At 41.2% G+C, this 288,358-nt stretch overlaps 4 protein-coding genes across 9 annotated transcripts; 2 read left to right on the top strand and 2 right to left on the bottom strand.

Moving 5' to 3' along the window:
* Nucleotides 1-2,599: 2,599 nt before the first annotated feature.
* Nucleotides 2,600-39,695, top strand: gucy1a2 (guanylate cyclase 1, soluble, alpha 2). Its single transcript, XM_020088186.2, has 9 exons — nucleotides 2,600-3,878; nucleotides 10,141-10,202; nucleotides 11,098-11,222; nucleotides 13,814-14,712; nucleotides 24,393-24,605; nucleotides 26,154-26,426; nucleotides 28,902-29,045; nucleotides 35,576-35,730; nucleotides 35,825-39,695. The coding sequence occupies exons 1-9, from the start codon at nucleotides 3,555-3,557 to the stop codon at nucleotides 36,042-36,044; spliced, it is 2,415 nt and encodes an 804-aa protein (XP_019943745.1). The 5' UTR covers nucleotides 2,600-3,554; the 3' UTR covers nucleotides 36,045-39,695.
* A 15,671-nt stretch (nucleotides 39,696-55,366) lies between these two features.
* Nucleotides 55,367-66,435, bottom strand: aasdhppt (aminoadipate-semialdehyde dehydrogenase-phosphopantetheinyl transferase). Its single transcript, XM_069534051.1, has 7 exons — nucleotides 66,043-66,435; nucleotides 64,707-64,820; nucleotides 63,690-63,810; nucleotides 61,604-61,725; nucleotides 60,580-60,741; nucleotides 56,727-56,795; nucleotides 55,367-56,197 (listed from the first exon to the last, which is right to left on the bottom strand). Exons 1-7 carry the CDS (start codon nucleotides 66,184-66,186, stop codon nucleotides 56,018-56,020), a joined length of 912 nt encoding a protein of 303 aa, XP_069390152.1. The 5' UTR covers nucleotides 66,187-66,435; the 3' UTR covers nucleotides 55,367-56,017.
* A 290-nt stretch (nucleotides 66,436-66,725) lies between these two features.
* On the top strand, nucleotides 66,726-72,141 carry msantd4 (Myb/SANT-like DNA-binding domain containing 4 with coiled-coils; the record flags this gene model as incomplete). Its single annotated transcript, XM_020088192.2, has 5 exons — nucleotides 66,726-66,768; nucleotides 67,905-68,056; nucleotides 68,607-68,702; nucleotides 68,803-69,102; nucleotides 70,143-72,141. Coding segments are annotated over 5 exons (1,356 nt in total), but the record flags the coding sequence as incomplete, so codon positions are not given.
* Nucleotides 72,142-75,764: 3,623 nt separating this feature from the next.
* gria4a (glutamate receptor, ionotropic, AMPA 4a) lies at nucleotides 75,765-175,727 on the bottom strand. Of its 6 annotated transcripts, none has more exons than XM_020088605.2 (18): nucleotides 175,238-175,723; nucleotides 171,790-171,948; nucleotides 130,899-131,138; nucleotides 127,900-127,952; nucleotides 127,545-127,676; nucleotides 123,739-123,792; nucleotides 122,779-122,937; nucleotides 119,087-119,254; nucleotides 117,635-117,739; nucleotides 116,202-116,312; nucleotides 108,608-108,814; nucleotides 106,736-106,951; nucleotides 106,329-106,489; nucleotides 95,166-95,364; nucleotides 90,985-91,232; nucleotides 87,047-87,161; nucleotides 83,559-83,696; nucleotides 75,765-78,790 (listed from the first exon to the last, which is right to left on the bottom strand). In XM_020088605.2, the coding sequence occupies exons 1-18, from the start codon at nucleotides 175,329-175,331 to the stop codon at nucleotides 78,626-78,628; spliced, it is 2,724 nt and encodes a 907-aa protein (XP_019944164.1). In that variant the 5' UTR covers nucleotides 175,332-175,723; the 3' UTR covers nucleotides 75,765-78,625. The 6 variants fall into 6 exon arrangements, 5 of the variants coding, with proteins under 5 accessions (XP_019944164.1, XP_019944163.1, XP_069390150.1 ...); XM_020088604.2 differs by lacking the exon at nucleotides 87,047-87,161 and adding an exon at nucleotides 85,328-85,442 and having other exon boundaries at nucleotides 175,238-175,718; XM_069534049.1 differs by having other exon boundaries at nucleotides 78,650-78,790; nucleotides 83,449-83,696; nucleotides 175,238-175,727.
* Nucleotides 175,728-288,358: the final 112,631 nt, after the last annotated feature.

Here is a 288,358-nt window from a genome sequence, read left to right as displayed (position 1 = left end):
CAGCAGAGTGGCGTGGAGTAATATATGGTTATGGCCAATTAGATTGGCTGGGGACACATTTATGATGGGGGCGGCCATTTCTTGTTCCTCTCTGTCTATACCTCACACACAAACACACACACTAGAGGGATTTCACCACCCCTCACACCTCGCTGTTTCCTCCTCTGTAGCTTGGTTTTATTCATTCATTGATTCGCCCTCTCTGCCTCGGGGTACCTTTATTTCTTCTCTTTCTAAATCCCTCACATTCTCTCACACTCCTCATTGTGCATCATTCGCAAGCAGCAGACAGAAATTGAGGAGATAATGCAGAGTCGTCATGTGTCACAAAATCCAAGCTGACGGCCTCCCAAAAAACTTAACACACAGAGGAGAGATTAAAGATGTATAACCTCTAATCACAGTGCAAAGCAGTGGAAAGCTCAAAGTGTGTGTGTCTTTGTGAGGACCAGTTTAAGCCTTTAACCTACTGAGTGAGGTGATTTTTGGCAAAAGTGAGGACCGGCCAAAATGTCCTCATTCCGTAGGTGACCTCCCCTTTAATGGACTGTTTGGGGGTCAAGACTTGGTTTTAGGGTTAGGGTTAGGGTTTAGGTGAGGTTAAGGGTTAGGCATTTAGTTTGGATGGTTAGGGTAAGGGGCTGGGGAATGCATTATGCCAATGAGTGTCCTCACTAAGATAGCTGTACAAAGAAGCTGTGTATGTGTGTCAGGCACATCCATGAATGATGGTGGTTCATGTTTTGCATTTCTTTAAAACATGAGAGTGTCCTCTACATATCTCTTAGGGGAAGGCCCCTGGTTCAGCCTCGCTACTGTGTGACGGAGCTGAACCTCTTCTTATCTCGCTGCGTTCCACAGCTACACGTGTGTTTCAGGTTCCGATGCTCTAAACTCCTATCCTCTGTGTTTCTGGATGGTTTTGTCTATATATGGTGTTTTGTCCCCTTTTTAACTGCTTTTACGTGAAATATCTCTGTGAGTATCAGGCTTCTAGAGTTCACCTAAGTATGCAGGGTTGTACCTGAAATTACACCATAAATCTGTCTGCAAAATACGCTGGTTATTTCCTCCCTCTCCTCTCACTACCTAACTTTTTTATGGGCCAATTTGCTGCAGTACTGTAAAATGTGTTGCCTGATATTTAAAGTTTCTCTAAATTAATAATGTGTTTGGCTGGTACAATACTTATAGACATACTTTTCATTTTCAAGACAGTGTTCATTTGAGATAATAAAGTGAATTTGATTTCATCCATGTTAGATACCTGCAGGATTCACATTGGTGGGGGGGTGAGGTGTTAGGGTTCCTATCTGGCCTACTCCAATTTCCTGATAGCACAGTTGTTGGTCTGTTTCCATGTCTGCAGGCTGCCAGCTCACGGCTGCGCGCTGTCAGTGGCCTTATCTCCTCACAAGCATTATTTATTCCATTGTAGGGTTGGTTTTATTAAATGCCCACATTATTACTGATGGATGGCAGACTGATCGCTAAGAGCAAGCGACCAGATAAGGGAAGCGAGATGGAGACTGTGTGTGTGTGTGTGTGTGTGTGTGTGTGTGTGTGTGTGTGTGTGTGTGTGTGTGTGTGTGTGTGTGTGTGTGTGTGTGTGTGTGTGTGTGTGTGTTAGAGAGAGAGAGTGTGTGTGGGTGGGTGGGTATTAGAGGAGTGAAATTCTTTGCGGTGTATTGGGGTCATGCTGCTCCACAAAGTCAAATGAATTAGTAGGCACCTCCAGGAAATTACACTGTAATGTGTGTGTGTGTGTGTGGTGGCGCATGCACATGCACGCCCTTGCATGATGCATCATGGCTGTTTGAGTGTCTCCCTGCTTGTCCCTTTGGGGCCCTTAATGAACAGACATGCTCTGCCAATCAAGGTCAAGGTCACGGCCGTGATTAGTGCCAGACACAAGCACGGCCCTGCTCTCCGATGAGAGGCAACCACCGAGCACCATGCTGCCAGCTCCATTATCTGCCTGTGCAGCCATATTTGTCCTTGTATTCCCGTGTTGAACACATTTGGCCCAGTGCTGTGAACTCCGCTCACTGGCCGTGACTGTTGCTTGATTGCTTTGTAATAATTACCTGCCAACATGGCACGTTTGTGAATGACACTGTGTAATGTAATATGCATATACATTTACTTAACATTTTCACCAAACACCTGTAATTTGGTTTATTTTTTTCACCATGGTGTCCTGTGAGTGGAAGACTTTTGTGGTCCCTGAGGAGGACAAGTTCATGTCTTCATTATTGGGTTTGGGAATTTAAACAAAAACTAAATGTTACAATAACACACAAGGGTTTGCACAGCTATTCTTGTAAGGACCTTTCATTGACTTCCATTCATTGCGGACATTCTAACCAAATCCTCCTCCTTAACCTTAACCATGATCAATTCATGCCTAACCCAAACCACCAGCCTGGAGGGATGGATGGAGGGATGGAGGGATGGATGGAGGGATGGATCTTATTTCTTTCTGATTCTTTTGTCCAACTACAAAGCAGCACAGCGCGCCGTTGCGCACGTCTCTCTCTCTCTCTCTCTCTCTCCCTCCCTCTCTCCCTCCCTCCCTCCCTCTCTCCCTCCCTCTCTCCCTCCTCACATCTCGCGTACCTCCACTCTCACTCGCCACCTCTCAGCAGCAGCACACACCCCGGCGGGAGGAGACGACGACCCCCAGAAACTAGACGACAAAAAGCCGAGCGCTGTGCAGTGAGGGTCAAACAGGGAGGACGCTCGGTGTGAGGACGGCTCGTCTGCGGACACACGCACCGGAGCAGAGAGGACGAGGACCGGGGAGAAGAGGAGGAGGGGACGGAGGAGCGCTGGAGGAGAAGCGGACACATCTGCCTGACATTCAGAGGATTTTCTCTCCGGTGGAAACAGATTGAATGAAGGAGACGCAACATTGTTCGGAAGAGGCAGGGATGATTAACATGTGTCGGAATTACCAGTGAGGACCAACACGTTGTGTCTGTGTCACCACCTGAAGACACTTCAGAAGACTTCCAGCCTGAAGATGGCTCACATGTTCTTCTGAGGCTCCTGGGGGAGTCGGGGGAGTCGGGCTGTCTCCCGGGGAGTCGGCTGGATTTGTTTTGGGGGGGTGAAGGAGGAGTTTTTTTTTTTTTAATTTTTAAAGAGCCCCCCCCCCCCCCCTTACATAAATGTTTGCGTGCCGTCAGTGCTCCAGTTCTCGGTCGACCCCCCCCCAACCTCCCCCTCTCTCCCCCTCTGAATAGTGAGTCTCACGCGCAGACAGACGTGTCTCATATGCGCACATAGTCACAGACAGACCTGACCCGGACATTACCCCCCCTGCAAACACACACACACACACACACATAATATGCATACATAATTATATGGTCAGAACCCCCCATCCTCACCCCAACCCCTCAGAATCTGATGACTCCCCGGAGTAGAGGTGGACGTGGTACGGAACCAGCTGGAGCTTCATCATCATCATCATCTTCATCATCATCCTCAACGCTGCCACTGTCATCATCACCAACCTCCTCCTCCTCTTCCTCTTCCTCGCCATCACCATGTCCTCGTCGTCGCGCAAGATCTCCTCCGAGTCGTTCAGCAGCTCGGTGGGCTCGGACTGCGGGCTCGAGAGCCCCGGCGGGGACGCGGGGGACGGCGGTCTGGAGCCGGCAGAGGAGAGCCGCGGCTGCCCCTTCTCCTCCTTCCCCTCTGCCCCCAGAGCGGTGCTGTGGAACGGCCGCCGCCTCGCCGAGAGGCCGGCGTGCCCGGCGGGCGAGGGGCAGCAGCAGGGACCCGGCGGGCCGCACAAGAGGGTGACCAGGAGGAGACGGGTGAACCTGGACTCGCTGGGGGAGAGCCTCCGCCGGCTGACCTCACCCACGGTAGGCCTGCAGCTGACTGTGCCCCCATGATATATATGCTGTCATTAAATAGGCGTATTCCTAAATTAGTTAGTGCTAATATATAATAAAAACATCCTGTCTCCCATTGTCCAGGACTTTACAGTGTCTGGGGACATTTATGATCATGTCCTGCACCTTATAGTCTGTAAAATCAGTCTATTATCTTCCAAAAAGTTTGACATCATTCCTTTAAAATCTGATAAAATGGTTAAGGTCAGTTTGTTTGTTGAGAGCAGGACATGAGTGACTTCAGAAGATCCCAAAATGACCAAACAGCCTGAGGCTCCAGAGTTCAGAGGGAACCCAGCTTTGGGAAAGACATTCAAACTATTCCACCACTGTTTGATTCTTCAAAATCCCAGTTTATCTTTTCCCACATGGATGTGATGTGGTGTGCTGTCTATGAAAAAAAAAGCTGATAGCCTCAATCATCTGGCACATTATACCATTAAGATGTTGTTAGGAAGAGAGGTATAGATAAAGAGAGATTCTCATGCCATGTCTGTATATATGTAATGATGCTGGGAGTGAGAGGAGTGAGCCTGGATCTGTGTTTGTGTTTGTGTGTTTCTGTTTTATCCATGTCTCACTTGTATTACAGGCTGTAATGTAATAAAGCAGCTATTAGAACTGAGCCCAATTGTGATAGATGGTGTGTGATTAGGGTATTTGCTGTTGCATAGTTAGGATCTGATTGCATCTCCTGTAATGTGGCCCCTGCTGTGTGGCTGCTCAGCACTAATATAAACAGAGACTAGACAGACAGATGTTCAAGATGTGGACACAACAGAGACATCACACCAGAGAGGGCTTTAACTTTCGGTCATTCCACAATCATAACAATGAAGACACATAGTCACGTGATATTAATCTGAATGCAAATTAGCAGTAAGTGTAACAACGTACAAGAGAACAACTCTGACCATGTCTTCATAATTCATATCGTATTTATGCTCATAAAGAAACAGGTCAACAGCGTATTATGATATTCATTATATTCCACTACAGTATAATAACTGTAAAATGCAAAACTGCATTAGGAACTTTTGGCTTCAAATGAGAAAATCCTATGCAGATGCATAGATACATCATCTATCTATATATAAACTCCATGGTCTCATCTGCTGTGTTATTTTTGACCACTAGGGTCTCTAAAACCCACTCACTACATTGAACATTTTCCTGATGAGCAAGTAATGGTTTTATTATGTAGATTTTAGCTAACAACTTCCTCCCTACACATCCAACACAAGAGCAACCTGAGCATTTCAGTGTCATCAATGTAACTGTCTCCACCTGTAGAGTGTATGAGCATTTAAACATTGATCATACTTTCCATGTTCCGTTTCCGCTGAGAGTTGCGTACTTGTTCTGGACACATGTACATGCCCACAGTTCCATTCATAAAAAATGTGCGTCTGCTTGGGTCTGGAGCTCCGTGCATGAGTACCCGATCCCTTGTTCATTTCCAATTACTTCCAATAGGTGGATGTATTGTATCTGGAGCGTGCGCAGTCAGCATGGTCACAAATCTTTGGCTGTCCGTGGACTCCCGAATTTTACAAAGGACAATAGTGGAACCCAGTGGATGGAGAAATTATGCATTTTTCTTTCTAGATGATCTCCCACATGTTTGGTGTGTCCCTCTCATTTGTGTGTTAAGTGTTCTTCACCAGTCACTTGCTAACCTGTGTGTCTGCAGTTTCATACTGTGCACATTATAACTACGGTTTAGTATGAGGTGAAACTGTTTTCCGTTTGCCAGTACAGGTAACACAAACAAGAGCTGAAAAGTTGATTCAATGTCAATATCTGATGTGTTTCTTTGTTTTGATTTCCCCATTGTTGAGTTATTGAATACTAAAGAGAGGAATGTTTTGTGGTAGTGTTTCTTTTGACTCTCCACCCGTTCATTTCCCCATTGTTCTAAAACTACTAAAGAAACCACAATAGTGGTCAGTTACAGATTTACAGGTCTATGGTGGCTGAAAAAAAGCCAAACCCACACTTTTAAATCCACTAGATCCAGATATTTATTTGGATCCACATTGGTGAAAATATAACCTCCTTGGAGGTGACTGATTAACAGAGAGAGATAATGATACGTTTTGTGTGTTTGCTTCTGATTTAAGAGTCTGGATCTCATGTTTGATCCAGGTTCACAGTATTTATGTTTGTTCCCCCACATAATAAGTGAACTGCTGTGTTTTCAATAGAACACTGGAAGCTGTGGGAATAGGTTTCTCCAAACTGTGAATGCTCAGACCCCGCGGTCTCGTTCCTGGGGGAAATAGATGTTGCAGAGAAATCGATAGAGGAGAGCAGCGACTGTCAGTATCTTTGCTGCAGATGCACAACCTTGCAAAAATAATGAAATTCAACAGCACAGCTTAAAATCTGACGTTGTGCATTGGAGAGGGTCAGCGAGAGCCAACTTCACTTCTCCGCTGCAGCTCCTTTACTCACCTTGATCTTTGATAGAGAGAACAAATAATAGGGTAAGGGGGACACTTAAAGACAGGGTTGTATCACACTGAGTTGTGACATATACATTTACATATGGGCAGGATTGTGAATGCATGTGTGTCTGTCTGCATTACAGCATCTTTACGTTACAGACATCTGCTGGACATAAGTAGAGGCTTGGAAAATATCTAAATATGTAAGGGTCATTATGGTGATGCTCTTTGGTCACAGGAACAGGAAAAGGGTAAATGTACATGCGAGTAAATGTGCGTTAATAGTGGTGGTTCCATTAAAGAAATGAATTGCTGCCATAAGTAAGAACATACAGAAGCAATCTAGCTTCACTCACGCACGCACGGATGCACGGACGCACACGGCGGCTGCGTGCAGTGGCAGTGTCTGTTGTTGACTGCAATGGACCATGATGGAGAGAACAGAGCATGCTCTCTCTGTGGTTGTCTTCACCCTGACCACACTGACCCAGAAGCAACAACACAAACACACACGCACTTGCATGTGTGCATTCACTTTCTCTCTCACTCTCAGTTACATGGAAGGTGGCCATTAGCTTACTGACCCATGATACTGATCAGAAGTGTGACACAAGTGTGTTATGTTTACTCTGGTAAATCCACATCATGAATCTGGGATTTCATCTTCCCTCTCAGGAAATGATCTCATTAACATTTTTATTAAATGCTCGATCTACTTTGCTGGATACACAGATAGGTCATTGTAATGCAGTTGTACACACACTGGCTGTTTTCTTGGAAATGTCTTTGTTGGAACGCAAGATTCGCTCTAGGCTATACTCAGACTCCCCCTACAGGTGGGATGCTAATACTAGGTCGTAAATACCAGTTGCAGTCCGAGCCTCCCAGTGCTAAAAACTCTACACACCTGCATTTGTTTACAAGTTGACGGAGAAGAAGCCCCTCAGAAACCAAAGAACCATGTCGACAGTAGCATACAAGCCAACAAGCTCACAAAGGGTTGTACAAGCATGATATGTTTAAAATCACATCATAGCGTGTGACTAAATTGCTAAACCGCTATCAAAATGGGCTTACCTCGCTTGTGATGAGAAACTAGCATGTCAACAACTTCAACAAGCAAAAGTTATGAGATACTTTCCAATAAAAACAGGTCAGCATCTGTCCTGCATCCTTTGGCCTCTTTTAGCTCTCGAGTCAATTATGCTCCAACATTTGAAGCTGCTATTTTAAGGTTTAAGGTTAAGAGTTCAAGTTCTTTGAAAGAGGTAAACTGTCTTATGTTCAAAAAAAGATGTGGTCACCAGAAACTAAAAATATCACGTAAATTTCATATGACCAAGGCATTTGTGGGCAGCTGTGGCTCAGACGGTAGAGTGTGTCTTTCACTAATCAGAGGGTCGGTGGTTTGATACCTGGTTCCTCCGGTCCGCATGTCAAAGTGTGTTTGGACAAGACACTGACCCAATTTGCCCCTTGCCACCATTGTGTGAATGGATTATTGAAAGAGAAGCTCTGTATATAGAAGGGCTTTATGAATGCATGTGTGAATGGGTGAATGTGACCTGTGGCGTAAAGCAATTTCAGTGGTCATTACGACCACAAAAGAGCCATATAAATCCATTACATTTAGTAAATCCATTAGTGGGAAATTGGTTATTTAACAGCTTTCCTGCAGCAGTGGAAGTAAATGAAGCCTTGGACGTTAAAACAAACAATTCATACAGATGCCCCAATGTTTGTTCATCCCTCTCAAACTCTCTGATTGTGTTTGGACTAACTATTACTACAACCTGTGATTTATCAGAACAATACTGTACTGCAGGATGTATGGAGCTGGCCTTTTATGGACAGGACAGAAGGTGAAATCATAAGGGTTGTTGAACGTGGTCTCTCCATTTGAGAGCCGGACTTGTTGATTTCATCTTCTGATTTTGTGATGTTTTCACTCAAAACCCTGCGCTTGCACTCAGATTTCCTGTGCTCCAGCTTCAGCTCTTCTCCCCGTGCTCTCGCTGCTTCTGTTCCTACATGAAACATCTGCCCTCGGATTTCTCCACTGGTCTCTGCTGGAATTGTTATGATAGACCACGCCAGTATATACTAATGGAAATCTGGTGAACTGCTCCACCGCACTGTGTCTATGTGCGTTTAATTTAAAATGACTCTGTTGTGCTCGGCGTTGATATCATGCTTTAACAACTTACCATATCCCGACAACCGGACAATCGTGGCCGGCCGAATCCTACAATCTCAGCACGACTGTTGTGTGACTGAGTGAGATTAATGTGTGTGACGGGGTATGAAGTTGTGTGCACAGTAAACATGCCAGCGATTGTAACAATGCAGACTAATGATGATGTATGGGTACAGTGTGTTTGCACATGTGTGCATGTGTGTGTGTGATAACAGTTTTGTGCCTGTGTGTCTGGTCCTGCTGCAGAATCTTGTGTGTGCACACACTGTGAAAGCTCTGTGGTAAATGAGTAGCTGAATCAAGGATGCAGAGGTGGACTGTCATGAGAAAACTGTTTCTCTACTCTACTGTATACTGTGGACATTCACACCCATGTGTCAGTGGGGAACTGAGTTTTCTCTCACAAATAGTCTGAATAGCCCACTGAGTGTTTTCCAGCTATCAGATCCACACAGTTCCTTGTGCCCTGCACACTGTTGTTGCTAAGTTGTAGAGTGGCTTTCGCTGTAGCTACGTGTTTCAGTGTCAGTAGGTGTTATTTCCAGTTTTGCTGAGAGTAATCGATGAAACACATCATCAATATTAATAAACTTTGATTAAAGAGCAAACAGCAACCTTGCTGTCTGTGCATTAGAGGGGGCGGGGCAGTGTGCCTTAATAGGCAGTCTGCGGACCAATTTGAACATGTGCTCTTCCTTGTCCTCAGATAAACTACAATACAGGTGTTTCACTTTCTGTGATTAGTCATGTGCATGATCAAATAACCGACAGGGATGGCAACACCCAATCAAACTGTGACAATTTGCCACATTAACTTATACAATACACAAATTTCAGAAATATCTGTCTGTCTGTCTGTATGTATCTGGCTCGAGAATCTCAAGAACCGTTTATCCTATCACCTTCACACTTGACATGTGTGTTGTTTAGGACCTAAGGAAGTGCAGTGTCAAATTTGGTGCAATTTGGTCGAACAATACATCGAATATTAATATACTTTAAATTAACAGGGGATGTTGTGAATCACAGCAACGGGACATTCACAACAATACCTTGCACGTTCACGGCAGCAACTGATCCTCCAGTTCAAGGCTCTGAGTACTGAGACAAGCTTCACTGAACTTTGAATAAACAGGCAAACAGCTCTATGTGCAGCAGCGGTGGTTCAGCTTCTTTACTTGCTGTAGCTCAATTACTGCAGGTCACTTTCACAGTTTCAGATAGAAAACAGCATTAACACAGGCCAAGCAAACAAATTACTGTATCAGTGCGGAATGGGTGGAGGCCTCAGAATGACCTCTCCAGCTGGCACTCTATGTTCTAGTATTGTCACTACGGTCCGTCCATTTAAGCTGCATCACAGATAATCACATTGGATCCGCCCTCTCAGGCTTAGGCTGTCAGTAACAAACGCGAAACATGCCAGCTGTGGACACACAAACACACACACACTTGTGTTTGAATTATTTTATCATTAGAAATTTGAATAAGTATATGTGCAATACTGAAGTTTTGAGCGTTGCATTTGTGAAATAAATGCACACAAACACACACACTGGTCTAATGCATTCACTTTTTCTTACAGACGCAGATGGTTCAGGAGGCTCTGCAGCGAACTCTGCAATTCTACAGACAACAAGAAATCAGGTAAGACTGTCTGTCGCTGTCTGTCTCTCGCTAGTTCTTATTTTGACTCTCGTCCACTCTTGTCATTCTCCACACACACTACTCCCCCTGTCACTCGCTGTCTACCTGTCCTGGCATCCCATCACTCATTTTCTTCCCTTTGCGTCTATTTTTCTTCACTTCTCTCTCTGTCTGTGTGCCTGTCTGTCATATCTGTCACTCATGCACCCACCCCCACACACACATGCACACACACTCCACCCGCATTTAAATTATTTTATTATTGGGAATTTGAACTAGTTTATGTGCAATACTGAAGTTTCCATATGTGAATAAATGAACACAAACACAGATGCCTGTTCAGTCTCTGTGAGGCATTCACTGTCTCTACTACCCCTTATTCTCCCTCCCTGCCTGCCTGCCTGTCTGTCTTCTTCCTCTCTTTTAATTCCCGCAGGACTCACACACACACACACACACACACACACACACACACACACACACACACACACACACACACACACACACACACACACACACACACTCCCTGTCAAAACAGAAAAACCTCTCAACCAGGCACACCATGTTCTAAAATGGTCCATGAAGCACACATACTGAATATATTTTTATATATATACAGATGATACATTAACAAACTTAATAAAATTCTCTCCTGTGGCCTCCAGCATTGTAATTGTGTCACTTTGAGGATGTGATTGAGTGAATACTTCATATTAGATCTGTGTGTTTTAGGTACTTGCTATTTGAAACATTTTAATTTATGATTATCTCATATAGATATTTTATTATTACATTATTATATGTGAGATATAGCTTCTAGCTTATTAATGCCTCATTAGCTTGTTGTGATCTTATATGGCTCATCCTGCATGTGAATGTTTTGTGTCTTTGACAGGTGTCAGGAGGTCTGCAGTGATGAGCGGCGACGAGAGAAGAGAGAGGAGAAGTGCCCGTTTCTCGAAAACTCGGGTTCAGAGGAAGATGTCTTACAAATCCTACAGTACATGGCCACCATACTGGGTAATTATGTAAAGTATAGCAAGATGTGTGTACATATTAGAGGAGGGGAGGGAGAAAGGGTATTCATGCACATGTCTGTGTAGGCTTGATTATGAGTTAATTTGATTGTGTGTTTGTCTGTATATTTAGTAAACACTTTCCATCCCTTTTTTTTCAGGGTTTGATTGCACACTGTTGTGTAATTTTTATTCGCCACCAAGAAAAAAAAAGCTGTTTGCATGTCCTTCCAGTGTTCACATTTGTGTGTGTGTGTGGGTGTGAACCATTGACTGTTATTCACATTACCATCAATTCATATTTACAGAATATGTTCAATGCACAATATTTAGCTTCAGTTCAGCCATATGTTCTGCAGAGGAGCTGCTACTGCAGCAGCACAATGTTAAATAAGCTTTGTCTTGAATATGGCATTCCTTGTATAAAAGTAGTCCTGTGTACTCAAAAAAATACCAGTACTATTCAGTATTAAGCCATACATCTTTGCTCCTGCAAATATTTCTCAATAAAACCGTCTTTTTAAACAAAAGAATGGATTCCGTCAAAAGAAACTCTGGAGTGTTTTCATTTTGAAACGCATACAGAAATTGTTGCAACCATTTATGTTCAACAGATAAACATGAAAACTAAAGATCTTTTTTTTGGTCACAAACGTATTTACAACATATTTCAAAATATAAGAACTCCAGTGTTTCACTTTCTGAATCCATCAATTAATCTTAACAGGGCTTTGATTGTTATCAACAGAGCAGAAGATGCGCGTCTTCATACTGTAGAGTCATTTAGTTTAATACATAATCTGACTTCGAAGGAAATGCAGTAGATAAACCAGCAGCTCTGGGGCCAATAGCATACACAGTGTGAGTGTGGACAACAGACACACAGCTGATCAGCGGCACAACGATAGCCAGTGAGTACAGCGAGCTACGGGGATCGATGGTAAAGACTGTCAATATCGACCAGTAGATTGAGATTGACGGGTTGGCGACTACTGGTCTATGGTGTGAACACTTCACACATGCACCCAAAATCATCCCCCAAAGGCTCCCCTCTTAAACACACAGTAAAAACAAATCTTGTCATAGGTAGTGCGCATGCAGACACAAGTATGCAACTATTTACACATGCAAAAACACACACACACCCAGCATGACTCACACTGGAGGCTTCTACTGTCTCTGTGGCTTTCCATGAAAAAACATATCACACACGTTCACACAGATTGTCCTGGTGAGTCACCCAGTGCGGCTTTGTCCTCCCTCTGTACCATCTAACATCTCTTCCTGCCTCTAAAATATTTTACCTCCTCCCTGTCCTCATCCTCTGTCCTGTCTTGTTGTTGTGCAGAACTACCTCCACTGCATTAACTGTTTTAATTTACCTTCCAATTTAGCTGTCAATCTCCTTTTTAGCTTTCCACCTCACCTCTGTTGGTCTCCTGCCTTTTGGATACAGATCACCCTTTCCATCTCTTTGTACCTTCCCCCCTCTTAGTTGTGATAAAAAATCTTAAGTCCATGTTCAAGTAAATCAAAGCGTAGAGTAAATTTGCGCTGTGCAGGCCATTCAATGTGTAATTATAGTTCATGTTTTTGCAGCTTGTTACACACAAGTAGCAACTGGGAGTTGGAAAGTAGTTAATTCCATTCATCCATCCACTTTATGCTGCTTATCTGGGTGCTACTCATGCTGGAAGCAGGCTGGCCAAGAAGCTCAGACATCCCTCTCCCCCAACCTCATCCTCCAGCTCTTCCTGCGTAGGAACCCTGATGGCATATATAATCTCTGCAGCATGTGCAGGATCCATCTCCTCCCAGTTGTATGTGCCAGAAATACAACCCCAGAGAGGCGTCCAGGAGGCTTTAGCACTGAAAAAGGCATCTGTGCCTATGACACCTCAACATAATCCCTTCAGTTTAAAAAACAAGAGTTCTGTTCTGAGCTCCTGTCAAAGGTCCTCATTTGTCCCTAATGTCGAGCAAATGCCTTTTGGCCACTTTTTGAGATGAACCAGAGATGAACATTACAGTTATAGACACAAAGCTAAATGTAAAGCTTGGCAAACAAAACCAAACACTACATCAATCAGGCTATCAACATTATGCTCCCATTTTACCCGCTTTAAATACTAGTGGCTGTTCTAAACCTGCCTGTTTGGAATTGTTTGTTTGCTTGGCCTATATTAATGCTGGTTACAGCTGATAAGATCAGTGGTTCTCAAAATACATGAGCCACATACAGATGGACAGATATTTCTGGATTTAGAAGATGCACCATGTTAAACTAACCCTGAGTGAGTTCAGCTAACAGACCAGTTGTGATTTTGTTGTTATTTTTGGTTCTATTTATAATTAATATAAATTTTCGTTTTGCTATAATAATTGAATCATATTTTTTAATTGTAATTCATTCATTTAATCTAATCAAATTAATTATTTTAGCACGGCTGTGATGTTTGATTGCTTTGCTTTTCTGTGGTTAATATGTTGAAATTATTTTTTGCTGCATTTAAATCTCGGCCAAAACCGACCATGGAGCAGAGGTAATGGTTTCTGCATTGCTGACATTCATGTTTTACGTCCCCCCTTTCCCAGGAGTACCATTCTGTGAGCTGCGGGAACATTTTGGAGAGGAGTTCTTCGGCCTCTGCTTTGAGGAAAATGAACGAGTGCTACGGGCTGTAGGTGGTAACCTCCAGGATTTCTTCAACGGCTTTGACGCCATTTTAGAACACATTCGAACCTCCACAGGACGTCGTGCCTCATCGGAGAGCCCCTCCTTCCAGTGCAAGGATCCCCATGAGGAGGAGAAAGGGAGAAGAAAGTTGGACAAAGTTGGAGAGCGAGGAGATGGACGAGGAAAGGTGTTGCTTCTTCACTGTTTCAACCCCGCTCCTGTTGTTGGATTGGTCATGCCGGGGTTGATCAGAGCAGTTGCCAGGCGGATCTTTCATTCAGAGGTTGAGGTGGAGGAAGTGCCTCCTCTAACTCCTTTATTGCCCAATGAAGATACAGAACACACCGACGGCGACTCTACAACTCCAACTGCGTCCCCCACTGCCTCACCCTCCTCGTCTCCGTCCCCTCCCTCCCCTTTTCCAACCTCTGTCCCCACAGTTTGTCTGTCCTTCCAAATCCAAGAGACACAACCTCCTTCCCCCTCCTCCCTCCACAGTGCTGCTTCAGTGAGCACCAATAGGCCTCCTCTCTCTCTGTCCACCAACCCCAGCGACCTGCGCATCGGCCTGGCCACGTTTTGCCGTGCCTTTCCGTTCCACCTCGTCCTGGGGCCTCGAATGGAGCTACTGCAGCTTGGAGAAGGACTGAGGCGACAGGCTCGCATTGAGCCTCACCGGAGCCTCTTGTTCAGGGACTGTTTTGAGATTGTTTCGCCCAAGATGGAGCCTTCGTTCCGGGGAATCCTGCTGAGGCTTGCCTCCCCATTTACCATCCGCACCAGGCCTGACACCTCGCAGACTGGTACCAAGGAGAAGGTAAAGATGTCACACATAACAGATGACACTGTACAGACCATACTTTTTTACCATATACCAAAAATAAGTATTGCACAGACAGTAAGAGATGGGTTATGCAAGACAAGAGGTGGATTGCTCAATGTGCTGTTCGACCATTTTGGAAATTGATTTGATCCAAATGGCCTCACATGAAGACCAGGTGAAACACTGACCGTCATATACAGAGAAATTCAAAACATGTTTACTTCCTCACCTCTGCGTAGCTGATCAATTGTGGCATGAAGCTGGTGTGAATAAAGGATTGATGGTTTTGAAAAGGCAAAGCAATGGCTGGGTGCACACCCCCTCATGTGGGGGGAGGGGGTTTCTGAAGCAATATTGCCATCTTACAAGCAGGTCTGATGTATGAGTATCTGGCCGATTAAATGCTCGGTAAACTGAAATCCAGACATGCCACCATGAACCCCACTGTCACCCAGAACGTGTTAAAACTGTTGCAGTGGGTGAAATGGCTGGTAGCTTATGAATAACACGGTTTATTGAAAATATGGTTCTAACAAAGAATTTTAAATCAATGGCATCTAGCCAGAAGACAATTCTTGGTGATCTCTTGTGTATTTTTCTCGACCTGTATTATATTTTATCATAATGTCCACCTCTGGCTTCACAGATGATACTTAGTAGTAGCAGTAAGTTTCCTGAGTGTTATCCCAGAGACGATGTATAGTGTCTGATGCCTGCACAACTGTGGCTATTTTTTCTAATGGATAATTTCCCCTCTGTTTAAAAAAAAATCTGTCCGCATGACCCTCGTTTTACAAAATATCTCTGTCCAGAGGCAGTAGGTGTCGATAAAGTCCATATCAACGATCTGCCTAATACCAGAGAAGAACATTGTGGTCCAGGTAAATATATTGGGTGAGGCAGACAATTTGGTGCAGTGATGCTACGTTTAACTGCAAACCTGTAGTTCAACCTTGCAGTGCTAACAAAACCTAGAGAAACATGTATATAGCAGCATTGTTTTTTCTGGTGCATACTCTTTACACAAAACAACAGTGAGCATGCAAAACATAAGCTGTTTTGCATTTTTCACAAACACAAGAATAAACAGAAACTGAAAATCTGCTCTTCGGAAGGTTCTTGTAAAACTCTCTCTGTTTACGTGTGTTGGAAATATCATTTTTTTGCGGAGTTATAGCAATGTTGTTGCCCGATGATAATATGCGGGTTGAATCCATGTTGAATCACAACCACCGGTGAGGTTTTGCAGGAGTGAGATTTGAACTGGTTCCAATTTGCCAGAAACAATGAATCAATCAGAGTTGTATGCTACATCCAGTTATTCATTGATTGGGTGGTCTCTGCATGCTGTCAGTGACAGCACCAAACATCCTGAAGCTAAACAGAACTGACAGAGAAGAAATTGATCAGTCCGGCTGCGGTGCAGGGCTGTGCGTCTCTGTGTTTGTGTCTGTGTGAGAGAGCCACATGCATCTTGAGCTCAAGTCACACACAAAAATAGGTCTGTTGTTGAACTTTAAAAGTGTTGTCCTCGTCCCTCATAAGAACTAATGTATACATCGTGATGGATCAAGTACACTGACCTGGATAGTACAGAAGGGAAAATAAATGTATTTACAACTGCAGATTCAGGGACGATCAAGGTGCTTTTCCTTGACTTTTTGGAGAGTTGTCAAGATGTCCATCTTTATATACAGCCTATGTATTATTCTGATCACATTGTATTACTGCTGCGTCACTGATCAAAACACTAGACCATGTGGTCATAGCTTGTGTGCTAGTTTTAATAAGCCATTTATAATGTTTAAAATGTTTTCTATGCTAAACGAGTGGGAGTGTTCAGTCACAGCTGTTTTCAGCTGAGGGTTAGCTGAGGTATCTGTGTTCTGGTTCTTTACAGTGGCCTCATAATCGTCTGTCTATCTCCTCCATGCCCATTGAATCAGGGTAGCTGCCTCTTCAGTTCCCTTTTCTGTGTGACACCAGTGATCGGACCTGGCATCGCTGAGGTTTAAGTTAGACACTGCCTCCGAGCACCAAACACCATCTGCTAGACTCTTGAAGGATTTGCGTTGCAGTGTGTTTGCGGAGTGAAGGTGGGTGGACTCTGTTTTTCGTTCTTTTTGCCGTATGAATCTTCTGTCACCTGGGCAGAGAGGCAGAAAAAGGACAGAGAGAAAGAGAGGGACAGGCTGACATTTTCACTAGAAAGGGCAACGAGAGAAGGCGACAGGCCAAGGTAAAGAGGCCACACTCCCCTGTGCTTCACTGTGTGTGTTTGAGTGGCTTGTAGTGGATTTTCAGTTTGACTTCTTCCCTGTTTTTGTCCAGAGCTGTGCGAGAGATGTCCATAAACCTACTGAAAAGGTCAAATGGCCTCTCTCTCTGTCCCTCTGTTTAGTGTGAGTGCCGGGGTCAGCACATAGGGGAGTGTACACAGGGTGCACTGTCAGAAGCTCTCCTCTAACCAGTGCATCATCTCAGTTCCCCTCTCTCTACAGTCTCCTATAACATTCATGTAAATCCTCCTCACCAAGTCTTGCTGTCTCTGTGAGACAGAAGTGTAGCATTTTGACACACATTATCATGCATCAGTGTTTTAAAATAAGAAATGGAGTTAATGCGTAAAAAGGAGTAAGTCTCAGTCTTCTCATGGTCAATCTCTGCAGTAGCTTGTTGAATTTTCTCACTTTAAATTAAAGTGTAAAGTAATTTTGGGCGTTTTTAATTTGTTTTCATATTAGTGCTGGTCAGTGTTGCCTCAACAGAAGTCTCACATCAGCGTCAGCAGGATTATTTGCCTAATTTCCCCTGGTCTTTAGACCCAGGTGTAAAGAAAGGTGAGCAATGGTCTGCAGGAAGCTTTTAGCTCTTTGAAAAAAGCTGGACTAAAAGTTCCATGTACTTATGGTTGAAATGCGGCTTAGATCTTCAAACAAACATGTAGCAAAAGTTCTAGCCTGAACTATTAACCTGTTTAATCAACAACAGCTTTTTATAGTTGATGTTAATTAAGTTGGATGTTTTTAGCATTACAATTTAAATCCTGGGTGGCATGGTGGAGCAGTGGTTTGCACTGTCGCCTTACTACATGAAAGAAGGTTCGAATCCTAATCCTTCTGCATGTTCTCTGTTGGTTTTCTTCGGTTTTTCATCCTCCCACAGTCCAAAGAAAGGCCGATTAGGTTTTATCTCGTATGTTTGCCCTGCGATGGGCTGGCGACCTGTCCAGGGTGTACCCACCTCTCATCCAATATCAGACTGAAATTGGCTCCAACTCCATCTGCAACCCAAAAGAGACAAAGCTGTATAAATAACAGATGGATTGAAAATTAAATCCTGATTTTTCAATGATGTTTGCGCCTCAGGTCAGTGGCCAGTTAAAAATGGAGATAGAGGACCAGGAAGATTGTGACAGCCAACAAATATATTTTAGTTTAGGAACCACCAGGATACTTAAATCTGCTGTGTCACATCTGATGTAAAAACAAGTCCTGCTGTATTGTGTTTGTGGGGGTTTCTGTGTCTGCATGTGTGCACCTGCGTGTCAGAGTACAAAGAGAATCTTGACATTAGCACCACGTTTGATCTGTTTCTAGATAAATCAGAGCCGTGACGGTTTGTTTGTTCAGTGGAGAGGGCTTTGAAAACCACTGCCCTCTGCGCCTCGGTCTACTCTTGATACATATACAAACCAGGGCGAATGAAAATGAAGTAATAAAGACAAAAACAACACAACAAACAAACTTTAGTTGGAGAATGTTAATACAAAGCCACATGGAGTAGAGATATCCTGGCTTCATACTTTTCTTATTGAATATCCTGTCACATTGGATGGATGATTTCTGCTTTAAGGTTTGCTTGTGTAATCCTTATGTCAGCATCTGACTTATAGAGACAGATGAAACAGCAACAGCATTCGGCCAACACTGGTGCATTTAGAGGTGGTCAATGTGGACTGCTGAGTGTGAGACATCCTAAAACTGGTCTGTCTGTCTCCATGGTCTGTTATTTAGTAGGTACCAACTTCATTATTATTATTGTTAAGAGTTTTCCTTCTTTAAGCCAGGACAAGTTATTGAAGGGACTTTAATCACACAGGGAGAAATCAGAAATCGGACGCATTATGTGGACCATCCATTACTAATAATAATTGGGATGTTGCTTCATAAATTTGTCATTTCTCATGTCATTTCTCAATTCTGTCCATATCTGTTTAGTCTATAATTAATACTCTAGTTGAATGACTTTAGTACATAGAAACCATAGACTGTATATAGAGATGGACAACATGACATCTGCTCAAAAGTGAAGCCAGAGCGAATCTCATAAATCCTGCCTCCTCCATCCTCTTAGTGGATCAGACATCAAAATAAAAAGTCAAAGTACGCGTCCAACAAATGTTATTCAAAGATTGTGTCTGTCGTTTGATGTTGTTCTTACACACTGTTGCTTGTTTCAATTTGTCCATCAAGGTTGGTTTAAATGAGTTATTTGAAGCTATAAAAACATAGTGAAATGTTATGATTGATAGCTGAGACAGACACGATCACTACTGCACAAACTCTGGCTCCAAATGATGTCAAAAGGGCAAGATGGAGGAAACCATAGTCGGGATATTTTGAACAAATGTATGTACAATGGGACTTAGTGGAGATGCTTTGAATATCTTTATATAGAGTCTTTGTCTTTTGATTATTACTTATCTCTGTCCGAGAGTGTTTTTAAAGGAATCATGGAACTACATGACAGATGTTCCAGTGTGTGAATGAACTGAAGCCTTTATCTTTGACTTAATCAGCCCTAGTGATCAATTACCTGTACCAAGGTGTATTTAAATGTGACATCAGCATTTTAACCTTCTGCTGACTCTTTAAACTGAAGCAGCCAGGGACAAAGACGGCCTGTGTCCTTGTGCCTTGTACCCTGTGCGTGTGTGTGTTTTGTAATGTGGCATGAGTTTGTGGGCCATGTTTTACTGTGAGTGGGATGCACTGTGAGAGTGCCACACAATATAGCCGGGGTCTCACAAGATAAGAGCGTTGCAGCATTGTGTGTGTGTGTGTGTGTGTGTGTGTGTGTGTGTGTGTGTGTGTGTGTGTGTGTGTGTGTGTGTGTGTGTGTGTGTGTGTGTGTGTGTGAGTGAGTGAGTGAGTGAGTGAGAGAAAGAGAGAGAGGGATGAGAGAGGCTGACTCATTGACTCTTCGCTGCTCAGTGCTTGCTCATGCAAATGAGAGTCTGTTGACATGCCCGAGTCTGCTCACAAACGACAATCCATTAGCTGTCCGTTCCACCTTCCACTATCCTCCTCTCCACCTCTCTCTTTCTCTCGTACCTCTTTTCCAAGTCCAGTGCATCTCCCTCTCTTCATCTCTCTCTCTCTCTCTCTCTCTCTCTCTCTCTCTCTCTGCCTCTATTTCCATCTCTGGACCTTTCAGCCTTTTTTTTCCCCCCTCCCCTCGCTCCTGTTCATCCTACTTCAGCTCCCTGTTTCCCACGGCGTTAATAACCTGAATCTGTAATAAATCTGTCATATGTCAAATGTGCAGCACATGGTGCGTAATGCTCAGCCCTCGTGATGATAAGGTACAACATTTTTATATAAACATGTGCCTTGTACACAAATGTCAAGTACGAATAAACAGAAAATAAACACAAATATCCATAGAGAGTGACCGAGAGGAGAATTCAAGGCGATTCTGATTCCGGGCAAGTCATGAAGTTTCAGGACTGCAATCAATAATACTTATGATAGACTTGATTATAACACATATTCCATTGTAATTTGATCAAGAAAAAAAGACATTGACATATGTTTTGGTTAGTTTTGGTCTTGTTTTACATGTGAATAATTTGATTTCAAATAGTGGGTTTAAATCAGTATTTGTTTATATATGCATCTAGCTGAAAAATACTGATGAAACTTGCTTTTAACAACATAAAGGATGTAATATTTTTTATTTTTGCTGCACAAGCGCTCCATACCAACTGTGCTGATGTCCAGTTATATAACACTTGAACAAGAAGCTTGTCTGTGAAGATTTCAGGCGCAGAGCTGCCTTGAAAAAATGTTACCTCCTCGTAATGACAATCCAGCAACCTTGAACAAAAGCTTAGTGTAAATGTGTAACATGCTACAAAGAGTGATCATCACAGCACACTGGACTAGGGCAAAGCATACTGATTTTTTTATCTGCTCTTAAAAGAAACATTTCTGCCTCCCTAAAGAGAAGTCGAGTCTTTCTGCACGTTCTTGTGATGTCTTTACTCCCTCGACAGGCTTTTGTCACGTCTACTGTTTTCCCTTCTTCGTCCTCACGTCCTCTGTGTCCCGTCTCTGTGTCACTTTTTTTCCTTCACCACTCTGTTTCCTTTTTCACTTTGTTCACTCACCTCCGTCTCTGCTGTGGTGACAGAGATGCGGGCAGGAGAGGAGAGGGCTGAGTTAAACAGAGACGCACAACTAGGCCAACACAACCGTCTCCAGGGATGTGTGTCCATGTATGGTTTGTATCTGTGCATCTGTGTGCCTGTGTGTGTGTGTGTGAGAGAGAGAGTTTGTGACAGAGTGAGAGGAAATGAGAGTGACAGAGAAACAAACTCAGAGACGGTGAGATGTTGGTATAATTAGACCGACTGTACATGATCAAAAAGCCACAACAACAGTTAGATCATTCTGCAGCAGAAACGCAGTGAAACATAAACAGAAAAATAAAACAGCACAACATCAGGACGGGATGCAGGACGGTTTGATGACGTTTCCTGTCTGACGTTAAGATGAAGTGCAGTCCTCATTTGAGACATTACAGTGCTCACAGGAAAGTCTGGACTTCATAGATTAGTGACCTTTGCTTTACCTTCAGTTTCAGGTTGGCTGATAGTGTGCATCTACAATAGCATGTGCTCACTCCTGTTTATTACGTTCCTCTTTTCATCATTCCTGTCTGTTCTCTTTTAGGATTTTATTATTTTATTCTCTTTTATACATATATTTCAATTTTTTTCTCTTTTGTTTGCTTTTATTTTTTTATCTTGCCAATTGAATCTCATTCTTTTTTTAAAATTCTGCCTGTAGTGTTTCATGGTACTTTGGGGAGTTGTGAATTGTGCATTGGTAAACGATGGAGCATTTCATTACACAGGTAAAGACCCACAAAGATTAAATGCAGAGACTGCACGCTGGTCGGCTAGAGGTGGGGAGGTCTCATGGATGGGAGGTGGGGCGTCTTCAAGGGGTGCAGGTGGGTGTGGTCATCTATGGGCACTTCCTTGGCAGGTTCTGAAGATCAGTGAGATAGTGTCTCCACAGTTCCTGTTTTTTATGTGCAGCACCTTGTGTTACATTCAATTGGAAGAAAAGTGCTCTAAGATATAAACAAAATCTGATTGATTGATTGATTATTTTGAAATAATAGAAAACAAGTTAATTGCAGATATCAATGGAAGAATCTTTCCTGCCTGTCCAAAGCAATGTTTCTCTGTTTCTTTTCTTTCTTGTGGGAGAAGACACGGCAGAAACATTTCTTCAAGGAAGGTTATTCATTTGCATCTGGGTCCTGTCTTCCCTGATTTAACTGTCTCCATGGAGATGGATGATAGTAACTTACACTCTCCTACTGCAGATGTACATGCATGTATATACTGCACAGTGAGGAGACCGTTGCCCATTTAAACATATATCCCCATTCATTTATATATACTGTATGTACTCTACATACACTGTACATACAGTCCAGCACATGTGCAGGTGTAATTCAGTGACAGTAGGCATATGTGCTTTTACAGTAATGTGGAGTAACTGTACCTTCCAACTGAATCAATGTGGTTCTCAGTCTGTCAAACAGTAGTTCATGCTGACGGCATCATCACATCAAGTTGTGTTTCAGGTAATAGACGCGTTTTGAACTCTGACCCTGTGTTGATAGGGAGCATATGGCATATTGTATGCTGTATGTATTTGTATATTTATGTTTTACCAAACACACACACACACACACACACACACACACACACACACACACACACACACACACACACACACACAATGCCAGTGTCAAATGCAGTGTGTGTTTCCCTGTTGGATATATTCTGCGTAGGGAAACACTGTGTGTGTGTGTCTGTGTAGGCCTCTGTGTGCAGACTATATGTATTATGCAGACATAGGAGAGCCTTGTGCTATAAATAAAACAGGGCTGCTGTGTGCTCACTGGCGGAATAATCTATCTGACACTATGGAGAAGGAATGGGGGAGACAGAAAGAGGAAGAGCGCGGAGAGAGGAAGAGACAAGCAGCCATGTAAGACAGGTGGAGATGGAGAGAAGGGAAAAGAGAGATAAGGAAAGAACAGGAGCAAGGAAGGAGAGAAGCTGAGTGTGGGGGGAGAAGAAGAAAAGTGGTTTATACACAGAGCCCCAAGCAGAGGTGGTTAGCACAATGAAACAGCTAAAAGTCAAATTTAAAAGGGCAGTTATGTCTTTCCTTAACATTTCCTTGGATAATTCGCCACCCAAGACCATTTCACTTTTTCTCTTCCACATATATCTACAAGAGAGATAAGGCTTTCTGTTTGTGCTCATTACACCTGTGTTAACCAGGTCCTGCACATTTATCACTATGTGCAAGTGCAACCACGTGAAACTAATTCTAAGTCATATTTTGCAGGTACTTTTGGGGATAGTGCTGTTTGTGGAACTGGAATCTTGTTCATGTTTATTTAAAACCACATGTCGTGCATCTGATAGAAATATCTGTACTTTACTTTTTGAGTTTGCATCTTAATTCATCCTACACCCAAATGTCTAATGAAAAACATGTATCATTATAGGTCATTCAAGGACATGGTCTGTGTGAGTTAACCCAGTGATTATGACAATGACAGGATTGTCTCCTAAATATCTAGGTCACCAGTTTACCCAGTTTTTACAGTCCCTCTATATGGGTCAGCATGTTCCGCCTGTGCCTGTGTGGATATTCTCCGGCTTCCTCCCACAGTCAAAAGCCAGGCAGGCAGGTTGGGTTAACTGGCTCATCACACTGGGTAAATTATTGGTTGTTTGTCTCTGTATGTCAGCTGTCTGATGGACCGGCAACCTGTTCAGGGTTTATCCTGCCTTTCGTTCCAATGTCAGCTGGATTTCTTCCAGCTCCAGCGACCTTGAAAGAATAATAGATGGTGGATAGACAATGCCTTTTTATATTCTGCGCATCCCTATCTCTTCTAAAATCTCCAGAATAATACACTTTTAATTATGTTATAATGAAAATGACCTCTGGTTGTAGAAAACTGAAACAGTAATAAAGCTAATTCAGTTTCATTTTATGACAAACATTGACTATAAAATCTTCACTGCAGAAAAACCAGGTAGGATGAACACAAGTTTTCTAATTTCACTCTGCACCATGGACTGTTTTTATAAAAAGCTCTGCACACAATGTCCAGCACACAAACAATGAAAAGTAACAGTATATTGTAGAAGTGTTTGAGGAGGACTCACTTATAACAAGAAAACAGGCAGATTTAGAACGGGTGCTGCACACGTCCATACTAATGAAAGCCTAAGCATGAACCATGAATGAGTCTAAATCTATGACTCTGTGTATTTATGCTTAAATTCAGGAGTAACTTTTTCTGAATTATCCGTCTTAACTCCATGTGATTTCTGTCCCTGCCAGGTCATGGAACTGAAGGGTCAGATGATCCACGTGCCGGAGTCCTGCTCACTGATGTTTCTGGGCTCGCCACGTGTTGATAAGTTGGAGGAACTGATGGGCAGGGGCCTCTATCTGTCAGATATCCCCATCCATGATGCCACACGGGACGTTATCCTGGTGGGGGAGCAGGCTAAAGCCCAGGATGGACTGAAGAAGAGAATGGACAAACTTAAGGTAGAATGGTTTAAACCTGGGACCTTTAGTATTTACAAAAAATATTACCATTGTGGAAAAATGGCTCAATCATATTTTTTTTATGAGACAATTATGTGAGCATCACATGTAGTAAGGATGTATAATTATATATGTAATTGGCCCCTTTGAGTAAATTGTGGCCCCTTTATGGCCCCTGATTTAAAAAAATCTCCTGACTAAGTTATAGGTAGAACTGATGACATGATTTGTGGGTAGGTTTAATTGATAATATACTGAAGGCCCCACAGCGTCCTCCTCTTGCATCACCAACCTGCTGCATTGGTCAGGGTAAATAGATTAACCGCAGAATCAGACAGAAACCAAACTAAAATACTCAGATGACGAGGCACGACAGTCATTGTCTATTACTGTCTACAGTTCTTCACTATTGACCATCAATCTAAATGACATATGACAAACACTAGAAATAGTGAAAACATGAAAAAAAAACAATTCTCCATATTTTGCAGCTATTTTTTGAGCTATCCATCATGTTTGAGACCACACACTGAATTTAAATCGATGACATCAGCTGTAGTGTCGGGTTCAACCTCTGTGTAGCCAGCTCAAATCCATTCTGGTTGGAAGATCGAGGCTCCTGGGACTTGCTCTTATAATTGGCTTTCAAAGTACCCTTGAGCAAGTCACTGAGTCTTGACCCATCCATCCTGTGCATGTGCTTACTACATCACTCGCTCACTGCAGCTACTCCCCCAGGCCACTGTTATAAATAGCAATGTCTTAGTCGACATGCTGCTTAAACAGTGGTAATGCACCAAGTTGGCATCAAGAAGCTCGCCCTTAGACACAAATATGCATATAAGGATACACAATCAAAGTTAAACTTAGGCTGGGTGATAAAACAATGAGAACAATTTGTCTGATATTATTTTCTTTAATAGCAATATAACAAAGGTTCAACATATGTCAACATGAAGTAGATCCTTTGCTCAAGCACGTTGAGAGGTGTAACACAGGTTTTAACTGCCAAAGAGATCATGTTTTCTGTCTGCTTGTTTTTTATTTGGTTTGACTGACAGCAGGTTTACGCAAGAACTACTGAATATAACTTGGTGGAAGGATGATACATGAAAACAAACCCCTTCAATTTTGTTGAGGATCTAAAGGGGCAGATCCAGGATTTTTTTCTCACTGTTTACTATTGAGATATATATATATATATTTTTTCCCACCGATTTCCCAGGCAATAATTCATGGGTCTTGATGTAAAATATATAGGAGACTTCTATGAGTGTGTGCAATTAGGTGCAGCTTGATTGGGTGTAAAGATCTGTTGTGCCTTGGCAGAGGTGTGCGCTTGACTAAGTGATATTCTAGTTTTGAATGATCGACTTAGACTGACATATATTTGTTTATCGACTGGTATTATTTTTTTTATCATGATATAATATTTGGTCATCAGCCTCAGTTGCAGTACTCCCACGTGTTAGCAATGTTTTCTTCAGTGCCTCCATCAAAGAAAAACAAAACCTCTTCATCTCCCTCTTTTCCTCTCTCCTCCACTAGGCCACGTTAGAACGAACTCACCAGGCGCTGGAGGAGGAGAAGAGGAGAACCGTGGATCTCCTTTACTCCATATTTCCAGGTGACGTGGCACAGAAACTGTGGCAGGGTCAGCCAGTGCCCGCTCGCAAATTCGATGATGTCACCATGCTGTTCTCAGACATCGTGGGATTTACTGCCGTGTGCGCCCAGTGCACGCCCATGCAGGTCATCTCCATGCTGAACGAGCTTTACACACGCTTCGACTACCAATGCGGCATTCTGGATGTTTATAAGGTCAGTAGATCTGCTTTGTGTGATGCATTAATACTGTGACTGTGGCACAATGGGATATCAGGTAGGAAGGCAGTTGGATTTCAAAGGAGGGTCAGAGGCCTGGGATTACTTTAAACATTTAATGGATAATGTGGACACCTGTGCAGACTGAGGGCACATCATCAAATAGTAATTGTTTTCCAGGAAGTGACAGTTTCCCAGAAAAGTAGAGCCTTTGTTTCTTGGGTTCTTTAAAGTGCTATTACTTGAGTTGGATCTATCAAGCCTTTAGGGTGTGTCACTTTGTGTGTACTATGTGTGTGTTCTATGTGTGTGTGTGTGTGTGTGTGTGTGCTGGTGTTGTGGAAAATGTATCTGATTAATGACCAGTCTGTGGGAGTTTAACAAAGATGTGTCAATATTGTCCATCTGACAGTGTGGCTCTGGGCCCTAGTTACTGTCATCGCTGTGGTCTGCGGCTGTTCCCTCTCTTTACCCTCGTCCTCTACATCCTCTGTCATAACGTCAGACCTTCTCTTCGGTTTTACTCTTTCCACACATCCTCCGTATTATCTTTAAGAACTGTGTCAGCTGTCTTGAGAAAAGGAAGAAGAGATACAGAGGAAAGCCGACAGATTGAATAATATGTAAGAGGGTTTAAGTGTGTAGCAAAGGACAAGTTGCGTGTGTGTGTGTGTGTGTGTGTGTGTGTGTGTGTGTGTGTGTGTGTGTGTGTGTGTGTGTGTGTGTGTGTAAGTGTAAGTTAAAGAGACAGCAAAAACAAGACTGAGCCTCCATCTCCCCGCCACATATGTTTGCCTCGTTGATTGTGGAACCCATATGTTGCCATTGTCATGGTTACTGTCGAAACAATTTAGCCGGTGGCGAGCCTTAAAACCAGAGCAGTTTGTCTCCTTGTTTTCTTTTCTCCCTCCTTTTTCTCCCCCTCTACCATTTGCTTTTCTGTCTTCGTGCTGTCCTGACATTGAGCTCACTCGTTCAGCTGGAAACACAGCAACACATCCCTGGAAGTGGCACTCATTGTTGGCTTTATTACCATTTGCTCTTTTAGCTTTAAGTGGATTTTTTTTTTTTACTCCATTTCCAAAGGTACTTGCCACCACTGCAGTCTCTGTTTTTTAAGCCCAACCAGGGACTGGGAATGACTCTGCTTCATGACAGCTGTTGTTCACTGTATTAAAACAATATCTATTGAGGATAAATCCGACCTCGTTGCTGTAGCCAACAAATAAAGCTGTTTTGAAATTACAAAAAATCCTTCACCTTGCAGGGGTGGTGGAGATGAATCTATTTGACTAATTCACCCATATTAATTCTTTTCTATGTGGGAATCATCACATTGCTGTTTAAATTTCAAGTGAGATTATTTCTCATTGGAACTAGAAAAAAGTAAATGATAATTTGCCATGATTTCAGCTGAAAAAGATCACTCCAGATTGATTTGTGAACGCGATATCTCACGAATGCCTTGAGGAAATTTCTTAAAATTTGGTACAAACATTCATGTGCACTCAAAGATGAACTATTTCGAATTTGGTGGACAAATGTCAAATGTCAAGGTTACATGACATCGCTATTCTCTAGTTTGCTTAGTAAACACTAAAGAACACCGTAAGACTTTTTTATTTTTTAATTTGGCACAACTGTTAATATAGACTCACAGATGAACTGATTAGATTTGGGTGGTCAAACATAATCAAATCCAATTTAAAGACCAAAACCAACCAGTCACAAGTACTGTCTGTGTAGCCAAAGCCTGCTGCATATCCATATTCTTTACCATTGAGCTCCATTGTCTGAAAAGAATAAAATACACATAGATAAGCCACTGTGGTTGACATGTTCCTTCATTAGAATTACCATAGGCATAGTTTATTATAAGTAAGTCGGCTGCTTTGAACTTATGAAATATGTATTAATCTGCTACTGAAAATAGTTTAATACAAATCCACTGTGTACTCCTGTTTGAGAGATATTTGCTGAAAAGTACAGTGAAGGCTGGTTCAGGACATTATTTAATTATACAGTGTATTTAAAGCCATTTTTAAAGATTGATGTCTTTAGTAGGAACTAATGGGCTGAGGGCAGAGAGCCACAGACAGGGTAAGGGAGTCATAAAATATTGAGAGATGGACTGATACTGCACATCGCTGGTTTTGACCTTTTCATGAGGTTTGTTGACAATGAGAAAAATATGAAGGAGCACCAGACTTATCCTTTAATTGTGAGTATTTTCTTTATGTTGTGCCTCTGTGTTTTTTACTCCTTAGACTGGGTCAGAAGAGTATTACCGTAATGTTGAATGAACTTGTAAAATAGAGAAACAGTCAGATACTGTAAAGGGCTGCTTTTAATCTCTTCTTCTAAGTAGATACGGTGTTTGAGTTGTTGGATTACTACTAAGTTCCATATGCCAGCGTATACTCACACTTATTAAATTCAGTGTCTGCCCCTCCTCCTCCATTTCTGACACAGATCGAGACAATAGGTGACGCTTACTGTGTAGCAGGAGGACTTCACAAGAAGGTCGACAGTCACGCTAGACCAATCGCACACATGGCTCTTAAGATGATGGAACTTTCCGAGGAAGTGCTGACCCCTGACGGGAAACCCATCAAGGTGAGTTTCCTTCATCCGTACATGACACACTAAACTGGCATGGTGACGTCTGGGTCGGTTCTCTTTAGGATCATTGAAAGAAACATGCAGGAACACAAGAGCCACACATTTACAAAACACAAGTATACAAAAAAAATGTATTTTTAGATTGTTTAGTAATGACCAGTCAATAGTTTTTTCTTTATCCCGTTTCTTCAAATGTCTGATCTCAAAATATTAACATTTGAGAAGCTAGAAACAGTAAATATTTATTTTACTTCCCTCTGCGAAAAGCCTATAGGCCTTTGGACTTGAGTTTGGATGATTGTTGATTGAGCACAATTTTTATTACATGTTTATCTTCCGCCCCTTTTTGACTCACTCACTACATCTGTGCTCTTCAACTGATTTCATTCAAACACTAAAACTTTCATCTCCTTCAAGACATTTCTGCATAAATTCAACTTTTTTGCAATATTCAATTTATTCTGCAACTTTCCTCTCATTCAGGTGAATGGGGAAAGCGTTCCACTCTGAAACTGTATTTTCTAACACATGGACGTGTGTGTCTGCATGATTGTGTCTGTCCCGCCTCTGTGGTTTTACTGGATCAGAATATGTTTGTGTTGGGATTTGCTCATTATTGACGTTCTCAAAAGTTACACAGACAGTCAAGGTTACAGCACTACAGGCTGTGTCATGGAAGTTGCCATGGTGATAAAGGAATATATTGTCGGGCAGGTTTTGTGTCGTGATTGACATATTTTGGATGATGGATGGATGGGCTGTTGAAGGAGGAACATGGATGATATCTTTGTGGGACATCTGAATTGACAGGTGGATGGATGATATTAAATGTCTTTACTTTTAGCCTTTGCATTTAGCTTTGTGTTGTGGGGCAGCTAGTTTCTTTGTTGAAAAAACATCTGGCACATGTATCTAATTACTGCACATCAATGAGGGAATCTGATCAATAGTATTTAGGGATGAGAAATAATCAACATATTGATTTAGATGTTAATTTTAGAAAAACAAGAAGCAGGATTTTGGTATTTTGGTGTTTAAGGTATACTTGTGCATGTGTCATTCAACCAAAAAAAACTGTGTAGAATCAACAGATGAGCGTCACCTAGCATGTACGGACACGATTATATGTGTACTGTGTATGTGTGTGATGCTTTGTGCTATTTCTGGACCATATATGCTTCTGTTGTTGTTATCCTTACCTGTTTCCTTATCTTTATTCTGTCCTCTTTTTATTTTGTCCTTTTTCTTAATGCTTCCATTTTGTGTTGCATAAAGATGAGATAGATTTACTTCACAACCTCCAGTGCCACTCGACTGGCACTGTTGCATGTTTTTTTGAATTGAATACTCTTTTCTTTAGTTTATTTCAGGTGTTGCATTGAATTTTCTGTATTTTACCATAGTACTGCATAATATGCAATATAAAAAGTTCCTTCTGCTCTATTTCTTTTACTCTCATGGTTTATTTTTGAATGTTCTCAATGGGACACTTGAAACAGTTATGTAATGTTGGACCTGTTTTTCATCACATGCTCTGCAGCCGGTGCTGTGAGTGTTGATCCACCTTCAGCAGGTACAACTGCTAAAATCTATTGTCAAGAAAATATTGAACCATATCAGGTTTTTGACTGCATATAATAATGCTAGTGCAGTGCCTGTTGCAAACCTGCCTGTATAGAATGGGCTGTTTGTTTGGCTTTTACTGATGCTGGTTGCAACTTTCTTTTTGAAACTGTAAAAGTGGCCTGCAGCAATTGAGCTTTAGAAAGTAAAGACGGACTGCAGGACTCAGTCCAGAGAACCCTGAAGCTGAGACACAGCTGCTGCATAAAGAGCTGTTCACCTGTTTATTCAAAGTGTATTAATATTGAATGTGTCCATATTTCACCAAATCCTACGCTGCACTTCCTTGGGCCCTTAAAAATACACATGCAAGGTATGAAACATGTAGATGAATGGTTCTAGAGATATACGAGCCACATACAGACAGACAGAGATTCCTGTTATTATTTTATGGATTTACAGAGTTATGACTGATGTTACAAAAAGATGAACTCAAAAGCCAACTGAGTGGTGTATGACTTAAGGGAAGGAAAGCAGCACAATCGAAGGAAGTGAGTTTAAATCCCTCATGTTAATTCATTAGAATGAAAAGAGAACACAGGATATGATTTATTTATGTTTGTTCTCTATCCTGGCTCTTTCAAGGTCACCACCTCTCTTTGGGCTGCCTTGGTAGTGTTGTGGGTTTTACATGGAATCAATGCCCTAAATATGAGTCAAAATCATGACCTAGAATATGTTGCATTTTATTTCTAGTTCAGTGAAACAGAAACAAAAATTGTAGCATAGCAAGGGAGAAAGACGATTAGAACGGCGTCATTGTTGTCATGCTGTTTAATTGTATTTTGTCGTATTACAGGACTAGACTGGTTTTATACTATGTTTTTTTGTTCCTGTGGACAACTCTAAGGAAATAGAAATAGCCTGTGTAGGTGCACCGTTTACCTCTGTTATCTGAGCCTTTTTTTAAATGGAAATCACATATTTGTGACTTGCTTTTACATATTCAGATACATGAAAGGACATGGAGCTGAGTAGCATATTTGAAAAGTAGTTACACATTGTTCAAATATTGTGGCTTCTGGTCTTTTCATGGAATTTGGAGAAAATAAGAAAAAACACTAGCGTTATTCTTTTTAATGTAACACCTTGAGTTGAACATGTGTTTTTATGTTTGATAAGACTCTTTATTTGGAGCTGAGCTCATTTACTTTTGACTTGTTTAAAAATGTACATAAAGAATGACTTGGCTGGAACAGAGCATGAAAGTGTGAGAGAGAGCGGCTAAGACAGATAGCTGCTGAATAACAAACAGGACACTGTTCTGTGTACTGCTGTGCTCCTAACATTGTCCAGTTGTCTCAAAATAGAAAAGCCTTGCCAAGCATTTTTTGTCTTTCTCTTTCCTCTTCATCTGTCTTGCACCTCCACACTTTCCTTTACAGCCTAAACCCTCCCTTTTAATTTTCCTTTGCAGTTTCCTTTTCCCTCGACATTTTGCGCTCTCTGTTTTTCGCTCCTCTCCTCTTGTCTTATCTATCGTCCCTTCATGTTGGTATGAAGGAGAGTTATAGGGATATTCAACACTTCAGCATGATAAATGCTGCTCAGTGAGTGCACTCAACTCCAGCCAATTTTGCACTGCTATACAAACTAGTATGAGAGCTGTGATTGAGAGCTGAGAGAAAATTTAGTTTAGTTTAGCAAGGAAGAAACGAGGGAGAGAGACAGATCCAGGGACAGAGAGATACAGAGGAGTGAGATTTCAAGAGAGAAACACGTACAAAAACCAAGCATTAATAGTTGTTTTCATCTGTGTTACTGCACTTTCAGGCTTGGAGCATGAGTGTGCTCATGTTAGTGTCAATATCTGAGAACTTTTATTGTTGGTGTTAAAGGGGAATTCTGGTATTTTTTAAGATGGGCACTATGTTTATAAATGTGGGTGTGTAAATAAATGGTACTTAGATTTTTTTTTGAAACTGGTCTAGCAGTTCACCTCCGCTGGTAGTTGCAACATGACAGCAGTGGCTACAATGTAATCTTATGGGGCAAGTGCGACAGTCCACGAAATGTCAACTAGAAGTATTTTTTTTCAACAATTAAAGGCTCAAACATCTTTGCTAAGAGCTTGGCAACATAACACATGTCTCGTGCAACCATTCATCTACACACCCAAATTTATAAACAGGGCCCAGGTCGAAAAATGTCCCTTTAAAAATACCCAACTGTCGAGGGTTTACTCACCATAAGTTGTAGAAACTATAGTAACTTTGATACATGTTCCTATCTGCACTTTCTGAATGAGATTATTATATATTTAAAAAAATATACAGGGCTGAATTTAGTTGTTTCCATGTGTTTATGAGGACCTGTAAATATTAAACCTTAATCCAGCATTAGCTGAGCATTCTGGATTCAGAAATGATCAGGAACTTGTCATGCCAAACTAAAGTGGCACATTCAGTTCTGCAGGACACACATTTTCTTCCCCAGCATTCTCGTATGCTGATGTGTGTGAATGAAGGAAACCGGTTTAGCAAAGCAGCAGTTGCTAAATTATTAACATACTGTACTGTGCAGGGAACTGAATGTAAATTAAATCTAATTATTGGGGACCGTGCGAGCTACATACAAGCACGTAACAATATGTAATACAAAGGACCTACAATACTATTAGCACTGTAGCCTACTATGATTATCATAATTGATTAATCTGATTATTTTTTCAATTTATGTATAAAATGCAAATCCATTAGCCCTGCAATAAATCCTACCTTAATAGACCATATTCACACGGTGGCCATTTCCCTCTGACTTCCAGCTCAGGTTGGGAAGCTCAAATGCAGAATAATGTTATACTGATGTGATTCACATCTATAAGTCATATAAACACTCGACTCTCACAGATCATTTCACAGTTGATCAGCAACCGAAAAGACAACGGATAGTTTTGAGGAAATGGGACCATGTTTCAAGGTTAATTATCAGAGTTTATTAGCTACCATTAGACACAGCTTATATTACCATTCCACCACTTCCTAGCCAGGAGGTCTGTATTTATATTGAACTATTGATGCATGTCTTAGACATATTTATATAAGCCTGTAAGTAACATATACTTGTTGTAATCAAGCTTGCAATGTAGTGCTAAGCCAGTAACGTTATGTCACATTCATAAACTAACATCAACACAAAAGTTTGTTTCAAGCATTGGATTGAAGATTTGCCATTCAGCATTAGGTCCCAAGTCTGTGAATATGGTTTCAAGTTGAACTGAGTGGTCACTGTAGAAGCACCATGGTGCCATGCTGTGCTCTGTAGGATCAGCTATCATTTCTATTGTCTGGTCCATCCCTCTTATATCAGTTAAATAACAGAAACACATCTTAATTATGTGCACAAACTACATCCTCAAAATATTCATAGAGCCGAATCAAGACGTCTGTAAAACAAAAACGGAACATTGCAACCTTAACACAGGTTATCTGTAGGACTGGGTGTACCTAATAAACAACACTGACTCCATAACAACTTCCTCCTCTCTCTGCCTCTTTCTATCTCCATCTCCTCATCCTCCCGTCAGTTTAGCCGGAGGCTGGACTGTGATTTGTTGCCGCACCATTTGCTCATTGGCTCGCACAGGACCATGTGCTGTGGATGCTGACTCACAGCAAAAAAGGAGGGGAAGAGTGTATGAGTTGTTACCGTGTCTGCGTTTTGAGACAAGAAATAAAAGAGGAGAGTGGGCGCTGGATACAGATTTGTTTGTGTGTCTGTGAGTGGTTGTCTGTTGTGAAGACAGACAAGTGCACGGCCATCTGGAAGCAGTTTAGCTGAAAATAGGTCACAGTGGTGCACCTACCAGCCTGTGCTCCCTTGCTTTCTGTCTCTCGCGGTTTCCTTATCTCTCCTCCAATGATGTCAAGGTTTTACCATCAAATTATACGTTTATTCTCTCTCTCTCTCTCTCTCTCTCTGTATCCATTGTCTTTCTTTCTGTCCTTCCATCCGTCTGTGCTCTTTCTACCTCACTACCCCCATCACATGTTGTTGCCATGACTACCTGGTAGTGTGCTGGCATGCCGGCAGTGGCGTTGGTTGCCGAGGTGATGAGCTCCTCAAGTGGATCTTTAGAAATCTACCGGGTGCCACTGGCTATTGTGCATGTGCATTTGTGTGTGAGCATGTGCGTGTTGTATATGCATATGTGATGACAAGCGGATGAGATCAATAGGTCGGTTCAGAACAAGATCGCCTTTGTGCTGCAGGAGAGGCGGCACATGAATGAATGTCATCGGTTCAGTTCAGAGAGATGATCTAACACATTCATATTCACAACAGAGTCAGGTGTGTTGTTGTGGTAAAGGTTAGTTATCTTACAGAAGATGACAGGAGGGATTCATTTAGTTTGCTGACATTGACTCACAGTGAGAAAAGACCAGGACAGCAACTAAGGATTTTCATTATCAGTTGAAGCATCTTTGAAGCATCTGCTGAACAGTTTCTTTATTAATTGTTCAGTATAAATTGATTCTGTTTGACATTATATATTTAAATTCCCTATGATTCCAAGCAATAATACAAATGATATTAATTTTCCTATCATACTGAATAGCTGTTTTCTGACATGAACTCTGGGGTCTGGACTTTCTCCTGCAGATATTATGTGTGAAAAATGCAGGCGTATGAAATTAGCTTCCTTCGCTTTGTCACCTCAACCCCTTCACCTCACCAATTCAAACCTTCCATCACTTATTGTTGGGGCCTGGTCCTAGTTAATGTGTCGAAGCCACAATAACAACATAACTTCTATTTTCAAGCCAAATGCATATTAAAAAATATGAATAAAATAATATTTCGAATGTACTTTTTGAAATGTGCTTATTACATTATTGCTCTAATCGCTCTACTTCTCTTCTATCTCTTTCTTTATATTTCTTCACAATCTTCTCCCACAGCTGAGGATAGGTATCCACACAGGCTCGGTGCTGGCAGGTGTGGTCGGGGTTAAAATGCCACGTTACTGCCTGTTTGGGAACAATGTGACACTTGCCAGCAAGTTTGAATCGGGGAGCCATCCGAGGTGTATCAATGTTAGTCCCACGACTTACCAGTGAGTACCTGCAAACATACAGTCATCCTGTAGACGTATAGTACACACTTATGTATACATTTTCTTTTAACGTATTATCTCCTCTCCTCTCCAGGTTGCTGAAAGATGACCGTTCTTTCTCGTTCATCCCTCGCTCACGATTGGAGCTCCCAGAGAATTTTCCCAAAGAGATCCCAGGGATGTGTTACTTTCTGGAGGCAGGGACTTCTCACAGCCATGCCTCATTGACCAGCTCCCGCTCTGCTCCCCCAGCCTCTATGAGGAAAGTCTCCTATAGTATCGGGACCATGTTTCTAAGGGAAACAAGTTTGTAGGCCTCGTACACGGACTGGGTTGCGCAGGTATTCAGTATGCGAGAGGCTGGATGTGGACATGGGGAACACGCAGCAGACCGATCAGTCAGATCTTTGGATATGCAATATGCATTATGTGAAAACTTGGATTAAGGCCTGTGGGATGGCCTGTGTGAAACTTAAAAAAAACAACAAAAAAACATGCCCTCAAATTCCCCTGTGCAGGGGAGACATGGTTCAAAAGACTTGTGGCACAGCAACATGAATCCTTCCCCAGGGAAGTGTACTGATTAGTGGTGAAACCTTAAAATAAAACGTGATATCCAGATGGATTCCTCAGCTTCATATGTGGTTTCCAGCTCACTCCAGTGGTCCGCTCTCCTAAAAGCTACCATTACGTGGATCTGAAGCTTGGGAAAAACTTGAGGAGAGAACAATTACATGACCAGTGTTGAACTCATTAACGTTGGAATTGCGCAAGTAGAACAAATCCACTCTCCGTTAACAAAGTGGATGCTGAGGAACGAAGTTGTTCGAACTTATGGGAGATAACAACATGGCTTCTTGAATGAGGATGACCACTGCTGACGAACACTACAGCTCCCTTACTCGCCTTCCAACTGTCCCTAAATCATGTCATGCTTTACTGAACACAATCCTAACATCTGCTGCTTGTTACACCCATCAGCCAACCTCAGACCCAGTTGGTCGGGGCGGAGAGAGACTAATGAGAGGCACAATTAAGGAGGTAGATTTGAAAAGGGGTCATTTAAGGATAAATGCCAAAAAAACAACAAAAAAACAAATGCTGATATTAAGAACATTTTCTGCTTCTAACCCACAGCAAACTGTAACCAACAATGATCCAGTCATTTCATTGCAGGTAATATGTTTAGGACTGAAAATTATTCCCAGCTCAGTGCCTTTTTACTGCTCAAATCAGGACTAAAACAAGATGGATTCATTTTAAATATTTGAAAATAAAGAAAAAAATATATCTTGCGTTTCCCAGATAAAGCATCTATGTGTCCTTAACTACACAGGAGAGTCGTATGAGGGAAAGTTATGTGCCAAAGTTTATGAGCCACATTTAAACCCTTGATCTTGCAAGTCACTGGTACCTTATCCCAGCGACCCACCAGGAATCCCAACAAGCTGTGCATTTAATTTTGACACAGTCATTGTCACTATTATTGACTAGCAACATAAATCAAGTGCTCCTCAAAGTGATACAATATTTGAAATTTGATCCATCTGTTTTAGTCCAGATCAACCAATAATAAACACAATATAGTACTAATAATATAGTGCTATGCTAACTTGTACATGTAGTCACAGTATGCACGCTTGACACGGTTCACATTTACACATACAAATCTTTTTTAATTGCATTCTTTTTTACCACATAGATACAAAAAGTATATACCAGCCCCTTGCAAATATAAATAACAGTAAAACAGTAAAATTCACGTAGACTGAAGATGATTTACTCACTTCAAATGCTTCAGCGTAGCTAAGTAACCGACACATTGGAAAGAAAAAGTATTTTTTTTTGGTCAAAGTTTTGTCAAAGAAATCATGAAGTGGGATGTGAAGGGTTAAAGTTGTCTTTTAATATTTTACTGAATTGCCCACTTGGGTAAATATTTAATGTAACTTGCATTACATTGCTGCCAGTGTTCTTCAGAAGTGAAGTCCAAATCAAATATCAATGCCAGAGTTCAAATAAATGGCAGTTTACAAGCCGATGGAAAGTAATATTACATTTTTATATCATCAAAAGAGAGTTTTGAACATCTATCTCACATCTTACTCATGACTAAATCATAATAATAATAATGGATGAATAAATAATACATTAATTCAAGTAATTGTTGAAACTGGCAAAATTCTCTTTTGTGTAAATCAGTAAGAACGTGTTGCCATTTCACTACATTTTGCCAAACGACATGCTGGTTGCTGAGCCTCTAAATGATGCCATGTAATGTGCCATTTGAATTCTGAGATCACACCAGCAGCTTCTTCAGTAAAGGTTCGGTTCCCACTGTTGTAATATTATGAACTTTTCTCCTAGAAATACGACATTATTCTCGTACTATTACCGCTTTATTTTTTTTGAAATATTACAACTGTATTCTCATGATGCTATTACTTTATTTTCCTTGTTATATTATTTTCACTGCACATCAATATGGCCCTAGTACTCCATTACAGAACGAGAAATTGGTTCACTATTGATTAGATCAGAAGAATTTGATTTATTTATCCGATTCTTTGAAAACAGTAGCATCAGATACGCTTTCACTTTCACATCACATGTTCTTTGAAGGTCTTGCTGGCAATTAGAACAAAGAAAACAAATATATTTTTGAGAATATTTTTTCATATACCCCATACTTACTCACATTCCCATAAACAGAAATAAGTTGATCCAATATTTAGCTGTTTCCTGTGGCTTAAAGTATACTATGCATTATTGAATTAACAATGGACAGTACCGTCAATAAAAACACCTGAAGATAAATCCAGTCAGTTATTAGCCGAAAATTATCATTCACAAACATATACAAATAAGGTGTAGTTGAAAGAGTCATATTTTTGGGCCAGTGAAATCTGCATACAATGCTTATGTGCTCTTAAAAATGTCACAGTGCGGAAACAGGACTAAAATTCAAGCGTACACCCAGGTGTCGTCAGAGCTGAACCATCTTGCTTCGTAAACATGAAGGTCTTTACATAGTTGATGCTGCGATATTTTAAATCTTGTATATATAACTTTAAAGACAAGTGGAAACTCCAAATTTTAATCAGTAGATTCTTTTAGTGGAGGCTACATGTGATGAAAGCAGCATAATTTGTCCACATTTTAATCCTTTGCAGAAACAAAGACAAGCTGCTCAGACCTAAACGGTCAGCAACATTTATACTTATTGTGCTAAGAACCAGAATTTCCAACACCCACCTGTGACATCAAAAGTAGCTGATCATAAGGTAATATATAGCATTTTTCAAATGCTTGTGAGGCCACATGGGCTTTTTGTTATGAAAATGATATATTAGGACAAAGGAAACCATAATTTGCCCCTTATTAATGTGGATTAAACCAGAAATACATGGTAAATAGCCATTGGAAGATGCACAGCAACAGGAAAAGAACAATTATTATACGTAAGAATATAAACATCTGATTGAAGAATGATGAGTACATGCCAGTTAATGATGGTCAATCATGACCACAGTGTGAACAGGGATAGCCATTGTTGACACATTTGACTGCCATTGAAAGCCTTGAATTAAATTTTCATAAACAAATGCAAATTTACTGTGGGAAAATTTGAGCATGGGCACTACACAACACTTCTGTCTGACAAGAAGGGCTGAATTTCCTGAAGGTCCTAACACAGTAGAGTAGGTGAAGCAGTCTTAAGTGTATTTGACAGTTGAGCCTGCGGGGTTGGTCTTTTTTCCAAGGGATGATTTCCCATATAGAGTGGGCTCTCCGGCTGTCACCCTGGTACCATTCTACACAGCATACATGCATTGATGTGGATGTAATAAATCTGCTGTAGCATAAATCTAGTGCAGGTGTCATTTACACTCAACTTCAGCTGGTGTCTGATTTCTGCATCTAAGCTAAATAAAGGATGTTACAGCAGCGTTACGCCCACGCAACTTGTGTCCAATGCTCATGTCTCCAAGTGTGTAAAAATCCTGGCATAAGATAAGACATTTGGTCAGAGTTGTCTCGCTGATGCAGAGGCTTTGTACTGGTTCTCTGCCGTGTTGTCAGTCATGCTGTCTAAACTGTGTCAAACACAAACGTTGTTGTCAGCCCTTGGTGAGCGTGGGCGGGCCCAGTGTTGAGTGAGAAGAAGACAAATACATTCATAAGTCCAGAAACTGTCTGTCTGTATGTCAATCGGTAAGAGAACCATAGACTGTGAATTAAGATGGACGACACAACAGCTCCTCAAAAGTGAATGTCTCAAAATGTCTCAATAGCCACCTTGTAGCTGGCTGCAATAAAGGTCATAAATATTGCCTCCTCCATGTTAGCGAATGGGAAGTCATAGTTACTTGATGTTTTAAAAACAGGGTGAAACTGTTGGTTTTTTTCTATCTTGCATGGTCTCTCAGTTTGAGAACAGGACTTATTGATTTCACGTTCACTTTTTGTAACACTGTCACTCAAACCCCCTGAGCATGCACTCAAATAAATCCTTCTTGTTCTTAGATTTCCTGCGCTCCAGCTTCAGCTCCCTGTGCTCACGCTGCCTCTGTGCGAGCTGAAATGTCCTCTGCTCTTTGATTTTGTTTTTGTCCAACCAATAAAATGTCAAGGAAGCAGCAAGGTGTGAGGAGAACAGTTGCAGCTGGAGCACATGAAGTCTAAGCACAAGCTATTTGGGGCTATTTGAGTGCGAGAGCAAAGTTTTGAGTGAAAGCATTGCAAAATCTGAATGTGAAAATAATAAGTCCTGCTCTCAAATTGAAAGTCAATATGAAATGTCATGATTGACTCCATCAGGCAATCGTTAATGTGCAGACTCTGGCTTCAAATGGGATAGCACCCAGGATATTTTGGCTTTATTTTTGTATGGTGGAAAGATGCAGGGACGTGTCGTCCATCTTTCTATACAGTCTATGATGAGAACATATTGAGTTTGGCAATATACAAACATACAATAAACATCTGCTGTACCTGTATTTAATATATTAAATCTGAAACATGGAAACTGTAATAAAATCAGTTTCTATATTTCTTTGGTATAATTCACAAAATGATTTGAGATTTTTACATTTTCCACTGCTTTGTGTTATTTTGCAGCCAGTACATTATGTCAGTTTTTGTGCCATCTGGAATAAGGCTGGTGTTCCCAACATTCCAATATCCCACAAAACCTTCCTACTCTCCAGCAAAGTTCCTTTTTTCAATAATCAAAGAAAAAATATTGTTTTTTTATTGAAACTATTGTAATATTCTACATCACATTTTGAATGATTTTCTTTATCTTAATGAGCATGACACTGTCATTTTTATTGAAGAAAAAAATTAAGTTGCTTAACATGTGTTTTCTGCAGGACATTGTGATAAAGTGTCTTGTTGCCGAGATCAAGTTCATCCCCACTGACTCGCAGTGCAGTGGGCCTGGTCCCTGTTGGTCTGACATTAGCCTCATTTTAACAGCAGGAACAAACATGATTGATGCTTGTTGTCCATGTCCAGGGTCAGAAAAAACCCCAGCTCTCTGGGAGGTTGCACATTACTCCACTGATCCACAGTCTGTAAACATTCATCCACATGAGAGTTGTAGCTTCTGTGACATTTGTTCTTCAGCTTAGGTTGAAAGAAACAAAAATATTAGTGAAAGTGATCATCTTTTCCCTTTGGGACTTGGGAACTATACAGGCCGATGTCACGTGTCAAAGATCTGGTCATTGTTTTGTATGATATCACATTGCAGACGTGCAGGTTTGACCCTGGACGCAAGCGTTGCTGTTAGAATCAGGTTTGTATGAGGAAGAGGCTGAATGACAGCTGTTGGTTTCTGACTGATATTAAGGGAACATCTTCTGTATTACATGATGTAAATAAAAAAACACAAGTATCTTTAATAAGGAAGAAAGACTCTGGCTGTTCCTGTTCATACATGCATTTTTACATTTGTATAAACATGTGTGAGTGTGTTATAAAAGTAAAAACAAAAGACAAAGGCATGCGGATTGGTGTTACATTAATTGCAAACACTAAATTGAGTAAAGGTGTGAAAGGTTGTTTGTCTCTGTATGTCGGCCCTGTGATATGTCCAGGATGTACCCCGCCTCTCACCAAATGTCAGCTGCGATTGGCTCCAAGGCCAACTCCCCCTGTGACCCTCTAAAGGATAAGTGGTATATACAGTTAACTAACCCCGCAGTAAAGTGTAAAAATAAAAAAATAAAGTTATATAAAACGATTGCAACAGGAAGTTGAAGGTTTCAAATCAAATTTTAAAAATTTGCAAAGGGTAGAAAGCCACGAGTCAGGTGCACGAAAAGAAAAGATTTGCTGCAGTATATCGGTTGAGCCAGTGTTATCAATAGTTATCAGTGCATTTACAGGTTCCATCACCGTGTAACTTTAATTATTTATTATTATTAATGAAACGCGGCGGCAGAATGTGCCAGATGGATCCTGATCATTAGGCAGGATTAATCAGAAGATCATTATTTGTTGGACCTGGCAACATTTCCTTAATCTTTGTTTGTGTGTGTTGTCATTGTCTCTCTTTGGCTTCATCACTTCATGTCTGGTTTTGCTTTTGTTCCTCGACTTCAGTGATTTACGGTGAAATGAGCCACTGAGCCCTCTCACTGTTTCGGCATGTTTGCTGACACACACTAGAGCTAGAGCTCCACACTGAGAATGGAATAAACCTCATACTTTTTGGGCAAGTTAACCAGGTTTATCCAGTCTGGTTGTGTCACATAGCCATAACATGAATCAACAAACATTTGAATTAAGAACTGCTCCAGAACTTAACATTTAATTTTAAAATAAACCTTTTAAAATTAAATGTTTCAGATTAGTTCTCTCAGCTGCTGCTTCAATTGAACTTGAATGAGTACTTAGTAATCCTAAACCTTTCCACAGCCGACATTTTGACTGATCACAGTTACTAATGACATTAGTCGTCGCTCTGTTCTGTTCATGTATCTCAGTGAAACATGACGGTGTGACAGTGAGCCAACATGCTCATCACCAGAGCTCTGACAGGAAAGCAGCTACACTGAATTCAGCCATCATTCATTTTTGGTATTTACACCTGTGCTGCTCCAGCTGTGATGTGTCATCCCATCCTCTCCTCATCCCTCTGACCCTCCACCCCCCCATACATCCACCCATCCTCCATTTATCTTTAAACCCCTCACATCCTCCGTATATGCAAATATGCCTACATCACACTAATTGGCACATGGGAGGGTTTGCATATTTCACACGGACCATCCTACATACACAGGGGTGTGAGTACGGGTCGTGGCATAACATCGCACAAGCTAACATGCAACTGGAAACAATATACTAACACACAGATGCATACGTTAGGTATGGATGAATAAACAAAGGTCATGTAATTTACACACTGAGCCTGTCATATTAGCCAAATGAAGGGGGCTGAGTCATGGGGGTGCTGACAGTTGAAGAGTTGAACATGGAGTTATGAGGGTGGTGTGGGATTAGGGTGTATGGACTGTATGTGTGTGTGTGTCAGACCACTCCGCATCAAAATGAATTATGTAGTCATTATTCATGGATGCATCTGTACGGAGATGCATCTGAGATTTGTGTGTCTTTTAGTTTTAGCAGAAGAATTTCTGCAGTGAGAATGACAAGTAGCAAGGATCAACCAACATCTTTGACTAACTACGCCGATATTTGATGTGCTTTTACAGAAAAACAACAGTAGATCATTTTTAACTTAAAATACGAGCTTCAAAATCATTTGGATCTTTGATGGTATACAAACATATAATGTCATCATCGTCATGGAAATGCACTGTGTAATTCTGGTGAACAGACCTGTGGCGTACGTCACACACTAGCAGCTAGCTACAAGAGACATCTAACTCACACGTCGTCACACGCAAACAACCAGAGCCAGAGCTAGCAGTAAGCTCAACAAACTGAAGAGGAAAAGAGAAAGCGACAGAGTAAGAAACCAAACGAGCAATGTATTGGAGCATGTTTTAGGTGTTGGTTAGACCCTTAAGAGGTCAAAGATTGAGAGAAAAGTAACTGATCAAAAAGGAAGAGGAGAAAGATCAACAACAGAAGGTTTGACGTCTTGGTCTTGTGACCCAATATATGGGCTATTTGTTGCCTGTGGACATGTAGATGAAGATATATGAAGAAAGGAGTGACCTTCATCTTCCTCGTGGTTTTTGTTTGATAGTAAACTGTCAGTCACTGTGGCTGACGGGGCGTGTCCACACACACACTAGACCACCTTGCATGTGTAAATCTGCATCTTTGTGTCTGTGTGTGTATTTAGTGCGCCCCCGAGGGGTGTGGTCTTCAATAATGAATCACTGCTGCCCTCTCACTTCTTTTCCTCTTTCATCTCTCTCACTCTTTCCTCCACAGCCACGTCTCTCTCTAACAGCTTTTCCTGTAACCTTCTCAATAATTGCATTGCCGTCTTTGCATATTGTTTTTCCACTCTATTTTAATTCTAGTTACACATTTCAGAAAAGGTCCCATAGTTTATGTTCTCCTCCCAAGTCTCTGTCATAGCACTGATGTTAATTGAGATTGGGTATCAGTTTCTACATGACTGGTACCCACTGGACCAAATCACAATACAGATTTCGGTGCCTGTTAGCTAGTAACTACCTCAAACTCGAGTCAACACATCAACAAAATGCTTAAAGCTAATTGGACGAAAGTGTGGCTGTATTTTAAGTATTTTAAGTTAAGTGATTCCGACACTTGTGACGCAGAAGATAGATGAAAAAATTCAGTATAAAGGCAGGAACATGAGAAACTTAAAGTAGCCCCTGATGATGCACAGATACGTTTAATTTTAGTTTGCTTGCTTGACTCCATGAAAAGAAATCAGCTGTGGACATCCTGGCCCGGCAGTGGGAAGAGAATTCATTAAGAGAACCAGAACCAATTTAAAAGCATTGAGTTAGCACAGGCATACAAAAAATACCGATCCCAACCTTAATGTTAATAACAATTGTTGTTGTTGTTGTTTAGGTCTAATTTGTTACAATGATCTTGGATTAGTACAGGGTTTGAATTTTTAAAAAGTATAAAAGCATAACTTTATTTTAAATTCTACTCACCAATTCTAAAAATATAATAGAAATGATGCATATATCGTATATCTCGAAATATCAAGAAAGTGATGCACACTATGTGCGCAATATTTCTATTGGATAGTTCAGGTATAAAAATAAAACTTGTGTGCAGATTTTTTTGTAGATTTATAGGTTAAATGGCAAGAAAAAAATATATATATAAATGATTTACTGTCTAAGTGATGATGGACAAACTGAAACCTCAGATGATTTTATCCCAAACAAACAATAATCCTCACATCCTGCCTTGCTTTTTTTTCCACCAGGGTCACCAGAGTGGAAAAGAGATGAGCAGGATTGGGGATTAGTGTTGATCCATGCAAATTAAAAGATCATAGAGGCAACCTCACAAGGCCGTGTGAGTAGGCTGCCCTTTGCACAAATCTACACGTGGGTTTTTTAGTGTGTATTCACAAGTGTCTGTCTGTGAGAACTGGTGCACCACCCCCGATATTTACTCTCCCTATGTGTGCCTCTTTTAAACTATAAAAGCTGAATCTGTTTGGACATTTAATCTTCAACAGGACAAGCAAAGTGATGCCTCTTTCATCAGCTGGAACACGAATATATATATTTTTCCTAGATGTCTCTGCGGTGGCTGATATGTGAAATCCTTGTTAATCTCTGTGATCAGTGCATAATATCTCTGGGACAGTGTTTTTACCTACAGGATTACTAGAAAACACACCATCAGCACCAGTGATGCAGCAAACAAAATGTCCACTGCCCCAGACAGCCTGGATGTTCTGTTATACTCATCAGATCGAAACAAATCAGATACACTTTGTAAGAGGGCTGCATTGTTTTTGTTCTTTTTGGAGGTGAAAGATAAAACACAAGCTGGTGGAAGTTCGTGACTTACTTCACTCTATGAGTGTCCAGCAGTGTCATGATAATAATTTGAGTGCTACCTTGCTGACTCATGAGAAAATGTTACTTTAGTCTATGTAAAGCTGCTTTCAGACATGCACTGAGGTCCAGGGAACTTCTGGACATTCTCTGGATCTTCTCCAGCCAGGCCTTTAACAAAAACTCTGCAGAAGGTCCAACTGAGCCGAAGTGAGAACACAGCTCACCGCCAGTGAGTGGGCGTGATGACGTTTCTCACACGCATCAGGTGCAAACATTTCCAAAAACAAGTAGAAAACCAAAATCTAAAGATGAAAAAGCGGTGGCACAAATGTAGAGGATACCACCTCAAGATAGCTTTTGGTGATAAGGGCCGATGCTGGCGTCGATGTGCTGTAAACAAAAACACGTAGAGGAATTTATATGTTATGTTTTGCCACTGCCTGCTTCACCACCCCTCACCTGAACACTCCGGAGACTTCTGTGTTGTCATGATCACGTCTAAGTGGAGAATTTCCTGTGTGGAAGGCGAACTACATAGAAAATCTGTACCTAATTCTGTGGACATCCTCCAGAGTTCATGTCTGAAAACTGCTTCAATGTATCAGCATGTGTGGGTTATTAATGTGTCGATACAGGTGTTACCCCCTGGAAAATTAGGAAATGTAGCTTTTTTTAGTTATTTAACAAATAAAAAACAAGAGAGAACTAAATTAGGATGAAAATATAGTGCATACACGTACAAGACAATGAGGAATATGTCGAGAAAGTTTGTTGTGTTGACAGCTCACACCTGTGTAGATGTGTTGTGAACACATTTTTTGACTTTTTGAGGTTTTTGGTTTATATTTGTCAAATTTTCTGTTGTATGGACTTGTTATGAAATGGACATTCGATCTATATTTGTTTGTAGTTTGAGGTGATTATTTCCTGTTTTACTTTGAAGTTATTTTCCAGGCTTTGTCTGATTTTGCCAATCATGTGATTATCTGCAGCTTCTCTAATGTGTCACACCTGAGTTCAACTATCTCTGCCTCTTTGTGTGTGTATAGTCATAATCAGGGAGAATAGCTTCTCTCAGTCCCCTCAGAAAATCAAGGAGTTGTTTAATTCCAAAATGCTGTTTTTGTAAAACTACAACAATATATTACACAAGGTACTCTGTGTGTATGTGTTTGTATGTGTGTGTTTGTGTGTTAAACTTTGAAATCAGTCCAGTGCTGTTCAGCTGGACACAAATACACAGCTGAGGAAACAAACTGTGTGGAACTGTGTGCATGTGTGTATTGTTGTAAGTGTAATTCAAGGATATGCTCTCAGAAGCCTCCCAACTTCCTGGAACATCCTGTAACTTCATTACCATGCTCTCATTAGATACTAATTTAGACCAATCAGATTGCTCTGTAATCTAATCATGCGGCATAAATTATAAGAGAAACCTGTTATTACTGCAAACATGAGGCTGATTAGAGCAGAGACTGGCACCTGCTGTCTGTTTGTGCAGGACACAAGACACTCAATGAATTGAAGAAATACATTTCGGCAACAGTGAAGGAGAAAGACATTACAGTATATTTCACTGTGTGTGTTTGTGTGTGTATTTACTTGTTTTTGTTACCTCTTTTGAACTTTCTCAAATGTAAGTACTGATCCTGTCAGGACCAGTGGGCCTCGTGGGGACCAGAGAAGAAGAAGAAGAAATACTTTATTAATCCCTCAAGGGGAAATTCTCTTTTTTTTTTATACATCAATCAAATTCTAATCAAATTTTTATAAAGCACGGTATCACAACAAACAGTTGTTTCAGGGTGCTGCACAAAAGTCCAAGATCTTAAGAAACACAAAATCCAACTTGTTCCACACCGAGCAAGCATGAGCAACAGTGGGAAGGAAAAACTCCCAGGTGGAAGAAACCTCAGGCAGAACCGGGCTTGGTGTGGAGGGCCTCTGCCAGGACCGGTTGGGGTGATGGAGAAATAACCTATAATAAGTAATATAGAGGAACAAAAGGAAATGGGGGGTTGAGTCACAGTGCATACATGCATTTTAACCCTGAAACACAACCACACACATAAGGTGCGTTGCTCACGGGCACCTCAGCAGTGTCCAGGAGGTGACCTGGCACCTCTCCAGCTACTAGTCCACCTTCCATACTTTGATCCAAGCTGGACTTGAACCAACCATCCTCTGGTTCCCAAGCCAAGTCTCTATGGACTGAGCTACTGCCAGGTATATGGACCCACTCTGTCAGGGTCCATATACCTGAGCTACTCTATGGGGACGTTATCGCAACTCTGGAAATCAGTCTCTTTCCAATGATATGTTGGCGTCAGCAGGGGCAAATCATTATCTCATAGCCATTCCTTTTACTTGGGGGTAATATCATCCATTGAATTTGAAGTAATTTCTCATGAGGCTAAAGTGGAGGAGATAAAATATTTCTTGATCTAGTCTCCCTTCCATTGTGTTTTTTTCATCAATTTTTGATGGCTGCCATGCCCAACAATGTTTCAATGTTATAGAGGCTGTTGACATGCTTCATGAAAGATAAAGTGTTTCTGTAGATGAGTCTCTCATGATTGTTGAGTTGAAGTCTTGTGTATCCCATTGGTTCAAGAGAAATCATGGAGGTAGCTCTAAATAATCTGATGGTGGAGATGAATAAAGAATAAGTATCACCATCAATTTGTTAATTTTTAGGTGTCAGGTTACCACTAAAAATACCAGCACAGTTTAGTTTACTGTTCCAAAAAGAATCTAGCGAAGGTTATTTTCAAGGCAGACATGTCAGTCTTCAGACCACTGACTGTGGAAAGACGTGGGTGCAACGAGACAGATCCAACTCTGTCTCGTGACATTTGGAAGTTTCTGCAACAATGGTTTGAGGCAAGACTATCCAAAGGCAGGTTGTGCTGAGGTGAAACGGACAATCTCTAGGATGAGCAAAGAAACATGTCAGTCAAGGAAACATACAGCCAAACTTTCATATCTTGCTTCTGAGACAATGACTTTAGAAAATGTCTGTATGAACCTTACGCTATGTGGCTTAACAACAGCAATTGATCTGTGCTAGTGATTTAGTGTGGGTTTGTTAAACTAGAGAAAGGTGTAATTCAAAAACTGCTTTATTTTCTCCTCTATCTTCTGTGGGGCCACCCCTAGTCTTCTGACAGCAACCAGATCATTTCTAATATAAGGAGAACTTATACTCTCACAACTTCCAGGTTGGTTAAGGGGCGCTTGTGAGGTAATCCAGAGTGAATAGAGGACTGAAAAGCCATCTGCTTTTTAATTTATTGACATTCACATGCAGATAGCTGTTAATAAAGATTAGTCAAAATGAACCTTATCACCTAGAAAAAGTATTGTTGTTTGGGTTTTCTTGATTGTAAAAAAACTAGCCAGACTGTAAACATTGTACTTCTTCCATAACAAATAGTGTAAAATATGCCAATATGAGCCAAAATTACACATCTCTTTAAAATTCAAAACCACTTCCAAAAAGATAAATGGATTTTTTTCACACTGAAAACAGTGTAATGAGTTTTTCTTTGATATTAATTTTCTGTCATGGATAGTTTGATTGCAACATGAATTTACCCCATGAGAAAAACAACACAAGATTCATAATCATAAGAAGATTAAAGTGGAAACATTGGATTGGAATGTTACTTCTTCATATTCTCCTCATTTCACCCTCTTCTTCTGTGCTCCTTTTCACATTTGACAGGCTCAGGCTCATACACATTTGCATAAACGCATATATAGTATAAACATATGCTGTGCAGTTTGTAGCATGTAGTGTAATATTATGGACATCAATGCTTGCTACAAGCACGTGCAGAGTTTAAATACACTTTAACAGCAAACATTCCCCCTTGCCTGTTTGACATTTGACCTTTGTGAGCTTGATCTATTCATCTTCCTCAGCTGCAACAACAATCCCACTGCAATCCTCACTGAGTCTGTGTGTGAGAATGATAGTGTTCTGTGTGTGTACGTGCATTTATCCACATGCTGATTAAAAAAACGTTGGGAATTTATTAATGTTTTGATAATTCTTCAACCTTTTGTGGTAACAAAGAATGACAAGGAACTGTCTAATCTTATTCTATGAGATAATAACTAAATGCGAGCAGTAATCAGCTTGGGGTTATTCATTGACAAGACCTTTGTTTTATCAAGAACTGACCAGATGGGCAATACAACTAAACATATTTGGACATTGGAGCTCTGTATGTGTGGTTTGATATGTTTTATTTGTGAAATATTTTCCTCCCCTTGAAGCTGCAGAGCACAAGCTATTTGTGCAAAGCTGCACTTTTGTACAAAACACACTTTTATCTCTGAGAGCGAGCCAGCTCTGGCACTGGCCACTTAACTACCTGGCCTAGCCAATCACAGCTGACATTGGGTGAGAGGCAGGTTACATTCTGTAATGGTCACCAGTCTATTTACAGGGCCAACATACAGAGACAAACAACCATTAACACCCACTGAGAATTTATTCTCCAATCAACCAAACTCCACTCTGCATGTCTTGGGACTGTGCCAGGAAGCTGCAGTACCCAGGTAAAAATGAACACACACACACACACACACACACACACACACACACACACACACACACACACACACACACACACACACACACACACACACACACACACACACACACACACACACACACACACACACACCGAGGACCGTCATGTTGGAAGGCAGCAGTGCTAACTGACAGACTGGACCACCTTATCAGACCATATACAGAAATCATGCATACAATAAAGCATGCTAAATAAAATGCTGGACAAGTAAAGGATAATGTACAATAAAATGTTAGAGTCCTGGTGAGTTTTGCTCTTCTATAGTTGTTCCCAGTTTACTTAAAGTGCATCTGGGAACATTTACTGAGTTAGAGGTTGAACTCTTAATTTAACAACTGCAGACAGGGTTTGTTTCCTAGATTCAAGCTGGTTCGAGTTAGACATGCACGAGTCCGAGCCTCTCAAACTATCAAGTGAAGCTGGGATGTCTTCTGGCAGCACTGTGGTCAGCAAAGCTTATGTACAATATTCATTCACAAAAAGCTGCAAGTTGATGAAGCACTGATAACTGTTAGGTATGTGCACCTAGTCATTTCGCAGAAACCCCTCTCCTCCACCCACTCACACTTTTCTCGGTGTGTCGGTGCATGTTTGTGAATGCACTAGTATGAGATGGTGCAAATGTGCATTTAAATGCTTGTGTCCGTGTCTTTTCATCTCCCACCCTCAACTGCCACATTATTTTTTGGTGTGGTGCACGATGGCCGCTCCCACAGGAAACTCATATTGTCAAAATAATTCACTATGATGTGTGTGTCCGTGTGTATAATATGCATGTGTGGGCAACAGCATGTAATAATACTTGCAGTGCTTCGGTGTGTTACTCTGTGTGTGTTTGTGTATCACTGCACACTAAAGTATAGTTCAGGGATTTAAATCTCAGCAGTGGCAGTGTATATGAGTAAAGGCAGCAGATACAGTGAACCAAAATCTATACTACTGCACTACGCCACAATACATTCTCTGTAAATACAAATAACACAGGTTCAACAGAGGTTTGAAGCAGATTTTAAGACGTGTAAAATAAAAAAGGAGCTTGTCTCTGGTGTATAATCTTAAATCAAGATCACAGCAGCATTGACAAAAGAGACGATCTCCACAGTTTTTTTTCCCACTAAAGATGCATCAGATAAATGTATCAAAGGAGGGGCCAAGCCCAGATAAATATCTCCTGACTCTGTCTCCCTCCACACCTTTTGGGACGAGGGTAACTTCATGAAGATTTAAAGGGGAATTCAACCTGGGCCCTTTGTTTATAAATGTAGGGTCACAATTATAACAAAGGGTCACAATTTAAAAACACTTGAATTCACCAATAATTCAGTTAGACTTCAGCTGCCACTTTTCACCACAAAAGATGCTGCTTGTTTTGAGTGATACTGGTAACTTTCTGGTCTTAATTCATTCAATCCTCACTCTCAAGACCCCAACCATCTTTTTTGTCTCTGGACATTATACTTCTTAACTTCTTTTATGGTGACCTTGTGCAATTCTCTTTACCTCACTTTTTTTTGTTTACTCCAGAGCCTTCCTTTCCCCGTTTCCTCTGCATCACTCTCTTTCTCTGGAAAACTCTAAGGAAACTGCAGCAACTCTCCTGCTGCCTCCACACCCAACCACAATCTCTGTAGCATCGGTCACAAGGGGACCGATGCTACAGTTCTGCCTGCAGCACTAGATTGCATTTGTGCAGATGGCTGGGAACACGAACACACACACACACACACACACACACACTGGTCTGCATTAATACAGCTGGCTGGATGTAGGTGCCCCAGTTACATATGGAAAATAGGGCAGCGACAGCGGTTGTGATTAAGTTGTGCAAATGTGTGCTTGTGTGTCTCGCGGCTGCTTGTTTTGCACATGTAAGAGAAGGGTGAGCAAAAGTGTGCATGTAAGATGAGTAAAATTCTTGACATTGATTATTTAGTTGGTTCTCAGAATCTGATTTGAGGTTGGAGCTGAGGATTACGGTAAGCATCAGGATTATTAGGTTTAGCTTTGCATTATGCACAGGTCGTACAGTCAGCAGATAACCTGCAGCTGTGTGGAGCACAGCCAAACTCACTTCCTACTGAATAAATAAAAACAGCTTTAGTAGCTTTTTACAATTCATGAAGAGCAAATGCACAGTCAATTTATTCTCTCAAAGGTTTCCATAATCTGGTTTGGTGAGATACAACAATAGTTTTTGGTTTTGCTTCGTTTTTGAATTTAAAAATAAGGGAAAAGCTCAAATTCTCTTCAATGCAAGATACTGTACAGATGCTTAACTTTCACTCAGGTGGCTGTGTATGTTAGGTTTAAGGTAATGCAGTTGTGTTGCAATGTGTAGTAATATATACTGTCATTCAAATTATAAATAAATTGTCCTTCAAATGTCATTGTGAAGGTTATAGATACAGCAAATCTACAGGTGATTAATGCAGCCCTGGATGTCTGTCATCTACTGTGATCTAAAGTATGCATCAGTTGGGTTTTAGGATTCTAGTCATCCCTGATCTTTCAGCTGCATGTAATGTCTTTACATAGACTGTGCACTAATACTCTGGGTTACCAAGAATACGTGTGATACCCTGCTGCATCAGATTAACTAGTTGACTGATGTCAACCAGGCAGGTGACAGGAGGATTAGAGAAACTAAAATAAAACTAAGACTAAAAATGGTGATTCCAAAAGCAAAACACACACAAACACACACACAAAAACACAGAGAGAATATAGTGGATTTGTCAAGAGAGAGATTGACGACAGGATAGCAGACTGATGCTCAAAATATGAAATTACATCAAAGATGTAATTTAGACGGTTTGTAAAGATCAGGAAAACAACCAGTTATGACTACTGACATACTGAACAGTTGTGTCACATTATAAAAAGTGAAATGTTGGCCTCCTCTAACCGAGACCGGAGGAGCCTTCGCTCTCTTTCTGCTACAAAGCCCTTATATGGATTTTTATCAAATGTAATGAACCTGGGTGTACCTGGGTAATACAACAGTTAGAAACTGTTCATGTCATTTCCCCCAAGTTCTGATAAGAAATGCTACTGAACCTCAAGTTTCTGACACATCACTACACAACACAATGCAGTTATTTAAGCAAGCCAACAAGCCAACAAGTGTAAATATTTCTTTTTAGGTTGTGCAAGTATTACATATCTTCCCTGTGTGTGTCTGTGTGCGTGTGAGCTTTGATTGTGTCAAATGTGGCATGACTTTCTAATCACACGTGGGGCTGCACACAGCAAGAGGGGAAAATAAACAAAGCGATGAGTAATGACGTTAAAAAAATAGCACGCTGATGTTGAAAGAAACTCCTGGTGAAAACAGATGACAGTATAAAAGTCCCATAAAGCAGGATCTTAATTCTCTCCTTTTATAAAAACTTGTGGATGAACATTTGGGCCAATTTACATGGCAACTTTTGTAATTAATAATATAATTCATTGGATAAACAAATGTTATCTACTCTGAATACTTTCGAATTACTTCAAAATCAAACATTGAGTTTCACAAAATTCTCAAAAATTGTTCAGTAGAAATAAAATGCATTTTGCATATGTAGCATTTGTATGTTAGCTAATGATCTTAGCCATCCCTTCCATTATCCGCCATACTACTGTGGCCTGTGCTGACGAGCACATGAGCATCATGTATGTCAGACACACTTTTCATCAATGAATATCGATGATTAATAAACCCAGATGATATTTGACGTGATCATGTGCTGCATGCGTGTTCTGGGATTAGGATCACTGGCCAATCACAAATAAGTTTCAACTTTACAGCTTCAAGTTCTGTATTGTCTAGAAGAACTCAGAGAACCAAGCTCACAATATAACCAAGCGTGAAGAAGCTTAAAAACACTGAATGAGCCTAGAATCTGAATAAAAAATGTGCCAGTGAAAAACTAATGTGAGACAAGAGACAAAATGTTCTCCAACTCCAGAAGATGAATCTTCACTCTTATCCTCGACAGCCGGCGGAGCCAGGTCTCATGTGTCACCTCAGACTAAACTCTCAGTCTGATGCCCAAAGCATTCCTGTCTCCATCGCACATGTGGAAAAAACAACAGCAGTAAAGTTGAGGGGACTAAAAATGTCCTCTGTCTCTCTGAGGAAAGCCTGTATGACTCCAGTCTGACCCCGCTGCTCCTGCACCGCTGCGGAGAACAGAAGATTTAAGACAGTGAGGAGGCAAACTAATTCACTCCAGCTGGAGGCGATGGCCTTGTGTGTGTGTTTACAAGCTCACGTCGTCCATACACAGTAGATGCATATATACACGCTGACCTACACACACTTGACTGACTGACTCTGACACACTGGCTGCACTTGGTTGTGTCTCTCACTTCCAAACAAAGGACCTGCATGGAGGCCATCTGGACAGCAGGCTGCTATTTCATCAATACCCACAATCCCCCTCTATGGCATTCAAATGCTAAAGTTACAAAAGTACAATCTGCAGTGTGAAAACAAAAGGGTGAGAGCGAAAAAAGGATCGAACAAACAAACATTAAAGCTGATAGAAAACGAGAAAAGAGGGTTATCTGACGTGACGGTGAGCAGCAGGTGTGCACATCAGCTTGTCAAAGCAGGTTCATGTCAATGTGTCTATTTGGCTTCATTATTCAGGCACAACTCTGGTCTAAAATGCTGCCTACTGTTTGTCTATTGCTTTTTTCTGTTTTTGTAATTTGACTGTTTTTAAACTTTTGTATTTTTTTAGTGTCTCCATTCTCATTTATTTAATTGTGATTATGCCTCAATGCCAGTGCCAGTGGCCAGAGGCATTATGTTTTGGGGTTGTCCTTCTGTCCTTTGTCTCATTCTTGTGACTTCAGAAATAATAAAGTTTTATCTTATCTTGTAAACATTCTCAACCAATCACAAGTCAGTCTCAGCTGTCAATCATGACGTTTCACCCCAATGTTTTTGTAGCATCAAATAATGAATTCAAACCAAACCTACTGTACAATTTAACACCAACGAATAAGGACAGAAAACATTCTAGAAAACAACAAAACATTGAAAAATATGTTTAACATATACTTTAATTTTATTAGATCTATGCCCCATAAACTAACGTGGAGGAGGCAGGACTTCTGGCCAAATGCTGCAGCCAGGCACCAGGTGCGATACTTTTTGGAATCTGTCTTGTCATCCATCTTTATATACAATTGTATGTTTATACCAGAACATTTTAACATCCAATCATGTTCTTGTTTACTTACTGACAGGGTTGAAAGTTACACTTTTATTTTTATTTGAAGTGATTGTCTAATTTGAATTCAAATTTAATTAAAAATTCTCATTCATGGCAGTAGAAAAACCCATTGATCTTGGATCCACTCATGTTCACTCCTTTACCCACACCAGGAATGGAAAATACCTTTTTAATACTTACTGTGTTTCAGTCAATGAAAAGAGCTGTTGGGGCATGCAACAATCCATAATTAGCTCAGTGTGTATTGTAATAACATTATCTGTATACTTTTAATGAGTGAAAAACTGTTTTAAATAAACTCAAAACATAAGGAGACGAAGCTGTGTGTTATTCCAAGAATCAAAACTAAATATTTGGATGTACTGTCCAGTGTAGTGAGGATCTAAAAATAGAAGATGTATTCTGAGTCTGTTTTTTAAATAAACTTGAGTGGACTCATGTTGAAGAAGCAGCGTCAGTGTCAGTGTGAGACAGGAAGTTGTCTGGACGTGTGTGTCTCTCTCTGTCTCTGGGGACCCTCAGTCTTTGTCTTGAAGCTGTCCCAGTAGGCGGGGTCTTCCTCCATCAGAGGTGAGGCTGAGGCAATGAGGTCACTGAACGACAGCAGCGTAAATGTGGTGGGAGGAGGGAGAGATGAAGGCTGAGGGGGAAATAGAAGAAAGAGTGTGGTTGATTATATTATTTTAAAGTCTGTTTAGTGTTAGGGCGGAAAAATAAATCTGAGATTTCGAGAATAAAGTTGTAATATGAGAAGAATAACGTCGTAATAATACCAGAATAGAGTTGTAATACTATGAGGAACAAATATTTTACAGGAATGAAGATGAAGTATTTTATAAATAAAGTCTGAAAATTACAAGAAAAAAGTTGTAAATTTACAATAATCATGATTTTAGGAGAATTAAGTCAGAACATTACAAATCGAGAATGAAGTTATAAAATAAAAAGAATTAAGTCGTAATATTACAAGAATTAAGTCGTATGGCAAGAAAAGTACTTGCAACTTGTATTAGAAGAAAATTCACAACATTTTGAGAATAAATTCATTATATTACAAGGATGAAGTCGACAGATATAAAATAAAAAATCACTTTGTTTTTAATCATGACAAAATGAAAAAGCCACTCTGACTATTAAATATTAAACACGTTAACATCATGTGCACTTACTGAAGAGTCCGGTTTGTCTGTTGGTCCGAGAGCAACAGCAACATGATGGTCAACATCCAGCAAGCTCTCCTGCAGAATCACACACACACACACACACACACACACACACACACACAGGTCAACATATGCAGAAATATAGTGTGCGGGCTATATATGTATAGCCCGCACACTGAAAAAAACACTTTTAACCTCATTCAAATTCAGAGCTAACACACTATGACAAACACTGTATATGTGCGTCCTTATCAGATGTTCAGTCAAACATTAACCCAGCATGCGTCCACTCATGCATAATCTCTTGAATATATCCATGTGGATATCTGCATGTAGAAGCTGTTTGCATGATTTCTAAGAAGAGGGAGTGAAGGTGCAGTTAGATAACCGCTGCGTTGACGAGTCGCACATCAATTCAGAGAAAAAAACTTGTGCAGGTGAAGTCCGTGAACCGCTGAAAAATGTCACTATAGGGGTCGTAGAAATAAATCAATAGGATTTATGATTAATACACGTGACAAAAGCTCTGTCTGTGTGGATTCATGCAGATTTTATCATCATTTCTTTAACATAAATCATTTGCATTTGTATCTCAAGGTAACATTTTTCAGTAGCACACACCCACTGTAAATCCAATCCGGTTGAATTGTCCATTCTCTGTTCAATGTTTTTTGGGGGGGGTTTGGTGACTGTATATAAAGATGGATGATGCCTCCCCATTTTCTCCCACTATCCAGAGTTTAGGCCAAAATATCCTGGATATCAACGCTGCCATCTTACACATTTGGAGCCTCAGTGCGCTAAGTTCCACCGGTATGAATGCTTGACCAATCGTGACTCAGTCTCAGAGAGCTGTCCATCACAGGGTGTTTCTCCCTGTACAGTCAATGGTTCTACTCTGTAACGTCTACTGCAAATACCAATGGTGATTTTTTTTTTGTTGAAAGGCCTTTAATTCAGAAAAAATATTGTTTTAATGTGTGTTTGTGTAGAAAGTAGGGAGAGAAAAATCAATATGAATTGCATTAAAATAGATTTGTGTCATCTTCAAAATCATTTTTTTCTCTCTCTCTATATATAGTGTTTTGAATATAAGTGTGTGTGTGTGTATGTGTGTGTCTAGCTTATTATGTCCCTCAGCATCTTTGACATCACCACGGGTCAGCAGGAAGTAATAAGTCTCATAGCTGCCCCCTGATACAACCAATCAGCAGGCAGCGAGCAAGAGGACGTGAGGTCAACAACACTGCTGCTCCCCTCACGTCTCTGGTAAACCTTAGTGCTGAGTGTGTGTCTGTTTGTTGATGAGAAAAATCTGAGAAATCGATTCATTTTTACTTCATTTGACCTGTCGAGATCGCTGCAATCTTTCACTGATCACAAATAATTACGTGTCACTGTTCTTCGGGACGTGTTGTTGCTGCAGTCTGGTGCAGGTGTCTTGGTGTTACGACACCTGACTGTGACATATGACATTTTCTTGAGGCTTGCACACATGACCTGTGAGTGTGAGGTTGATATTGCCAAACCCTGTTTGTTTCTTTGTTGGTTTGTGAGCAAGATTACACAGAAACAACTGAAAAGATTAAAATAACACCTGGTGGAAGGATGTGGTATAGGTCGGGAAATAACACATGAAATGATTCAGATTACAGTGCAGATCCAGAACACTTTCTTTAACATTGTGAGATACAGTATTTTTCTCAAAGAATAATTCAGGGATCTTGATTTAAAAACAACTGTAGGGTCTTTTTGGAGGTATCTGCTTGACTGAGGGCCATTCTAGTGTTAGTTTATGTCTTTGCCCCTGTCTGTTGGTTTGTTTGCTTGTTAGTCAGCAGGATTGCCTATAAACTAAAAGAGCAGGTTTCCATAAAACTGTATGAATGGATGGGACATGGACCCAGAAAGAACCCAGTAAATCTGGACACAGATCCTATCATTCAAAATGATAGAAAACATTCAGGTGTCAACTTAATGTATCAAATACCTGTTTATTTGATCATTTTATGAAGGTTTTTTAATTTTGGCCGTTTGTATTTTGTGGATCTCCAATTGGAAAAAAAAAAAAATTATCTGCTAGTTCATACATCTGATGAAGGCCTTTAAAGCGAAATGTCATATTAAATGAATAACAAATACAGTAGCGGTACAGAGAGACAGTGTGGGAGTGTGGGAGCTACTTCTCTCTCTCCACTCCATTCCCAACAACCTGCATCTCTCCATCATTTGCACCCTTTACACATCCTACATACTGTACAGCATGTTGCCGTCACTTCTTTTTTTCATGACAATTTATAGTTAAAACAAGGACAAATTACTATCAAACTGTGATCGATGCAAGTGAGCTATCAGTCCCTGGTGTGAAAACAAGGACACGAAAACCGCATTAGACGTCCATGAGAGGAAAGAGGAGAAGATCAGCCTTTTCAAACCAGTGGTAACCTTTTAGCAGTCACTTGCTAATCCCTCTGCCACCGGGCATGAAGCAGAGGAGTGAGAGGTGGAGGGAGAGGAGGGGGGACAGGGAGGAAAAACACAGGGGGGGGGGGGGAGAGAGGAGGAGGCAGGTACAGTAAAAGGAAGGGTGAAAAGGGAAAAGAAAGTGGAGGAGATATTGGAGAAAACATCAAAGGGAAAAGTGGAGAGGAAGAGGTACGAAGAGAAGACAAGATGAAATTAAATGGGGAATAGACGGGGGGAGTGATGGCAACCCAATGATTGTTCTGCTCTGACAGAGAGGTGCACTCCTGTAATCTCTCGTGGTGGCGTTGGAGGGGTGAAGGGCCACTCGAGAGGCCCCCTAGAGCAATCTCTTGTGTGTGTTTCTCTGCAGGGCCACCTGTGATTCACTTCACACATGATTTCCAGGGGGCAGCCAGGACTCCACACCGTCACTGCTTTTAACATCATTATTTTCTCAAGGCTGCCTCCATCTGCTGTAATACATGTAACCTATTGTTGTCATTATCATTATAAAGTGCTTACAAAACAATCTTGCTTCAACATCCAGTCCAGAGACGTTTGGAAAAGCTGTCGGCCCTGGACGGGTAGAACTCTTCAGAAAAGATGACGTAAACACTCACAACCACTTGCTAATATGCTCTTTTCAGTCATGATGTAGCCTTTACCGATTCGTCAGGCTGCTATCACATGACCCCCTTCCAAAAGGGGGGTGTATAATAAATGCCATTTTCAAACTACAACATAGTAGTGTGGATGCAGCCTTAGATTTGTTTGCATTACATTATTTTCCTCATACAATTGTCTAGTTGTCATTCCAAAAGTACATGTTCATATTTCTACTCCTCACTTACAGGCCTTCTTGTGCATGGTTTGTCTTGTGCATGAAAACAGTAGATGATGCTATAAAACCTTAGAAATCTCCTCCCTGTCCTACAAGCATCCCTGAAAGCATGGAAATTGAACTTTTAGTTCTGACTTCACACTGAAACTCAACATTTGGAAGAATACAGAACCTATTTTAAACACTACTGAACAAACAATTCAAATTAAATAACTAAAAGGTGGAGAAAGCCCACTGCATCTGAAACAAGCTACAACACAAATAGAAAACACAAAAATATAAAGCAGCTTGGCAGAATGCCTTTTGAAATCTGGCACCTGATCAGTAAGTGGAAACACAGCAGACTGCTTCCAACACAGACATGTTGCTGTTTCTCTCTGGGATGTGTGCATGCCCACACTTTTTATGAAATGTGGTGACTAAACCATTGCATCCATCTTTAGTCGGTTTTCAGTTTGTCATTTATCATAACATGCACAACAAAGACAAGGTCGAGATTTTTAGGAATCTGGGGAGTTTTTGTGTCCACTTGCACTCGTGATACAGACTCACTTCAAATATCCAGTTCTCCTCTTTTTCCTCATCGAGATACATCTTGGTCTGGCGTAGCGGCTGGTTCTGTGTGAGCGGTTCAGAGGACAGGTGAAACTCCACCCTCTGCAGGTCGAAGCTTAGACCTGTGCCGATGGCTTTGATGAAGCTCTCCTTCAGGGTCTTGGTGGAGACAGAGCGAACGTGATCAGTTACACGCAGCAAATCAGCACAGGCCCATGCAGAAAACAATGTGGGATATGGCAGAGCTGAGAAGGACAGTGTTTTTGAGGGCTTCATTGTGTGTTTGTGAGAGTGTGTGTTTGTGTGTTGTTGTTAAGTGGGGTCAAAAACTCTGAGACTCTCAGACTAAAACCACAACAGATGGGAAACGATGCATATACTCTATGAATAACTGTGTGTGTGTATACAAAAGGTGGACTTTGTGTGGGTCCAACCAAAAACAGCCCTGCTCCACAGCCAATGAGCCACAATAACAGTATTACAAGGCTAATCGCTATGGCAACGATCGAGCTCTGCCATTAGTCAACAGGGTGGTGATGATATCAGGGCTTGACGTCTCTGTGCCACCCTCTCAATCTCACATCTTTACTTAGCACCACCAATGCTGTCGCTGTCCATCTGTGTGTGTGTGTGTGTGTGTGTGTGTGTGTGTGTGTGTGCAGAATATTGTGTCTTTAAGGAGGGAATGCAAGAGAGATGACAGATAGTGAAGAAAAGACTGAATTTGACTTGGGCAGACTTTGCACACAAATGTGCACAATGTACAAATGTGTCCCCATGTCTTTTAAAGGACATTTGCATTGCCTTACTCTTGTTGAAGGACAAAGGATGTCGCACCTTGTTAAGCCCTATTAGACAAATTGTGATTTGTGAATATGGGCTACAAATAAATTGTGATCGATTGATTGACTGATTTATTCCAATGTTTTCTTCTAACACACACAGAGAAAAAAACAACAACACCGCCCGCAGGGCCCAGCAGCGATGCAATGTGACAAGGTAGTATGGTTGCCATGGTTACCCAGTGGCGGTAGAACGCAGCGAGTTGCTGGTGCTCCGAGCCAGCTGATTGGATGATGCCCCACTCGTACACTGTAAACTGACGAGTCATGATGCGGAAAAACTCCGGCACAGACCTGCTACCTGGAGGCAGAGAAAGAGGGGTGGGGAGGTCGGGGGTGGGTGGAGACAGAAGAGAAGTGTGGTGAGAAGCTGAAAGAAGGCGTCAGTTTCCAAACATATGTGTTCTTGAATTAAAAAAAAGCTAAATATGTCTCACACACACACACACACACACACACACACACACACACACACACACACACACACACACACACACACACACACACACACACACACACACACACACACACACACACACGTCCAACTGGTTCCATCCGTAATACAACAGTGAACCTTTGTGGTCAACTTGGGAATTACACTAGCAAAATACAGTTTTTCTGAATTGCTAAAACACTAATTCCTGTTGTGTGAATCAGTTGCTCAGTTCTCTAAACTCATTCACAAAATTGAGCATCATTTTGACAAAACCATAAACTATCTTCACCTAGTAAAACACTATCTGCAGATCTCAGTCTTTCCTTTTGCAAAACTCTTAACACATTCTCATGCAATAAAACAGTTGTCACTGTGATGCACTTGTGACGCATAATGGTATAAACCAGTGGCAAAATATGAACACAAATGAAACACATGTGTCATCCATTGAACACAAGGATTCAAAATACAACATGACAACCAATATAAGTTCAGAGTGCAAGCAGGTTGGTCCTGCAAGCTCATGACAACAATGGATCAAAGACACAGAGGACGAGTGCGTGTAAGAGGAGGTAGAGGACAAGAAGGAGGCAGAGGAAGAGGAGGGAGAGGAAGCAATTTCTGATGGTGGTACAGTAATATAACACTGTGTGCTGCTATAAGCAACCGGGGTGTTCTTCACCATCATGCCACTCTGGGGCCATATAACACCCAGCACCTTCTCACCTTTCTTGGTGCTCTTAGAGATGTGTTGTCTGCAAATGAACAGCAGGAACATGAGATGATGGAGCGGCTTATTTGTGTTATAATTTGGGACAATGTTAGTTTTCACCGTGCTGTCCAAGTCAGAGAATGGTTCAATATGAATCAGAATGTCATTAACCTATACTTGCCACCGTACTCTCCCTTCCTCAATGCAATAGAGGAGTTTTTGTCCACTTGGAGATGGAAGGTGTACGAGCGACAGCCCTACACCAGGCTCACAGTAATCTTCTTGAGGCCATGGAACTAGCCTGTGATGACATCAGGGTTGAGGAGATGTGTCAGGGCTGGGTACGGCACACTAGGGTTTTTTCCCCGTTGCCTGACAAGGGCAAATATAACGTGTGATGTGGATGAAGTGCTGTGGCCTGACCCAGCCCAAAGACAGGATGACGCTCAATGAAGCTCAATGATCAACTGTACTTTATTGTGACCAATAAACATTTCTCCATGAGCAACATGCCTTGACCAGTGTGTTTTCAATTTTTTGGTGTAGTGTTTAATGACAGCTCAGCAGTCTTTCTATTTTGATCGATTCGTGCAAGATCTGACAACATTGTTCGGTTTTGAGCACATGTGAAACTATTTTGAGGTGATGGTGTGATTTAGCAAAAAGAATCAGAGATTTTATGAATGTAGTTTGAGAAAAGAGTTTTGTGTTTAGAATTCTGAGAAAAGGACAGGAGGATTCAAAAAACGTGTTTTAACAATTGTGAAAAACTGTAATATCTGCCGTCTGCTGTCAGATCTGATTGTTATGGGTTTATTAGCACTGGTATGGATGAGATGGTTGAAATAAAACCGACACACATGGTCTTAGTTTGATTTTTATGCTTTTATCCAGACATTAGTAAAATCATTACATTTATTTATTTATCTGTATTTGTGGCTTGAATAGTGTCACAACTAAAGTTCAATATGAAAATATTTTTTTCTGTTTGTCTGAGACACAAAACAGCGACAGAGAGAAAGTGTTCATGGAGTGTTCTATTTCTCTGTCGGCAAAACATTTTTTAGTGAAATTTACGCAGCTGTATCAGCAACTATTGACAACTGTATTTATTTACCTGGCATTGTGGTTTTCATGATATCCACGCCCACCTGCACCCCCTGATCTGCAGCCAGCACAGCGTAGTCTCCCTGGTGGGAGAGGTTGAAACTCCAGACACCACCTGAATCTGAACTGACCTGGAGTTGAGACAGGAAGAAGGGAGATCTATTATATTTCTATTATATAACAAAACTAACTATATATACTAATATATACTGACTATATAACATCTCTGATTTATTCTACTAAGTTAAACAGTTTGGTCTAACTTAATACATTTGAAAGTATATATGTATTGAACTTATATTGCAACCGTCAAGGTTCACAGTGCTGAGCAAGTACATAAAACCTCCAGTTCAGTGGGTTTTGTATATATTTCCCCATTTGAAATACTATGAAAGACTTGGGTGATTTCACTACTCAAGTGTTGATGGGCAAGAGAATTTAATAAATATATATATTATATATATATTATCTTTCTATCCTCCAGCCTCCTTCAGAGTGCTCATTATTAGTACATTATTATTAATAATACTCACAATAATGAATTCATGTTTCAGGTTACAACTACATCATAAAGTGTCTAAACTGAATGTGTATGAATATAGATGCTGAATGTGGAACGAGAAGTCAAATGTAAGTATGAATAATGTGGTGACAAACAGACACACTAAACATCTCTTCCTTCCTGAGGAAGCTGTAGCTCAGGAAGGTGGAGACAGTCGTCCACTAACCAGACGGATGACGGTCAGTTTCCCCCATTACATGTGTTGGAGTGACCTTTCTCAAGATACTGAACCATGAAGTGTGTAAGTGACGTGTGCTGCACATAGATGCACTGTATGAATGTGGGTGTCAATAAGTGAATGACAAAACTGTACAGTAACAAGCTTTGATTGGTCATCAGGACTAGAGAAATGTTTGTTAAGGTCATGCAGACCATTTACCATTTCTACAGTGCATGTATCAGTCAAAGAGAAGAGACATGATGAAGAGGTGTTTATAGGAATATGAGGATTTAAATCTGATGAACCTTCAGCGGGGCTGCCAGGTAAGGCCTCCCTCTGGGAGATCTCTCCAGTCTGATCCGTGACCAGGGGACCCCCATCCTCTCACAGATAAACTTCCGGAGCAACAATCTGCCAGCCTGACAACAGACAACCACACATACAGAGGTATCATGATGTGGTGAGGGGAAGTGGAGACATGTCATAAACGTTAAACACAAACACAGAACCATGAATAACCAGAGAACAAACACAACTTTACACTCACAACAAAAATATTTCTGTGCATCATAAACACCCTATTACCAGAGATATAGAGCAGAAAAAAACAACATGAAAAGTGAATAGTGAGATAACCGCGAAACAAAGGGACAGCTTGATCGTGCAGACAAATTAGTTTCAATATTATATGGAGAAATGTCTCCACAGGATAATAATAACAATAATAAGAATACAAATAATAAGGAGGTGAACTAAATACAATTAAAGGTTCATTGTGTAGCATTTGGTGACATCTAGTGGTGAAGTTGAATATTGCAGCTGGACACCCCTCACCTCACCCTCCCCTTCCAAACATGACAGAGGACCTGTGGTAGCTTCAGTTGTCATAACAACTGAAAGATTTAGTTTGTCCAGTCTGGACTAATGTGAAAAACATGGTGGCCTCTGTAGACAGGACCTGCTCCTGATGTACATATAAAGTATTTAAATATAAAGAGCCATTCTAGGGTAAAGAGAACCACAATTCTTACGATTTAGATGAAACACACAAGTGAAAACATCCCTAGGATTAATTATTAGATTAGATTAGATTAGATATACTTTATTCATCCCACAACGGGGAAATTTACATGTTACAGCAGCAGAGAGAAAGTGTAGTATACACTACAGAAATTAAAATGGAAAAGGCAATAACACAAAACAACAGACAGAAATTTCTGTAACCTACACAGTAAAAAAGAAAACAATCGACCTGCAACAGACAATGTGCAAAAGGGTGCCACCAAGAGTGGCATGGTATAAAAAGTATTGTAATGTAAAGTGTATAAGTAATATTATCAAAGTAAGTGACCATGATATAAATAACATTGCAAAAAGTAAGTGACCATGACATGAATAGTACAGCAAGGCATAAATGAAATAAGAAAATATTGCAATGTAAAGTGACCATGATAAAAGTACTATGGTAAGGTAAATTGTATGTGGTAAATGTTAATATTAAAAATATTAGATATGTAAATGCAGATTATAGATCACATTTAACATAGGATGTTATTTTAGTTACATTTACAACTAAAAGAATCAAAGAAAAGAAACACTGGAGACAGAAAGTTCACAGATGAAGTTCACAGTAGGACTCACCATGGCTGACTTCGCATCCTTGGCGAACACGAACTGTCCGATCCTGTCCTTCTCCTCTCTCTGGACGCAGCGGGCCGCGAGCAGCCACTCGCCCCGGTTCGGTGTCCACGGTCCGCAGCGGAAAGCCCAGCGGACAGACCCCATCTCCTCACGACTCGGCTCCGACTTCACCGGCGGCTGGCGTTAGCGTCGCGTGTTAGCATGTAGGAGTTTTTTACTCGACGATAACAGTCAGTGAATGTTTCACCTCACTCACTCAGGGTTTGACGTGGAGGCGACACAGCGGCGGAGAAGAGACCAGTGCTCATTCACAAAGTCTAAACTCAGTGTTTACATGTGACAACACACAAACCCGGAAGAGCCCGGCGAGATCCAATGACGTCATAAGTGGGCGCGGTGGAGGATAGGCCAATAGGAGTAGTGGACAGACGATGCCTTCATTGTAGTCAGGAATATTGTGAAAAACATCAAGTCGCGTTATAGCAGCAACGATTTCTCTACATACACTGCATCGAAGACACAACTGAGACAGTTGATAGTTAAGATGATTATTTTTTCATCCAAAAAAGTTAATATCGTTATATCTCTCCCACCCGAGTTGCGTTTTAATCGTTTGTACAACTCGAACGTGGGAAATCTCAATTTATTTTGTGGTGTCCGTGAAAGCAGCATGAAAATTGCTTTTCTCCGGTTTTGTTTTGGTTGCGGTTCGTCTGTGTGATCAAGGTGAGTTGTTTTCTCTATTTACCAGGTATCGCTCCACTGCAGGTGGTGCAGGATGGACAACACACTGCAGGTTTCATGTCTGATCGTGGTGTAGAAAACGTGCAGTGTTCGTCCGCTCAGAAACAACAAACCCACAGTCCAACATCAGTCGGAGAAAAACATGTTTTAATCAGAAATATCAAGAAGATATATTTGGACACAACCTAGAAGCCCAGATTGCATATGCAGGTATTTTGTCTGCATTTAAATCAATCAAAAGAACGTGGGTCTACAAACCAAATACACTGGAAATGAATGTATTTATGTACACTGAATGTAATATAATATAGTGTGTTTTATGAAATATCATATATCATATTAGACACTGTTGAATGTTTGGCAATTGTACAGGAGATGTAACAACTGTGTAACTATAATGTGCTGCAGAGACAAATGGTGCATCAGCAATATGTCTTTGCTGCAGCATCTGCAAATTTATCATATTTACTTACAAGCTACAAATCTGCATTTACGTTTATAGTATTGAGATGAATAAAATCTTAAAAAACGATTCCTGTATGCTGCGATCTCAAAAGCATCTCTGGAGCATCAGTGATGTACCTCAAATTAAGTTTCCACTATAACTGAAACACATCATATGGCAAACCTTTTCCACTTATTTACTTTGTACTGGCATGTTTTCTTTGCTATAATTACACTTCTTCTGCCCCTGTTGGATGGATATTTTGCCAGGAAGAGGATATCATACGTCTGTGGTCTTATTCTTATTTCTCAAGTTTTTAATATCCTGTATCCGAATTCTAACTCGCAGCAGGACTGCAGAGTCATTTCCAGCTGTGATGATTCTCTACCTGTGTGAGCTCACCTGGCTGCAGTCCGGTCCAGATTTTTAAAGTTATAAAACTCCGGAGCCTTAGCTTAATCAGATCAGTGCTTCATTAAGGCAGGAAGTGAACCCCCTCTTCAAACTGGGATAACTGGGAGGCTTTTGATTATTTACTCTGGGGCGGCATCTGCAGCTTTGTATTTCCAAAGGTCCTAGTCTTTGTGGCCTGTTTTTCCCTCTCCACTCTATCTCTCTTTTTCTACCCCATTTAGCTCTCATCATCTCTCCGTTCTCCTCCCTGCATTTCCAGGGGTTTCTGTCCCCTTCCTCGCTGCCAAGCTGGATTTCCTGCAGGTGAAACATCTGAAGAGGAAGAGGAAGAGCAACTACAGTGTGAGAGAAACGCAGACACTCATCAGGGAGATCCACAAGAGGAGGGATGTGCTGTTCTCCAGACAGCAGGTGCAGATTTTCTGTGATGTGTGTCCCCACAGACAAATTAATGGCCGTCCTATTCAATTAGCAAGCATTTGAACAAGCTTTTTAATATACGTCTATGTAAAGAGCTTAATGAGTGTAAACAGTAATTACTGAAATAAAAACTGCAAAGGTATAATATGATCAGTTTAAAAAATATTTGTCTAAGGGAGTTTTGATAAGTTCAGCTGATGTTCTATCTAAAAAACAAGTCACAACTCAAAGATAATATATAAAATAGTATAAAATAATATTAACAGATATCAGCGCATACATTGGCGGGTAAGTAATGAAGATGCAGTACTTCTTTAATACCTAAATATAATTAAGAAGAAGCATGTTCATTAGTACTGACAGTTCTTTTTTCAAATGCAAAATGTCCTGTGTTTTACATTAAGCACATTTCTCATTTTAATTTTTTTTAAAGAGCCTGTGTTTCTCACTCTGCACTACAGTCCCACAGCAACTGTATCTGTCATCACAACACTTCACCACCATCATTACAATCTTGCTCCTGTTCTCTTTCTCTGAACAGAACACAGCCATTAATGAGCTGAAGAGACAGGCATGGGAGGAAGTGGCTCGAGGTGTCAATTCACTGGGGGAGGGCGAGCTACGAACTGCTGCTGAGGTGTGTTTTCGTTCTGTGTTCAAATCACATCTTTAAATACCTTCTCCTCTTTTCTTATCTCTTGACTTTTGGTTCTTTAACTTCCCCGCCTCGCCTACAGGTGAAACGACGTTACCTGGATTGCCGCGCCCTGATGAAAAGGAAGCAGCTTCAGGCAGAGCTCTGTCTCTCCTCCTCTTCATCCTCATCTCTGGCCCTGAAGACAGAGTACGATCAGTCCTCCCCTGAGCACGAGGCAGCCTCTCTGGGGTCGGGGTGCGACCAGCTGCTGGACCTTTCTGGCTTCCCAAAGGACTGTCACTGCGACTGGCCGGAGCTGGTGGGTCTCAGCGAGCCGAGCGGTCAGGCCATGATGGCACCGCCGGACATGAAGATGGAGGACGATGTCTGTGAATACAGAGTAAGAAACATGACTGCAGCATCATAATGCCTGCATGTGTGTGTTTACTGTAGCAACACAAAACAGAAGGTTTGTCCTTACACCACAGATTCCTTCTGTATCTTATTTATTCTGATTAAACCTTCGAGGCCATTAAAGCGATTTCCATGTAAATGAGGACAAAATGATTTTCTCAAACACCTTCATGCTTTTTAGATACAGAGCTCTTGTTTAAGCCACTCCTGTTATGAGGAGATAAGTAGCCTGTATTGACATGCAAGTATTTGCTAATGTGTTAATTAGCTTAATGAATGTCCTCATCAGCAGAGGTAGTTATGTTTAATATATCACAGTGATTATGCAACACATGTAGCTCAAGTGGCTCTTGCTAATCTGGCCTTATGATTGGGCTCATTGGTTCACAAGGTAGAGACGGAGACACAATTAGTGCATGTTAATTAATAAGGATTTAGTCCTAACATTAACCCTTAACATGTTATGTTTAAAGTAAACAGTTGTTTTGACTTTTTCTGTTATTTGTCTTTTTGTCCTTGTTATTTTCCCACTTTTTCTATTAGAATTTATTAAAACTCTTCATATCATCAGTCTGACAATGTGCAGTAGTATTAAAGGTGGTTTTGTGCTATATGTGCTATATACTTCCCTATGTATATAATCATGGATGACTCAACAGCTCCCCAAAAGTCAAGCCAAACCATCTCTATCACATCCTGATGGGTAGCTACAATATAGCTTGCAAACCTTTTTACGTTTTAATTCTTTATCTGATGCAATGAGAAGGTGGTGAAACTTGAAACAACTGAGACTGGCTCACGATGGGTCGAGCGTGTGTATCAGCAGGATCTTGACACCGTGACTCTACTCAATGATCGCTATCCTTTATCGCTATCGGTCTATTCCGACCACCTCTTTCTCCATATTACAGGATTATACAGCTGTGCCCCCAAGATGATTTTCAACTCTTGACTCGTGATTTACACTCAATGTAACATGATAAAGTAGCAGTGTCCCTTTAACGGTGTCCCTCTCTCTTTCTCTAGCTGGATGGTGATGGTGATGTTGGAGATGGAGAAGGAGAAATAGATGAAGATGACATTCCTTCCCTCCTCAGCGACATTGAGTCACGTGGCGAGGGGCATGTCGGCAATGCATATTCCCACAACGACTTAAGCATGCTCAGCTCCTCCAAGGCCCCGACCTCCACCACCAACAGAGACCTGCCGCTGGCTGCCGGCCTGATGGGGATGCCACCTCATGCTCTGGGAGGATTCACCAGTCATGAAAACATGGGTGCAGGGTTCCTGGCTGCTGTTGAGAAGCAGCGACTGGAGCTGGAGAAACAACGCCTGGCCGTGGAAACAGAACGTCTGGGTGTGGAGAAGGAGCGGCTGGCGGTGGAGAAGGAACGACTTTGTCAGAAAGAGGTGGACCGGGAACGAGTGCAGCTGGAGAGAGAGAGGCTGCAGGTGGAGAGGGAGAGGCTGAGGCTTTTGCTCCTCAGCCAGTCAGAGCCTGCTGACTCCTCTTTTAACCTGCCGCCACAGCAAGGCCTGCCTTCGTCCTCCACGCCGTCCTTATCCTGCGCTCATGACGTACAGAGGGAAAGAGAGCGGGAGGGCAAAGGGTGGAGGACAGTCGTGGATCTGGACATGGAGAGGCTCAAACTGGAGAAGGAGAGATTGCAGCTGGAGAAAGAGAGACTGCAGTTCTTCAAATTCGAGGCGGGCAGACTGCAGATAGAGAGAGAACGCCTCCAGGTGGAGAAAGAGAGAATGCAGCTGCACAAAGATCACCAGAGCCACTGAGGAAAAGACTGATGAGAGAGAAAGTGGAGAGTGAAACTGAAAATACTGACAATAACGCAGCATTTGCATCAGCGACAGCTCCTTAATCAACCCTACACACATATATCCTTAAAGATTGTGTGAGCCGCTTTAACGATTATTGCCATTTAGAATTTGGCCGAGGAGAAGACAGAGATAGAGGGCTGGTTTATTTATGACCATCACAATGAAGCAGTGCCTTATGATGTCTTCATTAAAGGGGCGATGGGACAGAAAAGATGGATTTGTTTGGCACAGGCAGCTGCTTATGAGCTCAGCATTTAACCCGAGGTTGAGCAGATGTTCAGTGCCCCATCCAAACACACTGATGCACAAAATGTGCAGTGTAGAACATGGAATGCTGGTTATATCATTGCAACACAACATTTCAAACGTACAAAATGTTTTAAATGGTATATAAAATATGAAAGAAAGGGATCATAATGAAATGTATCTACTGTATGGGTGCTCAAACATAAAAATGAGATCCCAGCACTGATCTGTTACTTGTACATAGAGATTTTAATGCTTTTTATGTATTTCTGTCAAGTTCTTGTGTTGAAGTATAATTTACATGGAAATAGTTGTGATTTTTACTTTTGTCCACCAGTTTTATGACTTTGTGACATTAAGGACACTTGAAACTGAAGCAGCTAATAATTTAATCATTTACACCGGTGCTGTTCCTACTAATATAACATGCGTGGAAATCTCCTCTGTGAAAAAGGCCCATTGAGGTTTGATGTATTTTAACATGAATATTTACTTGGAAAAGAGCCTGAAGATCTGTGGTGAGCAGCTGCAGGATGTTTGCTTTGCATGATGGGATATTAGAGCAGTTAATTGCTTAATTTTATGTTATAAGACTTGCTGTGTCATAAACATACTGTACTTTTACTGGCTACTGCAAACTGTATTCTGTTGGTTATGTCTTAACAAACTATTCTTTTTTACGTTTGTCCCAGTTTGTCTCTTTCAAGAACTCATGACCTGAGATGCAGTCCAATTTTACTATTTTCTATTCATTCTATTTCCTACATGATTCCATCCCTGATTAGCATGTATATGTCTTTATACAACCTTTTTTCTTACAGTCCCAGTGGCTCCATGTCACTGAGTTCATAAGTGATTTTTGTAAAGAAAAATAAATGTGACTTCCAGATAATTTATGTGATGATCAGAACAGAATAAATGCCTTAAAGTGCTTCTCTCTGTAGTCCCTCTCAAGCAGTTCTGTTCTCAGCATTGTATTTTAAAGAATAATGGCAAAAGAGAATAAGTTCCTTTTCTCTCTGCTGTATTGATGTTCTACAGGAAACCGATATGATTTCCCAGATCAATGCAGGAACATATAAAGAGAAAGAGACAAATATTAAAAATCACTGATAAACTGCACAAAAAGTTAACTTTTAGGGATTTCTGTAAATCTGATCAAACATTTGAATGTCAAAACAGGGACCACAAACTCTCAACTAGAAAAAAAATGAAGCCAGTGTGTTTGAGACAAAGAAATCTAAGGACAAGTGAAACCTTTTTAAAAACTGAAATCACCTGAGCTCCCAAACAGTACAATATAGACAGTAATAGCCACAGGTTGAGTCACACAAAGTATTTACTTTTTGAGTCTGATGGTTATTTTTTATGTGTGCCCCTAAGATTGGAACCATATATAAAATACCTGTGTTTGGTCTACCTATATGTTGATTTTGGCAAGAAAATCCACTTTATTGTTGTGGGAAGATTCACGGAAAAATGAAAACATTGTAATTGCACTCACTATACGTGTGTCAAATAGCACAACATATACTTCTGTAGTACTGTATGAGTTTTTATATTCAGTAATGTATATGTATATTTTATAACTTAAACCAGTCAGAGGAGGGATAGAAATACCAGACTCAATCATTGTCTGCAGACTGAGACGCCCGAGGTCCTCTGGCAGACTGTTCCACAGAGGGTGATGATAAAATTACAAGCTGGCTGCCCATTGGTCACAGATCTGAGTGCTGGTAGTTTAATGGCCTGTGCCCAGGATCTAAGGTGTCTAATATCCCTGATATTCAGTATACCCACCTGTTCTGAGATTAGCAGTAAATGGATCCCACAGGTCGTTCTCAGCAGATGTGCTGCAGAATTTTTAACTATTTTAATTTTACCACAGGTTTTCTTCTTTTCGATACTATGTAACTATGTACAGAGACAACAGTCCTGGTCATCAGGCCCAAAGGCAGAAAAAGTGCAAACAAGACAGAAAACAACACAAATGTTTTGTGCATACATGTTCAGATTTGAGAAATCTGCATTCATCAGATTCATCAATAGTAATTATAAAATGTACCTTGTTAACATAATCATATATTGCACATATAGTATGTATGTCATCTGCATGGCAAAAAAAAATCAATGCAACTTTTTAAGAGACACACTGGGGACATGCTGCTTTTTACACCCTGCTTCAAAAAATGAACTCAATGTGCATTTAAGAAAGTGCTAAAATATTTGTGACATGTACTTGACCTGAGCCCGAGTCAGTGGTGACTCTGAATTGGGGATATTTTGTGGAAAAGCAGAAACATTTTTCACTGTGATGGAAAAGATTGATCCTGAAATCAATCCTGGTTTATCATAATGTAATTAGTTCCATTGGATTCACTCTTCAATCTGGAATGCAAATATTTCTATTTTAGTAGGCAGTAAAAATGACATAGACCACTATACCAGCAGCAGCAACACAACAAAACAGCTTATGAGATGAGCTGCTTGTGTGATTTGAGTGTTGTTTCCCTTCAGATCATAAAAGTGGCCTCAAAAGAGAAAGACAGAACAGGACAGGTGGTCATGACAGGGTAGGGGCTGTGGATGATAAACCAAGGTCGGAGATTGATTCCCATGAGAGAGGGATGCAGAAATGGAGAGATAGGATGAGGGAGGATGTTGAGTGGTGTAGAGAGTGAGAAGGGAAGGAGGGCCTGAAAAGATCAGGGGCTGAAAAGATCAGGCATATATCAGTGCTGAGAGAAGGAAGGACAGAGAATGAGGAGATGAAATGAGCCAATAAAATAAAAAGCTGGAAAGGCTGTTTTCACAATTTGCAGTGACAATAAAAGAGACAGATTGAAAGTGTGTGTGTGTGTGTGTGAGTGTGTGTGTGTGTGTGTGTGTGTATGTATATATATACACTTGCAAGCGAAGGTGCAAGGTTAAAAGGGCCAAAACTGCCTCAAAATTGTTATTTTGCTTCATCTTTTGGTAAATGGGAAATAGTTGTCAGTAATAACCCAGCATGGTATGTAGGTGTGTGGGAGTGTGAGTGAGATGGGAAATGCTTGTCAGTGATGGCTCTGCATTAGGAGTGTTAGGTCTCCACGGATTGAGAAAAGGAGCCCAAATGATAAAACCACAGCAGGGAATCTTTAACCCTGCGACTGCTGATCTAGAAGAGCAGAGTTTCTTCACAGACACAGAGATGCCCTGAAGAAACTCTGGAGGAGCTGAAAAAGTCGACTGTCCTTGAAGATTTTTCAAAGCCAAGAAGTAATCCATTCCAATTCTGGCTGGGGTTTGAATTTACTCTCTTGTACAATCCTCCACTGCGGTCGTTCGTGTTGTAATACATTTTTTTTAAAAGACCACGATGGGTGTAAATATTGTAGAAACAAGACTCATTACTGATTACTAGCACCATCATGAGGTTGTCATTATTTCATGTGGTTGAAATATGATACACACATGGAGATATATTTTAGGCTATACCCTAACTTTATGACATACTGATGACAGCCTTGTGGAGCTGCTAGCATGACTTAGTCTTGTTCATTACTTTGAAGCAACACTGCATTGTTTCTATACCGTAAGATAACAGCACACAAGCTTTCAATTGGGAGAATGTCATGTCTGCAGAAACATGTTTTTACCACAGTGCCTACCTTCCGTTGTAACTGAAGTAAGTCACAACTTTTGCTTCATTGCTTCGTCTTGTGCTGCTAGCTTGACGCTGGGCCACGTAAGAGATGACGTCGACTTGCTAGTTTATCATCAGAACCCAGGTGGACCCATTTCAAATCACAACTTAGCCAAACAATAAAATGTGATTTGATGCTACTGTTCTAGTTGTGTGCAGTGAATGGTTACTGCCAGACTATGTTAGCAAGTGTAACTTAGTTCAGACCACGACAACTCTCTGAGGTTGCCAGTTTCCTTTTCACCAGCTTGCCAAAAAAATGCCTGCGTGTACAGTTGTGTGCATGGGAAGGCTTAGATCGCAACTTGCATTACAATAGTGAATGACACCTGTAGGGGGAGCTTGTTTATAGCCAAGAACAATTCTTGATTTGTGTCACTTTAAAAGTTCTCTGTGTAAGATTTAGGAGAAAGGGATTTATTGGCAGAAATTGAATAGAAAATGAGCCTAGTAATTTTTTTGTTTCTTTTACCAGGAATATATTTAAATACTTACCGCCAAAGTTTTTTACAGTAGTTCAAACTGAACACTTTTTGAGTTTCAATGATATCTAAAGGCTTCCACAAGTTCTCTGTCATGTTTGGAAGGGGAGGGTGAGGTGAGGGGTTTTCAGATGCAACATGCAACTTCACCACTAGATGTCACTAAATTCTAAACACTGAACCTTTAATCTCCGGCAGCTCTCTGCTTTAGTTTGCACTCCATTTGCCATAAGGTAACAAATATGAAATACCAAACCTTTCTATACTTTTTTTCCCCTATTCTGCATACAGAGTTGTTTTATGCACACATGGTTGTGGTTATAAATAAAACACAGCAAATGGCACACAGCCTGGATGGGCTCAGTGGATAAATGACCACACAGATTCACACACATGTTCAGCATCGATGTTTTACTAGAAAAAGAAACAAAATGGAAAGAGAGAAATAAAGGAAGAAAGGAACAGTGTTAAAGCCAGCAGTCAACTTCTTGCTGTCAGTGCATGAAATCTTATGTGCTGGAGGTGGGGAAAAAAAACACAACAGTGTCATGTTCTGTTAAACTGCCTGTGTGTCTGGTCTAGTGATCAGTGTTACCTGTCCCTCACAAATGTATCCATTACAGAAACCCACTATTTCTTACAAGCTGGATGTGCTGCAGTGCTGCTGCACTGATACGCTGAGAGCAGGTGAGACTGTGGGAACTGTCCATGAAGTTTGCTTCAGACATACAGACAGTTGTTTTAATATGCTGTTTGAAATACTTGTGTTATAATCTTATTTTGTTCATCTGCTGAGTTTGACTTGAGTACATTTGATGCATGACGTATGTGTTATGCAATGATCTGAACCAGGAGCCAGAAACTCAGATTGTCAACTGGTGTCTGGAGTTGTTCAGTTTATCTCTAGCCCATTATTCTGCTGCATATCCGAGCAGAAAATCATTTGCACTTTGAACAAAGAGTTATGTTCTTGCAGTGGGACAGGAATGGAGATGAAAGCAGAGAGAGAGAGGAAGACAACACAAGAGAAGGAGCATTTGAAAGGTGGAACAATGGCAAAGCAAAAACAGAAGAAAACTTAATGTTTCCTCCCAACAGACAAGAGACACAGTCCCTATGCAAGCATCATGTATATTTTCTTATTCCTAAGGCCGAAAGTAATTAGATTTGAAGGCTGCCATACAGGTTGTAAAAATGTATATTCGATAGATTGCGCATGTCTAGCATGATAAATCAACAAAGTACAAACCTCCTGAACTCTGGCCTTCAAACTGGAGCAGACTCACATTTGGTGAGAAAAACGAACAACAAAAAGCACCGAGGTGATATGAAATGACACAAATGCTACACTTTTGAAATGTCAGACAGCATTTTTTCCCTACAGTAATCGACAGAGGCTCATCCTCTCGTGAGGCCTGTGTCTCTTTGTACTAATGTTGAATACTTGTAAGTAAAAACTGTATCAGGGGCCTTTTCAGGCCTCCATCAGAGATATTTGGGGATAAAAAAACACTGTTGGACAATGAAAACGAAGTGAATAACTGAACAGACAAACAGGCAAAAACAAAATCATCCAAAACCCCTCATGGTGCTGTAGTGATCACTCTGAGCTGACCCTGTGTATGCAGCAGTGTGTGTGCGTGCATTTCTACATGTTAGTGTGTGTGTGTGTGTCCATGTGATTACCAGATGAACATTCAGTGTTGAGTAGGACACACAGACTGTGGCATATTCATATTCTCAGGTTATCAAAAGAAAATCCATATAACAGAATGTATGCCACGGCCTCTGACAATCAGTGATCAATGTTTTCTATAGCTCTCTATAGATATATATTTATTTGTATTATATATAATATGTAGATTTATAAAAAAAGATTTTTTATCTTAATTACAAGTAGTGGCATTTTCTTCTTATATTCATTATTGCAATGAATTGTTATCTAAGATGATTTAAAAAAGACAGGTGAGTTCTGTTTTGCTACGCAGTTATTTACAACAGTTTTAAAAAGCAAGCTCTCTGATACGGTACCTTCCCCCCCACCACTGGAAAACACGAAGGATCTAAAATGGCATTTTCTATTTGGAAGGCTGAACTTGAATGTTTTAAATCCACGTTTAAATCATCATCACATTTCCTCTTATCTTCTACAAGCGCCCAGTGCTTCTGTTGAGAAGGTCACCATTTTAGATCCTCCAAGTGGTTTTATTCCTCCATTCCACCACTGAATATACAGCTTGAACCCTATCATCACTATTTAGCATTTCTACTGTCATGATAATGCTGTTGATGGACTGACTTTATTTATTAGGCTAATGTTTATTTATTCTTTTTATTCTTTTACAAACCCCTGTGAATTCTATGGCCGAGATTCAGCCGAACGTGTGTGTCTCGAGGTTACTTCTGTTCTACGTTGGCTGATTATCTCGCTGCTTTGGGAACGAGAATCATCGTAAATGTGTGGTAAGAAAGCATTTTCATTCAGTTGGGACAGTCCATGGCAAAGTCGTGGGTTTTGCACAGTCCGAACGTTCAAGCTTTACAGTTTTCTGGTCTTCTAAGGGTGATAATACCTGGCACTCAGTCTTTGCAGGCAAGATAAGATGATGGCGACCATGATGATGATGACGATGAAAACAAGGTTTGTAGTCTCAGTAAGGCGTTGTCAAGGGGTGTGGCTTATTGGCCAGCGATGTCCAATGAAGACAGAGTAGGAGCAGAGTTGTTTGGTTGTCTTTCCTCTTGTCACCATCCTCATCTTTATCACGATCATCATCATGATCAGTTCTCGCGTCATGTTCACAGCTCATATTTCATGTCATGTAAATCTTTGCTGGCTTTCCTGTTGGTTCGTGGATATCAGGATGGTATCCTCCCCCCAATAAAGAAAAAAAGAATGAAGACTGCAGGCAAGTGTGATAGATGTAACTTGTCCTTTGTTTTGTCTTTTTTTCCCCGCTGTTCAATACACAGTTGTATTTCAATTGTCTCTTGTAAAATAAGTCAATGGCAACAGGAAAGTGAGATGATGATGCGCAGTGTGTGTTCGTGTATTCAAGTGTGTAAAACTGTGTTCTGTGTATTTGTATTTGAGCTTCTCTAGCTTGATGTGTGTGTGTTATATGTGATATGATAGGATGTGAGAGATTGTACTGTATGTATGCATGTGTGTGTGTGTGTGTGTGTGTGTGTGTGTGTGTGTCCTTGTCAAAGTCAGTGTGTGTGTGTCATTAAGGCACGGCAGGTGTTTTTGGTTTTCAGGGCAGTCCAGAGGAGACCACTGCAAGGCCGGGGTGTCGGAGGGAGGCGTGGCCAGCATGCACAGCTTTGGGGCAGTCTGGCGTCAGGACGCGGCCATTCTCCCCCACACTTCCTGTGATGGATAGACGGGCCTTGTTCCGCATGGCTTCAGAAAATGACAGCTACACGAGGAAAAATGGGAGAGGACGGAGGAGGGGGTGGAGATGGCAGAGTGGAGAGCTTGTTTAAAAAAAACATGTCATAGGCAGAAATTGGGCAGTAAATTGAACTTGTGTAAAAACGTAGATCTCTGTACATGCACCAAAAACACTTCTACATGCAAGTGCCGGTACAAACACACAATTACCTCAACAATTAGAAAAGTCTGAGGGTGCAATCATCCAGTTAAAATGATTCTGTGAGATTTCTCCATTCCACTCTGTTTTGGACATTGAACATTATAATTATTTGATTTTCCCTCAATATGCTGTTATTTAATTACAAACAAACTGAATATTGGAAAATGCAAAGATGTTTTGTAAATAAAGGTCATGCGGGTTGTTTATCAGAAACCATTCAATTGAGTGGAGTGGAGTTTTCTTGTAAACAGAAATGTCTATTTTGCCTTTGTAGCCGTGTCTCAATTCAGGAGCTTCATCCTTCAGAGGCTGCATATGAAAACCAATTGTGTCACAGCGGTGCCACTAGGCTGTCCCATTGAGAATGCTCTTTCAAATGCGCCTTCGAGTGCGTCCTTTCATCCCAGGGCATCAAAGTTACAACAGGAGGACCCTTTGAGGCCCAACCTATCCCAGGGTGCATTTCCCTTGGTTGACAAACTGTTTAATTAAAAAGGTAATGGCCGTAGCATGCAACGAGATGTCCAGTGCATTAGTATCAGGCTTCATCTCAACCAAACAATGAACGGTACACATGTAAAAATAAAAAATAAAATAAAGGGGGGCATTAAAACTGTCTCAGTGTGTCCAACTTCAGCTCCATTGCTAGGCAACAGCAATAAGCTGTCATGACCAGCTTCGATGTCGATCATTGAGACCTCTGTAGACACGACTGCCTAATTTTAGTTTGAGCGTAGACTGTTTCCACCAAATGATGCAGCCCCCAAAGTGAAACACAGCCTATGTTTACGTGCTAGAAGTCTTTTTTGTTGGTGCATTATTGCATCTCTAAGTGCTTTACTACCACCTACTGGTGATTAGGGGAATTGTGTGAACACACAACTGTGTGTGACATTGTGAGCATGCTTGTGCGTAGTATGAATGCACCCCAAACTTATATAATAAACAATCAAATATTACTTAGGCTAACACACTTTCAAAACACTAGGACAGTCCTACAGAAAGGAAAAGGTAAATGCAAAAGCAGGCAACAAACATGGACAACGTAGACAAGCGGGTTTAGGTTGTAGACATCTGCATTTCATAGGTGACCATGCATCTCTGGGTTCTGGGTTTGTGTAATCACAGATTGAGGTGAGGATTTGAAAGGACGGGATTTTGGAAGGTGAGAAAAAGGAAAACATGAAGGAGTGAGTTTTCTTCAAGGTGTCAGATTTATAGAGAGGGAGTGACTGTCTATACTGCTCAGAGTAGGCTGACACTTCACACAGACGGCTACTGTGATTTTTGTGTTTCTGTTCAGTCAGTGTCGCTGCTGTTGGACGAGAACCTCATATCACAGACAGCAAGAGAGCTTTATTTTCACATAGATGGTGCTCATGTGGTGCGACTGGGACACTACATTAAAAGTCTCTACCATAACTCAGGTTTTTATGAAGCCCCTAAAGTCCCGACAGATGTTACTTTTTTATCTCCGTATATCGTTCAAGATAACTACCTTCTGGGAACAAGTTAATGTATATTTGCAGCAAATGATTCCTACTGACGACAAGTGCAGGTCTCCGGACAACAGCCGGAAGAATTTTGTTATGTCATTTCAAGGTGAAAATAAAACTTGATCAGCTGATTTCTCTTTATCACAGAGTCTGTGAAACTGAAGTCGTTAGAGACATGTATACATTTTAGTAAAATAACTTGTGCGCACAAGATATTGACATGTGCACAAGTTAATATATTTCGTGCATGTGAGTAATTATCTTGTGTGCACAAAGTGAAAAGAAAAATATTCTGTTGGGACTTTAGGGGTTCTGTGCAAGTTACAGTGTTTTACACAATCAACGTTAGCAATTTAAAGACTCTGTCAAAGATGCTTGGAAAATTTGGGTTTCATCTTTGATTTCTAAAAGCAATTTGTTGTTCTGCTCATTAACTTACACATTTTACCTTTTGTATATAATCTTGTAGACAGCCAATTTTAAATGGTGACAGTTTTAAATGGCGAGTTTCCCCCTCCTCTTTCACAGAGTACTGTCAGTTTGATGTACAGCTCATTACAAACTAAAGAGAAGAATTAATATCTACTCTAAAGAAACATCTCAGACCATTTCATCTGGAACCTATATTGGTTTAGATGTTTGGATGATATCATTGTATGTTGACACGATGATTCAAGTCAGAGTTAAATTCAGCAACGGTTCCAGATGGTAGAGATCCGTGTTATTGCTTCTGAGTTCAGTCCAAAATGCTTCCACTACCACATTGGATTATTTGTGGTAAACTTTATACTTAATTTTCAAATTGGGTACTGTTACGTTCAAACAAATAATTGCCAATATTTAGTGCATCACATTTAGCTGTCTTTTTTATAACACCCTCTGTATTGATCCTGCTCATTATCTCAAGGTGATAATCAAATAGGACTGTATAAGGCCTCGGAGTGGTTTGCTCAGCAGATCATCAAAATGAAATCCACTGTTTCTTTTTTTCTTTGGTTAATTGCCCATGTGCATCGATATACATGACTCATGGTTTTTACAACAACATCACTAAGTAGCCATTCTATATGAAGTGTTTCATCAATTAATCCTCTGCATTAACACTAAGTAACTGGGCTGTTTTGAAGATGTCAGGGCTGGAGTAAGTCAAAATGCCTGTTAGGAGGGTCTACAGCAGGGGTGCACAACTCCAACTTTATGGATGACGAATACAGAAGACAGTACAACTACAAGCCACCAGAGCTGGGAAAGATCTGCTCTGCAGCAATTAATGTTTTATGTATTTTCACTGTTATTGTAGGTAAATTAAACTCACATTTATATAGTTTATTATTATTGTTGTTGTTGTTGTTGTTGTTGTTGACTGTTGCTGCTTTTATTAATAACACTATTACATCTATAAGTATTGCTTTTATCATTTTCATTATAACAAGTTAAATATAAAAAAATATAAAACTTGTAAATGCAAAAATCTCAGGTATTCCAAATTAAACCCCCACTAATTTTTTTATTAGCTAGTGTGATTAATTATAGATTAGTACATATTTTCCCAATATGGGATTGAAAATTAGGGATTGATAATAAGAACCATGTACAGGAGAAGGGATTCGGGAAATAAAGTAGCTACTACTCAATCAGCTGGTTACTGCAGGTCAACTATTATCTACGGACAACAATTAAAAGCAATCAAAAACTGCTATGGGGCAAATTTTTCCTGAATAGACAAGATTAAATCAGTATTTCAAGAAAATGCAGAAACTTGAGCTGACAAGAATCGAGTCTCACCCTGAACACACTTTGTCTTTTCTGCACCTCACAACCAACATCACTCAGATGTTTTGATGAGGAATTACTGAGTTCTGACTAGTTTTGGAAATTTCTGTGAAAGTCTACACATCTTATAAAATGTCCTGCAGTGTTTTTCTTCCTGAGATATCTATCACATTAAAAACTTAGCCAGACCCAAATCCACAATGACTGGTGTCCATGTGTTAGCTAATTAATTTGTAGCTGGAAGCAGTCATAGATTTTAATGAGGAACAAACTTTTATGACAGCAGGGTGAGAAGACCCTAAAAAATAATAATAGTTTAGCCAAAAAAATACTGAACCATTAGAAAATTTAAGACATATAGTTTTTTGGTATAAGGATGAATAAATCTTATATAAATCTATAGTAAATACAGTTTTGTTATTAGCCGTTATCCCTTTTAGCCCATTATTAAGGCGTTGTCATCACTTCATACTATAGCAAAAATGCTGCTATTCTTTGTCTTTTACATTTGTTTTAGGATATTTAGAGGTTTTGACACTGTTAGTCAGATGAAACGAGTTATGTGAAACTTTCCTTTCAAGCTTCTGAAGACAACAACGAGCATTTTTCACTATTTTATGACATTATATGTCCTAAAAATGAGAAAAAAATCTGCTTTATTGATGATTAAAAAGTATTCTGATGTGAATTCTAATCTGAAGCCCTATACACATATATATATATAAACTGAGACTGGAGTTGTACATCCCTGCTTGATCAATATTTAGTTGATAGCTAAATTACAATGCAGGTGCCTAGTCAAGTCATCGGCAAAGAGCATCACCATCACTGTCGTTATCATCATCATCATCATCATCATCATCATCATCATCATCATCATCATCATCATCTGCAGCCAAAGACGATGGAACCAAAACTGTAGTCACACACATCTAACCCCATTCTTGCTTGGGGCGAGCTGCTAAAGAATGAAAAATAACAACTGTAATAAATGAAAAAAGATATTCGGCCAATATATGAAATAAAAGAAGCAAAATAAAACATAAAAAGCTAAATTGGTTCCACAATGCTTGACCACATCCTCATCACCACATGAAGAACGACACTGGAGCTGCTGCGACAGCCTCCACATCAACAATACAATAATCTACAGCACCACCATGATCAACACCACCATAACCCCACCTATATATGGGAGCCTCTAAATCCTACCCCTATATCTTGACCCCCTCGGAGCCGTACACGTTGTACCCCTCCCTATAAGTGGCTAGATTCTGGGTGCTGGGGGAGGGGCTGGGGCAGTGGGGGGGGCTAAGGTCCACCTTCATGCGCTTGGCTTCGGCCCGAGACTTGTAGCAGAACTCGACCAGGGCCACCAGCATGGCCAGGCCAAGGCCGCCCACAAGGATGTAGAAGACCCCGGCCACATTGGACAGGCTGAGAGCCTGGGACGACTTGTCCTGGAGAGAGGGAGACGTAGTGGGGGAGGAGGGGAGAGAGGAATCCAGGCCGAGTAACGGCGGAGTCGAAGAACGAGTGTTGGGTGAATGCAAGAGGAGGTGGTGGGGTTAGTTGAGATGTAGATGCATGAAAAACAGGTTAGTAGGGACAAGTAGAAGAGGTGGAGGTAAAATTCGAAAGATGGAAGAAAGGGAGAAGAATAAAAGAGAAAGAGGTGGATGAGGAGCAGACAATTAAAAAGTGTTGGCGGGGTGAATAAAGAGGCAGGAAAAAGCAGAAAGAGACAAAGAAATAGAGATCCTCAGAGAAAGAAAAATATTCAAACACAAACACACAAATACAAACAAGTATTATATTACCACTGCAGTAATATTCTACATGTACTAATTTACATTATTGTGTTATTATGAATAAATAATATTATTACATTCTACAGCTACAACTATTACTATTGTCACCACAACAGCTTCTAAATACGTATATTACATATCTGTCAAAATCATTACTACCAACAATCTACATTTCTAATGCAACACAAGAACAGTTTATTTCAGCAAAAATTTAACAATTAAGTAAAAAAATGGTGTCAATCACTTTATTTATGACAGAGCAGACTTTAATTTGAGCGGTGATGACATTTCACTGTGGTTTTAATGAGATTTAAAGGCTCCAGTCGCCTGCTCTAAACAGCAACTCCCATGTTCTACATTGTCAAATCTTCCTGTCTTCTAATGAAATGAAAAGTGTTTGAATTAGCAGCAAAGCTGATATCAAATATTGTAGTGCTTTATTTCACAGGTCTGTAATTTCTTATTATTTTTGTAAGAAACTGAACAAGAACTTTATCATTTGGTTCTAATTACAGAGAAACTCGAGACAGTTATTTAACTTTTAAGTGAGTATACTTGTGTTGAGCTTAAATGCAGCTGACCTGCTCAACTAGACCCATGTAATTAATAATACAATATTCATTTATTATTCACAACTTTATCCTCCATATTTGTGAAATTTTTTCCTAACCTGTGAACAAAAGTCCAGTTTTTGAATGTTAAGATGACCTCATGTGCACTCAGGTCTTCATACGCTGGTGATTAATTCAAACTGGCCTAAATATTTAATCAAAAGTTCACAAATGTAATATTTGACCAGTAATTAGTACCAAATGAAACCGTTCTTGCACAAAATAACATTGGATATTATTAAATAAATATTTCCCTGTAAAATAAAGTGTCAATTTAAGTTGTGGAAATAAATTGAAATAATGTTTTCCTGATTCAATATAAAACATGAAGGTAAAAGCCAATTTTGCCATATCAAAACAGAACATGGGAGTGAAAATTGGCTGATGATAATCATAATTTACATAAAGAGTCCTGACTGTAATGAGGATGGGATTGCCACAGATTTCTACAGAGACTGAACAAGAAACTGATTTTAATCTGATGCAGATTTCAATAAATGTGGTCCACCATTAAATAGAAAAAGTCTACTTTGGAGCACATGTGTTTCAGGCTAAGTGATAAGATGTTTCAAATGCTATTTCTAAGACAGTAGTTGCAGTAATCTGGAGCGTATTCAGGATGAGAGTTTCAGACTAGCGATCTGTGGGCCGCAGCAGCGTGAGACTGACCTTACTTCCAGAGTCCTTGGGTCCACACTCTCCCTTGTCATACCACCATTTGTTTTTCAGTTTGTCTAAGACGCCTGCTTCGCTCAGTTTCAATACTGCAAGGTTTACCGGGGTTCTTCGCGTGTAAAAATAACATAAATAACATCATAGGTCATGTTATTTTATGTTATTAGAGTATTTCACATTTGCATTGCACAGCTCAGTCACATTGAAACTTTTTTTGTACAAATCAAGTGACCTAGCATGGATCCCACTGAGTACATGTGTGTATGCTCGTTGAGGAGGGGCTGGGGGGAGCGAGGAGCTAAGGCGAGCTACAGACATATGAGTGGGACCCACCTTTGTCACCTCGAGTAACACACCCATACTGCCCCAGCTGGTTCTGCACTTAACAGAGCCAAGTACTGCTAAACCAGGACTATTAGCATCAGGCTAGCTCTGTGCTACAACTGGGAGAGAGAGCTCCTATCTTATGGTGCATTTACACTAAACGAAAAGCAAATCTTTATATCGCGTGATGAGATTATACACAATATCAATGTAAAGATGCAAATACACAAACCCAAACTTTTCCTTTAGCACCATCAACTGGTCAGAATTCCAATTGGTCTGATAATTAAAATGTCTAATTTAAAACTAACTTCAATCCTCTGTTTTGTGCTAAATAGGACATGCTATGTAAAATGCTTAGCATGCATTGTCTGCCAAACATCAGCATGTTAGCGATGCTATCGAGAGTTGAGTAAATCTTTGATTCTTAAATACAATGAAGGAACGTGAACAGAAGAAAAAACCCTGAAAGGAACTGTTGAAACTCTACAAATGAATAGTAGAAGTAGGAAACTTAACCTTGTAACAGCGTTCTGCTTTGATCAATTATTCATCAAAGAGTCTAAAAGAATCTGAGAGCTGTGATTTCACTTGGGTCTCATTTTCCCATTAAACATTTTTATAACCTGATTTTTTTTCCAGCCATGTACTCGAACAGCTGAGTTTGTCCTGAAGAAGCGAGGAGGATCAATGTGGAGTCCTTCTGTCATTTGTGCTATTTGACTCACATCTTATCTCTCCTCTCCCCAGAGCTGCCACTAGGGGGCAAATATTCCTGTCTTGGCAGTAACTGCTCTGTTTCCTTTTGACACGAATCCATCCCTGAACCATTGTCCCATTACCTGGCACTCAGTCCCCTCAGAGGGACGTTACCAGATCTTCACCAAACACAATTGAAGATGATTATTATGAAGAGGGATTTATTTATCTTGGCAGGCCCTCATCTGCACAGAGGACATGTTACATCTCTGATAATGCAACATAACATTTTCTTAAGGGTGTAAATTGTTTCTTTAAAAAGTGTTTTGGTTCACATTTGGGTCTCTAAAAGACACAGCCAACAGAAAACTGTTGAATATTTCAAAGCTTTATTTTACCAGGAAATAATATCTACTTGTTCTGTGTCTCAAAAAGCACAGTGTTGTACCTTTGTCACTGAGTCTGAACCTTTTTTGTAAAAAAGGCACACACCCCTGACAACATATGCAACACTGTGCCTATTTTTGGAGCTGCAGGGTGTCTTAGGAGATTTTAGGGTGTCACTTTTGCTGCCTGACTCTTTGCCAGGGCAGATGCGTGCGCTACTCTCCCACGGAGGCCGTTCACCGGCTGGGCAGCCGCGACGGCCACCGTCCCCCATGGTGGGGTGGGCAGACAGAGAGGGCTAACCTTGGAATCCCCTCCCCCGCTGCCACATTCTCCTTTGTCATACCACCACTTGTTTTTCAATTTGTCCAACAGGCCCTGCTCGTTGAGCTTTAGCACGGCCAGGTTGACCGCATTTCTTTAAGTAAGAAAGGAGGGAAAATAGTTTGGTCAGAGTGGAGGATGGAGGGACAGACAAGATGGATGTGGGGACCACAGCCAGGGGGTAGGAGGGAGGGGGGGAGAGGGAGTAGAGGGAGGAGAAATCAGAGGGGTTGAATGGACAAAGGTGGGTTAGTGGGGAAGGATGCACCCCGACAACATTGTCTTTTCTACTCTTTCTCTTTGACTTTCTACTTCTTTTTTGCTTTTACATCTAATTCTGTTCACCTCACATTTGTTTTCTCCCTCTCCGCTGTTGTTGCTGGGTGGCACTAACAGAGGATGTTTCACAGCAAGTGTCAGATTGCTGCTATGAATTGTGTTAACCAGGTCTCTGCAGCCTGCTGTTGGTGCTCTGACTCCCTCCTGCTCTTTGTAAGTGTGTGTGTGTGTGTGTGTGTGTGTGTGTGTGTGTCAGTGAGGTCGTGTAGCTCTAGTTCCCTACAGCCGTCCTGCTCACACCCCTGAGGGGGATTGACCTCCAAACAATTTTCAGGGACACAGGGCAAAATTTTGGGCATTAATGCTGCTTGTATTCATGTATTCATCTTCATTATTTCTGATAAGTTCATAAAGTCATTTATTCAGCATATTATCAAAATAACCAACTTGCCTATATTTGAATCCCACTTTAAATATTTTATATGTTTTTATGTGCAGTTGAAAAAGTTGAAAGTATGGATTTTTCTGCTTAAGCTGGCTCAAAAGGAAGCCGTCCTCACGCTGTTCCTTGTGAATGCTGTGCCATTTAGAAGCAACGTTTTTTGCTGACAGGTGTTAGCGCCTCTCACTGGCAGGACATCACCACACTCAATGCTTTCAACTTATCAGGCAACAGTAACTTCAACAGAAAAGTAGAGGTGACAAAATGGATAACATATCGTGTAACGTCAAATCTCTCTAAGTTGATTTCTATATGAAACTAACATGAACTGTGGTTTCTTGGAACATATTAATAATTCCAGGACTCTCTGTCTGTCTGTATGTGGCATGCTCATCTTGAGAAAGCTTCATCGTATCTGCTTCACACTTGTGTCTGGTTATTGATAAGAGAGTGCAGTGTCGAATTTTGACACAGGATACATTCATTTTAATAAACTTTGAATAAACAGGTGACCAGCGCTCTGTAGGTACAGTGGCTTGGACCCGTCAACATAAGTGACGTTGTCGGTCAGAACAACGACTTAACGAGAGCCCTTTGTGCAGCATTGTTGGCACAGCTTCAGGGTTCTGCAGATCGAGTCCTGCAGTCAGTCTCTACTACTACAGGTCACTTTTACAGTTTCAGAATGAAAGCTGCAACCAGCATCACCACGTGAGTGCGATGGCAGTTTCATACACTGACATTTTATCCTATCCTGCACTTTTTGATACAAAAAATCCCAAATTTTTTCTAGACATAGAGAAGCAAAACTCAGCAACCAGCAGTGCTCATGATTCCTCTGATATCCTCTGCAAGTGTCTCCTGAATGCCTCGATATGTAACCTGCTCCTTTAATTTAATCCCCACGAGCACATCCACAAAATTTGGCAGCAGGAGCGAAGTGATTTTGTCATTGTATTCCCAAGATGTCCTAAATAAATTCATTGTGTTCCGTCTCTCTTTCTTTTGCCACATCTCTGCTTTTGTACAGTTACCTGTGTGTCGTTTTTTATTCTTCTACTCCCACCCTCTGCTGACAACTCTTTTGTTTGTGAGATAGTTTAATCAGGCCGGCTAATCTCTACAAAAAGGTCACTGCAGTCGCTGCCTGCTTGTTTGTTAGACTGCACCTTTGTCTGTGCACCTGCCTATTTGAAAGTCCTGTTTCTCCTCAGAGTGTGATGTGCCTGCATGTAAGAGATGCTCATCACAGAAAGGTCATCAGGTCAGGATTTTTTTTAGGGGGGGGAATTAGGATATTTAAAAGGCACACTGCAGGTTTAGCTCTCTGAGTAAATATCATCAAGAGATTGAGAGAGAGAGAATGTTCTCTGGGGTGGTCTAAGGTACAGGCCATGACTAATCTCATCAACATAAGAGGTGTATGGATGATAGCAGTTCATGATAAAAGTCACAAATCATTAAACATTTTAAAAGTAGCAGTACTTCAGAAAGCATACATTCCTAACGCTCATTTCAATCATCAGGGTATTCATCCTCCTCATCAACATCACAAGGGCAAATTAGCATCGTGATTAGAGTGGTGAAAGGAGAGGCAGGCTCACCTGACGTGCACACTCCCAGCCACACGGGTGGTAGAGATCAGGTTTCCACTAATTGAGAGAAGCCAGAGACAACCGTGGATAGTCCCGGAAATGTGTTCTGATGGGGGGGGGCTAAAAGGGTCCTATCCACCCGCTGTCTGTCACTTTTCCCCCTTGAACGGAAAAACCATTTTCTTTTTTGAAAGTAAGTAATAAGGGATGAACTACAGTGACTGTGGTTTCGAGAGGCGTGTTTGCACCACACACAGGGGGAAGTTATAGGAACAGGATGTGAGGCTGATTTGCTGTTTTTTCTTGTTTTGACTTTCGTGAGGCAAATCTGAAATGCGACAGCGAGAGGTGGGGGCAGAGAACAGAGAGCAAGTGGTCCGGCTTTATCGAATTTACCCAATTATTTTCGCTCGGCAGGCACCTGTCACACCGAGAAGACAAAGTCTTGAGGGCCGTTGTCACAGTCCCTTGAAAAATGAATTATTTTCACTGTTTGTATACCCCTGTGAAACCTACAGGGACTGTCACGTTAACAAGGCAGATAAACAAGTGTCTGCTGAAGGAAAATCTAAATAAAAGGACCAACTTTAGTACCATTATTCACTTTCTCATTTGTTTCCTCCACCTTCCACTGTCTTCATTAAGACAAACACACACGTGCTGTCATGTATTTTTATAAAACAACTCTTTGATTTGGCTTTTAATTTGGTTTCACTCAAATACCAACTAATGCAACTAAAATGTAGCATCATCTTTTTTTCAGTTGTGAGTATTTTTGGTGTGGGATCCTGTAATCTGATTACTTCCTAGTCCCCCCATAGTCCAGGCCCCTCTACTTCCCATCTCTGACTTTCAGTTTCCTGCTCCGTTTATAAATTTCCCCTCTTGGCCTTGGATGTAGTGGCAGCAGTCTGAGGTTCTGCCCCTCCTTGCAGCCATATTCATTTGATAAATCTCCCCTATAATAATCATAATCACTACTATCATCATCATCATCATCATCATCATCATCATCATCATCATCATGGCTAACATTTCTGAGGATGAGAGGAACAAAGGGACAAGACAACAGGCAAATGGACAGAGTTACCTGTGTGGTGGCCCTGTGGAGAGAGAGTGATTGATAGAGCAACAGGGGAGAGAGGATGTATACGAACATATACACATGGCACATGACACAGGACATTGGACACAGGGATGAAGCTAACTGGCCATAAATTAACAGGAGAAAAGATGGAGTCAGAAAGGAAAAGAGAGCCAGAAAGAGAATGAAATAAAAAGGGAGGAAAATATGATGTAAAACATAATCTATATACTCAACACATTTGTCTCTGTACGTCGCTGCTGCAGGGTGAAAACATTAAATTATAACTGATTGGACTTTCTTATTTAGTTGTCTTCAGCGCCTCAAGTGCTAAATAATTGTCAAACATCAAAACCAAAATTCTCAAATTGAACATGAGATGTTTTCACCTGACAGCAGAGACAGGTTAATCTATGTGCAGTATAAAAGGCACAGCAGGGTAGGTGGAATATCGCAGCAATAGTGGCAACAGTATCAGCTTTGTTGCTGTCACCTATTGTTACACTATTCCACCCACCTTAACTGTGAGCCTTTCGGTGTGGCAATGCCATATCCTTTGGAGTCCAGGTTGCCCCCGACTTTCATGGTGTCGCAGGGCTTGCGTTGCTCCGTGTACTCGTTCATTGTGGACTCTAGGAGGAAGGCGTACTTCCCCTTGGACTTGCGGACCCTCGCCACTCCCTCCGCCGTGGTCTTAGTGAAGACAGTTGGCTCGGCGGATTTCATATAGGACCACATCTTCTCGTATACGGCTATTTTGGACCTCTGGGGTAGAAAAGTGTGAAGAGGACAGAGGAGGAGGTTAATTTGGGGTGAATGGGCCCCTTTTGTGCTCATATACAAGATTATATAACTAATAGCCGATAAATAATAAAAACACAGAGAATATGTACATAATATACATCTTTCACTACAGGTGGAAATATTTGGAATAGGGCTGTATGGTACTCAATATATAATGACTTTACAATACAAAATGATTGCTATAAAAATAAATAATTGGGTGTCATTTTTAATATAGTATATATTTTACAAAGATTTATGTATAGATATATAAATAAATATAAATTCTCAAAAGTATACAATATTATATGAATATAAAATAATAATATAAAATTCAAATATGAAAATGTATCATTGAAAGGTTCAACATAGAAGAATTGTGTTTAAGGCTTTGGTCTTACAATAAACACAATGTGACAATTGGACTGCAATAGTAATGAGAGGCGCAAAGAAACAATGTATTAATCACAATAATAATATATCATGATAATCAAGTATTTCCTATATAGCCAAGTAGCTTATTCATCTGTGACAGAGGCATCCTTTAAAAAAACACATCAATCAGTCTTGATTGTTCTAATCCTTCATTTCACTGAACTTTTGGTGGGATTTGCTGACCCTAAGAATAATCAACTTTACTGTTTAAGGCTGGGCTGTTATTGTTGATACATCCATTCCATGTGTCAAATTATGGATGGACATTCACAACTCACTGATGCCCACAGCAGCTTCTCTAACCACAGATTTGATTATTCAAATCATCTCTACTGAGACAAATAGGAGGAGATGAAAACAGAGCGCCCTGTTCATTATGTTGACACAATGACACTTAAGGCTGCTTATTGATTAGACACTTGTTTTCTTTCTGCTGATAGAAACAACAGCACAGTCCTGAGATTTTACTGCATTTCATTTCTCATGCTGAGGCTTTGACAATTACAGCGCTGATGGAGGGTTGTGTTGTCACTATGTTTGCCTTGATAAGTCAAGCATAGGCCTCACTTCAAATGAGCTTATGACTGGAACAGTGGCAAATGTGGATGCAGATATGAATTTGGTCACCTGATCTCCAGACTCTGTTTGGCATGAGGCAATAGATTGTCTCATATTGAGTGTATACCATTAAATGTGCATGTATGTGTGCAATCGAACAAATAATTATGCCTAAAATGGTGAGTTTATGTATTCAAATGCAGATATATGCATACCCTATACATTTAACTTCTGTAATAAAGAATTTAATATGTGACTGAAATACTCAAAGTCAATAATAATTAATTTTGAGTGAAGAGAGAGGTGTATTTTTTATTTTTTTGGTCATGAGTTCAAATACCAACAGCCGTTCCCCAGAATCTCTTACCCCATCTTTAGTTGGGAATGGATTATCCAATGGGGGACACATACAGATTTTGGTGTCAGCTGTTAAGGTTAGTTAGGTTCAGGTAAATCTCCAGAATGGATGCAAGTATGTAATGTCCCTGAAAGTGATGTGCGACAATGTGTGTGTGTGTGTGAACTGTGTGTACTCAAGAGTGAAAATAACAAGTGGAGGAGTCAAACTGTCATCCTCCACAAGCGTCCTGTTTCCCCTTCTCTCCTGGTGATAAAGTGTTATTCTGTCTCTCTGCGAGCGACAAGCCATGGCCTCAGCCACTGATACCAGCACCCAGGGAAGGTGTGTGTGTGCATGTGTGTCGCTAGTGCGTGACGGACACCTATCCCATAATAATGTAACTCACATCTAAGAGGACCATCAGGCCCCCCCTTTCTCCATCCAACCATCTCTCTCAGTCCTTTCTCTTTTTTCTTTCTCTGTCCGTCATCGAAACCCTTCTCACCATCCCCCTCTTCACTCACAGCCTCAACATCATTCTCATTGCTCAAATCCATCTTCATTTTTTTTTTTCTTTACATCCTTGCATGCTTGTTTGAGTGTTACTTTCGTGCATTCTGTGTATGTATCCTCCTGTGTATGTGTGTGTGAGTAAGAGAGACGATGATGGCTGTGCGCACATAAAGCACATATAGCAGCATCTGGCCTCAGAGGGATGGATGTGTGACAATACAATGTGACTTTCTCCAGATTCTCTAACAATGAGTGAGGCTATGAAGGAGAGAATGGATGCTGCAAGTCACCTTCAGGCATCCAAACACTAACATATACATCAACTTGTGTGAGCTGAAGACACTGACATACACAAATGCAAACACATGATGCATACTGGGCTAAATGTGGATACATAAATGCTTGCATCTTCACAGACACACACACACACACAGATAATTAATGGCAATGGTGAAGCCCCCTCAGCTGAGGGAGAGTAAATTGCTTTTTCACCCTCCAAAGATTTCAGCCCGCTCGTTATGCTGATGATGCCAGAGCCGCTCACAGAAGCACAAACTGTCTGCTAAAACGTCCCACCTCCCCCTCTGCCTCCCCCTGCTTCCCCAGATACATGCACACAAGTGCGCACGTCTTCACAAAGCATAACTGTAAATTGGTAAATATACACACAGGATGCATGAGCACACAATTGATTCTGAATATTCCTACAAAGCATGACTATGTGTCGGAGCAGATTTGTCAGTGAACAAGTAATGATGCTAGTGTTTTAGCGTCTGTCTGCAGAAAATTCTGTCTTCATCAGCACTGTGTGTTCGTTTGTTCGTGTATGTGTGTATGTTTGCATTTGTTTATTGATAACTTATGTAATTGCAAACCACATGGGTGAAGAGATCACAGGGTGAAGTCACTCCAGGTCTCCTCTGGGCCACTTCATTCCACTCTGCCATCATTTCCTGCTCTCCACTTTGACATAACCCTGTAGTAGCTGTATTCTGTTGCACCTCTTTCGACCACCACTACTTGACCGCTCTGCGCTTTCTTGCATTATGATCATGATTGCTTTATTTTACTTCCAGTAAACCTTTGAATTGATTTTATTGCTGAATGTCATGGACAGTTCTGGACTTACACTTAGTACATTTCATTTCTCTATAGGTGAGCTTCCTCACAGTCCTGATCTTACAGTCTGTAATAATAATTTTATGATGTTTTATTTTATCTAGTTTATACTCTTTTATCAACAATTTTTTTTAAATTTCTGTTTCTTGTTTATTGCTGTGTGATCTTCAATTAACGTTTAATTGTACATTTATTTGCCTGTTTAATAATGTTGAAGTGTTTTAAGTGTGCTATAAAGTTTAGTATTATTAGTATACTTTGACAGGGTAGTAGTAAGACTAAATGGATTATGGTAAACAACTGTCGTGTAGTATGGAGAATTGTCATCAAAAGCAATAAAATCCCAGATGGGTCCTCTTTACTATTCAGCATACTCCATATTATCTTATTGTGAACTCTCATAGAGCCATCATCCTTTACAAAAGAAATCAAAGCCAGACTTTTAAGCTTGGCATCATTTTCTAATGTCTTGTCTTTCAAAGTTAAAGTCAGTCATTCATTCCTCACCTCCCATCTGGACTATTGTGAATTAGTCTCTCGTCCTTGTCTCACCTACAGCCTGAGCTGAATTCTGCTGCTTTGCTTTTTTTCTGGCTCCAATAGAGGAGACAGCGTCTCCCTTTATATTTGCTTCATCTTACTGGCAAAAACAACTCATGTAATAATATTATCCAACATGTGAAAAATAATGCAATTATGAAAAGGGTGAAGACACGGAAGAGGCATTCTCTGGAAAATCATTGTGTACCATGACATTTTTACCATAACCCATATAATGCATGTACGAAAACAGCCAAAGAGACCAACAGGGATAAACTACTTCTCCCTGGTCTTCTGAGACTTTCTGCTTTTTCCTTAGTCTGAGCTCAGAAGCAAATTAACCGGATTTAGTGAACGCCTGTAATCTCTAAAGGAATAAAGTAAATGAGGAGAATGTGATGTGTCCATACCCTGAAGAACTCCTTAGTGGAGCCTGAGTCCAGTGTCCCGTAGGCTATCTCTGTCTGTTTGGCCAAATCCTCTGCACTCTCTATGGGTGAGACCATCCTCTCCACGGTGAGGAAGGCTGCCAGGTTGGCCGTATAGGAGGAGATGATGATGAGGGTAAAGAACCACCACACGCCTCCAACGATCCGTCCAGACAGAGACCTGGAGAGAAGACAGATGGACGCATAGCGAGGAGGGGTGACAGAGAGAAGAGGGGAGTCAGAGGTGGAGAGAGACAGAAGGTTAAGAGAGAAGTGGTTTGAGAGAATAGGAGAGATGACAAGATTTAGGAGGGAAGGAATTGCAGATTAGAAATGAGTGGTTATGAATTGAGTGAAAGATGAAGTGAAGATAAAAAGAAAATTAAAGAAAGACAGCAGGAAAAAAAACAGAAGGAAGAAAACATAATTAAGGTTAGCTCCTGAATCAGAGATATGCAGCACAATACACTGTAGTTTCACAAAGCATTTTCCACACCACTGTGTGCATGACTGTGAAAACGACAGCTCTGCCAAAGCAATTGTCTTTCAACAACCAATTCAGCACCAACAATAACATGAAACAGATTGTAATCGGGACGCTCCTCCATCTCTAGTCTTCCATCCTCAATCTCTTTCCCTTTTTTCTCTGTGTTGACTCTCTTTATCTACCAATTGTGAACCGAAGCAGCAGAGTAAGTGGCAATTCATTCTGTTTACACAAACTTGTTTTCACTGAGTAAAAGGGAGGAGAGCAAGCAACATTGAGCACATTAGAGGAAAAGGAGAGGACGATTAGAGAAGGTGGCAAAATGTTAAGTTTTCTTTTCCTAAGTGCCACAGTCAATAAAAGACCATGAAATTCTAATGGACACAAAGAGTGACATAAAACACCCAGACTTTAGAAAAGGAGAAAGACTGTGAAGAGGGATATTGACGAAACACATGCTCTCAGCTACTCCGTTTTCTTTTAAGTATTAGAATGTAAAAGAGAGAATGAACACACTATTTGTAGCCTTTCTCTTTCAGGGAACATTCACAGTATGAATATATCCATTTTGCTCATGTTCCTTAATAAAATCAGATTTTTGGAAATGTTTCATTTTATTTCATTTCACTCCAGGTCCAGAAAGTCTATTCAGTGGCTACTTGAGAGAAACAGAAACGAGCTGGAAACACATCTCTGACAATTTATCAACTTTTAAGGTTTATTATTTACTTTATTTGTAAAACACTTATCTTAAAAACAATTTAACACAAAGTGTTTCACAAAAAAGCAATATCAGCAATTCCCAACACCCATCCACTCACCTGCATCCACATACAGAGTAAGCCAGCATTACTGTAACAGGAACTGAGAACCCCCAAAGGCAGGAGAAAGATAAAATAATAAAGATATGATAATAATAATAATAAAATACGAAGAGAGAAGTAAGTCAAGCCAGAGAAAACAATAAGTAAGTAACTGAATAAACAAAATACAATAAAATTACATATCTGTCCAAGATGTATAAATACATACAGAGATACAAAGGTCTGTCTTTTAGTTTTTTATGTCATGCTACCACTTACATGATAATTTACAAATCCAACAACATCAGCATTAAATGTAGTTGTTAAGTATGAAGTTGTTTCTGAAACATGTTTTATCTGCTGGGTTGAAGTCCTCTTTACATCTTGATAGCCATCAATAAATAGTTGACTGACAAAAAAAGCAAAAAAAAGCTGGTGTGTGCAGCACTCAGACCAAATGAAATGATTAGCTGGTGTACACGCCTGTCACTGACTGACCTGCCTGCCTTTGCACACCCTGCCTGTTGCTCTCACTGTGAGTGACCGGGGTCTTCAGCAGGGGAAACATACACTACAGAAGCAGAGACAATAGCCAGCAGTTGTCAGACATTCATGTGTTTTGGGGGCTCAGCTTTGAAGTGAAGGCTGATAGGAGAGGTGCATGTTTTCAAAGTGTCGCCTGCTCTTTCTAGTTTTTCCAGGTTTACCAATCCTAGCTTTAATTTGGATTAATGTTTCTGGCTACCTGGCAAATTTGACTCTGAAGTTCACTGTCTCGTATCTTGTTTTGTTATTTCTGCCTCCACCAGGTGCCACTCCACTAAATGCTGCTGTTGGGCTGGTGGTGGTATAAGGTGGGATATTATGGTGATTGTTGATGCTATGAGGGCTACGAGATTTAACCAAGACAGTGATGTTGCATGGCGAGAAATAGAAATCATAAGCCAAAAGACGGTCAATCATTACCTCCAGTAAGAGGGTTATTTTTTTTACAAGATGGAATAGCGTAAAACTTGGTAAAATGGTGGAGTATGGGTCAGGAGAGAACCCATTCCATTTTCGGTGTGGATCTGGATTAAGGGACAGATCCAGATCCAAATAAAGGATCAGAGGACTGTTTGACCTTGGTGGACATATGCTACTGAGTGACATTTTAGTTTCTACTTGTGACTCCTTTCATTCAGAAAATACGGCATAGACGTTTCTCGGACACGTAGCTGTTTGGTGATAAGTCAACTCGGCTGTGAAAGCAGTGATATGTGAGTTACTTTAAGGATGGTTTGGGTTTTAAGGAGTGTGTGCTGGAGAGAGCAGAGAGAGAGAGAGAGTGAGAGAGACAGCGAGAGAGGTGCAGTGGCGCCTGACTCAGCATAAATTGTCGCCCTTTGGAGAAACTCCTCATTCTGCTGCTCTTCAAAAGCCGGCACACCTCTTAATCCTCACAGACACACACACACACACACACACACACACACACACACACACACACACACACACACACACACACACACGTAAATATGAATTGATAGCGTTTGTCCTTGAAGTATTGATCTGTTTACCTGAACTAATGAAACTGGTGTACACTGTGATGGATGGAGTTGTGAGGTGAAGTTTAGTACTTGCAATAATTTCTTCCCACCGGCTGAAAATTTGTGATAGATTGATGGATTAAAAATGTTAATTTAAAGGTACAGTCTGTAGAATTTAGTGACATCTAGTGGTGAATTTGCATGTTGCAGCTGAACACTCCTCATTTCACTCTCCTAGGGTGTTTGTCCAGTTTGGACGACAGTATTTTTACTGTCATGGCGGCCTCCACAGAGAAGACCCCCCTCCATGTAAATATAAAGTGCCCATTCTATGGAAAGGAAAACGATGATTCATACAATTTAGATGAAACACACCAGTGAAAACATCACTAGGATTATTTTATATTCAATTTCTGCCAAAAATCCCTTTTACCTAAATCTTACACACTGACCATTAACTATAGATTTGTTAGTGTTTTTGATGGATATACCGTTTATAATGACAAGGCTAATAACAAAAATAAATATATAATGTTAAAGATGACAGTGTTTAGGAGGAGGACCAAGGTTCTACAGGGTCTCCTACAGAAGCCTACAGGGGAGTGCGTTCTGATTGGTTAGTTGGTAAACCGGCTGTGGCAGCATTTTAATCGGACCTGATGAAGTGAGAGTAGGATTTGAGTGGACATTCACAGAGAAAGAGAAGGTCGGGGGGATGCAAAGCAAAGCAAAAGAGGGCGTTGAGAGATGCAGACAGAACAGAGGAAGAAAAAGAAAGAGATAGAGAGACGACCTGAGAGCAGTGGACTTTCCTACGAAACATGAGAACATGCAGTTATTTGTGTACACAGTGCAGGAGCGTCCCTTTAAATGTCTGTAACATGAAGCAAATCTGCTATGAAATTGATCACAATTGAGTTAAAACACTTTACTTTAATAGTAGAAGTTATATTAAACAAACCTTCATAGATCACCGGTACGTAATTCTACATTAATAACTATTGCAAAATGCCCCTACATCTGTATTAAACTATATATAATGCAAGTGTTAAGGTGTGAGAGGCATCAGAAGGACGCCCACATGAATACAACAATATTTTTTGAATTTTGCATTTGGATGGATGCAGTAAAAGTAAACACTGTGGGAGGAAATCTTACAGAATTTTCTAACTGTTCAATCGAATATAATATTAGTGGGCTCTGAATTAGTAGAGATGAATCAGAATTTGGAGTTTGATTGAAGAACATATGAATATTGTAGGTATGTATAAAACCACTGGAACAAACCTTTTAACGAACCCGGTTAAAAGTGATGAACAGAATAAATTACTTCATGAATTAGTCACATAAAACAAATGCATTCATTGACACCAAACTATGTGTATTTATTATGTGTAAGATATATGCTTGACACATGAATGATTAGGCCACATACCTGTAGCAGCTGAAGGCATACAGTGCAGTTTAAAACAAATCTAGAGTTAAAAAACCCAACAAAACAAAACATGTTTCAATCTAAGTTCAGTTCAGGATTTCAGAGCAGAAGGAATCCTGACTGAATAAATCAAGGTGGGAATGAAGCTGATCTGATCATTAAGGGAGTCCACATTAAATGTGGCTGATTGCAGCTTTTTATCTAAGACTGAGCAGTTAAAATGCTGCTGTGTGTGTCGGACGCATGAAAGACGACTATTCTACAGAGAACAGGAAAATGGATTGGTTGAGGACATCATGATGAACAACATGTCTACTTCTGAATGTGAAGTCCTTGATTTGTGTGTGTGTGTCTGTGTGTGTGCGTGTGTCTGTGTGCGCATGTGTGTGAATGAAAATAAGAGACGTGGGTGTTTGGCCTTGGAGTGATGTTGGAGAACATGTATTGGAGAACCAATGCCGATAGAGCATGTTTGACTCACATGAGCCCACGTGTGAGAACAGCATGGAGGCATGCATGTGCATGTGCACATAAATATTGCTGTTGCACATCACACATGCATTTAGGTGTACGTGGATGAGCTTCTGAAGAGACGTCCTTGATATTTAATGCCTGCGTGAGTGTGCATGTGTGTGAGGCAGTGCAGTCTGTGCATGTAGTTGCATGGAGTGTCTGTGTGTGTGTGTGTGTGTGTGTGTGTGTGTGTGTGTGTGTTGGTATGCAACAGGCGAGTCACTCTATAGCAGGTCATGTATCATCTATGATAGCCAACAGATTGCCTTTGCAATCCTCTGTGTGAAAGATTAATGGCATGCTGTTCCTCTCTCTCTCCCACAAACACAAACTGCACACACTACACACACTACACACACACACACACACACACACACACACACACACACACACACACACACACACACACACACAGCTCTGAGCTAGAGAATGCATCTAGATTAAGTAAGTAAAAGTAAAAAGACTAATTACACAACACTATTAAAGCCAAGGTTTAAAATCCCGACAGGACACAGTAGCATTCACTTCCCTCACTGAACAAAAAAGTGGGGATGGGTTATCAGTGGAAAGTAAAGCAGATCTTAAAGCTGTTAGTTATTGAGATAGCCAATGATGAAGTTGTTGGGAAACAGTTTAAAGCTGTACAATGAACATTTGTAAAAAAAAAAAAAAAAAAAAAAAAAAAAACTTACTTAACACCTTTTTTTTTATAATATCAAGCACTTTATTTTAAGGTGCATATTTAAAATGAGCTGTCTGTGATGTCTTTTAATTTTTTTTTTAGTATAGTACTTATTTACAATCCCTCCAGTTCAATGTGAAAACAATAAATATTTTTAATACATGACTGCGTTATATTTTCTTTGGTTTTACAGTCAGTTATTGATCACACACACATTTTATAGATTTCATATTTTAATATTACATTACATTACCTAAGCGTCACCTTTAATTTAGGTTGTGCTTTTATCCAAAACGACTAACCCAGAAGAACAAGAATCAAGTAAGTACTAGTTGCTTCAAAAAGCCAAACTACAAAGTGCAACATGTAAGTGCCATATAAGTGCAACTATATATATATATATATTTTCACTAACATATATATATATTTTCACTAACATATATCTCACTGGATCATAACTCTAGTTAGACATTATGATGTCCCTGACTTTGACTTAAATTGTTGACCTCTCTGAACAGTAATTGAATATCCCTGTGGTAGAATGCTATAGTGCTACCATGTAAGTGATAGCACTGGGTTCAACACGTCACTGTGAGCTACTGACGAGGCTGTTTATCTTTCATTCAGTTGGGAAATAATCCCAGACATTCTAAAGCAGTTTTATGTACAAGTAGCAATTACTGTAAACGGAGAAGAAAGGCCACCTATCTTGTCATCTATCAAGTTTCTTTTATCCATGAAAAATAAAGTAATCATGTTTTCAAACGACTTCGGACACACCAGACGTGGAGGATGTCATGCTCTGCAGTTGATTATGTAAATCAGGAGCTTGTTAAAAAACTAATTTCCCTGTTTGCCAAGACATGCCAACAGGGAAATGCAACACTTTGTTGCTTTGCTTTCTGATCACAGAGCAAGATGGTGTTCTGTCAAGTGCTGGTGACGGACATGTTAACAAATGTCGGGTTTGTCAGTTACTATTGTGTCTGATTTTTGGTGAAAAGTGAGGCATGAATGTTTGATTAGGACTCAATGAAGGGCAGTGAAAATGCTTTTATCTTCCTCGCCCTCTTTCACGGACCAGAGGTGAGAAATAAAGTGAATTGATTGAAACAGTAAGAAGGGCTCTACAGTAAATGGAGGTGGAACAAAGGGGGTGAAGGCAAACGGACACACATGAGGGAAAATCAGATTGAAGATTAGCTGCATAAGGTGGATAATGAAAGGTATGATAAAAAAAAGTCATGCAGAAAAGCTGCAAAGACACAAAGAGAGAGTCGATCAGAGAGAAGATCGTTCAAAGGATTTATATATGAGAAAGAATGTAACTGGTAAAGTTCATAAACACAGGATTCACTGGGTCCAAATCAGTGACCTTGAGAGTTATCATTATTTAGTCAGGGTTGTTAGTCAGTCATTAACTGGATCTGTTGCTGCCATTAACTATTCAACACACCCAGGGCCCTTTACTCAATACTTACACATGACACTCACAAACACACGCATGCACGCACACGCACACGCACAAACACACGCATGCACGCACGCACGCACACACACACACATACAGAGCGAGGAGGAGAAAAAGAGCAGAGAGCTGTAATTTCAGATGTTTATTGACATATACAGATCAAAACCCTCTGGGATGTTCTCTGGTGATCAGTTTACCTCTCTCTCTCAATCTCTCCTACTCGCTCTTGGTCTTTTCTCGACGCACATGCTGTCACATGTCTCTGCCACCTACTCACGGACACTTTTTTAAAGATTACAGTCCCGTCGTCCCAAGTGTCCGTCACTTTACGTTCCCACCCTCCCTCGGAGCGGTGACCAGGTCAATCGGCAATATTAGAAAGCCAAATGGCTGGGATGAAAAGATGACAGGTGGGTGGTGCAAAGTGCCACCTCAAGGTCACTTACAATCCATGTGTGTGTGTGTGTGTGTGTGTATGGATGTGTCTGCGTGCTGCTCTCTGCCATTACCTTCTGCTTGACTGAAAAGGTGACGGAAACACGAAGCGGTGGGTTTGCATGAGACAGTGCATGCACTGTGTGTGTCTTGGGGAAAGAAAATGTATGTGTGTCATGGGTGAGATGTTCTCTTTAACTTCTGCTTGTGGAAATATCAATTTTTTACACTGCGAAGTAGCAGGAAATTACATCATGTTGAATAAAAATGGAAAAATTAAGAGCACAGACAGACGGAGAGACGGGCAGGCGGACTGACAGATAGATAGATAGATAGATAGATATAGATGATGGATGGAGGGACAGACAGACAGACAGACAGACAGACAGACAGATAGATAGATAGATAGATAGAAAGTGAGAGAGTTGAGGAGGAGTGTGTGTTACACTGTCTCTTAGACTGCAAAGATGACTGCAGCAGGGAGAGTCGGACCCAGACTGAATACCAATGGACCTACTATCCCAGCTCAATACACAATGCATAAGAAACACAGTCTCTCTCACACTCAGTCTCACACAGACACACACATTTAGTGTAGGAAGTCAAACAACAAGTGTCGACACTTGGACCAGACGTCTGCTGCTTATGCATGTGAAAGACAGACTGATATGACAGATAATGAAAGAGGAGATTTTGGAAAAGTCAACAATGCTGACAGCAAGCGAGACGCACACAGACACATTTTGAAATAAACATATAGTCAGAAAGGTAGAAGAAAATCTCTTCTAGTGGAGGCTGAAACTCTATATTCCTACTTTCACACTGCAAGTCAACCTCAATACAAAATCATTTTCAGATAGTTGTAGATAAGGAGTTGTAGATAGTAATTAATGTCATCAGTCTATCACAGGCCTAATGTGGTAAAACATAAATACAAGACCCAGATTTCCATGTAAAAGAGCACATGTCTTTCCTCCCCCTACATCAGCACACTGAACAGAGGAGAGTTCTGCTCTGTAATTGAGACCCCATGGACTAAAGTCAATCTCTGGGCGAGTAGAGACACTAGAAAGAAATGTTCTGCAGCTCTATTATGTATTCTCCTTTATGAGTAATTAGTTCAGAGTGTTGTTTGTAGGCGTTGGTGTGCAGCTAAGGAAGGACTGAGAAAGTGAATAAGTGAACAGGTTATTGTGTTTTCTTTTTCATTTAAATGTTAATAATTCTGATTGAGGGAAACTTGAAGGAGATGCATCAGCAGCAGGATTAAGACTTGTGATTTGATAAGTTATATAAACGAATATATAAAACATATAGTTATATAAGTGAATATATGTCTGTTGGGTTACATTAGTATCATTTGCCTCCTTGCTAAGCTGAACAAAAGAGCGGTATATCAAAGGAAATATGATCTGTACTGAAGGGATGGCGATCGGACGTGATGATATGCATGACATGTGTCCTTTTTCTAAGGACGTTAGTGTTTCTGCAGAGCATGCCGGAACAGAAGAGGCTCATCCATCACCTGATTTTTCCAGCAGAAACTCTGCCCTGCAGGCTTATTTGATTTCTTCATCAATGAATTTAATGAACTAGTTAACTCTTTGATCATTACCTATTTTTAGTTTCCCACCTCTTCCACTTACATAATCATGGATTGCGTCACTACTTAGGTATCGCCCTCAGCCAGTTTATGTGGAAGGGTTTTATGTGATAAAGGGTTTTTTGAGATGATCAAATAAATGTCTCCATCTATTTACTCCCTGGTCATCCTGGACACAAAGCGACGCCACTAAATACACCAGACTTTAAATCTACATGTTAAACTATTCCAGTGCTGTTATCACTTTTAACTGAGCTGCCTTTAGAACAGTATCTCCGACTTAAGTTTATGTTGAAACTGATTCTCTTATGTGAGAACTCCAGTAAACAAAAACAGGAGGAACACGTAGAGTCTATAAGTGACAGATTCCCTGTTGTAAGAATATAATCTGGTGTTTATGACTGTAGTAATCCTGGCCTGTGGAGGAGTTGTGCTGTAGTGGAAGCGACAGGGTACGGTGATTTATATGACGAACACTGGCTTCATGTTAAGTATCGCATAATCTCTGTGACAGCTGTGGCTTATGCGCACACATCTGTAACAGGGCTGGCATGTGGGTGCTGCATTGTTGTCTGTTTATGTGTCTGTGTGTGTGTGAGCAGTGTTTTTATGTGCTCATCCTGTGTGTTGGCGTGAGTGTGGCCGTCTGCAGCTGGTGAGAAGGTTTTTCCAGTCTGTGTTTTTGGGCTTGAATTGGCTTGTCAGTCACACTAAAGTGGGGAGGAGTGGGAGACGACAGGTGTTGGGAGGAGAGAAGAAAAGAGGGAGAGTGAAAGAGCAAAAGAGAAGGGGCGAGGAGTGAAACAGGAGGAGGAAGAAAGGGACGTTTGGGCAGCTGATGTACAAGTTTTGCTCTTTTCTCGAGCATGAAATGCTAATGAGAAATGCAGCAGAACGGTCAATCAAAGCGGTCAATCTGTGAGTCTAAGTGAACATTTTTGCCAAATTTGAAAGGATTCACTTGAGGTGTTCTTGCAATGATTTCCCTGAGCAAAAAACGTGTTTTGCAAGATCAGACTGACCTTGACCTTTGACCTCCACATTCTAATAATTGTATCCATGTCTCTAATTTGATGTTTGTGACGTATTTGAAGATATTTACTCACAGTGTTCCTGAGATGTTGCATTCACAAGATCAAATACGTGTTTTTTTAATGTAAATATGATAATCAAGAAAATCTAATCAGTTCATCCTTAAGTCGAACTGACCTTTTTTTACCAAATTTAAAGACGTACCCTGAAGGAACTCTTGAGATATCGTGTTCACAATGGGACTGACAACCTGAGAACATCATGCCTCCAGCCACTGGCTATTTTCGGCACAGAGGGATAAACATCCAGCACTACGTATTAAAAGCAATCAGAATTTATCGCTCTTCATCTTCATCCTAAACCATAAAACAAACCATTCACAGATTCACCTCCACCTCTATGGTGAAGGGAAGAGTGTCCATTCGTCCATTCACACACAACTACTTCCTATTCTCTCAGGCGCACAAGCATTTCGCTCAGCTGCTCATCTTTTCCTTCTTTCAGCTCATCATCTATCACTCTTTCTCTCCTGTGGTCTGGTCTGATGCTCTCCCTCACTGTTCCTTCTCTCCTTAGATTTGCTCCCTAAAGGTCTTGAGGATGACGTCCATGAATATTTCACTAAACTGCATTCTCAGCTTATCAATAATAAAATGCCATATTTCTATAAATATTCTAAAAATACAGCTGGACTCTGCCTTTTCTGTCGTGCTTTTGAAAAATTCATATACACCTAGAAAACTGCTAAATCTCCCACCAGTGCACATCCATACGGACATGAACGCTGGATGGTGTGCACCATCACTTTTTTAGTTTGTGTGTGTGTGCATGTTGGTGTCATCTAAATGTCCTGTAACACAGTGTGTTGGTGTATCAGTCCAGTTCAGTGAAAACTATCAAAGTGCTAAAAGAGGTGATTCACATTGTCAACAGTCTGAATCACAAGAGCCTCATACTACAGCACTGCAGACAGTGAGACAGACACACACACGCATACACACACACACACACACAAACACAGGCTATTCCCAGCCCACACACACTCTTATGAACACATCCTGCTGACTGACTGACACACACTTTCATTCTGTCTGTCTGACACACATTCACGAATGCTCTCTATTCGTCTCACACACTCCATTTCCCTCTCCTCACCGTGGTGAGATGTCGCAGCCCTGTTGCATGAAAGCTCCCAGTGAGAACCACAGGGAGTTGAAGATGCCGAACTCGTTGGGAGGCTGGTCTGTGGGGCCCTGCTCGGTGGCTCCCTCCTCTGGTTCCTCCGCATGCCATTCGTATGGACTGAAGCGACTCACCTGGGACGGAGAAGAACATTTCAAAAAAGGATTTAGACTATTTAAAAGTCTGTAACTGTAAAAAAAAGACTTGTGCAGGTATATAGAAAGCAAATAAAAATAAATTCTGAGTGAAGCAGGGGTCCACCTCCCAGCACTGCATTTGAAAAACATTTTTGGAATTCCAGGGAAAGACAATCTTTCAATAACAAACTTCTTCCACGTGTCACAATCCCAAAACCCAGCTCGACTTCTAAGATCACTCACCAAAAACAGCACAACACTGACTCCAATGTACGCGAACACTATGCACATCCAGATCTCGTAGGCCAGCGGGTCCAGGAAGGAGAAAACACCTGGTTTGGACTTCTGGGGCTTCTTGATCATGATGGATATACCCAGAGACATGAAGGGCTTCGAGAAGTCGATCACTTCTTCTCTCACCAGAGTGATGGTCAGCGGGGCCACAGCGATTTCTGCTTTCTGCAAAAACACGAAGGGAGAAAAGTATACACATTATTTTAAGTGCAGTACATTTTCATTAACTTCATGTAAAACAGGTGAGTGGGAATTGTCTATGAACTCTTTTGTCTGCACAAGGTGAGAGTCTGGGGAGGAAGATAAAAGAAGGAGGAGGAAATTGAAACACAAAAGGGCAGGTATAGTAGACAGGATCACTATAGGATGAGTGGAGTTTAAAGCAGGAGCGACAGAGGGGAGGCAAAGAAAGGGGATTGGTGCATGGGGGTGAGAGAACAAGGGGGAGATTATTGAAATTTGGACTTGTTGAAAGCAAAGAGACAGGGATAACCGAATGACAGGGAAGTAATTCATACATAGTAGGACACTGCCTGAATATCAATCAGTCAGCATTTGCATGTGTGGGCACACACGAGCAAAAAACTGCGAGAGTCAAAAACATTATTCATTCAGCACACTGAGTATCTGTTTCTGAGTAGCTAAGTGTGTCTAAACAGCGTCTGCAGTCTTATCTGGAAAAGAGGCTGCACAAACAGCATATCAAATAACATCCTCCCCTACAAGTGAAGATGAAAGGAGGATAAACAACATAAGAAAGACAAGGAAATCAGAAGAGATATGTAATAGAAACAGGGAAGGAAAGGGCAGAGGAATATATAAGAAAGAATCCACAAAGCATAAGAGAAAGAGATTTTTTTGAGTTACAAAGCAGAGATGAATGTACTCAACATGAAAGAAAAGGGGAGGAAAGTCTCAAAGATAAACAGAGAGAAAGGGACAAATATATAAAAGCGACTGTGAAGAGATGCGGAGGATAAAATGCAGAGATCTCCTCACTGTTGCAGAGGAGTCGTTGCAAAGGGCTGCGAGTGTTTGGAACAAATCAAACCTGATTAGTCAATGCAGCGGTTCTGCTGTGTCACCTTCCACTACACACATTCTGGAGGCTAATTAATTCTGTTGCTTCAGTCTGTTCTGCAGCAGCTTCTCCACTTTCAGCTTCCCGCTAAATGCCGACAGACACTGTCCTCTGCATGTCGATAAAGTTTGCATCGACACAGTGATGTGAAATCTGCAGGCTGTGCATGGGGCGTCAACAGCGGCATAATTAGCCAGCTCACCAAATTCTCAAGAAATAAAGAGTAGGCGTCTAGATAGAGCATCTCAGAAGGAGACTGGGGTGGTAACTAAGGAGATGCAGAGCTCCAGATAAGTTTATGCTCTGAGTGAGATATTTTGAGCATTTCTCAGCTCGATGGCCTATGGTGGGGTCACAGCAGCAGGGTCACAACAAATGCAATGTAATAGCTCTGCAGTTTGTACTGCATGGCCTCTATGAAGATTACAACATTGAAGTTATGTGGAGGCTGTTCCAGAGAACTGCTAAATCAACAAAAAAAAATTTTGTGCCCAAAGATGTGTGTTGATGTTACAAAATGCTGTGAAAACTCCTATAAGACGTTACATTGTGATGAAGAGGTATACATGTCTACATAACGCAACTTAGGTCAGAATACTCCCCATATTAATTTGATTATTAACTACTCCAAGTATGACCTTATTCAGTGTCTTATTCAGACTATTGTCGTAATCGGGTTACTATCAGAATATTGGTGTCCAGTGAGAATACAAGTCCAAATGTTTTCCATCCAAACTTACCCCATACACAAGCTCTCCAACCATGCCATTCCATATCTTCGTCTCCGGATCTCTGGCTCCGTATTTCCCATCTGGTACGATCGAGATCTTGTATTTGATTCCGATGTGTTTGGCAATCTCCGAAGCCAAGTCCACGCAGTATCCTTCAAACTGGTCGTTGCCTTCGTAAAGCTCCCAGTTCTTCTTCAGCATCACGTAGGGACCCTCCTACAAAAGCAGCATAAGGGGAGAAAGACACAACTGTTTGGAGGAACATGACAGCAATTATTCTGAGAGAAAAACTTATCAAGAGGAGGCAGGGGTTTGGTTGTAAACATTGCACCAGGGAAAAACACATACGAAGAAAAATGATAGCAATGAAAAAATACAAGTGTATACGTTTTCAAAAGAAACTTATATTACTTTTTTTTTTTTATTATACCCAGAGGGACTCAGCTCAATGCAGCACACCAGTGTAATGTTGCAGACAGAATTCAAAAGAGAAAGAGGGAAAGGGAAACAGGAAACCAAACAATAAACATTTAAACTCATAAATACACATGCACATTATCAGAAGAGAGGCAATCTAAAAGTCACACATTATATATAATATTCATGTTTCCAATGTTTTTAAAGAGATAGATGTCTTCCAGGTGAATTATCTTGTCAAGAAAACACGAAACCAAAACTTGATAGAAACAGTTGCACAGTTTATAAAATGGTTAAAAAAAATATTAAAGTTGGATTTTAAGAGAACAAGTCTGGGGTAGATGTTTTATATCCTGTATTTCTGACTGCCAGGCCCTGGTTTATGCCTTTGTCTGACTCAACATGGCTCCACTGGGACCTTCACCTGACTCAACACTAAAGCTGAAAAGAGAAAAATGTACAAGAGAGAAAGGATACACAAAAGAAAATGGAAGGAAGACTACTGCTGTGGTAATTGTGGCAAGAGGTAGAATGATACAGAATGATTTCTGTTCATGCAGGTTATAAAGATGAAAGCAAAGAAGGGCTTTAATGTTGCCTAGTGAAATGGTGAGTGTACTAATGATGACACACAAAGACACAAGCATGTGCATGATAACAGACAATCATGCCCACACATTACAGCTGCGAGGATATCCACAGAGGAAAGAAGAGAAAGCTTTTTGAGTGACAGCGTATCCATCCGCAGCAGTGAGTTATGGTATTATGCCTGAGGCTGCTCATCCTGTGATCCAACTGAAACCAAGCCCATTAAAATGCTTTCAAACCCTTTTTAATCAAAGACTAATCTCATCTAATTAATCAAGCAGGCTTATTTTATATCATCAAACACTCCCAAGCTATGAAACTGTTTATGAAGATCATAAAACACAATATATTTTATATAGAATTCTTCATTTAGGGAAATTGGTTCACATTTGAAAGTAGACAGTGGAGTCAAAGAGGATTTTTACACTGACGTGTCTTAAAAGGTGTCAAGTGAGTAATAACGTTACTCTCACAGAGGTAACGGTAACATTCCACCAAAGTGAATTACACAGAAAGCATCTGTCGATTGGAAGAGACAGGCAGAGGGATTAAAAAGCCATACAATGGAATGTGATCGATACAAACAAGACCTACAGAGGGAAACTGGATTTAGAAGTTGATTTTCTCTTCTTTAGTAAACAAAGAGCTTCAAATAAAACAAACCTTCCCATTTGTGAAGTGCAAAAAATCATAGATTTACATATAAAACAAACAGACACATTTTAAAACAAACAAAAATATGCAAATGTCTCAAAGAAACATTATTCAGTCATCACCACAAGATCTTTTAAAGCAAAATACAAAAAAAATCACACAAATAATATTTCAGCTCTTAATTTATGCTGCACAGAACAATCGGCATCATCATCAAATGCTAAAAAAAATGTTTTTGTACTGTTTCTGCTAAAATGTCATTATCACAGACATTAGCAGTTCCCGGGGGGCTCGTTACATTGACTCAACATGAATCATAGTGTTAATGAACAGCAAAACACTTTAAAGTAAATTCACTCTGTTAACACAGCCACCAAGGTTTCTCTGTGTTACTTTTTGCAATCATAAACTTGATGTGTGGTATGAGCTGCCGAGGGTCCCAACACATATTATTGATTAAAATGTGACATTACAGTGTGTGTACATGCCTGAAGGCTTCATTTATGGCAGATATCATTTGGTGCATTGCTTCAGATGAATAACACCAAGCTGCCTGAAATATCTGGTGCATGCTTATATGAACATAACTCAATTTAGACCCAAAGTCAAAGACAATACAGAAACCTCCCACAAAATAAAAGTAAACTAAACTCTTAGATTACAAAAAGAATGAACTGTAACCAGATGGACAAGATTACATTCACTGAAACTGATTAAAATGCTGCGTTACTCTGCATGTTTTGGATTCAGTGAAATAGAAATTGAAGAATCTGGTGCCATTTTGAACAGAGACTTTAATCCAACTTTGTACAGACATTTGTATCAAGCCATAAGATGGATAGAAAATATCAGCACTTTATACAATCATCTTATTCACTGTAAATTAATTCAACAATTCTCACCCTTTAAAATAAACAAGAGATAATATATGGTGCATCATTTCTATGTGAATGTTAAATGAGATGATCAAGATTTGTCTCTGAGATGTTTATCTTAGTTTATCACACAAAGACTAGAGTCTTGTCACCGTGAGACTAAAGAGTATAGTTTGTGCTCAACGTTAGATACGTATTCACAAACACACAGAGCTTAGTGTCCATACGGATGGACAGAAAAGAGTAGTACCACTGGAAATCATAGGGGGGCAGTGTATCCAACAGTTCAAGCAAGACGATTGCAGGACACAAGAAAGAAATGGCAACAACAGCAGAATGTTTAGAAGGAAGACTTTGCGAGTTGGTAAGTTGGACCAATGCTGTGATTGCTTTTGCCTCTTTTTTCAGAGGTACATTAATCACAACCTCATCCACTGTGGCAATGTTTGTTAATGTCAGAAATTCTGCACTGCCCTCTACTGGATGTGTTGCTCGACAACCATGCCAACGTAAAGGACTCATAGAGGTCTCTGATTTTGTCGTTTCTCTGATTGGTTTCACAGATGAAGATTAATCCAAAACATTATATGGAATGTCTTTGCATTGTTGTGAGGTCGTTCAATAAGTCTGAATGATAGCCCTTCTCCTCATTAAGATATGTTTGATGCATATTTCAGCTAATACAATAATGAAAAATAAAAGATTCTTGTTTGTATTTGGTTGGAGCCAGCCTGTTTCCAGTCTTCTGGCAGAGCTAAGCTAACCAACTGATGGCTTCATATTAAACAGACAGATGTGACAGTGGTATTGATCTGCTCATGAAACCCTTGGCAAGAAACTAAACTGTTGAATGATTCTTTTAGATGATCACTCATGAACACCGATGATGACATTTTGTTAAGCTCCTGTCCAGAAGCACAAACAGCTGTTCTGTATTGATTATTGACCTCCACAAATACAACTTGACTGGATCCTACAGTGGGAGGTTGTCATATCAGGGACTGTGCCATTAAAAATTGTAAGTGCTTTTTTTAAACTTAATTTTTCATCTTAAATCACTGATTCTCATGGGGAATCACTTCATTAATTTCTGTTAACAAGGAGAATGCAGCCAACTCCACTGCCTCCTCCTCCATTAAATTACCCTCTAGTTTATCGTCTTATAAGGTCAAGTGTTTGAAATCAGAGCCGCCTGCTTTGTTGAGTTAATTTAGTATTATGTAAGCAACTATACAGACACACAAAACACACACATACCAATGGGAGCTCAGCCAACAGTGGCACTGTTTCACTTTAGAGCCTCCTTAAGGTGTGTTATCAGTTAGCCCCAGACGCTTTTGTCTCAGTGTGATGGTAGCAATGCCAGTATAGTGTGTGTGTGTGTGTGTGTGTGTGTGTGTGTGTGTGTGTGTGCGCGCGCATGCACTGGATGATAGTACCTGTCCTTACTGCTGGTAAAGAAAGCATCATGAGAATCATGAATCATGGGCATGGCAGAAAAAGGGAGGTGAAAAGGGGAGAGAATAAGGAGCAAAGATCAGGCAGTTAAAAGAAAAAGAAAGGGAGGGAACAGTAAAGAAAAAATGGTGGAAAATCTACTGGAGAGAGGGATGCGTGGCATTTTTGCTGTGTGAAACTATAGAAGATCGCTGAAGGAGCGGATCAGAATACAGACATAGAGATAGCTACAGTGTGAATAGTAGACAGAAACAGATAAAGGGGAGGGGTGAGAAGGAGAGATAAAGGGATGGAGAGAACTTAAAATGGAAAAATAGGAGAGAGGGGCGGAAAATAGGAGGAATGGGTGGGTGGAAGAGGGAGAACAGCTTTGTAGAAGCAAATGGTTGGAGCTGATAAGACATGAAACACTTCACACTGGAGCCAAAGAGGCAGACAGGACTTGCTATGTAAGCCAATAAGTGAGCCAGTGAAAAAGAGACAGGCATCCAACTGGGCAGTCACCTAACTGTCCAGTCATTCATCCAGACTGCCAACACTCAATCAGTCCAGCATTTAAAAAGCCAGACCATCACAGGACAAGTTAGCCAGCCACCGAGACGTTTAATCAGCCTGCAAGCATTCTTCCAGATGGCCGGAGAGGCGCGCCAGGCAGTCGGTTAGTCACGGCCATGTTTTAGTCGGTCAATCACTTCAGTCATTCACTAATTACTGCAAATTACAGTACATCATCGTATCCAGTCACACGTGTGGCATACTCAGCCAGAAAGGTCATTCATCAAGTCAGTCAGCCAGATCACTGCACAGTCTGCTAGTCACTGAGTCCCCCTGACAATTACACCCAGCTAGTCATCCAGACACAAAGACGGTCAGTTAGCTGCTGTGCAAGTCAGCAAACCAGGTAACAAACCAGCCAATCAAAAACCTACCTGATGACAGTTTAGCCAATGATTAGACAGAGTCAGCACCCGCTTTATCGATCAGCCAGTAAACCAGCATCTACAATACTTTTCGTTCGTCAATATCTTTTCCAAAGCCAACTCTTTCAGAAGCATGCACAATTTGGCTCCTTTCAGATCTGGTATTCACATTTGTCAGAGCTAAGTACAGGTCTGATGCCACATAGGTTTACTCATACAAAGAATTTAATGTAGTCAAAAAAATATTATTAACACTAGAAAAGGGACTGTGCATTATTTTGCAAGCTCAATAAAAGCACTGTGCAATTTGGACAATAAGAAAATATATTTACAATTTGAAGTATGTACAGTTAGTCCATCATTGGCTACCTCGGGGGCTTTGTTGAGAGCTAACAAGACTAGCAAGTGTACGTTAGTGAAAGTCAATATCAAAGGACTTAACAATCAATTCCCGTCAATGCACTTTTCTCATGTGTGCATGTGTGTGTAATGTACTTTACATGTGTCAATGACTTATTGAATGAAAGCTAAAGAGCCTGCCTGCATGAACGACCTACATTTGGGTGAAACTGTCACATCAATGTATATTTCAGGAGGGTTTTAGGACATAACATATTCTCATACCTTTATTGTTAAAAAATTAAAATGACAATGTCATTGTGAAATTGTGTCAAAATTCAAATCTTTCTACTGTACCCTTCCATTCAGATGTTTGGATTTAGAAAACCTCTTAGAGAAGCACAGCATAGAGCAAAGTTGACTGAGTAGACATGACGGAGTAAATTTACAGGGTGACGGAGCAGAAAGATAAAGATGGAGGGAGAGCAGTAAAGTGAAGGGCTGCAGGACTGACAAGAAGACACGCGAAATACATTTTGGTCAGGTCATTTTTCCTGTAGGTGTCCTGTAGATTAACAGATAATATTTCGGTGATTGCAGTGTCCTCAGAAAGAGTCAAATCTGAATTAGCAGGGATTGTGAATGGTCCGGTGATTTTGCCACAGCGTCCCTCGCAGAGCTCTCGTTCCAACTGGGCTTTAGTTATGAGCTGAAGACATGAGCGCAGAGAGAAAGCATCCTAGTGCCATTGTCACTCTGTTTTAATACATGGCAAACCACTTCTAAACGAAAGAAATTATTTAAATAATCTTTTCAAATGAAATATACATCAAGAATAAAAGAAAGGCAGTTATGACAGAAAGAAAGAAAACCACAGAGCACAGAGTGTCCTTGTTCTGCGCTTTAGAGACACTCGGCCTATCACTGTCTGTCCTCTGTCTTTCCCGAGGGTTTACGACTCAGGTGAGTCTGCGTTTCAGTCTGTTGCTGTGCTCTGTCTGCAGACCCCGGCGTCAGTGTCGCAGCAGAGGCTTCCTCATCATCAGAGGCTGCAAAGAGGAGGAGGCGGCTGAGCTAACATTAGCCAAGGCCTGCTGAGGTCACCATCCACAGAGAAATGTGCAGGTGGAGGGGAAAAACGGGAGATGGGCGGGCGGGGGATTGAAGAGATGGGTGGAATTAAAGACAGACAGCAAGACATGGTGAGAGGGGGGGAGAGAGAGAGAGACAGCATAGCGGTGTTGGAAAAAGTCCGATGACAGACGGAGAGTAATGGGAGGGGAGCAACAGGGAACGAACAAACTTCGAAATATGTCAACAGCAAAGTCAGATTGTTTTGCACTCAGCTTTTACACCCACACAAAATGAATATAACACAAATCAAATAGCCACATATATGTGTGTTCTAAAAGGTATTGTATATTGACTCAATATGCATGCATTAAAAATAGGTTTTTTCTCAAAATAATTAATTTTACTGTGTATTTCCTCGTCTGGCTCAATGCTTCCCTGCTGTGCTGACCTGACCATGTCTAGCCACTAGGGGCTCTCGAGTTTATTTAATTCCTGAACACAGCAAAGTCTTTGAACAATCTTTCAGATATTTGTTCATGTCATGGCACCGAAGGGAGCACAACTAGAAATTGGGTCCGTACTTATGTGTTTGCTGGGTGAATCAATGTGCCTGGAAACAAAATGCTGAACTGCTGAAGCTCAAGCATCTGTGGCTTGTTTTTATCTCTGGGCTCAAATTAGTCTTTTGAGTCGCTTTCACTTGCATCACTTTGCATGCCCAATTGAATTAGACTGATTACATTTACAGGAAGGGGATGGCCACCATAAAAAGGCTGCAGATGGGTGAAGTGAAATCAAATGTAAGCAGAGGATGTGCACAAATCCAGCGATTAGCCTTCTTTTATCCTTGTTTGTGGAGGAAGGAGGAATAATTAAACTGGGCCGCAGACCGGTGTCTATGGGAAAGCCATTAGAAGAGACTGGACTGAGGTCACTTCTAAATGGTGATCTGAGGTCAGTTTTAGTTTTGCCTTCTAATGAGACATTAGTGCAATCTTCCAGCTGGATAAGTGCCACTCTCCCCTGGGTGTGCTCTGAGAGCTCCCTTCAACTTGTACAGCTCATCAAGTACCAACCTGATTCTTCAAATTCCGGCTCCCTTTTTCATACTCCCATGATTTCTGACTGAAAATATCTTGTGAGGCCATCGAGGCAATTTACCCTAGATTTTCATCACTGTGATTTATTGGAATTACTTGGAGAGACAGAGATTTGGGTGAAGCTCCACTTTAACAGTTACAACCAAACAGAAATGAAAGCAATCAGAAGGTACTTTACCATAATGGTGGTGACAACCACGGTGCGGTTCTCCATCGCTGAGCTGTCATTGGACAAAGCGTTTTCATTCTGGACCAACACAAGTTTGTCTATGTCGTTCCAGTAGCCGATCTGAGAGAAATTAGAGCGTGAAAAGTCTTAATAAAAAAGTCGTACATCTACGAGAATAGAGGTGTAATATTATCAAAATAATTCTACCTAAGTTTAGGTTGCACAAATAATTAAATACTTCATATTTTGGTTATGAGTATTAGGGTTTTTAAAAGTCTCTTATGAAGAAAGAAGTGGAGAAAGAAATGTTTGGTAGTGGTCAACCATGAGGTTATGGTCTCTGTTTCTTAAGAAATATTGAGATTGTTCAAGATTTTGGATCCAGGAGTGGGACTCCAGCGAGATTAGGTCCTCCTTCCTGGTTATTTCTGAGAAAAAATTTGTTTCCTGTATTCTCATAATACTATGAGTTCTTTTAAATCAGATTACAAATTTAGTCTATTTTAATTCTTTTTCTTGTTCAATTACGACTGTATTCTTGCTATATCATGACATTCTTCTCAATTAGCACTTTATTCTCATATTACGTCATTATTCTCAAAATCTAATGGATCTGATCATCTTCACATGGCCCTAGAACTCTGTTATTTTATAGCAAAAATTTAAGATGCTGACAATAAATCAAGATAGGAAAAAAAAACTAATAAAAGAGATATAAGAAAAAAAGAGCCTGAGTAAGATGGAAGTAAGGGAATAGAAACATTACAAAAGAGAATCAACAGTTCTAGCTCACTCCAGCAAATTTCCCATTGGAACTGTAGAGGATATTGAGAGATATTGAGTGTGAGCCAAGAACTTTCAATAAGCACACATTGCTGTCAAAGGAACACTTGAGAAGCTGGAACATAATGTTATGTCTTCATTACAGGTGCTACATGTATGCTTTTTTCCAGTAAAGACAAATTATGAGCACTTTAAACTACGGATTTACCTTCATACCTTTTGCAATTATGAAGAGGGATGATGTTCAAACTTTCGTTATTTAAGTCACTGCAGTGTTTTATGTTGCACCAGGTTGTCTGGGAGCTGCTCCAAAAAGCTACTAAAACCCAAGCTGCGACGGATATATCGGTGTTATTGAAAGATATTTACACTTAAGTAACTCAGCTCTTTGTTAGAGATTAGGGGGAACATTGGGCAGCAAATGTATTCATTTTTAACAAATAACCATCATGAGGAATCACACAACACAAACACATTGACAATTGCAGGAATCATCCTTTCATAGTAAGAGTCAGTTTAGAGTACGTTCTGTCAGTGGAGGTGAGAAATCACAAAATAGTCTTACAACAGCTGACGTATGTCGTATGTTTTCCGATGGTGTTAAACTCAATAATTTGAAGGGTCTTTTATATTGCTCCTCATCCATGTAGAGTGCTTACCTTGCGTGGTCCGTTGCTCTTTAATTCAAACACGTCCATGGTGTAGTTCACCCTCCGGCCATAGTGATCGAACTGAATGTTCCCTGTCAGGCCCTGAATGCGCACCTGGATTTATAGCAACAGTTATGGTAAGGAGTGAGGAAAATAAAAACAACACGCTCTGAATGTGAATAGGTAGAATGGCTACTGCAGAAAGTATCAACAAATGTTTTAAACTTTAACATGAGTTAGCAGCAAGGATATGAATATGAATAGTCCCGTGATAATGTCAGCCTCCTGCCACCCTCAAAGGATCATGGATGGAAAACAAGTGTCTTAAAGTTAAGATTTAAAATCATAACTAAATATAGGTTAGGGTAAGTCTCCCAAGTCAGGGGTTGCATCTTTCAAAAGCTGTATTTGAAGACAGATTGCGTCACAGTGGTGCGAGGTTGTCCAATTTCAAAGGCTCCTTCAAATGCGGATAAGAAACGCGTCCTCCCATTCCTGCGTAATGAAGGATCCAATGGGAGGATTCTTCCCAGGTCAACTTATCCCACAATTCATTGCATGCTGGTGACAAGCTGCTTTTCAAAAAGAGACAATGATGTAACGTTACCCTCATCATTGCATTGGGACAAGCTGGTGGCGCAAAAAGACAATCCTCAGTAGACTAGGCCGTCTCATTTTGGTTTAGTCTTTGCAATGTAGCCTTAATGTTTATCACTAATAGTTATTGTTATGTCTGAGTCCAAGTGATTGGACATCAATGCAATGTCCCCACAAGTATAGTGTGTGGGAGCTCCATCAACTTCACATTTTCATCAAGCTCCATCATCAGGTCATATAGTATATATATTTTGCAAGTACTCTTATTTCTTATTACCTAATACAAAAATCAGATGATTTCCATTGGCCTCAGCTGCAGTAATTAGCAAATGTTAGCATGCTAACATGATAAACCAAGACAGTAAACATTAAACCCTCTAAGTAGCTGTATATAAGCATTATCACTGTGAGCCTGTTTAATTAGAGAAACTTTAATAACTCAATATAAATGTGCTGCAGTGTTGTTCATGGTTCCCTATAGGCACTAAAGATTTACATTTTGAAAAATCTATATCCCTGTTCAGGATAATTCACACACCTTGCTCACCATGTGCTAAACATGTCACTCGAGGAACTTCTCTAACAGTTTTATCATTCCTCTTATTTTATTTTTACAGTAATTCACACTTGATACAGTGATCAGTGTTAAATATATTCGCACCTTTCATTCACACGTTATGTCATATCTTTGTTCCTACATTAATATGTCAGGCCTGTAGTTAACAATCATTATCTCTGTTTGTTCCAACCTGTTCCTGTTACCTGCTGTAATTCTTACTAACGCATCACTGGTTGTGTGTGTCTGTGTTTGTGTGTGTTTATGTATTTTGCAAGCCGTCCATGCAAAACTTTAAAACATCACACCTGTTTGAGAGCACGCTCCATATCTATTCCTTGGTTCCAGGGAGCTGCTGGATTGGCCAGGCAGTCACCAGCATTGCCACGGCGACTGATATCAATTTTCTGACGGCGCAGGGTTCGGAAGGCCTCGGCCATCACAAGAACACCATCGTACGTTAGAGACGAGGTATACTGAAGAACAGAAGAGAAAACAGACAGGGAAGAGAAAATGTTTATCATTTTGAGGAGTTTTGAAACTTTGGTGACAAGCAAATAAATAAATCCTTTGTAAGTCCAAGTCCATAGTATATCAGAAATTAATCCTCTCAAACTTGCAGTTCTCAGGTTGTGCAAAATATTTGAAAAGTGAGGGAAGCATTAAAAAGTTTCCAGTTAAAATTTAATGCGTTCCAAACTTTGCCCAGGAAGAATCCTGGGCTGAGGTATACCTACATAAAGCTTTAAATTATACACTGAAAATAAGCTTTTAGTAGATTTGTAGAATATATATTATTAAAACATAATACTTTTTTTCCAGACTTTACTGGTAAAAACAAAACTGTATATCACAAAGGATTACAGCAATAGAAGAGATTTATTTAAATTTTGGAATCCAAAAGAAATTGTGAAGATATGTATGATGTGTTTGTGGTCAGTGTCATTTAAAAAAGTGATCGTTTCAATGAAGGTAGCTACAGGCTTACATCAGTTTCGATACATCATCCTTTGATATAGATGCTGTTGCATCGGCTGTACTGTGAACCTATGAGACAACCAGTTTAATCCTGGACAACAGCTCTACTACTGCAGCAGCTCTCAGACCACCTTAACTCCACATTAGCCATGCTGACCTGAGCCCCAATCCATCTCATCACTCTGACTTTTATTTGACTTCCACAGTTAACACCGGTGAAGGTCAAGCAGGCAGCTTGTAAAAATGTAACATCACAGTAAATGTGCCACTTTTAGACAGGTTCTAGTTTTTAAATACAGTTTCCGGGCAAAGTCGGACATCCATTAAAATGGTCAAATATTATTGAAAATCTCCACTTCACCGGAAAATTCCCACTGATGATATCATTTGCATTTATAACAAGATTTATAAGCATGAGTTTGGGTATTATCGTATTACTTTTATTAAATAAAAATAATATTAAAAGTTGTGATCAATAAATGTAATAAAAAATTTTTTTTTTTCACAGTCTAGCCTCTGATGAATAATTGGCAAATGGACAGCATTTATATAACGTTTTATCATAGTGTGCTTTACTCTACAAGTCACATTCGCACACACATTCATACAAGCATTGATATGCAGCTATCTATCACATAACATTCACACACAGACGGAACAATATGGAGTTCAGTGTCTTGCCCAAGGACATGTTGGCAAACAGACTGATCGAACACCAAACCCTCTGGTGAGTGGACAACCCACTCCACCTCCTGAGCCACAATGGCTGGAAAACTGCACATGCCTGCCAGTCAACGGACAGTGCCTCTGCTTGAAACTGCAAAATGACTAAAAATAAAGGAAATCAACAATGAGGAAGAGATGCAGTACGACCACAGAAGTAGGTTTCTTTGTGGCTTTTAACATGTCTGTGCCCAGGGACCCATTATCTCATTGTCTGTTTATGGATGTAGCACATCAGAAGTGATTTTGCGTAAATCACCAAAAATTAAGTATTTTAATGTGACAGACAGACTGAGGATGAATAAAAGAAAAGGCTAAGAGACTATCAGTCCTTGTGCCTTAATGAAACCTTTCAAAGTGGTGTTGATCTGACGGATTGTTTGACAAATTCATTACTGGGAAGACACAGCACAGCGAGGAGCACCACCACGCACTCAACAGCAACACCCCTATCCACCCCAGACACAGCACCACACAGACAGAGGCAGTCAAACACACAGCGGGCCGCCTTCACATCACTGCAGAAACAAGTGGCGAGATGAAAATGGAAGGAAAGAGGGAAGTCAGCTGAGAAACTCTGCAGATACTCTCCATGCCTCTGCAGGTAGTTCCCTCTCACTGACATCTCTTGATTTATATCCCACAAGGCGTGTTTTGGAAGGCTGCGCAACCATGTCATCCTCTTTCATCTCTCCCCTTTGAAACTAAAGAAGCCTTTAGGCGAGCGACTGACAGATGATGACTATAGAATTCAAATCGAGGAGAAAACAACAGGAATACTGAGCCAACTATCATACGGTTTTCTGTTTCTGTCAGGGGTGAGACAGGAACATTTTGGAACACATAGAAAACAGTCTTGGATTTTTCAACATTTCAAGGATCAGTTTGAATCTCCAAGTTCAATTCGAATCCAGCAAGTCTAAACAGATTTCCTCTTGACATACTTCACACTGTGGTTACTCAAAAATGTATAGGATGAATCCTCATGAGAAGATAATCTCCTGACTTTTCTTCTCTTATCATTATCAGATCAATGTTTTAATTTTCCCAAAAACTGCATTCCCAACAGCCGCAGTTAGCATGGCTTTAGACTTGTGTTATTTCAAATTATGTGGGTAAATTGTTCATGAGCATTGAAACTGAATTTTGATGAAGTTCAAATATAACTTTGCCAGGTCACTGATCATTTTCATTAAAATTCAACAAATTCTCCAGGCACACAAGAGCTCATTTCAAGGCACACCAGTCTAGAATTTTTGACTGATGGCTAAAAGCAGCTACCGCTCAAAATCCAGTCTCCCATGCAAAAAAAAGGACAAGTCCGAAAAGTGCTTTTTACACTACACATTATTTTTTCTACTTGGCCTGAGGCTATGAGATGGCCCAAGGCTAACTGAGCTCAGTTTTTACACAGCACCAATTAGCCTACAGCAGTTTGGAGGCAGCTGTTGTCGCTAGTGCTATCTGGTTTACTGTCATTGTGTTAAATCATTCATCATTGTTTCCTCGTTTGCAAAAAAGCATAAGGGAAAGCTCAACCTTTTGGGGTTGCAATAAGGAAAGAATGTTTGAATACAGTTTATCAGAGATATTTACTGTGTGTAAACACTCACAGTTGTGTTTGCCTTGACTTTGTGTATCTAAGCAAGTCCACTGGGTTTATGTCTGAAAATTCTACATCATTTAACATACAGAACGTTGTGTAAACGTTACAAGACAACTGACATCTGCTAATGAGAATTCATCAAGTGAATCCAACAATAATGATTGGTTCATTGACACAGGCCCCTATGTGACAAATGTCACACCAGTAATAAAGGAATATGACCTTATCATCACATTTTATTGTTGCTATGTTGTGTGTATCTCCTGAAAACATTTGCATGCACGTGGGCATGAGCCGAGAGAGCAAGGGACAAAAAGCTGCATTGTGATGTATTTTTAATCGGAAGGTGGACATATTTCCAGTTAATATATGCTCAAATCAACCGCGGTTGGCTGCAGGTCAGTAGCCAGTCAATAGAGTTGCGCTGAGGGAGGAACGAATGACAAAGACGGACATGGAGAAGAAGGTCAGAGTCAAAGAGGGTAAACAGAAGCACACACGAGTGACAGAGGAAGAGACATGGAGAATGAAAGAAAACAGACACCGAATTTGGTAAAAGTAGATGGATCATAGAGTAGAAGATGTGTCACCAAAACAAAATTTGAGTGTGTGTGTGTGCACTTCAATTATTTGTCCATTTGCAACCACTGCTGTTTTAAATGACAATCTTTATATCTAAAGATGTGTTCTCACCTTAGGTGGGCTGTCAGATCCAGGGTACTCTCTCTGGTCCAGTTTGTTCCAGCGCTGCATCAATTTAATGACTATAGGCTTTCCAAAGTCCACCAGCTGGAAACCAGTCACGTTCGCCCCGCCATGCATGAACCTCTCCAGAGATATGTCCTTAAAACCCTGAGAAGGAAGGAAAGAGAGAGAGAGACAAAAAGAAAGAAAGAAAGGAAAGAAAAAAGAAAATCATTCACTGATGGTGATGAGTGGAAACGTGTGAGTTTATGCACCTTTGCTGACGTTATCATACTCCACATACCGCCACAGTTTACCTGATTATTTATAACCCGAGTTAATACGGAGTGACTCGCACAGCTGTGAGTGTGACTGCATGCAGTGCAACACTTCAGAGTGAAGTAGTCGTGAAGTGGGATCCATTTGGGAAATGGCCAGAGACAGAGGCAGGCAGGGAGTAAAGACATGTGAGGGTTATCCTGGGTTGATGGATGCTAATTGCTAAAAGCTCTGAGAGCCTGCGTAGCTTGGCCTGAGAGCAGTGGCCCCTTTTTTCACAGTCCCTGAGTGACCTGCTGTTCAACAGAATTCAGGGATTAAGGTTGTAGCAATACTTCATCTACTGACATGGTTTCATGGTGTCCTACAGCTAAGGCTCTGTCAAGGAGAGACTAATGGAAATATGCAAATTCTGACGTAAAAGCAAAATTTGCAATTTGGTGGAAATATTAAAAAACATGGGGCTGGCTATCATAGTTTATTTTTTCTGCTAAGAGCTAAAGAACAATTTACAGCTTTAGGACACATTAAGTAAGGTCTTAAATTTGTATCATGGCAGATTCTAGGTAGTTTAAAGCTTCAGATGTATAATATTTATCAGCCTGTTGTAAATTCTGTAGTAGATTTCATGTTAAAGCACAAACACATCTCAAAATAACAGCCGACAGCAACAACATTTAGGGTTCTTACCAGGTTTGCTATGATGTAATGGTAACCTTTCACATGTTTCCCCACACTGACAGCCTGGAAGAAACACAGGGAGAAAGATGTGGTGTTCAATGACATGCATGTAGTATAACAAACCAGGGAGATACAGGATTCATTATCAAGTTATAGCTGCTTTAAAGTTTTTAGGGTCCAGGGTAGGAGATTCACAGGAAAGATGAAGGAGCTTTGCACCAATCTGCGGCTCCCTTGCTTCCCCCAACGTGATGTGGTTATTCTTTATAAAAGCAGAGGTAGAGATGAGCCTGCAGTGACCTCATTGGTTGTTGGGACCATTCTGATTCATTAGTTTCTTGGAATATGTAAAGTGCTTCAGCAGCATTGTCAGCTAGCCACTTTTTTTGGACAGTTCAGACTCTCAGACCAATTGCAGGAAATTGAGACGGCATTAAACAATAGAATAAGAGAAAGAGGGAGAAGCGGCTCAGAGGATTGCTTGCAGTCTTCGCCTCGAATGATATGTTTGAAAGAGGATATTAATTTAGCTGGGAGTCACAATAAATCTATATACCAGTGGCAACAAAATAATAAAATAATTGAATGAATCAGTTCATTCATTCTCTCCTCTCAAACTAAAAGGCTACGTTTCCTCCATGCACTTACAGAGATCGGACTGAAAACATGCCAACGTCAGATGCAAGCCAGTCTACATACCAATCAATGTCAAATACATATTTAGAATATCTATACTTTTGGATCAGCAAATACTGTTTGGGAAGAACACACATGTAACAGGTTTCTCTGTTACATGTAGCCACTAAAGCATGGTGAGTATGTGGTGAATCTCAGATAAATAAAACCATCTATGAAGTCCGTGGCACTTTACACTGCTTTGACCTTAACACCTTTTCTGTTCCACTTCATGTACTGTCAATACATGCTGCCAGTAAACAACAATTACTACAGCCTGTCTGTCTCATGTGCTGCTCCTGCTGCTGTGTTTGTGTGACACTGGCTCCATCGTGAAGTCAAACTTATAATTCTGCTCCAAACTGAAATGTTTTTTGTTTCATCATTTTATCTGCACAGTTGGGATGGAGTGAAATATGGCACATTGCGTATAAACATGGTGCATAAACCTTATCAATAACTTCCTCACGTTGGATTTTTCTTTCTCCCACCCACACATATAAACAGCTTTATACTGACACAGACAGATGCACGCACACACCAATGCACTCGCAGATCGCAGCTGGCAGGGCGAGACAAACAGAGCAGTGTCTGTCTCAGAGCAGGAACACTAGCCAATGCCAGCACAGCAGAGCCCACTGTGACAGGAGTGTGTGTTTGTGTGTGTACGCCTCTCAGTATACACTTGTGTGTGTGGATGTGGGTCCGTCTGTCTGTTCACTCACCACGGAAGCCAATTAAAAAACAGTCTGTCAGTCTGTGTCTAGGATGCTGCTGCTGATGTGTGGTTGTGTAGCTGTATGTGCGCGTACTGCAGAAGCTGGTGTGTTTGTCATGCTTGTTTGTCTCTAGCTTGTAGAATGTACTTAAATGTTTATGTATTAGTGGTCATTAGTGTTTTATGAATGCATGAGTAGAATATATTTGTGTGAGTGTGTGTGTGTGTGTGTGTGAGTGTATGTGTGCATATCTATCAGGTTATGTTTAATTTTCAGTCTTAAGGTGAAAGTGATGACATCTTGTCCAATTCAAAAGAAACAACGTGTTGAGGTCAAGGTACATTCTTAATTAAATCAAGGCAAGTCCTTACAAAGATAGAAGCTTGAACATGTGTGTGTATGCGTTTTCTTGCATGTGTTGTATGTGACATTGAGTGTGTCCGATGTGCAGACAGGATCAGATGTGATGACAGCTGGCAGAACCAATGGGATGTCACACTGAGACCTGAGTTACTGAGTCAAAGGGCACACACACACACACACGCGTGCATGCACGCACGCACGCACACACACACACACACACACGCACACACACACACACATCTTCAGCACCTGTCAGAGCTCGAGCCTTAACCATCAAAACAAGACAGATAATCTAATGAAGTTAGACAAGCATAAATTGTCAGAGTGTGTTTGTGTGTGTGTGTGTTTGTGTGTTTATAAGGGCTCAAAATCTGAAGTGGACAGTATGGTGCATTTACTGCAACAACACACTGATGTGGCTGCTGGGGAAGCCTCATTTTTTTTATTTCACAACTGCAGGGGAAATCTCAAACCTTGTTTTCTTTCCAGATGTCAGAAAGCATAAGGCCTTGTGTTGCAGCTCGCTGACTGGAGCAGACAGCAGGCAGACACACACCAGTAACACAGTGGAAAATAAAACCAATGCTATACTAATTAGTGATATAATACTGACTCTAAATGCTTTCACATTTTCTCTCATGTTCATTACTTACCACAGCCTGTTTTGATGACTGTGGTCTGAGGTAGTAATGATGTGTCACTGTGTGGTTGCAAACTTGGAGCCTCTGAATTAGCCAATATTTGGGGGCCTTAGGTGGAGACAGCAGATATCTGGACCAAGAATCCACCGTCCAATCACTGTCTACTGTTTACAATCCAAGCAGTTTTTTTTCCATACAAGTCTAACATTCATAATATGTTTTAGGTAAATTTACCAACCTCTATTAACAGCTATCTACATATGAATGCAGAAATATTAAAAAGCTGATGATAGCCAATGCCTTTCAGTCAATTCTTGATCTCCCCCAGTTCCTTTTGAATCTGAGCCTCCTCCTGTTCTTCTTGTTCTCTCTGAGCCAGTTCCTGCTGCAGGCTCGCCTCCAGTGCTATGAACGCTTTCATGCAACGCTGCTTTCCTGTGAATCTTCTGAGGAGCTACAACTCCCGCCTGAGTCATTTTGAACATTCATGAAGTTATGGTAAAAGAACTATTGGAAAATATTCATATTACATTATCTAATTTCTAATTTAATAAGCATAAGAAACAGAATGAACTCTGATTATATTACACAACTCTTATGGTTTTGGTTTTAATTAATTTCAACTTTGTTTTGGAAGAAATATTCAGATAAAGTACCACTACAATATTGTAAATTTCTACTTAAGTGAAAGTACAAGCACTATAGCACTATAACAATGTGAAGTAGTTACAGCAGCAGTTACAGTGGCTCAGTAGTACAGTGGTTGAAACTGTCTCCTAACAGAGAGCTCTGGGTTTGAGACCCTGTGGGTTTTTCTGGGTACTTGGGCATAGATTTGAGTGTGAGGATCAATGGTTTGTTTGTTTGCCCTTTAAAGAATGATGGATTGGTGGATAGTGGATGGATATTTCTTTTGTCACACTGTTGATTTATTAAAATACAGTACATCATCATATCATTAATAATCAAGCATCAGCCTGTTAGCAGCATGTTATTGCTGTAGCTGGTGCCAGTTTGAATTCCTTTATGTACAGTGCATACATCCACAGAGACACTAGCTAAATCTGACAAGCTTTTGGGTGAGATACCATCTGAGCATTTGTAGAAATAAAATGGGTTTTGGGGGAAAGAAATCACAACTTGATGGTGTGATTCAAAACTGGTAGACATCTAAAATGTGACACTGACTAAATGCCCGAAAGGTTGAAAACCACTGGATTAATCTGTAACAATATGTTGTAATGTAATAGCTTGTTATATTATACATTAGGTAAAGTCTCAGTCTTATAAGAAACTAGGACTAAAGCTGAAGTGTGATTTTGACTTAAAAAAATAGTATCAGTTAGAAATTAGTTTGCCGCTGTATGGTTATTGTTGTGTGCTAACATAGCTTGGTTAATGTTTTTACCAATATTACCTGCTCTAGGATGTTCTGTAGTCTCTCAGGCTCCAGATCGATGACGTATTTCTTCTCTTGACGTCGTTCCAGGTCCTCGAGGAGCCGGCGATACGCTGCCTCATTGAAACTCTCCACACAGATTGCACTCACCTGAGTGAACATACATGAATGAATGCGTGTATATACATAAACAAGCAAATGGCATGTAGGCACACGGTAATGGAAGCAAGCAACCACAAAAATCAAAATGTAATAATGTGTATGCAGCATATGTGGTTGTGTCAATTGCATAAGTATGCTGCAGGAGATTATGAAGGATTTTGTGTTTGTTTGGTCTGTTTCCAAAAATGCACGTGTTTGTGTGTGTTCTGACCTGCCATCCATTCTGCCCTGCTCTCTCCATAATTGCCTGCAGTATTGCATAACCTAGACAACAGGGAAGAAAGGAAGAAAAAAAGAGAAAGAAAGAGTTAGTGCTGTACTAGGTGGAGGCTATATTGGGCCAGATAAGACTTATAGGTCAAATCAAGGGGAAAGAATATGACAATGAATGATAACTCAACATTACAGTAATATTTGTTCATAATATTGGCACACAGCGTATTTTTTTTATCACAATGTAATTGTAATCCGAAACATGCACCATAAGATATTACGGGAGTTGGATACAAATTTTATAAAATGTCACAATTCACCCAAAGTCACATGCACGTGAAGAGAAATTCACAGATCGACAGAGCAAACGCATAAACCACAGTGACACATGTGTGCAACAACACAAAATCTCTCGCTCACACACTACAGTGCAATGTTACCCTGTATTTTCTATTTTTGTGTGGAAGCTATTTACTGGTTCAGTTGAAGCAAAAAGCACATCTGAAGCCTCAGTAATCATGGTGTGGAAGTGTGTGTGTGTGTGTGTGTTTTATTGTGTGTGGTAAAGTAAATAAGTGGAGCCTGTCTTTCTTTGTGTTGTGGGATTGTGTTTTTAACTTCCCAGTCTTACCAGTGATAAAATACACAAGTTTAAATGACTGTATTTGTGTCAAGGGTTGAACTTGTCTGTGAGCTGTTTATGTGTTTTGGTGTTCCATCTGTGCTTACATTCATTCAGGCACGCACATACATTTATCTACTGGAAGTGCATTTATGCACATCTGGATATGTATACGTGTGTGTTTGTGTGTGTGTTTCTGTGGAGAAGAGCAGAGCAGGCAGCATAAAACAGATCACAACGTTACTGCCCATTTTCCAGCACATTACCGGCAGCGGGGCCTGATGGGAGCCTATAATGAAGGGCCCTGCCTCGGCCAAGACACGGGTGAGCACAGCCCAGACTCCATGCATCCATCCATCGCTCCATTTCCCTTCTCCTTTCTCTTTCCCTCCCTTCTCTCAATCTTCCTTCTCTCTCTGCTATACACGACTGTATATCCCCAGAGGTTTGTGATCCTGTCCGTCCCCCTTTCTCCCTCCACTGCCTCCCATCTACCTTTCCAATCTCCTCTTCTCATCTCATCCCCTCTTCACCTTGCTTGTCTCTCCCTCCCATTTGTTTCGCATGCTGTCTTTACCTATTTCTCTCTTTTTGGCTGTTCCACCAGCTCCGCTCACCTAACCCGTCTCCCTTGCTCCCCCTCTCTCCTTCTCTTTCTCCCTCGTCTCCCCCCTGGGTACTAACCCAGACAACCTAGACCAGAGGGAGGCTGGCAGAGGCACAGACAGAGCACACCGAACTACACACACACGTACACTGTGCGCTGCTCACTGATTCCCTGACATGCCACTATTCTGTGGTCTGGGGACGCTGCGTCATGTTTGACCTGTGTGCCTCTCCCTGTGGCTGGGAATTAGCCTCTGTTTGTGTGTCTGCATATGTGCGTGGCAGAGAGAGATACAGAGAGAGAGAGAGGGGGGGAGAAACTAAGAGAGAGAGATAACGTGCCAAGAATTCCCATGAAAGCAGTTAGAGGCTGAGGCTGTCAGCTGTGCCTGCCTCACATGGTATGTGGGATGGTTAAATGAAAGGTAGGTTAACACTACATGAGTTGAGGCCGACCCCAAGATTCTGTCTAAAAAGTGCGAAATTACACCTTTGTTTATGCAGCTGTATCTTTCCATTAGGAAATAGTGCAGCTCTTGCCTTTGTGCTTAATCTGTGAGAAAACAAGGCTACATTTGGGAGTTAAATCAAGGCTAGACTTTTAACAAGATGATCACAACTCGATTATACTCTAATATTGTTTTCCGCGTGCCGTTTCCAAATCGAGCCCAAATTAAGGGCCATATCTTCATGCAAAAAAAGTGTTTTGAACCAGACTAATTTGGAAATCTATTTTAATCTTCTGTAACAGAGTTTTGAATTAAGGCCCAGGGATTGAAGACAGCAGATCTACCCAGTTAGCTCTTGTTATCACAGCAGAGCTTATGAATCTCTGGCAGTGCCATCAGAACACAATGCTGCTGCACTCTTACTCAATTTAACAGTTCGATTACAATGACAGTAGACTGTAATACTCTAAATTACAGCCTCTTTTAGGATATTTTTTCCCAAATCCCTCTGACATCTCTCTTTAAAGCCCACAAGGAAGAGACATGGAGTAGAAAACAGATATATATTTATATATATCTATATCTATAGATATATATAAAGTGATGTCTTAGTTACAACAAAACTGGTGGAATTTAAAAATGAATAAATTGTTTCAGTAGTCATGCATTTCTGTCCCTCGGCCAGAGAACTCACTGATTAAAGGCTCATTGAGGCTCAACATCAAAAAATGAACAGAGAATTATGTTCTGCGTTTATTTTGTCTGTATTTTGCACGAAAGATTATGGATGTGGATGAAACAGACAAAACAGAGCAGTAACACCGTGAATTCTGGGGGGGCAGTGTAGCTAATAGTTCAAGAGAGACGGTCATAGGACACGAGAAAGAAATTATTACAAGGAAAGAAAGAAAGAACTTTTTAAAGAGAGTTGGTAAGAAAAATAAGGGCATTTCAATAAAGGTACATTATCGCAACCTCCTATACCATCATCATGTTAGTTGTTGTTTGAAACTCTTGACTCAATGCTGCCCTCTAGTTGATGTATAGCTTGCATGCTATGCAGATATAAAAGATGCATGAAAGTTTATGGGCAGTGACGGCTACATGGTGTGAAACGGACGCATCTCTTCTCATACGGAAAGGCAGCATACTTTTTTTTTACCATTTTGCACTATTATATTATATAAGGACCAACCAGCCTCAGTTGCTTCACTGCATCTTTATAAGCCAAGTCAAAACATAATTATTTTGTGCAAAGTGGTCAAATTCTGGGGCATTTTCTTTCTGTACCAGCAGCTCTTTGATAAAATATGAATTTACCTCTGTCTGTGTCGTAAAGGAAGACAAATCGGCTCCAGTCGTAATGGTCCAGCAGTGACAGCAAAGCCCCTCTGATGGACGGCCGGAGCTGCAGGGTGAACTGGCCCTCTCCTTCGGTGGGGAAGCTGGGTGTCACCAGGCTGATGTGCAGGGCCCCACAGAACGACGTCAGCGTGTTCACCGAGCGCTTGTCGTAAAGGCCGAAGATGGCAAAGACCCCCCTTGAATATTGAGAACAGACTGATGTAGGGATGTGAGAGAGGAGGAGAGATGGTGTTGGGGATAGAGGGATCAGGAAGGAAGAAGAAAAAAAAGAGATTAAATTAAAGTAAATCAGAAACAGACATCTAAAGTTTTTCAAAGCTTTGTATTGGTTTTGTAAAATAACAGAGTAGAAACAAATGAGCAAATGGTCCTTTAATCTGTGGAATCTGGTTAAACATGTCAACATATTGAATGAATCACAGCTCCACCATGTGTCAGCTTTAATATTTCATTCCAAATTAGACCACAAACAAGCCAACTTTTATTTTATCCGAAACAATAAGATTAATGTCTTTCTCCACCAACTCACATGTAGCTATGAATCATGAGCCCTCACATGTGCACGCAGATGTGGAGAAATCAGGGACTGCATAAAAAGATGGATGACATGATGGCACCCCATAAATGAAGCCAAAGAATCTCAATCGCCACCTGGTGGCTGGCTGCATTATAGCCAATATAAGCCTGCCTCCTCCATGTTGAGAAATGTGGATGGGACATGGACCAGAAAAAAGTCAAAATACACGTCAAAAATTTTAATGGTGTCTGTCATTAGCCTATATGTTGCTTTTATCACTCTGACGGATTGGTCAAGTGCGTGTTACTTGATACTCAATGTCCAGCAGGGCACAGCACAGATCAGGCTGCAAATTTGCAAGAAGGCAGCGTTCATACCCGCAACACTCCAGCTTCATTTCTAGATAGCGAGAGGAAGTGGAGACGTGTCGTCCATCTTTAAACACAGTCTACAGTAGAAATCAAACTATACTAAAAGCCCCTGGCAAGCAATTTAAAAATGTTCTTAGTAGCATAAAATCAATCCCACTGGCCAAAACTGGCACGGCTGCTTATACAGCAGTTAAGGACATTACAGTCAAATAACCCCACCTGCTTAGAGTTTAACATCCTTAAGATTCATCTATGCATGGACACACTCACGCACGCACACACACTCACACAAATAGATAAAAAACCCTTGACTGAGTAGCGAGCTCCAGTCATTTTCCACTACAACATTGCAACTCAGTCTTCAAACACCCTGAAGCTTTCATCCATGACAGAGAGGCACTGACGTTCTGCACTATCTTGCTTCCACAAAAATTGTCAGCTGCTTTGGTTTGACATTTATCTGCACTGGTCCACCCAAAATATGTTTGAACAAAAATAAAAGGGGAAAAAAAACTTGATATTTTGGGAAATCAACCAAAATGTGCACAAAACTTTCCAAGATTTAAGCACATGGCATTTTTTATTTCACAGCATCTCTTTGTAAGCTTCCACGCTCTTTCATCCTTTTATTCCCACCCCTCCATTCATCCTTTCAGCAAGATTCTTTCAGACAGGCGTGTTTTGAGCGTGATTCGTCTCTTGCGTCATGGTTCACAGTCCGGCCCACATGTTATATTTCACACTGGTGTAACCATTAAGACAGACATTGCTTTTGGCAACAGCCCGGGCATTACAGCTTAACCTTTTCCCTCTTTCTCCCTCTCTATTGTGAATCACGTCATTTCAGGCCTTTTTCTCTCTTGCTTCTCATTTTCAGGGGAAGACGCTGCATCCATCCCGACTTTCTGCTCCCACCATCCACATTTCTGCGTCTCCTCCACTACGAATGCCTCCTTTCCTCTTTCTCCCTCTCTCCCTTCTCGTGGGACTCAGAGTAATTCCATTGTCAGCTATAAGCCTCCGCGGGGCTAAACACTGAGGGAGATGCAGCTTTTGACGGTTCGGCTTGTGGCAATTAAACAAAGTCGAGGCCTCTGCGCCCAGGAAGCGATAAGGCAGGGATTTAGTCTCTGATTATGACAGGAGCTAAATGTCTTCAATTCAGAGTACTAGCATACTATGCACTTAGCATGCGTCATTCAGAAGGAGCTGAGTCACGGTGTCCTCAAAGTCAACGTACTTAGTGTCTTCAGAGATGATTTTTTTTATGGCTTTTCTCGCTTTTATTTGACACCTCAGAACATAAACCAACATAAAATGATGGAAAGATTGTTACAGAGATGAGACTGCGTGTGATAAAGTACTTAATGGCAGGTGCTATACTCAACTGAGACACCAGAACACTACAGCATGCACAAAGATGTTTACGCTGCATCATTGAAGCTGAAGTTATAATTTAGTGCTCAGAAGGTGAGAGGCGAACATTTATCTAAAATCAAAATAACAGGGAAATGATGACACTTGTAGCAAACAGCGAAACACGCAGGGAAAATTATACTTGGCATTTATTTATGATGGCAGCTTACTGGACAGAAAAAACTTGGCTGAGAGAAATTATGTCATTAAACTGTCTAAGGACAAAAAGAAAATCAACATACAATTGAATTTCTTTGACAACAGCGTCATGGAAAATGCAATTCCCTTGATTTAAATTAATTTGCGTTTGCGGGATCAGCTGTTCTGGGGAGCGGAGCAAAAATAGAAGAAAGCAGAAAGCATTGCACATGTGAACTGACATACTGGGAAACAGTCTGGCGTGCTGCTCCAATGCCAACTTTTGACTTTGACATTTTCTTTTCACTTTTTTAAACTAATACTGGCCTTGATGGAGTTTTTGACATCACTGTCTGCAAATTGTATTTCTCACCCACCTCCTGGGCCTACATCACAACTAAAGGAAATATTGACAGCCTTAATCCCCAACCATTCTATTTTAACTGCAGTCGTACACAGGCCCAGAGCACATAACAAAAATCTTTATATACGTCTTATTCTTCATTTATCTGCTCGTTCTTTCTGCGCTTCCTTCCCCTGTCCCTCGCCTCTTCACTCCCTTATTGCCTTATTTTCTATCTCTGCCTTCTGATCCTGCCTCTCTGACTTGTTCATCTCCCATGTTTCTCTGTCTGATGCACCTCTCGATGGGCTTGTTTCTCCACAACACCCTCCATCGCTGTCACAGCCGCAAGGCTAGAATGAGCCAGGCAGTGGCGTCATTGTAATAAAACGTGCGCTACGCTTGCTTCATAAACCTTTAATGAGAGGAGTGGACCGGCAGCATGGTGCATCATCGCCACAGTAAAAGCATCGGACACAATAGCTCTCCAGGGACATCCTCTACCTCTACCCTCCACTGCCTCCTCTCGCTTGTTCTCTCAGCATCTCCATATGTTCGATTGTTTTGTGTGCAGGTTTGTGTCTTTTTTAGGGCTCTTAATTGCTCGCTCTGTCTGTCAAGCTGCTCTGTCTTTGCACAGACTTCTTCATAAATCTTTCTCAGACAGCTCGTTTTTTTTATCTGCATAACTCCACACAGCATGTCCAGCCTGCATCCTTAATGCATCTCTCTCTGCAGCTGCACCTGCCGCTCGCTGATTCACTTCATCTGGAAAGCCCTCTTATACATTTTACCCTTTGTTTTCAAAATGAGATTTATGTTCAACTTGCATAATGGGGAAGACATTTTGTTGCCTAAGTTATACAATACTTTAGAGACTAATATCTTAGTTCTCTTATGCTTCTCTGGTGTTGTTTTCATGTTACAGCATCAACAGATACTCAGTTAAACCTGCTACTGATTTCATTGTCACTGAACAGCAGCACAACATAAAAGGTTGCACATACACACAAACACAACTTTACAACTTTCTTGTCCTGGCATTGCTCAGGGTTACAGTGTAGCACAGGCCAACTAGAAGATGAGGTATATTCGATTAATATGCTTTATGAGCCACATCATTGGTCATCCACTATCAAGTGCTTTACACTGGCATTTCACATTGAATCTATTGACAGTAGTAACCAATAGAGAAGCAGCCCCTGTATATTTTGCTTAAGCTATGCAAAAAATGTCCGACCTTCACACAAAAAAAGGTGTAGTGGAGCATTTAAGAACAACAACAGAAAAAGATAGATCCAAGACAATCTTCACACAGTTAAAAAGCCTTTAGTCAAATGACTGTTTCATAGTAAAATGATACAAACATGGACCATAAATATTAAAATGATATTACGTTTGACCAGGACCATGGCTTAAATGTCCATAAAGGGCCACAGGATCTTTGCCCTCTCTTCAGTTTATTCTTCAGCTCACTGCAAAATGGACACTCTGGTTTACTTTGTCACAGCAGCATTCTTGCTAGCTGTGTAAAACCCTTTGAAAAGGATAATAAACTCAAACTGGAATCTTATCAAGAGTGACTCCTTTCCAACCCCTTCTAAAACATTTTCAAGGGGTTCCCTACATTACGGGACCTCTTACAGCCAAGACATCTTCCTATGTAGAACAAAAAATCTACATGGCATCATCGACCATTAAAGTTTACTTATAAATGTGTCTTTTGCAACTATTGCAATATAACATGAAAGAATGTAGACAATTCAATTACTTAAAGTGCTCTATCTTAAAAACCTAAGCACATGGCCTGAAGCCCACAAAGCAAGTGTATTTAGTCCAAATCCACTCTACAAGAAATGAAAAAAAAATGTGAGAGCAGAGTGCATTGTCATCTCTCCATTGATCATGTGTGTTTTAGTGTAACACACAATACTCTAGGGTGTCATCTCACATTCCCTTTAAAGTTTGACCAATGTTAATAGAATAACAGATTTTCCTGCAGTAAGAAAGCAGGAGCAGCGATTTGCTCTTGTGCAAAGCAAATACATGCGAGCAAACCAACTGCAGCAACAGCTGGATTCCACCGAGGCTCCCTGAAGTGAAGGAGGCACTTGAGCATTCTAGCACAGTGTTAAGCCCTCTACTTAACATAACACAACCTTTCGTGTATATTTAAGACAAGATTGACAAAAATAGTAAAAGCGCAACTCTGACACAGCAATAAAAATCAGACTCTATCCATAGATATGCTAGCTAATGATTAGCACAATTTGAGGCCTACATTCCAAAAAACACAACAGCTATTTGTTATAGGTCTAAAATTTTAATAAAATACAAGTGTTCCACGCAATAGCATACGAGGCAAAAGAGGATATATTGAAAACTGACTGCACAAATACTAGTGCTACAGAATGACCAAGGGGGGGCACTTTAGTACACAAAATCTGAACAAAACTGCAATGCTACTTTACTACTTAACAAGAATATAGCTGTAAACTCTACATTGATTCAAGCTAATAAAAAGTTATGCAAAAGGCATTGAAAAGCTCTAGAGTCAGCTGATAATTCTCTGCAAGTTTAATTGCTTCCAGAATGCACCTACACAGAGAGCTAATTGCTGACTTTGATTGGCGAATGGTTTTAGCCACAGAGGTGTTGAAAATAGTTTACACCCACACTACCCTCTACAAGGAGTTGACAAAGACAGAAAGAAGTTGTGATTGTGAGGGAGTTAACCAAATAAAACTCCCTCAGGATCTTTCCATAAGGTTTTGTTCAGGGGGCACTTTCTGGGTAGCGTTGGCTAGTTGAACATTCATTGGAGAAGAATGGGGAGCTCTCTTTGTCTCAGTAATTTCAGGGGCATAGCTCTCACTATAGGTGGATGGTACTTGCTTGCTGAGTACTACCAATTTTTCTCTAGTGTTTGATAGCTCCTCTCAGCTCTCCAAACCAGAGGCATAGTAAAAACAAAAGATCATGTCCAGACTTCATTGTAAAAAGCAAAATTCCTATACAATGTTAAGTACTGGCTAATGACAAACAAAATTAAATTGTTGAAAGTCTTTTGTTTTGAAGATTTTCTTAGAAAGAATGGAATTTAAGGACACATCCTGTTTCCTGTTCTTGCTTTATTCATTTATAATGTGTGAGGAGCCTGTTGATATATTTCTGGTTGAAACTGTGACTGTGTTCTACAGAAAAAAAATGAGTCGATATGAGGGCCCTTTTGTTAAACTGTAAAACAATAGTTTTACACTTACAATAGCACCTGTGTGCCAGTACAGAGGGGAATTACAAGGACAATACAACGTCTGGAGATGAATTATATTTGGCAGAGACCACAGTCACAGTATGGATTTCATATTTGTTCCCCTGTACTATAACATGGATTAAGGAACAATGGGGCAGCTTATAAGCAAAAAAAAACAACAACACCAGCACCTCAAAGGGAAGAGAAGAAATGTTATTAACTACAATGATAATCCTTTTTTTTTTTTTAACAAATACATCTAGTAGAGTCAAACATACAAATGTTAAGCAACTTTTTCAGATATGAAACAACTGAACACATGCCCCCACAATACATCCATTCCCAGATAAATATAGACAATTATTTTTAACGCAGATAATAACTCGTCATCCATCTTCAGAAGCAATTTTACAGTGACAAGCTAAAAGCCTGACGATCAATATTCATTCAGAGAGCATGCTCGCTGTTTCATAAGAATATGGGCCAAAATAAGAAGAATACACAGGAGCTGTTTGAGCTGTTTTCAGCCAAAACAACATCCACGAATGACTTCTGGAGAATTACATTGTTTCTTTCCAAAAGAAATATGCTTATTATAGCTACACTAATGGGTGTTGTAATTGGCTTCCATCTGGTTTAATAAGATGCATTTAAAATATCTAAAATGCCAGCCTGCAGTGTTTAATTGGTGAGGTGTTACTGCTGGCACCAGGCCTCAAGTGTGCTCATCAGCAGCATTGTATAAGGACAAGATAAAAGATACAGCTTGACAATCAATAGTCCGGCAAGGGAGTTCAGCCACCTTATGGATTTCATATCTGATCCTCTCCACTAGCTCGAGGTTTACAAGATAACTGAGCCGCAACAGCGTCATCAACAGGCCACTGATTATCGAGAGTGGTCATGTATTGTGTGCGTGTGTGACTGGTTTGCTGTGCTTGTGAATGGTGCCATTCATCCTGCTGTCTGCTCCTCCTGTCTGTCTATCTTCCTTCTTTCACTAGACCGCCTCGTGCAGCGACGGGGAGCCTGGGCTTTTCTGAGCGAAGAAAGGAGAAAAGACACGGACAGCGAGAGAAAGAGCAAGAAAGGAGGAGAACAGTTCCAAAACCCAAAAGGGGGCTCTGATATTGACGAGAGGGAGAGCGCACTTCTGCCAGGCAGACACCTCAGAGACTGCGAGCAGGAGCAATTGGTTACTGAAAGTAGATATTCACAAAGAGGTAGAAAGAGAAAGTAGGGAATTGCTGCTTAGCAAGTCAGCAAAAAAAAGAAAAGGCTGGAAATTAGTCCTTAAGTGATCTGACAGATTAGGTGTGTGTGTGGAGATGAAAACAGCAAATACACATTTAGTATCAAACTCATATGTGCACAGATGCACTGCCTCAAAGGCCATCCAGGAAATATTTATTTTTTGGTGGGGAATATACAGCTGAATATGAGTTCAGAGGTGACGGACAGCGGGAGGAAACGCTCCTGGGTAAGACCGCCACACTCCACTGTCACTTGTTTATTCTCTTTGATTACATCATTCCACCTCCCTGCACCTGTTATTCCTCTCTGCTCCTCCAGGCCCTGTCCCTCAGGCTGAATGAGTAAAGCATCGAAGAAAAAGAGAAGTGATTGGGTAAAATGAGGGTCGGTGCCCAAGAGGGGGAGGGGTCAGCGATCTCTATGGCCTGTGGTGTTGCAGTTAGCGAATATGCTAATCGTTGCTGACATTTGGCTTCCTCTCTTGTGAACTCTAGTTCAAGCAAGAAAAAACTCATTGGCAACCACCTACAACCTATTTCCCATTTGAGGATGATTCTGACAAATTATATTTTAACTGTTATGAAAATGAATGAAAAATTAAAGGTGAGATATTGTTTTTAACCAGGGCCCTATGTTGATACATGTGGGTGTGTAAATATTTAGTACTTACAACATGGAGGGAGTGGCAACATTAAATCTTATGGGGCAACTACAACAGTAAATTATATGTCCATAAAAGTGCTTTTTTGCACCAATAAATGACTCAAATTGTTATTCTGGGTCTTTGCTAAGAGTCCAGAAACATGTGTCTCACTCTCAAGTCTTGTGAGACCTGTTGCAGGAAGAAGGGGGTGGAAACGTGAGTGAGAAAGAGAGACTTGAAGAGAGGAGTTTAAATTTTCCTGAAAACTATAATGGCTGAAACCTTCCTGATGTGGATGATGTAGATGAAGCATTTCACTGTGATAGATACGCACAATGAGCTCCTACAAACTGAAGCTCGAATATGGAGAGGGAATGAGGTAATAAGCAGAGGAGGGACAACGAGCTGCAGCACATTTGAGAGTGAGACTTCTTGTTGTTGAGCGAGACGTGTTATGTCAGCAGACAGTGTTTCCGGAATCTCCTGCTTCACCTCGCTTGGTTGTCATACAGACCATCTTCTCCGATGTCTTTCTTTTCTTGTTTGCAGTTCTTTAAGAAGTCATTGCTCTTCAACATCTATCAACATCTAACTCCAACATGACAACACTCGCAATTGTTCTGGAGTAAATAGAGATGTAGTATGTAGAATATTTGTATATATGCGGACCAGAAATCGGAATTAAATCAACCCAGAAGTACAGAAACTCTATGGCTACAAATGTTTCGGCTCCTACTAGCGTTCTGGCAGTGTAATTACAGAGCTACACACACACCTATGCACAACTATGACTGCTTACAATGGCGTGGTCCTGTGCATAGGCTAGAACCACGAATCAGCCTTTAGTAACAGTTAGAAAGTAAATTAAGGAAGTTCAAGATAACTAATTTCTTATATTGCAATATTCTTTACGAGCTTTAATCTTTAATCTACTTATTTCCTTTGATTGATTCTCCTATATTGATTGATGAACCCATTATTGCTTTAACATTTAATAAAATTATATTTTAATATGTTCGTACAGTTATATAAAATCAATAAAAATGTGCGTCCCTATCTCTCATGTCGACGTGTTTATATACTACAGAGCTGCAACACCAAATCTCCTTTTCAATGATTTGCAATGCTGCACATAAGTCTGGGAAAGGTGCAAGATTGAGATAAGCATGAAACATGATGTGAAATCATTATTTTCCCGATATTTTTGTAACCTTACACAAAGTGCTGTAGTTGCCTGCATGACTCAGGATTTGAACCCCACTCTCTGCTGTCACTGTTTTGTGTTTCATTCTCCCACTGTTCACTCTGTCCAAAATAAACAAGCATTTCCTTCTTTCAAAGAAATATTTTCACGGGAGCAACAATTCCTTATTTTCTTAGACAATGTATTAGTAGTATAGAAACTTGTTTTCACGCGGTCCAGAGACTTGCATCTCACGTAAAATAACTACTTCCATTTGTGCTTAGGCGTGAATGTCTTTTTTATTTAGAATATTCTAATGTGATAAAGAAAACCTGTTCAACGTGAACTGGGAAATGCTCCAGCCCTGTGATATCACAAAAGAATGGATGTAGAACCCATCGTATTTTATTTTCTGCTTGTATGAGCAGTGAGACTGATCATTTATAACATTCATGACTTCTTTCCAATATCATTTAAATGAAAGTCATATTTTGGAAAAAAGAAAGAAGCCCTTTGCTTTGTAAATACCAAATTGGTGGCAAGACTGTGAAATTGACATTTCCTAAATAGCCTTTTGGGATTTCTCTGTATAATTTTAATACCCTGTTGTGACGTGGTGTGAAGGCCTTCACATTAGGGAAATCACAGGCTTCAAATATCACATCTTATTATTAAGTTTGTGGCATTTCTCTGCATTAGTCAACAGTGAAAATGGAGTATGACGAGAAAATGGGGGGAGAGGGAATTACATGCAAAAGCGATTGAACATTGATGTTGGTTGTAGCTATAGCACCATCTCAGTCCAATGAGCCATGCATATGGCCAATCAGCAATTCTCTTTTCTGTAAAGACATTGGGAAATGAACACAGTGCGGTGACATCTCATTAGTGTCTGTAGTTCATATCTCTTAGCTCAGCATATTAGTTGGAACATCAGGCTCATCTTCCACAGACAACCTCACACAGTGACAAGAGCTGGGCTCAGTCATTGCTTTTACAAAGAGACAAAAAAGTTACAACTCACAAAACTGCTGCAGTCAAGAGATTCTCTATATTTCCTGGAATTGTAGTGAATGTGGGGGCGGCTCAAGAAGTACAGCAGGTAATCCACTTATCAGCAGGTTGATTGCCAATGGTTCAGTTTCTGAACATTGCTCCAACGTGAATGGGATGTGTGAAAGGGATCTGTGAAAGCGGTTGGTAAAAACGGTTTCTACATGTTTCAACCAAAGACTTTTAAATACCTTTTTAAGACCATAATCAATTAAATTTAACACCTATATAAAGAGTCCCAGAAAAACGTACATTTCCCGAAAAGTGAAAAGAACCCTCGAAATGCAACGTTATCTCGCAAACTACAGTCAGAGACAGACGATATTCTTAGCATATTTCACAAAGACATTTTAACATTTTTAAGGCTTTTTAAGGCTTAAAATTCAGAATATTAAATATTTTTTTAGACCCTGTAGAAACCTTTAGAAAGGGGCCTTATGAATGCCACTGCTTTAGTATATGAATGACTATAACCAGTGGTGGTCCCGTAGGCCTTGAGCTGAGTAAAGGGCTAAGTCAATCTATTGCATACTAAGCACAAACAGCTGTCATACGATTTTCAGATGATTTCAAGTAATTAACCACAAGCAGGAAATCCTTGGACTACAGCTCTAATATAGCACCTACAATAGACAGACTGCATGTCTGTCAGATAATGTAGGAATAAAAAATAAAGTCCCTGTGGTTTCTTGTTGTGTTCACCACAATGCACTAAAATAGCTCTTGACTACAAACTAATAACAGCAGGTTTTTCTGCTCACTTAAATCAGAATGGATGGAGTGTCCCTGATCTGGATCCTTGAATGATACATTTGCTGACAGAGTTTTCAATGGCATTGTTATGTAAATATTCATTTAGGTCTATCAGGCCTGTTTCAGTAAATCAATGTGTCATTCCATCATGGAAGAAAACATTCAGGGAGCAGTTACAATAAACATCCCAACGTTCTAACTCTCATGGCCTTTTCAGGAATAAAACAAGGCTCGTTATCATGGCAACATTATTACAAAATGTCCCAAGGACCTGTGTTCACCGAGGCGTCTTGTAAATCTTGTAATACTGAACCTGGCACAAAAAGGCTCACGGCGAAAATGTGGCTCACAGTATATCTGCTCACAACATGATATACCAGTTAAACATGCACTCACACACACACACACACACGTTTGAAGCAGCATATATAACATTGACAATGTGCTGCAGAGGCTTTGCTTCTCCATTGAGGTCTGCAGCCACAGAGATAAAAGATAGATGGAGAAAGAGAGGGAGGGAATAGATAAGAAAGAGAGAGGGAAACTACATGTCACCTGTCATAGTGCTGTGCTGCATACCCCTAGGACACAGCCCTTTAAACAGGGCTAATCTGTGTGTGTGTATGTGAGTGAGGGTGTGTGTGTGAGAGAGAGAGAGGGGGGGGAGGGCGAGAAAGAGAGAAAGATGTGACAGAGAGCCTTTTTACTCCAGTCATCTTTAAGCACTACTAACAGTAGCTAAAGCCCTGCGGGCCTGTCCGGTACGAACACAGTCATTCATCACACACACACACACACACACACACACACACACACACACACACACACACACACACACACACGGAGCAAGAAAAGAAAGGCACACATGGCCAATATCAAAACCATTCATCACAGCAGACAGGGGGGGAAGGAGGAGAAGAGAAGAAAGCGAGGAGGGGAGGAGAAACTCGCTCACTATGCTTGACTCATACTGTATGTAAGTACCGTGCTTTCATCTGCCTTCACACAGAGAAACCTACTTTTCCTCTGGTACGGCACACTTGGCATGCACTCCTCTCTTGTGATGTGCCTTTTATTTTCCTTGCAGTTTTGTAGCCATGCATAACCCTTCAAATATTCTCCACTTGTCAATTCCACACTCGGGCTCGACAGCCCCAGATGCATAGAGCCATTTTGCTCGACATGGTTTGCGCACAGACCTTTTTGAAACGGATCGACTGTTTCAAATGCCTCTGTGATTGCTCCATGAGAACACCTAAACATGGTAAGGGTTCTGTGCTGGGATTCCACGGATTACTAACTGTAAATTATAGTCTGATACATCATACAAAACATGCATGTAGCAGGAAGGCTATAAGATGTTACTCAGCAACAGATGCTCCAAATTTCATAAAGTACAGTTCTTCAGTGTTAACGTCTTAGTGTACCAAGTCCATATTTTCATGTCGTTTTTTTAATCTGTCATCAAATACTAATATAAATACACATCTGTTCTGAAGATTTGTTGTAGGAGATAAAGTGGAGTCAAGCAGTGAGGATGATTTTGTGGTCCCTTCACAAAGAAAAACAAAACAGTGTGTCCATCAAATGAGGAGACTGAGAAGCTGTCAGGAGCAATTTCCTCTTCTCATCAAAGAGTTGTGAAATTATCCCGATTGCTTCTCAGGCCACTGGATCCACTGGATCCACTGGATCTGTGGTTCAGTTTTAATATGCTAGTAGCAACATTGGAACCCCACATTTAATAGAAGAGAACTCATTTATGTGACCCAATTGATCCTCAACAGTGGTTTGCAGTATGTCAAAGGTAAGGATGCAAAGAAGTGCTTAAACTACTGTCTGGAACATCTCTGCAAAAAATAAAAGCACAAATCGAAACTGCTCCATAAACATAAGACCTTAAGACAGACTGAATTTTCTGCCTGAAGCCAAACAAACCAAAGAGAAAACCGACTTAAACTCGATAGGCATTCTATTTTTTGGTGTCCGAATCCAACCTAAGCCTGATGCTTTCCCTGATTACAGTCACATGCAGCGTAAAAATCAAGTAGATAGCCCAACTTTTGTGAAAACCCCCGACCTGAACCTGAATATCATCTCAAAATTTTCGTCCAAACCCAGTATCGGGCTTGAGCCAGGATTCCATCCTCTAAGACACGTATCAAAGTTGTCCTTCACATTTATAAATTAATTTAAACGGGAAACAACAGTTCTTTCTTGTGGCAAACACCTGTTTTGCCGACCTTCTCCAACGTTCATGACCTGTGACCCCGCTCCTCTCCTCAAGATGGACATGAGTCATACCTCCTGCAGCAGCTAGAGATGTGTCAGTCACTTGAACATAAACCAAAGCCATTCATGAGCATTTGCTGATACAACTGATGCAGTTGTTTGGTGGACACAACCAGTCTGGACACATTAGCTGCATTATGGGCCAAATTCCTACTAATTTGAAACTTTGAATGCAGCAGTGAGGATTTGGATTAGTGTCCAATGCCAGAGGTAGTGTTGCATCCAGTGTTTTCCCCAGAGGAAAACAATGGCTCAGTTGTACAGCTTAAGAAGCAGCAAGAGAAGTATAACTCAGAGACAATGAAGGTTATCTGTCTGATTCTTAGTGTTGGCTCAGAAATGGTTGGATCACACAGTTGTCTGTCCAACCTCAATTGTCTTTTGTTTTGCATGACCTCGGCAAAGTTTGGCTACTGACTGATTTATAATGATGCAGACAGTGCATCTGTCAGAGGAAAATGTTTTTCACCTTGTCTTACATTGAAACCACTGTTGCCCTCTGTTTCTGGACTAAATGACTCTCTGCCGCTCTCACTCTCGTTTTATTTCTGACCTTGTCTCTTCTTTGATGATAAAATATTGTATGTGGGCATAAAATGGTCAGAGAGAGAGAGAGAGAGAGAGAGGGAGAGAGAGAGAGAGAATTTGCTTAGTTTTCACATTGGAAGCGCACTAAATCATCTTTTAGGACATACTTACGTCATCTACAACATATATACGTCCTGATGTCAGTGTCAGTTTGGCAGGTGGTAGTTTTTCCATTTGAATGGAAAAACTGAGTGAACCAGTTAACTTTGTTGCAACTGATATCATTCTGGTATCATTACCAGCATCACCATCTACACAGTACCCAACACTAGTCAAATGAGACAAATGATTGTCCTCGTCATTTAAACATTATATAATTCAAGTAAAAACTGCAAGCAGACTGGAGACACTTCCGGCTATTCTTCTATTGTTTAATGTTGTCTCAACTTCCTGCAGTTGGCCCGAAAGTCCATATTGTCCAAAAAAGGATTTTCACACTAGAAGTAAAAAAAAAATCAAACAATGGTTCAGTTTGATCCAGATCGAGATCACCTCTTTGGGTCTGACTAAATTTTTGTCCGTGGGTTGATGCCATGGACTGATGCACCTTTCACCCCTGATATTTTGGTTCAGACTAGACTGATAATTCAGAAGGTCCAGACCAAGCAAGATAAAAATAAGACAGAAACACATCCAGTCAAAAACATGTTCACAACTCTGCATATTTACAAGTGTGTGTGTGTGAGCTGTTCATATATCATATACATTTCCATCCACACAACCAAAATGGAGGAAAGAATATTACCAGATGAAAAAAAAAAAGTATCCTAAAAAGTAATAAATAGTGTTCCTGTCCTAGTGTGTGTGTTTGTGTGTGCGTGCCCTTCTAGCTGAGCAGGTCTGCAGTGATTGAATGTGTGCACAAGATAAACAGAGCAGTAATTTAACAGAGGAAATGACACCCCACCACCCATCTCTCCTGCTGTCTCCCTCCTCACCTTGCTGTTCCTCATATTTCTTTCAGTCCATCCATCTCACTCTCTCGCTTGTCTCCCATGTCTTCCCCAGCCATCCTTTTCCTCTATCCACTCATTAGTACTTCTCTTTTTTATATTCAATTTCAACTGATTCATCAGAACACAGAAACAATACAATACAAGAACATTGATTGGTGATTTGACCTCCTCATGTCCTGAAGTGAAGTGTCCTCTCGCACTGACTGATTCTGATTGCCAGGTATTACAAAACAGCTCCACTTTATCTGCAGCCGGCTGAGAGGCAAACTGTAAATCACTTTACCTGGTAGAAAAGGTCTTTAAAACTGTGGTTGGATTTTTCCACGTTACCACTTTCAGGCTACTCAAATCAAAAACAGAGATGTTCCGAGACCAGTTTTCGCTCCCTGATACCAATTTTAATATAATTTAAACAGCTGTATTTTAATAATCTTGTATAGTAGTGATGATTGCTATCATTGTTGTCTGACCTGGCTCAGGTTAAACCCTTTGAAAACAATGAATGCCATAAAACATCTTTTATTATCTAGTCAGATCTGAAAAAGAACACCAATAAATAAATGAATGTACAACAGTTACTCCCTTTAACTCGCTTGAAACGGAGGTTTTGCATATGGTACATCTGGCAGTTTTACTTGTGGAACTTGCCAGCGTGAAGTATTGACTGATATTTTAGTTAGCTCTGGCTAATGCTACACTAATGGAGATCACTTCTTCTTCTCAACTCTAAAAACAGTACTAAGTAATTGCTGTACATCACAGTGCAGGAGCGATTTCCAGTCCAGTTTTATCTGTGTGAAACAAATATACTTTAAAGACTAGTATGGGATTTGTACATAGATTTGCATATTCCCTGATATTTTCGGCATTTGTGATGCTGGTACTCAAATCAAGAGCAAATAACAAATTAAAAAATAATAATAATAATACACACTGTTGTTATTATCGAATAATGCTTCACTGCTCCTGGTCTTAATAAAGTGCATAAGGTGCTTCACTCTCCAGACATTCAAACCATATTCTTTGAAAATGAATTTACGTGATGTGTGAGGTTTGCAGTACAGTTCAGCTGTAAATGCCCGTCATCTGAAGCCGTCTTCACTGGTCTCATTTCCTGCTGGTTTGCAAAGAAAAAAAAGATGCTTCTCAAAATGCTAAGAGCTGAGCATATTTTTTTTCTGTGCCAGTAAAAAATAAACAATTTTACCCAGAAGTCTGTGCTTACAGGGGTTTCACGTCGCCGCATAACAGCAGTAAGAACTGTGACTCGCACTTTCCCAGAGGATCTTGAGTGTCAGTGCTAGCTAAATAAAAAGGTGCCTGGTGGACACAAGCCTTAAGAGTCTAATTGGCAGCTATTTAATTAAAAGAATCAAATCTTATTTGTTTGTATTTATTTGGTGATGAGCCTCCTGCTCCCACACAGTGGGAGTGTTACTCCACAGCTCACTCTGCTTCTCTAACTTCACTTTAACATCACGTCTTTCTATCAGTTAGGATCAATTCTACATGAACATTCTCCTTCATGTTTTCTTACTCAAATGTACAAAGGCCTTTACATACAGGCAAGTTTTGCATGAATGTTTGACTTTACAAATGAAATGACAAAATGGAATATGGTATCAACATAGTTATGTAAAGGTACAGTTTAACGTGCAGCGTGGACACCATCTTAGCACTTTCACCAACTGCTCTATAGTAGCGGAGCGGCTGTGGCTGATGTGTCCTTGGACAAGATGCTGAACCAGCCAGTTGTTGAATGCACTAACTGGAAGTCACTTTGGATAAAAGCTTCAGCTAAATGTAATGTCATAGTAGTTCTAAAAGTAGGGGTTGGGTTCCTCAGGGGGGTCGGGAAACAGAAATCAAATATTATTGAAAAACTATAATCAATATCATATTTAACATAAGATACTAGTTAGAATGAAAATAAAATTATGCAAACAATCATCATTCTTCTACTTGTCTTTGTTTCCACATCTTACCTGAGGGACCTTCCAGCATGAAATTTTGCCGAATGCTAGACACAGTATTTCTGGTATTGGAACAAGACAGAACAAATAAGGAGATAGAAAAACTAACTAGTAATTGCTGTGTAGAAGGTTTTTTTACAGCTGCACAGGAAAACATTGTTAGTGAACTGACTCAAATCAACATGCTTTGGGACAATGGGGTCAGCACAGTTGTATGGGAGCTAGGAGGTCAGAAACCTCTGCTCTATAGCAAACAAAAAAAATAGCAGGTACATACACAGCTCCAATAAAATATAATAATACTTGAAAATATACAGCACCATAAGGGATATCATCTAAACTGAATTCTCCAACCAACCGACAGACTGTGGCTCCTGTTAGTGTGTGTGCTGAGCTCCCAGTCTGGGAAAACACACAGACAGAAGGTTTGGGAATCCACAAACAAAACATTAATCATTAAAGACAACGTGTGAACAAAACTTGTCTGGTTCTGACAAGTTACTTCCGATGCTAATGAAGCTGTGCAGGACTAAAGTGAACTCCAGAGAACAATTCGGGAAAGTGGTTTAAAAATGCTGCCTAGTACAACAGATGACGCTAATTAAAAAGTTATCACTGAATAATGTTGTGTAATGTGCTGAATTATAGGGTGGAGAGTTGATGCTCAGTAATTAGGCTGCTGGATAATATTTCAGGTCGATGCGACTGGTAAACTTGAGAGAAATGAATGTACCAGTTAAGTGGAACAGCAAAGTTTTCCCCCCTGAAATGATGGAAAACACACCAGTGATACTTTTTATTTAGAGGAGAGCGACGGTCAGACATTTTCTATCTCAATAAACATTTAAGGAAATACAGGGGTGCAAGTCACCATTAGAAGTTTTTGGTCAGATCTATGTTGAAACATCATGGGCTCTATCTTACACCTGGTGTAACGTGGTCCAATGCAAGTGTCTTTATTAGTTTCAGGAAGTTCTCATTTTCCTGTCCAAATATTTAATTCAGTTAAATAGCAAATCCACTCGCTACCATCTCAGCACCGATGCACATGTTGCTCTTAGAATGAGTTGTGGTCAGTTGCATGTTGGTTCATTGCTATTCTAGTAAAACCATTGCTCAACAAAAGCCTGTTGTTTTACGGATCACTGTGAAGATTGTGATATGCACCTACCTAACGTATAATCTGATTGTTACAAACAGATGGTGTGTTTGTTTCCTCTGCTGAAAAACATTTTCTTTGACTGCCAGGATACCAGGCTCAAACCTATAATATCAATCACTGGGATTCAGAACTCTGATTGCTTTATTGAATGTTATTTCCAAGACACACCGATGATTAATTAAGAGACAACACTTTCCTAATTAATCAACAAGAGAATAAGAACAAGCCTGCAGCAACCTTTTTTTTTTCCTGCTGCCAAACTAGCAAACATGGATTTGGACATTTAATGCACGTGTGCTTTATATCATGAGCTTATATGGTGTTAAAATAGAGCTTCATGTTTCCAGGACTGCATCTGAAAGGTGATAAGTATTTATTTGGTGTTTTTATTTGTGTCAAACTGCCACATCACTGCCGGAGAGATTCCATTAAGTAATGTGCCATGATTATTACGGTTTGGGATAACTCCTCGACAGTCCCTGAATTACTGTTGCTCACTTGTAACTACATCAGATGGAACATCTAAATCTACAATAATAAAATACTGCTTTTCTTTTTACTTTTAATGAATGTATTTCATACTGCAGTGAGCTGCATCAAGGCAGATCAAAGATCTTTGGTGTCAATATTGTTCAGACTTTGATATTTTACAGTGCACCTGCCTGTTTGCCAAACATTGTGATTGCCTTGATTTTTAATGGTTCACACTTTATAAACTAGACACACTGAGTGATTAGCATGATGTAATCAGCAATATGCCTAATTAAAATGATTAGAGGCAACATTGCAAGATATGTGTTCTGCTTCCATTCATATCCCTGGAATTTGTAACAACCATTTTGGCACACAAGGTTTAAAACACCAGTAAAAGTAAAATGAGAGAGGGAGAGGTGATGAGAAATGGGAGTGTGTAAGAGAACAGAACCTTTCCCCCTCGTGTTCCTGTGTAACTACACTTCATCCCCCAGGGAACACACACACACACACACACACACACACACACACACACACACACACACACACACACACAGACTGTGGGGTAGAGCAGCACAGTGAGCAGTCCATGTCCCCAAGCACAGTCAACCTCTGCAGATGAATGTTAAAATTAAACACACACACACACACACGGACACGGACACGCACACGCACACACACACACACACACAGTCGTGTCTTCAGGTCTTAAGAGGACATAACATGAACTTACACTAATTTCCTGGAGGCTTGTTCTAACCTTAAACATAATTACTTCTACAATACACCAAAACTTAACCTAACTTTTAATTATATGTTTTTGGTTTTTGTCCACAAATCCCCATAATGTGACAGATTTAGGTCCCCACAACATGACTAATACCTGGAACACACATACACACACACGTTCCTATTATTATTATCATTAATACTGAAGTCACCATTGATTTGTACCTGTTACTTCCCCTTCTACCACTGCAACAGACCATCCTAACCTCAGATGCACCAACTAATAATTCACAGCATCAGTGAAACACAACAACAAAAGTCTTATTGAAACACACAAGCTCTTTGGGGCTTGGAGGCATGTGGTGCTGCCTCTCAGCCTTTTACTGGACAGGACTGCACATAAAGGTAAAACTCTGCTCTTCAGCTTTCTGCAGAAATGTTTCCAAGACTTTCACATCCCACATAAGTATTCAAACTGACTGAGAATCAAATCTATTTTGTAAGTTGTCTTGGTTTATGTGTGCAATTTTTATCTTGCCCTTTCTCGGTGAAGGAATAATGAATTGAGTCCAAAAGTCTCTAAAGGTTGCTGCACGCTCTTCAGTCCCCTTTTCCTTTACAAAATATCTCAACTCATATTTTAGACTATTTTACTGAGGCCTCTCATCCAGAGAATTAAAACAAGCTGAGTTTCAGTGTGATGGTCTAACACTCCCACCAACAACACACTGCAAACCTGAGGTTGTTATTATAGAACAGTCAAAATCCTGCAGAAACACAAGAGAATGAACTGTGCAAAACATGTTTAAATGTCAAGCTATACCCAGCACGGAGGATGACTGGTGCAAGTGTGGCTGTAGGCAAAAGAAATAGATGGAGGTTTTAATTCTCACAACATCTACTGCTGAGGTGCCCCTGAACAAGGCACTGACTCCATCTGTAGTGCTCCAGTGAAGCTGTTCACTGAATGAAGATTAAAGATAGAAGAGGTTGTGCAGACAGGTCTCCAATGGATGAAAGAGTGCAGCTACATGATTAAAAATAAGGGAATTTCTGGCTTAATTCCCGTAGAGAAAAAAACTAGAGGAAAATTGTGTGTATATTTATATCCATTACATTAGATCTGTACATTAGTTTGCACCACTTCATTGCTTCGCTGAGAATTTTGATCAACCCTGAAAACAAACATGTGTTTAAATATGTTAAAATAGTTTTCCTGAGGTTTCTACGAAGCCCTGGAAGGGTAACAATGAGTATTTCTTGAGAATTACTTTTGCTTGACCTCACAATACTGTTCTTCTATTCTTTCTAAATCATATCATATGCTTACACAAAAGTATTACAAGATAATGGAAAACATACTGCGAGTAAACGCAAAAGTAATTTCTTATAACATGTGTTTTCAAGTGGACATGGCTGAAACATTTATAATAAAGCGGGACAGAATGGACATAAAAAGGCATCACAGCAATAAAAAAGTCTACAAGCTTAGAAAGTAATGAAAGCTGTCAAAAGTACAAGGTCCTGAAAATCAAAATCTAATATCAATTTTGTAAAATGTTGTCAAAAGTCACCTTTCACTCATGATAACAATGAAAAGAAACATTCTTTGAGCTCCTGACATAATGGATATGAACAAAGACATAGATGAAGATGAAAAAAACACTGAATGACAGTGATGCATATATCGCAGCTTCTTCAGTGTTCATGAACTTAAAGTGAGTCTTAAAAAACTAAAATCTAAAACTGACAACTTTGGAAACCCTGCTGGACACGCTTTAGTTTGAAAACTCTACTTTAGCACTAAGCTCTAAATTTAAACTAAAAAAACTAAAATTTTACAATAATACAACTGCTTGCATGGTTACATGGAAGTGAACATGAGGACGACAGTTCACCACTGATAAATTTGTATATATGTGGGACCAGGCACTTCATATGGACGAGGATAAAAACTGTTGTGGAGCCAAAATGCTTGTGTGGAGAGAGAACGTGTTTGGAAACAAGGGCTTTGTCATTATTACACAGTAAGAAGTTACATGTCTTCTATGCATAACAAATAAAGTGCTCATATTGTCTTAATTGCAGGGCTCAATTAATTAACTGTTCATTTCTAAACAGTGTTTCCATGTAACATTCATGCACTGAGATAGGTCAGCCTCAGTAATTCCCCTATGGCAGAAACCATGCTATTTACACACACCACTGGGCTTCGGCAGTATACACACATCATCGCACATGTACAGACACACATTCAAAACCTTATCTGCACATCAGGCTTTCAGGAGCCGTTTGATAATGAGTCAGTCTCTCGCTTTCTTCAGGCTAAGCTGTTTGTATGCAGATAACCACAAACAAACAGGGAAGATAATTGTACACACGCAACATGAAATATGGAGACAAATGTGCAAAGACATGTTGAGGACATGAACAAGCGCTTAGATGGATGGTCGGATGAGCAAAAACGCAGGAGGTTCAGTTAATGCTGGAGTTTGACGCCTATAATCTGCCGGAGAGAAAAAAGAATCCCATCTTGTTACACTTGAAAACGTAGGACATGTTTCCAGCTTAATGTGTTAGCGTCATGTGTTTATTCAGTGTCTGCGTCTCTCATTTCCTCTCGGTTGGCAGCATTGTTCTGTATGTAACATCCACAGCAGGCAAACACTCAGAAGGTCTTTGGAGCTCGAAACGCGGAAGTCTTCTCATGAAAAATAGATTTGCTCTATAAAAAGAACCAACAATCTATAGCCTCCAGTCTTTTTGAGTAGTTTCTACAAAAGTGGAAGTGATTTGGATGAGTATGCAGAGTAATGACACTAAGTGTCTTGATTACTACATGACATATAGGAGAGGGTGAATGTTTCTGCATTTACTGTGATCAAAAAATGTTTTATATATTGAAAAAGAGATTATAAAATGTTGTGTCATGTTATAGCAGTGGTTACACAGACAACAAATGCACTACAGATCATTTACAAAATGTCTTGCAAAACTATGGTCGGAATGATATTAGGTGGACTTTTAAACAAAATCTAAGTTTAGTGCTTTTAAAAGAAATGTACCTGGCAAACATACATCTGCTTTCATATCCACGCAGCCAATCAGAAACATGCATTTATGTTGAGAAAATAAGAGGCATGGAATTATGATTGGAGGCTCAGGAAGCGCTCGTCCAAAACACTTCACAGTTGATACTGCACTTTCATGGGTCGTCAGCAACACACACGCCAAGTCTGAAGTCGATCAGCTGTGCGGTTGTTGAGAGAATCAAGGGACACACAGAGATACAGACAGATATTTCAGGATACATTTAGTGGGAGAAGCAGCAGAATGGCTGGGTTTTTCAGAAATAGATCATGGAGTAATTATGATACAAATGCATTAAGTAAGCTCGGGGAGGAGGTATAACCCACCAGATTAACAAAACAACGTTTTTGTTGCACATTTAATAGGATTTTGATTCATCTTAGCTTTGAAATATGTGAGGACAGTACTATATAATAATACTTCATAACAATACCTATGAAACCAAACTATATGAAGATGTTGAATTTGATAATACTTCTACTTTCATGTCATGCTCCTCCCATCAGGCAGACAGTACAGGGTCCCCCTCGGCAGGCACCAACGCTTTAAACAATCCTTTGAAATGCTGTCTATCAAAGCCCCAAACACCACCTCAGCTGAAATATGTGAATAATGTCATTTATCACTATTTGTACATTTTATCTGTGTGGAAGAAAACGTGATGAATGAATTTGTTGTTTTAATACTGCAGACACAGTGATGTCTGAGGCAAATTTCCCACTGGGACAACAAAGTCTATCTTTGGCTCAGTTACTTTAGCGGAGCTCCTGTGAGCCTGACTGAGTGGTACAGTCCAGTGGAGGAGCTCTCCATGGTGCTGACTCTGTAACCGACCTTAAAGAGCCACGTGCTCAGGAATGCAAGGAATGTTCTCACAGGTATTTGTGCCTGTGCGTAACCATGACCCCCCACAACCACCCACCACCCTGTCTGAAGCCATCAGTCATAGCCTGTTTGCTCCCTCCCTGTCGCAGCTCACAACCAGTTCAAGACTCTGCTGCTGGTCTACAGGCTGATGAAAGGAGCAGCGCCTCTCTTTCACACGCTAACAGAATTTTGTGTTACTAAAACAGAGATTTTTTACAAATGCCATCCAAAGTGCAGATTATAGAAGAGGGAGCTAACTTTACACATGCCCACTGATGCTTAAGCACATGCCAGAAACAACAACAACAATAGCGGCTATATTCCAGTTTCTCTACATTTTGTGAGCACTGCTAGGTCTGATTACAAGTTGACAGCTAATATTTAGCATCACTCCACCACTTCTCTGGTACTTGATGGATCAATGATGTAGACTTTATCGCCACCTTCTAGCCCGGCATTCTTGTTGTCGCATTTCTGGAAGGAGATATTTTGACAAATGAAGGTTGTGCATTATTTCAAGCGTAAATGTGCATTATTTCATCTCTTGTGCTCTCTATCCAGTCTCCTTAATCTTGAGATGCCCCACTGGAACAACAGTGAACTAATCACTATGAAAGTCATTGTTGAGAGAACTGTATGTATAGAGTACATATTTATTTTCTTGTTTCTTGTTTAAGGCTTTGACCTTGACGAACAACTTCAAAACATGTTTCTGTGTCTCTGTACTCGATCTTAGCACACAGTGTCCCTCCAGTGTTAGCACTACCAGTTTTATTATTTAAAATATATCTGCTACATGCCACGTCACCAATGGGATATGAATATTATTAGAGATTAAACATTGCATAGCTAAATTGATACCTACAGCTGTGGTAGCTCTATTTTTATAACTTAATTTACTACCATCTACTTACTGTTACATAATGAGCAATTATCCCAAATTACTAAATTAAGTCCTATATGATCCTGTGGCCATGTACTACAGAAATGAAGCCTCTCTCTCCCTCTGCAGATCTAATCTCCCTCTGCTCCTTCTCCCCACACGACTGCTCTGACGAAATTACCTTCCCATATGGAGAATATTACTCCAGTATGCCATCTGTACTATCACCCTATCATCCCCTTGAGCGTATGACCATGTGTGTGAGTGTGTGTGAGAGTGTGTTTGAGTATGTGTGTGAGGACTAGAGCCTGTGGGAGAATGAGCAGAGAGACGTGTGTGTGTGTGTGTGTGTGTGTGTGTGTGTGTGTGTGTATGTGTTTTTGTGTGTATGTGTGTGTGTGTGTGTGCATGTCTATATTCATGTGAATGAGTGAGAGTTTAAGTGTATGTGCATCAGTGCCAGTAATTCACAGTCTGTGCCACTACCATGATAAAACACAGAGTAATGATAATCCCAACTCAGAGCTGATAGGTGTGGTTGCCTCACAAACACAATTATCATCTCATGCTTATCATCTCATGCATATATATATATATATATATATATATATATATATGTATATATATATACTGTATGTGTATAGATGCGATTATAATGGCGACAAAGATTTTCTTTCACTCACTCACACACACACACACACACACACAGAGACAGACAGAGAGCTGTGAGCTGTTGTCTTCTTTTCTTCTCTCTCTCACAATCCTCCCTCCCTTTCAAGCAGAGACCAAACACATCCCTGACCCAAATCTTCTGCCGTCTACCCTCACCTACTGCCTCACAAACACCAAACAAGCTGTCTGAGGTGATACTCCTCACAGAATGAGGGCAATTTTGAAGGAAAACATTTCTGGGATTTCCAGAACAAAGCGGTATTGTAACAAGACAAAAGTTGTAACATTATGAGAAAAAAAGTTGTAATGTCAGTCAAGTCAAGTGGTCAAGAAATCTTTATTATACCCGAGGGGCAATTTGTACAGCCAGCAATCAATGTGTCACAAAACAGAAAATCAATAAAGAAAATCAATAACTATACATAATAACGAGAAGAAAATTCATAATATTTTGAGTATGAAGATGTGTTAAGATGAGGACTATAAAGGATCTTGTTAAGTTATACTTTATCATCATTTTCACAAATCTTGACATCAGATTCAAAATTTTGGATCCAGAGGGAGTGGAACTAACACCGGTTCTTCTCATTTCCCAAAAAATGTTTGTTTGTTTATTCTCCTAAAATTATTATTTTTTTCTCATAATTATATGATTTTATTCATTTAATACTACAAATGAATTCTCGAATAATTTCGACTCTTGTCACATAACATTTTAACTTTACTTTCGTAATATTAAAAAAAATTCTCCAAACATTTTTTTTTTCTTCAACATAGCCCTAAAACTTTGTGTTAAAGAAAGAAAGAGAATACAGAGCTAAATTAAAAAGAAAAGTAATGGGCTCTGTCTTTTACACACTGAACACGCCCTCACACACATTTTGCCGTTTACCTATGGGAGTTCTATATGTGTAATTACAGACTGTATTTTGAAAGCTTTTTCAATCAAGGTCTTCAGAGTGGAGTGTCTCCCTCCAGCTGCCCAATCGACACAGACAATAATAGCTCCTAATGAACGGTGTTCAGCTACTTGAATTATCCGCAGTTTAATGGACAGCAGACGAATGGATGGATGGACACAGGCTAAAAACAGAATCAGGCTATAAACAGAGACGGAATCCTAGACATAAAAATTTGTCTTCATGTAATATTTTAGATAATTACAGAGGCAGTGGATTAATGTGGCACAGACAGTGAGCAGTGCCCTCTACCTTGAGGAATTCAGAGGGAGAAGGGAGGAAAAAAAACAACAGCAGTGGAGTCCTGCGGGCAGTTGGTGATCCCATTTAGCACGCCCCCTCTGGTGACTCCTCCAACTAAAAAGGCCCCAGATGGGAAGACTTTGACCTTGTTCTGAACTCGGTCTGCACTGCCAAGAGGTAATGTGGCTGCTCAGCTAGTTTACATTTCCCAACTCTCTCTAAATGGAGTCATCGCAGAAACAACACGGGGTTATCACACAGACCAACTGTGCTCGACACACACGGCTTGACGAGACTACTTTTAATATCATAAGGGTATTGAGGACTACAGTATAGTCCTCAATCACGTTGTGTTTTGATGGTGCTGGTTGGCTTTACAATGAGAGGAAACATACTGTGGTGCATCGTCAGTAAAATGATTCAGAGCTGATGATGTCCCAGCTTGTGGAGAAATATTTCAAATGATATTGGACAGTAAAATGTATGGAGATTGTTAACCAGAGCCTGTATTCATTCTCCTCAAATTCTCAGACATGTTTCAGTGAAAAAAGAATGATTTTAATTCACTCTCACTGGTTTATAATCATTTTCAGAATTATATTACTCATATAAAAAAGACACCAACATCATGAGCAGGGTGACCATAACCACTGGTGGAAGAAGAATTCAGCTACTTCACTTCACTTAACGTTTATGTTTGCATGTCTTGCACACAGAAGGGTCGAACCCTCTTGGGTTTATACGACAACAAAAGTAAAGTTTCAGGAGTCCATCAATTATTTTGCAGCTTGGTCTTAAGTAAAATATTCTGTCTTTTTTCCCGGAGGCTCACAAATAGAATCGCAAATAAAATCTCATGTCTTTCAAAATCATCCAACCCAAAAAATCAGCACACATGGAGGACATTTTACTAAAATAAGAACATCACTTAAGTCCTCATACACAGGAAAGTAAAACAAAAATTCCACCTCATTTTCAACTTCTCCGAGCTCACACATCAAACACAGTCCGTGCTCCTCTGGAGTGGCATTAAAGCCGCCAGGACCACTAATCGGTTAGTGCACAGTTTAAGTTTAAATCAAAAATATGACATGATATTTTACAAAGCGATCATACCGTGTTCAGTAAGTATGTGGAATCATTAGGCCCCTGCACTACTGATGGTTATTTATTCATGTTTCAGGAAACCCTCAGGAAGACATGCATGCCTTGCCTACAATCATATGCTGAAGTGAAATCCCAATGAGACACACTGTGGAACATTAACACTGCATATCCAAACACTAAGAGCAACACACTTCTGCATCACGCTTGAAGCAAGACCCAGCCTTCTGTCACCCTTCACTGTGTTGTGCGTCGACGTGTTTCTGTTTGAGCGCAGAAGTAAAAAAAAAAAGAGTAAAACACTGAGGAACCTCCTCGTGAGGCAGCCAGCGGTGCTGTGTGGTGCTGTGTCTCGCTGCTGTCTCAGATGTCATGAGGCCGAACAAGAGAGATGTGGCTCAGCCAGGAAAAACCTGCCGGGTGTGAAAAACACACACTAGTCATAGGAACACAGACTATTTCAAATATCCTCCTGGCACAGACGTACAGACTCGTCTCTGGTTTGTGTTGTGATAAAGGGATTTTCTTCATGTCTCTTTACTTGTGATGATGAGAAGGCAGACACACACACACACCGAGTGTCAGAGGTAAAAATAGAAGCAAGGGATTGTACATCCATCACTGTCTGTCTGAAGAGCCAGATCGATTGTGTGTGTACGTGTGTGTGTTATTTGATGCACTCCACTACCTCAGCAAGACGAGCCAGAATGTGAGTGGGCAAACTGTGATGTGACTTTTGAAACACTCTCTCTCTCTCTCACTTTCACTCACATGCACGCACGCATGCATGCAAGCATGCATGCACAAATGCACACACACACACACATATATGTGCGTGTGTTCATACATTCATGTTTACCTTCCTTCTTCTTAAATTAGTGATTTCTTTCTGGTCATATGAGGCCTCTTACAGCTCTGATCTGTTTAGTAGCTGCTTTACTTCCTACTCTGTCTCCTCCTATTTGTACGTGTGATGAATTACCGGTTACATAGGAATCCAACACACTTACTGAATACCAATGGAAGTGTGAAGTTGGAATAGATCAGTTATTGTAATAATAATTCAGCAACAAATGACCTGAACCTGTGTGGGTGGTTTGTGTGTATTTTTTGTTTGCAATTGTCAGTTTGAATGTGTGTGTGTGCATGTGTGTGTGTGTGTGTGTGTGTGTGTGTGTGTGTGTGTGTAAAGGTCACGCCTCTCATCTCTAAGTGAGCCTCTGTGAGAAAGACTGAGTGGCAGCACTCATCAATATTAACTAATGCCCTTCCTTTCATCCGCATCATAAATCCATGGATACGAACATATAGGTATAGGGATGAGATGTTGTGTGTGTGTGTGTGTGTGTGTGTGTGGGTGTGGGTGTGGGTGTGTGTCTGCGTAGTAGGAGAAGAGAGAGAAAGGGAGATAGCATGATGATTATTATAATTAAGAAGAAATGTTAAGTAAAAAGCTGAAAACTGCTATTTCAAATATATTATTCAGGAAGCGGAGAAAAAAAAGAGACAACAGCTACGTGCAATGTTGTGTTTGTGATTATGTGCAAGTGCATGCATGTGCTTATGAGTGTAAAAAAGCAAAGAGCGAAGAATGAAAGAGAAAAAAGTCGAGCAAGTGGAAACGCTTTGATCAGGACATGAAAACAACGGCAGCTAAGCCGAGACGGTGGAGAACAACAAAAAGACGTTGCAGACAATTACTGCGAACAGCACTCCATTCACTATAAGCACCCCTGTGTTTTGCTACGGCGATGCGTAACACTTAAAATCCACTGTCATCTCTTCTCATGCTTTTCATCTCCCAAACTCCAGAGCGTGAAAAACAAACACGGGGGAAACAGACCTTTTTTTTCTGTTTACGACGCAGCTATCATGCCCAGTGGGGAAACAGAGGTCTTAGTGAAACACATTAGACAGACAGAGGCTGTTATGTGTGGGTGTGTACAAGTGTGTAGGTGTGGGTCAGCTTGTGTGCTAAAGACACACAGTCTGCCTTTTTATCCAAGTGAAGTTGTATTACCTTTAGGGGACAGGGGTGTTCACTGAGATGTACTGCATGCACTAATAATATCATTCACTCTTCATTAGTATGGAGGCTCGAACAGACAGGTTTAGAGGAAGCAGCCTGACCTGAAATTTAGATGAAGATTCCAAAAACCTCTTCCTGTTTGACCACAGCCGGTTAATAAAAGTGTTTTTTTTCTCTCTCTTTGAACCAGACAAAGCACCACAGCAGGTTGTGGGAGGATTTAACTCAGCCAGCTTCAGGCGTCGGTCGTCTATAAAACCTGTGAAAAGACTCATTCTGCCTCCTCTCGCCTCAAGGAGCTGCAGAATCACAAAAAGGACTCATTAATGACTTTCAGTGCGGTTTTAGTATCAGCATGAATCCTTAAATGGCTTCATTGGCTTTTTGTCACTATAACAACTGATGTTTTTTGTGCATCTAAAGCTTATGAACAAATATTACTGTCTGATATCTGTAGTAGAAACATATCATGTTGAAGTACCAACACTTTTCATGATGTCTTTCATTTTTATTTGACTGTGTTTAATGTTGACATGTCATTTTAAGCATATGTGTTGGTCACTTGGGCTCCCTGTACTTAGAAGCTGTAGTTAAGCTGAAAAACCACCACTGGCATATTATCAACTTTAAAGATTCAGATCCAAAACAGGATTGTTACTCCTTTTGAGTTGTGTTTCTGCTGACCTGATGAACATAAGTTCATTCATTCTCCTTTTAGCACTGGATTGTTTTATCAGGGGAATATCTGGCTCTTGACCTGCTAAATCCTCCACTATGTTCACCTGCTGGTTGCTAAGTGAGTTGTTTGGTGGTGGAGTGTACACTGTGGAGTTAGAGCTGAGAGAAACTGTTGCCTGAGGTGGGCAAAAATGATGCAGGGAGAGCGATGACTGTTTCCCAAACAATGGAGTGAAAGACAAAAGCTACGTAGAACAGAGGGGATCTGCAGAGACAGGTGAAAATTGAATTTCGATTCATAACTATACAAGACCCCTGTTTGATTAGAGGGTGTTTAACTTTTTTTGAAATATATAAATGTCATGACAGAGAGACATCCCAAATTATTAACTCTAATGATTAGCTTTGGCCGTGAAAGGTCGGTTTAAACAGTGGGTGTTGTTATGTATTTTATCAAAGAATTAAAAAACTTTATTACTACATTTTGTTCACAGCTCAAAAAGCACATTTAAGTGTGGAGTATCACTTTAGGTTCACACTGTGAGTAACACTGTGTTTAAAGAATAAAACATAGGAAAAACTGTGTACACTCAGCAACAACCAGGTCTTAGATATTGTGAAAAAAGGATCTACAATCATTAAAAAAGAACAAATATACTGTTGACAAATATTATTGACTATAATAATGTAATTGCATCCCTCAGCACCAGCTGTGAAAGCAAAAATGATTTCCTGTCCTTAAACAACCCTTCTCAACATCACCAGTGCAGTGATGTCAGTTCAACTGGCTGGCAGTGCAGATTTTAATGAAAGAAGTGAGACGCACTGAGAATCAGTCTGTTTTATCGCACCACTAAATGAAATCAGATTACCTGGAGCAAACCTATTCATTGGGACACGGTCTCGCAGTATTGCTTGCTGTTTGGTCATTACCACTGAGGCGAGAAAGAAACCACGCAACAGAGCGATTCTTCAGAGAGCATTTACAGGACTCCACATGAGCAGTAATATCCACATGCGTGCGCTGGATACTGTTAAGCGTGTCGGTCGCAACTTGTAGTTAAAGGAAAATAAAACTAAGAAGTAAAAACGAATACTGCGGAGGGATACTCAACCACTAATGCCACATATTAAGCTAAATTACATTTAGCGTCAATTATGACTCAGTATTGGGCAACAGCCAATGTCTTGTGGCTTCCGGTGTCAGCAGCTGATAGCCGGGTCAAGACTCTGTCTTCCGTTCGCGGTTCACTGACATTTTGACTAATCTATATTAAAAGCTGTGAGATGGAGATGAATTAAAAAGGTGATGCCTTTCAGTAAATGTGCTCCGCCTCCTTTGCTCTCCACACAGACTGCAGGCAAACCAAAGCCTGCTCGAACGTGATTGGTCAAACTAGAAACAACCAGAAGGCTTCTGGCCCCAGAATCTCATCACCTGCAGATTCTCATATTCACATGTGGAATCTGTTTCTAGAGATTATTCCTGAACGGAAGCTAGTGAAGAAAAATCTACAGTGTATCTCTGTGTGAATAGTAAGCATGTTTTCTATAGTTACATAGAATCCTGGATTTTTTTTACATTGCTCCTAGGTAGTTGTGGGTTGTGTTTGTGAACATTTCAAGTAAAAGGTTTCAGATTCCATGACCCAGCTGCTGAGATACAGAAATCCCTGAGTAACTCAAATATTTCATGACAACGTCCAGATATTTCTCTGCAGAATCACATTCTTCACTGCAAATACAGTTGGGTTTTTATTATTACAGCTTTACTTTGCTACAGTACTCCACATACTGCATTACACTGAGCTTTCTAGTTTTGATTATGAAAAAGATCTGAAAGCAACTGTTTTTATCCGTCTTAGAAATTCAATTCATAAGATCCATATTTAAAGGATGTTTAGGATGAAAACATTCTTGGGAAACTAGAGGTACAGTGGCTGAAGTCAAGCCAACAACTTAACTTTCAGTCCTTCTTTGAAAGAGTATTTACATGTGTATGACCTCTACAGCTTTGCATGAGTGTGTGTGTGTGTGTATTTGAGAGAGAGAGAGAAGTCAAACATTTTCTGTTTATTTCCTTATATCCTCTTCGTAAACTGTCACAAGGACGTCAGAAGAACTTCTACAAGTAAAGGAACAACACTGCTGAAAAGACGCGTCCAGATACTTTATAAAACTGGTAGTTTTGAAGTGGTTAAATTGACTGGATGAAATAAGAGCCGTTTAATTCAAGAGGCAGCTTTGAACCTCTTCATCAGTGGAGCTGCCATCTCTGCAGCTTGCAGCCACAGGATTCACGACGCGATGTGAGATGTGCTGTGCATAGAAATATATCTACCGAGCTGCAGTGCATCTCTGTATGTACCATTGCTCTGTACCACGTGTGTTTCATGTTTCATGTGATAAAAATCGAATTTGAACATATAATGACGTAATCAGAATAAAGTGTTTTCACTAACTGGTGACAGAAAATAAGGCTCCAGTAAAGGCATCTGTAAACGGGAAGAGTTTGAAATCAATCCATTATTCCCTCTCTATTACTCTGAACCAGCCTGATGAGTCTTGATGCCAGGAAAAGCCTTTATGGCCTTGACGGAGTCACCCAACACTTTCAGCAGGACGGTAACATGAATAAACGAAGGCTTGCTGCAATGTAAATCTCTGTTCCTTTGCCACGGTTTCAGATATCATTTCATTCTATTTCTCCCAGTGTGGCCATTAAAAAGACATACGACCACGCAAAACGTCAGCAATAAAGATGATGGTACAGTGCTATTATCGAGCGTCTCAAACCATCTACAGGATGACAGAGCTGTTGAATGAAAGAAGAGGGCTCGGAAAAGGTACAGAGTAATGCTGCATGTGGGGAGTCGGAAATATCTATGGACAGGTTGGCAAATGAATGTTCCCATGTAAGAGTGAGAGAGAGAGAGGGATGGGGGGAATGTAAAATTAATTGTATTTATGTTTGTGGGTGGGTGGGGGAGGGTGCTACAGATTTGTAGCAGGGTGTACCACAAATCTATTTGATCAAAGCTCAAAGCCTGGACATGTAGTAAGGATGTGAAAGTGTGTGTGAGAGTGTGTGTGTGTGTGTGTGAGTGTTTCCTCGTAGTCATTAACACCTTTTTTAATTAACAACTCAATCACCACAGAAGCATCCATTTTCTTGTCAACACAGAAATAAAGACTTGTGTTTTTCTACTTGGCATCTTTAACACACAACAGAGTGCTAAGTGTCAGTAAAGAAGAAGAATCTCCTGAAAAAACTACACAAACCAAACAAGACAACCGAGCTGTAGGAAACGATCACGTCAACAAACTCAAATTGTGATTGGTCAGTGTGTAAAGGGCAAGTGACCGCTTGACCCACTGATGCGGCTCGTCGAATCACACTTGCAAAAACTGTGAAGCAACTGGAAGTGATTGTACGACAATTATATGAGAGTCTAGGGCTTCACTTCGCTTCACTACACAAGCAAATTGTTAATGTCGATTACATGAATCACATGAATGAATGTGAATGGATGTAATAATGAATTCTCCCACATATTTTAAATTTTCAGCAAAATAATATGATTGAACTTAACGATGTGTTAAACATTTTAATATTATTTATATTTAATCATACAATAACACCCTTTTAATATGAATAACATCAAACAACTGAATTTAATAAAATAGCCACTTGACTAATTACTTTTTGGGCTTACTTCCTGTCTTCCTGTCTTCCACCAAGTGTTTTCAACATACATGGAGGTCCAGTTGATCCGCACACCGAAACTTCTTAAAGGGGAAATGTGTAATAACATACCCTGTTACCTGAAGGTTGGGGTGTCCACAACTGGGTCAAAAATGGATTCTGAATGTTAATCTCCACCACATCTCCAAGTTGATTTTGTCTTTAACTCCAAACAACAGAGGGACAAGAAAAGACTGAGAGCTGCAGGAGATTCTGACTCCAACAGCTTCACTCAGTCAGATAATCAGGTGCAGCCTACATCTAGATGCAATCTGTGGCAGTCAATAATACATAAACGGTATGGATTTGTGAATGATTCACTATAGGCACAATCTTTATTAACTCTGGATGACAAATGAGGTTATGCATAACCGCAATAATCAAGCGTCCAAACCACCACACCACACACCATCATTATTATAGTCATGGCTGTGCAGAACAGTCTAGAATAGAGAGGAACAGAATTTATCATTTGTCTGACACTGAAAAAAAGAAAATCATATTTTCAAAATTATTTCAGCTGGTAATAAAAAATAATAAGTTTGCTAAACTTAAATTTATTTTCACACAGTGGACTTTAAACTGAAAAAAATAATTTCATTAAATTGTGTTTTACCAATTGAAGTATTTTAGGGTTGGTAAACAATTTTCCTTTTTTTAGTGTGGCTTTAAAAGTAAAAATTATGAAATTGACATATCATCCTACAAGTGTCACATTCACAGCCATGGCTGCAGCCTTAGCACATCAAAATCATCTTCACCTTCATCATCCTCCTGTCTCTCAGCTCTGGCCCCACAAACCACCTCTTTGTTTGAATTGCTTTCCTCTCCATTTCTTTCTCCTCTGTCCCTAATTCACCATATCACTTTCTGTCTATCTTCATCATACTCAGTCTCTGCTGTTCTTTTTTTTAATAGCACACAGTCGCATTCATGTGTGCCCATGCACCTCAATGACACATGCATGGACATAAATGTCACTGCACATGCACACATGCACGAACAGATGCACACACACACATCCACAGCTGCTTTTGATGGTGCAGATTCATGCGCATTATTTTCTATGAGCCAGTAAATAGTTACAGTCGTGAGCCCAGTGGAATACTGTGCTTCTCTGGCAGAGGTACATCATACGGTCACACACACATACACAGAAGTACCCATCTACAGCACAGAGATATCTATATACTACAAAACATAAAGACACAGGGGTATCCACGTGCACACAGGAAGGAACAAAGGAAGATAGACAGCGGCAGCAGATTTATGGATGTGTGACCCTGGGAGAGGAAAAGGTGTATTCCTCAGTGAATAGGAAAAAGCAAAGGGGACCAGGGATTTTTTATGATCCGTTCACGCTTCCTGAATACTAGAATAGAGAGAAACTGGCCAAGGTCAGAGGCAGAATTCCCTATTCTAATTTGGAGCGTTGCTCAGCACCCGGAGCAAGAGTCAGGGATTAATTTAGAGATCCATTCACTACGCCTGTGAGGGGAAAATGGACGGCAAAACATGACAAAGGATAGGAGAGCAGAGGAAGGAGACAGAGTCCGTAGAGATGATGGCGACAAGGGAGAGTGTGAAAGAAAGAGAAATAGAGAGAGATGTAGTCTCCTGCAGAGAGAGAGAGCAGGGGGCTCACATGGAAGAGCTTCACTTCCAGAATACCTCTTATGGTCCAGTAACTGTGTGTGTGTGGTATGAGAGAAAGGGCGACAGAAAATATATAAGCAGAAAGAATCTCTGGAAAAGGAGAAATAAAAGAAAGTTCAAGTAAAATGAGAAAACTCACACACACAAACACACACATTCTTGCACTGTTGTCATAGTGAGGACACTTAGTGGCATAATGCATTACCTAGAATTCTACCCTACCCTTATCCATCACATCTAAATGCTTGACCATAAACCTTAACCAGCCAAAAGACCATACATAAAGACGGGTCTCCATATAGTGCATTTGGCATTTGGAGGTAAAGTCTGCAGAGTAGCAATCAGGGGACGGAGCTGTGGTAGCGAGGTCCCACCGATATACGCACTTGGCCAATCATGAGTCAGTCTCAGCTGTCAATCATGACATTTAACTCTGTTTCTATGGCATCAAATAACTAAAACCAAACATAGCATTTGGACATACACTTAAAATGTACAACTGTAAGAAACCATCTTTGAGAACATTATATTTCATGTGTACTTGTCTATGTCCCATCCACTTACATGGGGAGGCTGGATTTATGACCTGTACTTTAGCCAGCCACTGGGTGGTGATTGAGATACTTCACCTTAACTTTTGGGGAGCAATCATGTCGTCCATCTTTATTTACAGTCTATGACATGTACACATATGGCAGACAGAGGGAGAAGAGAGAAATAGAAGGAGAGGATAAGGCCTTATCTACTGTTTATGCTATCATTGTCAAAGCCCCATAAAAAGACTAAAGCAAACAAAGTGTTAGCGCACAAAGGTAAAAACACAAAGCTACAGCTAACCACATTAAAAGCATTTGGATTAGTGTGGCTTTCATCAGTGTTGCTCAGCAATGTCAGGAAACAAATAACCAATCAGCTCCAGCAATGTGAAGACAGACAGTTACAAAGAGAGACTCAAGACAAAGGACATCTCACAGTCCTGGCAGACAAAAGAATAAGGACGATTGGTCCAACAGTCTTAGCAATGACAATGATAATTTTCATTAAATAGGACTGATTTCAACATAAGCCAACAATCTATTAGTGTCTTTCTGACGTCACTCACCTTTGGCTCTGAGCCCTCAAGTGTTTCAAATGTAAGATGTAAATCTTTAAAACTAAATACAGTTTAAACAGGATACCTAATCTCCTCAAACATCCAAGACACTGAAGCTTTTAGCAAACAGGAATAAAGTGTCTTCATATTCCAGCCACATTCGGTGCATTCATCCGTGAGTATTTACGACAGCAGGACGTCATATATGAGAGTGACTCAGAAAACAACAGTGGCCGCATTCATGGTAATAAACAGACCTGCATGTCCTCAGGGTGTCTTGACTTTTTATGCTAAATTATACTTATATTAATGCAAATTGTATTAATTTAATCTGTTAATTTTTCTGATGATGAATTATTCTTGGCAATATTCTTAGAAAAACAATTGAGTACTGACACCGACATGCAATCAGACTGCACAGACAATCAGACAAAAGATCAATGCTTTGACTGTGTTTACACGCAGGCTAGTATCCCTGATATTATCAGGTGTTTGTGGTTTTTGGATTTAAGCATGTAAACGTCATATGATTTCAGCATTGTGGATAAGTCCTCATTCCGACTTTAAGAGAGCCGCTCTAGCCGGGATACTGGTGCATGTAATAATATTAATAATAATATATAATGTGTGTATACATTTTATTCCGGTTTCTGTTGACCACCTGCACAATTGGCAAAAAAATAACCAGCATACTATATATACAGGGCATAAAACCAGGATAAGCCTCATAACTGGGATACTGGTAGGTACGTAAACACAGTCGGTGTTGATGGTGGCCTTTTAATGTGATTTGCTGACACCAACAAAATATCGCTGACCTTGTCCTTTCTCCATCTTTCTTTTACAGCAGATTAAGAAAATATATTCCTGACACGCTTTGTTGTTTACTCTTGCTTAAATCTTAAAACCCAAGACTCGCCGAATGTTTTTATGGCTGCACCGTGGAAACAGTCAGGATATCTTGCACATGGCAAAGCATGATTCTGTTCTAACTAAACCAGACAGGTCACCGCAGTTAAAGTGGATAGACTGTAACTGAAATAAGAATGAGAGAAGAAGGAGAGAGCAAAGTTTCTGGCGTCCATTGTCACATATCTCAATCAGGTGGTCGTGCGTGCTTGATTATAAAACACCTGCTGGACTGTTTTTTACTCCCAGAAATGATTGTGTCTAACCTTCTCCCCTTGACACACCCCTTCCCTCATCATGAGTGAAAATTCATCCCTTTCCGACATTACAAGAAAGCCACCTGATGTCAACCTTCCTCACACAGCGATCAACAGGAAACATGGAGCATGGGAGGATATTTTTGGGTGGGAGGAGGCAGACTGACTATTAACTCCAATCATTGAAGGTTCATTCATGTGCGACAATGAAGTGGGTGGGAGACAACAAACATGGGAATATCACTACGTTAGTTGATTTGATTCATGATTATATGTGACTTGCATTTGGCTGCATTAGAATCCTCTAACCAGGCCTTCCAGGGATGTAAGATGCCTAAATTCATTTTAATAATACATAAAACAACATAAATCTACAGCCGGGTGATATTTAAAATCTTTCAGACGTCGAGGCCTTTTGAGGAGAAGCTTTTCTTGCTCTTTCCAGTCGCCTTGTTTGACAGTAGAGTCGGCTTTCATTTACAACATGGAGATAACCGAAGTATCCTGTCTAACACATTGCTACAATACCATAAGGAGAAGGACTGCACCTTGTAATATACAGTATTGATTCCGTTCATGTGTACTTGACATTGACATTGAGTTGTTGAAGTTGGATGAGATATGGAGGTAAAACCAGAGTATAATCACTTGATAGTGGGATAGGAAGAAAAAGAAAGACCATATGAGTAAGCTGACGAGGGGATGAGGTGAAGTCATATGGTCTGAAGGACGTGATTCGAAATTCAGCTTGTCAAGACAGAACAAAGAGTCCTTTGCCACCCACACCCTTCGATGATGAAAACCACTGAACAACTTCATATTTTGCAGCAAAGGACCCACAGATTTTCATGTTCTCACAGTATTTTCTTCAATCAACAATAACCCCCGCACAGAGCTAACCTTGACCTCCCCCCCATGCGTAATGTGCAAATAGGAAGGACAGGTGTCATGCCGAAAAGTGATCAGTAACCACAAAGTGATTTAGCAGTCTCTTTCACTTGTGTGGCCTAGTTTGTAAATGTCTACAGCTGCTTTTATCTGGATCAAACTGTCAAAACCTGCACACACACTTAACTTTATGTCTCATATAATAATATTCTAATCTATGTATTTCACAGAATAATCACATCAGTGGCCAAAGAGGTGTCAAGCATTGCATTAGGACTATTGGAAATAGACAATACTATTGTTTCTGAGGTGTATATGTGTTTGATAGTCAATATCCCGTTTTCTTATACTTTTTTATACGTTAATTACAGCCCTACCCTAGGGCTGTAATTAACATGATTTCCAGATGGGTTAAATATATAAAATAAAGCCATTGCGTCTTTGCAATTATCCTTTTGACATTGGCGTTATTTCATCTCAAGCTGTAGATTGTCCTTTTCACCAGTTTAATGTTCTTTTTTCTAGTTTAAAGGCAACAATACATCTCACTGAAGTCAGTTTTCCACTGAATGGCAATCACTGTCAGGCAGACAATCACTTACTGGCACAGCACCTGTTGGCTCTGCCACCACATACTGCTGAACTCTAATGTTCCAGTTTTGTCTTTTATCAAAGTGCAAATGAAACAACTTACTCCAAAACGTATAAAAAGAAACAGTTCATTCATCTCCCCTCACACACACACACTTCTCTCACCAGGAAGCAGATGAGCAACAGAATTACAGTGCATCCTGCAGAGAATGTTGCCACCACAAACAAACAAAATGGGGAAAACACTCAGGAGGACACACACACACAGAGATACACCACTTTTAGGGCATTTAGTTTAGTGTGGCCTTCACCAGTGCCACTCAGGGGATGTCAGAAAATAAATAAACAACCATATGAAATAATATATGAGCAATCTTCTTTGTGATGACAAAATATGATTCAACAGATTACTTTCAATAAAGTCTGCAGCTTTCAACAATCGCTGGCCAAGTGGCTCCCAAACGCACCCACCAGACTGGTAGAACAGAGTGATTGTAACCTGCTTCCACCATCCATATGTGTTACTATGGAAAACAAATGACCATCATCACTGTGAAGAAATTCACACTACAGTGCAAGAAAAGTGCAAGTGTGGGACGAGCTGAAAGCAGAAAGCCCTGAGAAAGAATTTTAAATAAGCACAAAATCTTTTTGAGATTATGTTGTTGACAAAAAAATGTTCCAGCGTATCATATTTGTTAGTTCTTATTCTTTCATTATTAATATTCAAAACAGACCAATATCTGTTGTATAATGTGTCAAATTGAGTTCAAATTATTCAAACTTAAATCTTTATTGTCTAAATGGGCCAAAAACTGAGGATTCTTCCAACTAGTTACTTCCACCATAAGTTGTTTTCATTGCTGTTTGTCTCTTTGTAGGATTGCACAAAAAAGACTGAACCAATTGTCTTGAAACTTGGTGGAAAAGTGGGGTACAGGCCAAGACAGAATGAAGAACATGAACAATGGGGCACATATTTCCCAGGGAATCATTCATGAATCTTGATGAAAGTATCAGGCATAACTGATATCCATGAGTGTGTGCATTCGGTGCAGATTGGTTAAATTTAAGGGAACTGTTGGGCCTTGGCAGAAGCCAAACTTTCTATGACATCACAAACTTTATTCGTTTAACAAGACTTCATATATATTGTGATGAATATTATCTTATGTCACTGTTGCCTCAAACCAAGAAGGTTCCTGCATGTTCTCCTTGTGTCTAAGAGAGTTTTCTGCGGGTGCTATGGCTTCTTCCCACTGTCCAAATATATGCAGACCGGGGATTAAGTTCATTAGAGACCCTAAATTGACCATGTGACCGAGTGTGAATGGTTGTTTGTATGTTGTGATACTCTGGGGGCCTGTCCAGGGTGAACCCCACCTCTCGCTCAATGTCAGCTGGGATTGGCTCCAGCTCTCAGCAGCCTTGTTAACACTGACTTTCTAGTACAAACATCATAAAGCCCTTCTTGCAAGCTTCCAGATCGAGAGGGCATGTGAGGGATTGGATCTCGATGCCCAGACAACAGACGGGGACAGTGAAGGATTACCTGTCATCCTTCAAAAGATCAGCGAGGACACAAGTACCAACTGTTCCCCCCCACTCTGAACACAAAGGACTCATTTTCACCGCTGCCTGCAACAGCTTCTGAGACTAATTTTATAGTTGTAATAAGCTGCAGCATTTAGTGATGGGCCACATTATCTTTTTTGCAGATGGGATGGATGGTGCTAAGTGGAAATAGATGAGAATAACATATGGATGAGCAAAAAGTATGAATGAAAAACAATGTGGGGCCATAATCGTTGGCAAACTTAATCAGTGACATCGCCTGAACATTCCAGCGACATTCCAGTCCACCACTGAAAACTCAGCCGCTGTATTGTGCATGACAAAGATAATGGTCATAATCTTATCACTTAAATAATTTGAATTCCTCATTAAACCGATCTTTATCCAACAGCGTTGTGAGAGGAGAATAGTTAGAGACTGAGAAACAAATATGGAGACATTGTCCCACAGAGACGGAGAGAAAGAAAGAGACACATATTTCTTTAAGTCTCACTCATTTGAAAACTTACATGCGTTGGTGACGGCGAAGCTGTTGGCGGTCTCTATGTTGTCGACATGTGGGACCAGGTTAAAGGGCGCTTCTGTAGCATTAGGGCTGGTGTTGTGAAGGAAGATAGCGAGTCGAAAGGCTGTATACTCCTGATCAGTATTCCTAATGAACAACCCGCCTGGAGAAAGGGAAAAAAGAGAGAGGGGGCAAGGAGGAGAGGAGCATGACAGAGAGGAGAGGAAGTGAGTTATTGTAGGGCAGAGAGGGGTGGGGTGGGAGCGTGGTGAGAGACGGACAGAAGGAAGAAGTGTAATAAATGGAGAGAAAGACAGATTGGGAGGGAGGGCAGAGGAAAACAGAGGAGGGGAGGGGGAGAAGAATGCCAAGATCTTCATTAGCTTTGTCACAAAAGGTAATTTGTCTTTCAGCACATCCTCACTCTCACACACGCATATATACATGAGTGGAGACACACTTGCAGATATCCACACTGTGCATTTCACTGATGAAACTGAAGAAAAAGACAGAGATAGAGAGAGAGAGAGAAGAAAAGAGAAACAACTAAGCCAACAGGAAGGAAGTCGAAGAGATAATGAGTCTGGGAGAATATAAAAGAAATCAGAGAAGGAAGGCCAGATCAAAAAATGTCAGCTAAATAAAGGAGGAGTGTGGGGCAGTGATAAAAAGAAAGGGAGAGGGAGGTGAGTGCTAAGTGTCAGTTGGCCTTTAAAAATGAGAATATACATCAATATGGTCCATCTGACAGAATAAGAATGAGAGGGGAGAGAAGAGATGATAAGAAATAGTGAAAGTGACGTTATAGGGTGCAGAGGATGAGGTTAGGAGAGGTAAAACATGAAAAAAGAAGAGAGATCTGGTGTCTGTGGTGAAGATTGGCAGATAAACCCCACTGTTTGATAAAACCTTATTTAAACTCTGGATCAATGATATCAATGTCTTTGGAGCTGAGGTCAGTGAAAGAAAATACAACATGACAAAACATCCCAAATAAACTGAGGCAACTGGAGAAGTCAACGGGAAACGTAATGTAGGTGGAAATAACCAGAGGGCCATAATTCTAATATTGATCAAACATCAGCAGAAAATGCACAAAAATTCTGATGCTTCTGTAAAATTGGAAATAACAGCAGCAATATTTGTTTACAAATGACAACTGGAACGTGAAACATCTAACCGCCCACTCTTTGTCTCCATGAATGACAGTCTGCATTACTGGGGCGGCTGTGTCTCAGGAGGTGGATGGGTTTCCCACTAACCAGAGGGTTGGCGGTTCAGTCCCATTCCCTGTGCCAATACTGAGTTGCATATTGCCTCAGCAGTGTATAATAGATACACTGTACCAATGTGTGTGTGAAAGGGCGACCGTCCAGTGTGACTGGAGACTGGCACTGCACTGAAAAGAGCTTCATCAACACTTAAGTTCTTTCATAATCTAAAAGGAACTGTTGAGTTACAAAGTGTTGTATGAGAAAACGAATGATGTTCGTTTGTAACGCTAACAGCTCAGTTCCACATTACTCCCTGCAGTACGTGGGACGGAAGTGAAACGATGTCTAATGTGTCTACTGTTGAAATGAATCAGACTCTGCTGGATCACCCTGCAGACTGTGAAGCCTTGGCGTTTTGTATCAAGGCAGAGGTGAAAGTAAAGGGGGGGGGGGGGCAGAACATATTGACTAAAGCAGTTGTCATAACCTGTCACTCACCTGTCTGTCTGCATGCATTCATGCAGAGTTCCCTCTTTGCTTTATGTGTGTCTCTCTGAAACATCTCTATGCACCTCACAGAAGTCAGACTCTGAACACACACACATACACACACACACACACGTAACATATGTGTGGGTAATGTGCCCAGCATGTCTTGCACTTACTGATTGGTTCACATCAAAGTCTCAGGTTTATAGGTATGAACCTAAATTCCAGTAAAACATATTTTTGTTTTAGGGTAGAATTTTCACCTAAGAGTGCAGGCAAGCACACACACACGCACACACAAACACACGCACACACACACATACATTCATGGCTGTGCCTGTGTCCCAACATGACTCTGTATTGCACCAGTCGTTCAAATAAATTTCACAAACACCCTCGTCTGTGTCAGTGTCTGCCGCTATCACTCTCTTTCTCCTACGCGCACACATAGACAAAAAGGCAACTGCTTGTGTCTCCACTGATATAAGACTTGTGTGCAATGCAGAGATATGCAAATGACTCCTCAAGTGAACTGCTGGGGAGCCAAGTGAATGATCAAGTACATTTGAGCATTGTATGGGGGGGCGGTCAGTGGGCAAGACAGGAAGCGTGGATGGATGGTTTCTCCTGCATGATCACATATGCTTTATACAGTACATTATGTATGTGCATGCATACATACATGTTCCCTGAATGCACATATGTAGGCATGTTTAAATTTAATAGTGTGTAGTCACATGGCGAACATGCATGTTGAGGCATGTTTGCAGCAACATGCAAAGCAAATGTGTGCATTTTTTACGAAGGCATGTGCACACTCTTCATGCACACATGCATGCTTCAAAAACAGTGTGAGCGTGTAGTGTGTGCGTGCAGTGTGTGTGCGTGCAGTGTGTGTGTGTGCAGTGTGTGTGTGTTTACCAAGCAGAAAATATTTAGCGTATTAAGTTTATTGGCAGCTGTAGGGAGACAGAGTCAAGGAGCTGAATCTCATTATAGGACCTCCCATCTGCCCCCCACAAGGAGTGATGCAGTGCATTCATTATCACACACACACACACACACATGCTTGCAAGAATGTGTATATGAATTAGAGAGAGAGTGAGAAAGGAGAGAGATCCCATGCATGTGTGACACTGAGCAAACCACTGATGATGCTGATTTCGAATTGTTTTAACTTTATGAACCAAAAAGAGGATTTTCCTGCACTGACATGAAGAAGGGAGAGAGAGAGAGAGAGAGAGAGAGAGAGAGAGAGAGAGAGAGAGAGGGGGAAGGATCGAGAGAGCGAGAGAGAGGAAATTAGATAGACAGAAGGGGAGAGAGGGAGAGCACAAGAGAGTACTGCAGTGTCTAAACAGTGAAGAAAAGAAGACTAGAAGGGAACAAAGCTTGCTGAAACATTCATGAGCCTAACAACCTTTAAAATAAATCTCCAGTAATACAGAATGGATGGAGTGAAAGAGTTCTAGTACATTTATAAACCGTATGAGTCACAGCAGAGGTGCAACACATCTGAGGCTAAAGACAGGGTATGAGGATGGAGAGAGGGAAACGTGTCTATAATCCCGTGTTTTCTGCCCCATAAACCCTGCATGCATTTCTTGACAGTGATTTTTTGTGTTTTGGTGCCTGAAGGGTCCCGGTGCACTCCCCACTTCTCTCAGCGACTAAATTCCACTTATAAAAGGCGCAGTGTGTCAGATGAGAGTGTCCGTGCGTAAAAACCAGCAAATTCTCCCAACTCACCTATCTGCACTGAGCTGGGGAAAGCCCCCGTCGACAGCCCCCAAAGGGCGGAAAACACCCCGAGAAAGTGCCAAGCAAAAATTTTAATCCTCATGTTTCTTTTAGTTCTTTCTTTCCTCCAATCCCTTTCAGAAACTGTTGAGAGACATCGAGAGAGACCGAGATGGGGGGATGCAAAAGAGAGAGACAGAGAGAAAAAGGTGTCAGAAGGGGGAAAAAGGAATAAGGAAGAAAGATGAGAGAGAGGTTTTCTTCCCCCTCGTGTTGTCCGGAAGTATTCCTATTCCATGGTGGGGTTCGTTCGTTTTCTGTTCCCCCTGCAGTGTCCGCTCAGGAGAGGAGAGCTGCGCGCCCGGTGCACATGTAGAGACGAGGAGAGAAGGGGGAAACTCGCTAGAATGATTGGCGAGCTGGAGAAGAGTCTGCATGGAGGAACTGGACATGCGCGCACCCGTCTCTCTCTCTCGCTCTCTTTCACTCTCTCTCTCTCCTACATACACCATCCCTCTCTCTCCACGAGATTGTCCGTGTCTGTCTCCCTCTCTCGATCTCCCTTCCCTCTCTGTCGTCTTTAACTTGCTGTAATACTAAATTCATAGCTGTAGTCTATCGATAAGGCTTGGTCGACTTGTGCGTAAAACCATTTTTTTTTTGGGGGGGGGCGGAGTATGCGTGCGTCTTTGCGCGCTACTCCGTTATCATGTTCTCCATGCGCACTTGACGGTATTGAACCAAACCTTATCCCAGCCCACCCCCGACATCGCAACAGAAATCCACGTGTCTGCGCACAGGACAGAAAGACAGCAGGGATAGGAAAGTGCTTCAGAGACTCCAGGTGTGATTTGAATGCCGAGGCAGATTTCTGTGAGAAAGAGAGATGTTCTGCCTGCGCACCCAACTGATTGCATTATAAGGCTAATCCACCCTGACGCATGGGTCCACTCTGCAGCCAAACCTGACTCTGACTGTCCCACCACAGCAGCAGCATGCAGGCCAGCTGACAGAGGGAATAACCTCGGGACGTATACAGCTGCAGGAAGCTGATGGTGCCCTGGGGACCCGCAAAAACCATCGTTATTTCAACGTCACGTCATGAGCACAAACGTCTGGCCTCAGGGAAAAAAACAACAGAGATGCACAAGTATAGTGCCAGAACTGCACAGCACTAAGCCAGATATTAAACGTTTTAAACGGGAACATTAAATTGTGAAAATGGACCGGACTAGAGTTGTATCTTATCCTGCCCGGTAGCAGGTCGGTATAAAACTGACAGACGGTCCGGGATCGCGCAGTTACACGGTGCAGAGCACAGTCTCATTTCTCCAGATGGCAAAACGAAAGGGATGCTTCACGGTTGTCCCAGTGAAAGATGCGCTCTGTCCATCTCTGAGGGGTTTTCCCGGTCGACTGCAACGCATAAATCAAATAGGCTGGAGGCGAGTTGAACGTTTCTTACATTTCACACAGCATTTTGTTTTCTATACTGACTGGGTGTTCATTAAACTACTTACAATGAGATCTCATCACACACAGGGATTGCCTCCAATTCAATTGTGAAGTTGATTTTATGAACCAAACAGATAGTACAGCCAACCAAAGACCGTGTCTTATAGTTATTGATACACCTGCTGCCCCGTGGCTGCTGACAGATCTGCTTTCATGGGCTGGGTGGAATTGATCATAGTGAACTGGTTGGTCATTAGACAATGGTTATTTAAAAATGGATACTTATGTGTTGAAATTAGTGCTGCAATCAATTCTTCTTCTTTAGTATCTATTCATTTGTTGATTATTTTCTGGATTAATCAATTAATTGTTTAGTCCTTAAAGTGCTAGACAATGGTTGAAAAAAGTCATGTGTTTCTCAAACCCCCAAAATGTCCTCAAATGTCCTGTGTTGTCATTAGATACGCAAAGAAACCAAATATTCACATTTAACAAGATGAAATCTGGGAGTTTCGACCCTAGATTGTGTCGTTAATAAAATGATCGACGGATTGTCAAAATAGTCAGTTACTAATCGGTTGATTTTTGCAGCTCTAGTTCAGGTGATCTTGAAATGAACTAAACCAAAGCAACACTTTTCAACTCCTCTGTCTGCAGACTGAAGGACTCTGTCCATGGTGCTGAAATCCTACTGTTCCATGCAGGCTGCAGCTTGAGGACGGGGACATGTCCTCACTGTTCTCACACTGTGTTCTACAGAGAGCAAACAGTCTGCAGGTACAGCTCCAGACAAACACCACACCAGGAGATCTCACTGATTCCTTACTTGCCTCTAGTTTGAACATGTGCTAATTGGTAAAATCAACTTGGAAGATGGCTTCTAACCAGACTGCCTGATTTTTTTCATTCAGAACCATGAATTATTCACTGAGAAATGAAGGAAAATGTTATAAAACTCACAACTGTAAAGGAAGTGAAAATAAATTCCTGGATCCAAAATGTACTGGGTTCTTCCATGGGTCACGCCCCACTTCTCATGGAAATTGGTTTTGTGTTATTTTTCGAACAGATAAACAAGCCTTGATGAAAACCCAATCTACTTGACGGACGTAACCTTGTAAAGCAATGTAACACTTCATATTGACTGAACCATGGGTACAAACTTTACAACCTTGAGCGGCCATCATGCTGAAAATACAGAGCCAGAGCTTACTCACTATTAAATGCATGGTAACACTGTGATCTAATCTAATCATGTTGCAAACAGGAGAAAGAAATGAATAAAGACAAAATCAGTAGCAACACAGTCTGAGTTCTTCCAGTCTTGCCACATACGCATGTTTAAATGCCTCATCCCTGATCAATAATACACCATAATGCACAATAAAATCAAGATGAGAGTTTGTGCTGGTTACAACTTTAAAAAAAATGCTGCGGCCAGCTCATCTATAATCATTTCCTGCATTTGTCAAGAATACAAAAATATTGTCCGCACAGCAACTCTGATCAATAGATCTATATTCAATATATATCAATCCATTCGTCCATATATACATTGGCTCCTGGGCATTCTCCTTGCTGAATTGACCAAAGTCAATCACTTTGTTCACAGTCAATATACCACCTTGGTAATAAAGACCCATCAACAGTCCTATAGGGATGAGGTAATTGACAGTCTGATGTTTTCTCTCACTCAAACCATATCGAGTGAAAATTGGCATCACAATAGTGATATTAAGGAGGAAATCTCTACCTCTCTGTACGATCTTTACTGATGATACCCACAAACTATTTTATTTTGTACTCTGTTGCCGATTCCATGGTGCAAAATTGCTCTAATCAGAATAAGATTATAGTCCAGATGGCACTGCAGAACTACTGCCAAATCTCTTCTGGTCAGAATTTAACATGACATGGGTCTATCAGGCACAATGCCACCATCTAGACTGCCTTTGAGACTTTGCCAAAACTGGTTGGATCAAGACTCAAACAGCTACAGCACTTTTCACCACAGTGAGTGGAAGAATTCATAGTTATTGAGCCTCGAACCAGAAACGATTTTCATCTGAATTCAGACCAAATTCAGAAGCTTTGATATAAGTTTATTCAGTGCTGACATTGGCCAGGTTGTCAGTAGCTTTTGGATGGATTGTCATATTTTCTACAGACGTTCATGTTTCCTCAAGTCAAATTTTTATCCCCAGGCTTTTCAACTTGGCACCATCAGTTCAGATTTTTAATTTGTTAAAACGGTGGTTTGTGACTAAATACATGTAAAGTTAATACTTTTCCAATCCTCCATTTTTGTACGTTGTGTCAGTTATGTTGCTGTTTGTGTAATTGGACTGCATTTACAGTACATTGACTCATTCTCTCTCTCTCTATCTCACACACACACAAAAGAGAGCATTTAGGGTTCAAATTTTCCAATTAATACTTTAAAATTTCAATTGAACCACCATTACCGGACAACCCATTAATCACATGCTAATTATCACTTAACATGCATACAACACAACACAAACCAAGCTAATGAATATGAGCATGGCTGAGACTGTGTTACTCAATATATTAACCGTTTTTTCCTATTTTAGTCTTTTTTAGTTTGAGACAACACGTGGTTATGTGCCTAAACCTAATGGACAAAAAAAGAGTTTTAGCATATTTGGACTGAAATGGTTCAAATTTGATGATTTAAGAATCAGATTTCATTTTGTGCCTGTGAATGAATGTGTGTTGTTCCATTGTTCTGTGACCAACAATGCAACAACATGACTCTTACATTCAGCACAGGAATTCAATCTCACGCAGAATCACTCCACTGCCTATCTGAATCTTTCATCAAAAGACTGAGACCTTGGAGATGAGATAAAGAGTGAGTGATGTTAAAAAAAAGCGAGAGAGGGGTAAAACGACACCTATCTATCTATCTATCCATCTATCTATCTCTCTATCCATCTATCTATCTATCTATCTATTTTATGTCTTAACAAGTTATTACAGATTCTGTTGCGGATGTGTTCTTGTGTCGGTGCCAGTGCTCATCCTGGCAACTTGTCATCACTCCTGCTTGAAAGGTTACAAGAATAGCCCCCCCTTCACTTTCATCTCTGGTTATTCATCCATCCATTCTTCTCTTATTCTTTCTCCATCCCCTGCTTGTGATGACTCATCAATCTAAATGTCCTTCTCGCCATCACCTCCTCCTTCCCCACCCTCCTCATCCTCCTCATCCTCCTCTTCCTACGGCTCAATCCTCCACCTCAGCCGTGTGCTCTATGACTCCTGCTCTTAACTGCATTCACCTGACTTTCCATCCCCTCTTAAACCCTCCTGTGTTTCCTTCGGCGCATCATTAGCGCAATATCAGTATCCACCAGCTCTTCTTCACCTTTATCTTCTCATCTCTTTTTTGCCCCCTAGTCTTTCTTTCCATCCAACTAAACCGACCACATCAGGCAAAATTGCATTTCTCCTTGTTTCTGTTTTTTTGCCCTCAACAGTCAATCCTTTCTTTCTCTCTCAGTTTCTCTCCCTGCCCATAACCCCAGCAGCTATCTTGTATCTTATTGGAAACAGACAAAAAGAACATTAGCAGATACAAATCAATTGATGGTGTTACATTGTGAGGTTGCATCTGGGGACTCATCGCATTACTCTAAGTAAGGTGAGGATCAATGCAAGTCAATGGTGAACAGTGCATTTATAATATGCGCCAGAATCCGTTCAGCCTCTTCAGTTTGATTTTGTCACTGAAAGGATGGATGGAATATTCCAGCAGTAATGAACAGAAGTCAGTGGGCACGCAACAGAGTCATGGGTGTTGTTATTCTCATTGTTATGCAAATCCATGTCTCTCCTTGTTGGAAACATTTTTAATTATAATTCTGCAACTTTCCTGGACTTTGGGCGTTGATGGCCCTTGTGTTTCTGACCATTAAACATTTCAGCGCAAATAAAAGGGTGACCAAGTGTCATTAAATATTCACTGCAGCTGGTTCTTAGCAGTGCGAGGCTGGAGCAATAGCAATGCAGTCCCACGAACCTTCGAGAAACTTTGAAGGTCCTCGTAGAATGCAGGGATGATTGACTGAATGAGCGTGTGTATTACACTCACAGGCTCCACTCAGTCTCCCGCACCTGTCAAACCACAGCCCTTCATGCCGATAAACGGTGACTTGTAAATAAATGGTATTATGGTTGGATTCAGTGACAGAGTGACAGTGTGCTGCATCAATATGACTAGTGTTGAGAATTAACGTCAGGCTAAGAAGCTGGAGTAGCGAGGTAGATAGTAATTCACCATTTGAGCCAGCGAAGTTGTGCTCATTGTTGTTTTTACAAGACACTATTCGTTTGTTACGACTGTCATTGTCTCATGTGTAATAAATCTATATTCTTACTAAAAAAGCACAAATAACATTTATATATTGTCGGTGCACATGCACACTCACTTTCTCACTCATGCAGAGTGGATTCTCCTGAGGAATTACAATTGTTCTGACCTACTTAACAATACATAATAATAACAGAGGATCTGGACATGTATGTTAAATTGTATAGCTTACATCATTATACGAGGCTGAAATTTAGGATTAAATGGAAATAATAGGAATTGATATAGTTGATGATCAGTATGATTTGTAACGTCCTTTTTCTTTTGTAAATGAAAGGCATAGAGATTTTTCTTTGATTGTACTTGAAATGACCTGTGAGGCATTGGCTTCAATTGTTTTGTGACGCTGTGTTCTCAACCTCAACATAGGCACACATACACAAAATTGCACACGAACTACAGTACACACACAAAAATCCCACTGAATGTCCTTCATGGTAAAAGCTTACTGTTTCCTGTAAATATGCATCGCCTGTATCTCTACAATCTCTAATATCATATGTTTGTACAAAGAGCTCTGTCCCTGGCGATGACAAAAGTAGAGCAGCACACACTCAGCAACCTGCACTCACCTCCTAATGCTAGTGACAGGTAGCACTGTCCAATCAATCTACCTAAAACTCTCCTGAATACATTTCATTCATAAATTAAACTATGTTAGGAAATGACCTTTACATTTTGCCCACAGTATGTCTCATTTCCAAGATTCTTCTGTCTATAGATGAAAATTTAAATGTTAAACGTATACAACAAATCCCAGGATCCTCTTCTTTCACTCTTACGGTATATTAGTTAACTTACTGTGGCATACTTCTGTCTGCACGTGTCTCATGTTGTTTGTATTGCTTTGTCTTTGATAAACCCCCGTGGAGATGCTGACAGGCAGATGACTTAACCAGGCCTGTTGCCAAAACCATTAAAAACACCATCCCTGGGCGCCTGTCAGATAATGATTACACTCTTGTGCGATGGCCCTGCGTCTCCACACACCTTGTCTAAATGGTCTGCCCAGGTTCTGGCACTGCAGACCAAATGCAAACTGTTTGACGGATCATAGACAGCACAGACCCCACAGGCTGGCAGATGGCTGTAAACTGCAACAATAATGTAAAAGCGTATCACATATGCACACTGACACTCAAATGTGTGTTGATGCCAACGTATGCCTACCTGAGCATATAAATACAGATCTAAAGACGAGCACTTGGATTTGTGCACACAGGAAAATGAAAGTGGACAGACTTTGGCATGTGTTGCTGCTGCAGATGCATCTTTTAATATATTGTACTTAAACATGCTGGATGCAGAATCTCTCTGTGCATCTCTCAGCCAGTTCTCTTAGTCAGATCTGTGCCAGCTCCATTCTCCTCTCCTCTCATCCTGCCACGGGCCAACATAAAACATCTGGGAGTTCACACTGCAAGTGTGTGTGTGTTTGTGTGCGCACACTGAGAGCGCGCTAGAATTGCGGCGAGCCTGTGTGCGTGTGTGTTGGCTTCTCAGCAAGCCTGCCAGGCTAAGAGTCCAACATCTGTGAGTTCAGATGTTTTCTAATGATATGCTAATAGTGCTGGAAGGAGACGGGCACAGAGGCTAATGTAGCGGTCACAAACCTCTGCCTTCATCTCACCATCTCTTTTGCTCCCTACTCATATGATGATCCACCCATCTCTGGCTTTTCCCTCCCCGCTCTCAGACTAATTCATCTTCTCTTTTTACCTTTAGTATCAATGCATTAAAAACTCGTCTTTTTACAGTTGCATAATTCCCCTATTTAAAGTTAAAATTGCCTCATTCATGTAGAACTGATGTGCATCTCTCAGTCTTTTCTGAATGAAGATGAGAGCAAATGGCTATTTGAACTATTTGAACTAGAGCTTACAATCATGAATATATGTTGATTTTTCCATTCTTTATTTTGTATTATCCACTTTAGCAGGAAACAAATATTGGACTGCAGACAATTGCTGTGGCTACGCACAAACACCATCAATATGTATATAAGATATAGATTTGAAGTAACTCTTTCTCTGTGGTTATATTTAGCATAAGTTGCTCATACATGTTTTTAAATCAGATACTCTAAAACAAATAGAAACAGACCTGAACAGTGCCTGACGAAGAAAACTTGCAAGATATGTTATCAGTTGATATTTCTGATATGAAATTAATCAAATATTTGAAACAATGATTGAAAGAACTGAGGGTTAGTTGAAGTTAGTAGTGTGTGTTAAATTCCTTTAGCAACCAGATCAAATTATAACTGATATTGTTTGAAACTGGATGCCTTATTACCAATGTTCAGTTTAAGAGTATCAACTATTATATATTTATAAAAGCAGAAAACAAAAATTCTATCAGGGTATTTACGTCTATTTCAGCATCTGATCCATCCATCCATCCATACTCCTGATCCTTTCTGAAAAAAAGCCCATCACCATTACCTCAGCACATCCAGAACCAACATGCAGAGACAAACAACACCTCCCACCTTCTGTCACTTTAGAGAGGGGGTTTCCAACACGTTGCCCGCGAGCTATCTGCAGCTCCTGAAGCATCTCTGAGTAGCTCGCAGATGGTTCAAAGGAAAGCCTGTGAATTTGATAACATAAATTCACTTGGTAAACCTGTATAAAGCTGGTAAATGTGTATCCAGTCAAACTCACATACATCCCACGCGCTTCTGACAGAAAATGATTATTTGCCAATTGGCTGTCAATTAACCAGTTACATTGCTGACTAGTTTGTTAAGTCAGTGATGCTTTAGTAGCATTACAAAGACAAAACATATACAAATTACAAAGACATAACATATACATCCAGAGGAGTTGATATTTATAAAGCCTGTCGAAAAGCAGCTCTGTTACAACCGACTGAGCGCCAGCTATGACAGGACGTCACTCAGGATTTATTGCCCACTGCAAAGATCACTACATTCAGTATCATTCACAAACAGGCTATATGCACAAGGTGATGGAATTTGCCTCATGTCATGATACCTGTTGTTAAGATGATCAATTACATTTGCGCAAAAGCCAAACACAGGCGCTCCAAGTTGTTCCTGGAGGAATCTCCTGCTGAGAATGGAGATCTCCTTCTCCACACTGAAATCAGGTGGCTGAGCAGGGGCATGATACTACAGCACTTTCTTTCCTTGCTTAGTGAAACCAAGGCTTTCATAGAGTCAAGTGAGGAGGATATCACCCTGTTGTCTGATGCGGAGTGGCTGCTTGATCTTGCGTTCCTGACAGATGTGACTGAGAAGCTGAATCACTTGAACTTACAGTTAAAAGGTAGAGATACAAACATATGTGATGTGATCAGTGCTGTCAAAGCATTCAAAGCAAAACTGTCATTTCACATTCAGCAAGCCAAAAACAGAAGGTTTCAGCACCTCGGTCTCAAAGATGTAGGAAAGCTATGCTATGGCAGCCAAGTTTTTTGACCTGCCGTCCAAGCTCAGGCAGAAGTTTGCAGACATGACACAATGACTGTGAGAAACTTCATCCCTGTGTGACATTTATTGCCGACACCTTCATGAATGTGGACATAAGGGAGATTTAAGGACGGGTGGCTGAACTGTTCTGTCTCCATCCTGTGGAGATGGAGATTGAGGTTATACGCCCTCTCAACAGCATTCACAGGCTTTGTAGAACTTAGAAGAGCCAGATCCTTTATCAAGCAGCTCTGAAAATGTCTGCTTCTTTTGGGTCTACCTACCTTTGTGAAGCAGCATTTTCTGACATGAATGTCATTATATCTAAATTCAGAACAAGACAGGCAGATGAACATTACAAGGAGATCCAGCAGATCTCTTGTTGACTCCATGCAGTGCCAATCATCTCACTAACTGTAGTAAGGAGTGGGCACACACCACATGCATGTGAACTACAGGTGATGAAGGGATGTGATACAGTGATATGTGGACAGAGATACAAAATGTTAGTGTTTAATATCAACATTTTGTGAATGTTAAAACAAAAGAATATTATGCAGATGGTTTGGGTGGAAATTATACATGTTACTAAATGTTGCAAATATTATAAAAATGATTAGATCTCAGCCACTTTCATTTAGTCACACTACTTCTCAGAGTGAAAAAGATTGGAAAACCCTGCCTTAGAGTCTCCAATCAGCCTTTATCCCATCTGCTTATCTTTGGACCTTGGGAGGATCCTGGAGAACAAGAAAATGCCAACCATATGCAAACCACTGCATCACCTTTAACATGGGAGGATTATTGAAAGATTATTTTTCCAGAATCTGTATCTGATCATTAAAATTGAACTTATGCAAATAGAAATTGAATCAGTTGCTGTTTCTCAATCAGGAAGGTTTTGTTCATTTTATGACAGTAACTCAAGTCTGCTGATAATTTAATAAGATTGCTCTGATGTGTGACTAATTAGATGTAGTTCTTATGTATAAATTAGAGTTAGTGAATATATCACAGAGGTCACACAGGATAGAGGCTATTTAATGGTTTCCCCCCTTATAATTTCTTTTTTACCATTAAATTGAATGGTGAAATCCCCTTTTCAATCCTCATGCTTCCAGCTTCCTGTAATTTAGCCTGACCTTCTCAGCAGCCATTAAAATAAAAGGCCTGATTTCCTCCACCTCCTCCTCACTTTCATACAGTGAACTCACAAACACCCACTGAAAAATTAACACACACACACACACACACACACACACACACACACACACACACACACAACTCTCCTTAATAACCTGAGGCTTAACCCCAGAAGCCCAGTCATGGTATACAGCTATGTATGTTTGTGTGCGTGTGCGTGTGTGTGTGTGTTTGTGTGAGCAAGACATAGGGGAGATCTTTCTGTGATGGGAATCCGCCTGCAGAGAATTGGCCTTACAGAAATTATTGGATTCGAAGGGGGGAGGTGAGGGTCTACATCAAGGCTTTTGTGTCAGCTGGATATGACTTGTGTGCAGATCACATGACATGTCCTCACCACATGGCTGTTAGTTACTTGTTAGCACCAGTGTCAGTGCATGTCTGTGTTGTGCACCTTTGTATATTTAATGAAAGCTCTAACCTCAAACAACACACAGTATCTTCATTTTATGCACAAATGAATATGTGTAATGGTCCCTTCAAGTGATGTATCCAATAATTTGGGATTTCTGAAAACCTGTCTTATAAGCAAACGACAGCTTAAAATGGGCCAAATGGCAGCTGAGGTCTGATAACTGAAACTGGCAGAGCTGCTGCTGCTGAACACAGATAAACTGCATTTGGAAATTCATGACTATTGGTGCAAAACATCCACAACTTGGTGAGTATGACCAGGAGAGTAAACATCTGAGGCGATAGTGTCACTAAAAAATAAAATGGCATGAGGGGATTGCTTGCTCACATGGCAGCCATGATGTTTTAAATATTGGCTAAGAATTTTTATAATTCATTATTGAAGTTTCATATTAAAATCCTGAGTCATAGTCTGCAGTTAAAATTCCATTCCATTGGACAAGAGGTGGGGTAAACCTTGGACAGGTCTGGACAATAACAGTGAAGACAAAAAAGTGTTATAACCTTGACTTGTCTTCTTCACAGTACTGGTAGTGTAACTGAATTTAAATAAAAATGCACCTGCTGAAAGTTAAACACAAAAGAAAATAGCAGTTTGTGTCAACACAACTTTTGCCTTCCACTTTGGTTGGAAATTTAAATATATGAAACCCTGTTCATCTTGCAAATTGCTCTGGATATGAATATTAACACTACAAGAAAAAAGTCTCTCCACAACATTCAACATTATTCTTCAGGCAGGTGTTTTATCGCTTCAAATTCAAATGGTCGTCTCTACTTGAACAAAACTTGCTATAAACAGCTGCACACACAAACATAAAAGTGTGAAGTCTAACAGAGGTACATGCCTGTGATAATGTTGTGTTGCTGATCTCATGAGTGTTCGATGGAAAGCAGGTGCTCATGAATATTCAGAAGAAGGGAAGTGGTCCAAATGTCTGCTTTTCAACCTAACTAACATCATCCGTGTGCATGTGTGTGGGCAGAGCGGTATTTTATATACATGGGTTGTGATAGTATGCAGAATGTATATCCATGTGTACGGCTGCATGTGAGGGCATTTTTCTCGGATCAATGTTTCAGCAATATAACGACTGCAGTTTTTAAAAAAGGAAAAAAACTCCCTTTCTGCTGGCGACTTTTCTCTCATCAGTATGCACGGTCAAGTTCACCATGGGAAATGCAATTTAGGAACCGGTCTTTACGTTCTCTTTGTGCCAGCGATGTTGCAGTCACAGATAACTCAAGGTTATGTTCCTCTTTTTGCCTCCAGGAAATTACTTAAATTGTGCTTTGAGAGTCAAGTGTGAACTCACATGGTCTGTAACAATGCCCTGCTCTGCTTCTTGCTCATTTGATTTACATAACAACAACATGGTTTTCTCACTTAAAAATACCAGCTGAAGATTGTTTCAGTTAAAATACACAAAACACCTTCTTCTATCTCCCACTTGCACAATGATATTCAACAATAGTGTATCATAATTTGTAATTTGTAATTGGAATACTGATAATGCACTTACTTAGATGAAAACATTCAAACAAAGTAGAATTCTGCATTATTGTTCCCCAACATGAACTGAAGTGAAACAGTGGTCATTTAAAGGTTTCTGACACTAACAAGAGGAAAAAACACTTCATATCAAAGTGAAAACACACCACTACAAAGTGATTCAGAATACAATACAGAATACAAATAGCATATTTGTATTTGTATAAGTAGCATTTTCACCCAATTACATGGGACACATCTAATTCATCACTGGTGCAGCCACTTGGTTCTAAAAGTCACAAAATGCTTCAGTGCAGAACACTTGTGAGGTGACTTCAGTTCTGATGACTCAGTTTTGCTGAAAATAAGGAATAATGAAGACAAAAGAACAGTCCAAGCAATTCAGCACAACGATGTTGACTATGAGCTACAGTTTTTCATTCATGGACAGTGAGCAGTTAGCTAAGTGGGGCTGTGTTAGTGTGCGATTTGAACAGTACAGTGCATGTGAGTGCTTGTGTCTACGAACGCGCTGATGGGAATGAAGACAAATGCCGTTTTCCCTCTCTTCCTGTCCTCTTGTTTTGGCTTGTTAGTGGAACACAGACACAGAGCTGTTTCCTTAATCAACATGAATAATGAAACACTTGCTTTGTTTCAGCAGAAAATGATGTCTGCCCTACACACATATCTCCGCATGTACAGTGTATGTGTATATGTGTGTGTGACAACAGAGAGTGTGAGCGTGTGTGTGTGTGCCAAGTCTTGCATGGCAAAAATTTGTTCATGACATGTCACAGCGTAAATAAATGATGATTTATTTTGTGAAACTGTATCAACTATAAACAAGAGAAAAAACAATTTGTGTTACATCAGTGTGTCACCATTTCTTTGTTTTAGACAATTATTTTATTGAATGAGATCTGTTATGAAATGGAAATAAACGAGACACACTCATATACAGTATATATAGTAAAGTAAAGAAACAAACGTGTTAAGATTACAGCATGTGTGTGTGTGTGTGTGTGTGTGTGTGTGTGTGTGTGTGTGTGTGTTAGAGAGCATTAGAAGTGTTTGCCAGTAGCTCAAGCTACTTGAGGAGCACTTTGTCTCTCTGGGTGGGGTTTAGTAGGAAAGCCTGTCTCCTCTTCTCTTTGTATCTGACAGTTTTTTTTTCTCTCTTCTCAAGAGCACTTTGTCACTTTGCCATTCAGTATAAAATTGTTCTTTCTGTGTTACTTTTCTCTTTTCATTCTCAATTTCTTCTTCCAGTGTCTGATTTCAGGACAGAAAGTCTAGAAGGAGACACTGTGTGAAGGTAATGGCCTTCACATCATTGAAACTATGTTATCATAAAATGTTATTTTTTTCATGTTCATGTTAGTCCATGGCCACTTGGCTCCACGTTCTGGTGCAATGAGCTTTCAGGACAAACTGTGCAACCTCATAGGGGCTTAGGAAGAGCAGCACCACTAGGCTTCATGCAATAAAACAGTTTTCAGACTCACTCCCATACTTGAATCTGGACGAATGGATTTCTTTCTTCACTCTGTTGGGAGGCAATGTTCTGCAAGGTTTGTTTTCAAACACAAAAATAATTTCAAAGTGCATCTTCAACAATGTTCAGCATCTGCACCATGCTTATGAAAAGTTAGTAATGGAAACTTTCAGATTCTTCTCTCTCATTTGTATTCTGTCTGTCAAAAATCCTTGAACTTGTGGCTAGGAATAATTATCAAAAAGACCAATAGTTTGATGATGTCATGAAGCAGCTTGGAATCATAGCAGTTGTTTTCACCTAATAATCGTTATTCATTACGAATAGACCAATACAGACAGCAGAATCAAAAAAACAGCCAACTGGCTAACTGGCAAGCAGGATGTTATTCCTTCGTCATAAGTCATTTGTCCCAGAAGTTGTAGCAGAGACAGATATTTAATTAATTGATTGTATTAGTTGTATAGAATATATTCAGGCTGTATTTTTTGCAAAATAAAGACGATAATTGACATTTGGGCAACCAGTTTATTTCCATACTAATCTGTAAAATCAGGCAATATTTCTGGTGGAACTTACCCAAATGCATCATTATTATTCAAGTGGAAGCCAAAAGGTGAGAGTCTGTACAATAACTGCCAGAATTTTAGACAAAACTGTTTGTCTGGGGGTGACTCACTGGCAAACCGCTATATAAGCAACAGGATAAACAGAAGGACACGCAAACTTGACAAACACGATACAAACTCAAACACTGGCAACAATACGCTGTTCTGTATTAATCTAGACCAGGGGCTGATCCTTACTATGAAAAAGAGCCTCTATTCACACAGCAACCATTTTATTTCATGTATTTGTTGAGTTAACAATGGGTCTTTCTTAATATGCAATCTGGTGTGTTGATAAGTTCTTAGCTCTTATATCAAATGACTAGAATACGGATGTTAAACAAAAGAAGGGAAGGAAGAAGAACAGATGCATGTTATTTTGAATATAACTAACACAGTGCTGCTGTGCAGACAACACAAAGTGTGATTTCAACTCATTTTACTAAATTGCTGAAAGCTTATCTTTAACTGCATTGTTTCACATGAATTATCTAGACTGTGGCAGCCCACCATATTCTGACATATTCACCACAGTTACTGTATGGCTGTGTGCGGCGCTATTTGCTGCAGGTCACTCACACTATCATCCATAAAGTTTTTACCATTCACACAGAGAGTCAGACCTCATAGAGTCAGTTGCAGTTGTGCAGATACCCACAAGTGGCATGCAATAGAGTTGCAAGAACTTCTCTTTAGTTTGTGCACCTGTCACTCAAAATCTGTTGCGGGTGAGAGCGAGCTTTCTGAGCGTGCATATACACCCCATCCCCCACCATAGATTGATTAAATACATTCTATGGAAGACTCTGAGCTGTAAATGTATTCACTGCACTTGTGCACATTCATTCCAAATATGGCCAAGAAACAATAATTATAATGATAGTTAAAGTAATAACTTAGACATACGTGAATTTTAAGATAACTATCAATTTAAGATAACTATCAATATTGTTTTTCCTCTAGTTTTCTGACTTTTCTTCTTGAGTGAAAAAAGTTCAAAAACTGGACATTTTCAGTTGATCGCTCCTGAATGTTTAATGTTTTATACTCATGATTCATAGTCTGTTCAGATGATATTATTTCCTATATTAGAATAGATGTTTTAGACACAGAATGATGACTTATTTAATATAATCTCATGGTTTATTCTTATTGTGACGCACAGCACTGATATCAAAGGAATAAATTATATTCAAAAGTGTTATGATTTCAATGTTTGCGCATGCCATATTTTTACACTTATTTGAACTACAGACCTTGATCCTTGGAGCTACTGTCAGATGAGAAGAAATGCCTGGTCTGGCTTGGATGTCACAGGGAAAAGAGGGGAAAATGGCAGAATACCCTTCCAAAATAATCTTGCGACTTGCAAGGAGGGTTATATACCCCTGGCTTGCTGTTCCTGAGTTGGAATACTTCCATGGAAGCAATCCCACAGCTCTCAGACTCAGTGGCATTAGAGAAAATATGTGGGGTGCATGCAAAGACGCAAAAAAACACATGGAAATGTATTCCAGAAGGGGGACAGTCTAACAATATAAAAGCTGAAATGGATGGAATGGAAAAAGTAATCAAAACTAAAACTTATGTGTCAGGAGTTAGTAGCATTGGTCAAATATTAAACCCTCTGCTGTGTGTTTCTAATTTGAAATCATCCAAAGTGTGGGATAAGCACTATCAGAGGAGTGGCTAAACAAACAACAGCAGTTGTTTGTGCAGGTTTTGATCATATCCTACTCCTTCAGACATCAATCACTGACCTTGTGAGTTTATATTTAAAAGCATACTGTATGAATCTGTAAACCGAAAGCATTATTCACACTCTATAGTTAAAAAAGGACTTTTCTATTTATAAATAACCAAATCTACTTACATACATGCCTACTTCTACTTCCCACATACATACCCACAATTCAATTGATACGAAAATGAAGGTACGAGTCTGGTGCTCCACCCATATGGTTTGTAAACCGCCATTACTTCTACTTCTGTTGTCAACATCGAATGTATATAAAAAGTGGACGTAGCTTGCGGCTCTAAAAATGTAATCAGATGTGGAAGTACCACGGATGTCCAGCAGGGGCTGCCATTCCAAAAATGCCAACTTCATCACTGTAATGAAATACTAACTTAACCATGATTTTCAAAGAGTAGTCATTTTCATCTCATTCACTAAATTCACTCTTTCTTATTTAGTGTTCTGGTGGTCCATGCAAAATAATGTTAATGTGATAATATAATAAATATATTATGGCTCAAAGAGTTGGCAGGTACTGTCATCACAACCAATGGTGGCTACGAGTTCTCTCCAACAGATTGCCTCCATTTGTGTGTCTTTAAAGACGAGTGGTACGAATGTTGGTACTAGTGAATTACCTCACTCAACCTCTATTCAAAGCAAGCGTCCTTGTTCTTTGTCTTTTTCTTCTCTTCATAAACCAAGAGCGTGCCCCCAACTGGACTGGACAGTGTTGAACAACAAAATGTTTTGCATCTGGAGAATGCACAGACGACACAGACATCCACATAGAGTCTGTGCAATACCTAGCAGACATGGGTGGATGAGAACATTTACCTTTCCTTTGCACCTTCTCTTTTCCTCATTGCAACAAATATTGACATTTTCAGGGGATAGACGCTATAATATAAACCGATATTACAGGTATTAATTCTATTTGAAACAAAAACATACAGGTGCACAACTATAGTACAAGCTGCACTGTAAAAACTGTGCTTTGACCAAATGAATAAAACATGTTTTAATAGAATTACAAGCTTGACACATTTGCGATTCAAATAAAATCACGTATTCTCCCTTCACAGTTCATAGCCCTGTCCTCCTCCTCCAACACGTCTGCCTCCGCACACACACACACACACACACACACACACAGCAGTCCATGCTTAATTAGTTATTTCCGGAGGTAGTGGGAAGCTAAATGCCAACCATCCGTCAGTGGTATACTATGTTAAATCTTCTCTCTCTCTCTTAACCTCCTCCCATCTGTACTCTCTTTCCTTTCCTTTCGGGTTAAATCTCTCCCTCCATTTCTCAGGCCCCCCTTTCTTGCTCTCCATTTGTTTTCCCATTTAACCTCCCTTTTTCCTTTTAACCAATCCATCTTACGCCAAACAATCCCCTACTTTTTATTACAGGAGCCCCACCTTCCTTTCTCCCTCCTTTTCCTCCCTCATTTCCTCCAGCTCTCAGCAGACATCTCCACCCCTTGCTCTCTCTGACTTAGCACTAGCTGTGAGCAGTGGGAGAAGTCGCTAACCTTTCATGACCTTTATCTGCAGTGCAATGAGCTCTTTCTCTCTGTGTGTACAGGTATTTATACCCATGAATAAATAATGGTAACTATTATAAGGGTTGAATAGTTTTAGGTTTCATTTTAAGGGGTATATTACGAGTTAAGAAGAATCAGAAAGAAAAGAACCAAACGAAGATGGCATGATTGCTTATGTTTAGGGTGTGTTCACCCCGCACACGACACAAATTTTCGTAAAACGCACGATTCATTTGTGTTTATTCTGGTTCATATTAATAATTAACACTTTGCCTGTTCTCCTCCGTAAGAGAGGAGGACTACTGGCTGAAGCGATCAAGTTGCTGCTTGTAGATGTTGTGGAAACACCAGAGGAAGCCAGCCGAGGAGAGGAGAGGAGAAGGGACTACAGCTGCTGCGGTGGGCGGATTGTGGAAATGAGAAACTAGAGGCCAGTGCCATTGTGTGGGTCCACAAGCCCAGCCGGGACAGCACACAGCTCTGGGGCTTTCATTGGCTCCTCCAGGAGCTGTGTCTGGATGACTCTCGGTTCCAGCACTACCTGAGGCTGACCAGTGTGATCACTCAGATCAGTGCCAGGACTGAGTCCAGTGAGATTCATTATCAGCGCATATGACATGACAATAATTAAATTTGACACCCAAGTTCAAATATTTCAAGTCAAACATTGAGATCCCTGAGTTTGGTGCGAACGCACCATTACAATTTCATAAATCACAGTTTCTCAGGTCTTTTCTGACCTTTTATATTTAAACTGTCCTCTGGTTTTTATCTTTTGCATAACCATGCCCTAACCTTTAAGTGTTTGTAGTTGTCAAATGATGTCAAATGTCTCCTCACTTTAATGAAAACATTTTTTTTAAACCAAACCATTATTTTGTCATCAAACAAACATAATAGCTAAATAGGTATACAGAAGACAAGGCCTTGCCTTGCATCTCATGTATGTATGTAATTTGTGTAAATGTCCAGGTCTGGACCAGCTATGCTGTAAACTCTGACACATAACTGTTTCTACAGCAGTCAATCTCCTACAAAACCGCTTTAAAACCTTTCAAGTTGTGCCGCAACACTTTTTGTTGGGTCACATCTATAATGGAATCAACAGTAGGTTGTGTTTGATCTGCTGATCGGGCTTGCCACATTAACATGCAACAGATGGACAACGTGGCATGGTCCTTTGTGTTCTCATCATTTTGAGTCTACTCCTGGATTAAACAATTTGTTCCTCCAAAGCTCTCCATTGTCCAGGTATTCACAACCCCACTGCTGATGTTTTAAATAGATGCAGGTCATCAGAACACAAATGCTGTATGTGTCGACACCTTTGCATCATGGTGCTTGGCTCAATTGCATGGCGTCACTGCTGTGGACTCATGGTCCCCCGTGGTTTCCCTTGAATCATCAACAATGCATTCTTGGGGGGTGGTTGCCTTTGGAGGAAGCTGTTCAATGAACTTCCCCTGCAACATCTGACCACTCCCAGATGTAGGTCTCGGTCAGGCAGCCCTAGTCGGTTAAGGAGAACACACACTAATGTTCTCATGACAGGAATGACTCAGCTAACAATGCTGTCGAGCCCCGAGAGTTTCCTGAGTTCTGTGAAACGTTTTCTCACATGAAAGGAGCAATTGGCCAGATGACAGCCGGGGGCAGCTGCCTGTGGTTTGAGATCTGAGTGAATCAGTCTGTTGAGTTTAGGGTTGTTTCCCTGTCACCCTTTTGTGCCTCAGAATCTACATAGATGGGCTTTTGTCTCATGGCCTGTCCAGTTAGTTCAGTTTTGTTTTACTCCAACCTCTCCTGGACAGGGGCTTGTTGCATTCTACTATTAAGTGGACAACATGAGTCATCTATTTTGTCTTGTCATTTTAGGTTTGGCAGAAGGGTTGCGTTCAGTGACGCTTTCTTTACATGCTTCCTGCAGGCAGTACGGGGGAGTTTTAGTCCAGTGGTGCTGAAAGCTCTCTGAGGTTCCGTTTGAGCAAAAGGTCAGAACTTCAACCAAATAGGTGACTTATATGTAGCCAGTTTATATAAGATCACTCCATCTGAGATACTTCCTACAAGTGTAATATATTATGGGGGGCAGCTTTGGCTCAGGAAAAAAAGGTTTGCAGTTAGAACCACAGCTCCTCCACTCCTCAAAGTGTCCTGATGTCTATAATTGTCCAAATTGCCCCTCCATTTCACATTTACCATGTGGCACATGCTAGTTAGCAAACACTGCATAAATCAATATATGAAGTACTTCATATTAACATCATGTCCGTTCCTTGATCTTAGTTCCTGGATTTTTGGTAAATCTTCTACTTTACCTACTTTTACCAACATTAATCCACCTTCGATGAAGCCAAAGCTTTCCAGCCTTTCACTGCATCACAGTCTCTTTGTTAGCCTTTTAGTGATCCACTACATCCCAAAAATATGAACTTCCAGGAGTTCTAGCTAAAGGTAGATTTTGACTACATGCATCAGAAATGTTGGTAGTTAATTCATCACCACTTCATCCTGAAACAATAGTTATGGTATGTGTTGGCCCTTAATGGCAAAATCCCTAAGATGTGTGTGTGTGTGTGTGTGTGTGTGATAAAGAGAGAGAGACTGTCATGTAGCCAAATTGGAAGGTGCACAAGAATGTTTCATGTTATATAAATTAGCATGGTTTCATGTGAGCTGGAAAGAAACAATACTCACGTTACACCTCTACCCAGAAAATGAGCCGCAGAGCACTGCAGTGTGTCTGTGTGTGTGTGCATGTGTTGTTCTCCTGCTACAGAGTAACTAAGCCAGCTCGGAGAGGGAGAAACAAGGAGCAGGGGAATGCAGTGAATGAGATAAATGTTTTTTTCTTCAAAGGAGCCCAGCCTGTGGCGCCGGGCTCCTTCTCTTTTTTTCCTCTCGTTTAATTAAGAAAGCAATCCCTCCTTCCCCTGAGCTCCCTCACTCCTGTACTCACTTGTTCTGGTGGAAGCCACATTTAATAAATGATCATGATGATAATGGGGTGTGATGTGGAGTGGTCGGCGTGTAACCATCGTATGTTAAAGTGCATGTATGTGTGGCTGTCAACACCACTCAAACACATCGAGGACCATCGCCACGGTAACACAGAATCAGAAGTTAATATGTGAAGTAGTTTTAAGTAGTAGTAGTATTAATTGGGATGCAGAGGAGAAACCCAACTTTACAGTAACAAGTTAAAGCTGTTTGTACATCATTTTTTACAGGATCAATGATATTTTTTTGTTTTATTTATTTTTTGCAAATACAAGCAAATCTGTATTTTTTAACACATTTATTATTCTGTGGAAGAAAAATAAAGCAATGGGGTATGCAGATGTTACTGCATGCAATATATTAGTTCAAACCTGAACTGGCTTTATTAAAAATGTATCTGAATAATTGTGTAATAACAACCATTTATCATAATGCTCACAGCTTCCTAAAACACTTTTCCAGTTTTAATGACCACTCAAGTGCTTTCCACTCAGTAATATTCACACACACACACACACACGATCTTACAGTACAACATATATGTTGCACTTCTCATTCACAGCAGTCAGGAGATAATTGAGGCATCTTGTCCAAGGAGGCTTCTACATATCAACTGCATGAGCTGGTGATCAAACCACCGAACCGCTGATAGTGGACGACCATCTCAACCCTCTGAGCAACAGCCATCCCCTCCATTTAACACATGACCGCTTCACAATGAATTTGTAAACAGTGTCCATTCAATGTTTTCTTTCTTCTACGCATGCAGGACCTATAATGAAGGAGTGAGGTCACAACATTTCATAAAAAGCTGGTTCACAGTACTGCTGTTCTTGTATTCATATTTTTAAAGACTATGGTGACAGCGAGCAGCAAGCTGACAGAAACATCTGATAGATACTTTGGATCTGTCATGAATAGCATGTACTTCATTCCACTCAGAGTGTGTGAGAACCACCGAGACCTTATCATTGCATCACAAAAGAGGGTCTTATCCCTCTTTTGTGATGCAATGATTAGGTCTCTAAAACAAAGAGCTTTGATTTCGAAAATAATCACCAAGATAACAACACACATTTGTTCATCATCATGACATCAACATGATCTGTTTCAGGGTGGAAACTCTCACACTTGGTGTAGGTCAGCTTGGTATAATACTCTGTTGTCAGTAAATCAGATGATGGCTACAAATCGGAGCCATCACACCAAGTGACAGTGAAAAATCCCAGCACTGAAAATGTATGCAGCAACATCATTTTCCTATCTGTCCGTTACTTAATGTAATACACTGTGGGACCTGAGCCTTAAGTAGCTGGCAGCTATTTAGAATTTGTGTCGAGAAAGTGTGCCTGAGGTGTTTTGCTCCAACATTTGCATCCATGTGTAAAAAAACACTTCGTATGGCAAAACATTACTGAAATATAAATGCATCAGGGTGAATGGGTAGAGTATGGCTATCCTATCACTGATCCATGCTGACATGTGTTGGGGGTGGAGTCATAGTAGAAAGTGTTCATGAAAGTCAAGGAAAGGAGACAAGATGTAAGACAAAGTCAAAAATAGCCAGAGAAATGAACGGAGCAAATGGAAAATGGAGGAAGCGTGTAGGAACTGTAAAGGGACAGAGGGGCAGAAATGAAAGGCAAAAGTAGGGGGAGAAATTGGAATGGGTCAGAGGAGAATGGGAATATGGAACGATAAGATGAAAGAAAAGGATGGTTTAAAAGGGGGAACAAGAGAGTTGTGGACAAAGGGGGAGACAAGGAGGGCAAAACAGGTCGGAAAAAGGGATAATGGAGAGAAAAGTAGACCAGGGAGCTGAGAAGTTGAGAGGAGCGAGGAGAGGGACAACAATGGAGAAGATGAAAGACGGGTGGGAAAGAAGAAAAAGGAAAGTGGAGTGAAGCAGGAAAAATTAATTAGGGCAGTAACGCTGATTTTGTACAATGTAAAGCCCCAAATTAGGTTAATTGACAATTTTTTCACAACCATTACCAACGGTTTAAAAAAATCTTTGTATAATATTTTTTACATTTTGTCTTTTGCTTTGTGCATCCTCATGTTTCATTGCTCTAGGTCTGCCCTGCAACCACTGATGACGCCTCCTGAAAACTGAATATTATCCTATTGACATTTGCAGTGATTCCAAATTCCAAGAATAGAAAAAATAGAACGATGGAAGGAATGAATTTAATGTTGACTAAAAGGTTAAAACTGGAAGAAAAAAAAGGGAAACCCGCGCTATGGTAAAATAATTATAGCCGGACAAAGTGAAGCAGCAAGGCTGAAAAAGACACAGGGATATCCCTGGATCTCCGTGCCCCACTTCTGATGAGTGTTCTTCGCAGAAACATGTTTAATTCATCCACTGCTTCACTTCCTCTCTCTCACCCCTTTTCTCCCTCCTTGTTTATCATCCTCCTTTTTTCAAAATTTGCTTCTTCTTTCTATTATCCCTATCTTTTCTGCATCTCCCCCTCATTGTTTCCCTCTGTCATCCTTCTTATTTTTCTCTGCCCCCTTCATCCTCATTCCTACCAATTACTCTCACTGCTGCCACATATATCAAACTATAACCCGCATATGGACGACAAGACGTCCGAGAATAAATGGAGCAGGATGGATGCGATATAGCACTGAGGAATAGCTTATTGAGTGCAATCATGTAAACACACAGCCATAAACATGAATAAACACAGCAAATATAGAGAAGTGAAAGTCTTTTTTTTCCTGCTACTCTATGTCTGTTATTCCTCACTACACAAACAAAACCAATGTATGTGTGATGACACATCGCTGTACGTGTGGGTGCACTGACAGTTAGTTGAATGGGGTCACTGCAGGGTTGCTCCATACAGAGGAAATACTTAACCGGAGACTCGGGAATGTGTGAAACTGATCTCAGAAGCAGCGACTCTCAGGACAAGCTGGAATAATGGAACTGTTGTTTTTACTGCTTGATAAACCAAACCTATTTCATTAACCCCTACAGCCTCCCTGCAGACTGGGAAAGCAGAAAAATGAAATGTGGCAACCTATAAATAGAGAGAGAAATAACAGAAGAGAAAAGGCCACAATAGTAAGCAGAGGAAAAAAAACGATAAAGACGAACAAGATTAGCTGTCATGTAATCTAATATTTTGATGTGCAGTTTGGACTAATTAATGTGAATATTTGAATGAGTAAGGAGGGATGATTCACGTTCACGTTCACGTTCACACGCACACACAAACACACACACACACACACACACACACACAGCTGGGCACTGCCATTTGAGCCAGTTCTTCTATGACTCGCTCATTTACTGACAAAAACAAGCGAAATGCACAGAAAGATTTTCTCATTTTACTAAAAGAGCTTAAAAAAGCCACATCCCTGGAGGAGAACCAATCACTACAGCAGAAAGCTAATCTCTGACTGGCATTAGAGACAATTGTGACCAGAGAGAGGACAACAGACTGTCTTTGGAACAGAGAATTTCACCCTAATTAAATGTATTGGTAAATATTGGCACGGGGAGGACAGAGCGCGGCTGTAGGTTTTAGGCCTTAGCTTGACTGGCAGCAACTGCGATGCTTGACGAGAGGTTGTGGCGATTTTCATAGTGAATAAATCCAGCAAACACAAATCAGTCAGTAAAATAATATACCACAGCAAAATAAAGTGCAAGGTAGTACGAGGCAAACCCTGTGTGATTTGAATAGCAACTCATCTTCACAAACTCAATAATTGCACTAAATTATTCAAACCTCTGTCCGTCTCTCCCCCCGAGTCTGGTACAATGGCGCCCTGTGGGCTTCCTGTGCTGACAGGAAGAGAGTGGCTTTTCACAGCCGGCCAAGACACACAGCTGAGCGGAAGACGAGCCCCCTTTCTGAGGTTGTCTCTCTCCCCCCGCTACCCCTTCCCCATCGCTTTCTGGACACACTTTTACTCCCTTTATTTTCTCTCTCTCTCTGTGTGTCTGGACCATCCTTTCAACTGTCTCCTCCCAGTCTGTGAAAGAACTCAGCCTCACTTACTATCTGGCCATTACTTAATAGCTCCTCTGCTCATTTTCATTTGCTCCTCCTCCCTCGATCAGATTCTTTTTCTTCGTCTGCCCCTCAGAGGAATCTCGCCCTTAAATTCCCTGTCACACTGTTTTTTCGTGCACCATCATCATCACATTTCTCAAGTGACATTTTAGCAGCTTCTTCAATTCGTTTATCTCTTCCCTCCCATCTGTGCCCATCCCTCTCAATGGACCCCGTCCTAAATGAATTCTGTCCCAATACGTGCTCTTCTCTCTTTTTCACAAAATCCCTTTGTTTAAACTGTCTTGTTCTGTCATGTTCCTTTTAGTAACATCTCTATTTACTGACAATTATAGGACTGTTTGTTAGCAGTAAAGCTGTTTTCAGACATGAACTCCAGATAGTATTTGCACATTGGGGTTCGGACTCTCTCCAGAGTTTGCTTTTCACATATTGAGAATGCAGCAGGACTTTCTCCAGAACTTTGGCACAACATGAAGGTGGCACAATATGCTGTGTGTTGCAGTGATCATGTGTTTTTGTCTATAGTCCGTATCACCCAAAGCTGTCGAATTGTGTTGACATCTTAAGTTGGCATCTTTACATGTACGGCACCTTTTTTTTTAACCTGAGATATTTGTATTCTCTTTTTTTTTAGTGTTTTTCAGTTTTGTGTCACGTGTTAGAAATGTCATCAACACGCCCACAATTCATGGTGAATCATCTGGAGGAGCTGCATTCTCACATGAGCTCATTTGGGTATGAACTGTAGTTTGTAATATGGGGCTGGCAGGAGAAACTCAAACATTTGTGTTCTCACTGCCCCAATAGATCATTTCAGGATATATGTGGGTGGGTCCTGCTCAGCAGTGGTTCATTCAGTGGTGCTGTATTATAAATAATGACAAGAATTCGAGGCCAAGTGTGAATAAAGGTGCTCCCTGCCGAGGTGAGACAGTTTTATATCATCCTCGGGCTGAGTGGCCATGCTGTGAATTTGTAGATATTTTGTGGTGGCTCTCTCTCACTGAACAAGGCTCTGAAGTCTGCTTCAAGAAGATTTTTCTGTGAGCACCAATATTTCATTCAAACTGCTTCGTCTCTCCCTGTTTGTGGTAGCAGCATTTTCAACTAGCGCTTTTCTCGAACTTTAAATCACCTTTAGACACATGAGCGAGTCTGTTACTGTATCTGTTCCTTAGCTCTTGAACTCATATATCATCATTACTTTCCCTCTGGTCAGTTAAGGTGTGTCTTGCTCCTCATTTGAGTCATCCCTCATGTTTCATGATGTGGAACAGACAACGGGGGGGGGGGATTAATGGTAGGTCTTCTTTTTTTGTTGTGCCAGTAGCTAAAAGTGAGTCTTGGAGATCAGCTTTGGTGCTGATGTCAGCAGCAGTGAGTGCAGCTGAGCCTGACGGGACATCTATCTTTGCTGACTGATGTTTCAAGTGGAAAAGTGGCCAGTTGCAGAGTGTCCAATCCGACAGTGAATTTTCACCTCTACCAGTCAAACGGCAAAAGTGTTAGACACGCACAGCAACTGTTACTGGAAGGTTTAGGATTCCCGTACATTCCATCATTGTCATTAGTCTCTATAACACCTACGATATTTGGGTTTTGGTCAAACAACTATTTTAACACAAATATCAATGAGCTGTCCATGTTCACTGGCCTCAGCTCTCCCCACAACCCTCAACAGATAAGCAGTGTAGATAATGAATGGATGATTCATGCTCACTGATGTCCGTTGCTGTGCTGTTCCCCTACGTAGCCTTTTCAGTCAGCTGCCCAGACTGCGTAATTTACACTAGAGCACACTCTCCAACCAACCATCTCCACAACCACAAACACTCTCAGTCAAATACACCATGACAGCCTCAACCTCTACCTCCATCTTCATTAACCTTCACAGGAGTCATTACACTACACATGAAGCAGGGATCCAGTCTTGGCCATATTCTCAGAATAAAACAGACCCTACTGTATAAACCCATGCAGTGCTTTGTGTGAGTCCCAGGATTGAAAATGTGACTGGATGTTAGCACTATGTTCTGTATCGAGACATTGTGCTTGTTCAAGCTTAATTGTATTCCTTACACCCCTTTGAATACATCTGCCAGAAATGTATTTTTCAAATAATCATCTGACACAGACATATTCACAGAAAACTTCAGGCAGGTTCACTCCACAAGGGCAAGTGCTCTGTTTTATTTCTGCCAACTGAAGCCACCTACAGGTAAATAAGTAGCCACTGCAGTAATAATGGTGTTACTGTGTTCTTTGGTTGTCAGTGAAGTATTTATGTGTGTGTCCTATATGGTTTTACCCTTAAAACCCTCTGGAGGGTTTATTATTAAAAATGGGATATCATATCACAGTAACTGTGGATATGAAATTGAAATTGTAGAAACACAGCTTGTGACTATTTTACCATCAGATGAGTGAGACAGAGTTCATCTAATTTATCCCATAAATCATTTTCCTTAATTGTACTGTAAGATTTACTCCTAATAGTCAGCATAAAAATATGCTTCACTTATATTTAGCAAAAATTCAAACACATACACAGAAGCAGAACAGAACAAAAAAAGACATACACATAAAAAATGCAGTTGCAACACTCTTTGCCTGCAGGTGGTGCAAATAAAGCTATTACTTTACTTGACTGTACAGTATGTGGCAGAGGTTGGACTGTGGAGGAGCAAAGCTTGGCTTTCGAATAAATGTCTCTGTGTTTCTCTGTTCTATCTTTTAAACTCACCCTCCTCTTTTTCTATCTGGCCACCTGCTGCTCTTTTTTCTCATCTCCTCACTCACAAGGCTTTAGAAGAATACAGGGAGGAATCTACAGTGTAGAAATGAACACCACCATATACTGTGTATAAAGATGGGTATCATGGCTACTCCCCAAAAGTGAAGCCAAAGTGTCTTGATTGCCCCCTGGTGATTGTTTGCAGTATAGATAGATAGATAGATGGATTACTTTATTCATCCCCAAGGGAAATTAGGTATAGGTCATAAACCCCGCCTCCTCCACATTAGTGTATATTTTTCTTACAGATTGTTTCTGTAATTTTAGGAAGTTCTTATCACCCTGGTGTATGTTCAAGTGTTCATTTCACAATGAGTTGTTTGATGTTACAGAAATGGAGTGAAACATTGATTACAGCTGAGAATGACTCACAATTGGTCGAGCTTGAATATTGGCAGGACTTCAATACTGTGGCTCCATCCGCTGATCGCTACTGTGCAGACTGGCTCCATTTCTGGATGGAGGGAAGAAGTGGGGAAGCAATTTCCATCTTTATAGATAGCTTTTGGTTACTACCACTAAGCTTCTAAGACGTGTTTATCTCTTCTGCAAAAGCCTTTCCCCTGAGAAAGTTAGTCATAGTTTGGAGAGTGCAAGTATAAACACAACAAGGCCATAAAGGCTTTGTGTCTCATGGTGATGTTTAATGTTCTTGACGACCTCTGTAGTCTCATTTTGCACCTTCTTAGCAACAACCGTTTTTCAGACACATAAAAGTGTAAAAATTAAATCATACAAAATGATGTATTTACAGATGTATTTCATAACTAATGTTAATGGTGACAGCAACAAAGAATCCATCATAATGGCCATATTGACATACTATCAAAAAGACAATCAGCACTGCTTCAAGTTGATTTCTATTTAAAAAACACATAAGCCACAAAAGGATAGAATTAGTTGTGTCAACATTGTTGATAGTGACACATGACATGAGGTGGGGAAATGAGCATTAAAAAACAGATACCAAAAGTCTTTAAAATAAACATGAGCAGGGACTAAGAGTCATGGAACACATTAAGGGCAATAATGAATGGGAGGAGCAGAAATTAGAGTCATTGAGTAGACGACTGTGTGGAATGACAGGGGTGCGGTGGATGTAAAGGATGGGGAAAAAGATTGGGAACAAGATTTTAAGAGACGAGGAAGAAGTGAGCTGGATTTAGGGGAGACATGAGGGATGGAGGATTTATAAGGGACAGTGATGGTATATGACAGGATGGAGGGCTGAGACATTTGGGGAAGGATAGGTGAAGAAGGATATAAGGAGGCAGATAAGGGAAGCAAGAAGAAGGGGGAAAAGATGAAGAGACTGAAAACAGCAAACATGTAAGGCAAGAGGAGAAGAGGAGAGGTTGTTATTTTTTTTTTCTGGGTTAGTCTCTTGAGGCTTTCACATGTACAGTGTGTGCACATAAACACGCACACACACGCACACTGAATGTTTCATGGCTTCCATTTGCAAGATTACATCTTTCAATTAAGACTGAGATGGTTGTCTTGTGGTCTCTGTGACTGTGTGTGAGTGCATTTGTATGAGTAAAGGGTAAATTATTTTAGAATCTTAATTTAATATTTCTCCAACAACAGATTCACAAATTAAGGAATGTAATAACAAGCAATGATTCCAAGAACAGCTGACCTCCATGTTTGTAGTCTTGATTGAAAGGTACTATCATGAAATGTAAAACTAGCAAAGGAATATTGCCACTAAAAGTCAAAATTAGAGGAAAAAAATAGATTATTATAAAAACACGAGTCAACAGTCACACTTGCTCTTCTATGGCACTATATTTGCGTTGCTTTGAGCTCAATGCCTTCGGGATGCTAATATGTTGATGATAACCCATATAGTTTTGAACATATTCACCATTTTTGTATAATGTATTAGAATAAAAGATGTTTACTTACTAGCACTAATCTCTGCTAGGGCTAATGGGAATGAAATTCAATATCAAATTGAATTTAGGAATTTAGTTATACATTTTTTTTTTTTTTAATAAGGGGATCTCCAAATTCATTGCAGGATACCCTGATGGTTGAATTCTATAAGATACATGTTTGTGTGTGGTTATATGTATTTAGACCCACTTAAATTTTTCTGATAGAACATTTTAAACTCCTATAGGTTTTCATCCCTAAACCTAACCCTAATCACAACCCAAAAACCAAACACTAATCACAACCCTAACCCTACCCCGTCCAAAGGTCGTAGAAGCCCGGGGATGGTCCCAATGGATCGGGCATACCCACATTAGTGGAGATAGAACAAACTTCCAAGTCTCTATGACCTTCAGAAAAAAAGTTATTGAAGAATATCTTGAACTCTTATAGGTTTTCATTCCTAACCCTAACCCTAACCCTAATCACAACCCAAAAATGTAACACTAATCACAACCCTAACCCTACCCCTTCCAAAGGTCGTAGAAGCTCGGGGGTGGTACCAATGGAACGGGCATAGCCACATTAGTGGAGATGGAACCAACTTCCAAGTCTCTATGACCTACAGATAAAAAGTTATTGGAGAATATCTTGACCTCCAACGGGTACTCCTCCCTAACCCTAACCCTTATGGCAACCCTAACCCTAACCCTAATGGCAACCCTAACCCTAACCCTAATCACAACCCTAACCCTAATGGCAACCCTAACCCATATTCACCTTAGAGTGAATAACTCTGCGCTGCTTGCTCGAAACATGCGGAAATTCGGTGTGGTTGTGTGGCACGCTACCCTTTACTAATCATGAAATGCCCAGGTCTCTAGGACTTTCAGAAAAAAAGTTATTCAAAAATATCTCATACTTTTTTTTTTAGATTTGGTGGTTTCACCATTTCCGAAGGTCGTAGAAGCTCGGGGATGGTCCCAATGGATCGGGCTTAGCCACATTAGTGGAGATGGAACCAACTTCCAAGTCTCTATGACCTACAGAAAAAAAGTTATTGGAGAATATCTTGACCTCCAACGGGTACTCCTCCCTAACCCTAACCCTTATGGCAACCCTAACCCTAACCCTAATGGCAACCCTAACCCTAACCCTAATGGCAACCCTAACCCTAATGGCAACCCTAACCCATATTCACCTTAAAGTGAATAACTCTGCGCTGCTTGCTCGAAACATGCTGAAATGTGGTGTGGTTGTGCGGCACGCTACCCCTTACTAATCATGAAATGCCCAAGTCTCTAGGACATTCAGGAAAAAAGTTATTTAAAAATATCTCGTACTTTTTTTTTTAGATTTGGTGGTTTCACCATTTCCGAAGGTCGTAGAAGCTCGGGGATGGTCCCAATGGATCGGGCTTAGCCACATTAGTGGAGATGGAACCAACTTCCAAGTCTCTATGACCTACAGAAAAAAAGTTATTGGAGAATATCTTGACCTCCAACGGGTACTCCTCCCTAACTCTAACCCTTATGGCAACCCTAACCCTAACCCTAATGGCAACCCTAACCCTAACCCTAATGGCAACCCTAACCCTAATGGCAACCCTAACCCATATTCACCTTAAAGTGAATAACTCTGCGCTGCTTGCTCGAAACATGCTGAAATGTGGTGTGGTTGTGCGGCACGCTACCCCTTACTAATCATGAAATGCCCAAGTCTCTAGGACATTCAGGAAAAAAGTTATTTAAAAATATCTCGTACTTTTTTTTTTAGATTTGGTGGTTTCACCATTTCCGAAGGTCGTAGAAGCTCGGGGATGGTCCCAATGGATCGGGCTTAGCCACATTAGTGCAGATGGAACCAACTTCCAAGTCTCTATGACCTTCAGAAAAAAAGTTATTGAAGAATATCTTGAACTCCTATAGGTTTTCATTCCTAACCCTAATCACAACCCAAAAATGTAACACTAATCGCAACCCTAACCCTACCCCTTCCAAAGGTCGTAGAAGCTCGGGGGTGGTACCAATGGAACGGGCATAGCCACATTAGTGGAGATGGAACCAACTTCCAAGTCTCTATGACCTACAGATAAAAAGTTATTGGAGAATATCTTGACCTCCAACGGGTACTCCTCCCTAACCCTAACCCTTATGGCAACCCTTACCCTAACCCTAATGGCAACCCTAACCCTAACCCTAATGGCAACCCTAACCCTAATGGCAACCCTAACCCATATTCACCTTAAAGTGAATAACTCTGCGCTGCTTGCTCGAAACATGCTGAAATGTGGTGTGGTTGTGCGGCACGCTACCCCTTACTAATCATGAAATGCCCAAGTCTCTAGGACTTTCAGGAAAAAAGTTATTTAAAAATATCTCGTACTTTTTTTTTTAGATTTGGTGGTTTCACCATTTCCGAAGGTCGTAGAAGCTTGGGGATGGTCCCAATGGATCGGGCTTAGCCACATTAGTGGAGATGGAACCAACTTCCAAGTCTCTATGACCTTCAGAAAAAAAGTTATTGAAGAATATCTTGAACTCCTATAGGTTTTCATTCCTAACCCTAACCCTAATCACAACCCAAAAATGTAACACTAATCACAACCCTAACCCTACCCCTTCCAAAGGTCGTAGAAGCTCGGGGGTGGTACCAATGGAACGGGCATAGCCACATTAGTGGAGATGGAACCAACTTCCAAGTCTCTATGACCTTCAGAAAAAAAGTTATTGAAGAATATCTTGAACTCCTATAGGTTTTCATTCCTAACCCTAACCCTAATCACAACCCAAAAATGTAACACTAATCACAACCCTAACCCTACCCCTTCCAAAGGTCATAGAAGCTCGGGGGTGGTACCAATGGAACGGGCATAGCCACATTAGTGGAGATGGAACCAACTTCCAAGTCTCTATGACCTACAGATAAAAAGTTATTGGAGAATATCTTGACCTCCAACGGGTACTCCTCCCTAACCCTAACCCTTATGGCAACCCTTACCCTAACCCTAATGGCAACCCTAACCCTAACCCTAATGGTAACCCTAACCCTAATGGCAACCCTAACCCATATTCACCTTAAAGTGAATAACTCTGCGCTGCTTGCTCGAAACATGCTGAAATGTGGTGTGGTTGTGCGGCACGCTACCCCTTACTAATCATGAAATGCCCAAGTCTCTAGGACTTTCAGGAAAAAAGTTATTTAAAAATATCTCGTACTTTTTTTTTTAGATTTGGTGGTTTCACCATTTCCGAAGGTCGTAGAAGCTTGGGGATGGTCCCAATGGATCGGGCTTAGCCACATTAGTGGAGATGGAACCAACTTCCAAGTCTCTATGACCTTCAGAAAAAAAGTTATTGAAGAATATCTTGAACTCCTATAGGTTTTCATTCCTAACCCTAACCCTAATCACAACCCAAAAATGTAACACTAATCACAACCCTAACCCTACCCCTTCCAAAGGTCGTAGAAGCTCGGGGGTGGTACCAATGGAACGGGCATAGCCACATTAGTGGAGATGGAACCAACTTCCAAGTCTCTATGACCTTCAGAAAAAAAGTTATTGAAGAATATCTTGAACTCCTATAGGTTTTCATTCCTAACCCTAACCCTAATCACAACCCAAAAATGTAACACTAATCACAACCCTAACCCTACCCCTTCCAAAGGTCATAGAAGCTCGGGGGTGGTACCAATGGAACGGGCATAGCCACATTAGTGGAGATGGAACCAACTTCCAAGTCTCTATGACCTACAGAAAAAAAGTTATTGGAGAATATCTTGACCTCCAACGGGTACTCCTCCCTAACCCTAACCCTTATGGCAACCCTTACCCTAACCCTAATGGCAACCCTAACCCTAACCCTAATGGCAACCCTAACCCTAATGGCAACCCTAACCCATATTCACCTTAAAGTGAATAACTCTGCGCTGCTTGCTCGAAACATGCTGAAATGTGGTGTGGTTGTGTGGCACACTACCCTTTACTAATCATGAAATGCCCAAGTCTCTAGGACTTTCAGAAAAAAAGTTATTCAAAAATATCTCATACTTTTTTTTTTAGATTTGGTGGTTTCACCATTTCCGAAAGTCGTAGAAGCTTGGGGATGATCCCAATGGATCGGGCTTAGCCACATTAGTGCAGATGGAACCAACTTCCAAGTCTCTATGACCTTCAGAAAAAAAGTTATTGAAGAATATCTTGAACTCCTATAGGTTTTCATTCCTAACCCTAACCCTAATCACAACCCAAAAATGTAACACTAATCACAACCCTAACCCTACCCCTTCCAAAGGTCGTAGAAGCTCGGGGGTGGTACCAATGGAACGGGCATAGCCACATTAGTGGAGATGGAACCGACTTCCAAGTCTCTATGACCTACAGAAAAAAAGTTATTGGAGAATATCTTGACCTCCAACGGGTACTCCTCCCTAACCCTAACCCTAACCCTAATGGCAACCCTAACCCTAACCCTAATGGCAACCCTAACCCTAACCCTAATCACAACCGTAACCCTAATGGCAACCCTAACCCATATTCACCTTAGAGTGAATAACTCTGCGCTGCTTGCTCGAAACATGCTGAAATTCGGTGTGGTTGTGTGGCACACTACCCTTTACTAATCATGAAATGCCCAAGTCTCTAGGACTTTCAGGAAAACAGTTATTCAAAAATATCTCGTACTTTTTTTTTTAGATTTGGTGGTTTCACCATTTCCGAAAGTCGTAGAAGCTTGGTGATGATCCCAATGGATCGGGCTTAGCCACATTAGTGGAGATGGAACCAACTTCCAAGTCTCTATGACCTTCAGAAAAAAAGTTATTGAAGAATATCTTGAACTCCTATAGGTTTTCATTCCTAACCCTAACCCTAATCACAACCCAAAAATGTAACACTAATCACAACCCTAACCCTACCCCTTCCAAAGGTCGTAGAAGCTCGGGGGTGGTACCAATGGAACGGGCATAGCCACATTAGTGGAGATGGAACCAACTTCCAAGTCTCTATGACCTACAGAAAAAAAGTTATTGGAGAATATCTTGACCTCCAACGGGTACTCCTCCCTAACCCTAACCCTAACCCTAATGGCAACCCTAACCCTAACCCTAATCACAACCCTAACCCTAATGGCAACCCTAACCCATATTCACCTTAGAGTCAATAACTCTGCGCTGCTTGCTCGAAACATGCTGAAATTCGGTGTGGTTGTGTGGCACACTACCCTTTACTAATCATGAAATGCCCAAGTCTCTAGGACTTTCAGAAAAAAAGTTATTCAAAAATATCTCATACTTTTTTTTTTAGATTTGGTGGTTTCACCATTTCCGAAAGTCGTAGAAGCTTGGGGATGATCCCAATGGATCGGGCTTAGCCACATTAGTGCAGATGGAACCAACTTCCAAGTCTCTATGACCTTCAGAAAAAAAGTTATTGAAGAATATCTTGAACTCCTATAGGTTTTCATTCCTAACCCTAACCCTAATCACAACCCAAAAATGTAACACTAATCACAACCCTAACCCTACCCCTTCCAAAGGTCGTAGAAGCTCGGGGGTGGTACCAATGGAACGGGCATAGCCACATTAGTGGAGATGGAACCGACTTCCAAGTCTCTATGACCTACAGAAAAAAAGTTATTGGAGAATATCTTGACCTCCAACGGGTACTCCTCCCTAACCCTAACCCTAACCCTAATGGCAACCCTAACCCTAACCCTAATGGCAACCCTAACCCTAACCCTAATCACAACCGTAACCCTAATGGCAACCCTAACCCATATTCACCTTAGAGTGAATAACTCTGCGCTGCTTGCTCGAAACATGCTGAAATTCGGTGTGGTTGTGTGGCACACTACCCTTTACTAATCATGAAATGCCCAAGTCTCTAGGACTTTCAGGAAAACAGTTATTCAAAAATATCTCGTACTTTTTTTTTTAGATTTGGTGGTTTCACCATTTCCGAAAGTCGTAGAAGCTTGGTGATGATCCCAATGGATCGGGCTTAGCCACATTAGTGGAGATGGAACCAACTTCCAAGTCTCTATGACCTTCAGAAAAAAAGTTATTGAAGAATATCTTGAACTCCTATAGGTTTTCATTCCTAACCCTAACCCTAATCACAACCCAAAAATGTAACACTAATCACAACCCTAACCCTACCCCTTCCAAAGGTCGTAGAAGCTCGGGGGTGGTACCAATGGAACGGGCATAGCCACATTAGTGGAGATGGAACCAACTTCCAAGTCTCTATGACCTACAGAAAAAAAGTTATTGGAGAATATCTTGACCTCCAACGGGTACTCCTCCCTAACCCTAACCCTAACCCTAATGGCAACCCTAACCCTAACCCTAATCACAACCCTAACCCTAATGGCAACCCTAACCCATATTCACCTTAGAGTCAATAACTCTGCGCTGCTTGCTCGAAACATGCTGAAATTCGGTGTGGTTGTGTGGCACACTACCCTTTACTAATCATGAAATGCCCAAGTCTCTAGGACTTTCAGGAAAACAGTTATTCAAAAATATCTCGTACTTTTTTTTTTAGATTTGGTGGTTTCACCATTTCCGAAAGTCGTAGAAGCTTGGGGATGATCCCAATGGATCGGGCTTAGCCACATTAGTGGAGATGGAACCAACTTCCAAGTCTCTATGACCTTCAGAAAAAAAGTTATTGAAGAATATCTTGAATTCCTATAGGTTTTCATTCCTAACCCTAACCCTAATCACAACCCAAAAATGTAACACTAATCACAACCCTAACCCTACCCCTTCCAAAGGTCGTAGAAGCTCGGGGGTGGTACCAATGGAACGGGCATAGCCACATTAGTGGAGATGGAACCAACGTCCAAGTCTCTATGACCTTCAGAAAAAAAGTTATTGAAGAATATCTTGAACTCCTATAGGTTTTCCTTCCTAACCCTAACCCTAATCACAACCCAAAAATGTAACACTAATCACAACCCTAACCCTACCCCTTCCAAAGGTCATAGAAGCTCGGAGGTGGTACCAATGGAACGGGCATAGCCACATTAGTGGAGATGGAACCAACTTCCAAGTCTCTATGACCTACAGAAAAAAAGTTATTGGAGAATATCTTGACCTCCAACGGGTACTCCTCCCTAACCCTAACCCTAACCCTAATGGCAACCCTAACCCTAACCCTAATGGCAACCCTAACCCTAACCCTAATCACAACCCTAACCCTAATGGCAACCCTAACCCATATTCACCTTAGAGTCAATAACTCTGCGCTGCTTGCTCGAAACATGCTGAAATTCGGTGTGGTTGTGTGGCACACTACCCTTTACTAATCATGAAATGCCCAAGTCTCTAGGACTTTCAGAAAAAAAGTTATTCAAAAATATCTCGTACTTTTTTTTTTAGATTTGGTGGTTTCACCATTTCCGAAAGTCGTAGAAGCTTGGGGATGATCCCAATGGATCGGGCTTAGCCACATTAGTGGAGATGGAACCAACTTCCAAGTCTCTATGACCTTCAGAAAAAAAGTTATTGAAGAATATCTTGAACTCCTATAGGTTTTCATTCCTAACCCTAACCCTAATCACAACCCAAAAATGTAACACTAATCACAACCCTAACCCTACCCCTTCCAAAGGTCGTAGAAGCTCGGGGGTGGTACCAATGGAACGGGCATAGCCACATTAGTGGAGATGGAACCGACTTCCAAGTCTCTATGACCTACAGAAAAAAAGTTATTGGAGAATATCTTGACCTCCAACGGGTACTCCTCCCTAACCCTAACCCTAACCCTAATGGCAACCCTAACCCTAACCCTAATGGCAACCCTAACCCTAACCCTAATCACAACCCTAACCCTAATGGCAACCCTAACCCATATTCACCTTAGAGTGAATAACTCTGCGCTGCTTGCTCGAAACATGCTGAAATTCGGTGTGGTTGTGTGGCACACTACCCTTTACTAATCATGAAATGCCCAAGTCTCTAGGACTTTCAGGAAAAAAGTTATTCAAAAATATCTCGTACTTTTTTTTTTAGATTTGGTGGTTTCACCATTTCCGAAAGTCGTAGAAGCTTGGGGATGATCCCAATGGATCGGGCTTAGCCACATTAGTGGAGATGGAACCAACTTCCAAGTCTCTATGACCTTCAGAAAAAAAGTTATTGAAGAATATCTTGAACTCCTATAGGTTTTCATTCCTAACCCTAACCCTAATCACAACCCAAAAATGTAACACTAATCACAACCCTAACCCTACCCCTTCCAAAGGTCGTAGAAGCTCGGGGGTGGTACCAATGGAACGGGCATAGCCACATTAGTGGAGATGGAACCAACTTCCAAGTCTCTATGACCTACAGAAAAAAAGTTATTGGAGAATATCTTGACCTCCAACGGGTACTCCTCCCTAACCCTAACCCTAACCCTAATGGCAACCCTAACCCTAACCCTAATGGCAACCCTAACCCTAACCCTAATCACAACCCTAACCCTAATGGCAACCCTAACCCATATTCACCTTAGAGTGAATAACTCTGCGCTGCTTGCTCGAAACATGCTGAAATTCGGTGTGGTTGTGTGGCACACTACCCTTTACTAATCATGAAATGCCCAAGTCTCTAGGACTTTCAGGAAAAAAGTTATTCAAAAATATCTCGTACTTTTTTTTTTAGATTTGGTGGTTTCACCATTTCCGAAAGTCGTAGAAGCTTGGGGATGATCCCAATGGATCGGGCTTAGCCACATTAGTGGAGATGGAACCAACTTCCAAGTCTCTATGACCTTCAGAAAAAAAGTTATTGAAGAATATCTTGAACTCCTATAGGTTTTCATTCCTAACCCTAACCCTAATCACAACCCAAAAATGTAACACTAATCACAACCCTAACCCTACCCCTTCCAAAGGTCATAGAAGCTCGGGGGTGGTACCAATGGAACGGGCATAGCCACATTAGTGGAGATGGAACCAACTTCCAAGTCTCTATGACCTACAGAAAAAAAGTTATTGGAGAATATCTTGACCTCCAACGGGTACTCCTCCCTAACCCTAACCCTAACCCTAATGGCAACCCTAACCCTAACCCTAATGGCAACCCTAACCCTAATCACAACCCTAACCCTAATGGCAACCCTAACCCATATTCACCTTAGAGTGAATAACTCTGCGCTGCTTGCTCGAAACATGCTGAAATTCGGTGTGGTTGTGTGGCACACTACCCTTTACTAATCATGAAATGCCCAAGTCTCTAGGACTTTCAGGAAAACAGTTATTCAAAAATATCTCGTACTTTTTTTTTTAGATTTGGTGGTTTCACCATTTCCGAAAGTCGTAGAAGCTTGGGGATGATCCCAATGGATCGGGCTTAGCCACATTAGTGGAGATGGAACCAACTTCCAAGTCTCTATGACCTTCAGAAAAAAAGTTATTGAAGAATATCTTGAATTCCTATAGGTTTTCATTCCTAACCCTAACCCTAATCACAACCCAAAAATGTAACACTAATCACAACCCTAACCCTACCCCTTCCAAAGGTCGTAGAAGCTCGGGGGTGGTACCAATGGAACGGGCATAGCCACATTAGTGGAGATGGAACCAACGTCCAAGTCTCTATGACCTTCAGAAAAAAAGTTATTGAAGAATATCTTGAACTCCTATAGGTTTTCCTTCCTAACCCTAACCCTAATCACAACCCAAAAATGTAACACTAATCACAACCCTAACCCTACCCCTTCCAAAGGTCATAGAAGCTCGGAGGTGGTACCAATGGAACGGGCATAGCCACATTAGTGGAGATGGAACCAACTTCCAAGTCTCTATGACCTACAGAAAAAAAGTTATTGGAGAATATCTTGACCTCCAACGGGTACTCCTCCCTAACCCTAACCCTAACCCTAATGGCAACCCTAACCCTAACCCTAATGGCAACCCTAACCCTAACCCTAATCACAACCCTAACCCTAATGGCAACCCTAACCCATATTCACCTTAGAGTCAATAACTCTGCGCTGCTTGCTCGAAACATGCTGAAATTCGGTGTGGTTGTGTGGCACACTACCCTTTACTAATCATGAAATGCCCAAGTCTCTAGGACTTTCAGAAAAAAAGTTATTCAAAAATATCTCGTACTTTTTTTTTTAGATTTGGTGGTTTCACCATTTCCGAAAGTCGTAGAAGCTTGGGGATGATCCCAATGGATCGGGCTTAGCCACATTAGTGGAGATGGAACCAACTTCCAAGTCTCTATGACCTTCAGAAAAAAAGTTATTGAAGAATATCTTGAACTCCTATAGGTTTTCATTCCTAACCCTAACCCTAATCACAACCCAAAAATGTAACACTAATCACAACCCTAACCCTACCCCTTCCAAAGGTCGTAGAAGCTCGGGGGTGGTACCAATGGAACGGGCATAGCCACATTAGTGGAGATGGAACCGACTTCCAAGTCTCTATGACCTACAGAAAAAAAGTTATTGGAGAATATCTTGACCTCCAACGGGTACTCCTCCCTAACCCTAACCCTAACCCTAATGGCAACCCTAACCCTAACCCTAATGGCAACCCTAACCCTAACCCTAATCACAACCCTAACCCTAATGGCAACCCTAACCCATATTCACCTTAGAGTGAATAACTCTGCGCTGCTTGCTCGAAACATGCTGAAATTCGGTGTGGTTGTGTGGCACACTACCCTTTACTAATCATGAAATGCCCAAGTCTCTAGGACTTTCAGGAAAAAAGTTATTCAAAAATATCTCGTACTTTTTTTTTTAGATTTGGTGGTTTCACCATTTCCGAAAGTCGTAGAAGCTTGGGGATGATCCCAATGGATCGGGCTTAGCCACATTAGTGGAGATGGAACCAACTTCCAAGTCTCTATGACCTTCAGAAAAAAAGTTATTGAAGAATATCTTGAACTCCTATAGGTTTTCATTCCTAACCCTAACCCTAATCACAACCCAAAAATGTAACACTAATCACAACCCTAACCCTACCCCTTCCAAAGGTCGTAGAAGCTCGGGGGTGGTACCAATGGAACGGGCATAGCCACATTAGTGGAGATGGAACCAACTTCCAAGTCTCTATGACCTACAGAAAAAAAGTTATTGGAGAATATCTTGACCTCCAACGGGTACTCCTCCCTAACCCTAACCCTAACCCTAATGGCAACCCTAACCCTAACCCTAATGGCAACCCTAACCCTAACCCTAATCACAACCCTAACCCTAATGGCAACCCTAACCCATATTCACCTTAGAGTGAATAACTCTGCGCTGCTTGCTCGAAACATGCTGCAATTCGGTGTGGTTGTGTGGCACCCTACCCTTTACTAATCATGAAATGCCCAAGTCTCTAGGACTTTCAGGAAAAAAGTTATTCAAAAATATCTCGTACTTTTTTTTTTAGATTTGGTGGTTTCACCATTTCCGAAAGTCGTAGAAGCTTGGGGATGATCCCAATGGATCGGGCTTAGCCACATTAGTGGAGATGGAACCAACTTCCAAGTCTCTATGACCTTCAGAAAAAAAGTTATTGAAGAATATCTTGAACTCCTATAGGTTTTCATTCCTAACCCTAACCCTAATCACAACCCAAAAATGTAACACTAATCACAACCCTAACCCTACCCCTTCCAAAGGTCGTAGAAGCTCGGGGGTGGTACCAATGGAACGGGCATAGCCACATTAGTGGAGATGGAACCAACTTCCAAGTCTCTATGACCTACAGAAAAAAAGTTATTGGAGAATATCTTGACCTCCAACGGGTACTCCTCCCTAACCCTAACCCTAACCCTAATGGCAACCCTAACCCTAACCCTAATGGCAACCCTAACCCTAATCACAACCCTAACCCTAATGGCAACCCTAACCCATATTCACCTTAGAGTGAATAACTCTGCGCTGCTTGCTCGAAACATGCTGAAATTCGGTGTGGTTGTGTGGCACACTACCCTTTACTAATCATGAAATGCCCAAGTCTCTAGGACTTTCAGGAAAAAAGTTATTCAAAAATATCTCGTACTTTTTTTTTTAGATTTGGTGGTTTCACCATTTCCGAAAGTCGTAGAAGCTTGGGGATGATCCCAATGGATCGGGCTTAGCCACATTAGTGGAGATGGAACCAACTTCCAAGTCTCTATGACCTTCAGAAAAAAAGTTATTGAAGAATATCTTGAACTCCTATAGGTTTTCATTCCTAACCCTAACCCTAATCACAACCCAAAAATGTAACACTAATCACAACCCTAACCCTACCCCTTCCAAAGGTCGTAGAAGCTCAGGGGTGGTACCAATGGAACGGGCATAGCCACATTAGTGGAGATGGAACCAACTTCCAAGTCTCTATGACCTACAGAAAAAAAGTTATTGGAGAATATCTTGACCTCCAACGGGTACTCCTCCCTAACCCTAACCCTAACCCTAATGGCAACCCTAACCCTAACCCTAATGGCAACCCTAACCCTAACCCTAATCACAACCCTAACCCTAATGGCAACCCTAACCCATATTCACCTTAGAGTGAATAACTCTGCGCTGCTTGCTCGAAACATGCTGAAATTCGGTGTGGTTGTGTGGCACACTACCCTTTACTAATCATGAAATGCCCAAGTCTCTAGGACTTTCAGGAAAAAAGTTATTCAAAAATATCTCGTACTTTTTTTTTTAGATTTGGTGGTTTCACCATTTCCGAAAGTCGTAGAAGCTTGGGGATGATCCCAATGGATCGGGCTTAGCCACATTAGTGGAGATGGAACCAACTTCCAAGTCTCTATGACCTTCAGAAAAAAAGTTATTGAAGAATATCTTGAACTCCTATAGGTTTTCATTCCTAACCCTAACCCTAATCACAACCCAAAAATGTAACACTAATCACAACCCTAACCCTACCCCTTCCAAAGGTCGTAGAAGCTCAGGGGTGGTACCAATGGAACGGGCATAGCCACATTAGTGGAGATGGAACCAACTTCCAAGTCTCTATGACCTACAGAAAAAAAGTTATTGGAGAATATCTTGACCTCCAACGGGTACTCCTCCCTAACCCTAACCCTAACCCTAATGGCAACCCTAACCCTAACCCTAATGGCAACCCTAACCCTAACCCTAATCACAACCCTAACCCTAATGGCAACCCTAACCCATATTCACCTTAGAGTGAATAACTCTGCGCTGCTTGCTCGAAACATGCTGAAATTCGGTGTGGTTGTGTGGCACACTACCCTTTACTAATCATGAAATGCCCAAGTCTCTAGGACTTTCAGGAAAAAAGTTATTCAAAAATATCTCGTACTTTTTTTTTTAGATTTGGTGGTTTCACCATTTCCGAAAGTCGTAGAAGCTTGGGGATGATCCCAATGGATCGGGCTTAGCCACATTAGTGGAGATGGAACCAACTTCCAAGTCTCTATGACCTTCAGAAAAAAAGTTATTGAAGAATATCTTGAACTCCTATAGGTTTTCATTCCTAACCCTAACCCTAATCACAACCCAAAAATGTAACACTAATCACAACCCTAACCCTACCCCTTCCAAAGGTCGTAGAAGCTCGGGGGTGGTACCAATGGAACGGGCATAGCCACATTAGTGGAGATGGAACCAACTTCCAAGTCTCTATGACCTACAGAAAAAAAGTTATTGGAGAATATCTTGACCTCCAACGGGTACTCCTCCCTAACCCTAACCCTAACCCTAATGGCAACCCTAACCCTAACCCTAATGGCAACCCTAACCCTAACCCTAATCACAACCCTAACCCTAATGGCAACCCTAACCCATATTCACCTTAGAGTGAATAACTCTGCGCTGCTTGCTCGAAACATGCTGAAATTCGGTGTGGTTGTGTGGCACACTACCCTTTACTAATCATGAAATGCCCAAGTCTCTAGGACTTTCAGGAAAAAAGTTATTCAAAAATATCTCGTACTTTTTTTTTTAGATTTGGTGGTTTCACCATTTCCGAAAGTCGTAGAAGCTTGGGGATGATCCCAATGGATCGGGCTTAGCCACATTAGTGGAGATGGAACCAACTTCCAAGTCTCTATGACCTTCAGAAAAAAAGTTATTGAAGAATATCTTGAACTCCTATAGGTTTTCATTCCTAACCCTAACCCTAATCACAACCCAAAAATGTAACACTAATCACAACCCTAACCCTACCCCTTCCAAAGGTCGTAGAAGCTCGGGGGTGGTACCAATGGAACGGGCATAGCCACATTAGTGGAGATGGAACCAACTTCCAAGTCTCTATGACCTACAGAAAAAAAGTTATTGGAGAATATCTTGACCTCCAACGGGTACTCCTCCCTAACCCTAACCCTAACCCTAATGGCAACCCTAACCCTAACCCTAATGGCAACCCTAACCCTAACCCTAATCACAACCCTAACCCTAATGGCAACCCTAACCCATATTCACCTTAGAGTGAATAACTCTGCGCTGCTTGCTCGAAACATGCTGAAATTCGGTGTGGTTGTGTGGCACACTACCCTTTACTAATCATGAAATGCCCAAGTCTCTAGGACTTTCAGGAAAAAAGTTATTCAAAAATATCTCGTACTTTTTTTTTTAGATTTGGTGGTTTCACCATTTCCGAAAGTCGTAGAAGCTTGGGGATGATCCCAATGGATCGGGCTTAGCCACATTAGTGGAGATGGAACCAACTTCCAAGTCTCTATGACCTTCAGAAAAAAAGTTATTGAAGAATATCTTGAACTCCTATAGGTTTTCATTCCTAACCCTAACCCTAATCACAACCCAAAAATGTAACACTAATCACAACCCTAACCCTACCCCTTCCAAAGGTCGTAGAAGCTCGGGGGTGGTACCAATGGAACGGGCATAGCCACATTAGTGGAGATGGAACCAACGTCCAAGTCTCTATGACCTTCAGAAAAAAAGTTATTGAAGAATATCTTGAACTCCTATAGGTTTTCCTTCCTAACCCTAACCCTAATCACAACCCAAAAATGTAACACTAATCACAACCCTAACCCTACCCCTTCCAAAGGTCGTAGAAGCTCGGGGGTGGTACCAATGGAACGGGCATAGCCACATTAGTGGAGATGGAACCAACTTCCAAGTCTCTATGACCTACAGAAAAAAAGTTATTGGAGAATATCTTGACCTCCAACGGGTACTCCTCCCTAACCCTAACCCTAACCCTAATGGCAACCCTAACCCTAACCCTAATGGCAACCCTAACCCTAACCCTAATCACAACCCTAACCCTAATGGCAACCCTAACCCATATTCACCTTAGAGTCAATAACTCTGCGCTGCTTGCTTGAAACATGCTGAAATTCGGTGTGGTTGTGTGGCACACTACCCTTTACTAATCATGAAATGCCCAAGTCTCTAGGACTTTCAGAAAAAAAGTTATTCAAAAATATCTCGTACTTTTTTTTTTAGATTTGGTGGTTTCACCATTTCCGAAAGTCGTAGAAGCTTGGGGATGATCCCAATGGATCGGGCTTAGCCACATTAGTGGAGATGGAACCAACTTCCAAGTCTCTATGACCTTCAGAAAAAAAGTTATTGAAGAATATCTTGAACTCCTATAGGTTTTCATTCCTAACCCTAACCCTAATCACAACCCAAAAATGTAACACTAATCACAACCCTAACCCTACCCCTTCCAAAGGTCGTAGAAGCTCGGGGGTGGTACCAATGGAACGGGCATAGCCACATTAGTGGAGATGGAACCAACGTCCAAGTCTCTATGACCTTCAGAAAAAAAGTTATTGAAGAATATCTTGAACTCCTATAGGTTTTCATTCCTAACCCTAACCCTAATCACAACCCAAAAATGTAACACTAATCACAACCCTAACCCTACCCCTTCCAAAGGTCATAGAAGCTCGGGGGTGGTACCAATGGAACGGGCATAGCCACATTAGTGGAGATGGAACCAACTTCCAAGTCTCTATGACCTACAGAAAAAAAGTTATTGGAGAATATCTTGACCTCCAACGGGTACTCCTCCCTAACCCTAACCCTAACCCTAATGGCAACCCTAACCCTAACCCTAATGGCAACCCTAACCCTAACCCTAATCACAACCCTAACCCTAATGGCAACCCTAACCCATATTCACCTTAGAGTCAATAACTCTGCGCTGCTTGCTCGAAACATGCTGAAATTCGGTGTGGTTGTGTGGCACACTACCCTTTACTAATCATGAAATGCCCAAGTCTCTAGGACTTTCAGAAAAAAAGTTATTCAAAAATATCTCGTACTTTTTTTTTTAGATTTGGTGGTTTCACCATTTCCGAAAGTCGTAGAAGCTTGGGGATGATCCCAATGGATCGGGCTTAGCCACATTAGTGGAGATGGAACCAACTTCCAAGTCTCTATGACCTTCAGAAAAAAAGTTATTGAAGAATATCTTGAACTCCTATAGGTTTTCATTCCTAACCCTAACCCTAATCACAACCCAAAAATGTAACACTAATCACAACCCTAACCCTACCCCTTCCAAAGGTCGTAGAAGCTCGGGGGTGGTACCAATGGAACGGGCATAGCCACATTAGTGGAGATGGAACCAACTTCCAAGTCTCTATGACCTACAGAAAAAAAGTTATTGGAGAATATCTTGACCTCCAACGGGTACTCCTCCCTAACCCTAACCCTAACCCTAATGGCAACCCTAACCCTAACCCTAATGGCAACCCTAACCCTAACCCTAATCACAACCGTAACCCTAATGGCAACCCTAACCCATATTCACCTTAGAGTGAATAACTCTGCGCTGCTTGCTCGAAACATGCTGAAATTCGGTGTGGTTGTGTGGCACACTACCCTTTACTAATCATGAAATGCCCAAGTCTCTAGGACTTTCAGAAAAAAAGTTATTCAAAAATATCTCGTACTTTTTTTTTTAGATTTGGTGGTTTCACCATTTCCGAAAGTCGTAGAAGCTTGGGGATGATCCCAATGGATCGGGCTTAGCCACATTAGTGGACATGGAACCAACTTCCAAGTCTCTATGACCTTCAGAAAAAAAGTTATTGAAGAATATCTTGAACTCCTATAGGTTTTCATTCCTAACCCTAACCCTAATCACAACCCAAAAATGTAACACTAATCACAACCCTAACCCTACCCCTTCCAAAGGTCGTAGAAGCTCGGGGGTGGTACCAATGGAACAAGCATAGCCACATTAGTGGAGATGGAACCAACTTCCAAGTCTCTATGACCTTCAGAAAAAAAGTTATTGGAGAATATCTTGAACTCCTATAGGTTTTCATTCCTAACCCTAACCCTAATCACAACCCAAAAATGTAACACTAATCACAACCCTAACCCTACCCCTTCCAAAGGTCGTAGAAGCTCGGGGGTGGTACCAATGGAACGGGCATAGCCACATTAGTGGAGATGGAACCAACTTCCAAGTCTCTATGACCTACAGAAAAAAAGTTATTGGAGAATATCTTGACCTCCAACGGGTACTCCTCCCTAACCCTAACCCTAACCCTAATGGCAACCCTAACCCTAACCCTAATGGCAACCCTAACCCTAACCCTAATCACAACCCTAACCCTAATGGCAACCCTAACCCATATTCACCTTAGAGTCAATAACTCTGCGCTGCTTGCTCGAAACATGCTGAAATTCGGTGTGGTTGTGTGGCACTTTACCCTTTACTAATCATGAAATGCCCAAGTCTCTAGGACTTTCAGAAAAAAAGTTATTCAAAAATATCTCGTACTTTTTTTTTTAGATTTGGTGGTTTCACCATTTCCGAAAGTCGTAGAAGCTTGGGGATGATCCCAATGGATCGGGCTTAGCCACATTAGTGGAGATGGAACCAACTTCCAAGTCTCTATGACCTTCAGAAAAAAAGTTATTGAAGAATATCTTGAACTCCTATAGGTTTTCATTCCTAACCCTAACCCTAATCACAACCCAAAAATGTAACACTAATCACAACCCTAACCCTACCCCTTCCAAAGGTCGTAGAAGCTCGGGGGTGGTACCAATGGAACGGGCATAGCCACATTAGTGGAGATGGAACCAACTTCCAAGTCTCTATGACCTTCAGAAAAAAAGTTATTGAAGAATATCTTGAACTCCTATAGGTTTTCATTCCTAACCCTAACCCTAATCACAACCCAAAAATGTAACACTAATCACAACCCTAACCCTACCCCTTCCAAAGGTCGTAGAAGCTCGGGGGTGGTACCAATGGAACGGGCATAGCCACATTAGTGGAGATGGAACCAACTTCCAAGTCTCTATGACCTACAGAAAAAAAGTTATTGGAGAATATCTTGACCTCCAACGGGTACTCCTCCCTAACCCTAACCCTAACCCTAATGGCAACCCTAACCCTAACCCTAATGGCAACCCTAACCCTAACCCTAATCACAACCCTAACCCTAATGGCAACCCTAACCCATATTCACCTTAGAGTGAATAACTCTGCGCTGCTTGCTCGAAACATGCTGAAATTCGGTGTGGTTGTGTGGCACACTACCCTTTACTAATCATGAAATGCCCAAGTCTCTAGGACTTTCAGAAAAAAAGTTATTCAAAAATATCTCGTACTTTTTTTTTTAGATTTGGTGGTTTCACCATTTCCGAAAGTCGTAGAAGCTTGGGGATGATCCCAATGGATCGGGCTTAGCCACATTAGTGGAGATGGAACCAACTTCCAAGTCTCTATGACCTTCAGAAAAAAAGTTATTGGAGAATATCTTGAACTCCTATAGGTTTTCATTCCTAACCCTAACCCTAATCACAACCCAAAAATGTAACACTAATCACAACCCTAACCCTACCCCTTCCAAAGGTCGTAGAAGCTCGGGGGTGGTACCAATGGAACGGGCATAGCCACATTAGTGGAGATGGAACCAACTTCCAAGTCTCTATGACCTACAGAAAAAAAGTTATTGGAGAATATCTTGACCTCCAACGGGTACTCCTCCCTAACCCTAACCCTAACCCTAATGGCAACCCTAACCCTAACCCTAATGGCAACCCTAACCCTAACCCTAATCACAACCCTAACCCTAATGGCAACCCTAACCCATATTCACCTTAGAGTCAATAACTCTGCGCTGCTTGCTCGAAACATGCTGAAATTCGGTGTGGTTGTGTGGCACTTTACCCTTTACTAATCATGAAATGCCCAAGTCTCTAGGACTTTCAGAAAAAAAGTTATTCAAAAATATCTCGTACTTTTTTTTTTAGATTTGGTGGTTTCACCATTTCCGAAAGTCGTAGAAGCTTGGGGATGATCCCAATGGATCGGGCTTAGCCACATTAGTGGAGATGGAACCAACTTCCAAGTCTCTATGACCTTCAGAAAAAAAGTTATTGAAGAATATCTTGAACTCCTATAGGTTTTCATTCCTAACCCTAACCCTAATCACAACCCAAAAATGTAACACTAATCACAACCCTAACCCTACCCCTTCCAAAGGTCGTAGAAGCTCGGGGGTGGTACCAATGGAACGGGCATAGCCACATTAGTGGAGATGGAACCAACTTCCAAGTCTCTATGACCTTCAGAAAAAAAGTTATTGAAGAATATCTTGAACTCCTATAGGTTTTCATTCCTAACCCTAACCCTAATCACAACCCAAAAATGTAACACTAATCACAACCCTAACCCTACCCCTTCCAAAGGTCGTAGAAGCTCGGGGGTGGTACCAATGGAACGGGCATAGCCACATTAGTGGAGATGGAACCAACTTCCAAGTCTCTATGACCTACAGAAAAAAAGTTATTGGAGAATATCTTGACCTCCAACGGGTACTCCTCCCTAACCCTAACCCTAACCCTAATGGCAACCCTAACCCTAACCCTAATGGCAACCCTAACCCTAACCCTAATCACAACCCTAACCCTAATGGCAACCCTAACCCATATTCACCTTAGAGTGAATAACTCTGCGCTGCTTGCTCGAAACATGCTGAAATTCGGTGTGGTTGTGTGGCACACTACCCTTTACTAATCATGAAATGCCCAAGTCTCTAGGACTTTCAGAAAAAAAGTTATTCAAAAATATCTCGTACTTTTTTTTTTAGATTTGGTGGTTTCACCATTTCCGAAAGTCGTAGAAGCTTGGGGATGATCCCAATGGAACGGGCATAGCCACATTAGTGGAGATGGAACCAACTTCCAAGTCTCTATGACCTACAGAAAAAAAGTTATTGGAGAATATCTTGACCTCCAACGGGTACTCCTCCCTAACCCTAACCCTAACCCTAATGGCAACCCTAACCCTAACCCTAATCGCAACCCTAACCCTAACCCTAATCACAACCCTAACCCTAATGGCAACCCTAACCCATATTCACCTTAGAGTGAATAACTCTGCGCTGCTTGCTCGAAACATGCTGAAATTCGGTGTGGTTGTGTGGCACACTACCCTTTACTAATCATGAAATGCCCAAGTCTCTAGGACTTTCAGAAAAAAAGTTATTCAAAAATATCTCGTACTTTTTTTTTTAGATTTGGTGGTTTCACCATTTCCGAAAGTCGTAGAAGCTTGGGGATGATCCCAATGGAACGGGCATAGCCACATTAGTGGAGATGGAACCAACTTCCAAGTCTCTATGACCTACAGAAAAAAAGTTATTGGAGAATATCTTGACCTCCAACGGGTACTCCTCCCTAACCCTAACCCTAACCCTAATGGCAACCCTAACCCTAACCCTAATGGCAACCCTAACCCTAACCCTAATCACAACCCTAACCCTAATGGCAACCCTAACCCATATTCACCTTAGAGTGAATAACTCTGCGCTGCTTGCTCGAAACATGCTGAAATTCGGTGTGGTTGTGTGGCACACTACCCTTTACTAATCATGAAATGCCCAAGTCTCTAGGACTTTCAGAAAAAAAGTTATTCAAAAATATCTCGTACTTTTTTTTTTAGATTTGGTGGTTTCACCATTTCCGAAAGTCGTAGAAGCTTGGGGATGATCCCAATGGAACGGGCATAGCCACATTAGTGGAGATGGAACCAACTTCCAAGTCTCTATGACCTACAGAAAAAAAGTTATTGGAGAATATCTTGACCTCCAACGGGTACTCCTCCCTAACCCTAACCCTAACCCTAATGGCAACCCTAACCCTAACCCTAATGGCAACCCTAACCCTAACCCTAATCACAACCCTAACCCTAATGGCAACCCTAACCCATATTCACCTTAGAGTCAATAACTCTGCGCTGCTTGCTCGAAACATGCTGAAATTCGATGTGGTTGTGTGGCACACTACCCTTTACTAATCATGAAATGCCCAAGTCTCTAGGACTTTCAGAAAAAAAGTTATTCAAAAATATCTCGTACTTTTTTTTTTAGATTTGGTGGTTTCACCATTTCCGAAAGTCGTAGAAGCTTGGGGATGATCCCAATGGATCGGGCTTAGCCACATTAGTGGAGATGGAACCAACTTCCAAGTCTCTATGACCTTCAGAAAAAAAGTTATTGAAGAATATCTTGAACTCCTATAGGTTTTCATTCCTAACCCTAACCCTAATCACAACCCAAAAATGTAACACTAATCACAACCCTAACCCTACCCCTTCCAAAGGTCGTAGAAGCTCGGGGGTGGTACCAATGGAACGGGCATAGCCACATTAGTGGAGATGGAACCGACTTCCAAGTCTCTATGACCTACAGAAAAAAAGTTATTGGAGAATATCTTGACCTCCAACGGGTACTCCTCCCTAACCCTAACCCTAACCCTAATGGCAACCCTAACCCTAACCCTAATCACAACCCTAACCCTAATGGCAACCCTAACCCATATTCACCTTAGAGTGAATAACTCTGCGCTGCTTGCTCGAAACATGCTGAAATTCAGTGTGGTTGTGTGGCACACTACCCTTTACTAATCATGAAATGCCCAAGTCTCTAGGACTTTCAGAAAAAAGGTTATTCAAAAATATCACGTACTTTTTTTTTTAGATTTGGTGGTTTCACCATTTCCGAAAGTCGTAGAAGCTTGGGGATGATCCCAGTGGATCGGGCTTAGCCACATTAGTGCAGATGGAACCAACTTCCAAGTCTCTATGACCTTCAGAAAAAAAGTTATTGAAGAATATCTTGAACTCCTATAGGTTTTCATTCCTAACCCTAACCCTAATCACAACCCAAAAATGTAACACTAATCACAACCCTAACCCTATCCCTTCCAAAGGTCGTAGAAGCTCGGGGGTGGTACCAATGGAACGGGCATAGCCACATTAGTGGAGATGGAACCAACTTCCAAGTCTCTATGACCTACAGAAAAAAAGTTATTGGAGAATATCTTGACCTCCAACGGGTACTCCTCCCTAACCCTAACCCTAACCCTAATGGCAACCCTAACCCTAACCCTAATGGCAACCCTAACCCTAACCCTAATCACAACCGTAACCCTAATGGCAACCCTAACCCATATTCACCTTAGAGTGAATAACTCTGCGCTGCTTGCTCGAAACATGCTGAAATTCGGTGTGGTTGTGTGGCACACTACCCTTTACTAATCATGAAATGCCCAAGTCTCTAGGACTTTCAGAAAAAAAGTTATTCAAAAATATCTCGTACTTTTTTTTTTAGATTTGGTGGTTTCACCATTTCCGAAAGTCGTAGAAGCTTGGGGATGATCCCAATGGATCGGGCTTAGCCACATTAGTGGACATGGAACCAACTTCCAAGTCTCTATGACCTTCAGAAAAAAAGTTATTGAAGAATATCTTGAACTCCTATAGGTTTTCATTCCTAACCCTAACCCTAATCACAACCCAAAAATGTAACACTAATCACAACCCTAACCCTACCCCTTCCAAAGGTCGTAGAAGCTCGGGGGTGGTACCAATGGAACAAGCATAGCCACATTAGTGGAGATGGAACCAACTTCCAAGTCTCTATGACCTTCAGAAAAAAAGTTATTGGAGAATATCTTGAACTCCTATAGGTTTTCATTCCTAACCCTAACCCTAATCACAACCCAAAAATGTAACACTAATCACAACCCTAACCCTACCCCTTCCAAAGGTCGTAGAAGCTCGGGGGTGGTACCAATGGAACGGGCATAGCCACATTAGTGGAGATGGAACCAACTTCCAAGTCTCTATGACCTACAGAAAAAAAGTTATTGGAGAATATCTTGACCTCCAACGGGTACTCCTCCCTAACCCTAACCCTAACCCTAATGGCAACCCTAACCCTAACCCTAATGGCAACCCTAACCCTAACCCTAATCACAACCCTAACCCTAATGGCAACCCTAACCCATATTCACCTTAGAGTCAATAACTCTGCGCTGCTTGCTCGAAACATGCTGAAATTCGGTGTGGTTGTGTGGCACTTTACCCTTTACTAATCATGAAATGCCCAAGTCTCTAGGACTTTCAGAAAAAAAGTTATTCAAAAATATCTCGTACTTTTTTTTTTAGATTTGGTGGTTTCACCATTTCCGAAAGTCGTAGAAGCTTGGGGATGATCCCAATGGATCGGGCTTAGCCACATTAGTGGAGATGGAACCAACTTCCAAGTCTCTATGACCTTCAGAAAAAAAGTTATTGAAGAATATCTTGAACTCCTATAGGTTTTCATTCCTAACCCTAACCCTAATCACAACCCAAAAATGTAACACTAATCACAACCCTAACCCTACCCCTTCCAAAGGTCGTAGAAGCTCGGGGGTGGTACCAATGGAACGGGCATAGCCACATTAGTGGAGATGGAACCAACTTCCAAGTCTCTATGACCTTCAGAAAAAAAGTTATTGAAGAATATCTTGAACTCCTATAGGTTTTCATTCCTAACCCTAACCCTAATCACAACCCAAAAATGTAACACTAATCACAACCCTAACCCTACCCCTTCCAAAGGTCGTAGAAGCTCGGGGGTGGTACCAATGGAACGGGCATAGCCACATTAGTGGAGATGGAACCAACTTCCAAGTCTCTATGACCTACAGAAAAAAAGTTATTGGAGAATATCTTGACCTCCAACGGGTACTCCTCCCTAACCCTAACCCTAACCCTAATGGCAACCCTAACCCTAACCCTAATGGCAACCCTAACCCTAACCCTAATCACAACCCTAACCCTAATGGCAACCCTAACCCATATTCACCTTAGAGTGAATAACTCTGCGCTGCTTGCTCGAAACATGCTGAAATTCGGTGTGGTTGTGTGGCACACTACCCTTTACTAATCATGAAATGCCCAAGTCTCTAGGACTTTCAGAAAAAAAGTTATTCAAAAATATCTCGTACTTTTTTTTTTAGATTTGGTGGTTTCACCATTTCCGAAAGTCGTAGAAGCTTGGGGATGATCCCAATGGATCGGGCTTAGCCACATTAGTGGAGATGGAACCAACTTCCAAGTCTCTATGACCTTCAGAAAAAAAGTTATTGGAGAATATCTTGAACTCCTATAGGTTTTCATTCCTAACCCTAACCCTAATCACAACCCAAAAATGTAACACTAATCACAACCCTAACCCTACCCCTTCCAAAGGTCGTAGAAGCTCGGGGGTGGTACCAATGGAACGGGCATAGCCACATTAGTGGAGATGGAACCAACTTCCAAGTCTCTATGACCTACAGAAAAAAAGTTATTGGAGAATATCTTGACCTCCAACGGGTACTCCTCCCTAACCCTAACCCTAACCCTAATGGCAACCCTAACCCTAACCCTAATGGCAACCCTAACCCTAACCCTAATCACAACCCTAACCCTAATGGCAACCCTAACCCATATTCACCTTAGAGTCAATAACTCTGCGCTGCTTGCTCGAAACATGCTGAAATTCGGTGTGGTTGTGTGGCACTTTACCCTTTACTAATCATGAAATGCCCAAGTCTCTAGGACTTTCAGAAAAAAAGTTATTCAAAAATATCTCGTACTTTTTTTTTTAGATTTGGTGGTTTCACCATTTCCGAAAGTCGTAGAAGCTTGGGGATGATCCCAATGGATCGGGCTTAGCCACATTAGTGGAGATGGAACCAACTTCCAAGTCTCTATGACCTTCAGAAAAAAAGTTATTGGAGAATATCTTGAACTCCTATAGGTTTTCATTCCTAACCCTAACCCTAATCACAACCCAAAAATGTAACACTAATCACAACCCTAACCCTACCCCTTCCAAAGGTCGTAGAAGCTCGGGGGTGGTACCAATGGAACGGGCATAGCCACATTAGTGGAGATGGAACCAACTTCCAAGTCTCTATGACCTACAGAAAAAAAGTTATTGGAGAATATCTTGACCTCCAACGGGTACTCCTCCCTAACCCTAACCCTAACCCTAATGGCAACCCTAACCCTAACCCTAATCACAACCCTAACCCTAATGGCAACCCTAACCCATATTCACCTTAGAGTCAATAACTCTGCGCTGCTTGCTCGAAACATGCTGAAATTCGGTGTGGTTGTGTGGCACTTTACCCTTTACTAATCATGAAATGCCCAAGTCTCTAGGACTTTCAGAAAAAAAGTTATTCAAAAATATCTCGTACTTTTTTTTTTAGATTTGGTGGTTTCACCATTTCCGAAAGTCGTAGAAGCTTGGGGATGATCCCAATGGATCGGGCTTAGCCACATTAGTGGAGATGGAACCAACTTCCAAGTCTCTATGACCTTCAGAAAAAAAGTTATTGAAGAATATCTTGAACTCCTATAGGTTTTCATTCCTAACCCTAACCCTAATCACAACCCAAAAATGTAACACTAATCACAACCCTAACCCTACCCCTTCCAAAGGTCGTAGAAGCTCGGGGGTGGTACCAATGGAACGGGCATAGCCACATTAGTGGAGATGGAACCAACTTCCAAGTCTCTATGACCTTCAGAAAAAAAGTTATTGAAGAATATCTTGAACTCCTATAGGTTTTCATTCCTAACCCTAACCCTAATCACAACCCAAAAATGTAACACTAATCACAACCCTAACCCTACCCCTTCCAAAGGTCGTAGAAGCTCGGGGGTGGTACCAATGGAACGGGCATAGCCACATTAGTGGAGATGGAACCAACTTCCAAGTCTCTATGACCTACAGAAAAAAAGTTATTGGAGAATATCTTGACCTCCAACAGGTACTCCTCCCTAACCCTAACCCTAACCCTAATGGCAACCCTAACCCTAACCCTAATGGCAACCCTAACCCTAACCCTAATCACAACCCTAACCCTAATGGCAACCCTAACCCATATTCACCTTAGAGTGAATAACTCTGCGCTGCTTGCTCGAAACATGCTGAAATTCGGTGTGGTTGTGTGGCACACTACCCTTTACTAATCATGAAATGCCCAAGTCTCTAGGACTTTCAGAAAAAAAGTTATTCAAAAATATCTCGTACTTTTTTTTTTAGATTTGGTGGTTTCACCATTTCCGAAAGTCGTAGAAGCTTGGGGATGATCCCAATGGAACGGGCATAGCCACATTAGTGGAGATGGAACCAACTTCCAAGTCTCTATGACCTACAGAAAAAAAGTTATTGGAGAATATCTTGACCTCCAACGGGTACTCCTCCCTAACCCTAACCCTAACCCTAATGGCAACCCTAACCCTAACCCTAATGGCAACCCTAACCCTAACCCTAATCACAACCCTAACCCTAATGGCAACCCTAACCCATATTCACCTTAGAGTGAATAACTCTGCGCTGCTTGCTCGAAACATGCTGAAATTCGATGTGGTTGTGTGGCACACTACCCTTTACTAATCATGAAATGCCCAAGTCTCTAAGACTTTCAGAAAAAAAGTTATTCAAAAATATCTCGTACTTTTTTTTTTAGATTTGGTGGTTTCACCATTTCCGAAAGTCGTAGAAGCTTGGGGATGATCCCAATGGAACGGGCATAGCCACATTAGTGGAGATGGAACCAACTTCCAAGTCTCTATGACCTACAGAAAAAAAGTTATTGGAGAATATCTTGACCTCCAACGGGTACTCCTCCCTAACCCTAACCCTAACCCTAATGGCAACCCTAACCCTAACCCTAATGGCAACCCTAACCCTAACCCTAATCACAACCCTAACCCTAATGGCAACCCTAACCCATATTCACCTTAGAGTCAATAACTCTGCGCTGCTTGCTCGAAACATGCTGAAATTCGATGTGGTTGTGTGGCACTTTACCCTTTACTAATCATGAAATGCCCAAGTCTCTAGGACTTTCAGAAAAAAAGTTATTCAAAAATATCTCGTACTTTTTTTTTTAGATTTGGTGGTTTCACCATTTCCGAAAGTCGTAGAAGCTTGGGGATGATCCCAATGGATCGGGCTTAGCCACATTAGTGGAGATGGAACCAACTTCCAAGTCTCTATGACCTTCAGAAAAAAAGTTATTGAAGAATATCTTGAACTCCTATAGGTTTTCATTCCTAACCCTAACCCTAATCACAACCCAAAAATGTAACACTAATCACAACCCTAACCCTACCCCTTCCAAAGGTCGTAGAAGCTCGGGGGTGGTACCAATGGAACGGGCATAGCCACATTAGTGGAGATGGAACCAACTTCCAAGTCTCTATGACCTTCAGAAAAAAAGTTATTAAAGAATATCTTGAACTCCTATAGGTTTTCATTCCTAACCCTAACCCTAATCACAACCCAAAAATGTAACACTAATCACAACCCTAACCCTACCCCTTCCAAAGGTCGTAGAAGCTCGGGGGTGGTACCAATGGAACGGGCATAGCCACATTAGTGGAGATGGAACCAACTTCCAAGTCTCTATGACCTACAGAAAAAAAGTTATTGGAGAATATCTTGACCTCCAACGGGTACTCCTCCCTAACCCTAACCCTAACCCTAATGGCAACCCTAACCCTAACCCTAATGGCAACCCTAACCCTAACCCTAATGGCAACCCTAACCCATATTCACCTTAGAGTCAATAACTCTGCGCTGCTTGCTCGAAACATGCTGAAATTCGGTGTGGTTGTGTGGCACACTACCCTTTACTAATCATGAAATGCCCAAGTCTCTAGGACTTTCAGGAAAAAAGTTATTCAAAAATATCTCGTACTTTTTTTTTTAGATTTGGTGGTTTCACCAATTCCGAAAGTCGTAGAAGCTTGGGGATGATCCCAATGGATCGGGCTTAGCCACATTAGTGGAGATGGAACCAACTTCCAAGTCTCTATGACCTTCAGAAAAAAAGTTATTGAAGAATATCTTGAACTCCTATAGGTTTTCATTCCTAACCCTAACCCTAATCACAACCCAAAAATGTAACACAAATCACAACCCTAACCCTACCCCTTCCAAAGGTCGTAGAAGCTCGGGGGTGGTACCAATGGAACGGGCATAGCCACATTAGTGGAGATGGAACCAACTTCCAAGTCTCTATGACCTACAGAAAAAAAGTTATTGGAGAATATCTTGACCTCCAACGGGTACTCCTCCCTAACCCTAACCCTAACCCTAATGGCAACCCTAACCCTAACCCTAATGGCAACCCTAACCCTAACCACAACCCTAACCCTAATGGCAACCCTAACCCATATTCACCTTAGAGTCAATAACTCTGCGCTGCTTGCTCGAAACATGCTGAAATTCGGTGTGGTTGTGTGGCACACTACCCTTTACTAATCATGAAATGCCCAAGTCTCTAGGACTTTCAGGAAAAAAGTTATTCAAAAATATCTCGTACTTTTTTTTTTAGATTTGGTGGTTTCACCATTTCCGAAAGTCGTAGAAGCTTGGGGATGATCCCAATGGATCGGGCTTATCCACATTAGTGGAGATGGAACCAACTTCCAAGTCTCTATGACCTTCAGAAAAAAAGTTATTGAAGAATATCTTGAACTCCTATAGGTTTTCATTCCTAACCCTAACCCTAATCACAACCCAAAAATGTAACACTAATCACAACCCTAACCCTACCCCTTCCAAAGGTCATAGAAGCTCGGGGGTGGTACCAATGGAACGGGCATAGCCACATTAGTGGAGATGGAACCAACTTCCAAGTCTCTATGACCTACAGAAAAAAAGTTATTGGAGAATATCTTGACCTCCAACGGGTACTCCTCCCTAACCCTAACCCTAATGGCAACCCTATCCCTAACCCTAATGGCAACCCTAACCCTAACCCTAATCACAACCCTAACCCTAATGGCAACCCTAACCCATATTCACCTTAGAGTCAATAACTCTGCGCTGCTTGCTCGAAACATGCTGAAATTCGGTGTGGTTGTGTGGCACACTACCCTTTACTAATCATGAAATGCCCAAGTCTCTAGGACTTTCAGAAAAAAAGTTATTCAAAAATATCTCGTACTTTTTTTTTTAGATTTGGTGGTTTCACCATTTCCGAAGGTCGTAGAAGCTTGGGGATGATCCCAATGGATCGGGCTTAGCCACATTAGTGGAGATGGAACCAACTTCCAAGTCTCTATGACCTTCAGAAAAAAAGTTATTGAAGAATATCTTGAACTCCTATAGGTTTTCATTCCTAACCCTAACCCTAATCACAACCCAAAAATGTAACACTAATCACAACCCTAACCCTACCCCTTCCAAAGGTCGTAGAAGCTCGGGGGTGGTACCAATGGAACGGGCATAGCCACATTAGTGGAGATGGAACCAACTTCCAAGTCTCTATGACCTACAGAAAAAAAGTTATTGGAGAATATCTTGACCTCCAACGGGTACTCCTCCCTAACCCTAACCCTAACCCTAATGGCAACCCTAACCCTAACCCTAATGGCAACCCTAACCCTAACCCTAATGGCAACCCTAACCCATATTCACCTTAGAGTCAATAACTCTGCGCTGCTTGCTCGAAACATGCTGAAATTCGGTGTGGTTGTGTGGCACACTACCCTTTACTAATCATGAAATGCCCAAGTCTCTAGGACTTTCAGGAAAAAAGTTATTCAAAAATATCTCGTACTTTTTTTTTTAGATTTGGTGGTTTCACCATTTCCGAAAGTCGTAGAAGCTTGGGGATGATCCCAATGGATCGGGCTTATCCACATTAGTGGAGATGGAACCAACTTCCAAGTCTCTATGACCTTCAGAAAAAAAGTTATTGAAGAATATCTTGAACTCCTATAGGTTTTCATTCCTAACCCTAACCCTAATCACAACCCAAAAATGTAACACTAATCACAACCCTAACCCTACCCCTTCCAAAGGTCATAGAAGCTCGGGGGTGGTACCAATGGAACGGGCATAGCCACATTAGTGGAGATGGAACCAACTTCCAAGTCTCTATGACCTACAGAAAAAAAGTTATTGGAGAATATCTTGACCTCCAACGGGTACTCCTCCCTAACCCTAACCCTAATGGCAACCCTATCCCTAACCCTAATGGCAACCCTAACCCTAACCCTAATCACAACCCTAACCCTAATGGCAACCCTAACCCATATTCACCTTAGAGTCAATAACTCTGCGCTGCTTGCTCGAAACATGCTGAAATTCGGTGTGGTTGTGTGGCACACTACCCTTTACTAATCATGAAATGCCCAAGTCTCTAGGACTTTCAGAAAAAAAGTTATTCAAAAATATCTCGTACTTTTTTTTTTAGATTTGGTGGTTTCACCATTTCCGAAGGTCGTAGAAGCTTGGGGATGATCCCAATGGATCGGGCTTAGCCACATTAGTGGAGATGGAACCAACTTCCAAGTCTCTATGACCTTCAGAAAAAAAGTTATTGAAGAATATCTTGAACTCCTATAGGTTTTCATTCCTAACCCTAACCCTAATCACAACCCAAAAATGTAACACTAATCACAACCCTAACCCTACCCCTTCCAAAGGTCGTAGAAGCTCGGGGGTGGTACCAATGGAACGGGCATAGCCACATTAGTGGAGATGGAACCAACTTCCAAGTCTCTATGACCTACAGAAAAAAAGTTATTGGAGAATATCTTGACCTCCAACGGGTACTCCTCCCTAACCCTAACCCTAACCCTAATGGCAACCCTAACCCTAACCCTAATGGCAACCCTAACCCTAACCCTAATCACAACCCTAACCCTAATGGCAACCCTAACCCATATTCACCTTAGAGTGAATAACTCTGCGCTGCTTGCTCGAAACATGCTGAAATTCGGTGTGGTTGTGTGGCACACTACCCTTTACTAATCATGAAATGCCCAAGTCTCTAGGACTTTCAGAAAAAAAGTTATTCAAAAATATCTCGTACTTTTTTTTTTAGATTTGGTGGTTTCACCATTTTCGAAAGTCGTAGAAGCTTGGGGATGATCCCAATGGATCGGGCTTAGCCACATTAGTGGAGATGGAACCAACTTCCAAGTCTCTATGACCTTCAGAAAAAAAGTTATTGAAGAATATCTTGAACTCCTATAGGTTTTCATTCCTAACCCTAACCCTAATCACAACCCAAAAATGTAACACTAATCACAACCCTAACCCTACCCCTTCCAAAGGTCGTAGAAGCTCGGGGGTGGTACCAATGGAACGGGCATAGCCACATTAGTGGAGATGGAACCAACTTCCAAGTCTCTATGACCTACAGAAAAAAAGTTATTGGAGAATATCTTGACCTCCAACGGGTACTCCTCCCTAACCCTAACCCTAACCCTAATGGCAACCCTAACCCTAACCCTAATCACAACCCTAACCCTAATGGCAACCCTAACCCATATTCACCTTAGAGTCAATAACTCTGCGCTGCTTGCTCGAAACATGCTGAAATTCGGTGTGGTTGTGTGGCACACTACCCTTTACTAATCATGAAATGCCCAAGTCTCTAGGACTTTCAGAAAAAAAGTTATTCAAAAATATCTCGTACTTTTTTTTTTAGATTTGGTGGTTTCACCATTTCCGAAGGTCGTAGAAGCTTGGGGATGATCCCAATGGATCGGGCTTAGCCACATTAGTGGAGATGGAACCAACTTCCAAGTCTCTATGACCTTCAGAAAAAAAGTTATTGAAGAATATCTTGAACTCCTATAGGTTTTCATTCCTAACCCTAACCCTAATCACAACCCAAAAATGTAACACTAATCACAACCCTAACCCTACCCCTTCCAAAGGTCGTAGAAGCTCGGGGGTGGTACCAATGGAACGGGCATAGCCACATTAGTGGAGATGGAACCAACTTCCAAGTCTCTATGACCTACAGAAAAAAAGTTATTGGAGAATATCTTGACCTCCAACGGGTACTCCTCCCTAACCCTAACCCTAACCCTAATGGCAACCCTAACCCTAACCCTAATGGCAACCCTAACCCTAACCCTAATGGCAACCCTAACCCATATTCACCTTAGAGTCAATAACTCTGCGCTGCTTGCTCGAAACATGCTGAAATTCGGTGTGGTTGTGTGGCACACTACCCTTTACTAATCATGAAATGCCCAAGTCTCTAGGACTTTCAGGAAAAAAGTTATTCAAAAATATCTCGTACTTTTTTTTTTAGATTTGGTGGTTTCACCATTTCCGAAAGTCGTAGAAGCTTGGGGATGATCCCAATGGATCGGGCTTATCCACATTAGTGGAGATGGAACCAACTTCCAAGTCTCTATGACCTTCAGAAAAAAAGTTATTGAAGAATATCTTGAACTCCTATAGGTTTTCATTCCTAACCCTAACCCTAATCACAACCCAAAAATGTAACACTAATCACAACCCTAACCCTACCCCTTCCAAAGGTCATAGAAGCTCGGGGGTGGTACCAATGGAACGGGCATAGCCACATTAGTGGAGATGGAACCAACTTCCAAGTCTCTATGACCTACAGAAAAAAAGTTATTGGAGAATATCTTGACCTCCAACGGGTACTCCTCCCTAACCCTAACCCTAATGGCAACCCTATCCCTAACCCTAATGGCAACCCTAACCCTAACCCTAATCACAACCCTAACCCTAATGGCAACCCTAACCCATATTCACCTTAGAGTCAATAACTCTGCGCTGCTTGCTCGAAACATGCTGAAATTCGGTGTGGTTGTGTGGCACACTACCCTTTACTAATCATGAAATGCCCAAGTCTCTAGGACTTTCAGAAAAAAAGTTATTCAAAAATATCTCGTACTTTTTTTTTTAGATTTGGTGGTTTCACCATTTCCGAAGGTCGTAGAAGCTTGGGGATGATCCCAATGGATCGGGCTTAGCCACATTAGTGGAGATGGAACCAACTTCCAAGTCTCTATGACCTTCAGAAAAAAAGTTATTGAAGAATATCTTGAACTCCTATAGGTTTTCATTCCTAACCCTAACCCTAATCACAACCCAAAAATGTAACACTAATCACAACCCTAACCCTACCCCTTCCAAAGGTCGTAGAAGCTCGGGGGTGGTACCAATGGAACGGGCATAGCCACATTAGTGGAGATGGAACCAACTTCCAAGTCTCTATGACCTACAGAAAAAAAGTTATTGGAGAATATCTTGACCTCCAACGGGTACTCCTCCCTAACCCTAACCCTAACCCTAATGGCAACCCTAACCCTAACCCTAATGGCAACCCTAACCCTAACCCTAATCACAACCCTAACCCTAATGGCAACCCTAACCCATATTCACCTTAGAGTGAATAACTCTGCGCTGCTTGCTCGAAACATGCTGAAATTCGGTGTGGTTGTGTGGCACACTACCCTTTACTAATCATGAAATGCCCAAGTCTCTAGGACTTTCAGAAAAAAAGTTATTCAAAAATATCTCGTACTTTTTTTTTTAGATTTGGTGGTTTCACCATTTTCGAAAGTCGTAGAAGCTTGGGGATGATCCCAATGGATCGGGCTTAGCCACATTAGTGGAGATGGAACCAACTTCCAAGTCTCTATGACCTTCAGAAAAAAAGTTATTGAAGAATATCTTGAACTCCTATAGGTTTTCATTCCTAACCCTAACCCTAATCACAACCCAAAAATGTAACACTAATCACAACCCTAACCCTACCCCTTCCAAAGGTCGTAGAAGCTCGGGGGTGGTACCAATGGAACGGGCATAGCCACATTAGTGGAGATGGAACCAACTTCCAAGTCTCTATGACCTACAGAAAAAAAGTTATTGGAGAATATCTTGACCTCCAACGGGTACTCCTCCCTAACCCTAACCCTAACCCTAATGGCAACCCTAACCCTAACCCTAATGGCAACCCTAACCCTAACCCTAATCACAACCCTAACCCTAATGGCAACCCTAACCCATATTCACCTTAGAGTGAATAACTCTGCGCTGCTTGCTCGAAACATGTTGAAATTCGGCGTGGTTGTGTGGCACACTACCCTTTACTAATCATGAAATGCCCAAGTCTCTAGGACTTTCAGAAAAAAAGTTATTCAAAAATATCTCGTACTTTTTTTTTTAGATTTGGTGGTTTCACCATTTCCGAAAGTCGTAGAAGCTTGGGGATGATCCCAATGGATCGGGCTTAGCCACATTAGTGGAGATGGAACCAACTTCCAAGTCTCTATGACCTTCAGAAAAAAAGTTATTGAAGAATATCTTGAACTCCTATAGGTTTTCATTCCTAACCCTAACCCTAATCACAACCCAAAAATGTAACACTAATCACAACCCTAACCCTACCCCTTCCAAAGGTCGTAGAAGCTCGGGGGTGGTACCAATGGAACGGGCATAGCCACATTAGTGGAGATGGAACCAACTTCCAAGTCTCTATGACCTACAGAAAAAAGTTATTGGAGAATATCTTGACCTCCAACGGGTACTCCTCCCTAACCCTAACCCTAACCCTAATGGCAACCCTAACCCTAACCCTAATGGCAACCCTAACCCTAACCCTAATCACAACCCTAACCCTAATGGCAACCCTAACCCATATTCACCTTAGAGTCAATAACTCTGCGCTGCTTGCTCGAAACATGCTGAAATTCGGTGTGGTTGTGTGGCACACTAGCCTTTACTAATCATGAAATGCCCAAGTCTCTAAGACTTTCAGAAAAAAAGTTATTCAAAAATGTCTCGTACTTTTTTTTTTAGATTTGGTGGTTTCACCATTTCCGAAAGTCGTAGAAGCTTGGGGATGATCCCAATGGATCGGGCTTAGCCACATTAGTGGAGATGGAACCAACTTCCAAGTCTCTATGACCTTCAGAAAAAAAGTTATTGAAGAATATCTTGAACTCCTATAGGTTTTCATTCCTAACCCTAACCCTAATCACAACCCAAAAATGTAACACTAATCACAACCCTAACCCTACCCCTTCCAAAGGTCGTAGAAGCTCGGGGGTGGTACCAATGGAACGGGCATAGCCACATTAGTGGAGATGGAACCAACTTCCAAGTCTCTATGACCTACAGAAAAAAAGTTATTGGAGAATATCTTGACCTCCAACGGGTACTCCTCCCTAACCCTAACCCTAACCCTAATGGCAACCCTAACCCTAACCCTAATGGCAACCCTAACCCTAACCCTAATCACAACCCTAACCCTAATGGCAACCCTAACCCATATTCAACTTAGAGTGAATAACTCTGCGCTGCTTGCTCGAAACATGCTGAAATTCGGTGTGGTTGTGTGGCACACTACCCTTTACTAATCATGAAATGCCCAAGTCTCTAGGACTTTCAGAAAAAAAGTTATTCAAAAATATCTCGTACTTTTTTTTTTAGATTTGGTGGTTTCACCATTTCCGAAAGTCGTAGAAGCTTGGGGATGATCCCAATGGATCGGGCTTAGCCACATTAGTGGAGATGGAACCAACTTCCAAGTCTCTATGACCTTCAGAAAAAAAGTTATTGAAGAATATCTTGAACTCCTATAGGTTTTCATTCCTAACCCTAACCCTAATCACAACCCAAAAATGTAACACTAATCACAACCCTAACCCTACCCCTTCCAAAGGTCGTAGAAGCTCGGGGGTGGTACCAATGGAACGGGCATAGCCACATTAATGGAGATGGAACCAACTTCCAAGTCTCTATGACCTACAGAAAAAAAGTTATTGGAGAATATCTTGACCTCCAACGGGTACTCCTCCCTAACCCTAACCCTAACCCTAATGGCAACCCTAACCCTAACCCTAATGGCAACCCTAACCCTAACCCTAATCACAACCCTAACCCTAATGGCAACCCTAACCCATATTCACCTTAGAGTGAATAACTCTGCGCTGCTTGCTCGAAACATGTTGAAATTCGGCGTGGTTGTGTGGCACACTACCCTTTACTAATCATGAAATGCCCAAGTCTCTAGGACTTTCAGAAAAAAAGTTATTCAAAAATATCTCGTACTTTTTTTTTTAGATTTGGTGGTTTCACCATTTCCGAAAGTCGTAGAAGCTTGGGGATGATCCCAATGGATCGGGCTTAGCCACATTAGTGGAGATGGAACCAACTTCCAAGTCTCTATGACCTTCAGAAAAAAAGTTATTGAAGAATATCTTGAACTCCTATAGGTTTTCATTCCTAACCCTAACCCTAATCACAACCCAAAAATGTAACACTAATCACAACCCTAACCCTACCCCTTCCAAAGGTCGTAGAAGCTCGGGGGTGGTACCAATGGAACGGGCATAGCCACATTAGTGGAGATGGAACCAACTTCCAAGTCTCTATGACCTACAGAAAAAAAGTTATTGGAGAATATCTTGACCTCCAACGGGTACTCCTCCCTAACCCTAACCCTAACCCTAATGGCAACCCTAACCCTAACCCTAATGGCAACCCTAACCCTAACCCTAATCACAACCCTAACCCTAATGGCAACCCTAACCCATATTCAACTTAGAGTGAATAACTCTGCGCTGCTTGCTCGAAACATGCTGAAATTCGGTGTGGTTGTGTGGCACACTACCCTTTACTAATCATGAAATGCCCAAGTCTCTAGGACTTTCAGAAAAAAAGTTATTCAAAAATATCTCGTACTTTTTTTTTTAGATTTGGTGGTTTCACCATTTCCGAAAGTCGTAGAAGCTTGGGGATGATCCCAATGGATCGGGCTTAGCCACATTAGTGGAGATGGAACCAACTTCCAAGTCTCTATGACCTTCAGAAAAAAAGTTATTGAAGAATATCTTGAACTCCTATAGGTTTTCATTCCTAACCCTAACCCTAATCACAACCCAAAAATGTAACACTAATCACAACCCTAACCCTACCCCTTCCAAAGGTCGTAGAAGCTCGGGGGTGGTACCAATGGAACGGGCATAGCCACATTAATGGAGATGGAACCAACTTCCAAGTCTCTATGACCTACAGAAAAAAAGTTATTGGAGAATATCTTGACCTCCAACGGGTACTCCTCCCTAACCCTAACCCTAACCCTAATGGCAACCCTAACCCTAACCCTAATGGCAACCCTAACCCTAACCCTAATCACAACCCTAACCCTAATGGCAACCCTAACCCATATTCACCTTAGAGTCAATAACTCTGCGCTGCTTGCTCGAAACATGCTGAAATTCGGTGTGGTTGTGTGGCACACTACCCTTTACTAATCATGAAATGCCCAAGTCTCTAGGACTTTCAGAAAAAAAGTTATTCAAAAATATCTCATACTTTTTTTTTTAGATTTGGTGGTTTCACCATTTCCGAAAGTCGTAGAAGCTTGGGGATGATCCCAATGGATCGGGCTTAGCCACATTAGTGGAGATGGAACCAACTTCCAAGTCTCTATGACCTTCAGAAAAAAAGTTATTGAAGAATATCTTGAACTCCTATAGGTTTTCATTCCTAACCCTAACCCTAATCACAACCCAAAAATGTAACACTAATCACAACCCTAACCCTACCCCTTCCAAAGGTCGTAGAAGCTCGGGGGTGGTACCAATGGAACGGGCATAGCCACATTAGTGGAGATGGAACCAACTTCCAAGTCTCTATGACCTACAGAAAAAAAGTTATTGGAGAATATCTTGACCTCCAACGGGTACTCCTCCCTAACCCTAACCCTAACCCTAACCCTAACCCTAATGGCAACCCTAACCCTAACCCTAATGGCAACCCTAACCCTAATGGCAACCCTAACCCATATTCACCTTAGAGTGAATAACTCTGCGCTGCTTGCTTGAAACATGCTGAAATTCGGTGTGGTTGTGTGGCACACTACCCTTTACTAATCATGAAATGCCCAAGTCTCTAGGACTTTCAGAAAAAAAGTTATTCAAAAATATCTCGTACTTTTTTTTTTAGATTTGGTGGTCTCACCATTTCCGAAAGTCGTAGAAGCTTGGGGATGATCCCAATGGATCGGGCTTAGCCACATTAGTGGAGATGGAACCAACTTCCAAGTCTCTATGACCTTCAGAAAAAAAGTTATTGAAGAATATCTTGAACTCCTATAGGTTTTCATTCCTAACCCTAACCCTAATCACAACCCAAAAATGTAACACTAATCACAACCCTAACCCTACCCCTTCCAAAGGTCGTAGAAGCTCGGGGGTGGTACCAATGGAACGGGCATAGCCACATTAGTGGAGATGGAACCAACTTCCAAGTCTCTATGACCTACAGAAAAAAAGTTATTGGAGAATATCTTGACCTCCAACGGGTACTCCTCCCTAACCCTAACCCTAACCCTAATGGCAACCCTAACCCTAACCCTAATGGCAACCCTAACCCTAACCCTAATCACAACCCTAACCCTAATGGCAACCCTAACCCATATTCAACTTAGAGTGAATAACTCTGCGCTGCTTGCTCGAAACATGCTGAAATTCGGTGTGGTTGTGTGGCACACTACCCTTTACTAATCATGAAATGCCCAAGTCTCTAGGACTTTCAGAAAAAAAGTTATTCAAAAATATCTCGTACTTTTTTTTTTAGATTTGGTGGTTTCACCATTTCCGAAAGTCGTAGAAGCTTGGGGATGATCCCAATGGATCGGGCTTAGCCACATTAGTGGAGATGGAACCAACTTCCAAGTCTCTATGACCTTCAGAAAAAAAGTTATTGAAGAATATCTTGAACTCCTATAGGTTTTCATTCCTAACCCTAACCCTAATCACAACCCAAAAATGTAACACTAATCACAACCCTAACCCTACCCCTTCCAAAGGTCGTAGAAGCTCGGGGGTGGTACCAATGGAACGGGCATAGCCACATTAATGGAGATGGAACCAACTTCCAAGTCTCTATGACCTACAGAAAAAAAGTTATTGGAGAATATCTTGACCTCCAACGGGTACTCCTCCCTAACCCTAACCCTAACCCTAATGGCAACCCTAACCCTAACCCTAATGGCAACCCTAACCCTAACCCTAATCACAACCCTAACCCTAATGGCAACCCTAACCCATATTCACCTTAGAGTCAATAACTCTGCGCTGCTTGCTCGAAACATGCTGAAATTCGGTGTGGTTGTGTGGCACACTACCCTTTACTAATCATGAAATGCCCAAGTCTCTAGGACTTTCAGAAAAAAAGTTATTCAAAAATATCTCGTACTTTTTTTTTTAGATTTGGTGGTTTCACCATTTCCGAAAGTCGTAGAAGCTTGGGGATGATCCCAATGGATCGGGCTTAGCCACATTAGTGGAGATGGAACCAACTTCCAAGTCTCTATGACCTTCAGAAAAAAAGTTATTGAAGAATATCTTGAACTCCTATAGGTTTTCATTCCTAACCCTAACCCTAATCACAACCCAAAAATGTAACACTAATCACAACCCTAACCCTACCCCTTCCAAAGGTCGTAGAAGCTCGGGGGTGGTACCAATGGAACGGGCATAGCCACATTAGTGGAGATGGAACCAACTTCCAAGTCTCTATGACCTACAGAAAAAAAGTTATTGGAGAATATCTTGACCTCCAACGGGTACTCCTCCCTAACCCTAACCCTAACCCTAATGGCAACCCTAACCCTAACCCTAATGGCAACCCTAACCCTAACCCTAATCACAACCCTAACCCTAATGGCAACCCTAACCCATATTCACCTTAGAGTCAATAACTCTGCGCTGCTTGCTCGAAACATGCTGAAATTCGGTGTGGTTGTGTGGCACACTACCCTTTACTAATCATGAAATGCCCAAGTCTCTAGGACTTTCAGAAAAAAAGTTATTCAAAAATATCTCATACTTTTTTTTTTAGATTTGGTGGTTTCACCATTTCCGAAAGTCGTAGAAGCTTGGGGATGATCCCAATGGATCGGGCTTAGCCACATTAGTGGAGATGGAACCAACTTCCAAGTCTCTATGACCTTCAGAAAAAAAGTTATTGAAGAATATCTTGAACTCCTATAGGTTTTCATTCCTAACCCTAACCCTAATCACAACCCAAAAATGTAACACTAATCACAACCCTAACCCTACCCCTTCCAAAGGTCGTAGAAGCTCGGGGGTGGTACCAATGGAACGGGCATAGCCACATTAGTGGAGATGGAACCAACTTCCAAGTCTCTATGACCTACAGAAAAAAAGTTATTGGAGAATATCTTGACCTCCAACGGGTACTCCTCCCTAACCCTAACCCTAACCCTAACCCTAACCCTAATGGCAACCCTAACCCTAACCCTAATGGCAACCCTAACCCTAATGGCAACCCTAACCCATATTCACCTTAGAGTGAATAACTCTGCGCTGCTTGCTTGAAACATGCTGAAATTCGGTGTGGTTGTGTGGCACACTACCCTTTACTAATCATGAAATGCCCAAGTCTCTAGGACTTTCAGAAAAAAAGTTATTCAAAAATATCTCGTACTTTTTTTTTTAGATTTGGTGGTCTCACCATTTCCGAAAGTCGTAGAAGCTTGGGGATGATCCCAATGGATCGGGCTTAGCCACATTAGTGGAGATGGAACCAACTTCCAAGTCTCTATGACCTTCAGAAAAAAAGTTATTGAAGAATATCTTGAACTCCTATAGGTTTTCATTCCTAACCCTAACCCTAATCACAACCCAAAAATGTAACACTAATCACAACCCTAACCCTACCCCTTCCAAAGGTCGTAGAAGCTCGGGGGTGGTACCAATGGAACGGGCATAGCCACATTAGTGGAGATGGAACCAACTTCCAAGTCTCTATGACCTACAGAAAAAAAGTTATTGGAGAATATCTTGACCTCCAACGGGTACTCCTCCCTAACCCTAACCCTAACCCTAATGGCAACCCTAACCCTAACCCTAATGGCAACCCTAACCCTAACCCTAATCACAACCCTAACCCTAATGGCAACCCTAACCCATATTCAACTTAGAGTGAATAACTCTGCGCTGCTTGCTCGAAACATGCTGAAATTCGGTGTGGTTGTGTGGCACACTACCCTTTACTAATCATGAAATGCCCAAGTCTCTAGGACTTTCAGAAAAAAAGTTATTCAAAAATATCTCGTACTTTTTTTTTTAGATTTGGTGGTTTCACCATTTCCGAAAGTCGTAGAAGCTTGGGGATGATCCCAATGGATCGGGCTTAGCCACATTAGTGGAGATGGAACCAACTTCCAAGTCTCTATGACCTTCAGAAAAAAAGTTATTGAAGAATATCTTGAACTCCTATAGGTTTTCATTCCTAACCCTAACCCTAATCACAACCCAAAAATGTAACACTAATCACAACCCTAACCCTACCCCTTCCAAAGGTCGTAGAAGCTCGGGGGTGGTACCAATGGAACGGGCATAGCCACATTAATGGAGATGGAACCAACTTCCAAGTCTCTATGACCTACAGAAAAAAAGTTATTGGAGAATATCTTGACCTCCAACGGGTACTCCTCCCTAACCCTAACCCTAACCCTAATGGCAACCCTAACCCTAACCCTAATGGCAACCCTAACCCTAACCCTAATCACAACCCTAACCCTAATGGCAACCCTAACCCATATTCACCTTAGAGTCAATAACTCTGCGCTGCTTGCTCGAAACATGCTGAAATTCGGTGTGGTTGTGTGGCACACTACCCTTTACTAATCATGAAATGCCCAAGTCTCTAGGACTTTCAGAAAAAAAGTTATTCAAAAATATCTCGTACTTTTTTTTTTAGATTTGGTGGTTTCACCATTTCCGAAAGTCGTAGAAGCTTGGGGATGATCCCAATGGATCGGGCTTAGCCACATTAGTGGAGATGGAACCAACTTCCAAGTCTCTATGACCTTCAGAAAAAAAGTTATTGAAGAATATCTTGAACTCCTATAGGTTTTCATTCCTAACCCTAACCCTAATCACAACCCAAAAATGTAACACTAATCACAACCCTAACCCTACCCCTTCCAAAGGTCGTAGAAGCTCGGGGGTGGTACCAATGGAACGGGCATAGCCACATTAGTGGAGATGGAACCAACTTCCAAGTCTCTATGACCTACAGAAAAAAAGTTATTGGAGAATATCTTGACCTCCAACGGGTACTCCTCCCTAACCCTAACCCTAACCCTAATGGCAACCCTAACCCTAACCCTAATGGCAACCCTAACCCTAACCCTAATCACAACCCTAACCCTAATGGCAACCCTAACCCATATTCACCTTAGAGTGAATAACTCTGCGCTGCTTGCTCGAAACATGTTGAAATTCGGCGTGGTTGTGTGGCACACTACCCTTTACTAATCATGAAATGCCCAAGTCTCTAGGACTTTCAGAAAAAAAGTTATTCAAAAATATCTCGTACTTTTTTTTTTAGATTTGGTGGTTTCACCATTTCCGAAAGTCGTAGAAGCTTGGGGATGATCCCAATGGATCGGGCTTAGCCACATTAGTGGAGATGGAACCAACTTCCAAGTCTCTATGACCTTCAGAAAAAAAGTTATTGAAGAATATCTTGAACTCCTATAGGTTTTCATTCCTAACCCTAACCCTAATCACAACCCAAAAATGTAACACTAATCACAACCCTAACCCTACCCCTTCCAAAGGTCGTAGAAGCTCGGGGGTGGTACCAATGGAACGGGCATAGCCACATTAGTGGAGATGGAACCAACTTCCAAGTCTCTATGACCTACAGAAAAAAGTTATTGGAGAATATCTTGACCTCCAACGGGTACTCCTCCCTAACCCTAACCCTAACCCTAATGGCAACCCTAACCCTAACCCTAATGGCAACCCTAACCCTAACCCTAATCACAACCCTAACCCTAATGGCAACCCTAACCCATATTCACCTTAGAGTCAATAACTCTGCGCTGCTTGCTCGAAACATGCTGAAATTCGGTGTGGTTGTGTGGCACACTAGCCTTTACTAATCATGAAATGCCCAAGTCTCTAAGACTTTCAGAAAAAAAGTTATTCAAAAATGTCTCGTACTTTTTTTTTTAGATTTGGTGGTTTCACCATTTCCGAAAGTCGTAGAAGCTTGGGGATGATCCCAATGGATCGGGCTTAGCCACATTAGTGGAGATGGAACCAACTTCCAAGTCTCTATGACCTTCAGAAAAAAAGTTATTGAAGAATATCTTGAACTCCTATAGGTTTTCATTCCTAACCCTAACCCTAATCACAACCCAAAAATGTAACACTAATCACAACCCTAACCCTACCCCTTCCAAAGGTCGTAGAAGCTCGGGGGTGGTACCAATGGAACGGGCATAGCCACATTAGTGGAGATGGAACCAACTTCCAAGTCTCTATGACCTACAGAAAAAAAGTTATTGGAGAATATCTTGACCTCCAACGGGTACTCCTCCCTAACCCTAACCCTAACCCTAATGGCAACCCTAACCCTAACCCTAATGGCAACCCTAACCCTAACCCTAATCACAACCCTAACCCTAATGGCAACCCTAACCCATATTCAACTTAGAGTGAATAACTCTGCGCTGCTTGCTCGAAACATGCTGAAATTCGGTGTGGTTGTGTGGCACACTACCCTTTACTAATCATGAAATGCCCAAGTCTCTAGGACTTTCAGAAAAAAAGTTATTCAAAAATATCTCGTACTTTTTTTTTTAGATTTGGTGGTTTCACCATTTCCGAAAGTCGTAGAAGCTTGGGGATGATCCCAATGGATCGGGCTTAGCCACATTAGTGGAGATGGAACCAACTTCCAAGTCTCTATGACCTTCAGAAAAAAAGTTATTGAAGAATATCTTGAACTCCTATAGGTTTTCATTCCTAACCCTAACCCTAATCACAACCCAAAAATGTAACACTAATCACAACCCTAACCCTACCCCTTCCAAAGGTCGTAGAAGCTCGGGGGTGGTACCAATGGAACGGGCATAGCCACATTAGTGGAGATGGAACCAACTTCCAAGTCTCTATGACCTACAGAAAAAAAGTTATTGGAGAATATCTTGACCTCCAACGGGTACTCCTCCCTAACCCTAACCCTAACCCTAATGGCAACCCTAACCCTAACCCTAATGGCAACCCTAACCCTAACCCTAATCACAACCCTAACCCTAATGGCAACCCTAACCCATATTCAACTTAGAGTGAATAACTCTGCGCTGCTTGCTCGAAACATGCTGAAATTCGGTGTGGTTGTGTGGCACACTACCCTTTACTAATCATGAAATGCCCAAGTCTCTAGGACTTTCAGAAAAAAAGTTATTCAAAAATATCTCGTACTTTTTTTTTTAGATTTGGTGGTTTCACCATTTCCGAAAGTCGTAGAAGCTTGGGGATGATCCCAATGGATCGGGCTTAGCCACATTAGTGGAGATGGAACCAACTTCCAAGTCTCTATGACCTTCAGAAAAAAAGTTATTGAAGAATATCTTGAACTCCTATAGGTTTTCATTCCTAACCCTAACCCTAATCACAACCCAAAAATGTAACACTAATCACAACCCTAACCCTACCCCTTCCAAAGGTCGTAGAAGCTCGGGGGTGGTACCAATGGAACGGGCATAGCCACATTAATGGAGATGGAACCAACTTCCAAGTCTCTATGACCTACAGAAAAAAAGTTATTGGAGAATATCTTGACCTCCAACGGGTACTCCTCCCTAACCCTAACCCTAACCCTAATGGCAACCCTAACCCTAACCCTAATGGCAACCCTAACCCTAACCCTAATCACAACCCTAACCCTAATGGCAACCCTAACCCATATTCACCTTAGAGTCAATAACTCTGCGCTGCTTGCTCGAAACATGCTGAAATTCGGTGTGGTTGTGTGGCACACTACCCTTTACTAATCATGAAATGCCCAAGTCTCTAGGACTTTCAGAAAAAAAGTTATTCAAAAATATCTCATACTTTTTTTTTTAGATTTGGTGGTTTCACCATTTCCGAAAGTCGTAGAAGCTTGGGGATGATCCCAATGGATCGGGCTTAGCCACATTAGTGGAGATGGAACCAACTTCCAAGTCTCTATGACCTTCAGAAAAAAAGTTATTGAAGAATATCTTGAACTCCTATAGGTTTTCATTCCTAACCCTAACCCTAATCACAACCCAAAAATGTAACACTAATCACAACCCTAACCCTACCCCTTCCAAAGGTCGTAGAAGCTCGGGGGTGGTACCAATGGAACGGGCATAGCCACATTAGTGGAGATGGAACCAACTTCCAAGTCTCTATGACCTACAGAAAAAAAGTTATTGGAGAATATCTTGACCTCCAACGGGTACTCCTCCCTAACCCTAACCCTAACCCTAACCCTAACCCTAATGGCAACCCTAACCCTAACCCTAATGGCAACCCTAACCCTAATGGCAACCCTAACCCATATTCACCTTAGAGTGAATAACTCTGCGCTGCTTGCTTGAAACATGCTGAAATTCGGTGTGGTTGTGTGGCACACTACCCTTTACTAATCATGAAATGCCCAAGTCTCTAGGACTTTCAGAAAAAAAGTTATTCAAAAATATCTCGTACTTTTTTTTTTAGATTTGGTGGTCTCACCATTTCCGAAAGTCGTAGAAGCTTGGGGATGATCCCAATGGATCGGGCTTAGCCACATTAGTGGAGATGGAACCAACTTCCAAGTCTCTATGACCTTCAGAAAAAAAGTTATTGAAGAATATCTTGAACTCCTATAGGTTTTCATTCCTAACCCTAACCCTAATCACAACCCAAAAATGTAACACTAATCACAACCCTAACCCTACCCCTTCCAAAGGTCGTAGAAGCTCGGGGGTGGTACCAATGGAACGGGCATAGCCACATTAGTGGAGATGGAACCAACTTCCAAGTCTCTATGACCTACAGAAAAAAAGTTATTGGAGAATATCTTGACCTCCAACGGGTACTCCTCCCTAACCCTAACCCTAACCCTAATGGCAACCCTAACCCTAACCCTAATGGCAACCCTAACCCTAACCCTAATCACAACCCTAACCCTAATGGCAACCCTAACCCATATTCAACTTAGAGTGAATAACTCTGCGCTGCTTGCTCGAAACATGCTGAAATTCGGTGTGGTTGTGTGGCACACTACCCTTTACTAATCATGAAATGCCCAAGTCTCTAGGACTTTCAGAAAAAAAGTTATTCAAAAATATCTCGTACTTTTTTTTTTAGATTTGGTGGTTTCACCATTTCCGAAAGTCGTAGAAGCTTGGGGATGATCCCAATGGATCGGGCTTAGCCACATTAGTGGAGATGGAACCAACTTCCAAGTCTCTATGACCTTCAGAAAAAAAGTTATTGAAGAATATCTTGAACTCCTATAGGTTTTCATTCCTAACCCTAACCCTAATCACAACCCAAAAATGTAACACTAATCACAACCCTAACCCTACCCCTTCCAAAGGTCGTAGAAGCTCGGGGGTGGTACCAATGGAACGGGCATAGCCACATTAATGGAGATGGAACCAACTTCCAAGTCTCTATGACCTACAGAAAAAAAGTTATTGGAGAATATCTTGACCTCCAACGGGTACTCCTCCCTAACCCTAACCCTAACCCTAATGGCAACCCTAACCCTAACCCTAATGGCAACCCTAACCCTAACCCTAATCACAACCCTAACCCTAATGGCAACCCTAACCCATATTCACCTTAGAGTCAATAACTCTGCGCTGCTTGCTCGAAACATGCTGAAATTCGGTGTGGTTGTGTGGCACACTACCCTTTACTAATCATGAAATGCCCAAGTCTCTAGGACTTTCAGAAAAAAAGTTATTCAAAAATATCTCGTACTTTTTTTTTTAGATTTGGTGGTTTCACCATTTCCGAAAGTCGTAGAAGCTTGGGGATGATCCCAATGGATCGGGCTTAGCCACATTAGTGGAGATGGAACCAACTTCCAAGTCTCTATGACCTTCAGAAAAAAAGTTATTGAAGAATATCTTGAACTCCTATAGGTTTTCATTCCTAACCCTAACCCTAATCACAACCCAAAAATGTAACACTAATCACAACCCTAACCCTACCCCTTCCAAAGGTCGTAGAAGCTCGGGGGTGGTACCAATGGAACGGGCATAGCCACATTAGTGGAGATGGAACCAACTTCCAAGTCTCTATGACCTACAGAAAAAAAGTTATTGGAGAATATCTTGACCTCCAACGGGTACTCCTCCCTAACCCTAACCCTAACCCTAACCCTAACCCTAATGGCAACCCTAACCCTAACCCTAATGGCAACCCTAACCCTAATGGCAACCCTAACCCATATTCACCTTAGAGTGAATAACTCTGCGCTGCTTGCTTGAAACATGCTGAAATTCGGTGTGGTTGTGTGGCACACTACCCTTTACTAATCATGAAATGCCCAAGTCTCTAGGACTTTCAGAAAAAAAGTTATTCAAAAATATCTCGTACTTTTTTTTTTAGATTTGGTGGTCTCACCATTTCCGAAAGTCGTAGAAGCTTGGGGATGATCCCAATGGATCGGGCTTAGCCACATTAGTGGAGATGGAACCAACTTCCAAGTCTCTATGACCTTCAGAAAAAAAGTTATTGAAGAATATCTTGAACTCCTATAGGTTTTCATTCCTAACCCTAACCCTAATCACAACCCAAAAATGTAACACTAATCACAACCCTAACCCTACCCCTTCCAAAGGTCGTAGAAGCTCGGGGGTGGTACCAATGGAACGGGCATAGCCACATTAGTGGAGATGGAACCAACTTCCAAGTCTCTATGACCTACAGAAAAAAAGTTATTGAAGAATATCTTGAACTCCTATAGGTTTTCATTCCTAACCCTAACCCTAATCACAACCCAAAAATGTAACACTAATCACAACCCTAACCCTACCCCTTCCAAAGGTCGTAGAAGCTCGGGGGTGGTACCAATGGAACGGGCATAGCCACATTAGTGGAGATGGAACCAACTTCCAAGTCTCTATGACCTACAGAAAAAAAGTTATTGGAGAATATCTTGACCTCCAACGGGTACTCCTCCCTAACCCTAACCCTAACCCTAATGGCAACCCTAACCCTAACCCTAATGGCAACCCTAACCCTAACCCTAATCACAACCCTAACCCTAATGGCAACCCTAACCCATATTCACCTTAGAGTGAATAACTCTGCGCTGCTTGCTCGAAACATGCTGAAATTCGGTGTGGTTGTGTGGCACACTACCCTTTACTAATCATGAAATGCCCAAGTCTCTAGGACTTTCAGAAAAAAAGTTATTCAAAAATATCTCGTACTTTTTTTTTTAGATTTGGTGGTTTCACCATTTCCGAAAGTCGTAGAAGCTTGGGGATGATCCCAATGGATCGGGCTTAGCCACATTAGTGGAGATGGAACCAACTTCCAAGTCTCTATGACCTTCAGAAAAAAAGTTATTGAAGAATATCTTGAACTCCTATAGGTTTTCATTCCTAACCCTAACCCTAATCACAACCCAAAAATGTAACACTAATCACAACCCTAACCCTACCCCTTCCAAAGGTCGTAGAAGCTCGGGGGTGGTACCAATGGAACGGGCATAGCCACATTAGTGGAGATGGAACCAACTTCCAAGTCTCTATGACCTACAGAAAAAAAGTTATTGGAGAATATCTTGACCTCCAACGGGTACTCCTCCCTAACCCTAACCCTAACCCTAATGGCAACCCTAACCCTAACCCTAATGGCAACCCTAACCCTAACCCTAATCACAACCCTAACCCTAATGGCAACCCTAACCCATATTCACCTTAGAGTGAATAACTCTGCGCTGCTTGCTCGAAACATGCTGAAATTCGGTGTGGTTGTGTGGCACACTACCCTTTACTAATCATGAAATGCCCAAGTCTCTAGGACTTTCAGAAAAAAAGTTATTCAAAAATATCTCGTACTTTTTTTTTTTAGATTTGGTGGTTTCACCATTTCCGAAAGTCGTAGAAGCTTGGGGATGATCCCAATGGATCGGGCTTAGCCACATTAGTGGAGATGGAACCAACTTCCAAGTCTCTATGACCTTCAGAAAAAAAGTTATTGAAGAATATCTTGAACTCCTATAGGTTTTCATTCCTAACCCTAACCCTAATCACAACCCAAAAATGTAACACTAATCACAACCCTAACCCTACCCCTTCCAAAGGTCGTAGAAGCTCGGGGGTGGTACCAATGGAACGGGCATAGCCACATTAGTGGAGATGGAACCAACTTCCAAGTCTCTATGACCTACAGAAAAAAAGTTATTGGAGAATATCTTGACCTCCAACGGGTACTCCTCCCTAACCCTAACCCTAACCCTAATGGCAACCCTAACCCTAACCCTAATGGCAACCCTAACCCTAACCCTAATCACAACCCTAACCCTAATGGCAACCCTAACCCATATTCACCTTAGAGTGAATAACTCTGCGCTGCTTGCTCGAAACATGCTGAAATTCGGTGTGGTTGTGTGGCACACTACCCTTTACTAATCATGAAATGCCCAAGTCTCTAGGACTTTCAGAAAAAAAGTTATTCAAAAATATCTCGTACTTTTTTTTTTAGATTTGGTGGTTTCACCATTTCCGAAAGTCGTAGAAGCTTGGGGATGATCCCAATGGATCGGGCTTAGCCACATTAGTGGAGATGGAACCAACTTCCAAGTCTCTATGACCTTCAGAAAAAAAGTTATTGAAGAATATCTTGAACTCCTATAGGTTTTCATTCCTAACCCTAACCCTAATCACAACCCAAAAATGTAACACTAATCACAACCCTAACCCTACCCCTTCCAAAGGTCGTAGAAGCTCGGGGGTGGTACCAATGGAACGGGCATAGCCACATTAGTGGAGATGGAACCAACTTCCAAGTCTCTATGACCTTCAGAAAAAAAGTTATTGAAGAATATCTTGAACTCCTATAGGTTTTCATTCCTAACCCTAACCCTAATCACAACCCAAAAATGTAACACTAATCACAACCCTAACCCTACCCCTTCCAAAGGTCGTAGAAGCTCGGGGGTGGTACCAATGGAACGGGCATAGCCACATTAGTGGAGATGGAACCAACTTCCAAGTCTCTATGACCTACAGAAAAAAAGTTATTGGAGAATATCTTGACCTCCAATGGGTACTCCTCCCTAACCCTAACCCTAACCCTAATGGCAACCCTAACCCTAACCCTAATGGCAACCCTAACCCTAACCCTAATCACAACCCTAACCCTAATGGCAACCCTAACCCATATTCACCTTAGAGTGAATAACTCTGCGCTGCTTGCTCGAAACATGCTGAAATTCGGTGTGGTTGTGTGGCACACTACCCTTTACTAATCATGAAATGCCCAAGTCTCTAGGACTTTCAGAAAAAAAGTTATTCAAAAATATCTCGTACTTTTTTTTTTAAGATTTGGTGGTTTCACCATTTCCGAAAGTCGTAGAAGCTTGGGGATGATCCCAATGGATCGGGCTTAGCCACATTAGTGGAGATGGAACCAACTTCCAAGTCTCTATGACCTTCAGAAAAAAAGTTATTGAAGAATATCTTGAACTCCTATAGGTTTTCATTCCTAACCCTAACCCTAATCACAACCCAAAAATGTAACACTAATCACAACCCTAACCCTACCCCTTCCAAAGGTCGTAGAAGCTCGGGGGTGGTACCAATGGAACGGGCATAGCCACATTAGTGGAGATGGAACCAACTTCCAAGTCTCTATGACCTACAGAAAAAAAGTTATTGGAGAATATCTTGACCTCCAACGGGTACTCCTCCCTAACCCTAACCCTAACCCTAATGGCAACCCTAACCCTAACCCTAATGGCAACCCTAACCCTAACCCTAATCACAACCCTAACCCTAATGGCAACCCTAACCCATATTCACCTTAGAGTGAATAACTCTGCGCTGCTTGCTCGAAACATGCTGAAATTCGGTGTGGTTGTGTGGCACACTACCCTTTACTAATCATGAAATGCCCAAGTCTCTAGGACTTTCAGAAAAAAAGTTATTCAAAAATATCTCGTACTTTTTTTTTTAGATTTGGTGGTTTCACCATTTCCGAAAGTCGTAGAAGCTTGGGGATGATCCCAATGGATCGGGCTTAGCCACATTAGTGGAAATGGAACCAACTTCCAAGTCTCTATGACCTTCAGAAAAAAAGTTATTGAAGAATATCTTGAACTCCTATAGGTTTTCATTTCTAACCCTAACCCTAATCACAACCCAAAAATGTAACACTAATCACAACCCTAACCCTACCCCTTCCAAAGGTCGTAGAAGCTCGGGGGTGGTACCAATGGAACGGGCATAGCCACATTAGTGGAGATGGAACCAACTTCCAAGTCTCTATGACCTACAGAAAAAAAGTTATTGGAGAATATCTTGACCTCCAACGGGTACTCCTCCCTAACCCTAACCCTAACCCTAATGGCAACCCTAACCCTAACCCTAATGGCAACCCTAACCCTAACCCTAATCACAACCCTAACCCTAATGGCAACCCTAACCCATATTCACCTTAGAGTGAATAACTCTGCGCTGCTTGCTCGAAACATGCTGAAATTCAGTGTGGTTGTGTGGCACACTACCCTTTACTAATCATGAAATGCCCAAGTCTCTAGGACTTTCAGAAAAAAAGTTATTCAAAAATATCTCGTACTTTTTTTTTTAGATTTGGTGGTTTCACCATTTCCGAAAGTCGTAGAAGCTTGGGGATGATCCCAATGGATCGGGCTTAGCCACATTAGTGCAGATGGAACCAACTTCCAAGTCTCTATGACCTTCAGAAAAAAAGTTATTGAAGAATATCTTGAACTCCTATAGGTTTTCATTCCTAACCCTAACCCTAATCACAACCCAAAAATGTAACACTAATCACAACCCTAACCCTACCCCTTCCAAAGGTCGTAGAAGCTCGGGGGTGGTACCAATGGAACGGGCATAGCCACATTAGTGGAGATGGAACCAACTTCCAAGTCTCTATGACCTACAGAAAAAAAGTTATTGGAGAATATCTTGACCTCCAACGGGTACTCCTCCCTAACCCTAACCCTAACCCTAATGGCAACCCTAACCCTAACCCTAATGGCAACCCTAACCCTAACCCTAATCACAACCCTAACCCTAATGGCAACCCTAACCCATATTCACCTTAGAGTCAATAACTCTGCGCTGCTTGCTCGAAACATGCTGAAATTCGGTGTGGTTGTGTGGCACACTACCCTTTACTAATCATGAAATGCCCAAGTCTCTAGGACTTTCAGAAAAAAAGTTATTCAAAAATATCTCGTACTTTTTTTTTTAGATTTGGTGGTTTCACCATTTCCGAAAGTCGTAGAAGCTTGGGGATGATCCCAATGGATCGGGCTTAGCCACATTAGTGGAGATGGAACCAACTTCCAAGTCTCTATGACCTTCAGAAAAAAAGTTATTGAAGAATATCTTGAACTCCTATAGGTTTTCATTCCTAACCCTAACCCTAATCACAACCCAAAAATGTAACACTAATCACAACCCTAACCCTACCCCTTCCAAAGGTCGTAGAAGCTCGGGGGTGGTACCAATGGAACGGGCATAGCCACATTAGTGGAGATGGAACCAACTTCCAAGTCTCTATGACCTACAGAAAAAAAGTTATTGGAGAATATCTTGACCTCCAACGGGTACTCCTCCCTAACCCTAACCCTAACCCTAATGGCAACCCTAACCCTAACCCTAATGGCAACCCTAACCCTAACCCTAATCACAACCCTAACCCTAATGGCAACCCTAACCCATATTCACCTTAGAGTGAATAACTCTGCGCTGCTTGCTCGAAACATGCTGAAATTCGGTGTGGTTGTGTGGCACACTACCCTTTACTAATCATGAAATGCCCAAGTCTCTAGGACTTTCAGAAAAAAAGTTATTCAAAAATATCTCGTACTTTTTTTTTTAGATTTGGTGGTTTCACCATTTCCGAAAGTCGTAGAAGCTTGGGGATGATCCCAATGGATCGGGCTTAGCCACATTAGTGGAGATGGAACCAACTTCCAAGTCTCTATGACCTTCAGAAAAAAAGTTATTGAAGAATATCTTGAACTCCTATAGGTTTTCATTCCTAACCCTAACCCTAATCACAACCCAAAAATGTAACACTAATCACAACCCTAACCCTACCCCTTCCAAAGGTCGTAGAAGCTCGGGGGTGGTACCAATGGAACGGGCATAGCCACATTAGTGGAGATGGAACCAACTTCCAAGTCTCTATGACCTACAGAAAAAAAGTTATTGGAGAATATCTTGACCTCCAACGGGTACTCCTCCCTAACCCTAACCCTAACCCTAATGGCAACCCTAACCCTAACCCTAATGGCAACCCTAACCCTAACCCTAATCACAACCCTAACCCTAATGGCAACCCTAACCCATATTCACCTTAGAGTCAATAACTCTGCGCTGCTTGCTCGAAACATGCTGAAATTCGGTGTGGTTGTGTGGCACACTACCCTTTACTAATCATGAAATGCCCAAGTCTCTAGGACTTTCAGAAAAAAAGTTATTCAAAAATATCTCGTACTTTTTTTTTTAGATTTGGTGGTTTCACCATTTCCGAAAGTCGTAGAAGCTTGGGGATGATCCCAATGGATCGGGCTTAGCCACATTAGTGGAGATGGAACCAACTTCCAAGTCTCTATGACCTTCAGAAAAAAAGTTATTGAAGAATATCTTGAACTCCTATAGGTTTTCATTCCTAACCCTAACCCTAATCACAACCCAAAAATGTAACACTAATCACAACCCTAACCCTACCCCTTCCAAAGGTCGTAGAAGCTCGGGGGTGGTACCAATGGAACGGGCATAGCCACATTAGTGGAGATGGAACCAACTTCCAAGTCTCTATGACCTACAGAAAAAAAGTTATTGGAGAATATCTTGACCTCCAACGGGTACTCCTCCCTAACCCTAACCCTAACCCTAATGGCAACCCTAACCCTAACCCTAATGGCAACCCTAACCCTAACCCTAATCACAACCCTAACCCTAATGGCAACCCTAACCCATATTCACCTTAGAGTGAATAACTCTGCGCTGCTTGCTCGAAACATGCTGAAATTCGGTGTGGTTGTGTGGCACACTACCCTTTACTAATCATGAAATGCCCAAGTCTCTAGGACTTTCAGAAAAAAAGTTATTCAAAAATATCTCGTACTTTTTTTTTTAGATTTGGTGGTTTCACCATTTCCGAAAGTCGTAGAAGCTTGGGGATGATCCCAATGGATCGGGCTTAGCCACATTAGTGGAGATGGAACCAACTTCCAAGTCTCTATGACCTTCAGAAAAAAAGTTATTGAAGAATATCTTGAACTCCTATAGGTTTTCATTCCTAACCCTAACCCTAATCACAACCCAAAAATGTAACACTAATCACAACCCTAACCCTACCCCTTCCAAAGGTCGTAGAAGCTCGGGGGTGGTACCAATGGAACGGGCATAGCCACATTAGTGGAGATGGAACCAACTTCCAAGTCTCTATGACCTACAGAAAAAAAGTTATTGGAGAATATCTTGACCTCCAACGGGTACTCCTCCCTAACCCTAACCCTAACCCTAATGGCAACCCTAACCCTAACCCTAATGGCAACCCTAACCCTAACCCTAATCACAACCCTAACCCTAATGGCAACCCTAACCCATATTCACCTTAGAGTGAATAACTCTGCGCTGCTTGCTCGAAACATGCTGAAATTCGGTGTGGTTGTGTGGCACACTACCCTTTACTAATCATGAAATGCCCAAGTCTCTAGGACTTTCAGAAAAAAAGTTATTCAAAAATATCTCGTACTTTTTTTTTTAGATTTGGTGGTTTCACCATTTCCGAAAGTCGTAGAAGCTTGGGGATGATCCCAATGGATCGGGCTTAGCCACATTAGTGGAGATGGAACCAACTTCCAAGTCTCTATGACCTTCAGAAAAAAAGTTATTGAAGAATATCTTGAACTCCTATAGGTTTTCATTCCTAACCCTAACCCTAATCACAACCCAAAAATGTAACACTAATCACAACCCTAACCCTACCCCTTCCAAAGGTCGTAGAAGCTCGGGGGTGGTACCAATGGAACGGGCATAGCCACATTAGTGGAGATGGAACCAACTTCCAAGTCTCTATGACCTACAGAAAAAAAGTTATTGGAGAATATCTTGACCTCCAACGGGTACTCCTCCCTAACCCTAACCCTAACCCTAATGGCAACCCTAACCCTAACCCTAATGGCAACCCTAACCCTAACCCTAATCACAACCCTAACCCTAATGGCAACCCTAACCCATATTCACCTTAGAGTCAATAACTCTGCGCTGCTTGCTCGAAACATGCTGAAATTCGGTGTGGTTGTGTGGCACACTACCCTTTACTAATCATGAAATGCCCAAGTCTCTAGGACTTTCAGAAAAAAAGTTATTCAAAAATATCTCGTACTTTTTTTTTTAGATTTGGTGGTTTCACCATTTCCGAAAGTCGTAGAAGCTTGGGGATGATCCCAATGGATCGGGCTTAGCCACATTAGTGGAGATGGAACCAACTTCCAAGTCTCTATGACCTTCAGAAAAAAAGTTATTGAAGAATATCTTGAACTCCTATAGGTTTTCATTCCTAACCCTAACCCTAATCACAACCCAAAAATGTAACACTAATCACAACCCTAACCCTACCCCTTCCAAAGGTCGTAGAAGCTCGGGGGTGGTACCAATGGAACGGGCATAGCCACATTAGTGGAGATGGAACCAACTTCCAAGTCTCTATGACCTACAGAAAAAAAGTTATTGGAGAATATCTTGACCTCCAACGGGTACTCCTCCCTAACCCTAACCCTAACCCTAATGGCAACCCTAACCCTAACCCTAATGGCAACCCTAACCCTAACCCTAATCACAACCCTAACCCTAATGGCAACCCTAACCCATATTCACCTTAGAGTGAATAACTCTGCGCTGCTTGCTCGAAACATGCTGAAATTCGGTGTGGTTGTGTGGCACACTACCCTTTACTAATCATGAAATGCCCAAGTCTCTAGGACTTTCAGAAAAAAAGTTATTCAAAAATATCTCGTACTTTTTTTTTTAGATTTGGTGGTTTCACCATTTCCGAAAGTCGTAGAAGCTTGGGGATGATCCCAATGGATCGGGCTTAGCCACATTAGTGGAGATGGAACCAACTTCCAAGTCTCTATGACCTTCAGAAAAAAAGTTATTGAAGAATATCTTGAACTCCTATAGGTTTTCATTCCTAACCCTAACCCTAATCACAACCCAAAAATGTAACACTAATCACAACCCTAACCCTACCCCTTCCAAAGGTCGTAGAAGCTCGGGGGTGGTACCAATGGAACGGGCATAGCCACATTAGTGGAGATGGAACCAACTTCCAAGTCTCTATGACCTACAGAAAAAAAGTTATTGGAGAATATCTTGACCTCCAACGGGTACTCCTCCCTAACCCTAACCCTAACCCTAATGGCAACCCTAACCCTAACCCTAATGGCAACCCTAACCCTAACCCTAATCACAACCCTAACCCTAATGGCAACCCTAACCCATATTCACCTTAGAGTCAATAACTCTGCGCTGCTTGCTCGAAACATGCTGAAATTCGGTGTGGTTGTGTGGCACACTACCCTTTACTAATCATGAAATGCCCAAGTCTCTAGGACTTTCAGAAAAAAAGTTATTCAAAAATATCTCGTACTTTTTTTTTTAGATTTGGTGGTTTCACCATTTCCGAAAGTCGTAGAAGCTTGGGGATGATCCCAATGGATCGGGCTTAGCCACATTAGTGGAGATGGAACCAACTTCCAAGTCTCTATGACCTTCAGAAAAAAAGTTATTGAAGAATATCTTGAACTCCTATAGGTTTTCATTCCTAACCCTAACCCTAATCACAACCCAAAAATGTAACACTAATCACAACCCTAACCCTACCCCTTCCAAAGGTCGTAGAAGCTCGGGGGTGGTACCAATGGAACGGGCATAGCCACATTAGTGGAGATGGAACCAACTTCCAAGTCTCTATGACCTACAGAAAAAAAGTTATTGGAGAATATCTTGACCTCCAACGGGTACTCCTCCCTAACCCTAACCCTAACCCTAATGGCAACCCTAACCCTAACCCTAATGGCAACCCTAACCCTAACCCTAATCACAACCCTAACCCTAATGGCAACCCTAACCCATATTCACCTTAGAGTGAATAACTCTGCGCTGCTTGCTCGAAACATGCTGAAATTCGGTGTGGTTGTGTGGCACACTACCCTTTACTAATCATGAAATGCCCAAGTCTCTAGGACTTTCAGAAAAAAAGTTATTCAAAAATATCTCGTACTTTTTTTTTTAGATTTGGTGGTTTCACCATTTCCGAAAGTCGTAGAAGCTTGGGGATGATCCCAATGGATCGGGCTTAGCCACATTAGTGGAGATGGAACCAACTTCCAAGTCTCTATGACCTTCAGAAAAAAAGTTATTGAAGAATATCTTGAACTCCTATAGGTTTTCATTCCTAACCCTAACCCTAATCACAACCCAAAAATGTAACACTAATCACAACCCTAACCCTACCCCTTCCAAAGGTCGTAGAAGCTCGGGGGTGGTACCAATGGAACGGGCATAGCCACATTAGTGGAGATGGAACCAACTTCCAAGTCTCTATGACCTACAGAAAAAAAGTTATTGGAGAATATCTTGACCTCCAACGGGTACTCCTCCCTAACCCTAACCCTAACCCTAATGGCAACCCTAACCCTAACCCTAATGGCAACCCTAACCCTAACCCTAATCACAACCCTAACCCTAATGGCAACCCTAACCCATATTCACCTTAGAGTCAATAACTCTGCGCTGCTTGCTCGAAACATGCTGAAATTCGGTGTGGTTGTGTGGCACACTACCCTTTACTAATCATGAAATGCCCAAGTCTCTAGGACTTTCAGAAAAAAAGTTATTCAAAAATATCTCGTACTTTTTTTTTTAGATTTGGTGGTTTCACCATTTCCGAAAGTCGTAGAAGCTTGGGGATGATCCCAATGGATCGGGCTTAGCCACATTAGTGGAGATGGAACCAACTTCCAAGTCTCTATGACCTTCAGAAAAAAAGTTATTGAAGAATATCTTGAACTCCTATAGGTTTTCATTCCTAACCCTAACCCTAATCACAACCCAAAAATGTAACACTAATCACAACCCTAACCCTACCCCTTCCAAAGGTCGTAGAAGCTCGGGGGTGGTACCAATGGAACGGGCATAGCCACATTAGTGGAGATGGAACCAACTTCCAAGTCTCTATGACCTACAGAAAAAAAGTTATTGGAGAATATCTTGACCTCCAACGGGTACTCCTCCCTAACCCTAACCCTAACCCTAATGGCAACCCTAACCCTAACCCTAATGGCAACCCTAACCCTAACCCTAATCACAACCCTAACCCTAATGGCAACCCTAACCCATATTCACCTTAGAGTGAATAACTCTGCGCTGCTTGCTCGAAACATGCTGAAATTCGGTGTGGTTGTGTGGCACACTACCCTTTACTAATCATGAAATGCCCAAGTCTCTAGGACTTTCAGAAAAAAAGTTATTCAAAAATATCTCGTACTTTTTTTTTTAGATTTGGTGGTTTCACCATTTCCGAAAGTCGTAGAAGCTTGGGGATGATCCCAATGGATCGGGCTTAGCCACATTAGTGGAGATGGAACCAACTTCCAAGTCTCTATGACCTTCAGAAAAAAAGTTATTGAAGAATATCTTGAACTCCTATAGGTTTTCATTCCTAACCCTAACCCTAATCACAACCCAAAAATGTAACACTAATCACAACCCTAACCCTACCCCTTCCAAAGGTCGTAGAAGCTCGGGGGTGGTACCAATGGAACGGGCATAGCCACATTAGTGGAGATGGAACCAACTTCCAAGTCTCTATGACCTACAGAAAAAAAGTTATTGGAGAATATCTTGACCTCCAACGGGTACTCCTCCCTAACCCTAACCCTAACCCTAATGGCAACCCTAACCCTAACCCTAATGGCAACCCTAACCCTAACCCTAATCACAACCCTAACCCTAATGGCAACCCTAACCCATATTCACCTTAGAGTGAATAACTCTGCGCTGCTTGCTCGAAACATGCTGAAATTCGGTGTGGTTGTGTGGCACACTACCCTTTACTAATCATGAAATGCCCAAGTCTCTAGGACTTTCAGAAAAAAAGTTATTCAAAAATATCTCGTACTTTTTTTTTTAGATTTGGTGGTTTCACCATTTCCGAAAGTCGTAGAAGCTTGGGGATGATCCCAATGGATCGGGCTTAGCCACATTAGTGGAGATGGAACCAACTTCCAAGTCTCTATGACCTTCAGAAAAAAAGTTATTGAAGAATATCTTGAACTCCTATAGGTTTTCATTCCTAACCCTAACCCTAATCACAACCCAAAAATGTAACACTAATCACAACCCTAACCCTACCCCTTCCAAAGGTCGTAGAAGCTCGGGGGTGGTACCAATGGAACGGGCATAGCCACATTAGTGGAGATGGAACCAACTTCCAAGTCTCTATGACCTACAGAAAAAAAGTTATTGGAGAATATCTTGACCTCCAACGGGTACTCCTCCCTAACCCTAACCCTAACCCTAATGGCAACCCTAACCCTAACCCTAATGGCAACCCTAACCCTAACCCTAATCACAACCCTAACCCTAATGGCAACCCTAACCCATATTCACCTTAGAGTCAATAACTCTGCGCTGCTTGCTCGAAACATGCTGAAATTCGGTGTGGTTGTGTGGCACACTACCCTTTACTAATCATGAAATGCCCAAGTCTCTAGGACTTTCAGAAAAAAAGTTATTCAAAAATATCTCGTACTTTTTTTTTTAGATTTGGTGGTTTCACCATTTCCGAAAGTCGTAGAAGCTTGGGGATGATCCCAATGGATCGGGCTTAGCCACATTAGTGGAGATGGAACCAACTTCCAAGTCTCTATGACCTTCAGAAAAAAAGTTATTGAAGAATATCTTGAACTCCTATAGGTTTTCATTCCTAACCCTAACCCTAATCACAACCCAAAAATGTAACACTAATCACAACCCTAACCCTACCCCTTCCAAAGGTCGTAGAAGCTCGGGGGTGGTACCAATGGAACGGGCATAGCCACATTAGTGGAGATGGAACCAACTTCCAAGTCTCTATGACCTACAGAAAAAAAGTTATTGGAGAATATCTTGACCTCCAACGGGTACTCCTCCCTAACCCTAACCCTAACCCTAATGGCAACCCTAACCCTAACCCTAATGGCAACCCTAACCCTAACCCTAATCACAACCCTAACCCTAATGGCAACCCTAACCCATATTCACCTTAGAGTCAATAACTCTGCGCTGCTTGCTCGAAACATGCTGAAATTCGGTGTGGTTGTGTGGCACACTACCCTTTACTAATCATGAAATGCCCAAGTCTCTAGGACTTTCAGAAAAAAAGTTATTCAAAAATATCTCGTACTTTTTTTTTTAGATTTGGTGGTTTCACCATTTCCGAAAGTCGTAGAAGCTTGGGGATGATCCCAATGGATTGGGCTTAGCCACATTAGTGGAGATGGAACCAACTTCCAAGTCTCTATGACCTTCAGAAAAAAAGTTATTGAAGAATATCTTGAACTCCTATAGGTTTACATTCCTAACCCTAACCCTAATCACAACCCAAAAATGTAACACTAATCACAACCCTAACCCTACCCCTTCCAAAGGTCGTAGAAGCTCGGGGGTGGTACCAATGGAACGGGCATAGCCACATTAGTGGAGATGGAACCAACTTCCAAGTCTCTATGACCTACAGAAAAAAAGTTATTGGAGAATATCTTGACCTCCAACGGGTACTCCTCCCTAACCCTAACCCTAACCCTAATGGCAACCCTAACCCTAACCCTAATGGCAACCCTAACCCTAACCCTAATCACAACCCTAACCCTAATGGCAACCCTAACCCATATTCACCTTAGAGTGAATAACTCTGCGCTGCTTGCTCGAAACATGCTGAAATTCGGTGTGGTTGTGTGGCACACTACCCTTTACTAATCATGAAATGCCCAAGTCTCTAAGACTTTCAGAAGAAAAGTTATTCAAAAATATCTCGTACTTTTTTTTTTAGATTTGGTGGTTTCACCATTTCCGAAAGTCGTAGAAGCTTGGGGATGATCCCAATGGATCGGGCTTAGCCACATTAGTGGAGATGGAACCAACTTCCAAGTCTCTATGACCTTCAGAAAAAAAGTTATTGAAGAATATCTTGAACTCCTATAGGTTTTCATTCCTAACCCTAACCCTAATCACACCCCAAAAATGTAACACTAATCACAACCCTAACCCTACCCCTTCCAAAGGTCGTAGAAGCTCGGGGGTGGTACCAATGGAACGGGCATAGCCACATTAGTGGAGATGGAACCAACTTCCAAGTCTCTATGACCTACAGAAAAAAAGTTATTGGAGAATATCTTGACCTCCAACGGGTACTCCTCCCTAACCCTAACCCTAACCCTAATGGCAACCCTAACCCTAACCCTAATGGCAACCCTAACCCTAACCCTAATCACAACCCTAACCCTAATGGCAACCCTAACCCATATTCACCTTAGAGTGAATAACTCTGCGCTGCTTGCTCAAAACATGCTGAAATTCGGTGTGGTTGTGTGGCACACTACCCTTTACTAATCATGAAATGCCCAAGTATCTAGGACTTTCAGAAAAAAAGTTATTCAAAAATATCTCGTACTTTTTTTTTTAGATTTGGTGGTTTCACCATTTCCGAAAGTCGTAGAAGCTTGGGGATGATCCCAATGGATCGGGCTTAGCCACATTAGTGGAGATGGAACCAACTTCCAAGTCTCTATGACCTTCAGAAAAAAAGTTATTGAAGAATATCTTGAACTCCTATAGGTTTTCATTCCTAACCCTAACCCTAATCACAACCCAAAAATGTAACACTAATCACAACCCTAACCCTACCCCTTCCAAAGGTCGTAGAAGCTCGGGGGTGGTACCAATGGAACGGGCATAGCCACATTAGTGGAGATGGAACCAACTTCCAAGTCTCTATGACCTACAGAAAAAAAGTTATTGGAGAATATCTTGACCTCCAACGGGTACTCCTCCCTAACCCTAACCCTAATGGCAACCCTAACCCTAACCCTAATGGCAACCCTAACCCTAACCCTAATCACAACCCTAACCCTAATGGCAACCCTAACCCATATTCACCTTAGAGTGAATAACTCTGCGCTGCTTGCTCGAAACATGCTGAAATTCGGTGTGGTTGTGTGGCACACTACCCTTTACTAATCATGAAATGCCCAAGTCTCTAGGACTTTCAGAAAAAAAGTTATTCAAAAATATCTCGTACTTTTTTTTTTAGATTTGGTGGTTTCACCATTTCCGAAAGTCGTAGAAGCTTGGGGATGATCCCAATGGATCGGGCTTAGCCACATTAGTGGAGATGGAACCAACTTCCAAGTCTCTATGACCTTCAGAAAAAAAGTTATTGAAGAATATCTTGAACTCCTATAGGTTTTCATTCCTAACCCTAACCCTAATCACAACCCAAAAATGTAACACTAATCACAACCCTAACCCTACCCCTTCCAAAGGTCGTAGAAGCTCGGGGGTGGTACCAATGGAACGGGCATAGCCACATTAGTGGAGATGGAACCAACTTCCAAGTCTCTATGACCTACAGAAAAAAAGTTATTGGAGAATATCTTGACCTCCAACGGGTACTCCTCCCTAACCCTAACCCTAACCCTAATGGCAACCCTAACCCTAACCCTAATGGCAACCCTAACCCTAACCCTAATCACAACCCTAACCCTAATGGCAACCCTAACCCATATTCACCTTAGAGTGAATAACTCTGCGCTGCTTGCTCAAAACATGCTGAAATTCGGTGTGGTTGTGTGGCACACTACCCTTTACTAATCATGAAATGCCCAAGTATCTAGGACTTTCAGAAAAAAAGTTATTCAAAAATATCTCGTACTTTTTTTTTTAGATTTGGTGGTTTCACCATTTCCGAAAGTCGTAGAAGCTTGGGGATGATCCCAATGGATCGGGCTTAGCCACATTAGTGGAGATGGGACCAACTTCCAAGTCTCTATGACCTTCAGAAAAAAAGTTATTGAAGAATATCTTGAACTCCTATAGGTTTTCATTCCTAACCCTAACCCTAATCACAACCCAAAAATGTAACACTAATCACAACCCTAACCCTACCCCTTCCAAAGGTCGTAGAAGCTCGGGGGTGGTACCAATGGAACGGGCATAGCCACATTAGTGGAGATGGAACCAACTTCCAAGTCTCTATGACCTACAGAAAAAAAGTTATTGGAGAATATCTTGACCTCCAACGGGTACTCCTCCCTAACCCTAACCCTAACCCTAATGGCAACCCTAACCCTAACCCTAATGGCAACCCTAACCCTAACCCTAATCACAACCCTAACCCTAATGGCAACCCTAACCCATATTCACCTTAGAGTCAATAACTCTGCGCTGCTTGCTCGAAACATGCTGAAATTCGGTGTGGTTGTGTGGCACACTACCCTTTACTAATCATGAAATGCCCAAGTCTCTAGGACTTTCAGAAAAAAAGTTATTCAAAAATATCTCGTACTTTTTTTTTTAGATTTGGTGGTTTCACCATTTCCGAAAGTCGTAGAAGCTTGGGGATGATCCCAATGGATTGGGCTTAGCCACATTAGTGGAGATGGAACCAACTTCCAAGTCTCTATGACCTTCAGAAAAAAAGTTATTGAAGAATATCTTGAACTCCTATAGGTTTACATTCCTAACCCTAACCCTAATCACAACCCAAAAATGTAACACTAATCACAACCCTAACCCTACCCCTTCCAAAGGTCGTAGAAGCTCGGGGGTGGTACCAATGGAACGGGCATAGCCACATTAGTGGAGATGGAACCAACTTCCAAGTCTCTATGACCTACAGAAAAAAAGTTATTGGAGAATATCTTGACCTCCAACGGGTACTCCTCCCTAACCCTAACCCTAACCCTAATGGCAACCCTAACCCTAACCCTAATGGCAACCCTAACCCTAACCCTAATCACAACCCTAACCCTAATGGCAACCCTAACCCATATTCACCTTAGAGTGAATAACTCTGCGCTGCTTGCTCGAAACATGCTGAAATTCGGTGTGGTTGTGTGGCACACTACCCTTTACTAATCATGAAATGCCCAAGTCTCTAAGACTTTCAGAAGAAAAGTTATTCAAAAATATCTCGTACTTTTTTTTTTAGATTTGGTGGTTTCACCATTTCCGAAAGTCGTAGAAGCTTGGGGATGATCCCAATGGATCGGGCTTAGCCACATTAGTGGAGATGGAACCAACTTCCAAGTCTCTATGACCTTCAGAAAAAAAGTTATTGAAGAATATCTTGAACTCCTATAGGTTTTCATTCCTAACCCTAACCCTAATCACAACCCAAAAATGTAACACTAATCACAACCCTAACCCTACCCCTTCCAAAGGTCGTAGAAGCTCGGGGGTGGTACCAATGGAACGGGCATAGCCACATTAGTGGAGATGGAACCAACTTCCAAGTCTCTATGACCTACAGAAAAAAAGTTATTGGAGAATATCTTGACCTCCAACGGGTACTCCTCCCTAACCCTAACCCTAACCCTAATGGCAACCCTAACCCTAACCCTAATGGCAACCCTAACCCTAACCCTAATCACAACCCTAACCCTAATGGCAACCCTAACCCATATTCACCTTAGAGTCAATAACTCTGCGCTGCTTGCTCGAAACATGCTGAAATTCGGTGTGGTTGTGTGGCACACTACCCTTTACTAATCATGAAATGCCCAAGTCTCTAGGACTTTCAGAAAAAAAGTTATTCAAAAATATCTCGTACTTTTTTTTTTAGATTTGGTGGTTTCACCATTTCCGAAAGTCGTAGAAGCTTGGGGATGATCCCAATGGATTGGGCTTAGCCACATTAGTGGAGATGGAACCAACTTCCAAGTCTCTATGACCTTCAGAAAAAAAGTTATTGAAGAATATCTTGAACTCCTATAGGTTTACATTCCTAACCCTAACCCTAATCACAACCCAAAAATGTAACACTAATCACAACCCTAACCCTACCCCTTCCAAAGGTCGTAGAAGCTCGGGGGTGGTACCAATGGAACGGGCATAGCCACATTAGTGGAGATGGAACCAACTTCCAAGTCTCTATGACCTACAGAAAAAAAGTTATTGGAGAATATCTTGACCTCCAACGGGTACTCCTCCCTAACCCTAACCCTAAGCCTAATGGCAACCCTAACCCTAACCCTAATGGCAACCCTAACCCTAACCCTAATCACAACCCTAACCCTAATGGCAACCCTAACCCATATTCACCTTAGAGTGAATAACTCTGCGCTGCTTGCTCGAAACATGCTGAAATTCGGTGTGGTTGTGTGGCACACTACCCTTTACTAATCATGAAATGCCCAAGTCTCTAAGACTTTCAGAAGAAAAGTTATTCAAAAATATCTCGTACTTTTTTTTTTAGATTTGGTGGTTTCACCATTTCCGAAAGTCGTAGAAGCTTGGGGATGATCCCAATGGATCGGGCTTAGCCACATTAGTGGAGATGGAACCAACTTCCAAGTCTCTATGACCTTCAGAAAAAAAGTTATTGAAGAATATCTTGAACTCCTATAGGTTTTCATTCCTAACCCTAACCCTAATCACACCCCAAAAATGTAACACTAATCACAACCCTAACCCTACCCCTTCCAAAGGTCGTAGAAGCTCGGGGGTGGTACCAATGGAACGGGCATAGCCACATTAGTGGAGATGGAACCAACTTCCAAGTCTCTATGACCTACAGAAAAAAAGTTATTGGAGAATATCTTGACCTCCAACGGGTACTCCTCCCTAACCCTAACCCTAACCCTAATGGCAACCCTAACCCTAACCCTAATGGCAACCCTAACCCTAACCCTAATCACAACCCTAACCCTAATGGCAACCCTAACCCATATTCACCTTAGAGTGAATAACTCTGCGCTGCTTGCTCAAAACATGCTGAAATTCGGTGTGGTTGTGTGGCACACTACCCTTTACTAATCATGAAATGCCCAAGTATCTAGGACTTTCAGAAAAAAAGTTATTCAAAAATATCTCGTACTTTTTTTTTTAGATTTGGTGGTTTCACCATTTCCGAAAGTCGTAGAAGCTTGGGGATGATCCCAATGGATCGGGCTTAGCCACATTAGTGGAGATGGAACCAACTTCCAAGTCTCTATGACCTTCAGAAAAAAAGTTATTGAAGAATATCTTGAACTCCTATAGGTTTTCATTCCTAACCCTAACCCTAATCACAACCCAAAAATGTAACACTAATCACAACCCTAACCCTACCCCTTCCAAAGGTCGTAGAAGCTCGGGGGTGGTACCAATGGAACGGGCATAGCCACATTAGTGGAGATGGAACCAACTTCCAAGTCTCTATGACCTACAGAAAAAAAGTTATTGGAGAATATCTTGACCTCCAACGGGTACTCCTCCCTAACCCTAACCCTAACCCTAATGGCAACCCTAACCCTAACCCTAATGGCAACCCTAACCCTAACCCTAATCACAACCCTAACCCTAATGGCAACCCTAACCCATATTCACCTTAGAGTCAATAACTCTGCGCTGCTTGCTCGAAACATGCTGAAATTCGGTGTGGTTGTGTGGCACACTACCCTTTACTAATCATGAAATGCCCAAGTCTCTAGGACTTTCAGAAAAAAAGTTATTCAAAAATATCTCGTACTTTTTTTTTTAGATTTGGTGGTTTCACCATTTCCGAAAGTCGTAGAAGCTTGGGGATGATCCCAATGGATTGGGATTAGCCACATTAGTGGAGATGGAACCAACTTCCAAGTCTCTATGACCTTCAGAAAAAAAGTTATTGAAGAATATCTTGAACTCCTATAGGTTTACATTCCTAACCCTAACCCTAATCACAACCCAAAAATGTAACACTAATCACAACCCTAACCCTACCCCTTCCAAAGGTCGTAGAAGCTCGGGGGTGGTACCAATGGAACGGGCATAGCCACATTAGTGGAGATGGAACCAACTTCCAAGTCTCTATGACCTACAGAAAAAAAGTTATTGGAGAATATCTTGACCTCCAACGGGTACTCCTCCCTAACCCTAACCCTAACCCTAATGGCAACCCTAACCCTAACCCTAATGGCAACCCTAACCCTAATCACAACCCTAACCCTAATGGCAACCCTAACCCATATTCACCTTAGAGTGAATAACTCTGCGCTGCTTGCTCAAAACATGCTGAAATTCGGTGTGGTTGTGTGGCACACTACCCTTTACTAATCATGAAATGCCCAAGTATCTAGGACTTTCAGAAAAAAAGTTATTCAAAAATATCTCGTACTTTTTTTTTTAGATTTGGTGGTTTCACCATTTCCGAAAGTCGTAGAAGCTTGGGGATGATCCCAATGGATCGGGCTTAGCCACATTAGTGGAGATGGAACCAACTTCCAAGTCTCTATGACCTTCAGAAAAAAAGTTATTGAAGAATATCTTGAACTCCTATAGGTTTTCATTCCTAACCCTAACCCTAATCACAACCCAAAAATGTAACACTAATCACAACCCTAACCCTACCCCTTCCAAAGGTCGTAGAAGCTCGGGGGTGGTACCAATGGAACGGGCATAGCCACATTAGTGGAGATGGAACCAACTTCCAAGTCTCTATGACCTACAGAAAAAAAGTTATTGGAGAATATCTTGACCTCCAACGGGTACTCCTCCCTAACCCTAACCCTAATGGCAACCCTAACCCTAACCCTAATGGCAACCCTAACCCTAACCCTAATCACAACCCTAACCCTAATGGCAACCCTAACCCATATTCACCTTAGAGTGAATAACTCTGCGCTGCTTGCTCGAAACATGCTGAAATTCGGTGTGGTTGTGTGGCACACTACCCTTTACTAATCATGAAATGCCCAAGTCTCTAGGACTTTCAGAAAAAAAGTTATTCAAAAATATCTCGTACTTTTTTTTTTAGATTTGGTGGTTTCACCATTTCCGAAAGTCGTAGAAGCTTGGGGATGATCCCAATGGATCGGGCTTAGCCACATTAGTGGAGATGGAACCAACTTCCAAGTCTCTATGACCTTCAGAAAAAAAGTTATTGAAGAATATCTTGAACTCCTATAGGTTTTCATTCCTAACCCTAACCCTAATCACAACCCAAAAATGTAACACTAATCACAACCCTAACCCTACCCCTTCCAAAGGTCGTAGAAGCTCGGGGGTGGTACCAATGGAACGGGCATAGCCACATTAGTGGAGATGGAACCAACTTCCAAGTCTCTATGACCTACAGAAAAAAAGTTATTGGAGAATATCTTGACCTCCAACGGGTACTCCTCCCTAACCCTGACCCTAACCCTAATGGCAACCCTAACCCTAACCCTAATGGCAACCCTAACCCTAACCCTAATCACAACCCTAACCCTAATGGCAACCCTAACCCATATTCACCTTAGAGTGAATAACTCTGCGCTGCTTGCTTGAAACATGCTGAAATTCGGTGTGGTTGTGTGGCACACTACCCTTTACTAATCATGAAATGCCCAAGTCTCTAGGACTTTCAGAAAAAAAGTTATTCAAAAATATCTCGTACTTTTTTTTTTAGATTTGGTGGTTTCACCATTTCCGAAAGTCGTAGAAGCTTGGGGATGATCCCAATGGATTGGGATTAGCCACATTAGTGGAGATGGGACCAACTTCCAAGTCTCTATGACCTTCAGAAAAAAAGTTATTGAAGAATATCTTGAACTCCTATAGGTTTACATTCCTAACCCTAACCCTAATCACAACCCAAAAATGTAACACTAATCACAACCCTAACCCTACCCCTTCCAAAGGTCGTAGAAGCTCGGGGGTGGTACCAATGGAACGGGCATAGCCACATTAGTGGAGATGGAACCAACTTCCAAGTCTCTATGACCTACAGAAAAAAAGTTATTGGAGAATATCTTGACCTCCAACGGGTACTCCTCCCTAACCCTAACCCTAACCCTAATGGCAACCCTAACCCTAACCCTAATGGCAACCCTAACCCTAACCCTAATCACAACCCTAACCCTAATGGCAACCCTAACCCATATTCACCTTAGAGTGAATAACTCTGCGCTGCTTGCTCAAAACATGCTGAAATTCGGTGTGGTTGTGTGGCACACTACCCTTTACTAATCATGAAATGCCCAAGTATCTAGGACTTTCAGAAAAAAAGTTATTCAAAAATATCTCGTACTTTTTTTTTTAGATTTGGTGGTTTCACCATTTCCGAAAGTCGTAGAAGCTTGGGGATGATCCCAATGGATCGGGCTTAGCCACATTAGTGGAGATGGAACCAACTTCCAAGTCTCTATGACCTTCAGAAAAAAAGTTATTGAAGAATATCTTGAACTCCTATAGGTTTTCATTCCTAACCCTAACCCTAATCACAACCCAAAAATGTAACACTAATCACAACCCTAACCCTACCCCTTCCAAAGGTCGTAGAAGCTCGGGGGTGGTACCAATGGAACGGGCATAGCCACATTAGTGGAGATGGAACCAACTTCCAAGTCTCTATGACCTACAGAAAAAAAGTTATTGGAGAATATCTTGACCTCCAACGGGTACTCCTCCCTAACCCTAACCCTAATGGCAACCCTAACCCTAACCCTAATGGCAACCCTAACCCTAACCCTAATCACAACCCTAACCCTAATGGCAACCCTAACCCATATTCACCTTAGAGTGAATAACTCTGCGCTGCTTGCTCGAAACATGCTGAAATTCGGTGTGGTTGTGTGGCACACTACCCTTTACTAATCATGAAATGCCCAAGTCTCTAGGACTTTCAGAAAAAAAGTTATTCAAAAATATCTCGTACTTTTTTTTTTAGATTTGGTGGTTTCACCATTTCCGAAAGTCGTAGAAGCTTGGGGATGATCCCAATGGATCGGGCTTAGCCACATTAGTGGAGATGGAACCAACTTCCAAGTCTCTATGACCTTCAGAAAAAAAGTTATTGAAGAATATCTTGAACTCCTATAGGTTTTCATTCCTAACCCTAACCCTAATCACAACCCAAAAATGTAACACTAATCACAACCCTAACCCTACCCCTTCCAAAGGTCGTAGAAGCTCGGGGGTGGTACCAATGGAACGGGCATAGCCACATTAGTGAAGATGGAACCAACTTCCAAGTCTCTATGACCTACAGAAAAAAAGTTATTGGAGAATATCTTGACCTCCAACGGGTACTCCTCCCTAACCCTGACCCTAACCCTAATGGCAACCCTAACCCTAACCCTAATGGCAACCCTAACCCTAACCCTAATCACAACCCTAACCCTAATGGCAACCCTAACCCATATTCACCTTAGAGTGAATAACTCTGCGCTGCTTGCTTGAAACATGCTGAAATTCGGTGTGGTTGTGTGGCACACTACCCTTTACTAATCATGAAATGCCCAAGTCTCTAGGACTTTCAGAAAAAAAGTTATTCAAAAATATCTCGTACTTTTTTTTTTAGATTTGGTGGTTTCACCATTTCCGAAAGTCGTAGAAGCTTGGGGATGATCCCAATGGATCGGGCTTAGTCACATTAGTGGAGATGGGACCAACTTCCAAGTCTCTATGACCTTCAGAAAAAAAGTTATTGAAGAATATCTTGAACTCCTATAGGTTTTCATTCCTAACCCTAACCCTAATCACAACCCAAAAATGTAACACTAATCACAACCCTAACCCTACCCCTTCCAAAGGTCGTAGAAGCTCGGGGGTGGTACCAATGGAACGGGCATAGCCACATTAGTGGAGATGGAACCAACTTCCAAGTCTCTATGACCTACAGAAAAAAAGTTATTGGAGAATATCTTGACCTCCAACGGGTACTCCTCCCTAACCCTAACCCTAATGGCAACCCTAACCCTAACCCTAATGGCAACCCTAACCCTAACCCTAATCACAACCCTAACCCTAATGGCAACCCTAACCCATATTCACCTTAGAGTGAATAACTCTGCGCTGCTTGCTCGAAACATGCTGAAATTCGGTGTGGTTGTGTGGCACACTACCCTTTACTAATCATGAAATGCCCAAGTCTCTAGGACTTTCAGAAAAAAAGTTATTCAAAAATATCTCGTACTTTTTTTTTTAGATTTGGTGGTTTCACCATTTCCGAAAGTCGTAGAAGCTTGGGGATGATCCCAATGGATCGGGCTTAGCCACATTAGTGGAGATGGAACCAACTTCCAAGTCTCTATGACCTTCAGAAAAAAAGTTATTGAAGAATATCTTGAACTCCTATAGGTTTTCATTCCTAACCCTAACCCTAATCACAACCCAAAAATGTAACACTAATCACAACCCTAACCCTACCCCTTCCAAAGGTCGTAGAAGCTCGGGGGTGGTACCAATGGAACGGGCATAGCCACATTAGTGGAGATGGAACCAACTTCCAAGTCTCTATGACCTACAGAAAAAAAGTTATTGGAGAATATCTTGACCTCCAACGGGTACTCCTCCCTAACCCTAACCCTAACCCTAATGGCAACCCTAACCCTAACCCTAATGGCAACCCTAACCCTAACCCTAATCACAACCCTAACCCTAATGGCAACCCTAACCCATATTCACCTTAGAGTGAATAACTCTGCGCTGCTTGCTCAAAACATGCTGAAATTCGGTGTGGTTGTGTGGCACACTACCCTTTACTAATCATGAAATGCCCAAGTATCTAGGACTTTCAGAAAAAAAGTTATTCAAAAATATCTCGTACTTTTTTTTTTAGATTTGGTGGTTTCACCATTTCCGAAAGTCGTAGAAGCTTGGGGATGATCCCAATGGATCGGGCTTAGCCACATTAGTGGAGATGGGACCAACTTCCAAGTCTCTATGACCTTCAGAAAAAAAGTTATTGAAGAATATCTTGAACTCCTATAGGTTTTCATTCCTAACCCTAACCCTAATCACAACCCAAAAATGTAACACTAATCACAACCCTAACCCTACCCCTTCCAAAGGTCGTAGAAGCTCGGGGGTGGTACCAATGGAACGGGCATAGCCACATTAGTGGAGATGGAACCAACTTCCAAGTCTCTATGACCTACAGAAAAAAAGTTATTGGAGAATATCTTGACCTCCAACGGGTACTCCTCCCTAACCCTAACCCTAACCCTAATGGCAACCCTAACCCTAACCCTAATGGCAACCCTAACCCTAACCCTAATGGCAACCCTAACCCTAATGGCAACCCTAACCCATATTCACCTTAGAGTGAATAACTCTGCGCTGCTTGCTCAAAACATGCTGAAATTCGGTGTGGTTGTGTGGCACACTACCCTTTACTAATCATGAAATGCCCAAGTATCTAGGACTTTCAGAAAAAAAGTTATTCAAAAATATCTCGTACTTTTTTTTAGATTTGGTGGTTTCACCATTTCCGAAAGTCGTAGAAGCTTGGGGATGATCCCAATGGATCGGGCTTAGCCACATTAGTGGAGATGGAACCAACTTCCAAGTCTCTATGACCTTCAGAAAAAAAGTTATTGAAGAATATCTTGAACTCCTATAGGTTTTCATTCCTAACCCTAACCCTAATCACAACCCAAAAATGTAACACTAATCACAACCCTAACCCTACCCCTTCCAAAGGTCGTAGAAGCTCGGGGGTGGTACCAATGGAACGGGCATAGCCACATTAGTGGAGATGGAACCAACTTCCAAGTCTCTATGACCTACAGAAAAAAAGTTATTGGAGAATATCTTGACCTCCAACGGGTACTCCTCCCTAACCCTAACCCTAACCCTAATGGCAACCCTAACCCTAACCCTAATGGCAACCCTAACCCTAATGGCAACCCTAACCCATATTCACCTTAGAGTGAATAACTCTGCGCTGCTTGCTCAAAACATGCTGAAATTCGGTGTGGTTGTGTGGCACACTACCCTTTACTAATCATGAAATGCCCAAGTATCTAGGACTTTCAGAAAAAAAGTTATTCAAAAATATCTCGTACTTTTTTTTTTAGATTTGGTGGTTTCACCATTTCCGAAAGTCGTAGAAGCTTGGGGATGATCCCAATGGATCGGGCTTAGCCACATTAGTGGAGATGGAACCAACTTCCAAGTCTCTATGACCTTCAGAAAAAAAGTTATTGAAGAATATCTTGAACTCCTATAGGTTTTCATTCCTAACCCTAACCCTAATCACAACCCAAAAATGTAACACTAATCACAACCCTAACCCTACCCCTTCCAAAGGTCGTAGAAGCTCGGGGGTGGTACCAATGGAACGGGCATAGCCACATTAGTGGAGATGGAACCAACTTCCAAGTCTCTATGACCTACAGAAAAAAAGTTATTGGAGAATATCTTGACCTCCAACGGGTACTCCTCCCTAACCCTAACCCTAATGGCAACCCTAACCCTAACCCTAATGGCAACCCTAACCCTAACCCTAATCACAACCCTAACCCTAATGGCAACCCTAACCCATATTCACCTTAGAGTGAATAACTCTGCGCTGCTTGCTCGAAACATGCTGAAATTCGGTGTGGTTGTGTGGCACACTACCCTTTACTAATCATGAAATGCCCAAGTCTCTAGGACTTTCAGAAAAAAAGTTATTCAAAAATATCTCGTACTTTTTTTTTTAGATTTGGTGGTTTCACCATTTCCGAAAGTCGTAGAAGCTTGGGGATGATCCCAATGGATCGGGCTTAGCCACATTAGTGGAGATGGAACCAACTTCCAAGTCTCTATGACCTTCAGAAAAAAAGTTATTGAAGAATATCTTGAACTCCTATAGGTTTTCATTCCTAACCCTAACCCTAATCACAACCCAAAAATGTAACACTAATCACAACCCTAACCCTACCCCTTCCAAAGGTCGTAGAAGCTCGGGGGTGGTACCAATGGAACGGGCATAGCCACATTAGTGGAGATGGAACCAACTTCCAAGTCTCTATGACCTACAGAAAAAAAGTTATTGGAGAATATCTTGACCTCCAACGGGTACTCCTCCCTAACCCTAACCCTAATGGCAACCCTAACCCTAACCCTAATGGCAACCCTAACCCTAACCCTAATCACAACCCTAACCCTAATGGCAACCCTAACCCATATTCACCTTAGAGTGAATAACTCTGCGCTGCTTGCTCGAAACATGCTGAAATTCGGTGTGGTTGTGTGGCACACTACCCTTTACTAATCATGAAATGCCCAAGTATCTAGGACTTTCAGAAAAAAAGTTATTCAAAAATATCTCGTACTTTTTTTTTTAGATTTGGTGGTTTCACCATTTCCGAAAGTCGTAGAAGCTTGGGGATGATCCCAATGGATCGGGCTTAGCCACATTAGTGGAGATGGAACCAACTTCCAAGTCTCTATGACCTTCAGAAAAAAAGTTATTGAAGAATATCTTGAACTCCTATAGGTTTTCATTCCTAACCCTAACCCTAATCACAACCCAAAAATGTAACACTAATCACAACCCTAACCCTACCCCTTCCAAAGGTCGTAGAAGCTCGGGGGTGGTACCAATGGAACGGGCATAGCCACATTAGTGGAGATGGAACCAACTTCCAAGTCTCTATGACCTACAGAAAAAAAGTTATTGGAGAATATCTTGACCTCCAACGGGTACTCCTCCCTAACCCTAACCCTAATGGCAACCCTAACCCTAACCCTAATGGCAACCCTAACCCTAACCCTAATCACAACCCTAACCCTAATGGCAACCCTAACCCATATTCACCTTAGAGTGAATAACTCTGCGCTGCTTGCTCAAAACATGCTGAAATTCGGTGTGGTTGTGTGGCACACTACCCTTTACTAATCATGAAATGCCCAAGTATCTAGGACTTTCAGAAAAAAAGTTATTCAAAAATATCTCGTACTTTTTTTTTTAGATTTGGTGGTTTCACCATTTCCGAAAGTCGTAGAAGCTTGGGGATGATCCCAATGGATCGGGCTTAGCCACATTAGTGGAGATGGAACCAACTTCCAAGTCTCTATGACCTTCAGAAAAAAAGTTATTGAAGAATATCTTGAACTCCTATAGGTTTTCATTCCTAACCCTAACCCTAATCACAACCCAAAAATGTAACACTAATCACAACCCTAACCCTACCCCTTCCAAAGGTCGTAGAAGCTCGGGGGTGGTACCAATGGAACGGGCATAGCCACATTAGTGGAGATGGAACCAACTTCCAAGTCTCTATGACCTACAGAAAAAAAGTTATTGGAGAATATCTTGACCTCCAACGGGTACTCCTCCCTAACCCTAACCCTAATGGCAACCCTAACCCTAACCCTAATGGCAACCCTAACCCTAACCCTAATCACAACCCTAACCCTAATGGCAACCCTAACCCATATTCACCTTAGAGTGAATAACTCTGCGCTGCTTGCTCAAAACATGCTGAAATTCGGTGTGGTTGTGTGGCACACTACCCTTTACTAATCATGAAATGCCCAAGTATCTAGGACTTTCAGAAAAAAAGTTATTCAAAAATATCTCGTACTTTTTTTTTTAGATTTGGTGGTTTCACCATTTCCGAAAGTCGTAGAAGCTTGGGGATGATCCCAATGGATCGGGCTTAGCCACATTAGTGGAGATGGGACCAACTTCCAAGTCTCTATGACCTTCAGAAAAAAAGTTATTGAAGAATATCTTGAACTCCTATAGGTTTTCATTCCTAACCCTAACCCTAATCACAACCCAAAAATGTAACACTAATCACAACCCTAACCCTACCCCATCCAAAGGTCGTAGAAGCTCGGGGGTGGTACCAATGGAACGGGCATAGCCACATTAGTGGAGATGGAACCAACTTCCAAGTCTCTATGACCTACAGAAAAAAAGTTATTGGAGAATATCTTGACCTCCAACGGGTACTCCTCCCTAACCCTAACCCTAACCCTAATGGCAACCCTAACCCTAACCCTAATGGCAACCCTAACCCTAACCCTAATCACAACCCTAACCCTAATGGCAACCCTAACCCATATTCACCTTAAAGTGAATAACTCTGCGCTGCTTGCTCAAAACATGCTGAAATTCGGTGTGGTTGTGTGGCACACTACCCTTTACTAATCATGAAATGCCCAAGTATCTAGGACTTTCAGAAAAAAAGTTATTCAAAAATATCTCGTACTTTTTTTTAGATTTGGTGGTTTCACCATTTCCGAAAGTCGTAGAAGCTTGGGGATGATCCCAATGGATCGGGCTTAGCCACATTAGTGGAGATGGAACCAACTTCCAAGTCTCTATGACCTTCAGAAAAAAAGTTATTGAAGAATATCTTGAACTCCTATAGGTTTTCATTCCTAACCCTAACCCTAATCACAACCCAAAAATGTAACACTAATCACAACCCTAACCCTACCCCTTCCAAAGGTCGTAGAAGCTCGGGGGTGGTACCAATGGAACGGGCATAGCCACATTAGTGGAGATGGAACCAACTTCCAAGTCTCTATGACCTACAGAAAAAAAGTTATTGGAGAATATCTTGACCTCCAACGGGTACTCCTCCCTAACCCTAACCCTAATGGCAACCCTAACCCTAACCCTAATGGCAACCCTAACCCTAACCCTAATCACAACCCTAACCCTAATGGCAACCCTAACCCATATTCACCTTAGAGTGAATAACTCTGCGCTGCTTGCTCGAAACATGCTGAAATTCGGTGTGGTTGTGTGGCACACTACCCTTTACTAATCATGAAATGCCCAAGTCTCTAGGACTTTCAGAAAAAAAGTTATTCAAAAATATCTCGTACTTTTTTTTTTAGATTTGGTGGTTTCACCATTTCCGAAAGTCGTAGAAGCTTGGGGATGATCCCAATGGATCGGGCTTAGCCACATTAGTGGAGATGGAACCAACTTCCAAGTCTCTATGACCTTCAGAAAAAAAGTTATTGAAGAATATCTTGAACTCCTATAGGTTTTCATTCCTAACCCTAACCCTAATCACAACCCAAAAATGTAACACTAATCACAACCCTAACCCTACCCCTTCCAAAGGTCGTAGAAGCTCGGGGGTGGTACCAATGGAACGGGCATAGCCACATTAGTGGAGATGGAACCAACTTCCAAGTCTCTATGACCTACAGAAAAAAAGTTATTGGAGAATATCTTGACCTCCAACGGGTACTCCTCCCTAACCCTAACCCTAATGGCAACCCTAACCCTAACCCTAATGGCAACCCTAACCCTAACCCTAATCACAACCCTAACCCTAATGGCAACCCTAACCCATATTCACCTTAGAGTGAATAACTCTGCGCTGCTTGCTCGAAACATGCTGAAATTCGGTGTGGTTGTGTGGCACACTACCCTTTACTAATCATGAAATGCCCAAGTCTCTAGGACTTTCAGAAAAAAAGTTATTCAAAAATATCTCGTACTTTTTTTTTTAGATTTGGTGGTTTCACAATTTCCGAAAGTCGTAGAAGCTTGGGGATGATCCCAATGGATCGGGCTTAGCCACATTAGTGGAGATGGAACCAACTTCCAAGTCTCTATGACCTTCAGAAAAAAAGTTATTGAAGAATATCTTGAACTCCTATAGGTTTTCATTCCTAACCCTAACCCTAATCACAACCCAAAAATGTAACACTAATCACAACCCTAACCCTACCCCTTCCAAAGGTCGTAGAAGCTCGGGGGTGGTACCAATGGAACGGGCATAGCCACATTAGTGGAGATGGAACCAACTTCCAAGTCTCTATGACCTACAGAAAAAAAGTTATTGGAGAATATCTTGACCTCCAACGGGTACTCCTCCCTAACCCTAACCCTAATGGCAACCCTAACCCTAACCCTAATGGCAACCCTAACCCTAACCCTAATCACAACCCTAACCCTAATGGCAACCCTAACCCATATTCACCTTAGAGTGAATAACTCTGCGCTGCTTGCTCAAAACATGCTGAAATTCGGTGTGGTTGTGTGGCACACTACCCTTTACTAATCATGAAATGCCCAAGTATCTAGGACTTTCAGAAAAAAAGTTATTCAAAAATATCTCGTACTTTTTTTTTTAGATTTGGTGGTTTCACCATTTCCGAAAGTCGTAGAAGCTTGGGGATGATCCCAATGGATCGGGCTTAGCCACATTAGTGGAGATGGAACCAACTTCCAAGTCTCTATGACCTTCAGAAAAAAAGTTATTGAAGAATATCTTGAACTCCTATAGGTTTTCATTCCTAACCCTAACCCTAATCACAACCCAAAAATGTAACACTAATCACAACCCTAACCCTACCCCTTCCAAAGGTCGTAGAAGCTCGGGGGTGGTACCAATGGAACGGGCATAGCCACATTAGTGGAGATGGAACCAACTTCCAAGTCTCTATGACCTACAGAAAAAAAGTTATTGGAGAATATCTTGACCTCCAACGGGTACTCCTCCCTAACCCTAACCCTAATGGCAACCCTAACCCTAACCCTAATGGCAACCCTAACCCTAACCCTAATCACAACCCTAACCCTAATGGCAACCCTAACCCATATTCACCTTAGAGTGAATAACTCTGCGCTGCTTGCTCAAAACATGCTGAAATTCGGTGTGGTTGTGTGGCACACTACCCTTTACTAATCATGAAATGCCCAAGTATCTAGGACTTTCAGAAAAAAAGTTATTCAAAAATATCTCGTACTTTTTTTTTTAGATTTGGTGGTTTCACCATTTCCGAAAGTCGTAGAAGCTTGGGGATGATCCCAATGGATCGGGCTTAGCCACATTAGTGGAGATGGAACCAACTTCCAAGTCTCTATGACCTTCAGAAAAAAAGTTATTGAAGAATATCTTGAACTCCTATAGGTTTTCATTCCTAACCCTAACCCTAATCACAACCCAAAAATGTAACACTAATCACAACCCTAACCCTACCCCTTCCAAAGGTCGTAGAAGCTCGGGGGTGGTACCAATGGAACGGGCATAGCCACATTAGTGGAGATGGAACCAACTTCCAAGTCTCTATGACCTACAGAAAAAAAGTTATTGGAGAATATCTTGACCTCCAACGGGTACTCCTCCCTAACCCTAACCCTAATGGCAACCCTAACCCTAACCCTAATGGCAACCCTAACCCTAACCCTAATCACAACCCTAACCCTAATGGCAACCCTAACCCATATTCACCTTAGAGTGAATAACTCTGCGCTGCTTGCTCAAAACATGCTGAAATTCGGTGTGGTTGTGTGGCACACTACCCTTTACTAATCATGAAATGCCCAAGTATCTAGGACTTTCAGAAAAAAAGTTATTCAAAAATATCTCGTACTTTTTTTTTTAGATTTGGTGGTTTCACCATTTCCGAAAGTCGTAGAAGCTTGGGGATGATCCCAATGGATCGGGCTTAGCCACATTAGTGGAGATGGGACCAACTTCCAAGTCTCTATGACCTTCAGAAAAAAAGTTATTGAAGAATATCTTGAACTCCTATAGGTTTTCATTCCTAACCCTAACCCTAATCACAACCCAAAAATGTAACACTAATCACAACCCTAACCCTACCCCATCCAAAGGTCGTAGAAGCTCGGGGGTGGTACCAATGGAACGGGCATAGCCACATTAGTGGAGATGGAACCAACTTCCAAGTCTCTATGACCTACAGAAAAAAAGTTATTGGAGAATATCTTGACCTCCAACGGGTACTCCTCCCTAACCCTAACCCTAACCCTAATGGCAACCCTAACCCTAACCCTAATGGCAACCCTAACCCTAACCCTAATCACAACCCTAACCCTAATGGCAACCCTAACCCATATTCACCTTAAAGTGAATAACTCTGCGCTGCTTGCTCAAAACATGCTGAAATTCGGTGTGGTTGTGTGGCACACTACCCTTTACTAATCATGAAATGCCCAAGTATCTAGGACTTTCAGAAAAAAAGTTATTCAAAAATATCTCGTACTTTTTTTTAGATTTGGTGGTTTCACCATTTCCGAAAGTCGTAGAAGCTTGGGGATGATCCCAATGGATCGGGCTTAGCCACATTAGTGGAGATGGAACCAACTTCCAAGTCTCTATGACCTTCAGAAAAAAAGTTATTGAAGAATATCTTGAACTCCTATAGGTTTTCATTCCTAACCCTAACCCTAATCACAACCCAAAAATGTAACACTAATCACAACCCTAACCCTACCCCTTCCAAAGGTCGTAGAAGCTCGGGGGTGGTACCAATGGAACGGGCATAGCCACATTAGTGGAGATGGAACCAACTTCCAAGTCTCTATGACCTACAGAAAAAAAGTTATTGGAGAATATCTTGACCTCCAACGGGTACTCCTCCCTAACCCTAACCCTAATGGCAACCCTAACCCTAACCCTAATGGCAACCCTAACCCTAACCCTAATCACAACCCTAACCCTAATGGCAACCCTAACCCATATTCACCTTAGAGTGAATAACTCTGCGCTGCTTGCTCGAAACATGCTGAAATTCGGTGTGGTTGTGTGGCACACTACCCTTTACTAATCATGAAATGCCCAAGTCTCTAGGACTTTCAGAAAAAAAGTTATTCAAAAATATCTCGTACTTTTTTTTTTAGATTTGGTGGTTTCACCATTTCCGAAAGTCGTAGAAGCTTGGGGATGATCCCAATGGATCGGGCTTAGCCACATTAGTGGAGATGGAACCAACTTCCAAGTCTCTATGACCTTCAGAAAAAAAGTTATTGAAGAATATCTTGAACTCCTATAGGTTTTCATTCCTAACCCTAACCCTAATCACAACCCAAAAATGTAACACTAATCACAACCCTAACCCTACCCCTTCCAAAGGTCGTAGAAGCTCGGGGGTGGTACCAATGGAACGGGCATAGCCACATTAGTGGAGATGGAACCAACTTCCAAGTCTCTATGACCTACAGAAAAAAAGTTATTGGAGAATATCTTGACCTCCAACGGGTACTCCTCCCTAACCCTAACCCTAATGGCAACCCTAACCCTAACCCTAATGGCAACCCTAACCCTAACCCTAATCACAACCCTAACCCTAATGGCAACCCTAACCCATATTCACCTTAGAGTGAATAACTCTGCGCTGCTTGCTCAAAACATGCTGAAATTCGGTGTGGTTGTGTGGCACACTACCCTTTACTAATCATGAAATGCCCAAGTATCTAGGACTTTCAGAAAAAAAGTTATTCAAAAATATCTCGTACTTTTTTTTTTAGATTTGGTGGTTTCACCATTTCCGAAAGTCGTAGAAGCTTGGGGATGATCCCAATGGATCGGGCTTAGCCACATTAGTGGAGATGGAACCAACTTCCAAGTCTCTATGACCTTCAGAAAAAAAGTTATTGAAGAATATCTTGAACTCCTATAGGTTTTCATTCCTAACCCTAACCCTAATCACAACCCAAAAATGTAACACTAATCACAACCCTAACCCTACCCCTTCCAAAGGTCGTAGAAGCTCGGGGGTGGTACCAATGGAACGGGCATAGCCACATTAGTGGAGATGGAACCAACTTCCAAGTCTCTATGACCTACAGAAAAAAAGTTATTGGAGAATATCTTGACCTCCAACGGGTACTCCTCCCTAACCCTAACCCTAACCCTAATGGCAACCCTAACCCTAACCCTAATGGCAACCCTAACCCTAACCCTAATCACAACCCTAACCCTAATGGCAACCCTAACCCATATTCACCTTAGAGTGAATAACTCTGCGCTGCTTGCTCAAAACATGCTGAAATTCGGTGTGGTTGTGTGGCACACTACCCTTTACTAATCATGAAATGCCCAAGTATCTAGGACTTTCAGAAAAAAAGTTATTCAAAAATATCTCGTACTTTTTTTTTTAGATTTGGTGGTTTCACCATTTCCGAAAGTCGTAGAAGCTTGGGGATGATCCCAATGGATCGGGCTTAGCCACATTAGTGGAGATGGGACCAACTTCCAAGTCTCTATGACCTTCAGAAAAAAAGTTATTGAAGAATATCTTGAACTCCTATAGGTTTTCATTCCTAACCCTAACCCTAATCACAACCCAAAAATGTAACACTAATCACAACCCTAACCCTACCCCTTCCAAAGGTCGTAGAAGCTCGGGGGTGGTACCAATGGAACGGGCATAGCCACATTAGTGGAGATGGAACCAACTTCCAAGTCTCTATGACCTACAGAAAAAAAGTTATTGGAGAATATCTTGACCTCCAACGGGTACTCCTCCCTAACCCTAACCCTAACCCTAATGGCAACCCTAACCCTAACCCTAATGGCAACCCTAACCCTAACCCTAATCACAACCCTAACCCTAATGGCAACCCTAACCCATATTCACCTTAGAGTGAATAACTCTGCGCTGCTTGCTCAAAACATGCTGAAATTCGGTGTGGTTGTGTGGCACACTATCCTTTACTAATCATGAAATGCCCAAGTATCTAGGACTTTCAGAAAAAAAGTTATTCAAAAATATCTCGTACTTTTTTTTAGATTTGGTGGTTTCACCATTTCCGAAAGTCGTAGAAGCTTGGGGATGATCCCAATGGATCGGGCTTAGCCACATTAGTGGAGATGGAACCAACTTCCAAGTCTCTATGACCTTCAGAAAAAAAGTTATTGAAGAATATCTTGAACTCCTATAGGTTTTCATTCCTAACCCTAACCCTAATCACAACCCAAAAATGTAACACTAATCACAACCCTAACCCTACCCCTTCCAAAGGTCGTAGAAGCTCGGGGGTGGTACCAATGGAACGGGCATAGCCACATTAGTGGAGATGGAACCAACTTCCAAGTCTCTATGACCTACAGAAAAAAAGTTATTGGAGAATATCTTGACCTCCAACGGGTACTCCTCCCTAACCCTAACCCTAACCCTAATGGCAACCCTAACCCTAACCCTAATGGCAACCCTAACCCTAACCCTAATCACAACCCTAACCCTAATGGCAACCCTAACCCATATTCACCTTAGAGTGAATAACTCTGCGCTGCTTGCTCAAAACATGCTGAAATTCGGTGTGGTTGTGTGGCACACTACCCTTTACTAATCATGAAATGCCCAAGTATCTAGGACTTTCAGAAAAAAAGTTATTCAAAAATATCTCGTACTTTTTTTTTTAGATTTGGTGGTTTCACCATTTCCGAAAGTCGTAGAAGCTTGGGGATGATCCCAATGGATCGGGCTTAGCCACATTAGTGGAGATGGAACCAACTTCCAAGTCTCTATGACCTTCAGAAAAAAAGTTATTGAAGAATATCTTGAACTCCTATAGGTTTTCATTCCTAACCCTAACCCTAATCACAACCCAAAAATGTAACACTAATCACAACCCTAACCCTACCCCTTCCAAAGGTCGTAGAAGCTCGGGGGTGGTACCAATGGAACGGGCATAGCCACATTAGTGGAGATGGAACCAACTTCCAAGTCTCTATGACCTACAGAAAAAAAGTTATTGGAGAATATCTTGACCTCCAACGGGTACTCCTCCCTAACCCTAACCCTAATGGCAACCCTAACCCTAACCCTAATGGCAACCCTAACCCTAACCCTAATCAC

This window comes from Paralichthys olivaceus, chromosome 11 (genome assembly GCF_024713975.1).
Source record: "Paralichthys olivaceus isolate ysfri-2021 chromosome 11, ASM2471397v2, whole genome shotgun sequence".
NCBI classification, from domain to species: Eukaryota; Metazoa; Chordata; class Actinopteri; order Pleuronectiformes; family Paralichthyidae; genus Paralichthys; species Paralichthys olivaceus.
The sequence above is the reverse complement of the archived record's forward strand: the minus strand, read 5'-3'. Positions and strand labels throughout refer to the sequence as shown.

Coding starts and splice junctions, on each gene's coding strand:
- gucy1a2 (XM_020088186.2), top strand. CDS start 3,555: ATGTCCTCGTCGTCGCGCAAGATCTCCTCCGAGTCGTTCAGCAGCTCG. Junction 3,879..10,140: donor GCCGGCTGACCTCACCCACG/GTAGGCCTGCAG, acceptor TTTTTCTTACAG/ACGCAGATGGTTCAGGAGGC. Junction 26,427..28,901: donor GCATTCTGGATGTTTATAAG/GTCAGTAGATCT, acceptor TTTCTGACACAG/ATCGAGACAATAGGTGACGC.
- aasdhppt (XM_069534051.1), bottom strand. CDS start 66,186: ATGGGGTCTGTCCGCTGGGCTTTCCGCTGCGGACCGTGGACACCGAAC. Junction 64,821..66,042: donor AGGATGCGAAGTCAGCCATG/GTGAGTCCTACT, acceptor GTCTGTTGTCAG/GCTGGCAGATTGTTGCTCCG. Junction 56,796..60,579: donor AGGAGAACTGGATATTTGAA/GTGAGTCTGTAT, acceptor GTGATTCTGCAG/GAGAGCTTGCTGGATGTTGA.
- gria4a (XM_020088605.2), bottom strand. CDS start 175,331: ATGAGGATTAAAATTTTTGCTTGGCACTTTCTCGGGGTGTTTTCCGCC. Junction 131,139..171,789: donor CTTCGCCGTCACCAACGCAT/GTAAGTTTTCAA, acceptor TCCCTACATCAG/TCTGTTCTCAATATTCAAGG. Junction 108,815..116,201: donor TGGTTGTCACCACCATTATG/GTAAAGTACCTT, acceptor CTGCTTTTGTAG/GAGGGTCCCTACGTGATGCT.